The following is a 240,076-nucleotide window of genomic DNA, read 5'->3' on the forward strand; positions in this document are numbered from 1 at the left end:
CTTTTAATTTAACTTTAATTTTAAAACTTAATCTTAAACATGCAGCAAATAAATTTTTTACAGCCTTATATAAAGAGTACTGGGCTTTAATATCTATAACTAATTATTTATCTTTTTTATTAATTGGGATCTGTGTTATCCTATCTGTCTTGTAGGTGATGGCTTATTATCTTAAATTAACCCATGTTGTGTTCTTAAAGCAACACTTCTGTAAAACACTAACAGGGAATCTTTAGACCACTTATAAGGAAATTACAAAATAAAATTAACAAGAATAAAAACATTTAGTTCCTGTAATAGCTACCCTGAATTTTGGCTGAGTTATGCATTATATCCCCTGTTTGAGATCCTAGTAATCTTGACAGAAAAAAACAACTTCTGAACATAACTTCAAATGAACTAAAATCTGGCCTACTGCTTTCGTAGTCATTCTCACATGTAGTAAGATGGGACACAGTGCCTTATCTCAGGTAAGGCAGGGCTCTTTATAAATCTTAAGTGTTCTAGTTCTAAAGCTGATCTTTGCTTTGTAAATATCATTTTACAAAGTTTACATAAATTGTTTGAGGTCACATGAACATTAGCTAACACCATATGATATCACATTTAAAATATGAATTAAAGAAAGGCTGAAAGTTTTTAACCTTTACATAGATTAGGCTCTCATTAACTTAAAAATGCATTTAAATTGTTCCCCAATGTAAAAAGTAACATAAAACTTTACATGTCTTATTGATAACAGGTAAATGAATCCCAAATATATTTTTTTACCAAACAACTTTAGAAAACCAGCTTGATATAATGCTCTTTAAAGCTTCTACCTTATAGACTTGTATACCTGGAAGATATGAGCACATTAATAGCATCACAATTACATTGATTTTTTATATTAACCAAGTTTAGCTTTTAAAGAAATGACAGTACAATGCTCTAAAATAACAGTTCTTATTTAACCAGTTGTTTAATTTTTATGATTTCTTGCTCTAGAAAAAAAAACTTAATAAACAAAATGTTATGGGTAAACTTATGTTTTAAGAAATTTTTTACTTTTTAGCACATGATTGATTGTAAAAACAAACTTATACAGACCTTAGTAAATAAATCAGATATCTAACAAAAGTATTCATGAATGAGTAATCCCATATCAAATTTACTTTACTTATTTATCAAAATATTAGACAAATGTATTAAACAGTGTTAACCATTTTTTTCTTGTTGAAAGAAAAGTCCTAGAACCAAGACATATTAGACATTTTATAGACATTAATATTTTATTAGTTTTTTTGAACACCTAGAAACACTTGTAAGCTTAAATTTAAAGACATTTATTTTCATCTGTTTATCCAATTTAAATTGAACAATTTAAATCATGTGAATTAAAGATCTTTGTATCCATTGTTTATAAAATTGGTTTTTATGATTGCTCCTTATATATGTTAACTTGTATATCATATATATGATATAAGGACATATGTACATATAGACATACAGCACATAATACAAGTGTGCACACATAAAACAATAGTAAAGGCCTTGTAGCTTTTTGCAGGTGAAATCTCCATTGCAATGTTACAAAAACTGCACAGGTGGTGGAGAACTGATCAGAGAAACATTAACCTAGGTCTGTAGGATCAAAATCATGAGCTCAAAAAAATACAGACTCTAAGAAAAAGCAAAAGTCCTAGAAAAAAATGACTGGCCAGTAATTAGTAAATACCATACAATTTCCTTTTTTTTTAGGCCTCAGATCAGTCTCCTACTGAGATTGCAGGCTTCTTTCATTTGTATTTCAACATAAGTCCTGGGTGAGGTCTGGAAGGAGCAGGGAAAAACTGCTATTCTGAGCAGACACCTCAGGCCTAAGGCATTTTAACCATAAGTCATAATTTTCAGGTTTGGGTGTTGAAAATTATGATATAAGTTTAAGATTCAATTCACAAAATTTTATACCTTTACATCTTGTTTTGTCAACAGATACCATACTATGATTTACTATCCTTGTCCAAATTAATGCACTGGTACACACAGTGACATTTTCCCAGGCTACCCAATTCAAAATTGGTGAAAAAAACTGAATGATTGGGAAGTTACTTGCCAACTTGGAAGTAGAGTTCTTTAGTTTTCCATCCTAAGTATTTAAGTTATCTGGCATGAATTATCTGAAATCATAAACTAAACAATTACCTAAAGCCAACTTTTAACTGCAAGATTGTGCAAGGCTTCAAAAACCCATTCAGATACCAGATTGTTACAATAAAACATCATCTTTTAGACACACATTCAGCCAAGATCATTCCCAAGAAATAATTTATAATATCAACACATTATTGTACAAGTCTTAAAGGGCCAGAAACAAAGACACAGGACAGACAGACAGAAAGGAGCTCCAGATTATGGGTAACAGACAGAAACCTTTAAAACAGAGCACATAAGAGAAAAATCTCCTATACCAGTGGCACCATAGATGTCCCTACAAGGGGACGAGATGTTTTCACAGAGAGGAATCCTGAAATGTAAAATCAAGGGTCTCAGTGGCTACTTTACTGCATTCAGTGTCCCCTTTTTCTTTTTCTCTTTTTTTAAGAAGACAGAGGTGGCATAACCCTTACAGTGAAGGGAAGGAAGGTGGGAGTTCCCCAAAGCAAAAAAAGGCCTTCGGCAGCTGCTGGGAGTCCCTGAGTTTCTCCTTTTACTTACAGGATTAGCTCCTCTGGTTCGGTTCCACCCCAGGCACACTCCATCTCCTAACATTTTGGTAGTCAGCTCTCAAAAAGTTCCCTGGGAATCCTTTAGAGTTCCCTCTGAGGTGTCAAAATTTGTAACTGAAAGTTCCGTTCCTGACCTTGAAGCCAATAAATGCCAATTCAATAATGAGGACAGGGTTTTGAGAAAAAGAAAAAGGGAGGTTTATTGCTTTGCTAACAAAGGAGAAACACAGGGGAGTCTGCCCCAAAGGTTGTGACTCTCTTGATCTGGAGGGACAAGAGGTTTTAAAGGAGTTTCACTTGTTAATCTTGGAGATACTCAGTTCTTAGATCCCCAGCAGGCCTTGCCCTCTGCAGTGGGTGTGCTCCAGGCAGCCATCTAGGGGCTTCTCTCATCCTGCCTAACAAAGGGGGGTAAAGTTCATCACATTTCCTTAAAACACAGTCCAAAGGGGTGTCAGGCTTACTTGCTTTATTACCCATTTTCATGTCCAATATCCTTAAGCTTTTACCACAAAAGTCACACAAAAAAAGGCAGAAAAACAAACAAACAAAAAACATAGAACACAGAACAAAACACAAGAAAACAGAAACCCGACACTGAAACAGAAAAACAGAGAAGCAATGCAACGTCTTGCTAAAGTTCCGGGGTAGGAGCGCATGCGTGCCCGTCAGCACCTCTCTACCCTTCCAGAGGAATTCCCTACAGAACAGAACAGAAGAAAGAACAATTTCTCGTTACTGTCCCAGACAGGAGTATATGTGAGCCTCGCCAGGCCACCTCTCTGTCTTCAGAAGAGATCTCCATTAACTGGATACCAGATGTTATAAAGGCACTACTTACCTATGGAGGCCTCCTCCACCAGGTGCTTGCTAATAGTTTTAGTGCAGCAGTTCACTGCAGTGCTCCAGGGACTGAGGCTCACTCTGAGGCCTTGGGACATCTCAAGGTGCGCACCCCCTAGAGTGGCTCTCCAGCCCAGAGCCCTGGAGCGAATGCCGGCTTTAGAATTTCCAGCAGTCTGGTCTGGCAGGGTCATCTCACTGGGGCCCCCAAAATGTTAGACCAGGACGCAAGAAAAGACCACTGGCTCCAATTAAGATCAAATTAAAGCAAGCTTATTATTTCCACTGGCCGGTCTGCCTCTCCCACCAAAACCACGGGAACAAGACAGCAGCAGCAGCTTTCCTGCAGCCCAGCTTTATAGCCCAGAATGTTACACAAAGGGGGGTTACAGATAACAAAATTCTGAGGAGCATAACACAAAGGCTAGTTTACATTTTTGCTGGCCCTGACATCAGAATTTATGAGGGTCATTAGAGCCTCAGAGAGGGTCATTATCTGGGCAGGGAAGGCCAAGATTTGTGAGGTGTCACTAAAGTATCAGAGAGGGCTGCTATCTGGTCAGAGAGCCAGGCATAGGTGAGTTCAAGGCAAAGGCAGGCATTCCAAGCAGGTTCAGAATTTGCAGCAATTTATAGTAAAGCCAAAATTATCTTTTCATGGCTTTGTGGCAAGATGGCTCCCAATTTTAAGAAAAGATCAGGTTGGGTCTATCACCTAATCCTTTGAGGATTTATTCACTCCCTATGATGCTGGGAACTCTAGAAGCCACATGTTCTTTGCATATTTTCAAATATGCCAATGTTTCCAGTTTTATCCTGTTATAAAGAGGACACATTCTGAGTTTATACAAATTCCACATTGCCACAAAAATACTCCTGAATAGTTTTAGAATTTTGCAGAAATAAGGTATAGAGAAGAAATTATGCTTTCAGCTTTGCTTACAAAACTATATTTGCCCAAATTGCTGTAAACTATAGATGAAGACAAACATTTCCTTAAATTTGGAAAACAAAACATTCAAGAACCAAACACATATTAATTGAAAGACAAAACCCCACAGATTCTATCAGTTCAGCCAGTCTTCTGTCTCGTTCTGCGTTAGGTTTTACAAACCCATCAGTTTCTTTGTTAGAGTTCTGTTTTTTATTCAGTCCACTGGTCCTAAAGTTATCAGACACTTGTATTCAGGAATACTTGTTAGAAGAGTGTTCCCCGCCCCACCCCATGAATCTGATTGCAAATGGTTTTAGAGAACAATCAAAACTTATGAATTACAAAAGATTCAGAATAGACATGGCTACAACTTGATGACAGTTCAGCAGTTGACAAAGAAATTCAGTTATTTTTATTGTGCACACATCATTTTAAGATAACAATTATGACTGAAATTGTCATGCCAGGACCATTGGACTTTTGTAAATTTCACAAAGTCTCTAGAATTTTTGTATCAGTAACTTATCTGGATTGGATGTAACATAAAGGAGGTTTAGCATCACTTTATGGATTGAAAGTGGATCCCAGGAAATGTGTTCATCATCTCTGCAAGATGAGAACTACAGCTTTTAAGGATTTCCAGTAGTCCAACTGGAAAATCTCAAAATTGGAAAGACTTAACTAAGAATACTGATCCCAAGGAAGCATGCCAAAGACATCAAAGAATTAAAACATTTGATCAAGGCCCTAAACAACTTAGTGAACCCTGTTTCAAACTAAAAAATAAAAAGGGCTGGGAATGTGGCTCAGTGGTTACTCACCCCTGAGTTCAATCCACAGTTCCAAAAAAAAAAAAAAATCAAAATAGGACCATTGGTCTTCATGAAACAGTAGGCATTCATTAAACCAAAGTGATAGTTAAAAGATTTTAAAAGGAAGAGATATCATAAAACAGAAACCTTAACTATTCTAAGGCTCGGTTTGTTTCCATTAACAAGAAACCTAAGAAAGATATCACGAAAAAGAAAATCTGGAAAAAACATAAAGTCTGTGTTTCCTGGACCATTTACCAAAAAGTCATGAAAAACGTTCTACGGCATGAGTACTTCTACTTATGGGAAGCTCATCCAGACAATCTGGAAGGCACATCTGGAAAATGTGTCAACAAGAACACCAGTGCCCTGATCAGGGCAGTGACTGACTCTGGGAAATGTTAAAAGCACGTCAAATGATCTGGTCACATGGACCAATTCAAAGACATTGAGAAAAGCCAAGAGTAACGAATCAAAGGCTGGGGCTGCAACTCAGTGGTAGAGTGTTTGCCTAGCCTGTGTGAGGCCCTGGGTTCAATCCTCAGTGCCACACTAAATAAATAAACAAAGAGACATAAATAAAGGTATTGTATCCATCTACAACTAAAAAAAAAAAAAGAAAAGAAGAATCATTATCAAGGCTGTCAGGCCACAATAAGCAGAGTCAGCACAGGGGAGAAAAATAAGCTATGGTAACTGACTAAAATATTGGGGAGTCACTGATTAAATGGGAGATGTTAAACAAGAAAAGCTGCAGTGCAGATAGTGGTTGAAAATCAAATAAAAACTGATTTCAAAATTTTAAATCTAATCCTCTTGTAAAACATTTTTCTTTTTCTTTTTTCTTTTCTTCTTTTTTTTTTTTAATTTTGAGAGGGGGGTCTTGCTATATTGCCATGGCTGGCCTTGAACTGCTGGGCTCAGGGGATCCTCCTGCCTCAGTCTCCTGAGAAGCTGGTGTTACAGGTGCATGCTGCTGCAATGGATTACTTGCAGATTTTTACTAAGGGCCAATCAATATTCCGAGAGAACTATGTTGCTTTAAACTTAAAGAATCAGATTCTGGTTTTATCTCAGATTATTAATGGTCAAATTTTAGAAAAACACATAGGTAATTTTCTTCTAGTTATGGCCAAATTGTTCACACACAGATTTTCTTTCATAAGATTCATCCTTCACCATGCAAAATTCTTTCTCATGCAAAAAATACTTTATAGTTTTAGCTTTCCTTACCAGATGTCCTTGTGCCCGCTTTTGGCCTTTACCTCTTTCTCCACCACTTATTGGCTCCTTTCTGCCCCGTTTTGTTTTCTTCCATAAATCTACCCTTTGAAACAATCCTTAAAACAATTTCCAAATTAGAATTATTTTTTTCCTCAATAAAAAAGTCATTTTATCTCTTATAGTTTTTCTTATAAAAACACATTATAATTTTCTGACACACTTTATATAATAAAATATATGTATGACATATATACAACAAAAATATAAGTAATATATGTGATACATGTAAACCGTATTAATGTGTGTATATAGTAGTTATAATATGTATATAATATATGTATATAATATGTATTTTATATATATATAAATGTTAAATCTTGGTAACGTGAATTCCAGTAATGTTAAATTCCAGTAACGTATCCACTAACGTAAATTCCAGTGGGGAAAAACCTGGAACGTAAGCAATTTTGATCTGTTTGCTATCTTTCAACAAATTATTAACATATATATAAATTATAATATATATAATTTATTTTATATATATATATATATATATATATATATATATATATATATATATTCTGTTTTTTTGGTTGTTTGGTACTGGAGATTGAACTCTTGGGTGCTTTACCACTGAGCTACATCCCCAAACATCACCCCCATCCTCTTTCTTTTTGAGATTGGGTCTTGCTAAGATGCCAAGGCTGGCCTTAAACTTGCAACCAACCTACCTCAGCCACCTGAGTTTCTGGAATTACAGGCATGGGCCACCACAGCAGGCATATGTGTACATTTTTTAATTTTACTTTTTGCTTTTTGTAGTGCTGGGGATGGAAACCAGGATCTCACACATACTAGGTAAACTCTCTACTGCTGAGCAACACCCACAGTCTGTATCAGTACATATTTTATAATTTATATTATAACATGTGCTCTCTCATAGAGAAAAAAAAGAATGTGGATTAGAACATATTTATTAAGAGACCCAAATATATTGCCTTTCCTATAGAATTAATGAAGCCAAATATATTTGAATACATATGTATCAATTGATGTCTTAGTATTTTAACTTTGATATGATTCAGTCATTATGTAGTTTAACATAACATAAAACTTGGCATAAAAAGTTCATTCATAAACATTTATCTCCTTTACATTGACACAATTTATTTTAAAAATAATATCTGGACTATTTGTGAAAACAGATATTAGATAATTATAGTTTTCATTTTAAGTTATTTCTTTGTCAAGGAAATATGTGCTTGATATCTAGAAAACAGAGGATACTGCATTGCATGCTTAGGTCAAAATTAAACTTTTTTGATCTTAAACATCTAACAGAGATAAATATAGCCCTTCCTCACCAGCACACCCAGGCAAGCATGTAACTAACAGTTCTGAAGACATTTTCACTTTTAATATTTAAAACCAGTTTATTTATCAAGGATTTACTCAAGTCATGTGAATTAAAAAGCATTTTGGTTAGTTACTATAATCTGAACAGTGTCAAGTTATATGAGTGGTCCTTTACTCATAAGCCCATGCAAATAGAATTCCTATGATTTTACTATATGGATACAACATACAACTATTTTCTTTCATAAGCTTCATCCTTCAACATACAACTTGTACACACACATACCATGCATGATATCTACAAATGACAATCTTGCAATTTAAAATGTTAGTCACCAGCTGGGCACAGTGGTGCATGCCTATAATCTCAGTGGCTCAGGAGGCGGAGACAGGAGATTGCAAGTTCAAAGCCAGCCTCAGCAAAAGGGAGTTACTAAACTACTCAGTGAGACCCTATCTCTAAATAAAATACAAAATAGGGCTGGGGATGTGGCTCGGTGGTTGAGTGCCCCTGAGTTCAATCCCCAGTACCAATAAAAATAATTAGTCACCAAACAGAAAAATAGAATAGTATAGATTCACTGGCTTATAAAAAGATGATTGAAACCAAATTATATTTTTGACAAAAGGGACAACTTAAAGTGACCTGTTCATATGGATAAACTTTTAAGATTTTCATGTGACCTGAAAGCCATGGACCATATTTTCTTTCTTTTTTTTTTTTTTTCCTGGCCGAGGTGGTATATGAGGCAATTTTTATGCTGGGCAGAGAGATTTTTTACTATTGCTCAAGATTTCATCTAAGGCAGAGAGGAGGTGTTTGTTTTTTTTTTTAAAGCCAGAACAGTTTTATCACCCTAAGCTGTTAAAGCTAGGCAAATCTAAATTTTCATTTCCAGGAAGAATGACTTGTGTGTCTCCGTTGCCATGGAGCTGCTGTAAATTGCAAAACCACCATTAGAAGTTTTTCTCTTCTTCTCTATTGGTTGATGTGCGTGAAAAAAACCTTTTAGGTGGGCTGGGGGAGAGGGTGTTGGAGAAGAGGACCAGCACTGGCTGGCCAGGCTTTGGTGTGTGCATTTCATTTGTCTTTCTCTTAATGTAAAGCAGACTCCATATAGACCAAGGGGAAAAAATAGAGAAATAAAAAGCTAAACAGCCTTTACATGTTACCTCTATAATTGCAGTTGAAGAAGTAACCTTTCCCCCTATTCTTTCCATGAAAATGGACCACAGTGTTGTCAGATGAAGTGCCTCAAAACACAGCTTCTTTATGGGCCTTAGGATTTTGCTTCTTATCAGTGTCTGGAGGGCTAAGAAAATCCCTTAAATTCTGTCAGGGAATTTTAAATGCATGGTCAGTGTGTCTTGCTTTGACTGGGTGTACACAGGATTCCATCTGTACTTGGCGATGGCCTTTGTGCAAGGTCATGGTTCCTGCGGTCCTCTGTGAACAGTGCATGCGTGAAATCCGCTCCTTCAGAACCTTCTGCTTTGCTTCTTTAATTTGGCTAGACTTTGACAAAAGTGACCCATTTTGATTCTGACAAGTTAGACATCTTCCAACAGGCCAGGAGGAGCTGTTCTGGCCCAGGGAAGCCAAGGGGTGGTTGTAGAGATATGGATGGGGAGAGAGAGAGAGAGATGAGAGAGAGAGAGAGAGAGAGAGAGAGAGAGAGAGAGAGAGAGAGAAATAGATAGATGGATAGATATGGGTTTCACTCCTAATAGGAATAGCAGCGGTAGATGGGCTGGGCCCAGTCCTTTAAAAATTGGTATCTCCCTTAATTCTCAAACCTGCCCAGGCAGGAGGGACACTGTCAACTCCATTTGGGTGGGAGAACCAAGGCTCAGGGTAGTGGAGTAGAGGAGTCATAAAGTCTTGACTCTAGGGACCATACTTTGAATTTACCATGTACCAGTTTGTCTGGTAGAGTGTGTTCTCACACATACACGCAGGCACACAGAGTTTGGTGACAAATTGGTTTATTCAGAAAAGACTCCCAGGAGTGTGCAGCTGGGAGCTAAGCAGGGGGCCAGAGGTGGTAGGGAAGGGCAGGAGTGGGGACTCAGCTGTGCAGGTAGTCAGGGGAAGAGGCCGGGCAGAGGTGCCCCCGGGTTTGGTCTTCTTTTCTGGGTCAGGAGAGAAGGGCTCCTAGCTTGCCCCTGGGATGGACTGGGACTGTTTTCTGGATTGCAGGGAACTTGGTGGGGGCTGGGAGAGAGGGTGTTGGAGTAGAGGACCAGCACTGGCTGGCCAGGCTTTGGGGATGAGGAGCCTCAGCAACTGGGCTTCTTCCCACGGCACAGAAAATTGGGATAGAACTGGTACTTCCTATTGTAGGTTTTCAGGTTTTGAGCAAAACAGTAGGCAGCAGTTTTATCACACTGACACAGCTGACTCCTACAGTAGCCCTGGTTTGCTGAAATTACAAGAAAATAAACACCGGATGGGAGTTTAATAGTCTGTGGCTTCTCCTGGGGGGAGAGGACCTCGCCCATCCTCCAGATGCTCCTTTTCCCGACATTGCTGACAGGTGGGGAGGCAGGTCCCCGGCCCATCGCAGACACAGAGCCCTGCACACCACACCAGAGGACGCAGGCCTTCCCATTGGCCACCCTCTGGAGGGCGGTGCAGCCCCACCAATCATGGGGTGGATCGTGATTGGCGTAAGACAGGTCCTCCCTTTCTCCTTGACAATGATTGGTCTCTAAATAGCAGGTAACATTGGTCTGGCCAATGAGCGCGAGTCTGCTGGAGGCTTCTGGGAAGCATTCATTTCCTCCCTTGGAAAAGGGAGTTGCACAGTGGGAAAGCCTGCCAGGGTGAGGCCTGGGTGCCTGGAGCTGCGGCATGTGTCTTGACTACACTTAGATTGTAGGACCTGCCAACTCTGAGAGCTGATGATGGGGAAAAGCAGCCCCAGGCCTGACTGCAGTTGGGAGAATTCTTACTCTGAGAGTCAGGCAGCCCCAATATCCGAACCAGTGGTGGTTTGGGCATCTTGTGTCTGGGCCCTAAAACCTGCTAACATACATGCCCCTACGGAGAGGTCACCATTGCAAGAGACAATTTCTGATCTTATGATTCATGCTATGGGTGGGAGTTCATGCCCTCTCCCAATTACACTGGACCCACTGTCTGGGGTCACTAAGCAGTCTTTCTGGCTGCCACCCATCTCCATCCTCCCCTTCAGATTCAAGCTTTCTCCATGTATGTGCCTCCACTACCTCTCTCCACTTTGCTTCCCACCCATACCTAACCCACTCTAACCTGGTTTCGCCCTCATGCTCAAGGAGAGCACCTTCTCCTGAAGTCCTGAACAACCTTCTTGCCCCACAGTCTGGAGAAACCCTGTCCCTCTAATGTGGCCTCCTCTGTTAAACTGCTGCTGTTAATCATCTCCTCAATGGCACCTTGACATTCTCAGTCCTTTTCCCTGCTTTCTGTCTAATCCATTGGCCTCGTTCAGGGGCCTTGATTGAGCACACCCAACTTCCAATTCTCCTCTGCTAAATCTGAGTATGTCCCCAGTCCATACCACACACTGAGCTGCAAGTGTTCACACCCAGCTGGCTGCTGGCCATTGCCCAGGGAGGGTGTCTGGAGACCCTATTCTCTGAGTATTCTAATTAGAATTGTTCCTCCTACAACCCAGCAGAACAACATCCGGGATCTTTACCTCCATGAAACCATCTGCAGAAATACCCACCCCAAAGCTCATTATCCCCATATCCTCCTCAGGCATCTCCAAGCTGATTCTTCCTCAAAATCATATAGTTGCTTCTTGATTTCATTCCATGCCCCTTCCATCCTGACCACCAGGGCTTTATGCCTGGCTGTTGCTCTTTTGTCTGCAATAGCAGGCTCCCTGGGCCCCATCCATCCTGCACCCAGAGTGAGTCCTCTGAAAAGCAAATGTGCTTCTGTGCAAAGGTGCTAATTAGCTCCCTGTGGCTTTAGGACAAAACTAAGGACACCCTGGCCTGAAAGGTCTGGTTGATCTAGCCCCTGCCTTGCTCACTGGGCAGCACAGAATGACCTGCGGCCCCCTGGGTTCCTTGGCTATACTGTGTGTTCTTCTGGGAATACTCCCACCCTCATCTGACTCCTCACAGCTCAGCTGTCACTGCTTGCAGTGCCATCACTTTGTGATCTCGGCTTTCTTGCTTTCTTCTCAAGGCAGTGACCGTGTCCCTCTGTGTCCCTATCTCTTGTGTCTAGCACTGTACCTGGCATGGTGGGCAGGGAACAAATGAAAGAGGTAAAGTGGACTGGGTACAGGGCTTTCTTACCTTCACAGATGACTTTGCCTGCTTGGTATTTAAACTTGTAGCTCAGAAATTTTGTGCCACATCCATGTTTCTGCAGATGCTTGTAGCAACAGTCGTGGCGGGCACAGCATCTAGTAGAGGTTGTACCATTAGGGCTGCCTTCCTACAGCTCCAGGGGCCCTGGTGCCGCATCGTCTCCCTCCCACCCTTGATCCTAGGCAGAGACTCAATGGCTATAGAATAGTCTAGAGCAGAGGGTGCGACACACTGACGGCCTGTCCAGCTGGGATATCCCAGGACCTTTGTGTCGATGGGGCACCAGCTCTGTCCTTCCAGCTTCAGTCCTGCTGAGGCCAGAAGTGAGCACAGGGCAGGGAGGGCTGGGGTGGCCTCACCGATCCGTTGCATCCTTGGGGGTTCCTTTGCCACCCAGGCCACAGTGGCAACCATAGGCGCCATAATTGGTTGCACCATTCTTTTTCGTCACCGATGAGATCATGGAATTGAAGTTAAAAAGATCCCCCTGAACCCACATTAGGCCTGAAAGGAAATTGATAAATAGCTGCTGATGGGGTGTGAGGCCCTGTGTCCTCCTTCTGTCTCTCTCTGCTTCTCTCCCCCGCCCCCATGGCCTCTATACTCTTCCCACTAGGAGAGGACTGTTGCAAAAGGAAAGAAAACTTGGGGTTTGTATTCCTCCCCCCTCCCCCCCTGGGGCTCCCCCTGCGCTGAGATCAATGTCAGCTCTTACCAAAGACCATAATCACTGCCAGTGCCAGGAGGGTCCTCATGCTGAGAGATCTGTGAAGGACGAGTGCAGATGGATTGGCCTGGGCTCCTCTCCTAGGTGGTCCTAGCTCCTGCCCTGGCCCCTATTCTCTTGCCCAATTCACTGTCCTAGAGGGTACAGCCATGCTCTTGCATTGCAGTAAGTCCAGGGTGAACACCTCTGTCGCACCCAGTATACCCAAGCATGACTCCGCCTGTGCGCTCATAATACCACCTCCTCACCCTCCACAGCTCTGTGGAATGGCTTTGCACATGTGCAGGCCCTCGGACCATGGAGACCCCCTATGTGACCTGCATGAGACCCCCCTGTTCCTCAACAGACTGAGAATTCCTGAGACACTGAACCAGCTTCACCCACCCATTTGGGAAATCCCTAGGGTCAGAGGTTGCGCCCCCCATTAGACATTTCACCCACATCCCCATGCTCAATTCAAGCCTCAGAAATTCCATCCAAGGTATCTGATTCCCAATAATTCTCTCCAGAACTAAAGCAACACACTGCAAACTTTTTCAATCACACACACACACACACACACACACTTATTTGCACATGGATGCCTGTGGACATCTACCCAAGTAGTGCACACAGTCTCTTTATTTAGTCTGCTCACAAAAACCACACAACATGATGTCCTTTACTTACTAAACTGTGCACAGGCATGCTTATGTCCACGTAGGCTCACACACATGCACACATACAAACACACAACATGGCCATTCTCAAAGTAGCCAATGAGCAGGGATTCTAATTCTTTCCATGGACTATTAGTTTCTGGGTATTTACCTCTCAGAAGATACTGGACTGGATAGCTCCAAATGACTCTCTTATTTTTCCTAAATGCAGCAGCTCTTAAATAGCTGCACCCTCTGGGAAGTTGGGGGTTGGTGAGACACGGGGTGGAGGTGGGAGTGGCCAGTTGGTGGACTCCAAAATGCCCATGTGCCTGGGTAATAACCTTTATTTCCCCCTCATCAGCTGGCAAGATAGAGTTGAGGACCGGAAAATCTTTCATGTCATGAGCTGATGCCAGATTAAATTTCAAGTTATGTTGAAGCCTTTTCTGTGGCTTAGCTCCTGACTGGGTAAATTTCCATAAACAGCCATGGGTGTGACCACTAGTCACCTTCCTGCAGCCACTTTGCCCATGGATGGGCAAAGTTCATGTACTATGGCAGGCACAGTGAATAGGGCTGCTAAATGTGGCATTGGGGAGTAGAAAAAGGGCATTTAGTGCTCTCCATTCATTTCATCAATCAATCATTCATTCCCAGGAAGTACATGCTAAGCCTCTGCAAAGTTCCAGGACCAATGCAAATCACCTGAGACTTGAAGAGACTCTACCCTAGTCCTGCCCGTGGGGTCCTGAGGCAAGGGTTGCATGGGGAGGATTCTCCTCCCCCCTAAGGGGAGCCAGAGCCTGCACCTGCTCTGAACCCTCCTCTGTATTCTCCTCCTTCTCTCATCCCACTTGAGTTTCCAAACCTAGGAGAAGCCAGAAGCTGTCTTGAAGTTCCCACCAAACCCCTGCCTCCACCTTGTTTTGGAAATGGGTCAATTAATGCTCCCTGAGGGATCAGTCCTTTATTCTTTGGTCTTTGGGGATGCAGTGACTCTAGCGAAAGTAAATATTTACCTAAAGTAAATATAGTAAGTGCCTGGTGACCAAATGAAGGAGGCAGGAGATGAAAACAGAGGCCAGCTTTCCTTTTTTTCTGCAGTAAAATCCATCCATCCCGCACGGAAGGGCTCACTTTCTGGTTACGGGAAATGGCTCATTTTCTGGAGTGCAAAGGAGTCTGGGTTTTATAGTTTACAATGAGGTCGAATTAATCATTGGTGACTGCAGATGTGCCATTTGAACAGTCAGGGACCGAGTTGTGCAGGTTAAAATGTTAACTCAGGGAAGCAGTTGTAAAATGTTTGAAACTTGCCATTGGGAAAAGCTCACAGCTGGGGGTTCACTGCTTATCTCTGGGACCCATTGTTACCTAGAACTTTCCTTCCAGGAAAGGGAGAAAGTCCAGGGCCCGGCTTTTCAGTATTTGCCCCCTCCCTTGGCCATTGTGGTTGGGAAGGGAGAATGCTTTTGGTGGAGATTCTGGGGATGGACCAGGGAAGGGATGGAAGTTTGCTTTCCCCCCAGGGCCCATTATTACTGGGAAAGGAGGTACTGGGAGAGGTTTAATGTTTGGCTAAGTTCCCTCCCTCCTCCTGAGTCACACTGTCCCTTTGTCTTTCCCAGGGAGCTGTCTTTTAGGAATATTATTTTCCATAATCCAGCCTTGCCTGGATGATCCTGAGAGCCATTCAGAAGGCTCTTCTCTTGAAAGTGGGGTCTACCTCAAGAGCCAGAGCTGTGTGCTAGGTTAGATTTTGGTCCTTCCCACATTCTCCCACTTCCTATGTTTAGGTCATTAGAGATGCAATTAGTTCAGATGAGGTCTTTAGTATGGAACCTAATCCTAGATGACTGGTGTCTTTACAGGAGGGGACATTTGGACCCAGAGACCCATGCATGGGGAGAACACCATCTAAATGTGAAGGCGGAGATGGGGTCGTGCTTTCAGAAGCCAAGGCTCCCAAGAACCAGCAAACGACCAGAAGGTAGGAGCCTGTCCTGGAGCAGATACCCCCACCTCAGACCTTGGAGAGAACTGTGGGGAGCCACTCTTAATGATTCGCGCCTTCCATCCTGGAGCGAGAGGCTTTGACCTGTCACTACATTTTTTAGTGACCTTGACGTTGTCCCAATCCAGGAAGTTGAGGGCGTGTGTTCTTCAGGTGTAGGCGGGTCACCCCTGGGGTTGAGCTACACTCACCTGTTCCTTTGTAATCCTGCCCTTTTGCCCTGTTTGGAATAGAATGTTCCATGGAAATGCCCTTTGTGTGTCCCCTTCTCTTGCTCTGCCTTTGAGTGTGGCCTTCCTAGATGGCAGTCAACCTGCTGACAGCAGACATCAGGAAGCTAGGCTCAACCCCCAGACACCTGACCCCTTGCCTCATTTGAATGGCTTCTCCTCAATAAAAGGGTTCAGCAATGCTCTCGTGCTCTCTCTTTCTGTGGACCCCTAAGGTCGGAGGGGCTCCTCTGATCATCACAGGACCCCAAAGTAAATGATATCTGTCTCTTATGTGATTATTTTCTGCAGCCCAGTTCCCCTGGAGTGACCCTGAGTATTTTAGTTGTGAGGAATGTGGCAGAGAACCAGATGTGGGATCTTTGTCCTTTGCCTTCAGGTCTGTGAGGCCATAATCTTCTGCTATTTCAGCCACTCACTTGGGGGAGCTTTGATCCTAGGACAACGCCATAGCAAACAACATAGCCCCCAAACTCTGTGAGACCTGTGCTCCCTCCAGTGCTGTTCCGTTCAGGCAGTGGCTGGTTTTAAGCCTCCATCAGGGTCAGAGGTCCTGTGCCCTGGGGTGCATCATCACCTGGCATTCAGCATCTCAGCTTTGGAGCACTCATAACTGCAATAGGCAGAACCGTCTCCCCCTCCTTTGATGAGTCCCTGATATTGGGTCCAGGCATTGGATGTGCTCCGACACTCAAGGACTTTTTAATATCACACAGTGCCTCTCCACATCCCATCTTTTCAGCAATGTTTTTGGGAACTCAAAGTCTATGATTTGACCCTTCATTCTTTCTCCTTCATTTAGGGTCTAATCAAAGCCCTGTACATCAATGGACAACAAAACTCCCTACTCTCATGGGGCTTAAGCATTAGTGAAGAGGAAACTCTGTGAGGTGGATGAAAACCTGAATGTTCTCTGATGAACAAGTTTGCAAAACTTCTCAACAATGACTAGCAAATAAAATCCAACAGAAGATCAAAAAGGTGATACCCTATGATTAAGTATGATCACAACAGGGAGGCAAAGATGGTTTAGCATTTGCCAATCAATAAATGTAATGTCACATGAACAGAATGAAAAACCAGAAACACAGGATCATTTCAATAGATGCACAAAAAGCATTTGATAATTTCATGATAAAACCTCTCAACAAATTATATATAGAAGGTACACACCTCAAAATACTAAAGACTGAGGCTGGGATTGTGGCTCAGCGGTGGAGCACTCACCTCGCACAGGCGGGACCCGGGTTCCATCCTCAGCATCACATTAAAAAAAATAATAATAAAGGCATTGTGTTGTGTCCATCTATACCTAAAAAATAAATATTAAAAAAATACTAAAGTCTCTAAATAAAAAGCCCAAATGTGGAAAAGCTGAAAGTGTTTCCTTTAAGATCTGAAACAAGACAAGGATGTCCAGGAGACCCAGGATTGGCCAGGAGATTCGTTGATTGACAGGCGGTTCCATTGGTGCCTGATTGATGCTTCTTTCGGGTGCGCCGGCTGCTTGGTGCTTTGTTCCTAAGTCACCGCCATCAACCTGACACCAGGGATTTAACTCAGGGGCACTGGACCACTGAGCCACATCCCCAGCCCTATTTTGTATGTTATTTAGAGACAGGGTCTCACTGTTGCTGAGGCTGGCTTTATACCATCCTCCTGCCCCAGCCTCCTGAGCCACTGGGATTACAGATTACAGGCATGTGCCACTGTGCCTGGCTAGGATGTCCACTCCTGCCACTCTTATTTAATATGGTATTGTAAGTCTTAGCAAGAGCAATTAGGCAAGGGAAAGAAATAAAGAGCATCCAAATTAGAAAGGAAGAAGTCAAATTGTCCATGTTCACAGATATTATGGTTTAGGTATGTGGTGTTCCCCAAAAGCTCATGTGTGAGACCATGCAAGAGGGTTTAGAGGTGAAGTGATTGAGTTAACTGGGTGGTAACTGTAGGCAGGTAAGCTGTGGCTGGCGGAGGTGAGTCATTGGGGATGTGCCTTTGGGGTATATATTTTGTCCGTGGTGAGAGCAGTCTCTCTCTCTCTGCTTCCTATTCCCATGTTCCTAGCTGATTTCCTCTGCCACATCCTTCCACCACCATGTTCCTCCAGCCCAGAACAATGGAGTCAGCTATCTATAGACTGAGACTTCTGAAACTGTGAGCTCCCACGTAAGTTTGTTCTTGTTGGGTCTTTTAGTCACATTAACAAAAAAGCTAAGACAGAAATGGATACCTTGAAGTGGGGTTGTTGCTGCGACTCACCAGATCATGTGGTTCAGAAGCTTTTGGAGCTTTTTGGAAGTTGTGGGAGGAATTTTGGAAGGTTGAGTGATGCAAGCTGGAAATTTTTTAGAGTGTTGTAAGGAGACATTAATGAGCAATTCTGGTGGGAATTCAGAAGACCTGGATGCCAATAAGACTGTGGACAGCAAAGACTGGGCTCAAGAGGTTTCAGAGGAGAAGAAAAACTATTAGAACTTGGGCTTCAAGTTATTTGTGTTATGTTCTGGCTAAAAAAGTTGTCTACACTTTGCCCATGTCCCGAGACTGTCTGTAAGGCTGAATTTAGAGGTGATGGACCTCTTAATCTGGTGGAAGGAATTTGTAGGCAGCATAGCAGTCAGGCAGTGGCATGGATATTGTAAGGTCAGACAAGGCGACAACCAAAAGGAGGCAGATTTAAAAAGGCTGCCGAACAAGGCTCTATTGAAACTCACTCTGTGCAGAACTCAATCAGACTGACAGAGTGGACAGGAGGAGGGAAAAAGCTCATGGGGGCTCTACCCAACTGGAATTTTATGGGGCTTGTGGCAGGAAGGGAAGGGCTTGGGACAGGAAAAGGGATTTTTAGAATCCCTTGTCCCAATGGAGTTGGTGGGGGGAACTGGCTGAGATCCAGGATTGGCCAGGAGATCCCACTGATTGACAGGTAGTTCTGTTGGTGACTTCTTTGTTCCTAAGTCATTGCCATTGACCTGACAGATATTACTGTCAGCTTTTAGCCAAATTTATTGTAATAATCAAGAGCAGTGTTATGGTTTGGATGTGAGATGTTCACCCAAAACTCGTGTGTGACACAACGCAAGAAGGTTTAGAGGAGAAATGATTGAATTGTGAGAGTCTTAACTCAATCCGTGAATTAATGTCCTGATGGGGACTAACTGAGTGGTAACTGAATTGGTAGGACGTGGCTGGAGGAGGTGAGAATTGGGGGCCTGGCTTTGGGGGTATATATTTGTATCTGGCAAGTGGAGTCTCTCTCTGCTTCCTATCATCATATGAGCTGCTTCCCTCTGCCACACTCTTCCACCATACTGGTCTACCTCACCTCCAGCTCCAAAGAATGGAGCCAGCCCGCTTTGGACTAAGACCTCTGAAACTGTGAGCCCTCAAATAAACTTTTCTTCTTTGCAGTTGTTCTGGTTGGATCCTTTTAGTCACAGCAGCAAAAAAGCTGACTCAAAACAAGCAGGAAGCAAAACATAAAGATTTGAAAAACTTGCAGTTTGGCCAGAAAACTTTGAGTAAAACTGGGGCTAAGGAAGCTGTGCTTGTTAAAGAGGTTACAGCCATTAAAGAAATGCTGAGTACTTTATCAAGAAACAATAGTAAAGATGGCTTGAAGGTGTCTCAGGAATTGGCAAGACCACACCCATTTCAGGCTCAAGTGGGTAAAATTAAAATTCCCTTGAGAAAAGAGCAGCAGGGCACCCTCCTTGCACCAGAGGGCCTAGGAAGTTTTTTCATCATGCTCAGCCACCCAAGCACTCAGAGACTCCTGCAGCCAGGGTCCCTGGAGGCTCAGCTACTGCTCAAGATGGGAGCAGAGTCTGGCAGCAACCACATGGTGCTACCTACCCTCCCCCTCAGAGCAACGGGGTCAGCCATCTATGGACTGAGATCTCTGAAGCTGTGAGCCCTCAAATAAACTTTTTCTCCTTAAATTGTTCCTGTGAAGTCTTTGGGACACAGCAACAATAAAGCTGACTAAAACAACAGATAACATTTTTATAGGTAGAAAAATCTAAAATACTCATCAGAAAACAGTTGGAATTGATAGATGAATTCAATAAAGTTGAAAGATACAAAATTAACATACAAAACCAATAGTATTTGTATGACAAACTTGTTGAAAAATAAATCCAGAAAGCAAACCCATTGATAGTAGTTACAAATAATTTAGAAATAAATCTAACCAAGATAATGACAGATCTCTCAATTAAAATTACAAATCACCGATGAAAGAAAGTATAGAGGACACATAAAAATATAGGAAAGATATGCTGTGTTCATGGGCCACAAGAATTAATATCGTTAAAATGGCCATAGTCCCCAAAGCAATCTATAGATTCAATTCAGTTCAAGACTGTCTTCACAGAAATAGAAAAAGATAATCCCCAAACTGGTATGGTACCAAAAAAGACCCAAAATATCCGAAGCAATCCTGAGCAAAACAAAACCAAAAGTAAACACACCAATAAGCAAAGCCAAAGCTGGAGGCATCACAATACCTGAATTGAAAACATACCACAAAGCTATAATAGCCAAAACAGTATGGGCATTAGCATAAAAATGGGTGCATAGATCATTAGAACAGAATAAAGGACCCAGAAATTAATTTATATACATACAGCCAATTGACTTTTTTTAAATGAAGGTGCCAAAAACATATATTGGAGAAAGGTGATGGGAATACTGGATATGCATATGTAGAAGAATGGAATTAGGTCCCTTCTTCCCTCCAAACACAAAAATCAACTCAAAATGGATTTAAATTCTGAATGTAAGAACTGAAACTGAAATTGGCACAAGAAAACAAAGGTGAAACACTTAGTGTAGGGAAAGATATATATATATATATGTGTGTGTGTGTGTGTGTGTGTGTGTGTGTGTGTGTGTGAATGAACGATAGAATCCCAAAGCCAAAGGCAAGAAAAATGAAAATAGACAAAAGTGGACTTGGGTCATGGCTCAGTGTTAGAATGCTTATCTAACATGTGAGGCACTGGGTTCAATTCTTGATATAAATTCTTGATGAATTTTATTCATTGATATAAATCAATGAATAAAATAAAGGTCCATTAACAACTAAAAACTTTATTAAATTTTTTAAATTGATGAAGGGGGTCATATCAAACAGAAGCTTCTGTACAGCAAAAGAAACAATCAACGGAATTATTATATGGGAGAAAATATTTTCAAACTTTTCATCCAGCAAGGAATTAATATAGAGAGTATATAAGAATAATGTAGCCATTATGGAACACAATAGATGCCTTAATAACCTAAAAACCATGATATGACCCAACTATCCCACCATGGTATATATATCAAAAGGAGAGGAACTCATTATTGCAAAGCTATATCTGAAATATCTGAACACCTGTGTTTGTTACACCACTCTTCACAACAGTCAAGGTATGTAATCAACCAAGGTGACCACCAACTGATAAATGAATAAGGAAAACACGCTAGGTGTACATAATTGACTATTATTCAACTATGAGAAAAAATGAAATTCTTTCATTTGCAGCAACATGGATGGAAGGGGGGCATTATGTTAAATGAAATAATTAGGAAGACAAACGCCACATGTTCCCACTCATTTACAGAAACTAAAAAGTTGATCTCATGGAAGAAGAGAGTGAAATAGTGGTCAGTAGGTACCAGAAGGGCAAGGGTGAGGGAGACAGAAAGAAGATAGATAAGGGGCATTGAAGTGGAGAGGAGGAATTATCTCTGGTTTTCAATAGCACAATATGATAACTACTGGTTACAACAATCTATGTACGTATACATGTCAATCTGTATATTTCAAAATAATTAGAAGAGTACAAAAGTTCCCAACACACAAAAATGATTCATGGTTGAGGAGATGAAAGTGCTTATTACCCTGATTTGATCATTATACATGGAATACCTTTGTCAAATTATCATTCTGTGCCCCATAAAGATGTACAGATTATGTCTCAGTTAAAAATTAAAATGAAAAGCGTTTTCCCCATCCTCACTCAAATCAAAACAATAGTTGTGTCACCAGCAACCTGTACACTCAGAAAAATGAGAAATTATATCCCATCTGATTCAAATGTATGATATGTCAAGATCATTGAACTGTCTTGTGTAACTAATTAAAACAAATAAAAAAAATAGTTGTGTCACCAGATGTGAGTGGGTTCTGTGCTCCACATTGAACAATTCTCTAGAGGTCCACAGCTAGATGTCCTCAAGTTCAATTCAACTAAGACTTGTCTAATTGGAGGTGGTGTCACATCCCACAGAGTAAGGGCTCAGTCCCCCAGGACTGCCCCACTTCAGATGCTAATCACAAGGCCCAGGTTGTGGCTTGTGGTTCTGACCCACTAACTGAAAATATGAGTTCCCTTGATCCCTTCCTCAGGTCCCATTAGTTTGCTACAGTGGCTTACAGAATTCAAGGGACACTGATAGACTTTCATCAGCTTGCTAATATAGGATATTATTTAGGATACAGAAGAACAGTCTGATGAAGTTCTCTTCATGGGAGTACTAGAAGGGGCCTGAATATGGGAGCTTTTCTGTCCCCAGAGAGTTGGTCTGTGCTGCCCACGCAGCATGTGGAGGCATTCACCACCCTGGAAGCTCTTGGAACCCTATGGTTCAGGGGTTTTATGGAGGCTCATCATGAAGGCACAATCCATTCCACTTCCAATGTCTTCACCCTCTAAGTGATTGTATAGATTTGCTTGATTATTCCACAGACAGACAATAAAAGCCATAATAAGTACATGGCACCATATGTTAGGTGGTGGAAACACAGTGGGGAGAACCATCCAGGTGGATGGGGTGGAAGGAATGTGAGGGGTGGGCTGGATGGGTGGATGTGCTCAAAGGGGAGATGCTTTGAGCATAGTCAGTGCTTGGAAGAGCTTTCTTAAATTATAAATAACTAAAAGAACCAGCATGTTGATAGCATTGCTTTCGATATCAGGCCTGTGGTTGAAATTTTTCTGCTCTTCTCTACTTTCTACTTTTTCCCTTGTGAACATGTATTGCTCATTTTTCTAAGATTCTTGTCTTGAAATAAATTTTCGCTCACAGAAAATTTGCACACTTAGAGTTCCTGGGTACCCTTCACCCAGCTTCCCTCCTGTATCTTCTGCTAGGTATGGTGCCCTGTGCTTATGATCCCAGCTAATCCAAACACCTCATTTGAATTTCATCAGTTTTCCTACTAATGTCTTTTTTTCTGGTCCAGGATCTAATCCAGGATCCAACTTGTGTGTAGTTTTCATATCTCCTTGGTCTCTTCTGATCTGACAGCTCCTTTTCTCTGTCTTTTATGATATAAATACTTTTGAAGAGTATTGGTCAAGTTTGTGTAGAATGTCCTTCAAATTGAATTTATCTAATGCTTTCTTATGGTTGAGTTGAGGGTGTGCAAGAGTATCATGGGAACAATGTTATGTCCTCAGTGAATCTTTGCAATAGAACCTGATATTCATATGCCTCATTACTCTTGATGTTAGCCTTGACAACTTTGGTGTCTGCCAGGTTTTTCCGTATAATGTCAGTATTTTTATCTTTTTAAAACTAATTATTCTCCTAGAGAGAGACACTTTGAGGTGATATAAATATTCCATTTCTTATACTTTCTTCCCCTAATTAGTTTTAGCATTTTTACCACCAATTAGTGGTTCTTGTCTGCAACACTTTTTCTGATTCCCCAATTCCTTCAACACTAAGAATTTGAATTCAACTGTAGGTTAGAACCTTTCCTTGTATCTAGTCAGAGCTGTGTGGTCCATGGTTTGGATAAGTGTCCCGAAAGGCCCATGTAGTAAAGGTTTGGTTTCCAGCCTATGGTGCTACTAAGGAGCTGGGGCCTCATGGGATGTTAGGTTATTGGGGGTGAGCCCTTGGACTTTGACTGCTATTCTCTCTTTTGGCTTCCTAGCCACCAAAAGGTGAGCATCTTTCTCTACCATGTGCTCCCAATCAGAAGTAATTGGCCAACTCACCATCGTCTGAAACTGTGAGCGAAGACAGACCTTTCTTCATTATATCTTGAATAACTCAGATATTTTGTCACAGTGGTGGAAGCTGACGAACACAGTGTGCAGTCATCATTTTCACCCATAGGTTGTAATTAAATATGACCTTTATTTATTTTCACAATTAAATTGTTCCATCTTGGTCATGGACAGCTCTTTCAAGTTGATACCCAAGTCCTTTTGACATGCCTCTGCCTTTTTTTTTTTTTTTTTTTTTTTTTTTTAGCATTCCCTTACTTTCTAGAACCTAAGGAGTTCCAAATATGTGTTGTATTTTGTCATGGAATCAGTGTTTTCTCTAAGGGGCCCTGGTTCCTTTGCTGTTAGAACATGTTATTTAGAAACTAATTTCAGAGAGCCAGAAGTGCTCAGTGCTACTGGGCTGTCACTGCTTTGGGGCCTCCTTAGTAGTCAAGGCTGGAAAACACACACACACACACACACACACACACACACACATGCGTGTGCACACACACAGAGTTCATACTAATACCTCTGTTTCCAATCCAAGACCTCTTGGTTCATTCTACCTTTCTCTGTAACTCTTTCCTCAGTTAGCAGTATCATTATTCACAATCATGCATAAGCCTTTTTGTCCAATGCTAGTGTGTAGAAATAGTTTCAGAATTGTTAACCTGTACTCCCGTGACAGGCAGGTTTATTATCTGGTATACAAGATTTGTGTAGAGATTTTTTTCATCTGTAACCTTATGTCACACCATCAAAATACTGCAAATGTAAGGCAGTTATTTTCTTCTCTTCCCCCTCAAGTATTTATGACATTTTCACTTGTGATATTTGTATTTGTATATTTGTGATTCCTGGCAATCCACTTTTGGTTCCACCTACCTCCTGATAGATTTTATTTATATATTTGTTACTTTGGGGGGGTATTATAGATTGGATCTGCAACATCCCCCCAAGAGCCCATGTATCAAAGACTTGGTTCTTTGGCTTGGTGCTACCAGAAGGTGCTGGAACCTTAAAGAGGCGAGGCCTAGTAAGAAGTTTTAGGTCATGGGCAGGTGTGCCATCAAAGGGGATTATGGATCTGATTCAAATGTATGATATGTCAAGATCATTGTACTGTCATATGTAACTAATTAAAACAATTTTTTTTAAAAAGGGGGGGATTATGGGACCCTGGTCTCTTCCTCTTTGTGACCTGGCCATGTGTCCTGGGAAGGGTGAACTTGTTTGCTTTCCTGCTAGCAATGTAGGAGAATGCCTGCTCCCCCACAGCCTCACCAACAGGATGTTTTTGCTAGACTTTTAATTTTGCACTCATCTTACAACTGCTCTACCACACATACCCAGCACAATGTGCTACCTTGCCCAGGCCAGAAGCAGCAGGAGTGGAGGCATGCACATTTTTTTACCTCTTTTTTCTTACATGAAGAGTAGCATAGGCATTTTTTGTACTTTTTCCACCTAAGAGTACATCATGGAAACCACTCCATAGTAGCCATAGGGATCTGCCTTTCTTTTCACATAGTATTCTACTGCATGGGTGGTTATAATTTTTTTCAACTATGCTCCCAGGATTGCCAATCAAAATGTTTCCAGTATTTTGCAATTGCAAACAATGCTCCAGTGGGTGCCCTTGTGCATACGTACACATTCATAAGGTTGTATGTGTATCTTCTGGATAGATTCCGAAAGGCAGGATTAGTGGGTCAAAAGGTCAGAGCATATGTAGCTTTGTGAGGTATTGCCAAATTCCTTCCTTGAAAAGTTGAACCCGTTTGCTTTGCTGCTAGCAATGTAGAAGAATGCCTGCTCCCCGACAGTCTCGCCAACAGGAGGTTTTTGCTAGACTTTTAATTTTGCATGCACTCATCTTATAATTTTTTAATCACTGTTCCTGCAATAAAGGTTTAGTGAAGACCTGCTCAACAATCCAGACAGCATGTGGGGAATGCAGTGGTGAGGAAAACAAGCAGTCTCTTGTCTGATGGCATTTTCTCTGCCGCGCAACCAGCACGCTAGCTTCATACTAGAGGTTCTAAGCATAGAAGTTAACTAGTGAGATCAAAATAAACACACATAAACTCAATTTACCTTTTTCTTTGACCAGGTCAGAGACGGCCCCCCGCTCTGGCTCCTGCCTTGAGCCACCCGGTGGGGTAGCGAGGTTTACACAAGAGACTAGCAGGAGAGAGAGACAGGGCACACCAGAGAGTGGCCTTTTATTGGGGAACAAGAAATTCAGGGGAAAATTCCATCCAATGAAGGTCGAGGGGGACAGCATTCCAAGGTCAGGGTCAGTGATTGGTCTCAGGGTCAATGGTCAGTCACACCCCCACACGGACGGGGCTCTCGCACCTAAAAAGGGTGGGGATTAGTTCTGACACAGCTTGGCTGGAACGCCTCACACCCAGTCAGGGAGGTGCCCAATCACGTGTGAGAACGGCTTCCCACAATTTTCAGTCTAGGTAGATACACTGATTAGATGATCACACACATACAGTTACAGAAATACAAGGCACTGGATCATTCTATGATCCATCAGGTTAATCTAGGAACTGTCTCCCAGAATTCCCTTTTCCATAGAGTTCTGGGTTAGAATAAGTCAATAGGAGACTCTGTACAAGATTTTAGGAGGTAGAAGCCTGGCAGTGCCCATTATTCTCCACAAGCCCTTGTGGTCAGAATTCTGGATGGATAAGTGCTTAGGTTTCTAGAAGGTGCCATATGTTCCTGTTCTCTTCTGCTTTGTGTCCAGCTTTTCTTCCTGACTGCTCATCTTGATGACTGGCTACAGCCCTTGGCCAGCCCTGGATGTCTGGCTGTCCCACAGGGAGAGGGTGCTGTGGGATGACAGCCTCTCATAGACCTTCTAGAAGCCCTTGCCATTTCACTTTGGCCATTGGAGATGGTTTCTCAGATTTACCTGCCAGTTGCTAGTCGACCATCTACCCAGTGCTTCTGGAGGCCACGGAGTAATTCTTCTCTGATCCTCTGACTCCTTCTTTAGGACATTTCTTTCTCTAGCTCCTCCCAGTTTCTCACCCTTTCCTGCTCATAGCTGGTCTGCTTCCCTGACCAAAGCATACAGTAAGTGCTCTGCAAAAATATCGCATAGCAGACAGGCCTCAACTAGTCTGGGAAGTTTTCCTGGGGAGATAACATTTTATCTGAGGTGTGAAGAGAGTTTAAGGGTTAATCAGATGAGGGGTTTTGTACAATGAGCATAATGATTAGGTTTTCTAAAAGGCCGGAAATATGGGCTTGGGTTCTAGTTGATATAATCAATGTGGTGCCTAAAATTCTCGTGACCTTTTGGAGAATGATTGTTGTCCATTATCAGTTTTGTCCTCAATGTGCTGAGATAGAGGAGCAATGTTAGGATCTGTAAACAAGTCAAGATGGCACCTGGCATTTTGCCAGAGGGAGTGGTTTGTGAAGTAACGCCAGCGAGCCATTAAGTGTGGAGATTCCTTAATGACTGACTGCTGTATCTAGTTTATGTTAATTAAGTTAAGCTGTGTGTATTCATTAAGATGATGATTCCTTATTGGTTGACTGCTATATCTAGTTTATGTTAATTAAGATAAGCTGTGTGTAATTAGTTATGTATATACACCCCTACTGTCCTATAATAAACGGCTCCCACTCCTGCTGTATAGGCTTTCTACTTTGTCCTTGATATGCTGAGGGGTAGTAGAAGAGCCTTCAAGGCATGAACTACCTGTTATGTTCTGGCCATCTGAAATTTAATTTGGTTTGGCATTTAACATACTCATGCCTCCTGTCAGGAACATGAGCATGAAAATGAAAAGTCCCGATTACATAAAAAAGGGTCTCGTGGTTTCGGTTTCCCACCAACCAGTGAGGCTTTGCCCGCATTCATCCTCACTGTGACCTTGTCAAGACAGTGAAAGGGGGATTGCCTTCACCAGTTTCTCTCTAGGGACAACAACCAGGACATTTATTTGTTGACTGTTTTTTCTATTTCTATGAGGAATGCCATTGGGATTTTGACTGGAATTGCATTAAATCTGTATAGTGCTTTTGGTAGTATGGTCATTTTGATAATATTAATTCTGCCTATCCAAGGACAAAGGAGATCTTTCCATCTTCTAAGGTCTTCTTAAATATCTTTCTTTAGCATTCTGTAGTTTTCATTATAGAGGTCTTTCACCTCTTTCGTTAAGTTGATTCCATAGGGTTTTTTTGTTGTTGTTGTTTTGAGGCTATTGTAAATGGGGTAGTTTTCCTCATTTCTCTTTCAGATGATTTGTCACTGATATAGAGAAATACCTTTGATTTATGGGTGTTGATTTCATATCCTGCTACCTTGCCAAATTCATTCACTAGTTCTAGAAATTTTCTGGTGGAAGTTTTTGGGTCTTCTACGTATAGAATCATATTTTGTCAGAAAATAATGCTCATTTGAGTTCTTCTTTTCCTATCTGTGTCCATTTAATTTCTTTCATTTGTCTAATTGCTCTGGCCAGTGTTTCAAGAGTTAAATAGCAGTGGTGAGAGAGGGCATCCCTGTCTTGTTCCAGTTTTTAGAGGGAATGTTTCCAATTTTTCTCCATTTAGAATAATGCTGGCCTTGGATTCAGCATAGATAGCTTTTACAATGTTGAGTTTACAATGTTGAGTCTATGTCTTTTGATCCCTGGTTTTTCTAGTGTTCTGAACATGAAAGGGTGTTGTATTTTATCAAATGTTTTCCCTGCATCTATTAATATGATCATATGATTCTTCTTTAAGTCTATTAATGTGATGAATTGCATTTATTGATTTCCGTACGTTGAGTCAAACTTGTATCCCTGGGATGAACCCCATTTGATCATGGTGCACTATCTTTTTGGTGTGGTTTTGTATTTGATTTGCCAGAATTTTATTGAGAATTTTTGCATCTATGTTAATTAGAGATATTGGTCTGAAGTTTTCTTTTCTTGATGTGCCTTTGCCTGGTTTTGGAATTAGAATGATCTTGGCCTCATAGAATGAGTTTGGAAGTGTTCCCTCTTTTTCTATTTCATGAAATAATTTGAGGAGTATTGGTATCCGTTCTTCTTTAAAGGTCTTATAGAACTCAGCTGTGTATCCATCTGGTCCTGGACTTTTCTTGGTTGGTAGGCTTCTGATGGTGTCTTCTATTTCATTGCTTGAAATTGTTCTGTTTAGATTGTGTATATCATCCTAGTTCATCTTGGGCAAATCATGTGACTCTAGAAATCTGTTGATGCCTTTGGTATTTTCTATTTTATGGGAGTGAAAATTTTCAAAATAATTTCTAATTATCTTCTGTGTTTCTGTAGTGTCTGTTGTGATATTTCCTTTTTCATCATGGATGTTAATAATTTGAGTTTTCTCTCTCCTTCTTTTTCTTAGCATGGCTAAAGGTTTATCAATTTTATTTACTTTTTCAAAGAACCAACTTTTTGTTTTGTCAAGTTTTCCAGTTGTTTCTTTTGTTTCAATTTCATTGATTTCAGCTCTAACTTTAATTATTTCTTGTCTTCTACTGCTTTGGGTGTTGATTCATCCTTCTTTTTCTAAGGCTTTGAGATATAATGTTAGGTCATTTATTTGTTGACTTTTTCTTCTTTTAAGGAATGAACTCCATGCAATAAACTTTCCTCTTAGTACTGCCCTCATAGTGTCCCATACATTTTGAGGTGTTGTATCTGTGTTCTCATTTACAGCTAAGAATTTTTTTTTATCTCTTCTTTGATGTCTTTTACAACCCATTTTTCATTCAATAATATATTATTTAGTCTTCAGTGATTAGAGTAGCTTTTACCTTTTATGTTATCATTGATTTCTAATTTCATTCCATTTTGATCTGATAGAATGCAGGGTAGTATCTCTATTTTTTTTTTTTTGTATTTGCTAAGAGTTTTTTTGTGGCATAATATTATGATCTATTTTATATATTTTTTAAAGAGAGAGAATTTTTTAATATTTATTTTTTAGTTTTTGGTGGACACAACATCTTTATTTTATTTTTATGTGGTGCTAAGGATCGAACCCAGTGCCCCACACATGCCAGGCGAGCACGCTACTGCTTGAGCCACATCCCCAGCCCCATATATGATCTATTTTAGAAAAGAATCCATGTGCTGCTAGGAAGAAAGTATATTTGCTCATTGATGGATGAAATATTTTATGTCAGTTAAGTCTAAGTTATTGCTTGTATTATCAAGTTCTATAGTTTCTTTGTTCAGCTTTTGTTTGGAAGATCTATCCAGTGGTGAAAAAGGTGTGTTAAAGTCACCCAGAATTATTGTGTTGTGGTCTATTCGACTCTTTTTTTTTTTGACTCTTGAACTTGAGAAGAGTTTGTTTGATGTACATAGATGCTCCATTGTTTGGGGCATAAATATTTACGATTGTTATGTCTTGTTGGTGTATGGTTTCCTTAAGCAGTATGAAATGTCTTTCTTTATCCCTTTTGTTAACTTTGGCTTGAAGTCAACTTTACTTGATATAAGGCAGGAAACCTCTGCTTGTTTCTGCAGTCCATGTGAGTGGTATGTTTTTTCCCAATCTTTCACCTTCAGTCTGTGGATGTCTTTTTCAATGTGATGAGTCTCTTGGAGTCAGAATATTGTTGGGTCTTTTTTAGAGATCCAATCTGCCAGTCTATGTCTTTGATTGGTGAGTTAAGTCACTAACATTCAGGGTTATTATTGAGACATGATTTGTACTTCCAGCCATTCTAGTTTATTTTGGGGATGAAACTGACTTGGTTTCTCCTTTGATTAGTTTTTCCTTTACTGTAATTACTCCCTCTGCTGATTTTCATTGTTGTTTTTCATTTCCTCCTCATGGAATATTTTGCCAAGGATGTTCTGTAGTGCAGGTTTTCTAGTTGTAAATTCTTTTAACTTTTGTTTATCATGGAAGGTTTTTATTTCATCATCAAATCTAAAGCTTAATTTTGCTGGATATAAGATTCTTGGTTGAGGGGCTGGGGTTGTGGCTCAGCACTTGCCTCAAATGTGTGAGGCACTGGCTTCGATTTTCAGCACCACATGTAAATAAAAAATAAAAGTCCATTAACAACCAAAATGAATAAAGTAAATAATTTTTTTAAAAAATAGATTACTGGTTGACATCCATTTTCTTTCAGAGCTTGGTATATGTTGTTCCAGGATCTTTTATCTTTCAGGGTCTGGGTTGAAAAATCTGCAGATATCCTAATTGTTTCCCCCTATATGTAATCTGATTGCTTTCTCTCATGGCTTTTAAGAATCTCTCCTTATTCTGTATGCTAGGCATTTTCATTGTAATGTGCCTTTGTGTGGATCTGTTGTGATTTTGTACATTTGGCATCCTGTAAGCTCCTTGTATTTGGATTTCCAATTTATTCTTCATGTTTAGAAATTTTTCTGATATTATTTCATTGAATAGATTGCTCATTCCTTTGGTTTGGAACTCTATACCTTCCTCTATCCCTATAACTCTTAAATTTGATTTTTTTAAAATAAGCTCATATTTCTTGAATGTTCTGCTCATAGTTTCTTGCCATCTTCACTGTGTAATCTACATTCTTTTTGAGATTATATATTTTGTCTTCATTGTCTGAGGTCCTGTCTTCCAAGTGGTCTCATCTGTTGGTAATGCTTTCTATTGGGCTTTTTTATTGAAATGATCTTTTGCTGCCTTTATTTGTTCACTTATCCTTTAATTCACAGAACACTTTAATTATGTGGATCCTGAACTCCTTCTCTGTCATTTCTTCTGTTGTGCTGGCCATGGATTCTAATAATATGGCATCTTGATTTGTTTGGGGCACTTTTTTCCCTTGTATTTTCATGTTGTTCATGTGTCTTTCCTTCTAGCACTGAGGATTGGCAGTGTTACTGTTTTTTATGCTCTAGGCTTTTGGTGTCCCTGCAGGGTTCCAATACCTCTCCTGCCCAGCTGATGTTCCAAGCTGGGAGTTGCCAGAACCAAATATGGCAATGATGGTGTCCCAAGATGGAGGCAGCTGCTTCCAGCGATGGAGTGTCAGGTTGGGTGTGTGTGTGTGTGTGTGTGTGTGTGCACGCGGTGGTGGTGAGCAATGTGTTCAGACCCGGTGCTGCACCATGCAGGGCTGTCCTGGTCCTGCCTGTGCTCTGGTCTGGCTCAGCAGGGCTGAATTTCCCCATTTTTAATGGGTTACTTATGTTTTATTATTAAATGTTTTTAGTTCTCCCTATGGTCTGGATAGTAACCCTCTGATGCATGGCTGGCAAATGTTTTTCCCTCTCCTTTCTCTTTCCTCTGTTACTTTTTCTTTTTTCTTTTCTTTCTTTTTTTTTTTTCTGTGCACAAGCTTTTTAGTTTGATGTAATCCCATTTGTCCACCTTTGCTTCTGTTTTCTGTGCCTTTGGGTCCTATCCCCAAAACCATTGCTTGTACCAATAACTTGAAGTGTTTCCCTATGCTTTCCACTAGGACTTTCAGATTTCACATTAAAGCCTTTAATCCATTTTGAGTTGATTTTTATATGGAACGGGAAAAGGGGATCTGGTTTTCAATATTCTGCAAGTGGGTATTCAGTTTTTCTATCATTATTTTTTGAAGAGGTTCTCTTTTTTCCAATGTATGTTTCTGTCAACTTTGTTAAAAATCTGTTGGCTGCGGAGGCGTGGGTTTATTAATGGGTTTTCTGTTCTGTTTCATTGGTCTATGTGTCTGTTTCATTGGTCTATGTGTCTGTTTTTATGCCAATACCATGCTCTTTTGTTTCCCACGGCTCTGTAATATGTCTTTAAGTAAAGTATTGTAATACCTCCAGCTTTACTCTTTTTGCTCAAGATTTCTTTAGATCTACAAGGTCTTTTGTTGCTTCCATTCCAATTTTCAGATTGTTTTTTCCTAATTCTATAAAGAATGCCACTGGTAGTTTGATGGAAATTGTATTGAATCAGTAGATTACATCTGGTAGTATAGACATTTTAACAATTTTAATTCTCCAATGCATAAACATAGGAAGTCTTTCTATTTTTCATTGTCTTCTTCAGTTTCTTTCATCAGTACTTTATAATTTTCACTGAAGAGGTTGTTCACTCCATTAAATTTATTTCTAGGTATTTTACATCTTTTTTGGTGGCTATTGTGAATTTGAATTGCTTTCATGATTTCTTTCTCAGCAAATTTGTTTTGGGTACATGGAAATGCTACTGTTTAAAGTTTATTTTGCATGATGTTAATTTACTCTATTAATTAATCAGTTCTAATAATTTTTTGGTGGAATCTTTATCTTTTTCTATGTATAGAATCACAGCATCTGCAAACAAGGATACTTGGACTCCCTCCCTTCCTATTTATATGCTTTTTAATTATTTAATTAAAAATTAAATATTAATATAATTATTAATATAATTATTTAATTTAATTTTTAATTACTTACCTTGCTTAATTGCTCTGGCTAAAGTTTCTAGTACTACATTGAATAAAAGTGGTGAGAAGGGACATCCTTTCCATCTTCCTAACCTTGGGGAAATCCTCCCTGTTTTTCCCCACTCAGTATGACATTGACTATGACTTTGTCAATGTAAGCTTTATTATGTTGAGGTAAGAAGTTAGGAAGACAGTGCAGGATATGAATGAGAAATCCATCCAAGGAATAGATATTCTGAGAAAGAATTCTAATAGAAATCTTGGAAACAAAGAGCTTAATAAGTCAAATACAAAATTTACTTGAAAGCCTCAATAGAAGATTACTTGCTATTAATTCAATTTCTTTAACAGATATTGACCTATTGAAATTACATGCTTCATGTGAGTTTTGGCAGATTATATCTTTCAAGAAATTATTCCATTTCATCTAGGCTATCAAATTTAGGGGCATGGAGTTTCTCATAATATTCCTTTATTATCCCTTGAATGTCCACAGGGTCTGTAGTGATGGCCCCTGTATGATATGAGTGACTTGCATATTCTGTCTTTTTGTCTTAGCTGTCTGGCTTGTGATTTATTGATTTTATTGATGTCTTCAAAGAACTAGTTTGAGGTATCATTGCTTTTCTTCTGTTAATGTCTTGTTTTCAATTTCATTGGTGTTTTTTCTTAATTCTTTTTTCTATTTCTGTTCTTACTTTGGCTTTTACTTTACCTTCTTTTTCTTGTTTCCTAAGGCTGAAGCCTAGATTATTGACTTTAGAGCATTCATCTTTTATGATGTATGCTTTCAATGTTATAAATTTCCCTTTAAGCCCTATTTTCATAGCATCCCATAAATTTTGATAAGTTTTATTTTCATTTAGTTTAAGATATTTTAAAATTTTCTCTTGAGATCTCTCTTTTGACCCATATTTAGAAGTGTATTTCTGGCTCTCAAATTATTTTGAGATTTTTCTAGCTGACTAACTTTATGTTCCTGACTTCAAGTTTATGCCATTGTGGTCTGAGGGCATACCGTGTGTGGCTTGTGTTCTTTTCAATTTGTTTAGGTTGTGTTTTATGTCTCAGGGTGCGATCTATCTTGATGAACATTCTTTATGAGTTTGAGAAGAATGTGTCATCTGCTATTTGGGGTGAAGTACTCCATAAATGTCATTTATATCCTGTTGATTTATGTAGTGTTGTCTAGTTCAACCATAGCTGTACCAATTTTCTGCCTGCTGATTCTATCCATTACTGAGAAAAGGGTAAGTCTTTAACTATAATAATATATTTGTCTATTTCTCCCTTCAGTTCTATCAGTTCTTGTCTATTTTGATACTATTAGTGCATACACATTAAGGATTGTCAAGGCTTATTAAAAAATTGACCCTTGGGCCAGGGTTGTGGCTCAGTGGCAGAGCACTTGCCTAGCATGCGTGAGGCACTGGGGTTCGATCCCCGGCACCACATAAAAATAAAAACAAATAAAAGTATTTTAAAAAATTGACTCTTGATGGTTATGTAAGTGCCCTTCTTTATCTTTCATAATTTTCCTTGCTCTGAAGTCTATTTTATCTAAAATTACTGTAAGCACTCCTTTTTCTATTGATTGGTGTTAACATGGAATATCTTTCTCTATCCCTTTGCTTTGAATTCATATGTCTCTATTTTGAAAGTGGGGTTCCTGTAGGCAATATGCCTGGTCACTTTTGGAGTTAGCTTGCTGAATGAGATTCAGGTTCTATAAATAAGACACAATCATATGAGGCTTGAATTTAGAACTGATTTGATGGCAGAGAAAATCAGGATCGGATGATCTGTTTTAGGGTGCGCTGTGTATCAGAGTGCTGAATTTTGGAGCCATGGCTCCAGTAGCAGCTTGTTGGTTTGACGAGTGCATTAAACCTCTGATAGGGATTAACTGGGTGCTAACTGTAGGCAGGAAGCCTTTGGCTGGAGGAGGTGTGTCGTGTCCCCTGCGGTGTGCCTTTGGGTATATATTTTATCCTGGTGAGGAGCCCACTCTCTCTCTTTCTCTCTCTCTCTCTCTCTCTCTCTCTCTCTCTCTCTCTCTCTCTCTTCTTCCTGATGTGATGTCCTGAGCCACTTTCTTCCACCCAACTCTTCTGCCATGACATTCTGCCTCATCTCAAGCCCCAAGAACGGGACTCGCATTCTATGAACTGAGACCTCTGAAACCATGAGCCCCCAAATAAACTTTTCCTCCTCTAAAATTATTCTTGCCAGGTCTTTTGGTCAGAGCGGTGGAAAAGCTGACTAAAACAGGCCTGGTTTCCCATGAGGATTCTGTAGGATATACATCCCTTCCATAGTTGCTTTTATTCTTACATCAAACCCTGGCTGATGCCCTAGGGGAAGTTTTGCGGGGTGTCCCAGGCAGGGGGAGCTGAAAGTATTATACCACATACAAGGAGCAACAAGTGGTTGTCGGAGGAAGTGAGAGAAGGCCCGTTGGCTGGAGCACAGAAGGGCATCCTAGGTGGGGAGATGTGCTGGGATCAGATTGCCATAGGCCCTTGGCCTTCTTGGCTCAACTAGTGACACTGTGAAGCCTTGCTTTAAAAGCTGGAGGGTCGTGGATCAGCCTCTATCCTCAGGTTGAAGCTAGATGTGAAGATAACCTGCTTCTGGGGAATAATTTCAAGCCCCAGAGGCCAGAGTTGGAATGACCTCTAGGAAGATACCCACAGTGCATTTGGGGACTAAGTGGAGCAAGTCTCCGTGCGGCAGAGGCCTGGGCTGGACGGGCCTTTGTGGACCACATGCCCGGCGATCCAGGCCTCCATGCCAGGTTCAGTGCACCTCTCTGTTGCTCTGTCCTCTCTCTGGGATTTGACCTGAGAACACAAATAAATTAACCTCTTCTTCATTTCCAGAGAGCATAGTCCCTGCCCCCCTCACCCTATTTTAAAAATTAGTGACTCAAGATGGCCACCTCACACCACTCACCCAGCCTGGCTGCACCATCAGGTTATAAATCTTCCAGTACAATTGTGAATGTGAGCCTCTCCTTCATGCTAGAAATCAACAAAGCCCAGAAGAATCCTTCTTGCCACATATTTTACTCCAAAGACCACCCCCAGGGATAAGCCACCTCTAGCCCTCCCTTCAGCAATAAGTCAGCCCCCTGCTTCTTTGCCAGGTGCTCCATATCTTTGGGTGTCAGTATTTGTGTATCCAATCTGACCCTCAGACAAGGAGCTCTGCAAAGCCTGGGGACTCTCCAAGTGTAGAGGCTGTGTATGTCCCTTTAGGTGGAAGAATGAACAGGGACCAGTCTTTCCCACAGATGGGGGATTCCCTGCCTCTCATAGTCCTGTGTCTCCCCACGTAATACTCTATGAAGGCACAAGAAATTCATCCTTCAACTCAAACCCAATGGAGAGTTTCAGGGCACTCAAGGTAGACAGGGAAGTCCTCTGAGATGAAAATCTCTGGTGGCCTTACAGGGATCAAGGAGAGTCCTTCTCTCTTCCGAGATGAAATCTCAGACAGACCCTTACATGTCCTTCTTGGTCCTTGGCACACAGCACAGGCCTGTTGAGGGAAGGTTCCATCAGGGCACGTGGAGTGAATGAATGAACGAACAGCATGGGCACAGAGGCCCCAATCTAGACACCAGGCAGATGGGAGCAAGATGGATTCTAGGCCCACCGTGGAGAGGCATTGAGCTGCTGGCCTGGTCTTGACTGGCACGTCTCTGGACAGAACTGCAGTCCAAAGCTAGAGCCCAGACCTGTAGCTGAGAAGGTCCAGGGATGGCTCTGAGATGCCTCCCCACCTGGCTTTTGCAGAATGTGGACTTGTTTACTTCTTTGCAGTAAGTAGGCGCTGTGGTCAGCCCTGGCTGTCCATTCAGACAGGGGAGTCTGATTTCTGAGTCTGATTCCTTTGGTACCAGGGTGCAGCTAGACACTTCTCCAGCCAGGAGTTCCTGAGGCACTCTGAGGTCAGGGGTCGGTGTTAGAGGTGTGGAGAGAGGTGGGTTCTGTCTTTGCTCAGCACCTGGTCTGCCACCCTGGAACTTGAGTCTTCCTTGGCTTTAACACTGAAGTCAGGCAGCTGGAAGGCTGGGGCCTCCTGTGACCTCTGCTTTATGGTCCAAGGATGAACATGGGGCTGGGAGGAGAAGCAGTTGGAAACTGTATCTTAGCAAGATCCCCAAGTGATTATTAGATAAAATTTGGGAGGCTCTTCCCAGGAGCACCAAAGCAAGTCAAATTCAAAATAAGCCCTGAACAAAGAAAGAAAATAAAGTCTGCACATGCTTGTATTGTAATGGAGAAAGTGGGCAGGCTGGGGGTGAGGGGTCGCTCCATGGCAGAGTGTTTGCCTAACATGCTTGGGCTCTGGGTTTGATCCACAGCACCATAAAAATAAAAAAAATAAAGAAGTAGGTAACCATTTAAAGGCATTCATTGCGATGAATCCTTTTAGATACCAGACTGAAATTATTAGTAAATGGCTAAAGAATATTTTGTTTATTTTTATTGGTTATTTATATATAATAGTGGGGTCCATTATATCCTAACCACACATGCATGTCACATAGTTTGATCAGTCTTACTCCCCAGTACCTTCTCTTTCCCTCCCCTAACAGACTGCATATTTGAGTTTATTGAGTGCCTATCACATTCCGCTAGTTTATAATGGTTTCAGACTGACATAGGAATCGCACAGAATTCCCATATACCCCCATCCTTGACCCAGCACATACATCATTTCCCCAATTAGCACCTAACATTCCTGTGGTACATTTGTCACAATAGATGAATTAATGTTCAGACTTTATTATTAACTAAAGTTCCCAGTTGACTGTAAGGCTCAGTTTGTGTTGTACAGTTCTATGGGTTTTGACAAATATATGATGTCACGTAGCCCTCACCAAGTTGTACAGAATGGCTTTGCTGTTCAACAAGTCCCCCTTGCTCCATCTCATCATTCCTGTCTCACCAACGCCCTGGCAACCACTGATCTTTCTACTGCCTCTATGGTTTTGCTTATTCCAAGATGTCATCTACCTGGAATTATACAGTAGGTGACCTTTTCAGATTGACTTACTTTGGGCTTTTAAGTCTCCATCATGGCCTGGAGAGCAATGGTGCACACCTGTAATCCCAGAGGCTTGGGAGGCTGAGGCAGGAGGGTTGCAAGTCCAAGGCCAGCCTCAGCAACTTAGCAAGGCCCTAAGTGACTTAGTGAGACCCTGTCTCAAAATAAAGAATAAAAAGGGCTGGGGATGTGGCTCAGTGGTAAAGTGCCCCTGGGTTTAATCCCCAGTTCCTAAACGCCCCATCCCCTGCAAAAAAAAAAAAAGTTTTCTCCATGTGTTTTGGTGACTGCCAGCTCATTTATTTTAATCTCTGAAACTATCCCCTTGTTACGGAAGCACCACCGTTTGTTTATCCTTTCACTTATTGAAGAACATCTTGGTTGCTTCCAGTTTGAGGCCATTATGAATAAAGATGCTATAAACATTTATATGGAGATTTTTGTGTCCCTAAACGTTTTTGTCTCAATTGGATAAATAATCAAGAGCACAACTGCTAATATGGTAAGGCTCTGTTTAGCTTTGTAAGAAACGGCTGTCTCCCCAAGTGGTGGTACCATTCTTAGTTTCCACCAACAGTGATGAGGCTTTCCTCATTGAAGCCCCTACATCCTCGTCAGCATTCAGTGTTAGTGTTTTGGGTTTAGCCACTTTAATAGGTATGTAATGGTTGTCACTTGAATTTGTGGTTCTCTAATGACATAGCGTTGAGCATCTTCTAATATGCTTATTTGTCAGCCATATGTCTTCTTTGGTGAATTATTTATTCAGATCTTTTGGGCATTTTAAAAGAGATTGTTTGTTTTCTTGCTGAGTTTTAGAAGTTCGTTGTCTGTTTTGGACACAAGTCCTTTGTTACGTATAAGTTTTGCAAACATTTTCTCTTAGTCTGTGACTTGTGTCTTTCGCAAAACAGAACTGTTAAATTTTAATAAAGTCCAACTTAGCAATCTTTTCCCAATGCCATTTTCGGTGGTGTCAGGTTGATGGCTTGAAGTCAGCCATGTTGGGAGGGTTTACCTTACAGATCGACGCTCTGTAAGTCAGGGGCTTCCACCTCCCAACAAGAACCGGTTGGTAACTACCTGCCAGTAGCCTCTGACTCCTGCTAACCTACCGCATCTTTCCAGCTGGTTGATTTAATTCTAGTTATGACTTATTTATTTATTGATACCAGAGATTGAACCCAGAGGCACTTTACCACTGAGCCACATCCCAAGCCCTTTTCATTTTTATATTTTGAATTTGAGACAGTGTCTGATAAGCCTAGCCTAATTCCCTCTTAAGATTGGGAGCCATCTTGCCACAAAGGCATGAAAAGCTAATTCTGGCTTTACTATAAATTACTGTGATTTCTAAACTTGCTTGGAATGCCTGCCCATGCCTTGAACTCACCCATGCTGGGCTCTCCCTGACCAGATAACAACCCTCTCTGAAACTTTAGTGGCCCTCACAAATTCTGGCTTTCCCTGGCCAGATAAGGACCCTCTCTGAAACTCTAATGGTGCCTCATAAATCCCATGCTGAGATCTACTACCTGCCTTTGTGTTGTGCTTGTCAAATTTTGTTATCTGTAAATTCTCAAGACACACCACCTTGTGTAACTTTCTGGGCTATAAAGCTGTGCTCCTAGAGAGCTGTGGGGCTGTCTTCTGTTCCCACGATTTTCAGGAGAGCAGCCCTGGCTGGTAGAAATTATAAGCTTACTTTAATTTGATTTCATCTGGAGTCGGTGGTCTTTTCTTTGTGGCGTGGTCTAATATTTTGGAGTTCCCAGTGAGACCAGAGCGTGAGACCAGACTGCAAGATCAGACTGCTAAAAATTCTGAAGCCAGATCTTCACTCTGGGGCTCCAGGCTGGAGAGCCACTCTAGGGGATAGGCACCTTGAGACATTCCAAGGCCCCAGGGTGAGCCTTCAGTCCTTGGAGGGCTGGAGTGAGCTGCCACACTAAAACAATTAGCAAGGATCTGGTGGAGGAGGCCTCCATAGGTAAGTGGTGCCTTTATAACATCTGGTATTCGGTTAAGGGAGATATCTTCTGAAGACAGAGAGGTGGCCTGGTGAGGCACACATATACTCCTGTCCAGGACAGTAACGAGATATTGTTCTGCCCTCTGTACTGGTTCTGTAGGGAATTTCTCTGAAAAGGCAAAGAGGTGGCTGATGGGCACATACGCACTCCTAGAGCTTTATCAAGACATTGCATTACTCCTCAGTTTGGCGCCTGATTGTTTTCTTGTGTCTTGTTCTGTGTTCTATATGTTTTTTTTCTCTGCCTTTTGTTGTGTGTCTTCTCTAGTAAAAACTTAAGATAATTGAACATCAAAATGGGTAAAGCAAGTAAGCCTGACACCCCTTTGAGCTATATTTCAAAGAACTTTGATAAATTTTACCCCCCTTTGTTAAGCAGGATTAGGGAAGCTGCCTTGAGTACACCCACTGCAGAGAGAAATGCCTGCTGGGGATCTAAGAACTGAATATCTCCTAATAACAAGTGAATCCTAACCTGTCATCAGGCACCCTGGGAACCCCTACTGAAATTAACTCTTAAAAAACTCCTTTAAAATCCCTTCTCTTTCCAGATCAAGAGAGTCACAACCTTTGGGATGGAGTCCCCTGTGTTTCTCCTTTGTTAGCAAATAAATAAACCTCCCTTTTTCTTTTTCTCAAAACCTTGTTCTAATTGTTAATTTGGCATTAATTGGCTTCGAGGACATGAACCGAACTGTCAGTTATTATAAATTTTGACATCCCAGGGGGGGTACTCTAAAGGAGCCCCTGCTCCTCTTTCTTGGGGAAGCCTAGCACTCCACACAACTGCATGCCAAGGATGTAAGATGAGCCTTTTGAGATCTGACTACTGGAAAGTTAGCAGATATGTGAGCATGCCTGGGCTTGAACCAAACCAGAGGAGCTAATCCTGTAAGTAAAAGGAGGGACTGAGGGACTCCCAGCAGCTGCCAAAGCCCCTTTTGCTTTGGGGAACTCCTGCCTTCCTTCCCTGCGCTGTAAGGATTACGCCATCTCTGTCACTTAAAAAAAAAAAAAAAAGGGACACTGAATGCAGTAAAGTCGCCACACTGAGACCCTTGATTTTACATTTCTGGTTGCCCCTCTGTGAGAACATCTGGTCCACTAGTGGGGACATCTATGGTGCCACTGGTGTAGGAGTCATAATTAAATTTGCCCTATAGGGGTGAATGGAAATGGAGGTTTCAACTCAAACAGAGTTTGTGCTAGCTGCTTGAACACTCAATCAGTTCTCAGTGTGCATTCTCTCATTTGTTTCTTGTGGAAGTAGCCCAAAGCTGAAATAGAAAGAAACAGCTTTATCTGTGAGCACTTTAAGAGCAAGCTTCAATTTTTTTTTTTTTTTTTTTTTTTTTGCTTGGATTACTTTGATACTGTACAGGACTCATCCTTTTCCTAGCCTTAGTAGGATCCCCAAGTTTGGGCCTTCAAGGTTTGCTGGTTCACTGTCAGGAACAGTTTGAATTTTTAGGTTTCACTTTATTATGGCCTATAGATGTGAATGAAAATGGAGCTGGAAATAAAACAGGGTTTGTACTAGCTGCTTAAAACTTCACACACTCAATCTGCTCTCTGTGGGCATTCTCTGGTTTGTTCCTTGTGAAAGTACCTTAAACTGAAGCATGAAAAAATAATTTATCCAAGAGCACATTAGGAGAAAACAGGGAAATATGCATGTACTGAAATACCTCCCCCAATTATTTGGTCAGATTTCTTTGATACTGCGCAGGATTCATCTGTTAGCTTTCCCCACTAGGCTCCTTTATTTGGGGACTACCATGATCAATGGTTCTCTAAACAGGTTAGGTTAGGTTTAGTATTAGGTTAGGGCTAGGATTATAGCTAGTGTTTTGTTAGATTTAGTTTTGTTCAAATTTCTTTGATACTGGGCAGGATTCAACTTTTACCTAGCCTTACTATATTCCCTAGGTTTGGGCCTCTTGGGTCAATCAAGGGTTCACTCTCCGAAACAGTTTGTTGGGGAGATTTTTCTCTTATCTGATCTGTCTGTTTTAAAGGTTCGTATCTGTCGGCAGTAGTCTGGAGCTCTTTTCTGTCTGTCTGTCATTATGTCTTTGTTTGTATCTATGGCTGGCCCTTTAAGACATGGGCAATAATGGGTTGATATTATAGATTGTTTCTTGAGAATAATCTTGGCTGAATGGGCTACCTATAGATGTAAATGTGTCTAAAAGATGATGTTTTACTGTAACAATCTGGTATCTAAATGGGTTTTTAAAGCATTGCACAATCTTGCAGCTAAAAGTTGGATTGTCAGAGATAAGATAATTAATAAAGAGTCTTAACAGTCAAAACTGAGTTGGATGCAAAGGTGCTGCCTTTAATGCATGAACACAGCAGGACTCTCAGGAGGGACCACCCCCCTTTCTTCAGCTCCTCCTTATCCTCTCACTGGGGCCACGGTGCCACTTTCTTTCTTTCTGGAGGATGATATGAGCACCTGACGGCTACTTAAATGCAGCTAATGCATCCGCAACTCTTAAAAATTCAGATGAAAGGTTTCCCACCCTAGGCAGCTCTCAATCACCATTCAATACAGAGCAGGCCTGTTGGGCTCTGTCTGCCAAAGCTGCTTCCTACTTGTCTGTCCAGGCCTAGAGAGCCATTCACAGTGTCCCAAGTTCTGATCTGCCTTAGATTGTGGAGGTCACTTTAGCCTAAAATGTCCCCAGCATGCTTCCCTGTAAGGGACCAAAAGCCAATTTCCCCTCGACTAGAAACGCCAGCTTTTCTGTTCTCACCTCTTGCCTTAGACCTCTCAAAATTGTCTAAACAGCCTATTAACAAAAGGCTCACTCCCCCTGAGTTATGGGCAGGCTTTAGAGCAAGATTTATCCTGTTTGTCACTGAAAGAAGAAGACAGACCTAGGAATGGCCACACAAAGAAGTGAACCTGCTCAACCACAAAGGGCTTATCTTACTAAGGAACTTAACATCATAGCTTTTGTTCCCAAAGTTAATAAAAGGTATCATAATTATAGACGTCCAAGCCTGTCCAACTATGGACTAAAAATGGTTAAAACGCCTTTGGCATGAGGTTTCTGCCAAGAACAGCAGTTTTCCCAGCTCCTTCCAGACCTCAGCCAGGACTTACATTGAAATGCAAATGAAAGAAGCCTACAAGCTCAGTAGGAGACTGCTCTGAGGCAAAAAAAAAAAAAAAAAAAAAAAAAAAAGGTAAAAAGTGTCTTTTACCTGAACTCAAACCAGACTAAACAAAAGAGTACATTGTATGGTACTTTACTAATTACCAGATGGTCATTTTTTTCTAGGACGCTTGCTTTTTCTTAAATTCTGTATTTTGTTTGAGCTCATGATTTTGATCCTACAGACCTAGGTTAATGTTTTTCTGATCAGTTCTATTTTTATGGAGATTTCACTGTGAAAAGTTTCAAGGCCTTTACTATTGTGCTATGTGTGCGCACTTGTGTTAGTGTTGTATGTCTGAATGTGCATATGTCCATATATCATGTACATGATATGAAAATTGGCAGATATATAAGGAGCGCTCATAAAAAAATTTAAGAAATGGATCCAAATATCTTTAATTCACGTGATTTAAATGGTTCCATTTAAATTGGGCAAACAGATGAAAGTATAGATGTCTTAAAATTAAGCTTACAAGTTTTTCTAGGAGTTCAAAAACAATAATAAAATATTGATGTCTATGAAATGTCTGATATGCCTTGGTTCTAGGACTTTTCTTCAACAAGGAAGAAATGGCTAATACTGTTCAATGCACTTGTCTGATATTTTGATAAAATAAGTAAATTACATGGGATTACTCATTTATGAGTACTTTTGTTAAATATCTAATTGATTTACAAGGTTAAAATGCTAAATGTTAAATATACCATAAAGTACTCTTAATTCCGTGAATTCCATTGGGTAACATTATTGATGTTTTCATAAATTGGTAAATGGGGGAAAAAAGGAATTAAAGTTGCTTTGTCATCACTAAAAAAATGTTACTAAAAATTTAAAGTCCCAACAGGTTCTATATACTAAACATTGTGTTTTCATGAAATGGTAAACAGATGTAAATTCTATATACAAAGGTTTATAGAAGATCTCTATATAAAAAAGGCCGCAAAGTTTCAACTGTTGCAATTAAGAGTACTGTAAACAACAAAGTCTTTCTTTTTATTAAAATGAAATAATTTGCCTAAATTCAGAAATTTACCAGGATTGTTTCAAACTGTGAACAGAAAAAGGAAGTTAATAAATGGGAAGGAGAAATTAAAAGGTTCTAGGTATGGAAACCATATTTAATAAAAGGGAAAAAAGTGTTTCTGGATAAGAAAGTCTTTATGTGATGAAGTAAATAAGAGGATTCAAGTAAGTGATAAAGAAGTTCTGTGTAAGTTTGTTTTTACAATCAGTCATGTGTTAAAAAGACAAAGATTTCTTAAAACATTAGTTTCCCATAACATTGTGTTAATATATTAAATTTTGTTTCTTTTGTCTAGAGCAAGTAACCTTAAAAAAATTAAACAACTGGTTAAACAAGAACTGTTATTTTAGAGCATTGTACTGTTATTTCTTTAAAAGCTAAACTTGGTTAATATAAGATAATCAATGTAATTGTGGTTTTTATTTTATTTTATTACTCTTCCTTGTATATTAAATGTGTTCATATCTTCCAGGTATACAAGTCTTTAAGGTAGAAGCTTTAAAAGAGCATCATATCAAGCTGATGTTCTGCAAACTAAAGTTGTATGGTAATTTTAGGCTTAAAAGAAAAACAATGGGATTTATTTATATCATTTAATGTTCTATAACTGGACCTGTTATCAATAAGATATATAAAGCTTTATGTTATTTTTTACACTGGGGTATAATTTAAATGTATTTTTAAGTTAATGAGAGCCTAATCTATGTAAAAGTTAATATTGTAAAACACAAAGTATTTTGCTACATTTTCACAAAAGGTTAAAAGGTTTCAGCCTTTCTTTAATTCATTTTTTAAATGTGATATCATATTGTGTTAGCTAGTATATTCATGTGACCTCAAACAACAATTTTGTAAACTTTGTAAAATGATATTTAAGAAGCAACGATCAGCTTCAGAACTAGGACCCTTTACTTAAGATTTATGAAGAGTCCCTCCTTACCTGCGATAATGTTCTGTGTCCCATCTTACTACATGTCAGAATAACTCCACAGTAGGCCTGATTTCAGGTCATTTAAAGTTGTGTTCAAAAGTTGTTTTCTGTCAAGATTACTAGGATCTCAAACAGGGGATATAATGTATAACTCAGCCAAAATTCAAGGTAGCTATTACACAAACTAAATATGTTTTTACTCTTGTTAATTTTATTTTATAGTTTCCTTAAAAGGGGTATAAAGATTGCCTGTTAATGTTTTGCAGAGATATTGCTTTAAGAACACACAACCTGGGTTAATTTAAGATAATAAGCCATCACCTACAGGACAGATAGGATAATACAAACCCCAATTAATAAATAGGGTAAATGACTGTAAAGTTATAGACATTAAGGCCCAATACTTTTAATTTAAGACTGGTGAGACTTATTTGCTAGATGTTTAAGATCAAGACTTAAAAATTAAAATTAAATTAAAAAGACCAAGAAAACCAATATTTGGCTTTTGCCCTTTGAGTCAGTCTGAATCCAAGGAACAGGGGACTTCTCTAAAGAGCTTTGCAACTCTGGGCCATATAACCTTTCGATCAGGGAGATTAATGAGATCCCTGGAGAACAGAAAGCCAATCAGTACATTTGCTATAAAGAGGAGGGTAATTGGAGAAGGGGGACATCCCTGATGCTTCCAAGGGAAGCCACATGGTTAAGCAAGACCTGGACCCATCCTAGCGCAAATGGCACTAGCAAAACTAAGAAGCTGCTCTCAAGCTCTCCCAGGAGTGACTCCAGTGGAAACTCAGCTGACTGTTAACAATAGATAGAAACAAAAGTCAGTTTGACTGCTTCATCTTAAACACTTAACAAAAACAGTTAAAACCAAAACACAGCCATTCCTGGGCATTTTAAATGATGATAATGATGATGATCATTATCATCATCATAATGATAATAATAATAATAATTATTATTATTATTATTTAAGGTATACACCTTGTGTTAGCCCCCCAAAATGAGTAAGACTGGAGGCTACAAAGAGGGATTCTCAGGCAGGAATGCTTGATAACTATCAAAAGAGACTATCAAGAGGAACTTCCAGAGTCAGAAGTTTTTAGTTAATTTAAGGCCTACAGATATTCCTAACCTACACAGGTAGGCTTGGTGTTTGCTTGTATGATTATCCAGCCCTAAGTAACAGAATTGAAGGTCTCTCTATTAGAAACAGAGGTCATACTAGTAAAAGGATTTTACAAGATCAGATGGCATTAAATTATCTAAGTATATCTTATGGGGAAGGACATCGGCAACACTAAAAGTTAAATGTCATGTTTACATTTCTGATAACTGGGGATGTTAAAGCGTGGTGAGGAAACTTCTATTATACAGCGACATGTTCCAGCTGCTGCAACATTTGTTCAGTACTCATGGTTTTTGTTTCTCTCATAGAAGCACCCAGCCCCAGATGACTTTACAACCTGTTCTTCCCCAAACAGACTTCAAACTGAACCGACTTCTAAAAGGAAACTCACGTCCCTCATGTCACCCCCTCTCAGCTCAGAAAAAGCCAAAATGAGGGCTGCCCCTCTTCTTGCAACAATGGAGCCCAAATAGACAGACAGTCAATATAAATGAGTAAATTAAGTCAGGTTGGATCAGGGAGACGGGTTTTGGGTGAGTTCAAGAAGTTGGAGACTATTACCCGAGGGATTAAAATTCCCTCAGTGCTCTTCCCCTACCCTATCAAAGATTTGAAAGGGACACAGAAGACAAGGGGGGAATGATAAACCCTGCCTAATTCCCTCTTAAGATTGGGAGCCATCTCACCATAAAGGCATAAAAAGCTAATTTCAGCTTTACTATACATTACTGCAACTTCTAAACTTGCTTAGAATGCCTACCCATGCCTTGGACTCACCCTTGCCTGGCTCTCCCTGACCAGATAATAACCTTCTCTGAAACTTTAGTGGCCCTCATAAATTCTGGCTTTCCCCAGCCAGATAAGGACCCCTCTGAAACTCTAATGGTGCCTCATAAATCCCATGCTGAGATCTACTACCTGCCTTTGGGTTATGCTCCTCAGAGTTTTGTTATCTGTAAGTTCTCAAACCCCACTTTATGTAACTTTCTGGGCTATGAAGCTGTGCTCCTAGAGAGCTGTGGGGCTGTCTTCTGTTCCCACGGTTTTGGGGAGAGGCAGCCCTGGCTGGTTGGAATTACAAGCTTGCTTTAATTTGATTTCAATTGGAGTCGGTGGTCTTTTCTTTGCATCGGTGGTCTAACAGGTCTTGCTAAATTGCTGAAGCTGTTCTTGAATTTGAGATCCTCCTGTCTCAGCCTCCTGAGTCGCTAGGAGTGTGCCACAAAGCTTGATTAGTTATGACTCTTTTAGGAACCAGAGGTTTTTGTTTTGTCCACACATGTGAGATATTTATATTTATTTTTCTTTTGATTTAATTGTTCTAATTTTTCATATTTCCCCCACTAGTATAGAAGGTATGGATATCTATCATTTAGATCTTGGTAGAAATTCCTAAATAATACAAATTGCTATGTTACATTTCTCATTTTTTTACTGTGTTATTTACATAAATTGCTTTGATATTAATGATTAAACAATATTCTGATTATTGATTTGATTTTATAAAAATTATTATTTGGGAAATAAAAATTCATACCTAAAATTAATAATTCAACATAATTTAATTAAACCAACACAAAAAGGGAAACAATAATCTTTTATAACTTCAGAAAATGGACTTTTGAAAAATATCTAAAATCATTCATAAATATAAGTAATAATTAGGAGCTGGGGTTGTGGCTCAGAGAGATAGAGCTCTCCTCTAGCATGCATGAGGCACTGGGTTCAGTCCTAGGCACCACATAAATATAAAATAAAGATATTGTGTCCACCTATAACTAAAAAAATAAATAAAAAGCATTAAAAATATAAGTAATAATTATATTCTGTGAATTTTTCAGAATTTAAAGAATTAAATGAAAATTGATAATGACAATAACTTTCCATTTTGCTTACTACATGCTTAGAAAAGTGCCTGTTGTATAACAGACACTTAATAAATGTATGTTGAAATAATGAATGATTTAAGGTCAAGAATAAGACACAAATACCTCCATCACATTTGGAATTCAATATTTTATTGACATCTTAGCCAATGAAATAAGATAATAAAAATAAATAGGTAAGAGAGGGGAAAAGACAAAATTATTATTTGCAGACACTATAGTTTTCTTTGTGGAAAATCCCAGGGACAATTATCATAATAATCTAATCAGAGAATTTGATGGGGTTATAAATGTAAGAGCAGTACACCAACATCAAAGGCATCCCTGAACACCACCTGTTGCAGAGCAGGCTGAACAAATGTCAGCTGCAGGGTGGGCTGAACACTTGACCCTCACCCATCTGATTCCTTATCGCTTGTTTGCCTCAAGTCTGAACACTGGACCCCATTAAAGGGGGAACACTCAACCCACAACCATCTGGTGCAATGGAAACCCACATCTGGCCCCTGCCCCGTCCGCCTGAGGGCCGAAGATGATACCCTTAGCAACTACTGTATGATCCAATAACTGTACACCAACAAGGCAGCTTGCAGACCCAGAGACCTTGTTAGATTTAAGCAGCACAGCGAAAGGGATATAAGACCTTCTCCTGCCGGAGCTTTCTCTCTCTCTCTCTCTCTCTCTCTCTCTCTCTCTCTCTCTCTCTCTCTTTCTCTTCCTTCCCTGTCAATCACACACCACCACAATAAAGATCTCTTGGTTGCTCCGAGTGTCGTGGTCACTTTCCTTTCACCACAAATAACTCATTAGAAAATGTCATGGGGAAAAATTGTCATTCACACAAAGAACAAAAAAATGTAGAATCCCTAGAAGAAAATCTGAAAATCTTTGTGAAGAAAAATCTTTAAACTTTCCTTAAAGAAAAATTTAAGGAGAGATAGTCAGAGCATGGCGTGTTCCCAGTTGTCAGCCTACACCTCCTCAAGTGACCTATAAAGTTCACTGCAATTCCCATAAAAATAGCCCATGGAGTTTCCATGGAACTTGAGAAACTGATTCTAAAATCCACAGGGAGGAGTAAAAGTTTAACAATCATCAGAATATTTCAGAAGAAGAAGAGAAAAGGACTCTCCATAGTATACGAGAAGATTTTAAAGATTATAGCAAAATTATAGTAATTAAGCAGAATGATATTAAGGCTGATAGAGAAAAATAGATCAAAGCAATGAGAAGAAAGCTCAGATAATAGACCAATAGTAGGTGGGAGCTCTATGTGATGGAGGATTATTAAAATGAGAGACCAGGGGCTGGGGAGTGGCTCAGTGGGAGAGCATTTGCCCAATGTGGGTGAGACACTTGGTTCCATCCCCAGCACTGAAAAATTTATTAGTCAACTAATTTTTAAAATAGGAAAGTTTACATGGTCAAAAAAAAAAAAGTTACTGGCCCAATTGCCCTTCCCTATAGTGAAACAAAATTCAATTTCAGCCCCACACCACAGACAATAATAAACTTCAAATGGATTTAAGGATGAAAATCTTAAATGTCAAAACCTAAAAATTTAGAGCTAATAGAAGAAAATTCAGAAGAATATCTTCATGACCTTATTGTCATGAAGAACTTTTCAAAAGACGCTAAAAGCAGATTGGTAACTTTTATGACATAAAATTTTAAAGCTTTTGTGCTATGAAAGATGCCACGAATAAAGTTAAAGACAACAAGCACGTTTAGAGAATATATTTGCAAGATGTAGAGCGGAAGAATGTGGGCTTGCCCTCCAGTTTCCCGCCTCCTGCAGGCAGCCCATTCTGGAACCTGAGGAGCATCTTCTGCAACCTCCCCTCCCACAGAGCAGAGTAGGGAAGGACCAGGACAAGGTGGGGGCGAATGGGTTCAGAGTTCACACGGAGGTGAATGAGCAGTCTTGCTCATTAGAGATGCAGTCCAAATGTCTGGAAGCAACTGTGAAGATGCTCAGCTGCGTTAACAGCCAGGGAAGCCACTTCAAACAGCAATGTGATTTGATACTCATTGACTAGGGAAAACGGATACATGTGACACTGTTGAGGGCCGGCTGTGGGTGTGGCGGGTGGGAACGGGGTCCACCCCTGGAGGAGAGCATTCCAGAAAAGACCTGATAGGTTGAAAATGTGTCTGCGCCCTCCTGACCCATGAGGCAGCTTATTAAAAATGCTTACCCTGATAACCAGCAGGAAGAGCAGACAAGTTCAAATGCAGGACCTTCTACAAGACAACTGGCCTGGATTCAAAAGTGTCAATGTAAAATAAAATTTTAAAAAGTCGAAGAAAGACCTTTCTAGATTAAAGGAAATTAAAGAATTATAGCAACTAAATCTTCAAGGTACTATTTAAAAAAAAAAACTATAAATAAAAAGAAGAAAAATCAGTGGAGAAGAAGAAAGGGAACAGTGGGGTTGGGGGAAAGGGGAAGTACTGGGGACTGAATAGAGCAAATTATATTCCTTGCTTATATAATTGTGTCAAAATGAACCCCAATATGTACAACTACAATGAACTAATCGAAAAATAAAATTTTTTAATTTTTAAAAAATAAGTACAACTAAATGGAACGTCTGATTTTACTTGAATTCTAGCATGGGAAAAAGCAAACAGATTTTTTATAAAGGGCATTACGGGGATAATAGGGAAAAAAATGGACATTAGATATTTTAGATGTGTATTCATAACAGTATTGTATCAATGTTAAATTTCTTGCGTAATTATATTGCATTATGTAAGAATTTCTTGTCCTCAGATAATGCATACTGAATTATTTAGGAACAAAGTGCCAACAATCGACCCTCAAATGTGTATATGAGTGAGAGAAGTAAAGCAATTATAGCAAATGTTAACATTGGTGAACTGAAGTTTTTGTGAATATTAATTGCAGTATTCATCTGGCAACTTTTCAGTAATTTCAAATATTTCAAAACAAAAATTTGGAGAAAATGTGAGTACTCCACGATGTAACATTTCACTTTTCAATACATACTTTAGACTAAATCAGATCTATAGGTGAGGATGTAGGCACGGTGAATAAAGAAAGTTACAAGTAGTTAAGAGAATTATCATCCCATGTATGTAAAATAAAGAACAGGAAACACTGTTACACATTGTTTACAGAATCCCAGACTGTGACACACAGCAGCTTCACCATCTGGCTATCTTGGGACAGAGAAGGAAAGAACAGGAGGGGCAGGGCCTATGAGGAAGGTCAACTTAAGTATGTAAAACTTTAAATCTTCAAACAACCCTCCACCCCCCCCCCAAAAAAAATAAAGAAATCCCCTAAAACAAAGGAAAATAAAAAATTTTTTTCTTAATAGTTGTTATCTGGGGTGAATCACAGAGGAGTTTCAGTTTTAACTTTACCCATCTCTAGATTGTTTTTAAGTCACTTTCCTTCTGACCAGGAGAAAGAAAAAGATTTCGGTTTCAAAGCCAGTGTCAGAGCTGTCCGTGGGCTGTGTGTGGACTGCTGCACATCGTAGCCTCCTGAGGGGATAAGTCACAGGGACTGACCGCCCGATGCAGGTGAACTTCCTCCTCAAGCTCTGCTGAAGTTCCCACACTGCACCTGAGATGGGTGTGACCTGCCAAGATGCCCATCACCCTGCCCACTGTGAGACATCATGAAGCAAGACTTTGCCCTTGAACCCTTACCCCTGCCTTTGATGTACCCCCCTTAAATAAACCACCAGAGTCATTTTGTCTTTTGTCTAGTTTCAGAACCCATGTGGACTTGATCTATCAGGGGCTTTGCTTTCTGTAAATATATTTTGACTATTTGTGCTTAGTTTTTTGCTAATTATTTGAGATTGTAAATTTTAGGGTGGCTGGGATTACCCTGGGCAGGAAGAAGAACCCCTTAATGAGATGCTAGCCCTCGCCCTCCCCACCAATAAGCCAGCCTCACCAACTCAGCAAGACCCTGTCTCTAAATAAAATACAAAAAAAAGGGGGGGCTGGGGATGTGGCTCAGTGTTTAAAGGCCCTGGGTTTACTCCCTGGTACAAAAAAATAAATAAATAAAATGATCAGTATTTGTATTGTGTCAAAGACACTAGTGAACTAGAAGCCGCCAACCGAAATAGACACAGAACCCTTATAAGACGAGGGAAGCCTCTAGTCAGCCCTGTGAGCTGGGGCATCTGTAGGAACAGTTCTCCTCCCTTGGAGTCTCTACCTGTATCACAGGGGACAGATCAGATGTGGTGCCAAGCTCAGTGACCGACACACAGGAAGCAATCAGTGAGTGTTAACTGCCACTTGTGGCTGATGCTGCTGTTACTAGCAGCCAGTTCTGTCTGGGCAGGTGTCCCTCCATCTGCTCCAGGCTTGTCTCTCCTTCATTTCTGCAATGCTTTAGGTGGCAGGTCCGTGTGCAGTCTCCACAATGAAATTCTGAGCCCCCTAAAGGCAAGGACTTCAACTTATTCGTCTCTGATCCCCAGCCAGAGACTGGCACACAGCTGGTACTTGGGAAATGATCTTTGAATGCATGACCCAGCCCATATCTGGCCAGGGGTGTCTACTCTCAGAACTCACTTCTAGAAGCACCTTTGCTTCCCCTGTGGCTCCTGGAACTCCCCTCTGTTTTCCTGCAACCTGGGACATCCCGTCCCCGGGCTCTGTGTTCATGCTCCTGTCCTGGCCAAGACCAAGGAGCCCCAAGTCCTCATAGTCTAGACATTTAGCAGGCTGTCGGATCTTTAAGAAAGTTCTGAGCACAGGGCCAAGGTGGGGGTTACGTGGGACTGAAGGGATTAGCAAGGCTTGTGATGTGGATAAGGCCGTGACCTGGATAATTCAGGCCTCCCCCTGCGTCCCCCCACCGACATGCGCTGGAATGCTCTGGGTAGCTGCCCAGGCCCCGTTGGCAGGGAAGCCAGCACACCAGGCTGTTTTTGCTGGACTTCCTGCATCTCTGAGGGCAGCTGGGGCTGAGCAGGGTGACACCCTCCCCAGGTCGGTCTTTAGCACCTGCTCCCTTCACAGCTTTGGGAGTCTAGAAGCCAGGAGTCTGCCCTCCCAAGATCCCTGACCTGTGGATCCCAATGTCCTGGCTGGAGGCTGCCAGCCTGAGGGGCCTGGGGGTCCAGGTTCTGCCAGATGAGGCTGCGCATGGGGACAGGGCCCAGAAGCAGGACCTGAGACCAGGCCAAAGAGGTCAGTTATGGTGGAGGGGCTGCCCCAGCTGGGGGGCAGGGAGGGCAGCTGGGGCCCCAGCTGGGGAGGGAGAACCCTGAAAGGGGCCCCTGGAAGGGGTGGGCAGGCAGAGTCCCTGCCAGAGGATCTCTCTAGGGTCTCTGGGGTCCTTTACCATCATTTGTGAGACCCTGAGGGCTGGGGTAGTTCTTAAAGCCAGGCCACTCTTAAAGGGAAGGCAGAGGCTGCTCAGAAATCATTCCCTAAAGAGAGGCCACGCCAGGGCAGGGTCACAGACAGGGTGAGGGAGGACTGTGTTTATGTTAATCTGAGGCCTCGACTGAATCTCTCTCTAACCCAAACCACAAGAAAACATTCCCCTTTGGGAAAGGAATCGTCAGCGACTATTTAAATCCCCTTAACTGTTGGGAGCACCCACTGTGTGGCAGCCACTTCCGTGCACAAACAAAGGCACCCAGAGATGGCGCAGTGCCCTCCTGGCCTTTCTTACCCTCCGTCCAGCCCTCCTCTCCCGCGGCTCCCTGACCCCTGTCTCTGGAAGGCTCTTAGTTTTGGGCTAAGTACACGTGGCCTTGGAGTCCAAGGGATCAGGCTCAACTCAGAACTCTGCCACTGCCCTGCTGGGTGATGCGGGGAGCCAGTCCTTCTCTGAACTTCTCTGATCCAATCTGCAAGGTGCGTATCATTAAAAGAGAAAATGACCCAAATCTTGTGTTGTCGATCTTGACCGGCATCCGTCGCTGCTGCTGTTGCTGTTTTGATTCTAGGGTGGGGCAGCAGTCCAGAGAGAAAAATGGTTCAGAATGCCTCACCCTACTACGTGGGCAGGTTGCATGTACAGCCAGGGAAAAGGAAGGGTCCTCAGAGGGGAGGTATTGTTGGTTTTTCTTGATTCCGGCTCGGGTCTGGTTTATTTGGCGGAGACTCAGTGTTTATAGGAGTAGGTGACTATCCTTAGTAAGCACCGTCTGTTTGCACATCAAGTTGGATTTCATCGCAGTACATACAGAGAAATCTGTGGGCCAAACTGAAAAGTGGTTGGGCAAACAGTTCAATGTAACAATATGATAACAGTATGAATCTCAGGATCTTTTTAAGGATAGAATAAGATAAGGCATTTAAAAATGTTAGCATTGTATCTGTGCTTAGTAAGCGTTGGCTATTTCTATTAGTCATTCAACTTTTCTTTCTAGGACTCAGCCTGTGTCATACAGTGTACCAGGTCCTTCCAGGAATGTAGATGATTGGGACATCCTCAGGGCTCACGGTCTAGTGCGTTCAGGCATTGATTAGCTTAGTCATCAATAAATGTGTCTTATGCTCCATACTGGATCCTAGAGATATCAAAATAAAAGACACAATCCCTGTCCTCAAGTTGCTCCCAGTCTGTGGGGGACACTACAGCACAAACTGAATGATGTTTTGGTGTGGGAGAATGCAGGGTGCTGGGAGAGCCCAGCTTCCTCATTTCTCCAACTCACAGGCAGGCTCATACCCCAGGGTCTTTGCACTCGCTCTTCCCCTTGCCTGGGAAATTCTTCCCTAGGCGATCCCCATAGCCAGCTCTTTCAACAACCCCATGGCTTTGTTTAAGTGTCACCTCCTCTGTAAGGCCACTTTCCTGGCCACTGGTGTCTCCTCCCCGCAGCAAAAGCCTTCCCTCCATCTCTCTCTCTCTCTCTCTCTCTCTCTCTCTCTCTCTCTTTCTCTGTCTCTCTCTCTCTTTCTCTGTCTCTCTCTCTCTTTCTTCCCCTTGCCCAGCTTTATTTTTCTCCATAGCATTAGCCACACTCTTGTGTATTTCTGTCTTTTCTTGCTAATGTGCAAGGTCTGCTTTGTTCACAGCGGTGTCCCCAGCATCTGAAACACTTGGGCACATGCTCGGTGCTCACTATTACTGACGGATGCATATGTTAAGCCTAGGAAGACGAGTAGGGGTCAGAGGGGTCGGGTAAGAGGAGGGCCTTGAGGGAGGAACAGCGGATGGAGTGGGGAGAGAGGGAGGAGGAAGATAGAAAGAGAGTGAGAAAGGACAGCAACTGCGGGGACAGAGGGAGACAGACAGACAGACACAGTGGCGTGCTTGGGAATGAGAGTTCCATCAGCTTCTTCCTGGGAATGTCATGGGGAGCAGGTGGCAGAGAGAGAGGCTGGAGAGGGGCAGTGGGGACCTGGGAATAAGGTGGCCGTGAGCTCCGCCAGGGAGGGGTCAGCACAGGCATCTGGAAAGAGGCAGTCCTCCCCCCAGGCCCAGGGAAGGAGCTCTTCTAGGACCAACTGCCCAGAACTGGGGACCCTCTGAGGGCTGTGCCATCTCCCCTTCCTAACAGGAGGATGCCGGTCCACACTGATGGGGGCGGGGCCGGCGGGGTTGGCGCCTAATTCCACTCTGCCCGCGGGATTGCTCTAGGAGGTCTGCCCAGCCGGATTGGGACTGAGGCAGGCAGAGTGGGCTGGAATAAAGGTGTCCAGAGCTTGGGGTGTGATCTGGGATCCTGCTGGTCAGAGTGACAACCTATTGTGACATTCCTCCCTCCTCCAAAGAGCCTTCCAGAGGTGGAGGAAGCCAGGAGCAAGAGAGATGGGGGCTAGTTTCTTGAGAGGACAGTTGCGAGGAGCAGGCTTTTCGGAGGCAGAGTGTGGGCTGCTGATTAGGGGTTGATCTGTGTTTTCAGCCGGGGTTGGTGAAGTTGGTTTGGGGCCTGTTACCGCACAGTGGTTGTGAGCTCCGCAAACTAGATGCATGTCACACGCTGCCACCAAAGGCGGGAGAGCAAGCTGCCAGCCACACGCTTCCTCTGGCTTCAAGGCTTCATGCCTCCAAGCGTTCATTTCTTCACAAGTGGGTGCCGGCCACCTCGGCCACCTCGTGCCTATGAGGCTCTGTGCTGGTGACTGTGATGAGGGATAAGGTAAGACTCCTCTTGGCAGGTGCTCACATTCCAGAGGGAGGGGTTGGAGGACTAAGTCGTGAACCAGTAAAGAAGACAGCTCAAGCGTTATGGAGGGAAAAGCAGGATGTCCTTGGGGAAGTGGTCACAGAGAAGTTCCCGGAGGAGGTGGCATTTAAGGTGACACCAGGAGGAGAAAGAATCAGAATTAATATTGTCAAAATGGCCATACTACCAAAAGCATTATACAGATTTAATGCAATTTTTATTAGAATTCCAATGATATTCTTCATAGATCCAGAAAAAGCAATTATGAAATACATTTGGGAAAAAAAGAGAGACTCAGAATAGCCAAAGTAATCCTTATCGAGAAGAGAGAAGCCAGGGGCATCACAATACCAGACCTTAAACTGTACTACAGAGCTACAGTGACAAAAACAGCATGAAGTTGGCACCAAAATAGACATTAGACCAATGGTACAGAATAGAAGGCACAGAGACAAACCCACATACATGCTGGACAAAGGCACCGAAAACATACATTGGAGAACAGAGAGACTCTTCAACAAATGGTGCTGGGAAAACTGGAAATCCATATGCAGCAAAATGAAATTAAACCTCTATCACTCACCCTGCACAAAACTCAACTTAAAGTGGATCAAGGACTTAGGCACGAGAACAGAAGTAAAATCAAGAATCAATAAATGGGATGGATTCAAACTAAAAAGCTTCTTCTCAGCAAAGGAGACAATAACATGAAGGGAGAGCCTGGGAATGGGAAAAAATCTTTACCACACGCACCTCAGTTACAGAATTTATCTCCAGAATATATAAAGAACTCAAAAAACTTAACACCAAAATAATAATAATAATAATAAATGAGCTAAGGAACCAAACAGACACTTCACAGAAGAGGAAATACAATCGATCAACAAATATACGAAAAAATGTTCATCATTTCTAGCAATTAGATAAATGCAAATCAAAACTACTCTTAAGATTTCATCTCACTCCAGTCAGAATGGCAACTATCAAAAATACAAGCAACAGTAAGTGTCAGTGAGGATAATTCGGGGAAAAGGTGCACCCATACTTGCTGGTGGGACTGCAAATTTGGTGCAACCACTCTGGAAAACAGTATGGAGATTTCTCAGAAAACTTGGAATGGGACCACCATTTGAAGCAGCTATCCCACTCCTCGGTACTGAAAGGATTTAAAATCAGCACACTACAGTGACACAGCCACATCAATGTTAATAGCAGCTCAATTCACAATAGCTAAGCTATAGAACCAACCTAGGTTCCCTTCAACAGATAAATGGATTTTTACAGAAAATGTGGTATATAACACAATGGAATATTACTCAGCCTTAAAAAAGAATGAAATTTTGGCATTTGCAGGTAAATGAATGGAGCTGGCAGAATATCATGCTAAGCAAAATAAGCTAATCCCAAATATTTTCTCTGAGAAGTGGATGCTGATCCATAATGGGGGTGGGTGATAAGGAAGAATGGAGAACCTTTGGATTGGGCAGAGGGCAGGGAGGGGAGGGAGGGGTGTGGGGTGGGAAAGATGGTGGAATGTGTGATTACAAGTGTAATTGCACGACCAGTGGAACTCTGGACCGTGTATAGCCAGAGGAATGAGAAGTTGTGCTCCATTTGTATACAATGTGTCAAAATGCATTCTGCTGTCACTATAACTAGTTAGAACAAGTAACAATAAAAGTTAAAAAAAAATACCACATCTGGTAAGCATCTTGGTGGTGCCAGCACAGGCAGACCCAGAGTCAAAATGGAACCACCCTTTGGAATGTTCTAGAACAGGCCCATCACACCATCACCAAACATCAGACCCAGTGGGCACCTGTGGTCCATCCCATCCACCTGCCACTTGATAATGCTGCTGGCTCTTTGCAACATCTGTGAACATGTCTCTGGTGTGAATAAAATGTTGGGAAGTTGGGGTGAGCCCAGAGGGCAGGAGCTCCCTCCAGTCCTTATAATAAATGGTAATTTTTCTTTTTTAAAATTTTTTTGTAATATACTTTTTGCCATTTTTATAGACCAGCACCCAGACTCCCGGATGGATGCAGCTGGCTGCGTGCGCATTGATGTGTGGCTTGTGTTTCTGATTCCTGAATAAAGTTTCTTTCCCTGAGAACCAGAGTGGGGGTCTGCCCAGCCTGCTCAGGCCCCACCTGTCACACCAGTGCCATCAGGGTACAGGCAACCCAGCGCCCGAGCCAGCTTATTATGTTCCCAGGACACAGGAGGTTTCTTGGCTCAGGTCAAAATATTCTCCTTTGAGCGCGTGTGCTGGTCTCGGCTCCGTGATCTGGAGCCACGTGGAGGGACTCACTGTGTCATCATTGGTAAACAATTAGGACAGAGCCTGAGTTCTGTGATGGGCCACTAGAAACCCCTCCATGTAAAGAGCCACCATGATGCAGATTGGGCACAAGACACACAGGTGGTGAGGATTAAGGCGACACTAAACCCGCCTCGCCCCTGGGCAAAGCTGCTTCTGGGGGGGGGGGGGGGACCCCGGGATGACGTCAGATTGCCAGGTCTTTTAAGGAGAAGCTAGAAATCTGGATTCCTGGCTCAGGTCACTTAACCTTTATGTATTGGCAACTAATTATTTAAAAAAAAAAAACACTGTGTATTGTGCTGCTATAAACATTGAGGTGGCTGTGTCCCTGTTTTTAAGTCCTTTGGGTATAGACTGAGGGGTGGGATAGCTGGGTCAAATGGTGGTTCCATTCCCAGATTTCCAAGGATTCTCCATACTGCTTTCCAGATTGGCTGCACCAATTTGCAGTCCCACCAGCAACGTATGAGTGTGCCTTTCCCCCACATCCTCACCAACACTTACTGTCATTTGTATTCTTGATAACTGCCATTCTGAGTGGAGTAAGATGAAATCTCAGAGTAGTTTTGATTTGCATTTCTCCAATTGCTGGAGATGTTGAACAGTTTTTCACTGTGTTGATGGATCGTATATCCTCTTCTGAGAAGTGTCTGTTCAGTTCCTCGGGGTGGGAGGGGAAGGGAGGGGGCATGGGAGTAACAGAAGATGGTGGAATGAGATGGACATCACTACCCTAAGTGCATGTAAGAAGGCACGAATGGTGTGAACATACTTTGTGTACAACCAGAGATATGAAAATGTGTGCTCTATATGTGTACCATGAATCGGAATATATTCTGCTGTCATATATAACAAATTAGAATAAAAATAAATTAAAAATAAAAAGCATCACATAGGCCAAGCTGGGCCTTCCCTAGGAGTGTACAGAGTCCTGGGCAGAATCCAGATCCAGTCCCACTCATCCCAAACTTCCTGGGACCATGAGCTCATTGAACTAACTGGAACTCAGCTTTCACTTCTCCTTTCATCTGGAGGGAAACCACAGGCCCTTGGTCAGATGTCCTGTGATGGTGCCGACTTGGGTAATGGAAAGAAGGAGGACAGCGTGCCAGATGGGTGAGGCTCAGATTCTGAGTCCTTTTCCCAGCCATGTGACCTCAGGGAAGCTACCTACCGCCCGCCCTTTGGATTCCTTACTGACAGAGTGGGAGTGTGTGCCTTGCTGGACTTTGTGAGGACTCAGGAAGGTGACAGTGCTGAACTTGAACTTGCCCTTGAACTTGTGCCCTAAAGGATGCTCAATGAATCCTGAGTTCTCCTCTCCCAAGCCATCAGCCTCAGAATCCCCTCCATCGGGAAAGGCCCTAGTGGACAGAGTATGGGAGGAGATCTCCAGAGACAGGCCAGCGCCCTGTGGAAGGAGTCATGGGAAACCACCTGGAGGAGGAGGGGAGCTCTGGGGACACTTTCCCACAGTGAGCCCTGGCCATCGTCCTAGGTGCCAGGGGCTGCACACCACCGCACGGGGCCAGGGGTGTCTCCGCAGCTCAGGTCCTTGGGGCAAGAATGTCCAGCTCCTCGGGGGACTTCAGCCCCTGGATGAGCCAGTGCCAGAGAATGAGCGTGTGTGTCACATGCTACTTTCATTCCACAAATTCTTCCTGAGGAGCTATCGTGGGTCAGACCTTCTCCTGCTGGGGTCAGAGAGGATCAGAGCAGAATTCCACCCCGCTCTGTTGGGACGGAAGTGGTAGACGGCTGAAGGAAGGGGAACCAGGAGGGACTGGCCTGGGAGGGAGACAGTGACGTTAGTTCTGAGGACCCCAGGGGTCACTAAGCTGGAATATCAGGCAGCCGTATTGTGTTTCTGGAGAGATGACGTTGGGAGTGTGTGTGGAAGCAGCAGGGTGAGCAGGGAACTAGAGGCAGAGGAGCGATGTGTGCACTCAGTACACTTTTCCTGAGCACCTACTATGTGTCATGTGCTGGGGCACAGAGGGGAAACAGACACAGTGCTTAATTCTTCTGGGGTTCTCAGTCACCTGGGAGGACAGTAACACAAAGGTGCCAGGCACCCTCTGCTGACTCATCTTGCTGGATTATCACAACTATTAACCGGAGCTGGCTCTAGGAGTATTCTAGTCTACAACAAGAAAACGGAGACCAGAAGAAGCCAAACTGCTTGCTCAGGGGTCAGGGGGCCAGAGGTGAGACAGAGGCTTGAACCCAGGTCGGTGTGCCTGGAAGCGTGGGGTCCTGACCTGGTGTGGCACCTTGTCTTACAGTCCTTTTATTAAATGTCACTTGTTGACTCCAAACTAGTGCCAAACACCACTCAGCCCACACCTCCCAGCCCTCACCTCCCAGACACCTGCATGGAAATAAGAGTGAAATCCCTGCCACCGATGGGCTCGCCCGGGCGGGTGGAGGAGAGCAAGAAGCCCCAGAGGGCAGCAGGTTGGGGATGGGTGAGCCCGGGGAGGGCAGCTGGCACCATAGGATTTATAAAGACCAGAAGGAAGGCGGCAGAGAGGGAGGAGCTGGACCCGGAGGTGGAGGGGCAACGCCAAGCTTGGGGGTGCCTGCAAGACCATGTGGCCGAATCCAAGACGCAGAGGGTGGGGAGTGGAGGAGAACGGGCGGAGGCTTCCCTGGGCAGAGCTGTGGCCTTTAGAGGAAAAGGAAAGCTAGCAAGGGGTCATTCAGGGCAAGGGAATTTGGGGTTTTCTTTTTTTGTCCCAGTTTTTTCTGGTTTAGGATGACGAGATGAGATCCTTAAAGGTGGAGAAGGAGAAATGAAAATGCAGAACAGATCTCTCCCCATCGTCATCCCTGGACCTGGGATTTCTCCATTCCCTGCCTTTGCTCTCCATTTCCCCACCAGAATGCAAGGTCCCTGCCTCATTCACGGCTGGATTCCTGGCAACGCCTGGCATGTAGTAGATGACCCGTGTATGTATGTATGTAGTAGATGACACGTATATATAGTATGTACATGGCCTTGAATTGAATTCACAGGGCTCCCCAGGGAACCAAATGGTCAGGTCCTAGGGAGAGAAGTGTTCAGGGGAAGGGCTCCTTCTGATGCTGACGGGCGGGACAGGAGGCGGGCAAGGAGAGGCAATGCTCCCCCCAAGACATCTCAGAAAAGCGTGCTGTGGAGGGGGGGGGGGTGCAGGGATTAACAGAAGCCCAGAGTGGCGAATAGTAGGAGCGGTCTATGCCCTGTGCGACACTCTGGAAGGTTAGCCATCACTCATTGGCATTATTCTGTATGGGCCACTGCTCTGGGTGTTATCTTGCATCAATCTATTGAATCCTGACAATTCAATAGAGGCAGGTGAACTCCTACCAGCCCTGAGGCCAGGCAGCCAGGAGCCAGGAAGGCAAGATTCGAACTCAGGATTTGTAGTCGGTGAGCTACCGGCTGAGCCAAGCCCTTCCCTGCCCCGCCTCCTTTTCTAGGTCTTACTTTGTGTTCCTTCTCCACCAGGAACCTCTGGGGCTGGAGGGAACCACTGTTTTCAAATCTCACTTGAAGAAGCAGAGAAGTGCAGTGACTTGGCCAAGATCACTGTCATGAGCAAGCTATGACATTAACAGACATGTTGTGTCTTTCCACAGTGTTCGAACCTGCTGAATGACAAAATATTTACAGGCCACCAGTGGCAGTTACTTGTGGTAACTTGCGGGTCACCTAGTAGTCATGAGCAGGGAGATGACAGGTTCTTTTATTCCAATCTTAATTTCTTATATCTGTAACACTCAAGGTCACACATCGCACTTTACACAACTCTATATATACACATATATGTTACAGAAAACCCTGCTCTAACATAGATATAGATATGGATATGGATATAGATATAAATATAGATATGGATATGGATATAGATGATATAGATATAGATATGGATATAAGTTACAGAAAGGCTAAGAAAGGGCTGAGGGTCCCAGAGGCTGGACTGAGAGCAAAGGCAGAGAACAGAGAATTTGAGAATGATCTGATAAGATTAGGAACCAATCCAAGAACTTGTTTGGGGCGCAGAGCTGTCAAAGCACAGGGACTTACTGCAGGCCAAAGTCTGGATGGATGGCAGACTCACAGCATCAGCTTGGAGTGGACGCGTGTGGTCATCACGGGCAGGAGAAACCTCTCTACTGAAGCTCGAGATAGAGATCTGGAGGTTCATTGCGGTGGCGATTTTCCTGGGCAAGGCTCGTGATGAGTGACCAGGAGATGGGGGTCACCACAGTGCCACCATGTCATCTCAGATTCCTCCTCCTTCATGGGTCTAAAGTGAGGGGGTTTCATCACCTGGTGGGCTGGTGAGTTCGCTAAGCCACGGGCCTGGATTTTCCAGTTTGAGTCATACACCCATTTATGATCCCATGTATCCGTGTGTTTCTGATTAATTTGGTAAGTTCACACTTGGCCATTCTCGTTAGCACGATTAATTTATTTATCGTTTGGCCCTTACGGCGGTGCCGGGCAGACGGTAGTTGTTTTTTCTTGTGTGAACGAGGTGTGGATGGTCCCACCTCAGCACTTCAACGCACAATGGAGCAGCTCACGGCGAACTCTGATTCACAGAATGGAGACACTCAGGTTTAGGCCCAGCCCGGAAGCTGCTGTTCTCTTCATCACAGAGTCACTGAGAGCAGGGCCCAGCCTGCTCAGCACAGTCACACGGCTTCTCAGGGCTGAGCTGGGAAGCAGCTGGCCTCTCTACCTAGAAGCCTTGTGCTTTCCAAAGGGACAAGATGCAGGAACTCAGTAGACTCAGGTGCCCAGAGGAGGTGACATTCTGTGGCATCTCCAGAGCGGCGTATTTGCAGGCTCCAAAGAACGCTGGGGGTTGGCAGGTTGGGAATAACAGGAGTAGGACAGGGTTTGGGGCTTGTGCATGTGGCTTCCAGGGTTGTCCCCAGATTGAGACAGAGTGAGACGGGAGCAGGAGCCACCGGCTGGGCAAACGAGACAAAGGCTGACTGTGGTGGGAGGAAGCGAGATGCATGTGGGAGGGGACCCCAGAGCTCCAGTCCTGGGACCACGAGTGGCCCAAGCCAAATCCTCCTCAATGGGTCTCTTAAATCCAACAGGCTGGTGACGTGCTTCAGGAAATAACTGCTTCTGAATACAGAGAGGGAAAAAAATCCCCAGGGGTCTTGAGAAGAGAAATAGGGCTTCTTATGTGAGTTACCGGGAATCTTGGAGCTGGCCCAGGCAGGAGTGTGGAGGCGGGCAGACGGCCCTTAAAAGCAGGCGGCGGGCTGTCGCCTCTTCTCCAGGCCTGACAGCGAGGGGCTCACTGGTGAGAATCTCCATCTTGGGGCTGCCTTTTCCTGATGGGGGTGTGGGGAGCAGGACTCAGAGGGGGGCTGTGTGAGGAGAGCCTGGCCCCCGGTGAGGGAGCAGGGCCCAAGGAGCGGCCGGCCGCTCTGCCTTCCCTACGGCTTGGGGCTCATCTGTACAAGGGGCCTGCGGCTTGTCCTCTCAGCTGGGAGATGTGAACAGGGGCTCCTGGGACACGGGGCTTCTGCATCTGGGCTTGGAGGGCCTGTCCCTCCAACAACCTGACCACTTCCCAGCCTCCAGTGCCTCCCCTCAGGCCTCCATCCACCTCTCATTACTGCAGCTGCGGCTCCACTCTGAAATTATCTGGTGGCTGTGCCCCGCTCTCTGTGGTCTTTGGATAAAAATAGGCAAAGCCACATCCTCCCCAAGGGCCTGCCTTGGGCTCCAGCAATGGTCCTGGATCCAGGGCAGCTGTTTGGAGGCTGCTCTGAGCCTCTGCAAATGAACCTAGTCTGGCTCACAGTTGCAGGGGCGCCTGCTGCCCCTCACCCCTGGAGCCTGCAGCCCGCAGAGCTCTAACCCTGCGTGGGTGTCGGTTTCATTCAGGTGTGGAAAGCAATGCCATGCAAGAGTGTGTTCTGTACAGTGTCCAGGAGGAGAGGTCCTGCAGGGTCACGCAGGGCCACGTGGAGCAGTGCCAGCATGGGCCCAGATGCACAATTTCACCACGGTTCAGGCTTGTCTTGTTTGAATCATTTCCGCGGCTTCCCCAGCTGTCCAAAACCTGGCCTGGGGGGACATGGGGACATGTGAGCCTTAGGTAAGATAGGTGCTGGGTCCAGGCTTTGGGTTGGTGGGTTTGCATGTGAAAGGCGTCCCCGCAGGGGTGGAGGTTGAGGCCTCTAGGAATTAGCTACCCCAGGAGGGACAGTCCCACCTGGTCAGCAGGGCTCCCAAGATGTCAAAGCATCCTAAAAGAAAATACAATGCATGTTTAACACACAGGGCTTGCTCAGAGGCAGGGGAGTGGCCAGTCAAAGGAGGAGATGCTCCGTTTGGGCGATTCATTTCACCTGCCTGAGCGTCAATTTCCAGAATCTATAAAACCAACCACTGTTATTCACTCATTAAACTATAACTGTTTAAGGGGACAGATGGCCAGTTTAACAATGTCTACCTGCCAAGGCCACTGGTGGGTTTGAGGAGACAGTGGACGGTACCTGCATGTCAGAGGCATCCAGAGGGTCAGTTACCACTGGACCCCTTCCTCGGTTCCAAGAGCAGCAGAGAAGATTGACGTGAAAGGGAGGGTCTAGGGCCGTTTTCCTCGGCTGTTTGGAGCCTCGGAGTGGAGGCTGAGGATGGACAGAATGTTGAGGAATGTTCTTGGAGCTCAGAGGAGCTGCTGGACAAATGCCAGCCTGGTAGCCAGGAGCCACCGGGACCTGGAGCTGAGTGTTTGGAGGCTGGGCCCGGGGAGGTGGCAGGGGCTCAGCCAGAACCCTGGCTCAAGGGACCCTTCAACTCAGGGACTTGGAGACAACATGGCAAGTAGGGGGAGTCCTGACCACAGGCCAGGCAAGCAGCTGTGGGTGAACAGGGACTTTGGATCCTGGGAGGGGCGAGAAGCAGGCAGCCGAGGTAGGAGATCTCTGTGAGAGACCCAAGCAGAGGCAGGCAGTGGCCGGAGAGGGGGAATTTCCTCCGCCTTTTGGCTGTGACTGCTTTTGAACTCCGGCCAATGGCGGGTGTTTTTGCCAAAGACGGTTCTAAGGAAATCTTAGGAAGCGCTGGGATGTTGGCGCGTTTGCCCCCTGGAAGGGAGCCCTGCAGCTCAGGGAAGGGCACTGGGCCTGGGCTCGCTTCTCGCCCCTGCTCCGCGCTGGCTGCATGATCTCTGGCCAGTTCCTAGAGCTTTCTGAGCCTCGGTTTCCCACTGGCACATAGGGACAATGAAACCTTCAGCGCTGTCACAAGCACCAAGTCCTCTTATTCAGAAGGTAGACAGAGTGCCTGGGCCCAGGGGAAAGTTTTATGTTTAAATTCCTTTAAAATCAGGAGAATAATTAAGAAAATAATAATGAACCCAACCTAGTTTATGTTTGTCCATGAGAGCAGCTGGCAGATACAGTCCCGTGTGGTTGGTTTGTTTATCTGGAGGAAGGGGCTTGCCTCCACAAAACCACCAGGGGGCCCGGAAAGCCCCTGCGCCTCCTGGGTGCTGGGCTCCGTTCCTGAGCACGCATCCTGGGCTGGGGCACTCTTTCCAGGGCTGAGCTAGAAGGATCAGTTGTCACCTTCTGCCCTCAGAGAACCAGCAGGAAAGAGCCCTGATAACTGGGGACAGAAGCCTGGGGAGATGCCAGGGAACAAGATGTGGACACCAGCCCCCTGTGCCCTTGGCGCCCACCACTCTGTGTCCAGGGTTCTGTCCTCCTTCTCCATGGCTCTCCAGGTTAAGCTAGTCCCTGCCCTTCAACTCATGCCACCCAACCTCCACTTGAGTCCTACCCATTTCCCTGGGTGCTGTTGGACATCTCTGCCATGTGGGCAAGTGCGTCCAGTGACTCGTGATGGGAGAGTTCTCGGCCACCTCTGATGGGGACAATGTCCCCACCAATCCTTCCATTAATGGCTCCTGTCTCCAGGACCAACTCCTGGAGTCTTGTCTCGTCCTTTCTGGCTGGAGTGGTCTGCTTATCTGTTGATTGCCCACCCCAAGGTGGGAGCAGGGGAATGGGTACACCTGGTGGGAGCCGAGAGGGGTCTGCTGGGCCCCAGGGCATGGCCTGCTGCACATGTCGTGGGCTGTGTTTCTTTTCCAGAACCTCAGAGATGAAGGGGCTCCTCACACTGGCTTGGTTCCTGGCTTATGGTAAGTGCTGGCCCCATGTCCTCTGAGTGACCCCCTTGGAGTGCAAGGCCAGTCTTGAGCTCCTAGACCCTGGCATTTGCATCCAGCTCTGCTTTTACTGCGCTGATGTGGATGCAGCGAGCGCCTCCACCTCCCTGGGCCTCCACTTCCTTGTCTAATGGAGGACGATGGTGCGGACAGCCGGGCTGCGACAGAATTCAGAGGTTGAACGTGTGAGGTTGTGAGCATGAAGATGGGCAGCTTGCAAATATGGGAGGAGAAGTTGTTTTTTCCTGGGATGCAAAATAAAATGAGGCCAAAACAAAGAGACCAAAGTGGAACCCAAGACCCTTATTGAAATAGTCCAGCCCATGATTCCCGGGCCATTCTCTGCTCGACCTGTCCAGGTCCTCTGCAGACCCTGCTCTTGGCACCCCCTCAACTTGGAGGTGATCACATACCTGGCTTTAAGCTTGGCCACAACCCTGTGACCCTGCACACAGCCCTGACAGGCAGTCCTGCTCTTCGATGTCTTTCCCGATCTCTGGGGACCCCAGGAGGAACCACACTTGGCGCAGGGAGGGGAGAGAGCCTCCTGGACCAGCCAGGATGCTTTTCCTTCTGGCCTCAGGGGAAACCCCAGGTTCCCAATTGGTGAGATGAAGGAGCTGGCTTCAGTGATTTCCAAGGGTCCCACCCTCTCTTGTGTTTTAAAAGGTGTTAGAGAAAGGGGATGAGGAAGAAGGGACATCAAAAGAGGGACAGGAAGCTCATGTCTGCTTGCTTTGTACAGATACCGTGTGAATTATACCCAATATGTCTCAGTCCCTTATGATGCGTCTGCCACTGTGCTCAGAATTTATACTGTATCTTGCCAACTCCAAGAGGTAGGTGCTAATTTTAGGCCCCCATTTTCCAGATGAGGAAACTAAAACATGAAGAGATGAAGAGGCCTTTTCAATCCTATATTCAAATTAGTGTCTGGGCCAGAATTTGAACCCAAGTCTGCTTATTTTCTAAGCCCGACTCTTCTCCACTTCTCCATGCTGCCTGCCCTTCCCCACCTCGCACCCTCCAGCTAATTAGGAGAATAAAAGGGGGTGGGAGAAAGAGCAAGAGATGCTGGGAACAGGCCACAGCAGTGTCACCTGGGGACATGGGCTGTCTTTCAGGTGTGCCTGCCGTGCCAGGGGGCTTGCTGGACCTGAAGTCCATGATCGAGAAGGTGACTGGCAAGAATGCCCTGAAGAACTACGGCTTCTACGGCTGTTACTGTGGCTGGGGCGGCCGAGGAACTCCCAAGGATGGCACTGACTGGTGAGCTGATTGTCACTAGTGCCACTGAGGCTCTGGGCTCTGCACCCACATCAGCGAATTCAATTCCATGTCTGGCAAGGGCCAGGGCCTCAGTTCCTCCCACTGAGGCCTCTCCCAGCATGCTTGGGCTTCCTCACAGCATGGTGGCTCTTGAGTTCTAAGAAAGAATGATCCCAAACTGCAAAGCAAAAACACAAAAAGGATGGCATATTTACCAACAACCTCAGAAATTACACAATGTCACTTACGCTGTCCCTTTGGATGAGGCTGCCACAAAGCTTTTAAGAAGTACAAGTTACAATTAGGCATGAAGAATAAATTCTGATATTCCAAGTGACACAGCAGGTTGACCATGGTTAGTAACATAGTAGACATTTCAAAATAGCTGGAAGGGGGGTGGGGTTTCTCATGGCCTTACCACACAGGAATGCTGGCTGTCTGAGGAGAGGGATATGTTACTTACCCTGATTTGATCATTGCATATTATATACATGTATCAAATTACCACATTGTGGGTGCAGTTGTTATGTGCCAATCAAAGAGAAAGAAGAAAGCTGGCCACAGTGGTGGATGCCTATAATCCCAGTGACTCGGGAGGCTGAGCAGGAGGATTGCAAGTAGGAGACCAGCCTTAGCAGCTTAGCAAGACCCTGTCTCAAAACAAAAAATAAAAACGGCTGGAAAGAGGGGAACTAGGGTCCACCTCTTAATTGGGAAGTGTCGATCCTAGAAGAATGTGTGAGAAGGAGAAACTCAACTTATGGAGTTAACAATCCTGATACCCATGAATGGCGGGTGGTGGCTGGAGTCGAGCCCCTCGCTATTGGAGTGGAGTTTATAGACAAGACAGAGAGGTGCTAGTATGGGCCATGTGGTAATGGATTTGAGCTGGAGACATCAGTGTGGGCTCCGTTTACCTTCACATAGATGTGGATGGCTCCATACAGGAATATGGGATGATGTGTGTATCTAGACACGTTCGTCTGAACATATATTTTTGCCCCGCAACAAGCACACCTCGAGCCTCGATCTGGCTTCTCGTGCCATTCTTCATTAAGAGGAATCAAAGCTTTTGGAAGAAGTAGCTAGTCCTATCGGGCAGGAAATGTACAAGATGAGGCTGTAGCTGCTTGTAGTGCCAAGAAGAATGAATCAAACAAAACAAAGCCCCACGTCAACAGGAACATGTCAGAGGAGTACAGAAGTCATACTACTAGTAACAATATGTTAGTAACTGGGGAAACTGGGTGTTTTGCCTGTATGGTCACAATTTTTCTGCAAATCAAAAAAAAATTAAATGCAACCTAGCTGCGTTTAACAAACTAGAGATTATTTTTTTTTGCTCAGACAACAGTTCCGTGCAAATCACGTGCTGATTGAGGGGCCCAGACCCCTCCCATCTATGGCATGGCCATCTTCTGTGGCTGCAGGGTCTTCAGCTGGTTCATCTCCATTGAGTCAAAGGTGGAGAAAGAGAAGAAAGTGGAAGGCAGGTGGGAGGTTCTCCTGGGGTGTGGAAGCCACCTGCAGCACTTCCACCCACATTCTCCAGGCCACACCTACCTGCAAGAGGGCCTGAGAAGTGTCCTCTTACTGTGAGCTCAGTAGGCAAACACAGGTCAGGAAAATGGCCAGTGGCATCCGTAGTGGAGGAGAGGGAAGTACTCAGCCATGGTACCAGGTCCTGTTACTATATCCACTTAGGCGACCTCTGCAAAAGGGACATGATCACGCTTGTGCACCAGTTAGGGATGTCAACCGAAATAACATTCAGAGTCACCAAAGAATAGCAGTATTGATTTGGGAACAGCCGAGAATTGCAGAGGGAGTTCCTGTGCCCTGGTAAACTACAGGCAGATCTAGAAGGTTGCCGCACGGGAAGCTTTTATTAGCAGAAAAGGGGGAAATTGACATGAGCTGCTTGGATACAAAGCTCACAGGTGTTGGGGGCCCTGGGCAGGAGCTGGCTTCAGCTCGCTGCTGGAGGTGCCTTGCTGAGCACACACTCTGTCCAGAGTGTCTTCTCTGAACTGTCCCAGGCTTAAAGAATGCCGAACATAAACTTTGTTCCAGTGATCCGTGTGCGTGCAAGCAAGCTGCACCAGGCATGGGGCACACGAAGGACAGGGGGGACTTCTCTTGGGGTTTTAGAAAGTCCTTAGAACAGACAGACAGGCCGACAGGGGTCCTCCCCCCAGCTCTAATTTTGTCCACGCTTGACAAGACCCATTTCTATTTGGTATCTTTCCCAGGGACGAGGGGTCAGAAGGTTCCCCCTCACTCAGGGTCCGAGTCTCTCGCCTTGGCAGGTGCTGTTGGATGCATGACCGCTGCTATGGGCGGCTGGAGGACGAGGGCTGTGGCATCCGGACACAGTCATACCAGTACCGATTCACGCGGGGCCTGGTCATCTGTGGTAAGGTTGCGGCTCCCATTCAAGCCTGGGACTCTCCTGCCTCTGAGTTCAGCTCCCCTTGGAGCAAGTCAGTATTTATTGGTAGAGTGGATCCTTCGGTCCTCATTGTGATTTAGTGTGGTCTTTTGCAGAACACGGGCCCTTCTGTCAAGTGGGTCTCTGTGCCTGTGACCGGAAGCTTGTCTACTGCCTGAAGAGAAACCTCTGGAGCTACAACCCTCATTACCAGTACTTCCCCAACATCTTCTGCTCCTAGCTGCCCTCGGTGGGCTCCTCCCCAGTGGGGACATTTCTGTCCTCTCCTGCAGCGGAGTGCCCTCTCTGCTGGGTCCTGACAGCTGCTCCCAGGTCTCATTCTTTCTCCATGCTCCACTGGGCCTGGAAGAGCCCCGGGTTTCCTGTCCCCCAGAGAGTCCCAAGAGAATGTTCTAGAACTCTCGGCAAGGCCCCAAGGTCCCTGGGCCTCCATTTGTAAGGCCAGGCCCTCTGAGGCTGGGACCTCTGTCCCAGCTCCAGGACAAGGGTGCACTTACTTTTCTGTTTCTCTAATCAGATTTTCAGAACCATCCTTCAGGGAATTTTTGCTCAAGCCAAAGAAAATTTGGTTCCATAAACCTGCTCTCTGGGTGTTAAATAAAATTTATTCTTGAGGATGATAAAAACCACGCAGGGAATTCCCTCTGCCTCTTTCTCTATCTTTGGACACTGAGCCCAAAGTTACCTGCATTCTCTCAGAGACAGAGGGAAGGGGTGGGACTGGATGAACTGTGGGACTTCTTTCGGACTCTTTTTTTAAACCTTGGGGGTTCCCCCAGCCAAGCACTGGATCTCACTCTTCCCCAAGGGAGTGGAGGGAAGATAATGGGCAGTTACACCAGCTTAGGCTTCCAGGCTAGAGAAAGCAGCATTCAAATCCCAGCTCTAGTTTCTCCAGCTGTGTGGTTTTCAGCCCATTACTGAACCTCTCTGATTTTCAATCTCTGAAAAAGAAACATTCCTTTAGTTGTAAAATGAGGCTTCTAATGCCCTTCTTGATTCAAATATAGGGGATACTGGGGTTCTGGGGCTCAGAGAACAGTTCCTTTTGTTGTTGTTGTTGTGTTTAACTAGGGTTCAGCTATGTGGTTTATTTTTGCCAAGTAACGACACTTACAAACCCAACTCTTCTACCAATTTATAGAAGAAAGGGCATTAACACCAATCCTTATAGGAAGAAAGGATGTATTCCAAATTAAAGGAGAGTCCTTTCCAAGACAGGAACTTTTGGCTTCTTTACACTGACATACCCCAAAATAGCCACATGATAAATGGGATCTATATTTAAAAACCTTCAGTGTCAAACATTTTCTAAATAAAATTTAATTTTATGGGTCACTCTCAATGTACTAGTGTTTTGTTATAGACTGAGGAGTGTCTATACTTAACAACGCAACACAGAGTAGGGATTCAGTGCCCACTTTGCTCACTACATTTTAAAAGTCAAAGCCTGTCCTCAGGTCCAATGTTGAATGTATATGGGGAGGTAATAGGAAGCTTCCCTCCAGGGCCAGGCGAGGGATGCGGTGAGGTTATAAAAGAAACACCACAGGCTGACCTGGGTTTGAGCTGAAGGGACTGTGGGGGACCTTCATAGATCTACTAGAAAATCTGGGCTCAGAGAAGTTAGGTGACTTTCCCAAAGTCACAGAGCATATCGACAGTGGAAGTAGGATCAGACCTCAAGTCCTGGCTCTACCAACCCTGGGCTCTGCCCACTCTCCTGCTCTGTCTTCAACTCCTGCTCATAAAGGAAGAAAATGGAACTCAGAGTAATTGAGGGATTCACCTATACTGGGGTTCCTAGGAGGCCCCCCTGGATCCCAGCCGAGGCCTGGCTACATTTCTTCTCTGCTCTAACTGCCTCTTTGGTTTCAGAGGCTGCCCTGGGCGGTCAGTCTGTGGGGGCTCTAGGCTTCATCCTCCAAGGAAGAGACCCCAGGGGACCCGCCTTTCCTGCTGTGGACAGCTCTGGGGAAGCAATGAGGGCTAAGTGAGCCCCAAACTGTGACTTGCTTATTCTTTGGCTGGCAGGGGTGTCACCAGAGGTCACTCGGTGACACTCAGTGGACATGTGGCCTTGTCACAGTAGGTCCTCTGCTGGTGTGTGAAATCGGGCTTTGGATTAAAAGACAAGCCCCCTCGTTGATAACATGATCTGTACGCACATGTGTGCACACGGGGGTGCTCAGACCGTCCCCCACTGAAAAGCAGTCGAAGGGAGTCCACTGGTGGAGATAGAGTGGGGAGGGCTAAGGCCTGCTGACGCAGTAGCCGGTACATGGAGTCCCGCCAGTCCTGCCTGGGCGACAGCAGCACCCATGAGGCCGGTGTCCCCACCCGTGGTAGGGGTGGGACAGGAAGCTCAGGGAGGCCAAGTGCTCTGCCTGACGACACACAGGTAGCGAGGAACACGGGTGCGGGGGGGGGGGGGGGGGGGGCGGGGAGCAGAGGCTGCCAGATGCCAAAGCTGAGTCCTTTCTTATCCTGTAAAGCAGACGGCAGCCCCTGGGGAGCCTGGCACCGGGCCAGGTCTTTCAACAGACGCTGCAAAAAACCCATGTTGATTTGTACCAGGCAGGTGTGGTGAGTGGGGATGGTGTAACTAAGCCTAAACTCCTTTTCCCAGAATTCCTGTCCCTGCGGAATCCTGGGTCAGCAGAGCCCTGGGAGGTGTGTGAGATGTGGAGGGTGGAAGTGAAGCCAGGTTTCTTTTCCTACTTGGAAGTTGGGAGCCGAGCGCAGGATCTGTTTGCAGCACAGATGCGCTGCCCACGCCTGGCCTCGCTGCTGGCTGTCTCCTGGGCCTCCTCTGACTCCAGCTTCTCGCACCCTGAGGCTGAAGGTGTTGAGACCCACATGGATCTTGTTCACCCGGGGGGTCCCACTCCTCTTCATGGATTCCATCTGTCCTTGCTCCCTGCCCCTTTCTTTCAGACAGTCCGCTGTGCTAACTCCAGGCTGTGCCACCCACAGAGTGCCACGCCAGCTCTCTACCTGCGCGAGGTTAAAATCCCTCCATCAATCTGTCATTAGAGAGAGGGCTCCCGCCTCTGCTGAACTCTGATGACATGGAAATTGTTCCCAAGGAACAGGGCCTCAAAGACAGGCTCTCTGACGTGCTTTCAGAGTGTGTTCTTATCTGATTAGAGATAAAGGTCTTCGTGGCTGGTGTTTAGTGGTAAAGGGGGACACTGATTGTCCGTGGCCTCCAGGAATAAAATGATCCACGGTGCACATGCTTTTACACAAGTGTTTTGTCTTCACAAGCTCTGGGTGACCGAGTAGTTGATGCCGTACAGCATTTTAGTGAAAATAAAACATATTGTGGAGTTGGAGAACTCGGAAATAGAAAATGATGAACTCAAGGCCTTCGGTTCTCTTCTGACTTTTAAGGTCATTTCCTGGTGGCTCCCCCATCATTCCAGTTTGATTAACAAAATTATTACGGACCCCCAAAGCCCTCCACTCTCTCTACCTGCGAATTGCGTTTTTCTTTCCAGTAAAATAAATAATAAAAGTGACCCTTTGCTCAAGATAAGGGACAGCAATGCTTCTTTGCCTGCCTCTGTAGAAGACAGAGACCTGTTCAAAAAAGGCTGGGGGGGGGGGGTGTCCTGAATCAAGGCTGGAGGGGTGCCCTGCCTTGCCACAACCCTCCCTTTCAACTTTCAGGGCCAACAATAGCAGGTCACTTTCCTGCTGCCTGGCTGTATCAATTCTCTAGCCATGTGGTGATCTGGTCCAGGGGGACCTTCATCATCTCTCCAACTCCAGGACATCACACTGGTCCACCCCCTTGGTGACATCATGCTGGATGGACCAAGTGATTAGGAAGAGACATTACTTAACACATATTTGTGCCTTAGGGGGAAAATATATCCCGCAACAATATAGAAGCATGCTCTCTCAGTGGCACTCTCTCTCGGGGTCCCCTTGCCCTTTGACATGCATCTGGCCAGCTCTCGATTCATTGAGAAGGAAGCACAGTGCCCCATGGGCCATTTGGACTGGGGAGACATGCAGTTCATTTGGTTGTCACCTCAACCCATTCACCAGATGTCCTGAGCAGCTGCCAGATGAGTGGACCCCAGACAAGAGCAGGCTCTGCAACAGGCCATAGGTGGGCAGGCCACTCTGCTACTTTGGGCGTGTGACCCAGCAGGTCCAATGGGGCTTGGAATGCGTGAGCCTGAGGCGCAGGAGGAAGCCTCCACAGGCCTCAGAGTCTAGGAGCAGAGTCATGCCACCAGCCGTAGGGAGCCCTTCCCCTTTTCAGAGAGGGCACGGGGCCCTGCTGATCGGCCTCAGCCCTGAATGCCTGACCTCAGATGACCAGACATCGCGAGAATGGGCTGCACTCCGACCCACGGAGACATAAAGGTGGGCTCGCACAGCAGCAATTCTGACATCAAAGGGCAGTGAGTGGCACACACGGAATGGGCCCTGAAAGTCCGGACAGCAAAGGCTGCTTCAGCCTCCCAAGCGGCTGGCGCTATGGCATGCGCTACCCCACCAGCACCTCCTCCATAACGGGTAACTTCAGGAGCGAGTTCCCCAGGACTAGCTGAACAAGGAGGAAGATCTCAGCTTACCTTACAGACATACGCTGGCCCTCGCTTGTCGGGGGTTTTAGCCCCCTGTTCCCTCCTGACCTGCGGGAGAGATTGGGGGAGCACGCCCCGACCAGGACGAACCAAGAAAGGTAAAGGTCGACTGGCCGCCCGCACCCAGCCCTCCTTCGCGGGAGGACAATCAGATGCGCCAGGGAGGACAGTCAAAGCAGGATCTCGTTCAATGAGAAAACACACACAGCTAATATAATGTACAGGAGCCAATCGGGGTAAAGGTCAGCAGGGTGGGGAGAGTTCACATCTACACCCATCCTACAGGCAGTAGTGGGAGACAGAGCAGTCTGTGAGGGCAGAAGGGTTCTGAGCCTATCCTAGAGGTGGTCCCATTCTTCATCACAACCCACGGCAGTGCCTTCTGGCTAATCGCTAGGTGCTCTCTTAGCCATCTATGGCCCCAGGACTGGGAAGTGGGTAGCAGCCAGCAAGTTAAGTTTCCTCTTTTCTGATGCAACATGGCCCACGTTACATCACGCCCTACACTGGCTGCCAGTCGCCACTTGGAACGTTGCAGCCCCTTCCTGTGTTGTTTGCATAAGACGTTCCTGTAATTAACTCTGTATCTCTGTCCTTAGAGGCTATCAAAAGGAGACTGAGATTCAGCTAGAATCACACTAGAGTATAGAAATGAATTTCACCTGAACTGGATGAAAGAAGTCCCCATCCTCTTTAGGGCCGTTCTGTATGTTCTAGATTATAGAAGCGATGACCACCATCTATTGGGCAGGAAGATGGTTTTGCTATTGTCTTTATTTGGAAAAGATGGTGGAAAGATGTGGACAGGGAGGAGAAGGCAACAAGAGAGGCCACTGTGGATTTGCATCGTGTTTCTTAGCTAAGCTGAAACTTATTGCCCAGAATTCCCATCCCTGCCGAGGTCCAGGTGGGCAATGTACAGAGAGGTTTGAGTGACAGCCGGAAGCTGATAAGAAGCCCCGGTCACGTGATGTTCTCAATCAGAAAGCTGGGGCTGAGCATGGACTATGGTTGAAGTTAAAGCACGGCACCTTGCTGTTGGCAGACAGTTCAGCAACCGTGGGATTTGGACATCTCTAGGGACAAGGGCTGGGCTCACCCTTTGGCCTCCCTGTCACAGGTGACTGCCAGGTCTATCTCTGCTGGGTGAAGTGTGAGCATTAGTTAGATGCCATGTTAGATGGTGTCCTCAGAGACTTGAGAGAGTTAACCTGGTCCCCTGAGTGTCTTTCGGGAGGAGTGGTCTCCCCATATGGTTGGCCCCAGAAAACAAGGTTCCAACCATTGTAGTGTCCAGATGCTGCTGCAGATACCAGGCCACTTTCTGGTCACATTTGCCCATCGGCTCCTGGCACTTGCTTCTGGGACCTGTACCAGTCAGGGAAGGAAACTGAAGCTCTTGCTTCTGGTCAGCCAATCAGACAGACCCGTCCACCTCCACCCTGGCCAGACCCTCCCTGGATGGTGCCAGGGACTCTTTTCCTGCCGGGTTTAGAAAGCCCACAATTATACAGTACCTCTTCCCTGAGAGAGGCTCACTGTCATCAGCCAAGATCCTTTAGCCATCTTCTCTGGCAGGAACACCCTCTAAAGCCTTCAGTAGCTCCCCACTGCCAAGTTCCTCAGCCTGACTTTTAAGGTCATTTCCTGGTGGCCATACCACCTTTCCAGTTTTATCAACAAAATCATTACTTACCCCCAAAGCCCTCCTGTGAATTACATTTTTCTTTCCAGTAGCAACATTACCACTAATAAAAGTGACCATTTGCAGGGCCTGGGATTTCCATACAGATTATCACATTTAATCCTCCCAACAACAGCAACAAACAGGTGAGTATAATTATCCCACTGAACAGGTAAATTGGGATGTGCCCAACACTGAGCCATCCTAGAAAGAGAGCAGGGATTTGAACCTGGGTGTGTGCAAATCCAGAAGCTGAGCTCCTTGGGCCAGGCCTGCCCTTTCCTACTCTTGGCCCTTCCTGTCCTGCCTAGTATGGGGCCCACAAGGCAGCGCCCCATAAATGTCCACTGAGTTCAATCCTGTGCACACCCCTGCCTCCTGGGCCTCCCTCCGTGGGGTCCAGAGCTGTCTTCTGGAAAACCTCAGCTTGGAGTCACAACTAGGAACTCGTCCCAGAAAACCTGGTTTGGGGAGACCTCAGCCACAGGTCAGCTCAGTGAAGACCAAAGGCCACGGTGGTGACCAGGGCACGTCAAGAGCCTTCTGAATCCCTCCCAAGAAGCACAGAATGAGCCCCTGCCTGGCCGGAGGGTTCAGAACTGAGTCCCTAGCCCAAACCACCCGGGGCCCCTCACTCAGAGGGCCTAACATCCTACGCATCAGCTCTGGGTACCTAGACGTCAGGGAACTAGAAGCCGGGTGCTAGTTGTGACCTTGTACGTGAGTGACCTTGGGAGGGCCCCTGACCCTTCCTGGGCCTCAGCATTTCCACTTTAATGAGAGCAGGTTTGATAGATAATTTGAAGTCCGTGAGTGTGCGGCCGTGACCTCTGTGCGGAGGGTGCCCCCATGCGTGTGTACATGTGCAAACGTGTGTTGCTAGGTCACAGGAGGGAAGTCAGCCTCCGAACACTCTTTCCCTGTGGCTGTGTGTGGGAGTTGGCTGGGTCCACACGAACATTTTATGACTTTATGTAGGTTGCCATCAAAAGGTTTGAGAAACCCTCTTTCCCACGACCTCTCAGGACCCTTCTGGCTCTGAGGCAGCAGGTGTCTGAGTGGCTTCCATGTTTTAGCCTTAATTTTACACAACCCTTAATTTTCCCCTGGGGCTGGAGGTCCCTGGACTCCTTACCCATCTCTTCAAACATTAGATCAGAACAGGGCTGTGGCCTGGGTCCAAGTCCCTGCTGGCATCAGTGCCAAGTGGTTCAATAAGCACCCAGGAAGGGGACAGGGAGGGCAGGTGCTCGAGTCCCTGGTGGCACAGAGAGCCAAGCCAATGGGTTCCGGTCATGCTGAGCCTGGGCTACTCAGGCTTTAGGAGCCGAGTGGAGTGCATGTCATGTGACCTCAGACCTGTGGTCCCAACCCCCTCAGCCTGTGTCCTAGCAGTCAAACAAGCTAATAACATCTTCTTCGCTGGGTCTTTGACACTATTTGCAGAGAAGGTACACATAAAGCATCCATGACAGTGAAGGGCACACAGCAGGCACTCAATGAATGGCACCTGTCATAAGAGAGGACCCCCAATCCAAGTCCCAGAGGTCCGACTTCAAGGATAGTCCTAAACAAGTCCTGGGACCCAAGGTATCCAGTGTCAGGTGGAAGAGGGGAAGGCTGGATGTGGCCTTCAGTGACACTGAGATTGTATGGGTCCCATCTGGGGGAGCACTGGTGAGCTCTCAGGAAGGAGGGGCAGCAGTCCTGGGTGAGGCAGCATCTGTGGGGGACCCTCACTGGCCCAGGGTGAGCAGGCAGGCTTGTAGCTGGTCATGAGGCTGTGTGGGTCTTCAGCCTCAGCCCTCCCTGAGCCTTGGCACAGACCTGGGGGCACCTGCCCCACGCCCATCAGCAGAAGCCCTCCTGGCTTCAATGTGCCTCCAGGGCCAGCCTCCCCAGCAGGGGGCCTCCTTCCTCTTCTGGGCTCCCTGTGGTCCTGTTCCTTTATCCACCCAACACCCAGGGTTAGTCCTGAAACACACACTTATTGAGCATCTATTTGTGCCAGGCCTGGGCATGGAACTGGGGGCACAGAGGTTCACAAGAAGAGGCTCAGACTGGGGAAGGGACTGGCTCTCAATAGAGGGGATAAGGAGGGAGGTTGGGGAAGGGCTTTCGGATGAGCCCAGAGGCTATTGTCTGGGCAGGGAGATGGTGGCCTGCCAAGGCCTCCTGGACCCCATCTCCAGCAAAACAAGCAGAGTGGCCGTCTCGACACAGAGGACCCAGTGCATGTCACCCAGTGCCATCCTCCGACTTCCCAGTGACACAGCACATCCATGGGGCAGCATGACCCCTGGGGGCCTGACAGAAGGGAGAAGCTGTGCCAGGTGCAGCCTGCTGGATTCTGAGGCTGCCCCAGGGACAGGAGGTCATCAGGATGACCGGATCCCCAAGCTGGTCAGAGCTTGGAAACACGTATCTTCAAACCAGCTCCCCAGCGATGCTCACAGTGGTCAGGTGTGGGGACACTGGGGAGACGCAGGTCCGGGGAGGCCATGTGGGTCACATGCTATTTTGTGACTCTGGGGTAAGAGGGGAGCAACACCAGCTTAATAGGCTCACACACACCCACAGGTGTGTCCTGATGACATCCCAGAGTCAGGGACAACCTTCCGTCCTGGTACTAATTTGCCAGATTTCTAAGTTTGAGTCAGTGTCCCAGGGGTCAAGGGGTAGGAGGCATGTCCTCCCCAACACACGTTGAACTAGCCTGCCATTGCCACCCACCAATGCAGGGATTCATCACTTCTTTAAAAATCAAAAGAATTTTTCATATTTTATTATAGAAAATGTTCTTAAAATGTAATGTATTTACTTATCTTCCTTCTGAACCAACTACACCCCTGTAACTTTCTTGCCCTTTCTTGGATGGTCCCAGATCATTGGGTTAATTCCCCTGTGCTGGTCAACAGCTGCCCCACCCCTGGCCCAGCAAGAAGCTGGCAAGAGAGTGAGATTCATCTTACAGAAATAAAAGTCACTTCTCAAAGTCAACTTCTCCGTCGGTTCCAAAATGGCAGAAACTGGGAATCAATAAGCAACTCAATTGTCTGGTCTGAGTGGCCCCGATTCAGAAAATCTGAAAACTGTCGGGTCCCTATATGGAAAATGCTTTGAGTCATCAGTTTTAAATTGCTGATCTAATACATTCAGAATGATGCATAATTGGTTTCCTATAAATCAAAGTGAGCCAGCTGCCAGACGCCCCGATATTACTCAGGTTCCAAATTTGTTGCGTGTAAACCTTGAACCTGTCATTATCTTCTCTGGGCATCTCTTTATCGAGACAGTTGTACTGTCCTGTGGGACATCGAGTCACAGTTCTGAAGGGTGACAGCTCTCTGGAGCCCCCTGTAGAACTGTGCCAACCTTTGAACATGTTCCACTTTTTGAAGTGTTTCAAACCCCTGATCCAACAACAGAGCCTCATCACATCCCATTTTAGAGAGCGTGAAACGGAGAGACACAGAAAAGTATCCTGCTAAAGGTTATATCCAAGCAAGGACTTGAAATAGGACCCTGAGGTTGGGGTCAATCCCAGCTACCGGAGCTGGTGACCTGTAGCAGTGTTACAGAGCTCCCCAGGGGACCAGGACTGTGCCCCTGTGCCTTGCCAGGTACCTGACACACCCCAGCAGATCCCAGTGCGGGCTGTGTCCCAGGTCCACCCCACACTGACCACTCCAGTGGACCCTGTGATGGAGCTACTGTGAACACCCGTCTGGGGCACAGAGATGTTAAGGAGCCTGCCCTGGAGCTGGTGACAGGCACTGAGGCCTTGAGCCCCAGAGCCCACCCTCTGAGCCAACCAACCTGAGTGAGTCAGAGTGGCCACCCCTGTTCAACACGGGGCCCGGGCAAGGCTTCTGTTTGGACCTGCAGCCTGGCTGATGGCCAGGAGGGCAGCATGACTCATCCGTGTGTGGTCCCCCAAGCCATGGTGACAGGCATACTGCAGTAGCTGAAGAAGGGCCACATCCCAGGGCCTTCTGGATCATTCATGAGCTCTAGCCAACTGTCCCAGGGAGAACGGCCCTGCCCTGCAGGGAAGGAAGGAAAGAAATTGTTAAGCTCGAATTCGGGACCCCCAAAAGACCACCAGAGACCAAGATGGATGTAAAGAGCATAAGAGGTGTTTATTGCGAGCTAGCTCGGTCCTCAGCGCGCACACACACAGCAACTGGTGACGCTGAGAGGCCCCGAGCCCAGCGTTTGCAACAGTTTTATACATTCTTTGGAGAAGGCAGGGACCCCCACATACATCATAGCATCTCTTAGCAAATCATCACACATCGCAGGAAAATCAAACAACTCTAAAACATGATTAGCACATTCACTGGTGGGAACAAGTTGGGGAGGGGTGATTGGTGAGTACAAGAGGGGGATTCGTTTGAACTGATTGGTTTAAGCCAAAAGGGGTGTTTGTGCTGAACTACATGGTTTCCCAACATGTTATCAACCACCATAAACTACTGGGAGGGTCATCTGGCATCCCAGGTATTTTCCTGTCTCATGCTGACTGGTGGCTGCTAGGGGGTTGCTATGGATCTAGCCTGACTGAGTCAGGGACACCTGGCGCAGCAGATCTCTCCTGTTATTTGTAGATAAACAACTTAGCAGGGTGGGAATGTGCCTAGGAGTGCTCTGTGGGTCTTTCCAAGGACAAAGGTGATGTCCCTTCCTTGGACAGGCTTTGCTCTGAGGTAGAGGCTGGTTTTTCAAAATAAAGTTGTATAGATGCAGCTGTTGCCACCTCTGATGCAGATGATGACATTCAGGACAACCACACAGCAGGGTCACACTATGGCCCAAGCTCCAAGGGAGTCCTGGCAGGACAGATCTGGTCTGTCATTCAAGCTTTACAAACCCATGTGGGGACAGTCCTGGGACTCCCTTTTCGTGGGCAAAGAGACTGAAGTTTCAATGACAGGGACCTGGAATTTCACAGCTAGGAGCCAGGAGGCTGTGGACTGGGCCACACTCTACCTGCAAGGTTAGTGTTTCTCCCGCCAACCTTCCGTGTGGCTTATTTTCCCCCATGGAATTAAGATGGGCGATGGGCAAGCTGCGGTTCATGTTTTACTTATTTTTCTGTTTAACTGGTTTTTTTCACTTTAGTCATTTAGGTGTCAATGGGGAATTGCAGGCCAAAGTTGGAGAGGAAACCCTTTTTCCTCTTTTAGGTCCATCCCTGGGGGCCTGCAAATTAAAAAAAAAAGACTAACAGCAAAGGGGGTGCAGGATTTTATTAACATGTGTGCGCCTGGTAGTTCACAGAAAGATGAAACCAAGAAGCTGTTTGACTCCAGGGCCTATGTATCCTCTTAAAGGAAAGAGTTTGGCCCTCTAGGGTAATGAACGGTGGTGAAATGGCTAGGAAATAATATAGGGGAGACAAGGGAAGAGGAAAGGCTTTTCTACTGAGGTCTGTTTGTGCAAACTCATCTCGGCCTGAACCCAGGCTCCAGAGAGAGGAGCTCTTCTCCTCCTGCGACTCCTTCCTCCACAGGAGACCTGTGCCCGGCTTCTAGTGGGCTAAGGGCGGGGCGGAGAACTCTCTTCCGGCCTCTGCTCATTCTCAGTTGCCTTCAGCTCAAAACAATCCTTCTGTCAAAGTGGCACGTTCTGGGGTGACGCCTTCTGCTGCCCTTCCCCAGGGAGGAGGATTATGTACTGGGGGGCACGGAGCCAAAAGGGACAGGAGCAGCCTAGCGCTGGAGTCTCTGGAATCTGGGGCTCCTCGTAGCTCCCCAAGAGCAGAATGGATGTTCCTGGGGGGCCTCCTTCACCTTGGCCTCTAGCCCTGCCTGGGCGTGGCTTCCCAGGGCAGAGCCAAAGAGCGCTGGCTGGCACAGTGGCCCGTGCTGGGCCCAGACCAAGCCTCTCCAAATCCTTTAACCACGTGGAGATGAAGGTCACTTGGTACTCGGTGTCCTTGACACCTCTGAAATGCCTGCCAGCTCGCCCAGCAACTTCAGATTGTACACCACCACTACCTGATGAGAGATTTTAATTCAATTTAATTTAAATTTGCAGCCCTGGAGACGGAACTGAGGTTCTGTCTAGGCAAGAGCTCAGCCACTGAGCCGTGCCCCTTGCCTCTGATTCTATTTTGTTCTTCTTTTCTTTTCTGTTTTTGGTCCTGGGGATTGAACTCAGGGGCACTTAGCCGCTGAGCCACATCCCCAGCCCTCTTACGAATTTTATTAGAGACAAGGTCTCACTGAATTGCATACGGCCTCACTAAATAACTGAGGCTGGCTTTGAACTCACCATCCTCCTGCCTCAGCCTCCCAAGCTGCTAGGATTACAGGCGTGGGCCACCGTGCCCAGCTCTATTTGTTCTTAATGGACACCTTTTGTTGGTGCCATTGTTCTTGGTTATCCCTGGACCAGAGATATAAATTTCCTTCTTAAATAAATTATTTCAGTTAAGTGAAAGAAAAAGACAGAGAGAGAGACAGGGAGGGAGAAAGGGAGGAAGTACTCAACGTGGCCTGGGGAAGTTCCCCATGATCCACCAGGGTTTGAGCAGGCCTTCTCAGCCCCTCGAGGGTGGCAGATGAAGCAGTAGCAGCCCATGGCGTAGGGCTGGGCTGGAGGTCGGTGTGCCCAGGTGGGGTGAAGGAGCCCAGGTACCAGCAGGCTGGGCCTCGGGACTGGCAGAGGGGCAGGTCTCTGCTGCTCTGGGCGTGGGGGCAGGAGAGTGGTGGAGCAGGACTGGGGAGCACCGCAGGCAGAGAGGGTTCTACACCTGCTCAGCGTGGCGCTTGGCTGGGTGCAACTTGTGACAGACGCAGGCTCCTGCCCCATCCCACCCAGGCCCACGGACTCTTCAGGTTGTGAAAATAAAAGGTAAAGTGGTGACGGGCACGGCCCTGGGAGAGTGTTCCAGGTGGAGCCGGAGGCCACGAGGACACAGGACCTCTGCGAGGACACAGGACCTCTGCGTGGTTCACGCTGCGGCCTGGGTGTGGGCTCTGGTCCCTTCTGGTGCCAGCGACGGGGACGCCTTGCTCCACCATGCCCGGAGACTCAGACACGAGTCTTGCGTGGACGTTTTTACTTCTTTTCTCCATCTTTTGTGGATCACAAAGACCCTGCACCTGTTCTCGACTCCCACAGATGTTTCCCCACAAAAGAATTGTTGCTGCCCCGAAATACCCCGCTGTCTGCTCCCTTGGCCCCCCTCTTCCTCCAAACACCGACTCGGAGCTCTCTGGATCTGCCTCCCGAACTGCCGTTCCTAAGACCCCAAATAAAGTCCCATTCAGGGTCCCAGTTTGTCTTGGTCCACAAGGTGTGGGGCCCAAGGGCCTGCATTATAACAGGACCCCACCCCTGGGGGGACGACTCTTGTCCCTCATTGAGTTGATGACCTTTGCCTTTGGGGGTCACCCTCTGGGAGGGCAGGATGGCCCCAGGACCCAGGGTTTAACATGGCTTTTGCTCACCCTTGCCGGGCCCCTGCCACTTCTGCTGATGGAGTGAGCTCAGGCGAGATGTGTCCCCATCTGTGAGCTGGGAGCACTGACCCCACCCTGCAGGGCCACGCTGAGTCCTGGATCCTGGAAACCTGTCTTCCCATCCCCCACTCAGGAAGTGGAGCCACCGAGGTGGGACTGTCACCTCTCCTGCTCGGCACTTCCAGCCCTGGGGTGCCTGGGGCCAGGGAAGGGCACTTATGGGGTCCTTCAGCAGAGCCAGGGACACCTGCAGCCTCCTCTCCGCTGACCCTTGATAGGAGGGGACAGCCCCAGCTTCCCCTTATCAGCCACCCACTGGGGTTGAAAGAGGCAGCCCCCCTAAAGATTGCACCTCATTCCAGTGACTCCCCAGGGAGTGTGGGGGGGTTGTTCTTGGCAGGGGGTGGATTTCTGATCCCTGAAAGGAGGAGGCTGGGAGGTGATATACTTTCCATCTGCCATCCTGCCCTCCACTCTGTCCCAACTCTCACCAGTGGCAGGTGCACATGAGGAGACAGATGAGGGTTGGATGGAAAATTTCCTTCCCTGGGGAGGCATTAGCACCTCCGTGTTAGTGATCACAAAATCAGGATCAGAGAAGTAGCCCCAGTAGCCCAAGGTCACACAGCTGGGAAGGAGTCCAGTTGAGAGAAATAGGGTGGGCTTTCCTATCAGTCCCTATTCATTCATTCATTCATTCATTCATTCTCTTATTAGAATTTCCTCTCCTCAGCCTTGTTCTGGATGCTGGAAAGGTTCCTCTCCATCCTTGTCTTCCAGGTGCTCACATTCTGGTTGAGAGTTGGGGTAAGGGAAACAAATGGCTCAATAAGTACTTGATTAAGAACCACCCGACGGGGGGAAGCAGGGACATAGAGAGGGCAGGAGAGGAGAGTGGAGCGGGTAGGGGTGCTGTGGGTTGGGGGCACAAGCTGGGCTCTGGGTGGGGAGGGGCCCGGAAGCATCTCCCACTCAGGTCCCCAAATTGCAGGCCACGGCCAGGAACCTGAAGGTGAAAGAAGCCCGGAGGGGCCCTTGGTGGCCTGCTGTGAGCCTCCCTAACTGCCTTCAAGTCTTTTTACATTTTAATTTAAAAACCACTGGAGGCCTCTGTCTGGAGAGCAGGCGGGTCCCCAGCAGAAGAGAAGAGGAAAACACAGAGCCGGTCCCTGACTTCCCTGGGGTCAGGACAGGTCTCACGCTGACCTCAGGCATGAGCGTGCGTCAGGGACCCCCCCACACACACAGGCAAATGCCCCAGGGCGGGAAGGCAGGAGCCGGGCCAGAGGGCAGGACCTGGGGAGGAAACAGACAGGGACCTGGGGAGCCATGGCCACCACGCTGGCCCCCGCTGGGCGGCCAGAGGTAGAACCCTGGGTCATCCAGTGGGCGGAAGGGCCTGGCGTGGGCTAAGGCGCTCCAGGAGGGAGGGCTCCATGCCAGGGCCACCATGGTCCTCAGTGATTCTAACCCTTTTCCTGCTTTGTCACACCCCACCCCCACCTCATTGTCCCCAGGAGTGGCTAATCCCCCCCTGGGGCACCCGGGCTGAGTCAGGAGCTGTCCCAGTACAGAGTGTGGGAGTTAGGGTGGAACTAAGAGAGACCTGGGTTCGAATTCCAGCCCTGCCACTTATCAGCTGTGACTCAGGGCGGCAGTTTCAGTTTCTGCAGCTGCAAAACCCGGGTGACTACACCGGAGCCTGCAGCGGTGGGGGAGGGGGAGGGGCGCCACGGTGTTCCACGCCAGGTGTTCCCTGTGGGCCCCTCTCCTCCCCCACTGGGTGACCTGAAGGGAACAGGAAGTACCATGGCTGTGCCCTCCCGCCCGCTGGTTCACACAGGTGCACGTGGGGGACGTGGGTGGGGAACGGATGTCCCCGGGAGCTGTCCTTCCTTTCAGCTTCTGGTCCAATTTCAATAAATGGGATCTGAGAAGAGCTCAAGGGTTAGGGCCACTGCTTACCTTGGGACCCACCGTCCCGGCTGCCTGAGGTCCCCCTTCCTGCCTCCTGACCCTAAGTCCCACGTCTCAGCCTATCTGAGAGTCACTCATTCACACAACAAATACCGACTGATCTCCCACTAGGTGCCAGGCCTGCGCTGGGTGAGGGGAGGTCGCAGGGAGACCCCTGCACCCAGCCCTACCCCTCAACCATGAGGGTATTTCAGCCTTCGGCCTGGGCAATGCAACGTCCTGATTCCATCAGCTACCTGCCCCTTGGGGACATTGACTCTGTCCCCTCTCAGGGACAAATAAATCCGGAAGTCTCTAAACCAACCATTGCCTTGGGCCACTACCGGTTTGGGGGGGGGCCTATCCTATGGAGAAGTCCAGTGGCTGTGATGGGCTAGACACAGAAGAGACAGCGTCTTCTGGGCTGGACCCTGGCTTGAGGTCTGGAAACACAGCAGCCATGAGTGGCCCCCTAAGGGCAAAGCCAGCACTGTAAGGGTGGCCCACCCAGGAGCAGGAGAGAAACCAGGCTTTGATGACATCATCAAGTTGCCAAAGAGCCAAACTTGGAACCTCCCTCCCTGTCAACTTCGTGTCCCATGACATCATCGACGCCCTCAGCGTGGAAATCCACGGAGCCAGTTATCAGCTGGAAGCTTCTGCTTTTGTCAGGGTGGGGCCTTCTGGGGATGGAGCCCAGGGCCTCACGTTCTCTAGCAAGCCCTCTACCACTAAGTTACCCAGCCTAGCTGGAACCTTCTGGATGGTACAAACAGGACACAGAGCAGCCCCTGTGCCTCTGCCTTTTGCAGAGGCAAAAGAAGCCCCAAAATTTAGTATAAATGAGGAGCCAATGAACAGACACTCAGCCAGCCGACACTGATGCCCTCACTTTGAGCTTGGTGAGGACCTGGCTGACATCCCAGCTCTGCTCATCATTTGCTGATCCTCTGCATCTTCCTCACCTCCCTCAAACTCTACAGCCACATCTTGACCCTGGTGAGAGCCGAGACTTCTCCCTATGACCCTCTCCTCAGCCAGCTGTCAGCTCCACCCCAGGAGAAGCCTGCCTTGGTTCCTGACCTGATCACCATAGTCTTAGGGAGTGTGCATCTGCTGGACTTAGAGCCCAAGGCTTGAGACTTTAGATCTGACACTTGAACTTAGCACGTAGAGGGAATGTCTGTCATGAGCCTGTCATGATTAAGTGTGTTTGCAGGGCTTAGAATTCATCTAGAATTGTTTGCTGTGAATTGATTCTGTCTTTTGCAGTGCCTAGCATTAAGGATGGTCATTTCTTGATTAAGAACCTATAGAGTGAAACTGTATTGTGTGACTTGAGAATTGTAAAGGGCAGAAGCGCATGGACATTCTTTATTTCTCCTCCTCGACTGCATAAGTCGCACCTTTTGCCCATCGCGACAAGTACTCACATACAAGTAACTCTTCTTATTTTTCATGTCTACTTCACACACAAGGAAACCGAGATCCCTCAAGTAGGGCACATGGATAGTCAGAGACAGCACTGGAATGTTTTAAAATAGATTTTGGGGGGGATTCACAGAAAATTTGGGTGGAAAAGAATGGAGATTTAGCAACCTCCTGTCCCCTCTACCATCACTGTCCCTCACAGGAGTGGGCGTAGAATGATAATTTGGACCCACAGCCTATAGTTTTTAATTCCTCTCACACTGCCTCGCTCGACCTACTGAGTTTCGGGAAACCCGTACCATAGGTCATTGCCCGGGTGTGTGACACAGGCCACAGTGTGGGGAGCCCCAGGTGCCTCAGCTGGCCCCGTGGCTGGACACACAGCTCATCATATACGAAGGACGGATTGTGGATCCTTATAAGAAAAAGCCATCTGCCTAAATGTGTGTTTCCCCAGAAGCAGAGCCCAGATGAGGATCCTGTGTAAGTTTCTCACCGAGGGCTGTCTCTGGAGAAAGCTGCAGAGAACCAGGAGAACAGGCCGGGCCAGCGGAAGAGGCAGGGAGGAGAGGTGGTTCCAGAAGTCTCTGGGGCTTCCTACCACCCTACCTACCACCCGGAGGAACTCTGGGCACTGACCCAGAGGGTCCTGCATGGAGGCAGGGGGGCCAGGCAGCTGTGCCCTCCAGGGTGTTGAACTTTGGTCAGTCACAGTGGCCTCCTTGAGTGTGTGTGGGGTGAGGGGGTGCAGGGCCAGGAAACTCCCAGAAAAGAAGAGAAGGAGGGCAGATGTGGGGGCTTTACAGCCAATACCTGGCTTGGTTGGGAGTGGAGTCCTGAGTCCGGGAGGGATCTGGATGGGACACCAATATCGTCTCCAGCCCCTCCCCAGCGTGTTCATGATTAGCTCATCTGATCCCCAACAGTAACTGAGCACCGAGCCCATGGGAAGCCGAGGAAACACAGATGAGGCGGACGTGGTCTGTGTCCTCGAGGTGCGCCTGTCTGGCTGGGGACGGGGAGGAGTCCCATTCACCCCTCATGGGAAGCCCCAGCCAGGGCCAGGGGAGCCAGGAGGTGCCCGTGAGCCCTGGAGGGAGGAGAGATGAGCCAGGAAGACTCTCCTAGGAAGCAGCCCTTTCTCCCTGAGAGGCCCGGGGAGGCCATCCAGGAGGAGGGGGCCACAGGGCCATTTCTGCAGGAGGACCCTGAGCAAGTGCCAGAGGCAGGAAGCAGCAGGCCAGGAGGGAGCCTGGGGCTACAAGAGCCGCGGCCTCCTCCCATCATGGCCTCCTCCCACCCTGTCCCCAGAGTTTGTGGAGGCCTGCTCTGTTCTGAGGCTGCTCTGGGGTGCAGCTTGGGGAGAGGGGCTGGACTCTCTGGGGCCCAGTTGGGAAGAGGGACATGGGGCCAGACGGCCGGGCTCTGAGGGGCTCTATGCTGGGGCCGTGGAGGACCTGGGGGTTTCAAGAGTCACTCGGACAGAATGATCAACATTGCGCTTTACAGCAGCCACTCAGGCTGTGGCTTGGGGTTGGTGAGAGGGACCAGCAGGGGTGGCAGTGGCAGGGAGCCAGGCCCACACAGCTGCCTCGACCCCCCAGCACCCCTCCCCTGACTGCTTTGGCCCAACCTCATGGTCCTGGGTGCTCCCTGGCCTCCGCCCACCCTCAGGGGAGCCGGCACTGCCTTGGGTGGGAGAGTCCAGAGGTCGGGCCCAGCAAGGGCGAGGGGCCCTTCCCCCTGGACTGTTTTAAAATCCAGCTGGTTAGATGCCAGGGCGGGACCACGGCAATGCCCCGAGATGGGGAAGGATGGCAGGGGAAGCGAGTTGGGCTTCTAGCATGAAGGAGTGGGGTCCTGGCAGCGGGACCGCCAGTAGAAACGCAGGAGCTTGTTGTAGGAGTCGAGGTTGCTCTTCAGGCAGAAGGCCACCTCCTTGTCACAGGCACACAGCTGCTGCTCGCACCAGCTCCCCGTGTGGGCTGTGGGTGGAGGAGGGGGCCGTTGAGCCGCTGCCGGGGAAGCTCAGACAAGACCTGGTCCAGGGGCCCTGGAAGGCCGCCCAGTCCCTGCTCAGCTTGGAGGTGCCCCCAAAGCCATGGGACTCCCTGTGTGTCTTGGTCCTTGCCTACTGTCACCCACCCACTACACAAATATGGAGCACCCCACACCCACAGGGCTGGTCCTGGAGGGAGAGCACTGAACAGAACGGGTGGCTGGGGTTGGGGGACAGGGATGAGACCGCCGCAGAATGAGTGCACACGCAGGGCTGGAGAGGACAAGTGGAACGGTGGTGAGGGGCCACGGGAGCCACAAGCTGGCTGCAGCGTCTCCTCCTTCCAGGGAGAGCTGGGGAGGGCAGGGAGGGAGGGGCCAGGATGGAGGTGAACGTGCAGACTCCAGGCCCGAGGGACCACCTGCCTCCATTTCTGTATCTGGAAAGTGGGGTTAATGACGGGGGCTGCTCAGAAGGCCATGGTGGGAATTAAAGAGTACAAAGTACTTAGCCTAGAGTGGGTGTGGTTATTATTCAGCCCTTAGTTAGCCGGGCATGGCGGTGCACACCTATAGACCTAGTGAATCAGGAGGCTGAGGCAGGAGGGTTCACATGTTGGAGGCCAGTCTCAGCAACTCAAAGAGACTCTGTCTCAAAACACACAAATAAATAAATAAAAGGGCTCAGTGGCAGAGCACCCCTGGGTTCAATCCTCAGTACAAAAACAAAACAAAAATAAACAAAGTCTTCAGTTACCAACATCTGCTATCAAAAAAGACCTTCAGATTCTCAGCCCGAGGGCCAGCTGACCTAGGGGCTAGGTGACCTGTCCTTTGGAACTCTGTGACCCAGGGAAACGCTTCCCCGCTCTAGTTTGAGCGTCCTTGTCTGTGCAACGGAGATGGGGGTCTTGCTGCCCCCTTGTGGGCTGTTATGAGGGTCAGTAATGGTGAAAGTAACAGTAATGCCAAGGGCAGCCCCGTGGGTTTCTGAGCGTGCTCAGTGGCAGCCGTCCTGTGAGGCTCATTCTGTTGGTTTCATTTGAGTTCTTGCAATAACTATATGGAGTAGATTACAGATAAGGATACTGAGGTTCAGAGAGGTTAAACAATGTGCTTGTGGTCACAGAACTGATCAGTGCTAGGCCTGGCTTCCTGATGCCAAAAGGATCAAACCTCCCCTTGGACCTCTCCTTACCCCACACCCATGCCTGCTTCTCCTCCACAGCCCAGCTGCTGCCACCAGACACGTAAGAAGAACAGAGATGTCAAGTAGCTTATGCATGGCCACTCAGCCTTCAAAGGCAGTGAGGGCCAGAACTCCCCCCCTGAGCCTCCAGCTCTGACCCCAATACCCAGGTACTCACGGCACTGGACGTCCCCCTGGGAAAAGGTGTAATTATAATGGTCCCTCTTGGGTCTGCATTGGTAGGTCCTCAAGTGTTTGTAGCAACAATCATGCTTCTGGCAGCACCTGGTGGGACAGGCAGGGCGCCCAGCTGCATGGGTCACTAGCTCACACAGGTCTCTGGCTCTTCCCACCCATGTGCCCACCTGGGAAGAGTCAAGGATCATAATAGCTAACATTAATGCCTCTGGTGCCCCAGGCACCTGCCGCGACTGAACATTCTCTCTTAATCCTCGAGGCCACCCAAGGCTCGAGGAAGTCAGCCTGTAAGTGGTGGCTCAGGGACATGCCCCCAGCCCCGGCGGGCCTCACCCTTCCTCGGGCCAATTCCCAGGGTGGTTGAGAGGATCAAATGAGACTCAGCAAAAAGAGGCGGGGGCTTTGAAACACCTCGTACAGTGGCAATAGGAAGTGTGTGTGGTGGGGGAGGTGTCATTACTAGATTAGGGGACAGGAGTGCAAGAGGGTCAGACCTGCAGAGACCTGGGCTACCACCTAGAAGGATGGGGATTCAGGAGAGGCTGTAACATAGTAGGTGCTCAGCAAAATGAATTCATTAAATGAATCCATGAATGGAGAAGAAAGGAGCGTCTCAGGCTAGGACTACGGGCCTGGGAAGGGGGTTACCAGTCTGTGGCATCTTTGGGCTGGCCTCTGCCACCAAGTCCGCAGTAACAACCATAGGGCCAGTAGTTGAAGAGGGGTATCTTCTTGGTCACTTGCCGGACCATCTTGTTCAGATTCAGGAGGCCTCCCTGGGCTGGAGTCAGACCTGGCAAAGAGTCCAGCAATGAAGAGACAGGACAGACGTCCCGGGGACGCTGTGGGCCCCAGGGTGGTACCTCTGCTGGATGAGGGGATGGGGAACTTCAAAGGATAATGAGGATAAAATAACAACTACGACCATGACCAAAAATACAGTGCTGTCTGGGAGCGCTGAGCGCTTACCATGCCCTGGGTTCAATGCCCGGAACCAAAAAATAAGATAAATAAAATAAAAATATCATGACAGTTATATTTTTATATATTAAGTGCAGGCCTTTTTCTGTATTGATTTATCTCCATCCCATGAGATACATGCTGATTTTTTAAATAAATAATCTTTTTATTTTGGAATAATTCTAGACGTACAGGAAAGTGGTAGAAATAACACAGAGGGCCCCCCCACCCCCGTCCCCCCATCCAGTTTCCTCTGATGTATCACTTTACACAGTCATGAGCATTTGTGAAAACAAACATGGGAACAACAGACACCTTTTTTTTTTTTTTAGGTGTGGCTGAAGGTACCATTTTTGATCCCTGGTTTCAGGTGAGCGGACTGAGGCTCAGTGACTTGCTCAAGGTCATGGGGGCGGTGGCAAATGGAATCAGAATTGGAACCAAGGCAGCCTGGAACCTTCTCTGTAGTCCAATGCTACCCCCTCCACCCCCCAGGGCAGTTCCAGTGTGAAAGAGCCCGTGTGGCTCTCCCGGAAGCAGTGTGACCTAGGAATCGGCACTTTTCACTTCAGTCCCAATAGCTGCGGGCTAGAATCGATCACGAGGGGAAATCCATTTCATTGGGGGAGAGGAACACGTCAGGCCGAATTGGGAGAAATAAAATACATTAAGTCAGGGAACTTGGGGTGGGGGGGACGATGGGAGGAACAGGCAACACAGAATTGGACTATGGCCCTGAGCAATTGTTCAAGATCATGGGGCCTGTGTGTCCAGGTGGAGCCCAGGGTCTCACGGGGAGACAGGGCCGGGCAGCCCCTCCAGGTGACCTTAGCCATGGTACCCCACCCTCAGGGAACAAGGCTGCAGTGAAACTCCTTAGGACACAGGGGTTCGAGTGAGGGGTTGGGAGGGACTCGAGCAGGGGACAAAGGCTGAGATCACAAGCAGGTGGCCTTGGGCTGCATCTAGAAGTGAGTGGACTGTTGTGTCCCCTTGACATGTGGGAGCCCACACTGCCACTCCTGTTTGACCCCGTGGCTCTAGCTGAATGGGATGCTAAGCTTTGACTGTTGATGAAGGGTCCCAGGCCCTCTGGAATCATCTGGGATTCCCATCAGGAATTCAGCAATTCCCAGATTCTGTGATAAGGAACCCCAGGGCAACCACCTTGTAGATCAGCCGAAGACCTGAATCAGATCCTTGCCCGTCTTAGTGGCCTCTGCCTTCTTTTCCTTTCCTTCCCCCTCCTCTCTTCTTCTCTCCCCTCCTCCCCCTCTCTCTCTTTATCATAATTTTTGGGGGGTACCAGGGATTGAACTCAGGGGCACTCGACCACCGGGGATGAGCCACATCCCCAGCCCTTTTATGTATATTATCTAGAGACAGGGTCTCACTGAGTGGCTTAGCACCTCATTTTTGCTGAGGCTGGCTTTGAACTTGAGATCCTCCTGCCTCAGCCTCCAGAGCCGCTGGGATTACAGGTGTGTGCCACTGTGCCCAATTGTTTACCAAAAATCTCAGTGAGGACAAGTCGAGCCTGAGAAATTGAGCACATGCCATGCATACAGGGGCTTTGGTGACCTGGCTTAGCCTGCTAGCAACTTCTGTCCTGATAGCCTTTCCTGACCTCAACTGCCCTCAAGAAGGTGGCGGGGCAAAAGGAGATGCTGCATCTCTGTGCACGAGCCGTGTGTTATTACTTACCACTGATCACACCTGCTCCAGACGTGGCATCAATGTTCTTATTAGTTCCTTCCAACATCCCTATATAGGGGATGCTTTGTACCCATTTAACATATGAGGATGTGGCGAGGTTGGGGAACTTGGCCAAGGAGATGGTGAGGTCCTGCTTGAATGCAGGTTCGTCTCTACACTATGTTGCCTCTTTACATCTGAGAGTCGAATTTTTGTAGCTTGTTTGCAAATTTTATAACGATTTTCACTGTAATCTCAGAGGAGTGTTGCTCTTCAGTTGCAAAAAGTCCCAAGACCACATAAAATTTATTTTTTAAAAAAACACAAGACCACGCTGGGCGTGATGGGGCACGCCTGTAATCGTAGCGATGCAGGAAGCCAAAGCAGGAGGCCCTCAAGGTTGAGGCCAGCCTCAGCAATTTAGCAGGACTCTTTCTCAAAATAATAAAGAATAAATAAAAGGGCTGGGAACGTATCTCAGTGGCAGAGTGCCACGGGGTTCCGTCCTCAGGGCCAACAAGAGAAAATGACAACAACAGAAACCAAGACCTTTCTAAAGTCACTTATTTTGAGATAGAGCATGAAAACCAAAGCAGGAAGTACTTTGCTCTTGATCACATTTTCACATTTGGTCTGTTGAAGACTTGGCCGAAGCTGCCCCAGCCCCCCTTCCCACCAATGGTCAATGGAACCCCTTCCCTTGCCCAGTGGTAATGGACATGAAAGGGCTCTCTCTGTAAGCAGAGCGCTGTGCGTGTACCAAAGATGGCTAAGGTTCCATCAAAGGATGGGGGTGAGCAAGTGGGAGGGTCCCCTTCCTGTAACTTGTGTCCAAACCGTCACAGGGGTCAGCCCAGCAGGCCCTCGGGCTCGGCACACCACCCAGTGTGGCCACCTGTGGCTCTCTGACTGAAGTCACCATCCTAGGGGACTGGCAGCCACTGGTGGCTCCTTGTAGGGGGTGGAAGGATTAGAGGACCGGGTGCAGGCAGGGGTCAGAGCAGCTGCCGCCCAGTCCACGGAGGAGCGTGGAGGGCCCATCCGCATCCAGCCTTCCCCCCCAGCACGTGTCCCCTCCCCACTCACCAGCCGCCACCAGCAGCCCACACAGCAGGGCAAGTCTCATGACGCCAGCTCAGAGCAGCGCAGGCAACTTCCAGAAGCACCCGCATGCAGGCCGGGCAGGGGCACGGGCACTTATACCAGATGCACCCGCCCAGCCTCGCCCCCACCAGTTCCAGCCCCATCTCCAGGGGAAATGACCTCTGCTCCTTCGGCTTCCTCTTTTCTGGGGTTGAGAAATTGTGATTTTTGTTTTTCTCTTTTGTCTGTGCAGCGCTGGGAATCAAACCCAGGACCTCACGCACTGTAGGCAAGTGCTTTCCCACGGAGCCTCATCCCAGCCCCACTTTCCCTGTTTAATAAACGAAACATAAATCCAATTTGGAAGATTTAGAATAAATAAACAGCAAGAAATTTGGAATCACCTGCAAATCCATGAAATGTTGATATTTTGGTGTACGGGCTGCTGGCCCGATTATTGTCTGTCAATCATCTACCTACCCACCCATTATCTATCTTTATAACTCCATACTTTTCCCCAACCAAACTAGGAAAGAGTTACATGTAGTACTTTGTAGCCGGTCCTTTTCACTTACTGATGTGATTTGAGTGTGTCATTTGAGCTACGTTGTTGAATATTCTTTTGCAGTAACATTCTGAGAGCTGGCCTCCAATTCCACTATACAGCTCTACCATTTATTTGATGACTCCCTTATTGATGGACACGTGGACTGTTCCCAATTTTTTACTGTTCTAGTGAAGTGAAAGAACTACCATGCATCTCGGTTCATGCCCAAAATCCTTTCCTGATGTGGACTTGCTGAGTCAAAGCCTGGCACAATTTCAAGATGACTGGGTATTGTCAACAAAGCCCCAGCTTATGTGTGAGAATCTAATGAGACAAATGGTGTGTGGCCCCAGCCCAGCAAGGGCAGGCACGGCTGGCAGGATGCGCTGGGCATTGCACAGGGCCATCAGCCTTGAGAGTTCCAAGGAACTGTAGAAAGTGGTTTTTTGGTGGCCGGGGACGGTTACTCTGTTTTGGACATCATGCCCAGGCCTACCTCCTCGCTGCTGGCTAATCAGTTCACACCAAAAATTGTGCTGGCAACAGTCTCTGCTGGAAGATTCACTGTTTCTCAGGTCCCCTCTCTCTCCTCTCTCCTCTCTCTCTTCTAAATCCTATTTTGTCTTTCCTCCTTAACTCAGTAACCAACTGGCCACCTCATAAATGAGAAAACAACCTACATGCAAAATAATTAAATAGCATGCAAACCAGATGTCTCTGACATATTCTTTTTCAAAAATACACTTCAGGGGGGTATGATTGGCATGCAATTAACAACAAGCATTCAACGTACACAGCTCGATGAGTTTGGGGATGAATGTGCACCTGTGGAGGCATCACCACCAAGAAGACCACGGACATGACCTCACCTCCAAGGCTTCCTCCCATCTGGCATAGTCTTTGATATGCCTCCCCTGGGCATGCTCAATACTCATTCCTTTCCACTGTCCACGGGGTGCTTTACACTAAAAATAAATAAGTAAAGCTCACCAGGGCAAGAGGCTATGTCTCCCTCCCTGGTACTCTTGGGGCAAAAGCAGAAGTAGCAGAATCCCAGCTCTGCGCTGGTTCCAGTGAACCTTTCCCCACCGAGCGAGAAAGCAAATACCAATGCTGCAAAGAGCCTTAAACACTCCACTTCCCGGCACCTCCAGGGCTCCACAGCGCTTCCATCAGGATGAGTTCGCAGCCAGAGAGACCTGGTTCAAATGGTGGGCCCTTCTCTTGCCAGCTGTGGGACCCTGGGCAAATCACTTCACCTCCATGGGCCTTGGTTTCCTGATTTGCACAACGGGGCCAGGGGCTCCTCCCTTTTCTGATTGCTGTGAGGTCTCAAGGTACTGGGCACAAGGCACACTGCACCCACCTTGCTCCTTGAAAGGTGCCATTAGGCCAACACGACTCTGGGGCTGTCATTATGTGGAGGTCAGGAGGACCAGGGAGAAGGCCTGGCCTCCCCAACACCCCAGCCGCTTAACATGAAGCAAGTTGTTTAGCTCCATGTTTTCTATCCCTCCCACCCCGTGTAAAATAGGTGGGGACGGTACCCACTCCATAGGACTGCTGTGAGGGTTTATGGAGATGGTATATGCCATGGTTTGGAAATGGTTGGAGGGAGCTGGGTCCCCACTATGACAATGTTAACAGGTAGTGAGACCTTGAAGAGATGGGGCTTAGCAGGAGGTCATTACTGACTCTCCCCATCTCTCTGACTTCCTGTCTAGACATGTGATCTCTCCCCCTTACATGTGCTCCTGCCATGATGCCATTCATTGCACTGTGACACAGTCAAAGAGGACCTCACCAGAGACAGAAGCCATGTGGTTGCCCAATCTAGGTAAGCCTCTAAAATTGTGAGCTTAATAAACCTTTTTTCTTTCTAAGGTATAAGACCTCAGGTATTTTGTTATAGTAACTGAAACTGGGCTCATACAACACGTGAAAAGGGCTTGGTCCATAGCTGGAGACCAATAAATGTGGTCTGTGGTTACTCCCATCAGCAGCATCAGTATCATCAACCCTTCTTTATCCTCATCATTACTGTTTATCTAAATAGAATAAATAGCTATCCTTTTCTTTTGTGTTGTCTAACCTGCTATTCATCCTATGCCTCATCTCAGCGTGTTTTTTCCCTCTATAAATTTGAGCTGGGTCTTATTTTTATCTTCAATGCTTCTCAATGTATTCACGCTTTCCTTTATCTTCTTAAACATATAGATGTTGTTGTAACTTTCAACCTTCCTAATTCTATCTCTGGGGTCATTTCTGGGTCTTTTCCTATGGTTTGTTGGCTTCTTTAGATTTCCAGAAGTGAATTTGCTGTGGCCCAAGGTGGTGAGATGTTAGACTTCTCCATTCTCTGAAAGTTCACATGGACTTAGAACCCCCTGCTTCTGCGGCAGCTGCAGTATCTCGGAGCCTTTCAGACCTGAGTATCTCAAGACTTGCCAGAAAGTCTGTGCTTTGGGGTCACTGGTCACAGCTGGAAAAACCCTGCTGACCCTGCTGGACCAGAGTCAGCAACTCTCCAGGTGGGGGTGGAAGGGAGCAGGAGGGAGCTTGGATGCTGGAGAGAAGTCTCTAATATTAACAGTCACCACTGTGCGGGTCTCGCCAGGTGCCAGGCCCTGGGCTGTTACTTTGTTTTGTATCCACAGCCACGTTAGGAAGGAGAGGCAGCTATTCCCCTTCTATAGGTGGGGAAACTGGGGCTCAGGGAGGTTAGAAACTTAGGGTCACAGAGCAGGTACATGGCAGAGCTGGGGTTAGCACAGGTGCCTGCCAGAGGCCACCCTTACTAGGCCACACTTCACATCTGTGGGATGTAATCAGGCACTACCCTCGTCCCTATTTCACAGAAGAGTCTGTATACAGGTGTTCCCCCAGGGTGCTTCCTCACACTCCCAGCCCAGACAGGTGTGGAAGGGAGAGCATCCGGCAGAACCTGCAGCCCCAACCGCACTGCAGGAAGGAGAGGAGCCTCCTCCTCCAGAGATCTCCCATGAGTGACAGCATGATCTTCCAATCAGTGTCCAGAGCCCTCCCCTCCCTGCAAAGCCCCTGTTACCAGAACAGATGCCTGCCTGGATCCCACCCATGAGGGTGCAGCTCAGAAGCACAGCAACTGTGCAGGAGCAGGGACCTGGACTTCTGGTCCTGCCAGGGGGGCGGATGCTAGGGGAGACACTTGAACTTGGCCTTGGTAGGAGGGTGACCACTCTTTCCCTTCTGTACCAGGCAGAAGACCACAGAGACCTCTCAGATGTCTGTCAACCACAGAATGGATGAACCACGGTGATCTGGATGAATCTCATACACATGGCAGGATAGAGGGCGGGCTGTCAGGGATTCCATCTTAATGACGTCCCAAAGTCAGGACAGCGGTTGCCCACAGATATGCATGGTGACTGCAAGGGGTCCTGAGAGGTCTTTGAGGTGCTGCTGATGTTCTGTCTCTGGGTGTTGGTTGCATGGACACGTTCAACTGTGAAAATTCATCTAGTAGCCGGGTCACGGGCTGTGCATTTTCCTGTCTATGTTATCCTTCAGTACATTTCCACCATAACAATGAGGATGATGATAATTAAAAATCACCTGGGCTCAAACCTCAGCAAGGAAGTCCTTCAGTGGGGCCTTCCAGATGGGGGGGTGTCCTAGACTGTGAACAGCTGAGGTCACATAGTGAAAGGAAAGCCACCGAAGTGATATCACACAGCTCTGGCTTCAAATTCTCGCTTAGTAAAAGGGTTGCTTGGATCATGTCACTTGATCTCTTGAAGTCCCATTTCCCGTCTGAAAAATGGGGCCCATGGGACCCTGCAGCCTTGTCATGATTATAGGTAGGATGATTGGCACACAATAGAGGGTCAATAAAGGCATGACCCCTGGTGACCCCTCCCTCCAGGAGGAAAGAGGCTGACAGATGGAAGGGACCGGAATGTGGACTTCCCTCTGCGGGCAGGCTGGGAGAGCCTTGTTTCCAAACCTGGGGGATTTCCACGGCAACCTCTCAGTTTACTCAGGGTGATTGAGGAAAGCACCTTCAAACTCCCTTAAAACCCCTCACCAGCAGCTTTGAGATGGCCACTGCCGGAAGGTTCTTGCTTGTTTTCAAGCCAGCCCAGCCCCCGCTGCCTTTCCCAGGGCAACAGAGCCTGGCATTCAGAAGGAGGCTTGGGGTCACACAGACCTGCCTTGGATCCTGACCCCCCTCTGTTTCGTCATCGGCTAAATGGGTGGGAGGAATGGGACAATGTCAGCGGCTCGGGCTGCCACAGAGACTCCAAGACAGGACCCAGGGCAAGCGGGGCACTTGGCCGTGTGCCTTGTTTACAGTCAGTGGCCACTAATTGTTGTTGGTGGTGTTATTAGTATTGGTTTAGGGGAGTCGGAGCACACTGCTGGGACATCTCACAGGAGGATATGCAAACACTGCACCATCCTAATAAGGAACCTGAGCACCTTGGATCTTGGTAACTGAGAAGGGGACCTGGAACGACCCTCCACACATCCTGAAGGATGGCTGTATTTAAAACGAACAAGTTGATTTTTTGACATAGGTATACCTCTTTGAAATGGCCATCACAAGAGAGTGAGCATGTCCAGCACCTCCCAAAGTTGCCTTGTTCCTCCACTTGGGTCCCAGGCAACCACTGATTTGCTTTCTGCCACTGTAGATCAATTTGCATTTTCTAGAATTTTCTAGGAAGGGAACCATACAGTAGTATTTCCATATTTTGCCTGGTTTCACTCTGCATGATTATTTTGAGACTCATCTTTGTGATTGCATCAATCAATAGGTCGTTTCTTTTTTTTCTTTTTTTTTTTTTTTTTTTTTTTGCTGAATAACATCTTATCATACAGATAGGCACATCCAGTTGATGGATATCAGGTTGTTTCCAGTGTTTGTCTATTATAAATAAAGCTACTATGAACATTTGAGAACAGTCTTTGTGTGGACATATGTTTTCATTTCTCTTGGGAAAATAGGAATGGAATGGCTGGGTCATCTCACAGGTGTATCTTATCTTTTCAAGAAAACACCTGGGGCCGGGGGTGGCTCTGCACACCTGTAGTCCCAGCTACTTAGGAGGCTGCAACAGGAGACTGCAAGTTTGAGGCCAGCCTCTGCAACTTAGTGGGACTCTGTCTATATAAACAGGCCTGGGGACGTAGCTCAGTGATAGAGTTCCCCTGAGTTCAACCCCCAACACTGGAAAAAAAACTACCTGGGCTGGGGATGTAACTCATTTGCCTACTGTGCCCCACGTTCAATCCCCAACACCAAACGCACACGAAAACAGGGTCCAACTGTGCTGAACACATTTTCTATGTGCTTATTTGTCAATCTGCTGTCAATATAGCATCTTTGGTGAAGTGTCTGTTCAGATCTTTTGCTCATTTTTAAAAGTGCGTTGTTCTTTTCTCTCTTTTTATTGTTTTATTTGCAGTGCTGGGGATGGAATCCAGGGCCTTGAGCATGACAGACAAATGTCCTACCACTGAGCCACGCTCCCAGCCCTTCCATTAGCTCACTGAAGGAGCAGAAGTAAAGTTTCAGAAAATCCAACTTATTGACATTTTTCTCTGTCTTGTGATTTTTCTGTTATATTAAGAAATCTGACTAATCCAAGATCGCAAAGATTTTCTTCTATGTTTTCTTCTAGAAATTGCTTAGATTTTACGATGGGATTTATAATCCGTTTTTAAAAATATTTTTCTTTAAATTATGCAAAAGCATATAACAAAATTTACCAGCGTCACCACTGGTAAGTGCACAATTCAGTGACACGGAGGACACTCTCATGGTACAATTGTCTCCACCCTCCGTCCACAGGACCCTTCATCTCGCAAAACTGAATTTCTGTCCCCATCAAGGGCCAAGTTCCCATTCCCTGGCTTCTGGAAACCACCGTTTCTCCTTTGAGTTTCTATGAATTTGACTACTATGGACACCTCATATGAATGGAAACATGCAATATTTGTCTTTTTATGATTTATTTCACTTATCACATTGAAAGCATAATCTTCTTAAGATTCATCCATATTGTAAGATGTGCCCAAATTTCCTTCCTTCTCAAGGTCACATAACATGATCCATGTTAAAAGTCAGATTTATTGAAATGATAGGTTTATCATACCATTCATCCAAGTGTATGATTCAATTTTTTTTGATTCAGTTGTGCAACCATTACCACACTTTTATTGAGAATGTACTACATACCCCGAAAAAGAAACCCTTCTAATTAGCAGTCATTCCTCCCTCCCCTCGGTCCAAGTTAGTTCCTCCTCTATCTCTGTCTCTACAGACGTGCCTGTTCCAGAGGTTTCATACAAATGAAGTCATGCCCTATATGGCTTTTGGTGACGGGTTCTTCCATTTGGCATGTTTCATCCATTGTAGCATGAATCAAAATCCCACGGTGCAGACAGCCCACATTTTACAAAGCCATTCATCAATTTGGACTCTCTTTTATTCCCTCTTATGGTTATAAAGAATACTGCTGCTGTGAACATTCACACACACAAATTTCACACGTGGAGGCCGCTTTCCTATCTCTGGGGTGTATACAGGGGCGTGGAATTGCTGGTTGACATGGAAACTCCATGCTGGACCATTCACGTTCCCGTGAGCAGGGAGAGGTTTCCAATCTCACCAACACCCCTTATCACTTGCTTTTTATCGGAGTCATCCTGATGGGTGTGATGTGGTTTCTTGCTGTGGTTTGATTTGCATTTCCCTTATGACTAAGGAGATTGAGCATCGTTTCAAGGGATTATCTGTCATGAATCTGCCTTCTCTGGAGCAGAGGTGATTCAAATCTTGTGTCAATTTTATTTTTAAAATTTCATATATTTGGGGTTGGGGTGTGGCTCAGTGACAGAGCGCTCACCTACCATGTGCAAGGCCCTGGGTTCGATCCTCAGCACCACACATAAATAAAGGTATTGTGTGCAACTACAACTAAAAAATAAATAAATATTTTTTAAAAAATATTGTTTATTTTCATGTTGCCTGGGATCAAACCCACAGTTCCACGCATGCTAGTCATGCCACTGAGCCCCAACCCCAGCCCCTTTTATTTGAGACAGGGTCTCCCTGAGTGGCCTAGGCTGGCCTTGAACTTCAATCCTCCTGCCACAGCCTCCCAAGTAGCTGGGTTTACAGGTGTGCTCCACTGCACCTGGCTATTCCTGTTTTCTTCTGAGTTTTATAGTTTACATTTAGGTCTCTGGTCCATTCTGAGGTCACTTTTCTGTGTGGTGTAAGAAAGGGGTTTGACTTCACCCTTTTGCATATTGACATCTGGCTACCTCACAACATTTGTTGAAAGGACCTTTTTTTTTCCTTATTTGTCTTAATACCTTGTTGAACTGTGATCCAGTCTATTTAACTCTTGTGTATGGTGGCAGAAATGGATTGAAATTATTGTGGTTTCGCTTTCTTTCACCCCTCCCGCCATCTATCCTTCTTCCACAATGAGAAACAACCTGCCCAAAAACCATTCTTCATGTATGGGCTTGCTGGTGCCGTCTTTATCAAGAATGAAATTTCCATACTATGTAGGTCTAATTCTGGATCATCTCTTCTGTCCCACTGACCTAATTAACTATCTTCATGCCGACTCCACACTGCCTCCATTAGCAGAAACTCTGTAATTCTTAAAATCAGATAGTATAAGCCCTGCACCTTTCTTTTTCTTGTTTACTTGGCTATTCTAGATCTTTTAAATTTCTATATGAATTTTGGGATCAGCTTGTCACTTTCTAAGCAAGGTCCATTATGATTTTGACTGAGAGTTCATGGACTCCACAGAGTCAATGGGAGACTTGATATCTTAAGGATATCTTGATCCATGAGCATGGTATGGGCTTGATTATTTTGGTCTTTCTTGATTTTTTGCTGAGCACCGTTTTATTGTTTTCGGTATTCAAGTATTCTGTATTTTTGGGATCAACTTTATTCCTAAATATTTCACAGTGTTCAATATTGCTATAAATGAATTTGAAAGATTCATTTATATAAAATGAACAAATATATAAAATAAATAGTAATTGCACATATTAATAATTAATATGTGCAATTACTATTTATTTTATATTTTTCATTTCATTTCCTGGGACCTTGCTAAAATCAGTTAATAATCTCAGTAGCATTTTTGTAAATCCTGCAGGACTTTTTTTTTTTCTTAAACAATGATTTTATTGCTTGAGTACAAGAACACAATTATGCAACCAGGGCAGAGGTTGTAGATGACTCATATTCCCAACTGAGTGGGAGGACTTACTTGGCCTTGGAGTTAATTGGTGGATTCAACTCTCTATCAGAACCAGGCAGATGTTAGTATCTTTATCCTTTTTATTTCTCTCAAGATGCTTCTAACTAGCAACTGCTCTCTTAGTTGGGTGGTGGAGGTCCTCAGGAGCATGCCCTCTGGACTTGGGGAATCTCAAGCTCTTATGGCCCATCCCAAGACACATTCATGCAATGCCCCGTGAGTCCTTCAAGATCACACTGCTTTGGGATGGACTCAGCCCTTCTTGCCCTGTTCATAAATCTGTACCTTCATAACATCAGATGTCAGCTTTAGCCAGGAGGGGACACTGCCCTGAGAGATCAGAGACAATCAGGACAGGGCCCTTTCCAGGAGCATGTGCGTGACTCAGGATGACAGCAGAGACCCTGACCATCAAAGGCATCAAAGAGCTGATGGGATTTTTTCCATGGGCTATTACATCGATGCCCATAGAGAAGATCCTGCTTCTTCCTTTCCAACCTGAACGCCTTTTATCTATCTATTTATTTTTTGTGTGCTTCATTTCTTCTCCTGCTTGTTTCCTAACTATAACTACCAGTGTCATGTTGAATGGAAGGATGGGGTGGACGATCTTAGCAATTCCTGGTCTTGTGGGGGTAGGGATGGGATTTCATCATCATCAAGCAGGATGTTAGCTGTAGGTTTATTGTAGATGCCCCCTTCAAGCTGAAGAAGCTCCCTTCTCTCTCAGTTTGCTGACAACTTTTTATCAGGAGTGAATGCTGAATTTCGTCAAATGGCGTTTGTTGTTGATTGGCTTTGCTGTGTTTTGTGTGTGTATTAGATATCATATTTTTTCTTCTTTAGTTTATTGATATGGTGTATTACAATCTCTGACTCCTTTTCTGCAGTCCTGGGAATTGAAGCCAGGGGCATCTGAGCTATATCTTCAAATCTTTTCATTTTATTTTGAGACAGGGTTCTTAGTAAGTTGCCAAGGTTAGCCTCAAATTTGTGATCCTCCTGCCCCAGTATCTGGGATTACAGGTGTGCACCAATACATGCAGATTGACTGAATTTTAACATAAAAATCAACTTTTCATTTCTGGGATAAGTCCAATTTGATCATGATATAATAGCATCTTTGTATTTGTCAACAATTTGTTAAGAACTTTTGTATCTATGTTCGTGGGAGATAGTAGTCTGTAGTTTTCTTGTGCTGTCCATCTGACTTTGATTATTACAGTGACAGCGACTAGGAATTTGTGTATAATTGATTTTATGGGCTAAATTGTATCCCATCAAAATTCCTGTGTTGAGACCCTTATGCCCAGTACCATAGAATGTGGCTGCATCTGGAGACAGGATCTTTGAAGAGGCAAAACGGAGGAAAGACCATGTGGGGACCCACTGAGAAGGCAGCCATCTGTAAGCTGAGGACAGAGGTCTCAGAATGAGATCAGTCCTTCCTACACCTTGATCTTGGACTCCAGAACAGCCTGCAGTTCCTGGCTATGGCAGCCCAGCAAACCAATTCAATTGGTTTTATTTCTTCCTTACTATTTGGTCAAATTCACCAGTGAAGTCACCTGGATCTGGAGTTTGTTGATGGGAATTAAAATACAAGTTCAGTTTCTGTTCTAGCTCTGTGCTATTTCCAGTTGAATGAGTTCGTGTCTTTCAAGGACTTAGACCATTTTCGTTAGTTGTTGAATATTTCTTTCTACTCACACTAAAACAACAACCCAAAATAAAAGCCCAAAGTCAATCTGCTGTCTAGAGATGACGGTTACTAATGTTTGTCATTTATCTCTCCAGATGAATTTTACATATGTGCAACCAATCCCTTCTCTTTTCTTGTTCTTTGGTGGGGGTGGGGGTGGGGATTGAACTCAAGGGCACTCAGCCACAGAGCCACATCCCCACCCCCTAGTTTTATACATTATCTAGAGACAGGGTCTCACTGAGTTGCTTAGCACCTCACTTTTGCTGAGGCTGGCTTTGAACTCACAATCCTCCTGCCTCAGCCTCCAGGGCTGTTGGGATTACAAGCATGTACCACCATGCCCAGTAATCCTTCTCTTTTCTAAAGAGAAAAATTGACATTGCCCTGTGTATAAAGGTATGTTTTTTTTTTATCATTCAATATTTTTTTAAAAAACATGATTATGGATGAATCGTTAATAATTTGCTTACCTAATCCCCTCTCTTAGCTTGTTTCTGATTTTTGGAGGGGGTGCTCCTGAAAGCACCTCAGTCAGCGTCCTTTTTCATCTGTCTCTGGGAACAATTCGGGTTTGTATCTTGGTTTGCAGTCCCAGAAGTGGAATTTCTGGGTGGACCAGTTTATTATTTCATTATTGAGCACAACGTGCTTGGTGGGGGGAGGGTGGGGAGCCCATCCTTCCCCTGGAGGATCGGGCCTCTCTGAGGACCAGCCCGTCCAGCACCTCCGGTGGGAATCCCACACGATGAAGGGGTGGCGGTGCTGTGCACAGGCTCTCAGGGGTCCCTGGCTTTGAGGTTGGCCTCCTTAACACAGATCTCGATGGCTCCCAGTGACATGCAGGTTGGAGGCTGGACCTTAGTGTGGGGACTGTACCCGGGCTTCCTTCCTGATTCTTCCTTCTTCAGAGCAAGACCATCTCATTAAGAGGTGTGCGCAAACACAGAAGCTCAGCTTTAGGCAGACAGAGGAGCAATGGCAGAGACCAGCCCTGCCACTCCCCGCCCTGTGGCCAGGGGAACCTCTGGGCGTTTGGAGGAAATTGGGGCCCCTGTGTTCTCCAGGATCCTGGTCTAAGGGAAGTGTGCAGATCCACAAACCCAAACATACACGTGTATCTGCAAAGGAACGCACCCGCAGGTGCAAATTAACAGCTTCCCGTGTGATGCTGATTGGATGGGGGATGGGGAGGGTTTGTCCAGGAGAACTTCCTGGGGAAGGAGAGGGTCCTCCATCACAGAGGCATTCGGGTGGAGGAAAGGCAGGAGCTGGGTGAGGGGGAGTGAGTGACACCTGAGGTGGGTTAATTGGATCAGGACAGTTGGCAAAGCTGGAGGTAGGAAAGGTCCCCTGTCAGCAGTCTGGGGGACACTGGGAGACAAGGAGCCTTGTGCAGGTGAGGTGATTATTTGGAATGTCGACTTCCGAGAGTACCCTTCTCTCCCCTGAAAACATTCCGATTCACCTTGAGCCAGAGATCAGGCAGACTCTACTTTGGAACAAGCAGGTCTTTAAAACTGAGAACCTGCCCAGCGCCCCACAGCACAGGACACCTGGCGTGCCCCACAGCACAGGACACCCGGCGTGCCAGGGCCATCCTTACTCACGATGGCTTGTCACGCAGTGGGGGATTCCTGCCAAGGTCTCAGACAGGAAGTGGGGTGCTGGGGTTGGAGCCCCATCAGTGTGACTATGCAGTCTGAATGGGGGCCTCCTGGAGCCCCGGGCTCTCCCTTCTTCTCTCCTGCCCCTCCCTCCCATGCACACCACACTCCAAACAAGGAGCAATTGGTGATGACTCCTGGGCCTACCAAACCCTCAACCAGAGGCCCTGGTGCCCCCCAGGGCACATTTAGCAATGTTCAGAGACATTTTTAGTTGTGACAACTCGGAGATCAGGGCAACTTCTGGAGGCCAGAGGTGCTGCTCGACCTCCCGGGATGCACTGGATTGCCCCTCGGCAAGGCGGTCTCCACCCCCAGGTCAGCTGTGCCCAAGTTGAGGGGCCCTGGTGCAGCCAAGCAAGCTCACCCCTCCAGATGTGAGCTGGGGGGACTTCCTGCCAGATGCATGTGCCTGGGCCCCTCCAGTCTTAGCCTGGGTGGACACAGGCACCAACCCACTTCCAGAGCAGTGGAGCTCCCTTCTCGATGTGAACGGGGAGTCCTCTGCAGATTCTGGATTAAGGGCACTCCAGATGGACAGGGTACAGACATGATGTGTGCATGTGGAGGCCTCCCTGACAAAAGTCTCTCCTGGTCACACTCCACTCAGGTCCCCTCTTCCCAGGCACCCTATCTTAGAGAGTCCTGCCCTGTCTGTTGGGCTGGAATCTCCCTACTCCGTACCTGATCACCCTCCACACCTGGTCAGTTCCTCAGCCTCCACCATCACCTGATGATGTCTAGTCACCCAGCAAGAAGCCCATCAGGTCATTTTCCAGAACCTTCTGGCCCCAGTATTTTATTTTGGTAATTTTCCACCCACCCATTCATTGGCTAGAAACCCTCACTTTTCCTTTGAAGCTCTCTGCAAAACCCTGGGGCAGTGGTCCCTCCACCTGTCACGATGGCTGCCCTTGAACAAAGTGCACCTTTGGTAAATGTCATGGAAGACTTTCGCATCTTCCCATGGGGATAGGGAGGCCTCTGGACTCATTTCCTTTCGGATCCCTGGGGAGGGGCCAACTCTTGGTCAGGTGCAGGAACCCCTCAGAGGGGCAGGCCAGACAGAGAACGCTGGAGGTGGGACTTCACCAGGCAGCGCAGGGCAGGGCTGAGGCAGGAGGAGGAGGAGGTGGAGCCTCCATTTTCTAGGGCATCTGCCACTTGCCCGGGGCATCGCCCTGGCTCTACCCTGCCAGTGTGCGAGGAGCGTGAAGCTGGGGCCTGTTCCCTGGAATTTGAGGAATGCATCAGGGACCTCTCAATACTTATGCTGCTGGTCCCCCGGAACCCAGAGCATGGCAGATGGGGCGCAGGCCAACCCCAGAGGGTTCAGGAAGAAGATGCTGGTTAGATGCTGCTCTGCGTGGAGGGGTCCAAGCTGCAGGGCCTCTGCCCCTTCCAGAACCTTCAGGTAGGTGCTTCCTGCCCTGGGATGGAACTCTCCACGGAGGGGTGCTGGGATGGGTGAGGGATGGCTCCTAGAATCCACTTTTCCCCAAATGGAAGCTCTGAGCTTTTGAGTGCAGAGCTGAGCTCTGTCCCTGTAGTTTCAGCACTAGAAGGGCCTTTGGGACCACTTGGCCACCCCTCACAGGGCACTTGAGGCCCAGAGAAGCCAAGGGATCAGCCTGTGGTCAGGGCTGGAACCATCCAGGGACCATCATGTCTGCTGGCTGTGGGTTTAAGCTGCCCAGCCGCCAGGTTGGGTCACTGACTCTGGGTCCCAGGCCTCTCTGGAGTGTGGAAGGCGGGGGTGGCTCTGGTCTGAGACTGTGGCTTCCTGCTTTGGAAGCGGAGGCGTGGCAGAGCCAGGATGCACCGGAAGCAGTAACTGGGGCATAAGGACAGCATGGGTGGCTCCTGGGCTGAGGTGGGGAGATGAACTGAGGCTCAGGGTGTCCTCTCTCTCAGGTCCAGCCTGGGCGTGAAGCTCCTCGTCATCGCTGTCCTGGCCGGTCGTGGTGAGCACAGGCCCTGGGAGACCCCTCTTTGATGGCTCCCAGTCTTTCTCCTGTGTCCCTGGGCACCTATTGTTCCACTGGCCTGAGTTGCCTTCCTCTCTCTGGCTTCCTGTCAGGCTTCCCCCTCTCCCCTGGGGCTGTTTACTCCTTGGGCCATCCTACACACGCCAGGCCCTTCAGCATTTATGAGCCAGAGGGAGGCAGGCACAGGGCTGAGCCAGGTCGTAAAATACAGTGTTCACTGGGCGATCTGTACCTCAGCATGCGTAGGAGTGAGTGTGCCGCCAGACACACGTCTGTCTGTGTGTGGGGGGCGGGGGAGTTCTGAGCACAGGGGCGTGTCTCTGTGTGCCACACATGACAGAGTGTGTCAGGGCTGGCACCTGAGCCTCTTGTGTCTCGAGGGTGGGTTCCCTGTGGTGTGTCCCCAGAGTCTGCGCCTGGCGGGTGGGGGTTCTGCAGGGAGCTTCTCTCACAGGCTGGGACTCCAGGCACCACGGACTGGGGGCAGCCACCCTGCAGGATTGTCACAGGCAAATCAGACCCCGTCACACATACAGGGATCCCCGTGGCAGGTGCCCCGGATGCATGGGAGGTCAGCAGAACCTCTTGCTGGCTTTTCACACCCCTGGACACAGCCTGGTTTGAGGAAAAGAAAGACATTCCAGAAACAAAGATGAGGTTCAAGGTGGCCAGACATGAGGAAGGACTGGCGGCTCATGGGAAAACGGCCTGTCATTAGAAAACTCCCACTCGCGCTCAGCCACACCACGGGGATTGGCTGGTCGTGGCTTCGTGTGTGTGAGCACAGTCGTGATGCGTTAGAGTGTGGCTGTGTGCAGGTGTGTGCGGGTGAGGTGCCGGTAGCAGGCATGTGTGTGTGCACAAGTGTCGGTGTAAGAGGTGTAAGCTGAGTGGGTGAGGCGCCTGGGTGTGTATTTGTGAGTGTGTAAGCAGAGTGTGTGAGCGTAGAGGCTGTGTGAGGGAGTCCACCCTGTGTGTGACCGGTAAGTGCCTCACTCCTCTCTCGCCCTGTGTGGCGGATGGTCAGGGCCTGGAGCCTGGTGCTGACCCCCAGGGAACATCTGGGCAGCAGGTGGGGACGGGGGCAGCCAGGAACCCAAGGCAGCCAGGTCCTTTCTTGAGGCACTTCCTGGGCCAGGTGCTCTGTACACATATTCAAGGTGGCACCTGAACCTCCAAGGGACCCATGAAGGAGGTGTCATGGTCCCCAGTTCTCAGATTTGGGAAGGGAGGTTCAAGAAGGTTGTGAGTTGTCTGGGGGGGGGGGCCCAGGACTGATGGAGAAACCTAAGCCGGCCTGGTGGCTCCCGGCCACTTTGCACACACTTATCCTGCAAGGCTCAGCAGAGAGGGGGAGGGGACAGGGAGGGGCCAGCACCAGCCTCCGTCATGCTGTCCTCAACAGCACTTTCAGGCCAGCGCCCGCCCGTCTGCAGCTCAGGACGGGCTCAGCTCACTGGACATAGGGCCTCTTCTGCCCCACCCCCCAGGTCCTGGCTAGACAGTCCCCTGGTGCCACACAGTTCTCTTCAAGCCATCTTTCATTTCTTCCTGGTCTTCCCTCTTTTCTTTGCTCCTTGTTCTCTATAATGATGGTGACCAAAGAGCTGAGACCCAGGAAGACTCAGGAGGAACAGGATTCCCAGCCTGAGAATTGAGCAGGCCTGACTGGGGGCCACCAAGCCCCAAGAGGGGGCACGGAGAGTAGCCAGGGTGTACCAGCACTAGCTGGGCACTGACCTGCAGATCTCTCGTGGTCAGGATTGTTATTCCCAATTCACAGATGGGAACATGGAGCTCCAGGGAGCTTTAGTTATTGGCTGAGGTCTGTCTGACTCCAGAGTCTGAGCTTTTCCCGCTAAGGTGCATCTTTAGTGAGTTCTCCTCATTAGAGATGCAGAACAACCTTGTCTCAAGAAGCAAGCAAGAGTGGGCTGGGGACTCATCGAGCCTCCAGTGTCTGAAATCCCTGGCTTTCTTGATCTCCCAGAACACCTTATTCATGCAGCAGGGCAGGGTGGGTGGGAATGTCTGGGGAGAGCAGGGGATGGGGCACTCAGCCGAGCAGCTGACCCTGGTGCAGCTGAAGGAGCCCGGGGCTAGGGGTGCAGATAGGATCTACACTGTGTGCTGGTTGGCCTCCCAGCTGCGGTTCTGTCTCTTCCAGCCTGCAACACCTGGGCAAGCCTTAATTTTCTGATCCATAAAATGGGGACAGAGTGGCTCTCCTGATGCTGTGTGGGGAGGCTTCACCCAGGTAAGAACTGTAGGTGGAGCCCAGGAGGGCATGTGGAAGCCGCCCATGTGGCTCAGAGCCCAACACCAGCGAGGACCACAAGAGAGAAGGGAAGCAGTGGTCAGCAAGGAGAACGCATCTGGGCAGGTGCAAGAAGTGCCCCTGCACTAGCGCTTTCTCCATGCCTGCATAATCCTCAGATGCTCCAACCCCAGGACCGTGGTGGGGGCCTGACAAGGAATACCAGGAAGAGGCCAGGGAGCAGAAATGAACCCCTGGGGTTTATGACAGCAGGTGGCATTTGCAAAGCCCCTTCCAGGGAACCAGGCGCTGGGCAGCCCTTTTGAGGACCGTGTTCAGATGCTCCCCGACCATCGATGGCTTGACTTCATTTTTCGGCCCTACAATGGCGCGAAAACAACATGAACTCAGGAGAAACCATACTTCAGATTTTGAATTTGGATCTCTTACTAGATTAGTGACACGCACTGCAATCTTCTGTCACATGCTGGACAGCACTGTGGCTCCTAGTCAGCCCCCGACCACGAGGGGAAGCCCCCGCTCTGTAGTAGACTCTGTTGCTAAGCTGGGGTGTTTGGTAGAATAGGCGACTGAAAGGCATTTTTGACTTATGATACTTCCAACCTGCGAAGGACTTATCAGGATTTATGACGCATCTGCACAGCCAGGTGGCAGGGGTGTGGGTGAGGAACCCTCATCCCCTGGAACAGACCTGTCTCCACCGCCTTCTCACACAAGCCTGGGCAAGTGACTGAGTGCTCCAGCCTCAGTCTCCTTATCCATAATGGGATAACAACACAGAGGATTGCAGGGAGTGGAGCGGTTTAGGATTTTGTACATCTGGTTTCTCAGGCTATAGAGCTTTGGTAAGGCCAGGACTTTGTAGGTTTCTCTCTCCTCCAGTTCCCTGCTCACCTCTCCTCTTCTTCTGCTTCTTCCTGCTTTCTTTTTCCTCTCCCTGGCCCTGGGGTGGGGGGCAGTCATGGGGCAGGGACTCACGCAGCCCCTGGTTCTCTTATAGTTCTGTCCATAGCCCAGGGCAGCCTGCTCAACTTGAAGTCCATGGTGGAGACCGCCACAGGCAGAAGCGCGATCCTGTCCTTCGTGGGCTACGGCTGCTACTGCGGGCTGGGGGGCCGCGGCCTGCCCATGGACGAGGTAGACTGGTAGGTGCCGGAGACCCGGGCTTCCGACGGGACCAGGTGGGGCAGCTGAGGTCACTCCATCTCTGTGAGGAGGAAGAGGGGCCTCTCCCCCAGGGATCAGGCTTGTTGGATAGGTTAGTGGCCAGGAGCCTGATACGGGGCACTTTCTAAGGTCTTGGTCTTGGTCTTGACAGGACTTCAACCCCTCCCCTGTCCAAACTTTTGCTATGACCCCAAACATCCATGGGAGGCAAGGGGTGTGTCACTCAGCCCCATCAGACTGGGTGCTGCCCTGAGGGCAGGACTATGCTTCTGCCATCAGACTTGGGGCTCCCAAAAGCCATGGCTTCTGCTCCTATCTCCCCAACAGCAGCCCGCACCAAGTCTAGTATCATGGGGAGCTTAATAAATGCATACTGGCAATGACTTCAGTCCTATAAGAGGTGGGGACAGCCAGTCTGCGTTTGCTTCCTGTCCTCGATATTCCAATGCCCATTGACTTTCCAGACCACGCCCCTCCCTGGCCATCAGGCGCAGCCAGGCCTAGCCTCGGAGTAGAGTCAGAGCTCCTCCGCACCCACTAGAGCCCAGGCCTCTCCTCCACCCTGACCACGCTGCTGGACCACCCGATCCACCCCACCCCCGCCACACACGCCCTGCAGTACTTCCTGGGCTTTAGTTCAGGAAGCCCTGGGGATAGGACAAAGAGGCAGAATCAAGGACAAGAGCCCTGGCACCAGCCCCAGCTCTGGCCGGCTGTGTAAGCTTGGGCAAATAATATCCCTCTCTGGGCAGCAGTCTGAAAAGGTCTGACTCAGGAAGGGCCGACGGATGAGTTTGGGGCCAGGAGCCTACAGATGACCCAAGGTCTCTGCTGGGGGGAGACAGACGGGCTGGCAGCCCCTGCCTGCTCACCTCTGCCGCCTCCAGGTGCTGCCATGCTCATGACTGCTGCTACCAGAAACTCTTTGACCAGGGCTGCCGCCCCTACGTGGACCACTATGACTTCTCGATGGAGAATGACACCGTGATTGCGTGCAGTGAGTCCCTTCCTTGACACACACACACACACACACACACACACAGACACACACACACGCCCGGGATGCATGGACATCAAAAAGTAAATGTTCATAGAAGATTAATATTAGCATAGAATTAAAAATTAGCATAAGCACTCACTCGGTGTGAGTACTAAGGAGCTCTACTATGAACCAGAGGAAGTGTTACTTTGTACCCTACAGTCCTTGCTAACCACTCCCTCCAGGGTGGGGGTCCTTGCCCGTGGGACTGGAGGGAGGAGGTCTGAGCATGGAGATAACCTGCAGGGTGAGCCTTTGCTTCTTCGGGTGACTTAGGTAAACCCAACTCCATTTCTGGGCCTCGGTTTCCCCAACTATTCGATGCTGGACTTCAACTATACGAACTGAACTTCAGTGGTTCCCCAATGTTAGCCTGCACCAGAGTGACCCGAAGGGCTTGTGACAACATGGACGGCTGGGCCCCGGTCCAGAGCAGCTGACCTGAAGGCTGGGGCATGGCCCGAGGGTGGTGCTGGTGCTACTGTCCCCAGAACACATTCCAAGGGCCACTGGGCTCTCAGAGTTGTGCTCCAGATGCCCGTGTCCCGGGCCTCCACCCACAGCCTTCACCCCACCCCCACAGGCGAGCTCAACAAGACAGACTGTGACAAGCAGACGTGCGAATGTGACAAGAGCGTGGCTCTGTGTCTCAGGAACCAGACGTACCGGGAGCAGTACCGCAGCTACCTCAACATTTACTGCCAGGGCCCCACGCCCAACTGCAGCATCTATGACCCGCCCCCAGAGTTCATCTGCGGACACCACTTCCCAGTGACCCCTGCCCCTCCCTAGCACTCCTGAGGTTTGAGCGAAGTGGGTAGAGGATCTGTCTTGGGGACCAGACAGATGGAGCAGACAGGGGTGGGACCAGGGCAGGAGCCCAGGGGCCCTGCAGCAAGTCTGGCCTCAGAGGACGGGGAGACCCGGCCCTGCCTGTGGCCACCGGCTCTTCCAGCCCAGCTCTGGACATGACTTTGTCCTGGTGCTGGTTCTGGACTTGGTGGGAAGCGTGTGGCTTGTTGGGGTCTCCCCTGAGTGTGGAAGGCAAGAGCTGGGAGGTGAGAGTGAGTCCTCTCTGTCAGCCCAGCTTGATTCTCTGAGCCTCCAAGACCTGGCCTCCGGCACATGCTGGGCTGTGTCCCGGGACCCAGCTCCCAGGCATGGACAGGGCTGTGAGGCGTGGCTTCTGGGGTCCCTGGCCAGCCCTGCAGGATGATTAGGACGATTCTCCTCTGCTCTGGGGGCTTGTGGCTCTCTAGAGCCCATTAACAGCAGGTGGCCCACCCCACATCCATGGAGGTGACACAGGGGTGCAGGTCCAGAGGACAGGTCCCAGCCCCCAAATCCCTGTTGCTCAAAGTGCCTCTGAGCAGACGCCTGAGCCCACATGCAGCCAGGCGTCAGGTGCAGGGTGGCACTCCCTTGAGCACACAGAGACAGGATGGGGACACCCAAATATACCCGCAACACTTACAGCCCCTCTCCTTGCCTCTCTGACCCATGCACATATAATCCCCAACCCCCACCGCAGGACACCACTCACCTGAGGAGGACCCCTGAGCATCCTGACGGGAGCACGCAGGGCCCGGCCTCCAAACTCTCGCTTACAGCAGCCAGAGGCAGGAGGTCAAGGACCCCATCACCCTGTGCAAGGGGAGCCAAGTGTCCGGAGTCCTGTCCATGGGGAAGGAGCTCACCTGACCCACCTCAGTGAAGAGGGACACAAAGGTGGAAGGGAAGGACACTGGGAAGAAAATTCCAGAAGGCAATGGGGTGGGGGGAGTGGGCAGGGGGATGGGAGCCAGGAGAGAAGGCAAGGGCCAGCTCTTTAGAAGGGGTGGTGTCCAGAGAAGGGACAGGAATGAGAGAGGCACTGGGGTGGGGACACCCGTGGACCTGGGGACTTGCAGGCTGAGGTGAGGCTTCTCCGCTGCGCCTAGCACTGCTGTCCCCCCAGGTGCACCTTCCCATGGTCACTTATTCCCTCAGCTCCACCTCAAGGTCAGCAGCCTTCATCCACCTTCATACCATGTCCACCAGAGGCTGCGCCTGCCTGGACACTGGGAACAACCCTCAGAAAGTTCAGCCTGCCCTGGCAGTGCCCACAAGGCAGTGCCCACTGTCACCAAGGAGGGAAAGCCAAGCCAGGGGGAGGAGGCCGGGAGAGACGTCCAGGAAGAGACGGCAGGAGGGGCCAGAAGCCTCCCCAGGCAGCAGCTTCTAGAATAGCAGCCTTGGGACTAAGGGGGAGGCTGCAATGGGGTCACTCGGCATGGGGGCCTCTTCCTAGGCTCACCTCAGGACACGATGGTCACCTGCATGTGCCGCCAGACCTGCCCAGTCACGTGTATCTCCCTTGTCTACTCTCCAGGAGCCCAGCCAACAAGCTGCCCTGCTCCACCCCTCTTCGGCTGGCCCCCAAGACCCTGGGTCAAGGCTCCCACCAGGCCAGGGGCAGAGCAGGGACAGGGTACCTGGAGTCTCCTTCGGGGTCTTGACCCCTGACCTGTGGGCCCCTCCTCACAAGCACACACCCTCCCCTCTGGATGCTGGGCCAATGTGCAGGAGGAGAGTCTGCTGCTACGAGTCCACCCATCCCTACCTCACCCCAAACTCCAGGAGGCCACAGCCCCCAGAGCACCCCCAGGACTCCGCATCCCCTCTGCAAATTAATAAAGACCCCACTCTGGATCCTGAGTATCTGACTTCCCTTCCTACTGTGGGGTCCTCCTTGGCCAGGCAGTGAGAGGGGGACACAGGGACCCCTCCCAGGTCTTCATCCCTTGGAAGACAGATTCCCCCAAACCCAGTAGCTGACATGGCCTGTCCCCCGCCCATGGCTGAAGTGGCCCTGCTCCAGCACAGAGAGGCAGAGGGTGGGAACATTGGAAAGCAGTGTCAAGGCCGCGGGCAGCGGGGCCTGGGTCCTGCCCTGGGGCAGTGATAGCAAGACAGGGCCAAGGCTTTCCAGTTTCAGCCATCCTCACTCCCTCCTCTGAGCCACCAAGGCCCACAGAGGGAAAGCAACCTGCCAAAGTCACACGGGCCATAAACCAGGCTGGGAATCCTGAGCGTCGGGCTGGCACCTCCTTAATGACGGGCAGCCTGGCAGGGAGGAGGAGTGAGGAGGTCCTGGGTACTGGCCAATCTTGTTCTCTTTCCAGCTCTGCTGTCTCGGTTATGCCATCTGTGAAATGGGACCACACCTCTGGCCTGAAGGGTCACAAGCTTGTTGTGCCAGCCACTGAGACAGCTGGAGGCGGGGCTTTGTGCGCCCAGTGGGGGAGGGGTCAGGGAGGGCCTGAGATGGTGTCCTTTGTCAGCTCCAAGGTCAAACACTTCTTAGAAGGGAAGTGGGTCAGTGACAGGGAAGCCACACGAGAATGCGGCAGGACAGCAGGTCCTGAGTCCCAGCCGGGTCCCCTTCCCTACTCAGGTTCTTGTCATCTGGGTGTGAGTATCCTCGGGTATGGTGGCCAGAGGGGCTGCTTCCGATGTTCTCCAGGTCCATGGTTTTTCCTGGGGACATGTTGGGGTGATCCCTGGGGAGACACAGGCTGAACAAATGGGCTCCCCACACCACCACGACCTTCAGCAGAGCAGCCTGGGTATCCTGCAGTGTAGACAGAGCTCTCCTGAGACACTGCAAGAAGGAGGGACTCCTGGGCTGAATTCCTTAAAGGTGGAAAGCCCTGGCCCGGGCCACCCATTGGTTTGTCCACTCAGGGGCCACTCAGTACCAATGGCCCACTTAGCCATTCAAGACTGAGCCTTGAGCCTGGGCTCCGGGGAGCCCAGGGCCAGAAGGGGAGCAGAAGTGGGAGTTCGTGACCTTTGTATCTGGTGCCAGGTGGTGTGGGGAGCAGAAGATGACCTCCTAACTGTGGCAGTCCTGAAGGTGCCCCAAAGGCCCTTAGGGTGGAACCCGGCTGGTAACCGGCTGCCCCTGGGGGTGAAGGTGCCAGGGAGGGGCACAGGTCCTACTGTTGGAGGGGCGCTCCCTGCTTTACACCCTGGGCCTCTCCCACCCTGGGGACATCCTGCCACACTTTCCAGGTTGGTGAGTCTTCCTCGCTGAGGCTTGAGGAGAGGGCTGGTTGCTGACCTGGGGGCTGCCATCTCTACCCAGAGCCAGGTCTGTCTTCTCCCTTCTGCGGAGACTCCTCCCTTCCCTTCCCCTTTCCCCTATTGGTAGCTTGAAGACCTTCCTTTAGAACCAACTGTTTCCTAGGACTTGGGCGACACCTCGTGGACATTATTGGTCACCACCAGTGCTGTCCACACTTCCTGCCCCTCTGCCCTGGACCTGCAGTGAAGGGGGACCCATGGGGAGACAATGCCCAGCAGAGCCCAAGAAGATCTTCACCATCGCCTCCGCCATCTTGTCATCATCAAGGCCACCTGTCACAAAGAGCATCAATTGGGTGGCACTCAGCTCTGACTCTCCCAGGCCATGTGACCTTGGGTGGGTTTTGTCACCCCACCAGAGCTTCAATATTCTCTCTTTGGTACAGTGTGGTTAATAATGAAGCCACATCAGAGGGTTGGGGACAGAATACTGTCAGGAAAGGGAGCGCCCAGCATGGGGCCTGGCATGTAGGACATGTCAGAGCTGGTGAGTGGTGGCCTTCAGTCATGTGTTGGACAGACGGTCCTCAGGTCAGGTTGGGAAACAGGAACAAGTGGGGAAGGGGTTGCAGGAGGTGGATTGCCTGTCATCTCCTGGATGACAAATCGGAAACCTGGCAGAACCAAAGCTGTGGCTTAGCAAGAAAACCTGGCTCCCTCTATGTGGGGCGGAGGGGAGAGGGGGGAGGGGATGGGGAAGGGGGGAGGGGAAGGGGGAGGGGGAGGGGAGGGGGAGAGGAGGGAGGCAGAGAGGAAGGTTCCAAGGACACCACTGCCATCAACCACAGCAGGCCCCTGGAGCCTCACCTGACTCTGGTCACAGCTGGGCCTCGAGCTACCGCCCCCTGGGCCTGGCCTTGACCATGAATTCCTCCCGGAGGCTGGCACAGCAACACTGGCTGTCAGCTTCCCCAGTTGTGGCTTTCTAACAAGCAGCTGATGCCACCAACTGTGACAACAAGCAAAGTCTGGAGAGAAATACCAAGGCTTCCAGCCTCTGGAGGCAGAGCATACAGCAGAACAAAACCAAAATATGTCACCCTGCCAAGGACAGCCCTGCTGGACCGGCCTGGCCGGCAGGGGGTCCAGGGCTCAGGAGGAAGACAGACCAGCCAGCGCTTACTGCCCTCCAGCACTGCCCTGAGCTTCGGGCTGTCTCTCACTCATCCTCGGGCGGCTTCTGGGACGGGGCTACTCAAGGCTATTCCCAGCTTCACTTATAAATCAGGCCCAGAGAAGCCAAGTAAATGACTCCAGGTCTTGGAGGGTTTGCATCTGACCCTGAGCCTTCACCTCAGCGAGCTCCGGGTCCAACATTTGCCTTTTAAGAAAGGGAAGCAAGAGACGGGGAATCAGAAGCCATGGTGTGCCGTCCAGCTGACCCCGTTCCAGCTGGCCACCTGTGACCAGTTTCCTCCTTGAAATGGGAAAAGTACTTCCTGGGGTCCCCCTGGTGGTCAGTAAGACAGGGGATGAGAAAGCGCCCCAGGAAGGGGCTGATGTTCACTGCTGTGAGGAGACTGAGGCCCAGAGAGTGGGGGCTCGCGTGAGGCCCTCCCGACCCCAATGCCTTTATGCAAGACCAGGCCGCTCCAGCCTCCTCACCCCTGCTCACCCCGACTTCACAGAGAAATTCCTGCCTTCCCCAGCACCGGCCAGAACAAGAACCAGGCCCCCAGCAGGGCAGCACTGACCCCGGGGGCAGCCTCCTAGCTTAGCCCTTCCCCACGGATCTCCATTTCTGGGTTTCTTCTGGAACAAGACTACAGAAGACAGCTGGGAGCTCAAGGTGTGGCAGCTGGGTTGCACCTGGGTGGCCCTGAGCCAGTCCCCTCTTGCCTTGGTGAGTTGGGGATTTTCGCCACCCGGGCCTGCAGGTTGCTCAGGAACCCCAAGTGCCTGGCTCCATGTGGGCTCTCAGTCCCTGGAGGCTGTCTGTCCCAGCAACTGAGGCTTGGGGACATGTCCTGATTCCCCTACTCCCTCACTTAGGCTCTTGGGCCCCTTAGGTGACTCAGTAGTGCCTGGCCAGCAGCCTGAGCCCCCAGCCTGTGCACTCAGTGACCCAGAGGCCCAGCCACCCACTCCTCGCAGGCTGACTGTCACCCATGTTGCAGGCCACAGTCGCAGGCCCTTCCAGACTTTGTGGTGTCCCAGAGCGGGATGCGGTAAGAGCAATTCTGCCTCCTTTGGCTTCCACACATACAGTTACCCCAAAGAGTGACCGCCACTCCTGGGTGAGGTGTGGAGCCCCAACCCCCACCCTCCACCCAGACATCGAGAAAGGTGGCTGGTTAAAATCTAAAGGGAGTCCTTGTAAAACCCCTCTGTGTTCAAAGTCTGGCCGTGGGAGCTCACAGCAGTGCCCCACGGCAGCTGACATCGCTAGGTCCCCACGACCACCCCATTCCTCCACTTGGCAGCTGAGCCTTGGTCATAGCTGCCCATCTTGCTTAGACCCTGGGTGGCAGGAGGCTGGCTGCTCAAGGTCACACAGGTGGAGGACAGTGGGAAGTGCTGTGGGGAGGCTGGCCATATGGCGGAGCATGGTAAAGACGTGGGGGGTAGGAGCAGGGGTGGCATGGGACCTGGCATCCTGCTGGCCGGATGCTGTGTGGAGAAGATGGAGGGGGCAGGGTGGCTGTGGAGAGAAGCGTGAAGAGCGGCTACAGTGACCCAGGCCCAGGTGAGCAGGCTCCGGCAGGAGGGTGGGATGCAGAGACTGTGGTAAGTGCTCAGATGCTAGATTTTTTCCTCCTCATGTTTTATTTCTCATGCAAACATTCGACCTAGTATTTTATGGATATGGAGTCGGGATGAAAGGGGAAGGTGGTCCAACAGCTTGGTTGTAGGAGTTGAGAAGGAGACTCGGACACCCAGGGTTTGGGCCTAGAGGGGCCGAGATGGGGAAGGAGCTTCTGCTGTGTTAGAGAAAGGCAGGTAGGCAGAGGAGGGGACCGCTGTGGGCGCCTCTGGCCGGGAGGCTCTGCCCGCCCCCACTGGGCCTTCCCAAGGCCTGGAGCCTGTCCTCACACAGATGAGTGACTCAAGGACAGCCAGATTTCCCCGCGAATGGAGCCGGCCCTCTACAGCCCCACCTCTGTCCTCTTAGAACCAGGCTCTACACCAAACAGGCTGTCACCCAACCAGGCCCGTCCTTTCTCCTACCAGACAGGCACTGGGGCCCCTGGGAGCAGCCTGGATCTCAGGCTGAGCCCAGCTTTTCCGCCCAGCCTCTTCCTTCACCCTGTCTGGGGCTGGTCTCCGCTGTGGTCGGGACTTTCCAGGGCAGGTGCTGCTGGCTCTGCCTGGCCACCCTGCCTTTCTCACAGACCCCTCAGACCCTTCCTGATGCTCCCTGGCTGCAGTTTCCCTTCTGCGGTGACCCCTTCTGTACTGGTGCAGGCGGGGAACGAGGAAGTAGGCCAGGCTACTGCAAGACCGTGGTGCTGAGCCAGGCCAGCCCAGGGGCCCTGGTTCCTGACTGGCTGTCTCCTGCATGAACTCAGCCACCATGGCTCAGCATTTCCCCCAGGACTTTTACACCCAATTTTGTTCATGCACGTGTGTGTGCGCGCGCGCATGTGTATATGTGTGTATGTGTGTTCTTTACACCTCTGTTGCCCAGCACCATGCTGGCACATAGCAGATGCCCAATAAATGTGTGTTGGGTGACCTACTGAAATGAGCACCGCTCCTCCTGTGTGCTTCATGACACGTCTGACCCCCTCCTCCCACACTTACCAGGGAAGGGGCAGGGACCATGTCACAATGTTTCAGTGGGCTCTGTGTCTGCCACAGTGCTGAGGCCCAGGAATCTCAACTTAGTAAAGACATGACGAGCCACGCCTCAGCGTCCTGCCTTGAAAGAGCAGCCTCTCAGCAGCTCGCAGCTCTGCATGCTGTGACCAGCTGGGGAGTTGCTTTTGTCCCTATGATGCTGTCTCATGAGTGTGTGGCCAGAGGTGAGTCAGCTTGGCTGACCTGGGGCGAGCGCGCACACGTGTACCTGATCCAGGTGGGCGCTGTCTCTCCGCAGGTGAGCCCAGGCCTAGGGAGTAAAAGTGCCCTGGACCTCCAAGACCTAGGGCCTGTCACTTCCATGACTTCTGCGTTCTGAGTAAATCACACGCGGTTCAGATGCAAGGGCAGGAAGGGAGACTGGCCTCTTGCTAGGAACACATGCTCTTGAGCTGAGCTCTGCAGGTGAGAGATGAGGATATCCCGAGGCAAGGACAATCACGGTGGTTTTGCCACCTACGGTTCCACCTGGGGCCTTAAACATCAGAATCCGCCCCGATGAGATCATTTGGACGTTTATTAGAATTTAAGTCTGGAGTGACCAGAGCCTTCTAAACGTGGATGGAAATCTGGGATTCCTCTGATGCCCTCTTTCCCGTTTCTTGGCATCTTCCTGGCTATGAATCCACGTGGCAGCAGGGGGTGCTGACATGTCCTGGTGACCCAAGACACGAAACCAGCATCAAGCTGCTCCTACCTGTGGGTGTCCAGGGGGCAGCCCTGGAGCAAATGAGAGCCAGACACCAGGTGTGGCTCCCAGAATCCCATTTCCCAATATTTCTGCTTTGTCCCCAGGGTTCCCAGGTAGATCTGTTGTAGGCAGGTTCCCAGGTCTGCCTGGCATCTCGATTTGGGGTTGGGCAGGGGGAGAGTGTAGGGCTCCCTGCTTCTGGATCCCTGTGGGAGGGGGCTGGGAGCTCCTGTCTGCTCCACCCCTTGCTTTATCCTTCCAGCACTGACTACTGTCTGGATAGGTCACTTATTCAGGAGACCTTGGTGGTCCCTCTCTACCCTCAGGTCAGGGAATTCGCCTCACTTCTAACCTCCAGTCCTCAGGGGCTGGAGGAGAAGGTGCACCGAGGTGGCAGTGCCAAAGGGTGGCTTGTCGGGGATAATCAGAGATGGCTTCCTAAAGGACGGCAGGAGAGCAGATGCCGAGTGACAAGGGGCTGGTGGCCTTCCTAGCCCTGGAGCCGGTGCCTGCCGTGCTGGGGCCAGCTGGAGAAGGGCTTGAAGTTTTCTCGTAGGTGGGCGGGCTCTTTCTGAAGCAGTAGCAGGTTGCTGGTCACCACTCTCAGGCCTTCAGCCCGCAGAGGCAACTGTCACCAGGACCCAGGGAACATCCACCTGCAGAGACACACAGGGTCATGGTTTTAAGGCTGGGGAGAGCAGGGAGCTGCAGGGGCCAAGGGCTGAGGCCAGGAAGGGAAGGAGCCAGGCGTCCTTCCCCTTCATCTGCAAGCATTCCCCACCACATCCGGGCACCCACAGTGCTGGAGTGAGCGGCCTAGACGGAAACGAGGGGTGGGGAGGGGGCTGCATGGAACAGCCCTGAGGTACGTGGGCAGCCACGGGCCACGGGGGGAGGGCAGGGACTCATGTTCCCAGAGCCCATCTCACATTTCTGACTGCCTGCTTGACATGCCACTTGGGTGGCTTGGCACCTCCAACTGGGACGTTCAAAATGGCACCCTGGGCAGACCAGTGCCCCTTCCACCTGCCAAGCCTGTCCTCCCTCCACACTCAATACATGGCACCAACTCTGACTGGAACTAGAAAACTAGGAGTCAACCTGGTCCTCTGTCCATGTCCACACCCAGCCCCGAGTCCTGTTTAAAGTATTTCCACGTTTAAAGTATTTCACGCTCTGCCTGCTTCTTTCCACCATCCTGGCCCAAGTGATGACCAAGTCCCAGTCATCGCCAGCTCTTCCTCCTTAATGGAAGGAAATAAGCAGGAGCAGTCTTGAAATGTCCCCTGAATTATGTTCACTCTTCTTCAAGCCCCACTATGCTTTCCTCTTATTCAGGGAAGACACCCCAGCCCTGGTGGCCCGTGGAGCTCACTTGCCCTGACTGCACCCTCCCAGCCTCCCCTTCCTCATTGAACCTTCACCCCCCCCAGCCTCATTCTGCTCCAGGGACTCCAGCCTCTTTTAACTCACACATCTTACCCTGTCGTCCCAGGACCTTTGCACATGCTACCCTCTTGGTCTGAAACCCTTCTCTCCAAGACCTTCAAAGGGTAAGATCCATCCTACACTTTGGGTCTTGATCAAATTCCACCTCCTCAGAAAGGCTGTCCCTGGCCATCCCAGCCACTCTCCCATGTCCCCCAGTTTATGTCATTTGCTCCTTTTCCCAATCTGCACTGGCTGATTGGTTGACTTGCTTGGGGCCTCTCCTCTGTGGAGCGTGAGTTCTGGGATGCTGGGCCCCCGTCTGGCTCAGCGTCTCCAACATCTAGAACAGATGTTGGCACCTCAGCCGGAGGCACAAACAGCTGTTGAATAAGTGAATGAGCCTGTGGGCCTCGGGGACCCAGCGTCTGCCCTTGGGTCGAGCAGCCACTAGATGGGGCCTTTTCTTAGGTGTCCAGGGTCCTAGTTGTGTGTGTGTGTGTCTGTCTGTCTGTCTGTCTGTCTGTCTAAGACACAGCTTCCCCCCATTCTAACTCCCCCTGAGTTCCACTGTCTGTGGGGTTGGAGTGACCAAGAAGGTCACCAAACGCCTTGGCGTGTAACCGGGGAAGTCAGCCTCGGTGTCTGTCTATAAAGTGGTGACAAACAGAAGTGCCTCCTTCCCGGTGGTGGCTGGTGGCGAGGCTGCTGCGGCTGCGCTCCTGGGCAGGGCACTCTGCCAGGCCCACTGCTGCCGTGACAGGAAGAAGCGGTGGCTGCTCAGGGGACCGGCGTGGCTGCAGGCTGTCCGCCGCCCTCCTCTGCAGCGTCCACCTGGCGGCAGGAGCTGTCCTCCCGCACCCGTCTGCAGGCGCCGTTTCTCAAGGCAGATGTCACCGCCCCACGCCCAGCTGCCCCTCACACTCGCCCTCTGGAAGGTGCCAGGGATGTTCACGCCACTCCCACTCCTCCTGAGGCCCAGGCCACCTCTGCCCTCCCACTCCCCCTTCCCCATCTGCCACAAGCTGTCAAGGTCCCTCAGGCCCCTCCCCAGGCCCGGCCTCCCCTCTGCTGTCCCTCCCAGAGCAGCAGTGGCAGCCACCCCCCTTCTCTCTTCCTGCTTGTCTCCGTCTCTGTCCCCTCCTCTCCTCCCTCTCTCTTCTCCTGCATCTCAACTCCCAGGCCTCCTCCCTCCCTTCCCCCACTGCCCTCTCCCTCCCCCTCATCCTCCTGTCCTTCCTAAATCCTTCCTTCCGTCTCCACCTCCCATAGCTCACCCAGCCCCTGGCTCTTCTGTGGATCTCTGCAACGGTCCTTCACTGGGGACTGCCACCCCTCAGCCATGGTAGGACCGGGCCTGTCACCACGGGGAAGAAGAGGCAGCCCTGGGCCAAAAACGCCATCTCTGGGAGCCTCCTCCTAAAAGCAAACCTAGATCAGATCCTGCATCTTGGAGTGTGCTATAGGAGAAACTGAGGCATGAAGAAAAGGACTGGTGGCTTCAGAATGTTCTTTCCCTTTCCATGAAGTACATCTCCATGAATGAGAGAAGGCCACAGGTCTATGTTCCTGCCTGTGGCTAACCCAGACCCTCACCAGGCCTATCTGTGCCCCCAGCCTGGACTCAAATTTTCCCCCAATTCTCTGTTCAAGTGGCACTCTTGGTAGCCTGGTCCCTATCAGAATGTCTCAGCACCTCACATATTCTGGATTCCCACCTCCAGCCCAGACCTCTGCCTTAGCGCCAGACTTCAATGCAAGTGTCTCATTGCCGACCCCTTGGATGTCTGACACGTTCCTTTATTAGTCCGTTTTCCATAGCTATAACAAAACACCTGACACTGTGTAATTTACAAAGAAAGAGGGTTATTTAGCACATAGGTTTGGAGGCTGAAAGTCTAGACAGCAAGGTGGTGGCTCTGTGGGTCTTGTCTGGCTGCCTCCAGGTGGATGGCATCCTGGCAGGAGCATGGCCAGAGGGGGAGATCACACAGCAAGGGCGGAAGTCAGACAGACCCAGGAGGGGCCCATCTTGCTTTTATAAACAACCCTCTGTGGGAACTAAGCATCATCTCGTGAGAACTGCATTAGTCTCTTCCAGAACCCCCAGACACCTAGTGACCTCCTACGGGCCCCACCTCTTAAAGTCCCCCATTTCTCAACATGGCCACTCTGGGGACCAAGCTGCCAACACAAGAACCCCTGGGGGACACACTTACCCATATCCAAACCACAGCACGTCTCAGACTCCAGGGTTCATACCAAACCCCCTGTGTCTCCATGGTCCGCTCCTCCCCCATTTCGCCAGGTCAGTAGATGGTGCCACTACCCCATGGCCTCAGGCCTCCAGCCTCCATTAGCCTCCCTCTCCTTCAGACCAACTCCAACCTGTGGGCAGGTCCTGGCAACTGCACCTCCGAAGCACAGCCGCCATCTGCCACCACCCCAGTTCAAACTCCGGTCACCCCTCCACAGGGCTCCGGAAGCTGTCTCCTCCTGGCTCCTCATCCCTCCCCTCTTCTGCACATCAGCCACAGGAATCTTTCCAGAACAAAACTCCCACCTGGGGCAGCGCCAACCTCCTCTCCCTTCCTTCCCACTCCTGCCACTGGCAACGAGCCTCAGACCTCCCTCGCAGGCCTCCCTTGGCCACTTGAAGTAGGCCCCCTGCCCCTGGCCTGCACCTTGCCCTAGCTTGGCACCTTGTTTGAGCTGCTCACAGCCTGGTCCCTATCAGAATGTGTCTCCATGGTGACCAGGTCGTGGGCTCTTGCCCCTAGAAGGGAAGCTCCCTCCCGACAGGGGTGGTATCTTTCTCTTTTGCTCTCCGCCCTGATGGCTGGTCTGCCCCCGCAGCGTTTGCTGATGGCCTTCCAGGCTGCCCTTACGTGGCCTGGGCACCAGCCAAAGGAGCCTGTGCCGGGGCCCAGGAGCCAGGATCTGGTTCCAGATCTGTGGCTCACGCAGATGACAAAGGTCTTTGCAAACTCAACTCCCAGAAGCTGCCACTTCCGCCTTCCCACTCTGGTGGAGGGGGCATCGGAGGCCCAGAGACGGAGGTGACAGCAGTACAGGTGGCTAGAACCAACCGTCTGTCTCCAAGGCTGGGCTCCTCCCCACACGACACATGCATGCATGCGTGGGTGGAGGGGGGTGTCACTGCCGGTGATCTTAAAGTCCCTTGCAAATGCCAAGTACTTATGTAAGCCCACTCAGAGGAGGGAGAACCACCCCCCCAGGCTGCTGGAGGGCAGCTGTCCCCTCTCAGCAAACCAGCCCCTGGGCTCTGTCAGAGGCCTGTCTCTGCATTGATCTCCTGGTGGCATTCAGGTGGACAGACCAAGTTGTTTTGCGCCTTCCCTTCCGGGCTCACCTACCACATCCCTCCCCAGCAGCCACTGGTTGCTAGGCAACATGGGACCAGGCTTGGGTGCAGGATTTCAGAACTCAAGGGAGGCTGGGGAGGGGTTAACCCTTGCAGGGCAGCTCTTTGAACAGAGGGGTAGGGGTAGGGAGGGGGGCCTACCCCAGGAGAGTGGCCGGAACAGCCTTGGCCGCCCAGTGCTTTCCACCAAGTAGAGGGGAAGAGGAAACCTGGACAGACCGGGAAATCGCCGTGTCCCAAAGGAAGGGCACTAACTGGGTAGCCACTGCAGGCCATCTGCTGTAGCAGGTCACTCTCCTCAGTGCTCCCAGCCACTTTGTGAGACACCGGTGATGAGCTCCGCTGTATAGACAGGGAGACGAAGGCCCAGCTGGGAGGGGGGAGGCTGGGAGGGGGCGCGTGGGGGTGGGACCCAGCTCTGCCTGGCTCCTTCGCCTTTTAGCAGAAGTGGGAAGATCTGAGCCATTACAGAGGCCCTCGTTGCCCTCCCTGGGCCAGGGCTGAACCTTCTGACTAGCTTGCTGCAGATCACGAGGCCTACATTTGTGTGACAGTCCTTCCAACAAGCATGAGCCTGTCACCGTCTACAGGGCAGGGTGGTGGGAGGCAGGCCCACCTGGCTCTGAACCCCAACTCTTCTTTCCCTGACTGACCGTGGTGGTGACTCAACCTCTCTGAGCTCAGCCTCCTCTTTGATAGTGGAGAGAATAGTACCCACCTGAGAGGCCCATTTCTGGGGTTCAAGGTGCTGCATGTAGAGCATCTATCTTGCCACCTGGAGTTTCCATAAGAATGTGACTCGCAGGACAGGAGGAGCCTGGCCTGCCCTTGCTCTGTGCCTGGCCCTGGCACAGTGCTGGCACTGGACAGGCACCCAGGGGTGCTCAGTGCATACTGGGCAGGTGAATAATTGTTGCCTGGGTCCCAACACACAGCAGCCACAGATCCAGCAAGAGCCCAGGTGGCCTGGCTCTCGGCTCACTGCTGGGGGTTGCTGATGCCCGGTGCTGACACACAGCCCCTCCTGTGCTAGGCCCCTGGGCAGGGAGGGCTCCAGACTGCGGGAGCCCGGGGCAAGGCTCAGGGCAGCACGTGAGGAAAGCACAGCCCAGGCCACCAGCTGGCCAGTCAGCTCTCGTCACCACCCGGCACAGGCCAATCAAGGGATATGTGCCACCTGGTGGGGCTCCAGCCTCCTCCCACCCCCAGTTACTTTCCTGCATCCTCCCATCTCCTGAGGTACAGAGTGTCCCCACCGGCCCTCTGCCCTGTGAGCAGCCAGGGCGGAGGCTTGGTCTGGGCCTCTGACCAGGGGAGGAAGCCTCTCTCCACCCCCTGATTCCACTGCCCTCCCTTGACACCACCTGTTCCCTTCTTCCCCATCCTTGCACTTTGTGAGCGCATCAGAGGAGGGCGCCCTTGAGCATTCTTCTCCAAAAGTGGGGCCTTTTTGACCACGGTAAGGGGGCACTTGACACCTTAACCAAGATGAAGAGAGGGAGCCCTGTAAAACGCGACCAGGAACCAGGTTGGGGATGGTGGGGGGGGGGGGGACCTTGCCAGGCATCCCTCCCTCTCTGACAGTCACCGCCCCTCCTCATGGGGCAGACAGCCCCTGGCCTCAAGAAGGTGTCATTCTTGTGTTGAAACAAACAACGCCCTGGGGCACCACCCCCACCTTCCCCTCTCCCAGTGTGGCCTTAGGGGCGTCATGGAAGAGGTGCTTGGCTTTAGGCCTGAGGATGACCCTGGGCAGAGAGCTCCAGCTTGAAGCCTGCTTGGGCTCCCCTGGGGAAAGGGGTGCTTCCGGTCAGGGGAGAGCTCATGGGGGGGCAGGGGCCACGCAGGGGGCAGCGGGAGGAGCTGAAGCTGATCTTCTCCAGCCAGTGTCGGAGCCTCCAGTCTACCCCACGTCCGTCCTCACAGCTGGTGCCCAGAAGACCTCACAGTCCCAACCCTGGGTCTGGGTACGAGCCGAGTTAGAATCCCGGGTCAGCACACTGAGCACTCTGGATTGGGGGGGGTGCGTGTCCTTGGGATGGTTTTCCCTGACCTCACGGAGACAGATGAGCTCCAGAAACCCTCACTGATGGAAAATCACACCAGGGAGGAAAGGTGTTCACGCACCTCCACCCTAGGAAGGGAGCCCCACTCTGTATGGGGGACCCAGACCACCGGCTGGAATGAGTGTGACTCACAGAAGGCTACTGCCCAAAGCCACTTACTCTTTAGACAACACTTGCCCTACCCATACCTACACCCCACCAGCCGCTCCACGCCTCGGGACCCCAGGTCGTTCCCCGTGGGTGGACTCTCAGTGTACCTGCCCACTCTGGCTTTTTCCACCTCTTTCAGTGGCCTCAATATCCTGTGAACTCCCTTCTCATATTCCTCCTAGTTACTTTTGTGTCCCCCATTGCACCGACCTGCATGCCTGGCATGCAGTTGCCCTTAACGAGTATTTGCTCAACTGAAAGTCGGTTGAGCTGCTTTGTTGACACATGCCAGAAATAGGGAAGAATGTTTGCAACAGCAACAGTTGCCAAGGGAAGCTGCAAAGACAATGTAATCTCAAGTCAACAACTTTTTATTGAGCATGTACTATTTGCCAGGTGCTGGAAATACAGCTTTGGGCAGAGAGACCAATGAGAGATAAAACAAGCCCTTTCCAAGGAGCTCTGGTCCTTGGTCTTGCCCCTTTCCATCTCAAAGCATCTGGAAAAAAAAAAATCTCATTTCCTAAAAGACCACTGGGTCAGCAAGGAAGTGGTGGTTAAGGAAAGACCAGATTCTAAGGCATTTCCCTACAGAGAAGGCTACTCACAGACCACCGTCTTGTTGATGATGTGGGACTGGTAGCTGTTCAACACAGGCTGGCAGCCAGACTCCTTCAGCCTCTCGTAGCAGCAGTCATGTGTCACACAGCATCTGGGGCCAGATGAGAGGGAGATGACGGATGGCATCTGTGCAAGGGTTCCTGGGGAATTGGCTGGAGGACCTCAGGTGGAACAGCAAGGGACTCACCTGTCTCCCCTCCGGGAGCCAGAGTGGCGAATACTACTAAAACAGTTGTCCCTCGGTTCCAAGGAGGAAGGGTTCTGCATCCCTGAGGATACTGAAGTCCTCAAGCTCAAGTCCCTTATGTAAAATGACATAATATTTGCCTATAACCTACACATGTCCTCTATAATACCTAATGCAATGAAAATAATCATTATACTGTGTTGTTCAGGGAATAACAAGAAAAAAGCCTATATGTGTTCAGAACAGACACGTTGTTTTTCAAATAGTTTCCATGTGAGGTTGGTGGAATTGAGGATGCAGAGCCCGTGGTTACCGCTGGGCGACTGTAATATTAAAAATAAATAAAAACAGCCAGTAACGTCCACTGAGCCCCCCTAGTACCTACTGCTGTTTCCTTGGTGACTCGGTCCCCTGAGCAGTACAGTCGTTGTCCCCATCTTGTAGGTGAGGAAAAGCGATTCAGAAAGGCAAATTTCTCAAAATTATGTGGCTGGCCTGTGGGGTGTGTGCGTGCGTGCGAGTGTGTGTGTGTGTGTGTGTGTGTGTGTCTAAGGAGAGAGGGAGAGAGAAAGAGAATTGCTATATATCATATTAATAGATCTGATACTTAATAGTTGTTGGTTAAGTGTTTAGTTCAACAAAAGAATGTTGAAGCAATGATGGGAGAACAAAAAGTATATTCATGATATTTGCAAGACCCAACAATTTGTTGATTACAAATCTTTGTGAAGTTAGCTGCTGTCCTGGAAATACAAAACAAATTAAGAACAGGGCGGTAGCAGGAGTTTACATTCTAATCATCTAATGGTTACCCTTAAGTAGCCGAGACCTAGCACATATCCTACCCTGCAGGAAGCAATAAACCTTATCATTTGAATATACACATGATCATGTGGATACAATAAGTTTAATCACAGCCCTAAGACAAAGGATACATAATAGAGACCTCGTGAAAGGGGGGGAGGGCTGAAAATACCTGTGTCTTCAAGAGTAATAGTGACATTTCAAATTAGGGAAAAATACTAAGGGGAGGTAAGATAAAAACAAATAATTAAAATGATAAAAAAATCATGTGGCTGGGAATGATAGACCCAGAACTCAAATGGGTCCCTGAGACTCTTCCATTCGTCCAGCCATTTTTCCTGAGCACCTTCTATGTGCCAAGAACTGGGATAGTCGTGAAGGAGAGTACTGTCAACAAGAACAGTCACAGTCCTGCTCTCAGTGCTCAGAGCTGGCTGGGGGCTGGGGGACGGGAGGCAGGAGGGAACAGCAGGGGATTGGCCTCTGCCCGCTTCTTCCACCAGGAGGGTCAGGGATGTGGAGCCCCCGGGGACAGCCAGTAAGTAAGCTCACATCCTAAGACAGAATGCCAAGGACGGCGTTTCCATTCCCTTTCCCTTTCCCATCTGCAGGCGGGCTCTTGGCCTTCATCTTTGGCTCACAGTTCTGAATCTGCCTTTGAACTTGGACCGGGAGGCACACATCATCAAGGAAAGGGGACAGGCTATGACAGAGGCAAACCCTATTCCAGTCCTGGTTTTGCCACTTAGGACCACAAGGCTTAGCGGCTCTTGGTCTGGGACCCTCCCCTGTCCTCACCTGTAACATGGGGGTGGTGACACCACCTCCTACAATCACTAGGAGGGTTAAATTAGTCCTCGTGCAAACCACCTGTCCTGGCCTGTCCGCTGTTCCACCACCAAGCGCGGGAGACTCAAGCTCAGGTGTGATATTTCAGGCCCTGTGGTAGGGACATACCTGTCCAGCTAGGTTGAACGTGGCAAGGAACACTTTGTCTTCTTATTTCTTCAAATGAAGCAACACGCACACTACCCAGTTTCCTCCCTACACCCTCCCCAGATGACACCAGCTGTCACCTCTTCTAGGAAGCCGCACTCGCCCACCCCATCCTTAGGAGCAGGCCTTGGAATCCAGGTCGGGGCCATGTGATCGCACCCAGATGGTCAACTTTTCCAAACTGGGCCACTTGGATTCTCTCCTAGAACATGTAATAGGGCCGGGAGGCAGCAGGGTAGTCTAGCCACGCCCATAATCCTAAAATCCAAGGGCTGGGGGAAGAGCACACAGTTCCTTTAAAATAGCTTCTAGTGCTCTGGACAGGACCAGCTATGTGCCATGCAGGGCCTGGTGTGGAAGGGAACGCAGACCTCTTGTCAAAAACGGCAAGGTGGTGGCAGCAGCACATATACACGTTGGGCCCTTAGGAGGACTGGCCTGGCCAACTTCATGGTCACGTGTTCAAGAAGCTGGCCCCGGGCACAGGCTCTTCAAGTCCCACCCTGTGACCCTTCCAGTCTTTTCTTACGTTGGCCTGAGTTGGTTTCTCTACTTGCCATGAAAGGCTCCAGGTTCTCCCCTGCCTGTCTCTGGCTTCAAGCTACAGCTTCAGTGCAAATCGAATGGCAGGTGGCCTTGGAGCCCTGCACACACCTGTCTGGGTCGTCCACAGGGATCCCTTTTTCTCTGAGCCCACAGTAGCAGTCCTATCCATAGTAGGAGAGGAAGGCTCTCCTTCCCGTGATGTGGCTGACCATCCTCTGGAACTGCCAGAAGCTGCTGAGGGTGGGGACTGTTACTGGCAATGAGGAAACAAGGAACAGGAAAAGTGGCAAAGAGTATGGTGCAGCCTTGGCGTCCCCCACCAGGGTGCTTTGAATGGGGGCTGTCACCAGGTCCCTAAAGCAAAGTGATGGCCTGGCTGGGATCATTGGCCTCTCTCCTGGGGAAGAAATAAGACCAGGTTTACCCCGCCACACAGGGTTTCTTGCTAACCCACGATGAGCACCCAGTTTCCATGACATTTAGGACAATGCTCCTTGCCTTCCCCTCAGATGTAGAAAATCACCACTGGAGGCAGAAGCCCCCTCAGGTCTGATGCAACATTAACAGAAAAAGTTCAAAGCTAGAAATGCCAGTCCCTCCGGATATCATCAGGCATTTACAACCTCAAAGGAGAAATCAAATATGTTCGAGGCAGGAGAGACACCCTCGATCCATATTTTAAAGTAGCAAATGCACGTGGACTCAGTGATTTTTACTTCTACAAAATGCTTCCAGAAGCAGGCACAAAAATATATACAAGGATGTTTATGCGGTATTGTTTGTGATATCAGAACAATGGAAACCACCCACGTGCCCACCAATGGAGGGTGGGTAATAAAATTAAGTGTTTTGAAGATATATTATCTTTAATAGCAATATCTCTAGGCAATGGGATTTAGGAGGTGGATAGAGAAACCAACTGGAAACAGTTGTTTTGTATACAGCTATGCAATTTGTTTTTATTTTTTACAATGAGCAGGTATTATTTTTCTATTACAGTGTTTCCAGGTGTGTGTGGGGGGGGTAAGGACCTAGATGATTGAACACCCAAGTTTTAGGAGTGGTTACACCTTCGTGTAGGAAAGGAATAGGTTCCAGGAAAGGTAAAGAGGGGCTGCTGCAGGTACTCAGTATTAACTTTGCAATAAAAATACAGACAAAACATGAACTTGAAGAAGAAAATCAAAGGCAGAGTTTGGGGGCATTTTTCCGGGCACCTTCCTGCCTCGTTGCCCTGTTGGAAGCCTCACTATTGTGGCAGAAGCCCCCTCCTGCTGCAGGCAGGAGTCGGTGCTTCTACTCTCGGAGGAGGAAAAGTTTCTGGTCCACCTATATTTGCCTTTTTAAAAAATGGATTGAGACTGTCTTTCCTAACTCATACATATTTTGTTTTTTCTGTGAAATTGTAATGCATGATGATATCCAGAGGGGCTGGCATTCTTAGCTTTGAACTTTTCTTATTTTACATCAACCTGAGCCAGGGGGGGGGTCATTTTCAGTTCCTGGAGAGAGGTGGGACCCCTCTCGGGCTGCAGCTCTTCAGGACATGCTGTGGGGCAACAGAAGGGACCCCTCCTGCATACAATTTCCTGTTATACCATGACCTTGAAAGCTGTCAATTCCACCACTAGGGGTAGTTTAGACATTTTTAAGATTAGGGACCCGAAAGTTACTGTTATACAGCTGAAATAGACATTTTTTTAAAAATGAATTTGGACAAATATCTACTCAACTAATCCAGAATAAATCTACGAATTTTCCAAAACTCAGAACATTTTCCTAGGGGGACTTTCTTCATTTTGCAGAGGAATGCAATCTGCTCCCCTGATCACAATGACTAAGAGTGACCAGTTATTCCTTAAGTCATCGTTAGAATATCTTTCTGATAATAATGCACCACACCTAAACTAGCTAGATATGTGCCTGCCATTTTGCGCAGAAGCCACAAGACTTTAAATAAAGGCAACTAACATCCAAAGGAAGACCCTCCCAGGGTCAGAAGTGGTCGAACCACAGCTGGCGCCTCTTCTGAGTACAAAGCCAGCAACATCCTAGAAGTTCTGAGATCTCAGCATTGGGGTCAGCACACTCCAGAACAGAAACAGAAGCAGAACTTTGGTGGCAGCCTGTTTCGGTGACTTGTGGCCTTCCCTCACCCAGTGCCACCTCAGAAGGGGCCACCCCAATGGAAGAGCGAGGACAGCATCCTGGTACCACCTATCTGGCTTACTACTTATGGCAGGAGATAAGGACAACAAGAAGGGCAATGACCTTCATCCCCAAGAACAGCAGGGGTCCAGGGAGCCAGGGTCCCACCTTCTTTGTCTGCCAGTGGAACTCCTGTTTGGGAAGAAGTGACTGGAATGAGACGAGGCCATATGAGTGCAAACCAGTCACTGTGCAGGCCTCGGAAAGCCTTCAGCAGAGGGCGCAGAGAGCTTTTTTCAATTCTCTCCGAATATGATATCCTTCCTGGTATTTAGACCCAGATATTAAAAAATAAGAAGGACTTCATTAAAAAATCCAAGTATCATTTTTTTTAAACTTCTTTGAACAACACCATCTCTTCAACATTTTCTTTTTCCTTTGGAGGAGTCAGGAGTCCCTCTGTTCTCAAGTACAAATGACACATACACTGTTCACGATGGCACTCCAGCTCAGGGAAACCTGGTTGCACTTGCATCTCTGTCCAGGGGTTTTCCCCGTTTGAAACCCTGGTGTCTTGGTGGTAAACTCCGTCCCTCCGAAACTTGGCTTCCTCCTGTAAAGTGAGACTAATAATCCCTATGAGCAATGTGAAGCCTTTATTAAGAATGCTAAGGGCCTGGCGGGTATTGTATGACTCAATCCTCGCATCTTAGGAGTTCCTATGATCACCATAGAGAGGGGGTAACGGAGGCCCAGAGAAGCTGAACCAATTCCTTATAATCCTACAGCTGTCTACTCCACGGACTTGTGGGAACCAGTTGAAACAATGAAAATAAGACTGTTACCTGTTATAAACCACAGAAACAGGTAAACCTCGTGTTTTCATTACCATCAGTGGTAATGACACCCAGATTAGGCACACTGCCCATGGGACAATGGAGGAGAATGGGGTCTTGTGTCCCAGTGAGCCACATGGGCCCCATCATAAATCAGGTTACGCCTGATAATGTCAGGACTTGGAGCGTGAACAATAGCTCAGCTGAGCCTAGAGACTTTGGCAGGTGCCCGAGCTGTGGCTAGATTTTCACCCCGTGGCAAAGTTTCCCAGGGAAACTCAAAACACCCAGCCTGCCGCAGAGCCCGGGGAGAGGTGACCAAGTGCGTTTACTATTTTGCCCTCTTTGGCAAAATTCTGGTGGATGCTGTGAGGCTAGGCCCTGACCAGGTCGTGTGCTGGCCACCCTTCCTTTCCTTGCTATGCAGGAGGTTTTTAAAATTAGGTTCTATCTCCACAGGCTTTTGCTTCCCTTTTCTCTTCTGAGTTTGAAAAAAATAATTGTGCGCAGCTTTGGTGCACAAAGGAGAGACATCTTTTGAATGGGCAGGCGATGGTATTTTAAAGAGACAAAGAGAGGGGTCAAAGTTGGCTACTGGTAATGAAATCTGACAGACTCTTATTAAGCACCAACTGCGTGCTTGGCTAATGAGAAGATTCTGGCCCAAGCAAGGCTGCCAAGCTGGCCGCAGATACCAAATACGTATAGGCCAAATATAGCCCTAAGCGCCGTGTGGGCAGAAGGTCTGGGTTCACTTCTCCATTGGTTCTTCCATGTTTAGCTGGATCTTCAGGGAGGACATGCCAGCTGCTCCCCACCCTCACTCTCTGGGAACTGCCCCCTGCTACAAGGTTCCCTGTGTCTCGAGGTTATGACCCCTTAGGGGAGAAGGGAAAGGGTGGTCTCTAGTTCATGCCTGGCTGGGGTGATGTTTTTAAGGCTTGGCCCCTGCCTCTTTCAGGACAACTCCGAGAGGCCTTGCCAGCCCCAGAACTCCCTGGAGGACTGGCCAAGACCTCAGCAACTGCCTGCATCAGCTTCTCCCTCTATGCATCAGCTTCTCCTGCTATATGCCAGTGTCCCCCACAGCGTCAGATTCTCCCCCCTATGACATCTTTCCCCATGCATGTCAGCTTCTCCCTTTGTAAGTTGGATTCTCCTTCTGGGTCAATTTCTCCCACTGTATTAGCCTTTTCTCCCCCCACCCCCCCCCCTGAGGCAACTTTGTCTTCTGCCCAGTCTTGCCTGGTTCAGTTCCCGATAGCTGGGCCTCCTGGGAGGCTCCCAACAATGCGCTTCTCTGTCTGAGTCTGTATCCAGGGAGCCCAGTGGAAGCTCACGCGGAGCTGGGAGCACTGCTCTAGAGCTTGTAGAAATAAATGTCTTTTGTGCTCCGAGGCAGGAGCGCGAACCCTCTGGGGAGGGTCACAGAGAGCTTCCCTCAGGAGGGGGCACTGAGGAGGCCTTGAATGAACTTCAGCCTGTATTCTGCTCCCATTTCCTTCTCCCTACAACCCTTCAAGGTAGGCGCCATCACTGTTGCATTTGACAGACGAGGAAACCGGGGCTCAGAGGAGAGAAATGATCTGAAAATAATCCACACAGCTACCAAGTGGCAGGGCCAGGATTTAACTTCTGTCCCTAACTCCAAACCCAGGGCTTCTTCCTGCTCACTAGGTCCCCACCTAGACCCCCTCGTCCCCGTGGCATTCTGAAGGTCTCAGCATTTTCGGAGATCACAGCTACGACTTGGGCGAGACAGATGCGGTTCCCTCCTTTTGACTTTTGGTTTGGGACTGAGACAAAACCAAGAGCTCGGGGCCAGAGAGCCAGAGAGGGAGGGGCAGCCACATTCAACCGACTCCTGCAGCAAGTGGGGGGCCCTGGGAGCCCCTCCAGGTTATGTGCACAACTCATTGATCCATCTTTCAACACACAGCACTGAAACCCTGGTGGACTCTGCGAAGGAGAAAGTAAGATGGACATAAACTGCAAAGCCCCACGAGAACCAAGGTCACAGCCATTTTATCCACTTCCTAATCCCTAGCACCCACCTAGCACCATGCCTGACACAATGAGTACCGACGACGATGAAGAGGACAACTTATATATTGCACTCTTTAACACCCTGCTAGGTTACTGACCACGCCACGTTTGCTATTATTGCTATTATGATATCTTCTTCATCGTACACAAAAGTAAACTAGGCAAGGAGAGATGGGGGGCACATACACACCTGAGGAATGAATGGATGAGTGAATGGTCACTGTCTTGTCATATTTTGAGTCACATAGACAAAAGCAATACCTACAACCAACCTAGTACCAACTTGGGGCCTGCAGGTTGTCTCCGTGAGTCCTCTTAGGATATTCCCAATGAGGCTTATGTTATCGATCCCAGTTTATCACTGAGGGTAACTGAACCTGGCAGAGGTTAGGTCATTTGCCCTTCGAATTGACAGGTGCCAGACTTACCCCCAGGTGCACCTGACCCCCAAAGTGGGCACTCCTCCTCACCTGGTAGTTACATGAACCATTGGCCCAACGGCTGCACCTACCCAAAACACAGCTGGGAAGACAAGACCCAGCCACCCAAACAGCTCCGCAGATACCACAGCGCTCTTATTTTACTCACAATTCTAACAAGCCCCTAAACACCCCCTTTTTCAGAGCCAGCTGTTGCACAGGAATGAAATCCAGAGTGGCTTTCTTGGTAGGAAGGCCAGGGAGGAAAGATAAACCAGTAACTATGGAGGCCTGTGAGCCTGGGGCCACTGAGTGTGGGGGCAGATGGCTGGTGGCATTCGCTGTATTGCACCGGAGCAGCCAGGACAAGGTGCTCTGTGCCGAGCTCCTAGACAGACAGCAAGCAACACAGATCCTACCACAGGAGAGAGGCCTGGAGCTGGCCCTATTTCCTGTCAGAGGATTTAAGCTCGGCTTCCTCCTCTGAGATGGAGACAGTGGTCCTGCCCAGCCCCCAAGGAGCACCAACAGATTCAACCAACTCCCAAAGGTAAATGCACTTGGCCGACAGTTGCCAAGGTAACGACAGTGCTTGTCGGAGTCTGCTCAACGAGACCCGAAAGTAGGCAACTCATTTTTGGATATTTTCCAACAATATGGGGAAAACAATAAAGCCCTAAATACTTCAAGGGGTAAGCTTCATTATCTAGAAACTTCCCTCCGGCAGATGCCCTCAGGAAGCTGATTCACCAGGAGACATGACTAAGGTACCAGCCGCTCAGCCTCGTTAACTAGATTATCCACCCAGTTCACATTCCTCCTGAAGGTTATCTGGGACCTCAATGCAAACGTCTAATGGGATCAAGAAGCCCCAGAGCAAGACACCGGGTACAGGTAGAGTGTGGTGGCTCATGCCTACAATCCCAAAAGCTTGGGAGGCTGAGGCAGGAGGATCGCAAGTTCAAAACAAGCCTCAGCAACTTAGTAAGGCCCTAAGCAATTTAGTGAGACCCTGTCTCAAAAATTTTAAAAATAATAATAAAATTAAAAAGGCCATGGATGTGGCTCAGTGATTAAGCACCCCTGGATTCAGACCCCAGTACCCTCCCACTGAAAAAGACCCTGGGTATAGACACTGAAGTCTAGAAATCGCTAGTTGGAAATGGGGCCAAACGCTCTTTCAGAACAAGTCTCTAAAAAACTGGACCTTCTGCCTTCAGCTGGGCCTGAGGGACCTCAAGCCGGTTAGCTTTGGGGACATCAGCTGGCAGCTCCTAGGATTCTCAGGGGAAAAGCCAGCATGGAATGAACATCACCACCATTACTAATTCAATTCTCATTAGCTGAGCACCCACCACACAGCAGGCAGCACCTAGGCAAAGGGGAGGAGCTCATAACCCTGAAGGAAAGCCTCATGGTCAGAAAGCAACATAACCCTCATTAAGCACTTCCGAGTGCCAGGCACTGTGCTAGGACCTGTCCAGGCGTTATCTCACTTTGCCCTCCCAGCAATCCTATTCTACAGATGTGGAAACTGAGGTCCAGAGAAGGGAAAGTCCTTGGCTGACAAGTGGTGGAGCCAGGACTGAAATGCAAGCTTTGACTCCAGGGACCTTGCCTGCAACACCTACCACCAGCTCAACAGCAGCTCCACATACAGTGCTTTTGGAAACGTGGGGAAGGGGCAGAGTAGGGTTCTGGGATACAGAGTGGGCACTGGAACCAGGTGGATATGAGTTCCAACAAAGCTCTGCCCTAATGAGCTGGGGGTCCTGAGCACAGTGTTTTCTAAAGCAAAGGAGGTCAATGGTGTCTCCTGAAGGAGCTGAATGCTGCCATCTTGGGCATGTTCCACTGGACCAGAGGGGACCAGCAGGAGCACATGACATTGGCTCAGGAATAGTCAGGAAAGGCCTTCATGGAAGAAGGGCCTTGAAGGATCAGGCAGTTTGGGTTCACTTCAAGGAAGGGAGCAAGGTGAGACAGGCAGGAGCAAAGACGTTGGAGACGAGAAAGCTGAAGGTCCATTTGGGGAACACCTGGCTGGAGTGCAGGAGAGAACTGGGGGAGTGGAGTGAGACAGAGATGGAAAGGAAGGGGGTCCACACGTAAGCTGGCAGGGCAATACCCCCGACCATGTTTACCAAGAACTCAGTGTGTGTGCCGGAGACTAGACATTAGAGGTGCATCCTTTGAAGTCACTCTTGCAGGGCTGGGGACCGAACCCAGGGCCTCACACATGCTAGGCAAGTGCTCTACTGCTGAGCTACACCACCAGCCCTGAAGATATCTTCTTTAAAGGCAGAGTCACAGCCATGGACAGCCCGGCTTCCTCTCCTTCCCTCCAGCCTCCCCCTGGGGCTGCACATGACACGACCCTGGAGAGCAAAAGGCTTGTACCACTGAGCATGAACAGACCACGGGCACAATGACCACTTTACTGTGCACTGCCAAGGGCGCACACCCATGGGGGGTGAGAAGCCCACTTGCTTCTCCAAAGGATTACATAATTCCTAGGTGATGTTAAAATAGCTGATGAAGAATCTACTTTAATCTTTTCTGAGTGGGTGCTGAAGGGCTGAAGGCATCGCTTAGATATTTCTGACAGAATCATTAACAAGAAATAAGCCATAAGCACCGACCTGCAAAACTATGGGCTCCTAAAACTGCCAACTCCTGTACCTTTCTGGGACCACAAGACTCCTGCTGGGCAAGTGACAGCTGGCATCCCAACAGGCTTGCCCAGCCCAGGCCTGCACCAGCAGCTCCATAAATCAAGAGCTTTCTCTCTGAGATGGGCAGAAACACGACCATGATCCCCTCCCCACCCACCACTGCCTCAAAAATCTTGCTGCCTATGCCCATCCACACATAATCATGTCCAGCCCGTGCCTGCTCCTCTACCCCTGGCTCAAATTGTATTGAAAACAATCTGATTTGTAACTCTATCAGCATACAATATGTCTTCTCAACAAAACTGAATGTTCTGAAGATTTAGTTCTGTTCATAGCAAAATCGCACACCTGCACAGCCAGGACAGGCAGGGTCTGATCCAAGGTCACATTAGGGGGTTGAGGAGCAATAGTAGATATTTAGCCCCAGAGCTAGATAACAAATCTATGGTTCTTGCATATCTAGCACCTTTGCCTTCTAATAATACATCCACTAAATTACTCATCTGCATATTCCAAAAGTCTAGAATAGAACCTGGCAGATAGTGGTCCAGTTGGGGCTTCTTTTAAAGTCAATTTTGGAAGAAAAGCCTCATCTGTTAGGTCAGGACATGAAGAATGAATGGGAATTAGGCAAAGGAAGGGGAAGAATCTTCCAGGTTAAGGGGCTAGCAGGAGAAAAGTCCTGGAGTACAGTGAGAGTGTGTATGTGTGACCACGTGGTGTGACAGGCCCCGTGGAGGCGCAGTTAACCTCAGACAGAATCCAAGGACAGCCCCTTTCCATTCCAACTGGCAGGATGGAGAAAGCAAAGGCAGGCAACTTGTAGGTCTGACGGCAGACGGCTATAAAAGTTTCCATATGATGCCTTCTATTTTTTCTCTGCAGAGGGCAGTAAGATTATCTTCCAAGATGCAGGAGGAAGGGGGAGAGGTAGGAGGTTTCAGGAGGGAAGACAGGTTTGAAATAGCCACTGAGGGGAAGGAGAGAGAAGGGAGGAGAAAATGGCAGACCTGCTGAGCAGCACCCACGTTCCAGTTGAGGTTGGAGACCACACTTCCCATCACATCAATGTGTGTGACCTGCCAAGGTTTCTTTAGGATCCAGATGTGGGTAGAGGGATGGGGCTGGGGTTCCACTGCACCTTAGGGATAGAAAGAGAGCAGGACAAGGTGTGGAAGGTTCTTGCCAAGACAATGGCTGAGGCGATGAGCCAGACTCCAGGGTCTGGGAAATGCAGAGCAAGAGCCGGAGACGCCCTAGAAGTGACTGCCCGTGTTTGAAGTGAAGGAGGTCCTGGCCAGGCCCTCAGAGGAGGTGTGGTGGCCCTGGCTCAGAGGTTCAGGATGTGCGCCCAGAGTGGGCGGCTGGAACCGGTGCCCAAAGGGCGGTACCCAGGAGGAGAAGCGGATCAGTGGTCCTGCTCCCCAAAAAGCAGCCACTGGGATTCTAGGGTTGGCCGGAATCAATCAGTCCCTAAGCCTCCTTTTAAACCAGGGAGTCAGGGTCGCTGGGAGGGTCAGGGTCTGATCCAAGGTCACATCAGGGGGTTGAGGAGCAACGGGCAGCGAGGTGGGGAGGGCAGGAGGCGCGGGCTGGGGTCCGGTCGCCTCCAGCTGCAGGGCTGAGGGTCCGGCGACCTGGGGCTCTGGCCCGCCCCTCCCGGCCCGGCTCCGGACCGCACCCCTCCGGGGCCGGTTCCGGTCGGACCGGAAGCACGTGGCCCCCTATCCCGCGCGGTTGCCGGGGAGACGGGGCTGTTTACCAGCGGGCCGTGCCAGGCGCAGGAGGTGGATGGAGCCGAGTGGCGAGGTGAGCAGGGCAGGCTGTTCGCCCGCGGCCCGCCGCGCCTGGAAGGGACCGGGGCAGGCGGGTCCCCGAGCCCCGGTGCGTCGCCCGCCCGGAGGACTGGAGCCCCCAGGAGGGAAGTCGCTCCTTCCGGGGGACAGAGCACGCCCCGGCCAGAGCTTAAGGCGGTGGAAGTAGGACCAGCCCCGGGGCCGGGCACAGCCAGCCTCTGGACACTGACTCAGACAGAGCAAAGGACGTCCCAGTTCCACGGAGGGGCTGGAACCAGAGGGAACCTCCCCCAGACCTGTGCTCTTTCACCCAAGTCATCTCTCACTGTCCAGCCCCGCTGTCTTGCCCTTCCCCCAGGTCCCTTCTTCTGAGCTTTAAGTTTCTTTGCTTCCAGGGCTGCCAAAACTTGGAAATCAATGAGTGATCCCCACCCCTTTGCTGCTGGAATCACCCCCGATTTCCTTTCCAATCTTCTGATCACTTGGCTTGTGATTCAGTGTGGCACTGGGCACAGGACAGTGCGTTCTGGTCTTAGGGTAAAATTGGGAATGGTACCAAAGTTTTCTCTGGGGCTGACTACCATCTCCTGTTAGTCCTTCTAGATGTTGATGGGGGGTGGGTGACAGGAGTTGGGATTAGCTGATAAACAGTTTTAAAAGACCAATTCCAATGTAGGCATCTTGGTATACACCAGCAGATGGTATGTAGGTGGGTATATTTTATTGCTTTTACTGGAGGTTTAGATTTGGGTTGAAAAATGGGGTGCACTGACCCCGTGAAACATGGTGGGTAGCCTTAGAAGGCAGAAATCATGGCTTTCCTTTCTCCCATCAAATTTTCTTCCTTTCCATTTGATTTGGTGGTGAATCTTAATGGGCACCTGCCCCCTGGCAACTTCCTGGAAACCGTCCTCAGGGTTTGTTTCCTCCTAGTAGGCCTCTGCAGTGCCGCTATTGTGTTTAAGTAAACAGGCCACTTGCCTACTCAGCTGGCAGCTTGACGGAGTCCTACGCCTAGATCTTGTCAAATCTCTTTGTGGTTGAGCGTCTGCCAGGCCTAGAAGTAGTGAAATTTGCTGAGCATGATAATGATGGTGCTGTGGAAGCCTGCTTGGACTGGGGCAGAGTTTGGGACCCAAGGTGTGAATATAAAGGAACACTTGGCCAGATCCCCAAACACCTGTTCCCTCTACCTCCCCTGCCCTTGTGCTGGGTGCCCCAGGGGGAGCTGGTGTTCCCTCCATGTGACAGATGGTCCCTGCACTTGGGAGGAGGCAGTGGGTTATGGAAGCAGGTTGGATATAACGGTTTTACCTGAAGGAGGTGTTAGTCTCTAAATAACCATGAGTGGGCTTTGGGGAATTAGTCATAATGGAGGCTTTTCTCTGAGATAGCTTGCAGTCATGTTATCTTATGACCAGGGTGTCTCGAATATGACACCCCCTGAACATGGCTAATTATATAGTACCAAAAGGTATAACAAGTGCATGCACATAGTCAAGTTTTACTGTTAAAAATAGTCCAGCAGAGACTGTGAGAACACATGACTTCACTCGTCAAAGTTGTTAAGGAAGAGGTTTCTAAGTTACCAAACTTACTGACAGTTAAACCTTCCTGAGGCATGTGTGGGTGTTGGAAGCCAAGCCTGTGATAATTCTGTAGAAGCTGTGGCAAATTAATAGCCCTTCCCCGGCAGGGAGGGTGGGGAGAGAGGGGAGCAAGCTTATCCTTGGCCCAGGAGTTGGACAGTTATGGTCTTGTCACGCTGTTCCCAGTTACACGCAGAGCTGCCTCATTACAAGCGAAAGACTCTAGAACTGAATTTGGGGAGAACGTGTCTTAGAAGCTGATCAGAAAATAGATCAAACTAACAATGAGACAGGCTTTTTTGGGGGGAGGGGGTACCAGGGATTGGACTTAGGGGCACTCGACCACTGAAGCCCATCCCCAGCCCTATTTGGTATTTTATTTAGAGACAGGGTCTCACTGAGTTGCTTTGCACCTTGACATTGCTGAGGCTGGCTTTGAACTCGTGGTCTTTCTCTCAGCCTCCCGAGCTGCTGGGATTACAGGAGTGGGCCACCGCGCCCGGCCAGGCATTTCTGATCCCCAGACTTTGCTAAAGAGAAGTTTCTGAATGACCAGTGGCCAGACTGGGTGTGAAGGATGAGTGCAAATGGGAAGGAGAGGAAGACCCGGGCTGTGAGTGGAATGGAGCAAACATAGGCCTTTAAAACAAGAAGCTGAGAGTCACTTATCCCATGATTTTCAGCAGAGAAAGACATCAGGAATTTATAGGGTTAGTGTGTTTGGGTGAAGGTTTTGTTGGCAAGGGAGAGAATACTCCCTATAACCAGGTGACACTGGTAACGTGCACAGAGTGGCAAGGTTAGGACACAGGCCGAGAGGCTTGGGGAACATTGTTGAGGACTGGGTGGGGAAGCTAGCCTAGAGGGGGTGAATTTGAGGTCAGTGGAGTGTGAAATTAAAAGGAAAGTGGTCAACTCAGGATTTTTTTTTCTTTGCATTTTTGAGGCAACTGCATAGCTGGTAGCTCACTGAAGCCACCCTAGCATCCCCGTGCAGTGTAAGCCCCAGGACCTCCCTCTGGTTAGCACTGACTGGGAGGAGGAATGCCAAGGACCCCCTGGGGAAAAGCTCTAGAGCAACAGATGAGGCTTTGGACCTAGAATAGCCAAAAGCGCTAGATAGGCAGACAGCCAACACCCAAAGCAAGCGCCCTGAACATTTAACTAAGCCCCTACTATGTACCAGGCCTGGTTCTTCCCACTTATACTTTACTTGCTGTTCCTGTTTTCATGTGACAGAGAATAACACTGAGGTTCAGAGGTATTTAAGTAGCATCTTCAAAGTCATATATCTAATTTGGTAAATGAGGAAAGTTATATGCCAGAATAAACAGTCATGTAGCTATCTGGAGGTCTTGTGACTCTGGTCCTCTGCTCTTGTGCCCGAATACTGTTTCTTGGGGACCATGAGGCACTAGGAAGTCACCAGAAGGTCTTCAGAAGGCTGGGAGAGACCTGGTCAGTCTGAGTAGAGAAAGCAGGAGTCGCCATGATGGTCAGAATGCAGAGGGAAGCAGGGAGCCCACAGCATTCTGGGAAACCTGCAATTGGGGACTGGGAGGAGATGGCGGTAATGGTGTTAGTGAAGGGGCCACCAAGATGGCAATGACAGAAGCAGTGACATGACTTAGTGATTCTGGGTCTACACGGAGAAATGCTCCTCCTGCCGCCTCAGAGTGTAGCCTCTGTGGTATTTCCCTGACTCTCCTGAACAGCCTCCGGGAGACCCAGTACAGAGGCCCTTGGGGTTGCGAGGTGGTTGGGAAGCAAGAAATGCAAGTGGCAGAGACAGAATGCGATGTGCTGGGAGACAGCCAAGGCTGCTCCTTCAAGTAGCAGCTCATTTGGGTACAAAGGACCCAGGACTGAATGTCACAAGACCTGGGCTCTGTTTCAGATTCTGCCACCAGCTCACCGTGTGACCATCGGGCAGCACTACCTCCTGGCTCACGCAGCCGTAGGATTAGCATGTGCCCAGATTCCCCTTAGAGTTGGTTTAAGATAGGGTCTGACCAATTACCAGGCCCAAACTGGTCAGCCACCTGCTACTGTGTGGCTTGTGAGATGAGAAGAGCCTGTTTAAATCATTGGGAAAAAAATCAAAAGAGGAATATTTTGTGACCACATGAAAATTATATGAAATTCACATTTCAGAGTCCCTAGATGCAGTTTTATTGGACATGGCCACCTGTGTTCGTCTCCCTGCCATCTCTGGAGCTGCTGCAAAGATGTGGAGTTGAGTGACTGTAACAGACCGGACCACTGCAGAGCCCCAAATAGCCCCCTTCTGGCTCTTTACAGAAGAGCTTTGTGCACCCCTCGTCTAGAATTTGAGCCTCTCCAGCGAGATGGCCGGAGGGGCAGTGGGGCCTTCCTGTTCCTCTCCCCCAAGCCCTGGTGACAAAGTTAAGGAAGGATTTTAAGTGGTTCATGCAGAGCCACCCGCAAGGCTGGAGGAAATAACAGAGGAAGGAAAAGCAAGGGCAAGCTAGGAGTAGACTGGGAAGGAGGAAGGAGGAAGGGCCAAGGCGAGAGGGGAGCTGGCATGCCAAAAGTTGGTGCCTCCACAGTGGACAATGTGCCCGGCAGACCGCGGGTCCCGTGGGGAAGGACACTCTACGATGGCGGGTTGGGGGCGCAGGGAGAAGCTATTAGCTCTTGAGTGGAGCTGAGCCTGGTTTCCCTGCTTAGCACCTTAATAGGGTCACTTTCCTCTTGGAGCCAAAGCAGCTGCCGTCCACCCTCCTGACGTTGCATCTGTCCATGGATGGCACAGGCCACCCCGGGGAGGGCTCCCGGGCCTGGGAACCCCCAAATTCCCTGGAATCTACCAAGCTCCCCCTGCTACACGACCTCACCAGTGCCCTTCCCTCCCCAGGGGCCCAATCTGCCCCCCCCCCCATTTTTGTAACTAAAGTTAGTTCTATTGGAAGGGCCACAGTTGCTGGGTGACGGATGGCGGGGCAGTTTGTGCCGCAGTGGCAGAGTTGAGTAGCCATAACAGACCCTGTGGCTCCCAAAGCAGAAAATATTTATGGGAAAAGTTAAGTGACCCTGCTCTGGATTGTCAACAGGGCATCTTCCTCGTCATCATTGTGCTCTCCCAGCTCACAGCCCCTCCTCCTAAGAATCAGAATTAGTCCTCCACTCCGCCAATCCTGTATTTTCTTCGTAGCGGTTGTTTCTCTTTGAAAATATCTTTTTACGTGTGCGCTTAGCCCCTGTCCTTCCTCACTATAATAATTCTAAGTGGTGAGGACTTTGGTTTGCTGATCTATCCCAATGGCCTAAAATGAATGAATACATGAATCGCGGCTGGCGCCCTCTCCAGATGCCAGAAATCCAGAGAGAAGGCTCCGGGACTGTGGCCTGCTGGTGCTTACTCTGGGCACTTGGGTAGCAATGGCACGGATCCAGGTGTTCAGGGATGGTTAACCCACTGCCTCCTCTGTTTTTTCCTGCTTCCTCAGGGGTCCTGAGAAGCAATGGCCACAGAAGTCCCTGTGAACACAGCACCACCGGAGCCCAGCGCTGTCGTCGGCATTGCAACTGGCAGCTTTCTTTGGCAGTCAAACTCCCTCAAAATGCATGTCATCAGGCCCAAGTCTGCCAAGGGCCGGACGCGGCCCACTCTGCACAAACCCCAGGGGAAGGAGGACAGCCCCCAGCGCACTGCTTCCCCCCGGCCACCAGCCATTCCCTGCGAGTCTCCTGGCAGCCAGAAGCCAGGAGCCTGTGCGCCCATTTCTCCAGCCCAGAGGGCCTTCGAGGAGATCCCTGAACTGCTGCAGCAGGGGCCCCTCGCGGCTTCCTCTTCCCTCAATAAGTACCCCGTCCTGCCTTCCATCAGCAGGAGGCGCCTCCAGGAGGGGGCTGTGGACACAGTAGCCAAAAAGGCCAGCTCACTGCAACTGAGCAGCATCCGGGCCCTTTACCAAGAGGAGGCCTGCACTGTGAAGCCAAGCAAAGAAGATTCCAGAGCTTGCGCTGGTGCCCTGGAGAGGAAGTTTGCCACTGGAACCAAGAAGCAGGGCCCCTCCCAGGATCGAAACCTGGAGGAACCCTCAGACCAAGAACCCAGGCTGCTGCTCGCTGTCCGATCGCCCTCAGGCCAAAGGTTCATCCGCCATTTCCGGCCAACTGATGACTTACAGACGGTGGTGGCCGTGGCTGAGCAGAGGAACAAAGCGACCTACCGAGGCTGCAGCATTGAGACCATGGAGGTGCCCCGGAGACGGTTTTCTGACCTCACCAGATCGCTGCAGGAGTGCGGGATCCCCCACAAGTCCGTGCTGGGCATCTCCCAGGAGGAGAGGGAGGGGTGGCCCTGATCCGCACCACTTAGCTGGGGTCCTGGGTCTCTGAGCAAGGAGCGTGCTTGGGTGCCCGGGCCTCCCAGGCAGCCTGGCTCCAAGTGCCATGTGAGCCCGGTGCAGCTGTGGTCCCTGGGTCCCATCTCCACAGCATATCATCTGCTGATGTGCTGAGCGCACAGCAAAGACTCCTTGGACCACCCTCCGTGCTCTCCACCTCTGGAGCAGCTGGAAATGTCCAAGGCTGTTCCTTAAACAGCTACAGCCAGTGTGCCGGGTCCTCCTAAAACAGAGATTCTTTCTAGAGCATTTCCTTTCTGAACACAAACCCTGACTCTCTTGAAGCCGATGGTTTGCCTTTCTGTATTTGATGCAGGATTAAACACTAGAGAGGATTCTAATCTGGTAAATAACCAGGGTCTAGGAAATATCTAACTAGCATTTGTATTTCTTGCAAGTGAATCTTTAAGAAACAGGCTGCTGACCTTGTCTCTGGAAGCAGCCCCTCTGCTGGGCTTGGGGGTGGTCAGTTGCTTAGGGATTTCTATTTGTGTGATGAGGCATCAAAGGGAAGACAAGGTCTTCTGCTATTGCAAATCCCCCCAAATAGCACCATTTCTAGCCGTCCCGGAGCCAGAGGTAGGTGCTCCCACAGCCCTGGATTAGGCAGTGCTGCTATTCAATGGGAACCAACTTGGGTTTCCACTCCTGTAGCTTCTCCATGCACACTTCCTCCAAAACTGAGAAAAGCCAATGCAATCTGATTTCCTTTGCTTTTGTCACGGATGGAATCTTCTGTTTTTGAAATAGACAAACCTACAAGTCTGTTCAAGTTTGTACTAAGGGCCCCTTATAAATAGTTTCATTCCCCAGTTTTGGTGTCACACCCACTTCAAGCATGGAAGGTCCTTTGAGGCAATGACAGCACACCCTGTGCAGGAGGAGGAGCGCACCTGCCTGGGGTTGCTTTGCTGTGCCCGTGCCAAGACCACGGCCATGAGGCAGGCTGGCTGGCACCAAGTGCCTTAGCCCCAGATGCCCTGAAGACTGTGGCGTCCTGATTTTCCAAGGCTGAAGTTGAGATGTGGACAAGTTGCCAACGTTTTCTTGTATATCCCTTTACTCTGAATCACCATTCAGAGTAAGGAACACTCAGACCTTCTGGGCACCGGCACCCTCAGAGCTTGGCCCTCACAAAGCTGTGGGTACTGGTACTTTCCCCCCACCTCCTAGGTACACAGGGAAGGCAAGAGTCAGGGGTTCTAACAGCATACAAATGTTGCTGCCTCACCTCCAAGGACAGCTTGTGCACAGATATAGCTGGTGGTTGGAAATGTGACTTCTGGTGCATTCTGTGAAGAAGGCTGGCCTGTCCCAGCTGTACCCCATGCCTGTCCCAGCTGTACCCAGGTCACTCAAGGCCAGGTTGGTTCTGAAAGTTTGCAAAATTTCTTAACACCATCCTGATTTAGTTGGTAGCTCCTTTAATTGGAAAGACAAAGTGGGCTGGCCTTGCTTTGGGTAGAGCCACAAAACTAGCCACCTCTTCCAATTTTTGACCATGACAGAAGGGCTGGGGGCTCGAGCCTGGAACCTGTGGCACAGGAACTTCACCTCCCCCCAGGTGAAGCACAAGCACATAACTCTGCCTCTGATCTACAACCTGGGGGAAGAGGCTCCCGTAAAATCCCACCTACTCTATGGTAAGAATAAAATCCCACCCACTGCGACTTGGTAATTTCTCTAGACAGGAAAGCCTTAGCCAGCTCGAGTGACATGTGGCCTGCCTGAAGGACCAGAACCCTCTGCCCTTAGGGGTGGGCTCCGCTCTGCAGGCTGGAACTCGGGGATAGTGAATAAAATGGGAACCAAGGCCCTGGGTTCAATCCCCAGCACCACCAAAAAAATAAAACTAAAAAAAAAAAGGAAGCAGAGAAATATTTTTGGTAGTTGAGGATATGTGAATAAAGCTAGATTTGAACCATCATAATAAACATTTTGGACAAAAGATGATAATGCTAACAATAAAAGCTGATTTGTGTGAAATGGTCTGTGGAGAAACACATCTTGTCTTTTAGCCCATCGGCCACCATACACTGTGGATAGAGGGGTGCGTAGACCTCATCTGGGGTTTTCTCCCTGGGAAATCCCATGTTCTACCCTCACAACCAAGTCTTCCTCCCACACTTTAGGTGCCACTAAGTTCCGGCTCCTGCCACGGCTCTTAGCTGGTCTGTACAGGAAGACTGTCTGGAATTTCTCCTAAAAATCATCACAACGGCTCTTTTGTGTTGGCGAGAATAGATAATTTCAGAATTCAGAGTTCTTGATGGCTCTGCATGTGGCCTTACCAATTTTAGCACCTTGGCCTAATGGGTTCAACTGGGCCCAGGGTACTCTCTTGGTAGCCCTGGAGAGGCTAGCCTTGCTCACCCATTTTGTGGTCACAGAACTAGTCATAAGTTAAATAAGGGTCTGGGGACATACACTGTGCCACTCTTGACAGGCATGGGTGCCCTAGCAAGAGAATGTATGCAAAGGAATATGAAGCCATCACTGAACTCTCAAGCCTACTGATGTCTGTGGCTGTGGCTATACCCATGAAGGACACCAGATGAAGGATCACACTATATCATCCCGTGTCATTATTATTATTATTATTATTAGGGATTGAATCAAAGGACACTTCATCACTGAACTACATCCACAGTCCTTTTTAATTTTTATTTTGAGACAGGGTCTAAGTTGCTAAAGCTGGCCTCAGACTTGTGATCCTCCTGCCTCAGCCTCCCAAGTAACTGGATTACAGGCACATGCCACTATGCTGGGCTTGATTCCATATCTTCTCCTGCCTCCTACAAAGGAAACTGCCCCACCTTTTCTAGTCATGGTGCTGGAAGACTGCTCTTAGGATCATGAACTTTGCATAAGACAACGCTCATTATTATTAATAAGCATATTCCCTGATTAAGTCCAGTAGGTAAATTAGTCTTGGCAGCAGAAAGAACAGCAGGAGAAATAAGTGACTCATCATCTAGAATCCAAAAAATTTGTACCAACAGATGGCAGGTGGTTTTAGCATAATGTTCCTCTCTCTGAAATTACCCAGGGACCCGGTCAAGAGCCATCAGGCCAGGGCAGTCCTGCTGAAGAGATGGCCTGTGAACATGACCAGGGGCCAGCAGTTACCCCAAGTTCATGTGTCAAATAATTCACAAAGATGCTAAGATGTATTCCACTCCAGGAATGACCTTAAAAACCTGTGATGGATCGCCAGCGTTGGAGAAGGTGGCACCAGAGGCGCTGGACTTAGCTCTCATTTATGCTCTTATGGGCCATTTTAAATGGGTTTCCAACATTAATGCCACCCAGACCCAGGGGACAAAGAAGTTTCTCTTTACATAATTCTTTCAGGTCTGTGAAAATAAGTCAAGAGAAAAGAATACTTGGTTTCCTGTAGTTTGGGGCATCTTCTGTGGTAAGAGGATCTCTTTTTCTACCTTCTAAACAAAATCACAATGGAAAGGTTCTTCTGCTTCCGTGTTAGTGTGGAAGTCATTCTGAGGATTAATCAGGAAATCTCTTAATCAAAGGCAACACATTGCACTGACAATGAAAGTTCCAGAGCCTATCTGCCCTCCCCCCAAACTGGAACCAAGCAAACCCACCCTAAAAGCAGGAAGGCCAAATCCAGGACGGAGCAGCTGGCAGCCAAAGTAGAGCAGACTCTTGGTGACTCAGTTACCAACAGGCAAGACAGTAACTCACACTATAAAAATAAAATTGGGCGTTTTATTTTTTGTCCACACCAGTGATGCGCTGGTCTCCTCTCCCGATTAGGGACATTCCTACCATCTCCTCTGTTCCTCTTGGTTCCTCCACATTCAAACCGCTCAGGCTCTCCTGAACAGCCGAGGAGGAAGCACGAATCCCTGCAGCTATTTCTGGACACATTTAAATCCTGTCCCATCCCAAGAGGCTGAATAACTGATGTGACAAATGCCAGCGGGTAAAATTAAGCAAGCCTCATCCAGCCTGTCCTGCTTGAGGGGCCTCTGCCTGCTGCATTGAGCAGACTGCGGGGCCAGGGTGAGAGAGAGGAGATGGACTCTGGGATGTCGCAGCTACTAGGCAAGAGATGATGATGACTCCCAGGCCAAGGTGGCATCCACAGAAGTCACGAGAGGTGGTCCACTTCTGGACACACACAAGCCCTTTTCTTTAGGAAAAAAGGAAGCATAGTTTGACAAGTCGGAATTTGCCCAAGTGGACTTGGCTTGACCAGTGTCACCAGTGTGGACGGACTGGGCAAAACAAACATGGCAGCAGCAGAGCACAGGAGATGGGGCGCGGGGGGACAGTAGCAGCAGCGTGCTCATAGAAAGGAAATGAAGAAAATGTTGTGGTCAAAGTGGCAGAGAAAAACAAAGCTATTGTCTGCTGTAACTGAGAAGAGGCGGTAAAGGCCACTGCTTCACTTAGCGTTTAGTTAAAATGAATCGCCATCTAACTCCAGGGCTGCGCCCACTGACCAAGGTTGTTTATAACATTACCTCTGCTCCAGGGACGGCACACGGTTCCTCTGTCTCCTGGCCTCTGTCCCTCCATTTTCTGCCACCCTTCATTCCATTTGTTCAAATCCAACAGCTGATTTGGGGTGCATTTCTTCTTGGAAGGGCAAATAAAACCACCGTCCAGTGACCTGAGTAGGAAAGCCCTGGTTTCACCATTTCTGTGCCTGCCTGTTCTTTACACTCAGAGCACCTGTGGGCCTCTTGGGACCAGTCAAGGACTGACCGCTGTCACGCCTGTGCCTTCTGATGGAAATGTGGGTATCACAGGTCCACTGGCTGGGTCTGCTCAATGCTAGCTCATTGTTAGCAAGGAATGTCTCTTCTCTTAGTCAAAAGGCGACACACTGCAATGACAATGAAAGTTCCAGAGCCTATTTGCCCTCCCCCCAAACTGGAACCAATCAAATCCACGCTGAAATCAGGAAAGCCATATCCAGGATGGCCTGCAGACGATCTGACTTCGAGTAAGTCTAGAAACTTCTGCCCCATCCCCTGCCCCTGCATCCAACCCCGGGAGGCTGTAGAGGATGACCCAGACCAGACTTGAGTGTTCCATGTCCTGAAGACCCTTGCACCTCTGTGGTGGCCCCCAGCCCAGGACTCGGCCCCAGCTGGCTCTTTCCCTCTTAACAGAGCTCCCAGCAGGCCTCCATCGCATTCAAGCCACCTGGAAGACTTTAATTCGACAACTATATGCCAGTTCCTACATGCAAGGCACATATTGACTCATCAGCGAACAGAAAAGCCTCCCATCTCTGTCCTTAAGGAAGTCACACATGTTTTTTGGAGGGGAGATAGAAAGTAAACAATATGCATGGTACCTCGTGTAGAATGGTAGTGCAATAAGAGGGGTTGGAGACCCTAGGGTGGGCAAGGGTGACGTGGGGACAAGGAGCATCTGAGTAGAGAGTGGAAGGGGGGAAGTCAGTACGTGGACACGTGGAGACAGAGGGCTGCCAGTAGAGGGCATGCAAAGGTCCCAAGGTGGGTCACATGGAGCCTGTGAGAGGAAAGGCAGAGCCCAGTGCAGCTGGAGGGAAGGGGGGCAGAGCTACCATGGACAGGGCAGGAGGCAGACACTGTCACAGTGGGTCACGTGGGGAGCCACAGCAGGGTGCCAGCAGAGGTGTTCCAGTCAGCTCTCTGGCTGCTGGGAGGAGGACAGGCCCAGGACAGGAGACGGAAGAGCAAGTAGAAGCTACTAGAATCAGCTAAGCCAGAGGTGAGGCCCAGGGTGGTAGCCATAGAGGTCATGAGAAGTGGCCAGGTTCTGAGAATCTAATCTGTTTACTTAAAAAAAAAAAAAAGCAATATTAATTTTATTCTAAAAATAGTATTAAAGTCAATGTTCTGTAGCATCATTTACATTATTTTTCCAGTTAGAAAAGACTCATTCATACAGGATCCATTACACTCTGCCCCCGAAATGAAACACTTGTTTTTTTTTTAAGGCAAAACTTGGAAAATAGAGAGGAGATTGAAAAGGGAAGGAAAACCATCCATAATCCTTTCAGTCAGAAATAACCGTGGGTAATATTTTGGCAAGTATTATTTTATCCTTAGAGATTAAATTTATGTTGCACATTACTTTCTTGCCAATAGGCACACATGCGTATTTTTAACATTTGTAATCCTAGCAAACACAGTTTTATATTCTCTTTCTAAATTTCAGCAGTCTTTGTAATCATTTTAAGATTGAGTAATATTTCAGCATGTTGATGTCCTGTAATTATTCAACTATTTCCCTTTTCTGGAACATCTATGTGTTTCCATTTTTTTTAACCACAGAAATCAATGCTAAAATTCTTATTTGTGTAGCTTTTCACATCTTCTGAATTATTTCTTCAGCACCAATGCCCAGGAATAGGATCAGTAGGCCTAATTATATGGAAAATGTTAAGGATTTTGCTTTGCTTTTCAAAGGGCTATAGAGAGAAGCACATGAATTTTGCCACAGCATCTTCCATTTGAGGTAACTGCTATTTTATAATTTTCCTTAAAATTTTGCTCATCAAAAATGGCAGGGCTGGGGTTGTGGCTCAGTGGTAGAATGCTTGCCTAGTATGTGTGAGGCATTGGATTCAATTCTCAGCACCACATAAAAAATTAATTAAAGATATTGTGTCCATTTACAGGTAAAAAATGTTTTTTTTAATGGAAACTAAACTTTTAAAAAATGTGCATGGCATTGATTACTATTAAATATCACCATGTCTTTCAATACATTTTTAAGACTAAAATGAAAAACTAAAGGTACCACTTCTTTATGGTCATGACCAAGGCCAAAGAAGGAAGGGACTATGGGAGTCTGAGAGAGAAATTCCTTTGTTCTTACTATCCATCTTTATGGTGAAGCAGTACACTTTCCAAAATATATATGGTATTGAACTACTGGCATACTGGATTTGAATGAATCACATCTTATTTACATACCTATCTGTTCTTTGCACCACAAGCTAAACGTGTGCATTTGTCAGGCGTGGAACATGATGGTGAATACAACTGGTCTCTGCTCTCAAGGGACTTTCAATCTAGTGAATAAAAAATTGGCACAGAAGGTAAGTAAGTAGTCTTGACAATGTTCCAAAACTAAGCACAAAGTGACAGAAAACATTCTTACTTATCTACAATGAAGTCTTGGGCAGATGTCTGAATGCTCACAAGAGCTTGGTCCAAGCCACTGGCATTCAGTCTGAGGACAAGGACCAGGGCCACTAAGCCACTGTCCTCTACTGCTTTCAAATTTGAATGTTAAAAAAGAGTCTAGAGGAGGTGTGGGAGGCAGATGAGGGCAAAGGCCAATCAGGGAGCAGAAACCAACCTGTCCATTCCACAGAGCCTTTGCTCCCCAGGACACTCCTACTGGAAAGGGGCCATTGAGGAGTCATTCCCGCCACTTGCTGAAAATGCTCTTGGACTTGGTCCCAGCTGATTAAATAGTTTGCACTGCTCCACTCACTCCCCACCAGGGTGGCCAGCCAAGGTAGCTGGTACCGACCTGTATGAATTCCTCAGCCCCATCCTCCAAGAAGCCCAAGATCTGAGTCATAGACACCAGGCCAACAGGGAGCAAGTCAACATTCATGTTCTTGGTCAACCCAAGATGCTGCCCCTTCATTCTCAGGCAGGGGCTGGACGGCCAGTGCGTAAGGTGGGCTGAGCCTGGGGGAGTGCAGACCAGTGCCGGCAAATCTCTGCTCGGGTGGTTTCTGCAGGTGGGGATGGGGAAGCTTTGACTCGGCATAGCCAAAAACACCTCCCAAAGGCTTCTAAATTCAAGACTGTGTCTAATAGGCAAAAGTCAACTAGAGAATTTTTAAAGGGGGCCTCTGCATCCAAAAAGCTCTGGAACTTTTTAAAAAGATCTTTCCCAGATCTGAATTAAAGTCTTGGAAGTAGACCCTGGGAATCACTCTCAGAAACTCCCCAGAGAATCCTAAGGATCAAGCCAGATTAAGAACCTCTGAGCTGGACGAGGTCATGTCCAGGTTCTCTGGATCTCACCAGGTCAGAGCAGGGATGGCCACCAGAGCTGCCTGGGCCTCATGGTCTTGGAACTTGGCTGGCACCTCCCCTTCCACTACTCCCGATTGCCAGGACCCCTTCTTAGGTTCAGCTTCAGCCCCGGGCTTCCCGGGCACACCCACCCTCCCCTGGATTACCCCAGCTCTTTATCACCCCCAGGTTTTTATAAAAGACACCCTCCTCAGTGGAGTAGCAAACACACAGGATCCAGAACCTAAAGTCCTGGGTGGGCCATAATATCTCCAAACCTCCATCTTCCTTTCCAGAAAGAACACAATTGCTTCCCACAGGGCTGTTGTGAAGCATTAGCTGAACCGTGTTTGGTGGATGTTTTGACACCTGTAAAAATATGTACAAATGCTAATTTTAATTTTAGTAACTACCTATCTTACATTGTTGTCATCTCTCTCCTCACTTGTCCCACAGACTTTGCCAAGCACCTGCTTCATTCCAGGCATTGAGGGGACAGAAATGAAGACATGCTCACTGCCCTCTAGCTCCCCACCCAGCTTGGGGAGGCGCAAAGGCCCATGGGAAACTGTAATCTTTACCATGAGATTAGCACAACTGTCCATCTTCCTTGCTGATCCATCTCCAGTGCCTCAAACCACACCTGACACCTAATAGGGGCTCAGTAAGGGTGAGGGGGGAGGAGAGGATAAATGGGAAGGGTACAACAGAAGCACAGATCAAAGATGGGGGACACAAAGTAACATGGGAGCTCAAAAGACAGGAGAGAACCAGTCAGAAGAAAGAGCCATGACTGAGGACCTGGGCACAGCTGGCCTCTTTGTTCACTGTGAGGCCCTTCAGTGCCAGCCTATGACGAAATTTGCTGTGGCCTTCTGGTGCCTAGGAATGGGCTCTGCATACAGTAGTGCCAACCTCCCCCAAATGGAACTGTTGAAGATCCTACTTTATAAAAACCAAACCAAACCAAACAACCCCAGCTCAGCTCAGCATCATGAACATGAAACTAAGGTCATTGGGGGCAGCCAAGCCCTTCAGCCAGTTTACAGTGATGTGGTTCTCAATGATGCCATCCCCAAAGAACCAGGCATGAGTTCAAAGCTCTTGGCCATGCTCTGGGTTGATCTGGCAAGCATAGATGGGTTCAGCCATCTGCCGCAGTCTTTATCCACGTGTTTCAAAGCTGGTCTCTTACTACCCTAATAAAGAGAATCTATTCTTTGCAGTAAGGAGCTGCACAGACAGGTAGGTAGGTTCCTGTCCTCCAAGTCATTTTCACAAGAACAGAAGCCCGGTGTGCCCGTGAGACAGGACCACTTCAGTAAGCAGTGAGTCATGGGGCCCTGGCTCCAGTCCCTTTCAGGGACCACATTTCTGATCTGAGCTCAGGGACTAGGCCTGGGGCTGAACTGCAACCCTGTGGATGCTGGGGAAGTCCATTTTGGAGGTCCCGCTATGAGCTCTGCTCTTGGATCTATTTAAGAAGAGCAATGAAGCCTTGTGACCTGGTGTTCTCCGTGTGGTTATTACAGTCTTCACAAGGCTGGGCAGTCTCTCAGGACCCTTTCAATGTCATAATTCCACTCCCCACCAGAGGCTGAGTCTCCATGGCCTGTAACTGGAGATTTTGCTAAATGCAAGCACTACTGCAAAAAACGGGGAACATGAACAGGTTTTTTGTTTTGTTTTTTTCTCAAAATGCACAAATCTGAGGTTTAGCGATTGCCTTCAAGCCTCTGACACAGCCAGCTGCCCTGCCTGCATGGGACTAGGTTCTTGTACCTTTTCCACCTGGGGCCAAGTGGGCAAGCAGGGCTCACAGACGGCCCAGTTCTAGCATCTGTGACATTTGGGAAACAGACCTTCCTTTATTTAATGCTTTGCCTGTGCCCAAATTGATGCTACTTCAGAACAGGGTGGTTGAACAAGTGGGCGTCAGGTTGCTGTACGAGTCAAATGACATTTTCTCTGCTTGCAGGAGATCACAGAATTAGGAAATGCTTATTCAAAATTCTGCTTGTTATACCAGCTTGTCTACCACTCTCCTGCTTCTCTCCTTCTCTGACTGCTCCTTCTCTACCCATTAACCTGCCTTTACTTTGCTTATTTTTAATCATTACCTGAATTTTTAAATTTATAGATGTATTTGTTTATCAGCTGTTCCCCAGTTTCAACATGAGGTCCACGAGAGCAGGAATCTTGCTGTCTGTATCGCTGGAACCCAGTGCCTGGCTGTAAACTTGTCTTGATTAAATAAAGGAATGTCCCATGGACTCAGGAGATACCCAAGTGAAATGGGATTTAACCTCTTGAAAATGGCAGCCTGAAGGTATGTTATCTAAGAGGAAGTGGAATCCCCAAGTTTCCTGGAAGTACCTTCTCTAAGCCAGGGCTATGGACTTGACCTCAACAGCCTGAGCCACACAGTTATCCAAGCTACCAGTATGAAATGCTCTTTAGGTTGCGTGGGGGTTAAGTGGCTAAGTGCATGTGCCCAGGGGCCAGACCAGCAGAGCTTCATGCCAGTTTTCCCACCTACTGCCCAGGCTACCCAGGGCATGGTCTTTCACCTGCTTGTGTCTTAGCTCCCCATGTTTAAAATGAGGGTCATGTATTTACCCCGCAGTGCTGTGAGAATCAAACAGGTGAATGTGCAGGAAGCACTCAGGATTCCAGGGGCCCCTGGTCACTCCATGGTGCCAAGAGCTCAGCCACCACTCACCAGCCCATCGACCTCACCCTCAGGATTGCATGGATAGAAACTCCTCTGCAGACAGGAGCTGGCCCACAGACAGAAAGGAAGGTCTACGACGTGTCCTTGGGGACTGCTTTAGGAAGCAGTGGGAAGCAGAGGAAGCGGGGCTCGGCTTTGCCCAAGGCCTCACTCCTCTCTGCTGCCGGTGTCTCTGTGCCACAGAGGCCCTGCACTGTCATGAGGTGAAGGTCCCCACAAGACTTCTTAATGGCCACCTGTGGCACCTTGCTTCTGGGGAAACTGGGGTTTATTTCTAGCTGAAAGGGATAGGAGACGGGAACTAGCAGGTTCAGGGCAGCTGCTAGGAACTCCACAGCTGGAGGCTCATTTGATCTTCAGGTTTTTCTTCAGGGCAAACATCTCCCCTCCATTTTACAGATGAGGAAATGGAGAGTCAGAGAGGAAAAGTGACTTTGCCAAGGTCACACAGCTGCCAGCAGAGGTCTGGGATGCACACCCAGAGCCTCCAGGGCTAAGCCCCACTCAGTGACTGCAACACAGGACAGGTGGCAAAGCACCAGGGGGGACTTTGTAGAAGGGGGAGGGGGGCAGCTGCCACTCAGTAAGACAAACTTGTGGGTCATTTGGAAACACTTGGCTGCCACCTCTAGGTGAGAGACCCACTAAAGCTCCGAGGCCATTCCAGTTCTGGGCCTGGTGTTCTCCATGTGGTTATTACAGATAATGAGACAATGTAGTGGTGTCAGCATCTCTTAATCACCATTTTCATGCCTAGGCAGCTTTCTGGTGTAGATATTCACACTAAAAGCAGCTGAAACAGCACATGGCAAGCCAGGAAGACTGTATCCAAGGTCAGGTCCAGCATCACCCAGGCCCTGCAGCAGCCACGGCAGGAGGCGAGGGCCCTGGGCAGCTCTTCACCAGGAGGCAAGCCGGCCTCCCCCAGGCTAGAGGCACCTGCTCACAAAGGAGCATATGAAGCTGGAGAAATGACAACAACCTACTGGCCCTAGGGTCCTGCTCAGAACTGGGGCACAAAAGAGCCCTAAGAGATAACATAGGATGGGGACAGAAACTCCCCAAGTCCTCCCTCCTGCCCACTGGACCAGTTTTTATTTCTTAGGTCACATAAACACATAAATTATTTTGCCTGATTCGAGCCCGAACATTGCTGGAAATCCTAGCCTTCCATACATACATACATTACAAACATTAAATGTCACTTATGCGTCGGGTTCCACCCTGGGCCACAGGGATGGATTCACACCTGCCTGAGGAGCTCCCTGTTTGTACAGGAGACAAAGTGCTTTGGCTAGTACATGAAAGAGCCTAGCAGGTTTTAGCAGGAAGCCATGCAGAGGGGATCACTCTGAAGCCAAGTCCTAAATGATGAAACAGGAGTTTGCCAAGCAAAGAGGGCAGAGAGGGCCTTCCAGGCAGCGGGCAGAGTGTGTGCTGAACTGGAACTCAGGAGAGGCCTGCCCTGCTGCTGAGTGTGAGTTCAGAGTGGTGGGACTTGTCCTTCCTGGAGAGTGTTAGACGTGATTACCATGGGACCTGAAGGCACGCTAAGCGGTGTGTGTGTGTGTGTGTGTGTGTGTGTGTGTGTGTGGACTTGACCCTGGAGACAAAGGAGAGCCAGCAGAGGTTTTTAAATGGGGGTGTGTCATGGTCCAAATCAGGAGCTGGCCTTAAGAAGGCCTTTCTAGAGGTCATGTGAGGGTAAGTGAGGGGACACCACCTGGACAGGGAGACAGGGATGGAGGGTCAAATCTGAAGCTGTGATAGAATGTACAGCATGGCCTTGCTCCGAGGCACTAGGCAATGAACGAGGTTCTTTATAAAGCACAGCCAGAGCTTCTGCTGCCTTAGCACAACCCAGCCAGCAGGGACACATGGGGGCTGCGGCTGCAACCCTAAGAGTACAAGTTCTTGTCCCCTGACCATCCATGTGCAGCCTTGGGCTTCCTCCAACCTGTCGCAGAGTCAGGATGGCCTGTGCAGGACAAGCTCCAGAACAGAAGGAACCTTCTGCAGTGGCCAGAGGGCAATGGCTCTCCCTGACCTCTGCCACTATTTTCCCACTACAAAAAGGGACACACCTCTGACCCCAATAATGTTATGTAACACAGGACGCAAATACCCAAACCCTTGCTGTGCACCAGGCACATGGGTTTGTGATTTCTGTGGGTTCCCTTGTGTTTATTCTTCTAGAACCCTATGGTGGGTTCTAGAAGAATAAACACAAGCCCTCAGGATAGAAGGGTCCTTGCAGGGAAGGCAGAAATAGCATATAACTCCTGAACCCTGAAATCACCCACAGCTGTTCCTTGGCAGAAGGCCATGTACACAGATCCCCTCCTTCCTCACTCTCCTCCACAGCCCCACAGAAATCAAGGTGGTTTTTTTTTTGTTTTGTTTTGTTTTTAAGGTCTTTGGTAAATGCTCTTTGACTATCCAAAATGTCTTTTGAATATTTACCATGCTTAAAGAAAAAGTTCTTCATTAATTGATGAGGTGGCCTTTCTTTGAGGATTTTCATTTCTACCCAACCGGGGAAATGACTCTAACATTTAATGAGGTGGTCTGTGGCTTTTACAGGGTGCTCATTAGTCACACTTCTCAATTCCTAGTCTAAAAAAGACATTAGACTCCTACAGGCACACAATGAATTCCTTCACCCCTAGCATTTACCCCTCCATAATGAGTCCTGGAGAAGGCCCTGGAAGCTGCTTCATGCCAAGCATTTACCAAATGGAACAATATGGGCGGGTCGGGGGACAGTGTGAGCTTCGGCTAGTTCCACTGGTCAGAAATGAATCGAAGCAGGATTCTCCAGTATTCACTTAGGAAGACCACTCAGCTGGCAGAGGGAGGCAAGACCAGAAGGCTCCTAGACAACGGCCTTTGCAAATTTCTCATGGACCATTTTAAGAAACGTCCGAGGGCTCACTGTGAGCAGGTGTTTCTCATGGATGGAGGTTTGTGTTGCTAAGTTGAGGAGGACAGTTCTTTGTTCTTTTATGAAAAAAATCAGCAGAAAGTCTCACCATCAGTAGGGCCATATGCCAGAGCATTTCCCCATGGGCAGGGCCTGAGACAGGAAGGATCTGGGGGTTCAGCCAACACTCCCATATAATCCAGAGGCCAAAATGTGTCAGCAAGGGAAAGAGCCTTTGGGCAGAGATGTACTGGGGTGCGGACCAGAGCACCGAGTGTCTGAAGAACTTCCAAATGGTAACCCGCATCCTGGGGAGCCCTGGATATTTAGGAGACACAGTTTCCTCCTGTAGAAGCAGAGTCAGGAACCACATAGCAAAATGCCTGTCAGGGTTCTGTGGCTCTGGTCTCTTAAGGAAAGTAGCCTCTACCAAGTTTCACAGTCACAGAAGCTCCACATTTTCTTAGAACAAGGTTGGCAACTAGACCCCAGAAATACATTTTCATTAGTACAACTGCCCTGTCAGACCAGGGCTTTGTCAGAAAACAATCCAGACATGCTGTGGCGTGGGGAGAGACCCAAGCCTCAGGGCCTTTGCTCCAGCCTTGGCTATCCTGGGCACACTCAGCAAATGCAAGCCCCAAGCCTCTGTTTCCTTATTCACAAAGCACAGACATTAACTAACCTGCCCTGCCTACTTCCTAAAACCTTTCTGAGGAGCAAAGGAAGAGTAAATGTGGGAGCCTGCAGGAGCCTGCCCCATGCCAAGTGAGGAGACTGATGGTCACAGTGGCTCTCACCAAACTGAGCCTCCACATATGAGCACCTACCGGCTTTGGGGCTCAGTTTCCCAACCAACCACCTCTGACCCCCAGATCTTCTCCTTCTCCTTGGTCAAATTCCTGACAGAATAGTGTGTAACGCCTAGATGTTGATCAATTTCCAATACCCCAGAAACCTGTCTACAACTGGTAAAATCTTTACAAGTACCATAGCATCGTTGCTGAAAAGGGTGCTCTCAGAAAAAAATAAGCAAACAAAAAAGAATCTACCAGACCTGTGCCAAAAAATATTGTGTCCTCAAAACATAGAGTACAATGTGGGTACACTACCTAGAACCTAGGCCCAGCCTCTGAGGCAGATGATAAAGCTAGTCCCTTTATCATCAACCAGAAGGTCAAAGGTAGAAGGGCCTGAACTTTTTTTTTTTTTTTTTTTTTTTGAGGGTAAATGGAAGCCAAGACCAGCTGTCTCAGAAAGCAAGGGGGGTTGCAGGGCAACCAGGTGGTCATCTGCCCAAATATAGAAAGAAAACCTTTACCTAGATTCTCTTTCCAGAAGGGATTCACATTTTGCACTTGCAAAACTACTTCCTGGCTGAGAGCTGACCTACATCGCTGTCCCTGCCCACACTGGTAATTGTCCACCACGGGGTGCCTGTTCTTTGGCCACCATCCTTTTGCGGTTTTCCGGCCTGTTAATTGGTTTCCAGTGGTTCTGTTGCACCAGCTGAACTGAATCCCTCCCTGTGATCTGTGCACTGCTTCCTTGAGCATGCTCAAGGGAACAGATGCCCCCAAAGGCAGCTCAGTGACCCTAAAGAAGCATTCCACCCATAAAAACCACTTGGAAGAAAGGGTCAATTAACTGTTCTTGAAAAATGTTAGTGACCACACGGAAATGGAGAGGGAAGGCACACAGGTAATAAGGAAGACAGGTGAGTCAGGCTGACAGACAGAGCTCTGCCTTCTTTCTTTCTTAAGACCAAGGAATAATCAAAGCTGAAAAGAATCCTGAGGGTGGAGAGGGGAACTGGCTGGAATGTTCCACATAAGGAGGAGCAGGGAGCTCTACCCTCTTGGATGAAAAGCCCAGGACTGCGCTCTAAATGGATAGTCGCAGCTCTGTGTGCTCACAGGTGACCAAGTCCAATCTTTTCACTGAAGGGACGAGCAGATTGGATCAGAGAGGGAGCCGAGACTTTGCTGTTTGGTAGAAGCATCTAGGTGAGCTCTTAGACTTCCTGACTCCCCAGCCAAAGTTATTTCCACTCATTACATGAATGCCATGGAGGCTGACTCTGGAGCTGCACACGAGAAGGAATTTTTATCGATTTTAGCCACACCTATATCCTGAGCACCTTGGAAAGTGACTGGCCACAGAAAGAACTCGATAAATACCTTCTGGAAGACTAAAAGCCACATTTAGCTTCCCTTTCCCCTCGAGGGGTCGTGGGCCTGAGGTATATTCCCATGGTTTTAGGGCTTTGCCTGTAGGTGTTGACCAGGGGCCCTCTCTACATGCTGACCGCAGCCTGGGTGTCACAGGTGGGAGGGAGGCTGACAAGATGATCTGGGAGGCTGCTTGTCACCGTGAAGATTGTCAACATAAAGGTGGGGGAGAGAAGGACATGGGAATCTGGGACTTGTTCAAAGGTCTTGAAACAAGAAGAATTTGGTGGCGAAAGAAGAAAAGCCAGATCCTGTGGAGCAAATACAGGGTTAACAACGTCAAGATCAAGGCCAGGCCAGCAAAGGAGGTAGGTGCTCTGGCAGGTGCGACTGGACAGAGACAGCACAGTTCAGGACACAGAAGAACAAGCTGAGGGCCCTGCCGGAAAGGAGAGAAAAAGGCTTGTCACAGACTTCTGATGAATGATCACAGAGATTTCAGGGCACGCTGGCTTTGATGACACACTGCTGGATCTCACTGATGCATTTGGTGCCTGGTCTCTGGTTAGATGTGCACCCCAATAATAACCGCGTTCCTGTTGGGATATGTGGTCTGCAGAATGAAGATGTTCCTCACAACTCCTTTTCCAGGATGTGTTGGGCTGGAAAGCAGGCCTGTCTGCGCATCCGCATCTCAACAGACTCCCAGACGCTGCATCCAAGCCTGGTTCCAAACAAGCATGCTGGAGGAGAATGAATTTTGGGGCGCAGGCCAGCGACCATGGAGAGGTGAAAGGAGCAGGTGAAAGGGAAGTTGGCTGGGGCGGGCTTTCTGGCCGGGGGCTGCCTGGCAGCAGGCTTTGTTGTTTGGAGAACAGAGAGAACATTCTGCTTGGGGCAAACCAGGCCGAGGAGATGCTACACTGTGACTCAGCCCTGGGCATTAAAGGTTTTGTCCAGTGTTGGCCAGTTTGGGACATTGCAGTCCACAAAAGTCCCTGAGTCAGATTCTCTAGGTTAGAAAAACAAAGGGCATAAAACTTCTCTGAACTCTAATTAGCTTTTTGAAAAATGAAATCAAAGGAGTGAGTTGAAAGGTCACAGCCCGCCCTTGCACTCACACCCACGGCTTTAGGCTCTGCAAGCCATCCCGTGTTGAAAGAAGGATGGGCTGTCTGTCCTTCCTGCTGGGACACAGGCCAGGAGTCAAGGGAAGGGCCAGCCTCTGAAGGCAGAGGATGCTGTCGTAGGATCGCCACGGGAAACCAGGCTAAGATTCGCCCCAAGAACAGCCATATGTTTCACGTCAACATTTTGGATTTTATTTTGAAGGAATGAGCTAGGCAATGGCTTTAACCTTTCCCTCCACCCCTCCAGCTGACACTGAATAATGCAGTGTGATTTCCCCCTTCGCAATCCTGGGTAATAGTCTACTCGGAGCTCGTGTCTTTTAGCCATAGATTGGCTGAAAGGCTTGAGAGCCACGCAGATCCTCATGGAAGTCTAGTTAAATCAAGGCCACAGAGTATCTAGAGAGTGGAAAACAGGGTGCTGGCCCCCCACCCCTTGTTTGGGATCTGGGAAGATATGCACTTGCAGAACAGGAGCTCAGAGTTGCAGGGGTTTCGAAGAGAGAGAGGAGGTAGGGCCGAGACGAGAGGCTCAAATTTTGCTGAGCTGGGGAGAGGGGCCAGGAGAGGCTGGCTGGCATCCCACAAGCTCTTTCCCTCCTCCACCCTCACGCACCCTCTGTGGCACCTCCTGCTCCCCACCCCAGCATCCTTCCTGCGGGCTTATCTTCTGCTGAGTCTCAGGACTGGAAGGAGGGGGCCCTATGCCCATGACCATGGCCTTCTGTAGGCCAGTAGAGACTGACAACTCTTCTTCAGGCTCCAGTGCCAGAATATGTTCTCCTCCACTTCTGCTGAGGTCCGAAATGCCATGCAACTGAAATCAGAAACTTTTTCACCTTCTGCTTTCCTTACCTACCTCAAATGCTGAACCAAGGTTCAGTTCATGGGACTCTGTAGCATCAGAACTGCCACTGGCTGGCTGTGTGACATTCAGGAAATCCATTTTCTTTTCTGGGTTTGCTTGGGTGTTGAATGAGGACAGTTGATGCAGTCCATTTCAATGGTTCTCCACTAATTTAAAAAAAAAAAAGAGCAACGATGGGCTTTCTCTTCTTCCCACTAGATGGCGCTGTGTCCCCAACTGCAGCAGGCAGTGCCTGGAGCAGTGGCAGGGTTGCTTCCATGGCTGCAGTGTAAGCAGGAAGGCTTCTGCTCACCCAGGGCCAGGCTGGGACGGTGCAACTGGGCTCTGGAGATCAAATCATGGCAGAACAGGAAATGGTCAGGAGCTCAATTTTATTTTAAAAGAGCAAGATTGGGCAGGCAGACCCTTGATCCTAAACAACAGTATCACCTGTGTTTCCACATGGCTACTCTGTCACCAGGACAAGAGCCCAGAGGGTTCTGGCCCTGAGTGGGCTGGGTCTCCACGTCCAGTTCTACATTCCACAAGGTCAGCCTCACAGAATCAAAGGCTCTGAAGCAACACCAGAGCCCTCGGCTGCAGGATCTCTGCCACACATCTCCGACGGGTAGCAAGGCAGGCCTGTCTGTGACGGTCACCTTTCCTCATCTCAATGTCAAAGTTGTTTAATTCAACAAGACGGATATAGCTTCTACAGTCTCAAAGGTTGTTTTTGTTGTTGTTGTTGTTTTAAAGAAAAGGCCAAGTAGTTCAACAAATGTTCCAGAAAAAAACAGGTTCTAAAATGTAGTCAGTAAGCCCTTTTTCAAGTATTTGAGATAATATAGTATTCACTTAAAATGCTTATAGTCTTTTGTGGGGGAAAAGATACAGAATAAAAGCTGTTAAATGTTGTATACAGGTGGATAAATATTAGAGGGTGAATAACAAGGAGAAATTGTTTGGTTTGTGGCATTTGTGTAACTATGGATGATTTTTTCCTTCTTAGAGTGTTTTCAGTTTTTCTCGGATGTTTGCAAAATATCAATAGCAAGTCTATAATGGCCAGGACATACTAACTTCTCAAAGCCTTCCTGTATTTTCCTAAAAATGTGTTTCTGTTTTAAAAGCCTCTCCTAAATGCTGAAAGTTCCATGAGTTCTTGAGTTATTTTAAAGTTTCCCTTTCTGAACCTCACCACTGATGTTCTTCCAATTGATTTTTAAGTACAATGTTTTAGCTATATCAGAATATTTTTTCTTCTCTCTTTAAGTTGGAGGCAAAACAATATTTAAAAACGTTTCATAAAGAATTAATCTATAGCCAGGCATGGTGGCCCACACCTGTAATCCCAGGAGGCTGAGGCAGGAGGATCATGAGTTCAAAGCCAGCCTCAGCAACTTAGTGAGGCACTTAGCAAAACTCAGAGAGACCCTATTTCTAATAAAATTTATATTAAAAAGGGGAAGGATAGGATGTGGCTCAGTGGTTAAGCACCCCTAGGTTCAATCTTCAGTACCAAGAAAAAAAGAATTAATCTATAACCTCACCACTATAAAATAGTCACATTCGCCCTGCATGTGCCTATCTGGATGCTGGCTCTGTAGGTATTTTTATAGAGTTGTAATCATAGAGTGCATGTTATCTTATAGAAGACTTCTTTTTGTTAAAGACCCTCCAACATTTTATCCAATATCTAGTTGACATACTTCAAATGCCAAAAGTGTCAATACCTCATCCAAAGAACCTGCAGAATGACATTTAATTAAAAGTTAAAATGGTCCTGGGGAATTACATTACTTAACATGAGCTACTTAGTTTTCAGGAACCAAGTAAGTACCTGTGGATTTTGACTGGTACTAATGAACTCTGAGGCACCCACACGTATGATTCAGCAATCCTCAGCTTCTCTGGACTCCTCTGTGCTCCTCTGGGCAGCTCTGTCTAGCCCTTTTGAAGTTCTGCCTCACAGAGCTTCTCATTTACCTGTGTGTGGTGGGGCTGGGCAGCATCTCCTTAACTTTCTACCCTGGCCCATTGCTGAGCACAGCACCCTGCTCACCACACTGGGTGTGTTAATGAATGAGAGATTCCCAGGAGGGCATCTTCTATCAGAGATGGCAGGAACTGGGTTCCTTGGGTTGGGGTTGTGGCTCAGTGCTACAGGCTTGCCTACTACATACAAGGCCCTGGATTTGATTCCCAGCACCACACAAAAAGAAAGAGAAAAAATGTTTAAAAAGAAAGAAAAAAAAAAAAAAGAAGAAACCATACTTATTGAAAGAAGGTAAGAAATAAAAAGGCACCATCCCCCAATTCCCAGTGTTAAGGAAGAAGGCAGTTTGACCAGAACCAAGATTTGGCCCTCCATCTCCTAGTGGGCAAGAAGAAATGGCACTTACCACCAAAATCACACAGGTTTGTGCACACCATTAATTGCCCTGTCCTTCCACCAACTCAATGATATCCTTCACTGGTCCACGCACATTTAGAGAATCCCCAACAGCTCCTCTTCCCAGGGTGGTGCTGCGTGTTCGCTCACCCACGCGACAGGCAGCCTCCAGCTGTCAAGCCTTGAGCAGGAGTGATATCAATTAACTCATGGCAGGAGAGAGACAGGGGAGTCACTTTCAGACCAAATGTATTTGGGGCTAGACAAAGAGGTTCAGAAATCACTTTACAGCACAGTAGTTTTGCTTTAACTACCTACTGAACAAGTCAAGATCAGGGCTGATGTTTAATTAAAACAAATACAAAATAAACTACTGTTGCATCCTTGTATTCTGCTCAGAAAAGCCTTGCAGATACCAGTAATGAGACATGGCAGGCCAGTAATTAAAATGTAGGCTTTCCTTTCATGCCAGCACAGGGTAAGAATGGGCAAGACTTGCTAAAATACTTCTGTGTGATGGTAATTACTCGATATTTCTCTACAAGGTTATATTAAAGCATTCCATGCAACTCTAGATTCCAGGACAAAAGAAATACCTTTTAATAAAGCTTGGTGACATCAACATCTATTTATACCCCGCCTTGACTCAGAAAGGATTAGAGGTAGACAACGACGACAAGAAGAATGGAAATAGCTTCCATTTGTGTATGACTATTACATGCCCAGACACTGCACAGCAGGTGTTTTATTTACATTGTCTATAATTTTACAGAAGTCCCTCCGAGAGAGATTATTAGGGAGGCAACAGGTACAGAGGCTGAAAACTTAGGCCCTAGAGCCAGACTGTCTGGCTTCACTCCTGGCTTTGTTACTGACTAGCCATAAGATGTGGGCAAAAACCCGGCCTCTCTGTGGCTCAGTTTACCATCTGTATAATGGACATATTTGTAATGACTTCAAAGAGTTGGGGAATAAATGGGACCATCCATGTAAAATGTTGAGAATGGTGCCTAGCACATAGGAATGGCTCGGATAAGGTCATAGGGTGGCAGAGACACTTGGGGGTCACCTAGTGGCCCATGTACGTTCCTAAACTTCCAATCCCCTTGAAGCTAGGCAGAGCCATATGACTGGTTGGAGTCAATGAAATATTAGTAGAGGTGACATGTCATTTCTGGACACAAAATTTAAGAGCCAGTGTATGACCCTTTTAACACTCCCTTCCTTGCCTCATTATAACCCTAGATGCCACATGTTGAGAGAGTGGCAACAGTAGAGAGAAGACACCTGCACTCCAAAGTCCCCAGATGCAGGAAGGCCCAAATGATGCACATCAGATTTTTTTAAGGGGAAAAAAAACAATTTGTGCTGTACTAAGCTCATAATATTTTTAGCTTTACTTGTTACTGCAGCACAGCATACCCTCCCCTGACTAGTGCAGCTGCTATTATATCATTCTTATTACCTTATTTTTACAGTTGGAGGAGCAAGCAGCTAAAGGGAGACCTTCCATTCAACCTGCCCAGTTATCTGTTTACTCTAAACAGAGCATCACCACATTAATCATTGCTTGTCCCTTTTTTTTAAAATCCCTGCACACTTTTTCAGTGCTATGAAAAAGAAAGAAAAAGTTCAGCCTTCATTAATCACTGATAAAAATATCAGAGATACTGACTGTTGGGGACTCTGTATATTTACATAGAAATGAGACTGTTGCCATCTGGTAGAAGTACATGAGAAAACTTGGAGGGAGAGAAGATTAGAATTCTTCTATCTTCTTAAGGGGTGTAGACCCTGAAAATTGAGTTATCACAGGTAGGCTGGGATGCGAAAGACACCAAGGCACATAGAAAAACCAGGAAATGGGGTTGAGGATTCACACAAGAGGGGCTACAATGTGACTGTCACAGGGAGTGAGAAGGTCCATGGATCAGTTAGGGAATTCAGCAAGCAGGGAGTCCCTTGGCTGTGAACAGCCTTTCACCTACCCTGTTTCCTCCAGTCCAATGTGTGATAGTTCAGGGTCTCCTTCCCCTTCTCTAATATCCTCTGAAGGAATAATGTTCTATGTTAAACCAAAAATCTCTAGAACATCCTCCACCCTAACAAGGCAAGGAGTGTGCGTTTCAACAGCAGGCCAGCTCCCTGTTCACCTGAGTTTCCTCTTGGAGAGGCAGTGGACTCCACACCATTTCCAAGGTTCCTGATGGCTGTCAGTGAATGAGGAATGGGAGCACCATGTCCTTACCTGGACCCCGATGTCACAGCCTAAACACATCACAGAGACAAAATGCAGTGCTCATTCTCTGCCCCCTCCTTTTTAATCCATAAAATCGTTACAATGCCTGCTGCCTATCACACAGGGACAGTATGCAAATGAGCTCAGGTGCTATAAAATGCTCCAGAAACCTCCCACAACATGTTATATAAGAGCTAAACATTAATATCCAACAGCCGCCACTCAAGGCCAATTTCTAATTTGAAGGTTCTATCACTATCAACATCCCGGAACCTACAAGATTTTGTCTGTGCGTTTGTTAAATAACTTTTACCTAAATTTAAGTAATTTATGTGTTCTGTGAAAAATTAGAAAACATGGGGAAATATAAAGCATAAAATAAAAATCACAGTCCCACGCCCAAGCGACAACTTGGGTACAATAATCAGCTTAGTAATTTTCCTTTCATCTTTTCCTCTGTATATCTTTTTTGCTCTGAGTCAAGAACAAGCTCAACACATGGTTTGATGCCCTACTTTAACATCACATTAAGAACATTTTCCCACATCTTCTACTCCAAAATACAGTTTTTAGTGGCTCTATAAAACACCTATCTTATGGGGTACTCTGATCTGAACCACATCCTCATTGCTGGACACTGTAAGCATTTCCCAAGTTTTCTTCTTATGGGGAAGGCTGAGCTTAATTTCCTCAGCTTTTTGGTGTTCCTGATTATTTCCTTAGAGTATACTCTCATGTGCAATGACATGAGAATTTTGTTTTGTACCCAAACAAAAACTTAAATTCTGCAAATTCTCAGTTCTGCACAAAAGATAAAAAGAATCAGTCATGGTAGTTGGTATTGCCAATGGCCTAACTCAAGAAGCACAGCGCCTGCAGGGAAGGCCTGGAAATAGAAAAGTAACAGCTTCCAGTATAAAGATATAAAGAAAGAGAAACTCTAAGGTTGCTCTTAAACCAGGGTTAAAACACTGTTATGTGCCACCACTTAACCAGAAGGCCATTTAATCAAGACCAGACATTAGTTTAAAAAGTGTAATATTGCTATTCAAGAAAAGAAATCTGGCCACCCACACCCTCCTGTAATTCAAAAGGCTCTCTAAAAAGCACACATTGCCTACAGACACAGGCTGACAGACACAAAGAGCTTTGAAGTTTAACCTTTCTGTGTCCTCCCTCTGAAAGCAGAGCTCTGGGGACACTCAGCTCTCCCCCAAACAGTTGCCAAGGATACCCTGAGTAGCTACGGAATCAAGACTAGATTTGTCCAAGAGTCACCATTAGTTAAGCATTTTTTTTCTTTTTATTTTGACAAGTTAATACATATTTTTCAAACACAAAATACATAAAGCAATCGAGGCTTCATTCTTTGGATGTGTTCATCTACAAGTAAATACTTCCCCCCAAGAATCTATCTTTCAAAGAGACCTTCCCATCAATAAGCATCACAATAGCAATACTGACAAAATCATAATTAGAGCAACACACCATTTATTTGCACCAGACACCCGGTGCTGTGAAGATGGTGGAGAGATGGACCAATCCTAACACTCTGGATGTGCTACCAGGCTTAGAATCAGCAAAACGGTAACGGTCTCACCTAAAAGCCATTGGTTTATTAACAACAGATGTTTATTAGGAAACTGCCTAGGCTGAGCGTTCTGCAGGGGGGCTTAACAGACACTTTCACTAGTCCTCACAACTGCCCTAAGAAAGAAGCATCATGGTAGCCCCATTTCACACAGGAGGAAACTGAGGCTCGCAGAGGTTAGGAGACAGACCGAGAGTGGGGCTTGAATGCAGGCTCAAGTGCCTAGCTTGCCTTTCCCATTGCCTTTTCCACCTCCTCAACAAAGTTGGTAGGAGATGACAGTTCTTGGTCCAAAGCCGGGGGCCAAGATAGCAGAAGAAAAACTCCAAGAGGAAACCGAGGCTGATGCTGGGAGATGGTAAGTGGAAGGCAGAAGTGAGCGGAGAGACGCGAGGCCCTTCAGCCCGTTCCTTTTATATCAAGGGTCACTGCACTGCCATCAAGAATGCGAAAGAGGAGTGTGTGGGCCTGTACTCGGGAGGACGGCTCTTCAGAAACCCTCTCCAACCACTCCTCAGAAAAAGAACCGCTGTTCTGTTGCCAGGGAAGAGGCCAGTTTTACTCCCCCAAGGAATTTCCTAACCCTTCTCTGCACAGAGAAAGCCCCAGAAGCCTCTATGCTGGAACTGCACTTGGGCCAGAGCCTGTAAGAGGTGAAAAACAAGCACTTCTACTAGGAAATGTGAGCAATGGCCTTTCAAAGGTGAGAATCAGAAGTTAAGGAGCCAGCACCGTGACAGGTGGTGAGGACAAGGAGGAGAGAGAGTCACACTTCTACTTATAAAAGCAACTCCAAAGAAAGTAGCTTTGCGCAGTGGGTCTGGTGGGTGATGCTGAGATGGCACCATTTAAGCCAGCGAGAGCCACCTACAGCTTACAGGGAGGGAGGTTTCTCGCACATTTGCATATTTACTCAGGGCTGAGAATGCTTCTTTTGGGCTCCTGAGCACTGAAGACCCATCTGAGAAAACTGGACCGGAAGTCCAGATTCTAGAACCAGTTCTGCCAGCAAGGAGCAGGAGGGCACCCTCACCCCCGGGCACAGGAAGGAAGGACAAGAGGCCACTGGAGGTCTTTTCCAGTTTAACTCGATGTGATTTAATTCAACTTAGCCACCATTGTGGACACATACACAGTGCCAGGCGCTATCCTGGCTGAGATTTAAAAGTCTGGATCCTGCCCTCAGAAACTCAAAGTTCAGCAGGGGGAAGGGTGTGTAAACAGATGGTCCCAGTAGTTAGTGTGACCAGTGCATGTTTAAGGGGACACGCAGCCCCCGGGAGGCGTGATCAGTGTAGAACTGTGGGCATAGAACGGTTCATGAAATAAACGTCCAAGCTGGAGATGGAAGGATCCTGAAGCACTAACTGGTGGGGGCTGGGGCACAGGTGTCTTAAGTGGCTCCCAGATGCTTTCCAACCTCCAACACCAAGGCGCTTTGGTTGGTTTGTGGGGCAACACGTGAAGCAGCCTTAGAGCAGAGCCTGTGACCATCGTGCTGGGAGGAGCCCAGACCCAGCAGGCCAAGTGGGCTTCCTCTAGGGCAGGGCTGTTCCTGTGTCCTTCCCAGAGTGGGGCGGAGGCAGAGCGGAAGGCCAAGCAAGAGGGCTCCATCTCAGCCTCCACCCTTCCAGGTGTCACCTGCAGAAGGCTTTATTTTCAGAGGGGTTGTCGCTACACGTTTTTGAAAGCCACATGGTCGGTGCTAAGTGCTTATCCACTCACAGCCATCTCTTAGCTCACAAAACTTTGACTATAAGAAGCATCTATGTGTCTGCTCTTGTCTCTGGCAGCAGCTTCTTGGTCTCCTAGTCTACTCCTGATTCATCATCTTCTAAAAGACCATTAAATGCTGGATGCTTCGGGGGTCTGCTTGGGTTTGAGCTGCTGCTCAGTCTCCCCTCTGTCTAAGGGGAGTTCCTGGAGCCTAGGTTTACAGCCCACCTGTTTGGCCAGGAACCCCACCTCTGCAGCTCTGTGGGGCTCTATAACCAGCCATCCCACAGTCCTCTGTGACATCACTAATTGATTCCTCAAGTTCAATATGGCCAAAACTTCAACTCCTCATTGCCCATCCCAGCTCAATTCTCCTCTCTCCACCTCTGCTACACACAGGAAATGGTCCCACCATAAACTTGGTTGCTCAAGTCACACCTTTAGAAGCTACTCCTGACTCCTCCTCCTTCCTGGCTCCAACACTCCATCGGCCACCAGTTCCCTCTCTCCTGGCTTGTTTTTATCTTCTACAGCTCTCTTGAGCCACCCACCTCTCCATTCCCACCATTGGCAGTGAGACCCTCTAGGATGATCCCCACCTCCCACCCAGACTCCTAAAAACCTTCTCTCCACACAGCTGCTGGGATATTTCAAGAATACAAATCTGATCATAAAAAATCCTCTGCTTAAATCTTTTAATGGCTTCCCATTCCCTTAGGATCCAAAATCCTTCAAGTGGCTTGAAAGCTGTGAGTGACTGGGCACCTCTCCAGCCTCAATCATGAAACCCTTCCCTCCTTGCTGCTCCAACACCACGCAGGACTTTTCTTAGTTTCTAGAACAATACATGCTGTCTTCCTCCTGCTCACGTCCCATGCACCAGGCCTGCTGTGCCTCCCTTGCCCAGGCACCTCTTCTTTGACCTTTATTCTCAGTGTGGACTTACTCCTCAGGAAATCTGCAGTGTCCATGTGGGACATGCCTGCAGGGCCCAGAACTGATCCTCCGTAGCCCTGGCACACTGGATTATTTACAATTCTTTGTTCAGTGTCTGTCTTCCAAAGAGTCAAGCTTTCTCCCCTGCCCTACCACCCATGCTCAGCACAGAGCCCAGCACACACAGAGGTGTGCAGAATGCATTTTTTAAGTGTTGAAGCTGCCTCTATACACTTGCGCCACTTCCTGGCACCTGCACGCCTCCCCTGCCCTCAGGTCCCAGCTACCTTGTCTGCCTGTTCTCCCTTTCCCTTGTCTCAGTTTTCTTCCCATCACCAGGCCCTACTCTTCTATCTGCAGGTGGGCAAGGTGACCAAAGCCTAGAGCGCAACCTCATGTCCTGCTGAGCGATGTCTACTATGTCAGAATACACTACTATTGTAATTTCTGCAAAAATAATAATCAAAACCTAGAGTTCTACGTCTAGAGACCAGCATTCAGGTTAGAAAAAAAAGCTGGGGAGGGGATATTATTTCAAATATCTGTTTGGTTTCAATGGTCACTGCTACATTTTCAGATAGATAAATATATACACACTATGGGAGATGTGCTGGTCAAATAATTCAGCTTAGTCGGGATTTATAGCTATTATCTCAGAAGCTCAGAGCTCAGGAAGGGGGATCACTGGGCAGCAGAATCCCCTTACAAGGGTAAGCTGCATATGCATCAGGCACAAAGAAAGACAAACCTTGCTTTCCAAAGTACGAAGGCGTCCCTCTTGCTGCAGTTCAGCCTCTTGCTGGCACAGGCAATGTGACCAACGTGAACGACAGAGTTTGATTTGTTCAGCAAAGCCTATTTCAAAGCAATTAAAAAGAGCGTGTCATCTCCTGTCCAAGGCACAAATAAAAGGCCCCGGATGCTTTCTCCTTTTAAAATTGATCCAGGCTGTCAGCTACTTCATTAGCAAGCTGATTAGATTCTAATTAGCACCCTAATTAAGTGCTTCTAAATCAGAACCCGAGAAGGGTGTGAACTGGGAAGGACGGGTAGGGGCAAGATGGCCAGGTCCACTTGCAAGATATTTCCATGGGTTTCTTCACTGCAGGCAGGATCCAGACTTTATTCCTGCAGGTGGGTTTCCATAGGAAAGAAATCCTATGAACATTTTATTTCTGAAGCAAATGGTTCAGCCCCTTATTTAGAAAGTCTGAGCAGAAAAGTACAAAGAATTGCTTGCTTAAGAACAACACTGGAGAATATTTGACAGGTAGGAATAAAGGGAGAAAGCAAAATTGATGCTTTGGGCTGTATCTGTCCTCAGATGTACTCTAGAATGACTTTCTTTGACCTTATGAAACCCTGGGACTCCAGGGAACCAAGAAGAATCTTGGAAAAGTTCCTCAAATCTGAGGTTCATGGAAACCCAGCATCATCCCTTGCAAACCACGATGAGACCAACATAGGTCCTACCCCACACTCCACTTTAAAAGTGCCTCATTTTTGATATGTTTATTGAGGTGGTGGTGGTTGTTTATCAGCGACATGTTACTTTCAACTGCCAATATGAACAGTTGCAACCACACAGCTGAGATGACTGGGATTACAGCCAGTCAGAGACCCACAAAAGTCCAACACAAAGCCTTGGGAATTTTATTCTTTAAAGCCCAAAAGACCACAATTCAGCTGTTCAGATTTTTTTTTAATCAAGCATAGAGCAAAGGAAACATCTTCATTTCTTTCCTAAATTCTCTTCTTCAAAACAATTTCTCCTTTTCCTATCTTTGTAGCCATTATAAGAAGGCATCAAATAAGAAGTCGTGCAGTGTAGGCTCTTATGAAAGCAAGAACTGTCCATGCCCAGAGATGAAAGGATCGCCCTGGCTGGCAACGCAGGCCTTATCTTAGCACCCAAATCTTATACCTCGCCCCGCCTCCAGAGTTTTCTAAGCTCACAAGGTTGATTGTAAGTAGGTTCACTTCATGTAGCCACAAAGGATTGAACCATAGATGGTATGGAAAGGAATAGCTAGAACTGAAGCGCTGCAAAAGTTTTCTGAATTAAAAGGATGGGGTTTATCATAAAACTTTCACTGCTTTGACATGAACAGATCAAGATCATTACTTTGGTATATCTTACTCACAACCGCGTAGCATTGACCATACACACCACGAGGGTAAGAACAGAAATTGAAGTTGATTATAGAGCTACGAAAAGTTACTCCTCGACAGGCTAGCTCTTCCAACAGGGTGGGATTCGCACCAAGGGCCTTGGGCGGCAGCAACCTGAACAGTCTTAGGAAGGGTCTACCGTTCCATCTGCAAAATGGGGACAGCACTCTATCCTTACAGAGCCTTGGTGACCATTAAAGAGAAACATGTGTCAGGTCCTGAGCACTTGGCAATAACTAATGTTTGCTCCCTCCTCTTCCTTCTCTCTTCACGGTTTTCTGTTTAATCTTTTCCTCTCACAGTCCCATTCCCTCTTCTTCTCCTAAAGCACATTTTTAGAACTGTGGAGCCAGAAACTATTTTCCTTGATTTGGATGCCAAACAACTGAATCCAAAACAGACATTAGTAGAATTTCTTCCTCCCTCCCTCCTTCCCCCTCCTTTTCTTCCTTCCCTTTCTTTTCCCTCCCTCTCTCCCTCCCTCCCTTCCGTTCTTCCTTCCTCCTTTTCCGGTACTAGGGATTGAACCCAGGATTGCTCTACCACTGAGCTATGTCCCTCGTTCATTTTAACAATTTTGTTTTGAGTCAGGACCTTGATAAATTGCCCAGGTTGGCCTTGAACTTGCAATTCTGCCTAAGCCTCCCACGTAGCTAGAATGCTTTTTTAATAAAAAAAAAAAAATACATAATAATTGTACTTATTTATGCGGTACAGTGTGATATTTGGATACATGTCTACAATGTATGATGACCAAATTAGGGTAATAAGCATATCCACCACTGAAAACACTTATTTCTTTGGAACAAAATCCTCTTCTAGCTATTTTGAAATACATGGTAAATGATTAACTGTCACCACCCTGCTGAGCTTTGGAACGATAGAATTTACTCCTATTTAACTGTAATTTTGTACCTGCTGGAACTTCTTGGATCTTGATTGTCCCCCAAAGGCACATGTAGTAAAGGGTTGGTTCTCCTCCTGTGGTGCTGTTGGGAGGTGGCACCTTTAGGAGGTGGGGCCTAGTGGGAGGAAGTGAGGACACTGGGGTGTGCCCTAGATGGAGCTATTGGGACTGGTCCCGCCTCTCCTTTCCTTCCTGGCCTGCTTGAGGTGTTCAGGCTTCTTCTCCCAAGTGTTCCAATGTGGTACAGACAAACAGGACCAAGTGACCATGAACTGAAACCTCTGACACAGGGAGCTAAAGTGAGCCTTTTCCCTTGCTGATCACCTCAGTATTTTGTTACAGTAATGTAAGCTGACTAACACAGTCGCACATAATGTCCATGGATTTTAAGGTTTCCTAGAAATCTTATGATGCTTGTATAAACAACTGAGATTTAGGGACCTTATCGAAACAGTCTAAAAAACTGAAGAGAACAATCATGTGTCCTCATTATTCTGGAACTTGACGCGGCCTCTTGTCTTAGAACCTCATACAGTAGATTCCCATCTCCCCCACCCCCTGCATCATCAGCCTTGACAATAGCACAATTACCAGACAGGCGGGTGCCCTTCCTCAAGGGCATAAGTTACAAACAAAATGACTAACATGATTCAAAAGCTCTGACAGGCTGACTTTTGGAGCAGCCCAAATGGGAATCGCTGAGGGTATTCATGCAAATGACAAGTCTGCTGGTCCCCCTCACAGACTGCACTGCGTCACTTAACAAGTACACGCATCCACCAAGGGCAGCTCACTGAAGGGGGAGAGCGTGGAGGAAGAAAAGGCGGTGGGAGAGGAGAGGGACAGAAGGGGAAGTGTGTTTACAGTTACAGGAAGGAGAGGGGAAGGAGTCAGCCAAGCTGAGGAAGGATGTTGAGAAAAGTAGGTGAGCCAGGACTGTGGGATTCCAAGGAAACCCAAAAAACTGGGAATGGAGAAGCGGGTGTTCAGCAGTCCGGGCTCCTACTGATGCCCGATGCTGCTGCCTGTCACTGTGTACCAGGCTCTAGCCTAAGGGCACGACCTGAGTTATCTCCATAGGCCACAGTTTATGATAATATTATTGTGCTCATGTTACAGATAAGGTAGCTGAGCTCCACAGGTTAATCTGCAAGTCCACGGAGCTACAAGCAATGGAGTGTGGGACTCTAATCTAGGCCACGTGGCTTCTGGACCATTCTCTCCCAGCTCCTAGTAGCAGGAGGCAGGCTTGTGCACCAAACTCAGGGACACCAGGATATGTGTGGAGATGGCACCAAGGCCGGACTCTCTGCAACACGGATCCTGAGACAGATTTGCCAGAGTTTACCTGTGTGCGCCAGCCCACGCCTGTGGCAGAGGGAGGGGAAGGAGAAAATGAGCTGAGATGGAGTCATGATGGGAGCCTGGGCTGAGGCTGGAGCCTGGAGCTGCTTAGCCCTGTGGTCACGTCCCACTGAGTCAAGAGGGTTAGCGAAGGAGACTCGGCTGAACGCGGTCAGCTACCAGCACTCCCGAGGGAAGAATGTGGGCTTCAGTTCTCTTTCCCCATCTTGCCCAGATACTTACTGGCCTCCACTCATATCTTCAAGGAAATATCATTTTGGGGGGAGGGGGCTGCAAGGAGATGGAAGATATAAGGCAGCATGTATGTACCTGACTGAAGACGGGGAGGGGAAGAAAAAACCAGCAATGTTGCCAGGGACTCAGGTCTTCACTCACTGCTCAGGTCTTCAGTCAATCCTGAAAGTGATGGCTGGCACCTTCCCACTTGTCACATTACAAAACCAGGGTGTGCAGAGGGAAGTATCGCCCTTTGTTTGCCATGCTAAGGAACCTCATGGAGTAATTAGGATTTGAATTTGGGCTCTTTTTCTAGAACTCCAGTGTCTGAGACATTCTGTGTCTCCCTGGGGGCAATGTTCTCCAGCAATGACTTCAGCATGCTTGGGACAGCCTCAGGTCCATCCTCTTAGACCCGCACTCTCCATGGCAAGCCAGCCAGTAGCACTTCAAGCAGGGAGGCAACTGCACCCACTGCCAGAGCCCAGCTGCCAGAGCTGCAGGGAGCACTTGACAGCCACCTGTTAGGAGTCCCTCCTGCCCCTTCTAGGCACTTAGGTTACCATCCCCTCCCCGAGGATGTCTGGTTTTTTTGTGCGGGGTGTACCAGGGATTTAACTCAGGGTCAGTCAGCCATTGAGCCCCATCCCAACCCTATTCTGTATTTTATTTAGAGACAGGGTCTCACTGAGTCGCTTAGGGCCTTGTCGTTGCTGAGGCTGGCTTTGAACTCACAATCCTCCTGTCTCAGCCTCCTGAGCTGCTGGGATTACAGGCATGTGTCATTGCACCCAGCAGGATGTCATTTTTTCAGGCTCCGAGCTTCTCAGTCACTCAGTGAGGTCAATGGCCAATGGACTTGTAACAGAGCACTCAAGCCAACACACCTGTGCTCCTAGATAGCCCCCCCATCATCAGACCTTTTGAGGTTTGACACATTTCTCATGTTTCCTTCAAAAAGATCTCAATTCTAACTCTATCTTTTCCACTTATTTGACTGTGACCTTGGGTGAGTTACATCTCTCTCCGAGCCCACCTATGAAATGGGCTAACAATTCCAGGCCAGCTGTTGCATGGTGGCATTTCCCTCAGCAGGAAATAAAGATCTGTGGAGTCAGGTGGCAGACAGACAGGGCGCTCAGTGCAGCAAGTAAGGATGTTGTTCCTTTCCCAGTTTCTCCAGCTATTCCAGTAAGGCAAGAGGAAGCATCTGTTGGTTTTAATGCCCAGGGCCCGACACCTGGCCAATGTCCCTCATTAACTGCTCACGCCACTCGGGTCAGCATACCACCAGCTGAAACACGGCAACGTGGCTTTACTTGCATCCATTTTCCTGGGCATTTTCTTCATGTGGTCAATGATATTGGCTCAGAACACCAATGTCTAAATTTGGATGAAGCACCATTCAGAAGATTCGAGAACTCATGCCAAGTGCCTTGCACATACCAACTGTATAGTAGTACTCAAGAGACATGATTTTTTTTATTATTATTAGCCTCAGAGTTTAATTGCACAGCTCCTCGCCGCAGTACCCAAGGGCTCCAATTTCTGTCTCGTGGGGCTCTGGCACTAACAGAGTCTTTACTGCTAAAGGAGGAGAGAATGAAAAGGAAATAGATTTCAAAAGATTTGAATTGTCAGCCCCATTCCACCACTTACTAGTTGTGTAACCTTGGATAAATCAAGCAGTCTGGCCAAGTTCAAAGTCACTGTGGTAGTAGTTACCTTTATTAGGCATTTATTATATGCCAAGGAGCCATGTAAAAGGTCTGCTTACATCTCACAACCCTGTGGAGGGGGTATTATTATCCTCATTATACAGTTGGGAAATAAAACTCAGGTCACTTAAGGTATCTCAGGTCACAGAGTGGGGAATGGCAGCATTAACATTCAAATCCAGATCTTTCTGACTCCATGCCTACTTCCCAGAGTTGATATGAGAATTGAAAATAGAGAGGCAGAGCCTTCCTTCCTCATGACAGGTATGTGATAAATGGCTGTTCCTCGGTAAGTTTAGTACACTCCTGGCAGAGGCATCAAGGGGATATTATTTTTTTAAACTGGACTCAAGAGCTACACAGGAGAGAAAAAGGAACCCCTCCTGCTTTGGGGGAGTGAAGACAAGGAACACCCAGCTCCCAGCACTTACAGGACCAGAACTTGTACTTGCCTGGTGAACTGCCTGCAATCGAAGACAGCTAATGGATGAGCACAGGCGGGTGAACAAGGGCACATCAACTGCTGCCAACCACGTTTGCACTTTAAATGCTCAAGGCTGACAAGAGAGCGCTGTGGGGAAGATTACCCACCTCCAATCCAGAACAGGGGCCCCCTTGCAAAGCACAGCTGCATAGTAGTGTTGAGGAGCAGAAAAGGCTGCCTCAGAGCCCCACGTCCCAAGAGCACGACAAACACAACTGTGAAGGAGAGCTGAGAGTGGGGCAGCTCACTCTGCTGAGGAGGGGGTATTATTATCCTCACCATAAGAGCCCCCCAGAAGCACAGCAGTTCCCTGACCCAAATGAAAAAGAAGGTTCGGACTGATGATCCCCCGTTTCAGGCACTTGTATTGTGCAATCAATTACAGCATCATTATAGGGTTAAATACTTGAGATTTTTTTTAATCATTAAAAAAATGCCTTAAAAACCTCATATGCTAGTAATGATTTTCCAATTTTCTGAGAAACTAAACTCAGAGAGGAAGGAAGAACTTGTTTGGCTTGGGGAAGCACCTGGCTGTCATGGACAGGGAGCAAAGTGCTTCCCTCTGCTTTGCTAGGAAGGTAGGAGTGACAGGAGGGAGAATGACAGGACCCAAGGCTCTGTATTGGAGAAAAAGGGAAAAGGCAATCCCACATAAGCATTCATGAAATGGCTCCCTTAATTTTCAAGGACATGAGCTGATAAATGTTGATTGTACTGGCTTGTGTGTGTATTATGCAAATGAACCCAAAGGGGACAGATAATGCTTCAGGGTCACCACCTGTTATATTCTAGTACCTTGCATTTTGAAAGGGGTTAAGCATGGCTGACTTAGTCCTTAAAATACCTGAGTGGGAGTCAATAGTGTTCAACACCATTATTTCAGATCTGACTCACTGTAGGCCACATTAATTTCCTATTTACAGAAGCCACTCTCCAGCACATGATAGATCCCATTCATTCAATTTACCACCTACAGATCTGTCAGATGTTACTGATGTCCAGAGCTCTGCAAATACTAGCCTTCCCACAGACTCGAAAAAGCTGCTTTCTTTCAATTATGACCTTAAGATGGTAGCATTTGATGTTTGTCTCAATCACATGAAATTAATAGACAGGTCATGATTTGTCTATAACACTTAAAAGTGCTGGAGGTATAAAAGAAAGAAGTAGGGGGAGAAGGGAGAGAGAGAAAAAGAAACTATCAAAGTAGGTCAGTTCATCAGATGACAATCTTACCCCATGACGTGCCTCACCGGCCAATCTCCCCTCTCAGCCAAGGCCAAAACAAAACAATTCATCACCTTCACTCAAAAACACGCATTTAGGGGCTGGGAGTGTGGTACAGTAGAATGGTGCTCCTATCAGGCATAAGGCCCTGGGTTCCATCTCTGGCATTATAAAAAGCAAACACTATGTGTTAATGCCTTGTGGGTGCTCAGGGATTTTCAGAAGCTCAATGACCCAGCCAGCCCTCAAGAAATGACACTAGAAGATAGAAAATGGTCTAGAGCCTGCATTTCCTTCAGATATAAGACCACGCCATAGAAGAAATGACTATAGGCAAAAGGGAAATAAAACATTATATACATTCCTTTCTTTTATTCCCATATCCACACCCTGCTTCCCTGTAATGTAAGAGTGGAGACTCCATGGTTTTCTTGTCCAGCCAGCACTTATTTAAAAATTCAACAAAGCTATATTGTAGCACTTTTGTATTAATGTACCTCTTGGTACTGTTACAGAATGAAGTTTTCTTTTTATTTGACAAGATCACATTTAGAGGATACAAGATAAATTGAAGACAATATTTATACATCTGCCAGGGGCCGTCTGTCACTTTAATAAGACAGCTACAGTATCCTATGATTTCCCCTCCCCCTTTTTCTCTTCCTTTATTGTTCTTGTGAGAGCATTTGTGCAATAAATAAAACCCAGAAAGGTAAAAAAAGAATCTGGTCTTTTTTAAACCCATTTTTATCACATAAATACAAAAAGGGGCAGATTAGCAAGCCTGAGAAGTCAGCACCTTTGCCCTGACAGGCACACTGCGACAGCAGATAGGAAGACAAAGCCATAAGGGCCTTTTTCCTCAATGGCAAACAGGACTGATTTAGAGACAACAGGATGGGAGCCTAGCCTCCTAGACACCTCTGATCATCTTAATTCCATCTTCTCCTTCTGATTTATCTCCACACAATGATTCAGCAGATCCATGGGGCCCTCTGGCAAGCAGAGCACTGTAAGAGGGGATTTGATGGTTGCAAAGAACCCAGAGGCATAGTCCAATCCTCCCAGGTCACTGAAGGATGCAGACAAGGCCCTGCAGTAGTGCGCTGAGTTCAGATGACTCTATGCATTGCCAGGTCATCTTCCTTTCTGTCATGGACACTTGTTGCTTCGGGGCTCAGCCTCTGATTCCAGTAACAATCCTGTCTTAGTTTGGAAATTCACTCCTCCCCTGCTCTTATTCAATGTTGTTTGGTTGGAGCTGAACCAACCCTGAGCTAGGGAAGAAGGGATTGTGAATTTAAGTAGACCTAAAGCCACTGGGCACGCTGCATTTCTTCTGGTAACCAATACTGTTCCTGAGATGTGCACTTTAGCCAAGCCAGGCTGTTCCAGCCACCCAGACTCAATTCCAAGACTATTACTGCAGTTGCTGGGAAAGCTGATGACTTCTTTTTCCCTAGATCTATTATGAAATATGTGATCCAGGAGCTGCTACAACTATTCTGACATCAAGGGGAAAGTCTACCCAAAGTCTATCCAAAGTCTTCTGCAAAACAGAAAGATAGAGGAAGAAGCTAGTCACATCATATGAGATGTTAGATCAAGTCATGCCTGAAGTTGGATCTATCCCTGGACTTCCCAGTTAGGCCTACTTAGAATGGGTTTCTTTCTTGCTGGCAACTGAGTCTAATAGATATTTCTCATGCCACTGATTTGCAAATGTCACCACTCATCCTCAAAAACTATCAATGGTTTTCTACTATCAAAATTCAGAGTCAAAATTCTAAAGTCAAAATTCCTTAGCTTTGCACCCATTTCATCCACAAAATGACATCAATTTACATCCCCACCTTTATTTTGAATTGCTATCTCAAATGAAACTCTTCTATCAAACTCACACACTTTTTCTCTAAGATGTAACTCAAATCTCACCGACCCCTGCCCCAGGGACTTCACCCTTCACTGAATTTTTATAGCTCTCACTGCATTCAGCTTTTCCTTGAGAGCTGCCATAAAGCATTCTTACTGCATTCATCCTGTAACCATGTTTTCATGGGAGAGGCCTCAAGGTGTTTACCCACTAATGGATGAAACAATGACCAGATATTTATGCAGAGTACTGTATAGTTATAAATAAGGTAAGTGGTGCAAAAAATTTAAAGGTCAGGGTTTCATAAAAAGGCAGAAGGGACCCTAATTAAAGGATGAGGGGCAGGGAAGACCTCCCTGAAAAAGTGACTATACAGACACAAAGAAAAAGGCAGTGTGACAGGAAGAGGCAATTAGGTACGGAATGGTGGGTTAGAGGTCAGCAGAGGCAATTGGCATACACTGTCAGAGGACTGGGAGAAGGCCCTAAACCTTAATTCTACCAGCAAGGGCACAGGAGGATTTTCAGAAGGGAAGTGACCTGTTCAGCTTTGTACTTTAAAAGAGTGCTCATTTCCATATGGAAAATGGATGAGCAGAGTGGTTTGGGAGATAGCTGTTACAGTGATACAGATGACAGAATATGGTGGCTTCAACTTTGATGTTAACAGTGGAGATGGAGAATTAGGTGGTTTCAGTTATATTGTGAAGGCAGGAGCTGTTTAACTTAGTGATTCACTGGACGTGGATGGGGAAATTAGAGAGGGTTGTCTACAAGGATGATTTCTGGGACCTGGTTCCAGCCACTCCATGATAGGCAGAGCGAGTTTAGAAAAGGAGGCTTGCTTCAAATAGGTTAAATTTTAAGAGGTTGCAAAGTAAGTGCATTTATTCCAGAAAGTCATATGGGTTTGAAGTTGAGAGGAAAAGTCTAGCCTCCAGATAAAAACTTGGGAGTCTCTTTATAGAGGGTATTTAAAGTCATGAATTGGTTGATTTAATCAAGGACAATATAAAGCAAATGGACAACCTGGAACCTGCTCCCAAGAACTCCAATTCTAAGAGGTTTACTTGTTGGGATAGAGGCAACACAGATAAAAGAAATCCCTAGCTTCCCAGATAGACTTGAACTTCTGGAGAAGAGGAAACCTGCCTAGTTCATTTCTTCAAAAAAAGAAAAAAGAAAAAAAACAGCACTTTGACCTTACCAGGTATTAAATAAATATTTGTGAATGACACCCAAAAGTGGGCAGAGCATTGGGCTGAGAATCAGAAGATGTGAATTTTAAAATTTTATGATTCTTGGTAAAGAGGAAAACTTTAAATCTATATTAGTGATTTAACAGAATATGACAAGTCTTCATTCCTTCAACTAGTATTAAATAGAACTTAAAGGCACACATGCTGGATAAGACTGGGAAGGGAAAACATAAAAGAGGCAGAGGGACAAAGAAAAAGGTGCTTCCCAACTTCTTTAGCTTATTGAATTCTCACTACATGCCTGTGAGTAACAACCTACAAAAAGACAGGTTTTATATTTGATAGCTTAAGAAACAGACCTCCGAAGTTTCAACTTCACAGTCAATAAGCTGTGGGACCAAATCTGTTTACCTCTCAGATCTGAGTTTTTACAACTACTGCACCGATCCTTCAACCCTCACTCAACAACTCACAACCTGGTAATGAAAATTAACCAACCATGCCGAATGGCCCATGATTGAAGACCAAGATAAGAGCTGCTGACTGTGGATGTTAAAGAAAGACACAATCAGTATAACACAGGTGGTCAGGAAGCTCTGGAGGCCCAGTTGGACCTTAAAATAAGGATAAGAGAGTTTAAGAGTTGAGAATGCATGTTCATAGGGGCAGGGCAGCAAATTCCAAAGCCATGACACCATCAAGGGAAGCAAAATTAAGCCTTAGAAATTCTCCTTCTGCATGCCTCATGCAGGTCCTTTGAGAATGTTCCCAGAGTCAGGTGGCTTTTCTATGATGACGGACATTGAAGCAAGCACAGGTAAAGCATTTGAGTTCTTTCTTATGATAACTAAGGATCTGGGAAAGCATGTAACTTGGGATCTAAATTTGGTGTTCACGGAAAGACATGATGCCAATCATGAGTAAAATAAAACCATCCATGGTTTTAATAAAATAAAGGAGGTTATCTGTAGAAACCTTTGCGCTAATTTAACTTTACTGCTATCAGGTCCCCTCTTATACTCTCCCCTTATACTCTGAGATCTTTGAGGAAAGGGTACTTACATAGTCATTTTCTCATGATTCAAAAGCTTGGCATAGTGCCCTGTCCATATTAGTTATTGCATAAACGTATTTTAAACTATTAGGAAATAGATATCATATATATTAACAAATAGAACAATGATCCTTGTGAATGAGGCTGCCAAGGTGATTTTCCCCTCTTTCCTATTACTAGGTTTTTTATCAATCAAAGGGGGAAGAAGGGAAGCAGGTGCCAAATGTTCCATTTTCAACAGCAACAATTTCCAATATCCCAAATTAATTAGTAAATGGAAATACTTTCCAACCTGCCAGAGAACTACACCTAGAGCAGCTACAAATTACCAGCTTACTTCAGTTCTTTTGAAGGGGGTCCTAACGATATACTGCATAGTAAGGGTATTCTCATAGTCCTCTATTTGCACTGAGCCAATTCTATTCTCAACTCTCCCAGTGACTAATTGGATCCTTTTGCAAGAAATCTGGCCAGGGAGAGCGAGATGGGATGTCCTGAGGCCAGGAAACTGCAAAGCTTGACCTCCTTCTTGATAAAAACCAACCACAATTACATAAGGCTTAGACTTTCATAAAAACTTGCATTTATAACATGCTTAAAAGCATGCCAAGGGCTTTTTCTTTCATCATCTCATTTGATTTCCCCACAAATAATCTTGTGAATAAGAAGCACTTAGCACAGAGCCTGTTAAGGGTGCAGTTAATATTCAATGAATGAACAAAGGCCGAGCAGGACTTGTGTGCAGCTCATTTCACAGATGAGAAACTCAGGCTCGGAGAAGTAAATCTCAGCGGGCTCCAGGGCTCCCAGAGCGCCGGGCTCGGCTGGCCCATCTGAAGGCGCGCGCGGCTGCTGAGGCCCCTTCGCGGTTCGCCTCTTCCAGGCTGGCTCTCGATGCACCCTTCTCACCACCCAAGTCCTCCGTGCGCCGTGGACCCCCCGTGCGCCGTGGGTCCCCGCGGCGGCCACCTCCCCGGTCATCTCCACGGTCACATCCGGGGTGGGGAAAGGCCTCTGATCACAGCGCCCCCGAGTTAGTCTCGGCTGGCGCAGACCCGGGTCCGGCACTTATTCGACCACCACGCCTGCGCAGGAGTCTCTTCCATTTCTGCCCGGGCGGAAACCCACGCGTTAGATCTCGGTTCCGGGGCCAAACTCTAGGGCCTCTCTGAAGGAACCTGCGCCTTTGTATCTGGGTCTCTGTCCGCGATGCTGAGCAGGACCGGCCTTTCTGGCTAACCTCGCGAGGATGAGCAACTTCCATAAAGACAGACCTTAGGTTATCATCCCAAACTGCTAGTTAGGAAAAAGAAGTTAACCCTCCAGCAAAATGGTAGCACTTGGAAAGGTAGGTTAAGAACCAAATTACATGGATTCAAATCTGCCACTTACTACCTAGATGTATTTGAGCCTTAGTTTCTCATCTGATAATGGGAACTTTAAATGTGTTCATAGATGTACATTACCTATACTAGAACAGTGTCTGGCACATAATGTAAATATTATGTAATTGCAAAGTTCTGTTGGCCCAAATATATTATGGAACAAACATGATAACAATGCTAACCTTGAAATATGATTTTTTTATACTGTTAACATATGATTACAAGATTTGCCTCCCCTGTTCTCCTAACTACCAAGAAGTCTTCTCTCCTTTGCCTGAGTATTTCACCAGCTCTCTGTAATGGTTAAGCGTATGTATGTGTGCAGTTGCTGAATTTGGCAAGTCAGATCTGCTAAACAATAAAGACACTCTTTATATAAGATGGCATTTGTTTTAGTAATAATATGGAAGCAAGAGAGAAAGGGAAGAAAATACATCACCAGATCAGCAAAACCTGAAGTCATGTAGCTGAGGAGTCCTGGGGCAGCTTTTCAGGGTCTGGGACTGGGAAGTCCCGGGCAGACCATCCTCTCCACAGGTGAGACTCCAAAGTCTTATGCTCAGTGGGGCTCCTGAAATACAAGTTATAACAAAGAAAGCTCCAGTCTAACAATGTGTGTGACCTAGTGATCCCCTCAAGGACACCTCACCCTCCCAAGGGACTGGCCAGATCCCTGATGGTCTTGAAATAGTGAATGCCTCTGAGTTCTCATGTGTGAGCCAAACCCACTGAGAATTCAGCATTCTTTAGATGCTCCATCAAGGGTAAGCAGGTCACAGCAGGCACATGAACATAAAAATATTTAACATATTTTCCTTAGCCCTTTACTTTCCTAATTTGCTGACCAAAAAGCATTTTTCCAAAGCAGACTTGTGTCCCAGGTTGTACCTACATGTAAAAGAAAGCCTATAATTTTGATGTGTTGAGAAACAAGGTGCAGTTGTCACTTATTGGCAAATAAGGGCTCTTACTTTACTTTATATACATTTTTTCAATTAACTAAAAACTTTCATTTCTGAGTCTGTGGTCTTACTCTCCACAATGCCTATAGTAGATTGCAAAAATAAAATAAAACCACCAAAAAAATTCATTCCTGTATGTATTCCTCTTTGCAATATGTGTTTTTGTTACATTTCCTTTTCATAGATGGAGTTTATTTATTTACCCACTTGAATCTGGGTTGGCCTGGTGACATGCTTTGACAAATAGGATACAACAAAGCTCCATTATGGAAGTCCTAAGCCTAGAACTCAAAGGCCTTGTAACTTCCACTGTCCTTCTTTCCTGCACCTAGGGCAGCCACTATCCTGATTTGCTCAGGCCTGAGGAGTTTCCCAGGATTTGGAACTTCCACTTCTAAAATTAGGATAGTTCTAGACAAAGCAGCATGGCTGCCCTGAGACTGGCAGCATCCTCCAGGATGAGAGGTTCCTGGAAGGGAGTGGCCTGGTCAACATCCAGCACCAGCAGCATTTGACTCATCCAGCCCCAGTCCAACCATCAGGTGATGACAGCCACATGAATTGATTCAAGGGAGACCAGCAGAGCCATCCAGCTGAGCTTAGCCCAAATTCCTGTCCTATAGAATTGGGAGAAAATGATTTTTTAAAGCCATCTAGTTCAGTACTGGTTCATTACATCACAATAGATAACTGATACAGTGTGGAACCCCACAACTACAGGGGATTATGCTAAAAAGAAACTAAGGAGTAAGCTCCAACTTTACGAGGACAAGTCCTAGCCCTCCTTCACCACTCATCTAATCCTTTATCCACGTGAAGAATATTTATTGAGCACTTATTGTATACCAGGAACTGTATCGTGTGCTTATCCACACGATAGTGAATAGGTAAATTAAGGACTCTGTTCTCAATAATCTTGTTCAGTTTGGGATACAGATATAAAAGAAATAATTATAATCATAGGATGCTTTGAAAACGAATGGGGTCAAACTGAAGTGGAAGAGTGTAAAAATAGCAAGGGTTAAAAAAGAAGAAATGGCATTTAAATTTGGTGCTGAAGGAGGAGTTATCCAGGTGACAATTGGGCTGACGTGTTTTCCAGGCAGAGGGACCAGCACCTGAGAAGGTCCTGGATCGGGGAGGAGCTCCATGAGGAAGGACAGAGAAGCCAGGGTTCAGAAGCCAGAGGGGAAAGAGGCAGGGGATGAGATTACAGATGCAGGCGGAAGCCAATCCTGCAGAACCCTGTGAACACAGTGGGGCTAAAACGCACCTACCTGGCATCCAGGTAGATCATCCAGCCCACCTGCCTCCTGGGAAAAGCATCATATGGTGCGCCATGCTGTATGTAAAGATGGATGACCTAGGAGATAGAATGCCCAGATCCATCTCAGTACATAAGTTTATTAACCCAGATTCTTCTAAAAGGAAATAATTCATATTCAACTCCATATATAGCAGGGATGATTGAGCACGAAGTGGTTTCATACAGGGAGGAGCTTTATACAATGATGTTACGAGGCTGTGATACTGAGGTACTAGGATGCCTGTGCCCCATGTTTTTGGTCACGTATTATAACCCCACCCATCCGGCTAAGAATCATCAATGATTTCACTCCTCTTATTTAGCCCATGGATTCTCCCCAATTCACCTAAGAAATCTCACTTTCTTACTGAACCAACAGATCATTAATATACTAGCTTTTGTGTTGGACTTTTTTGAGTTCTTCAGTGTTGACCGTTTCATCCTTTCGTGATGCCCTCATTCAACAAACATTTCCTGCGCATCTACATCTGTGTCAGGTGCAGTCCTAGGCGCTGAGGGTGCCCTCACGAACAAGACAAAGTCCCCGCTCTCTAGCAGGAGAGAGAGATCCTAGAAAGTAGTTGTGTAAATATAAACGCAAAGGGTGATAAATGCAAAAAATTTCAACACGAAAATAGATGGGGTGAAAGAAGGGCCTTCCAGTTTCAAACAACAGTGTTAGGAGCTAATTACCAAGAAGGGAAATTTGGGAGAAGCGGAGGTGCTTTCTTTTAGCACTGCTCTCATGAACTCCCTTCCTTCATCAGCTAGAAACACTGGGTGTTTACTGTGCTGTAGGCTCTGCAGGGTGAGAGGAGATAAGACAAATAAATCATTGACCTTGTCCCAGGGGATTACTATATAGCTGGGAACATCAAAACTGCACTGTGCTATAGCACATTCGTTCATTCTGCTTGGGGCCATGTGGGAGTAGAGAAACTCTTGCCAGCTCGCCTTCACCGTGCCCCATCCATCACCCTGAGATCTCCTTACGGCCACCTCCAGAGGCTCTTTGATTTCTTTCAGCTTCTCAAGTAGTCATGTCCTCCCTGCCTCCGGCCTTTGCTCATTCTGTTCCCTCAGCCTGGAATGCTGCCCACCTCCTCCTTCTCCAGCCTGACTTAGGATGCCATTTCCTTAGGGAATCCTGCCATAGGATGTTCAGGCTATGAACTTGGCAGCCATATGCAATAAGTCTGCACAACAGGTGGCCTCCCAAATCTCAGCAGCCAACACCATAAGCATTTGCTGGCCCAGAGGTGACTGACCATTCTATGTTAGTTTTCTTCCTCGCTTCTCAGCATGTTTCCTTTTTTGCCCTGACCACTAGGAAGCGCTCAGAAAATTACAGAAATGGTCAAAAGATGTATAATCTTCCTCAGAGAGTTTTCTGTCCAAAAGGGGACAGACATCAAATCAATAACTTCCCAACTAAGTAGAGAACTAGAATGTTGGTGGGCTCCGTGAATAAGGAATACAGACATTAAAAAATAATATAACTTAGAAAACTTCAGCTGCATGGGGGGAAGATGGTAGGCACAATGATAGCCCCCAAGGATGTCCGTGTACTAATCCTGGAACCCGTGGCCATGCTGTCTCACATGGCAAAAGAGACGTTGCAGATGGGACCAGGTTAAGGACTGTGAGATGGGAGATGGTCCTGGATCACCTGGGTGGGCCTGATAGGGTCCACGTGAGCAAAAGGAGAACCGTCTCAGTGACGGAGTGTGAGAAGGAACTTGACTGGCCATGGTGACTTGGAGGTTGGAAGATGTCAGCCATGAAGGTGGACCCTGGGTGGCCTCTAAAACAGGTGAAGTCAAAGAAATGGCTCCTCCCCCTGCCTGCAGCAGGAATAGGACCCTGCTGACACCTCAGCCTTAGTCTTAGGGGTCCTATTTGGGGCTCTGCCCTCCAGAACTGTAAGATAATAAATTGGTGTTGATTTAAGCCACCAAGTCTGTGGTACTTTGTAACAGGAAATGAATACAGGCTGTCAGCTCGGTACATTTGTGGAAGAAAGGGAAGGTGGGCGAGGAAGGGGGCCAGGTAAGGGAAGCATGTGAACCGCGGGAGGCCGAGCAGGATGGAGGCTGAGCCCAGTGTAGGCCGTGGTCTCTGGAGCTGGCTGCAAGATGACAGCCTCTGCTGCTGCTTGTGGGGAAAAAGCCTCTTGTCAGTCAAAATCTAGCGAAGGTCATCTGCTGACTCCACTTTATTATGAGTCACCTTTAGCCTTCATTTTAAAACACTCAAAATCAAACCCTGCAGACCCCAGCGCTCTTGCAAACATATGGAACTGCGACCCCCACAGACGCAGTGGGAACATTTTAAATGTAGATTAATACTTTCCTATGAACCCGGCTCTGGCACCGTAATCCTCCCTGCCACGCAGCAGACCCGGGGGACCTGCCACTGGTGTGGTGGGAGCGCCCAGTCATCTCTGCACACGGAGGCCACGTCCCTGTCCTGAGCAGCCCCCATGGTTGAAAGGCTGGGCCCGGCTTTGCACCTCAGTCTCTGTCCTTGGTTCTTCTGGTCACCTACCTGGGGAGCAAGGCCGGGAAGGAAGAGAGAAAGGCAAAGTTCAAGTGCAGAGTCGGCTGCTGGATCAAAGCCCTGGAATCTTATTTCTAAAATTTCTCTCCAGGGAAAACAAACACCCCCCTCCCTCGGCCTCTCTCGCTGCGGCATTGGGAAGAGCTGATCTCCAAATAAAAATGGAAACGCCTCTTTGCTTCTTGTTTGCCCCCACTGCCAGGAATGTGCCCCACAAACGGATGTTCAAAAGGCCTCACTCCGTCTCATCTGGGTACCAGCTTTCAAATCCCCAACCTGCGACACAAAGTGGACATCCCAGTTGCTCTTGTCACTGTGTTAGTCAGCTTTTTCATCTCTGTGACCAAAATACCTGAAAAGAAAAACATAAAAGAGAAAAGCGTATTTGGTGCTCATGGTTTCAGAGGTCTCCGTCCATAGACGGCTGACTCCATTGCTTTGGGCCCAAAGTGAGGCAGAACAACATGGCGGAAGGTTGTAGAGGAGGAAAGTGGCTCAGGACATGGCAGTCAGGAAGCAGAGGCAGCTCTCCTCACTAGCAACAAAATCCCCCAAAGACATGCCCCCTTGGGACCTACCTCCGCCAGCTACTCCCTACCTGCCTACAGTTATCACCCAGTTAATCCACATTGGTGGATTAATCCACTGATTAGGTTAAGGCTCTTATAACCCAATCATTTCACCTCTGAACCTTCTTGCACTGTCTCTCACAGGAGATTTTGGGGGACATCTCATGTTTAAACCATAACGGCCACTATTGGAATGGCTCTGTTTATTGACTTGTTTGTTTGCGGTCCATCCCTCTCCGGTCCCAGCTCCCCACTTCACTAGGACAGAGTAAGCCCCTGGGAAGACAGACCTGTCCCCTTGAATGCAGCTGTGCCCTCAGGACTTTCCACATGTCTCATTCCTGCCCAATAACCACATTCCCATTTTTCAGCCACCATCGTGTGAGTTGAACTGGGACCCTCCATCCCCACTCACATAAAGTCCTAACCTCCAGTACTTCAGAATGTAACTATTCAGAGATAAGGTCTTTAAAGAGGGGATTAAATTAAAATTATGTCATTAGGGTGGGCCCTAGTCCAATATGACAGGTGTCTTCACAAGAAGAGGAAATTTGGACACAGACAAATAGAGACAGGAAGACAATATGAAGAGGTAAGGAGAAGCTGGTCATCCACAAGCCAAGGAGAGAGGTCAGGACCAGTTCCTTCCCTACAGCCTTAGAAGGAACTGTCAGCAATTATTTCCCCAAATCTTGGGGTCCCCATCTCTAGGAACAGGACAAGTCATGACACAGGAGAGCAACCAGAGTGACAAGCCTTTATTCAATGGTCAGTGAGTGGAGCAACTGGAGTCTCTTCTCTCAAAGTATGTCCTCCCTTCCCAGTAAGCCAAGGGAATATAGAGGTTTATGGGATGGGGAGCAGCTGAAAGATGAATGGGCTGATTTGTGATTTTTCCAGGAAAGCACCAGCATTGTCTCCAAAAACTCTATTTGCATAACTGACCCTATTTGGCTAGTTCAGGGAGTTCCCATGGAAATCATAAACTGTCATGGCGGTAGCAGGTGGGAGTTCACTATGGAGGACAAACAAGATGGCGCCCACACAAGCTTAGATTACTTGAGTTCTGCTGAGCTCAGCGTGCAAGCCCTTGGTTGACTATTGCTTTTCCCTGGAGTCCAGATGTCTCACATCTCTGACTAGAGCCGGCATCCTCAGGGCATGCGCAGACCCAGCAGGCGGGCTGGATGCAGGAAGAAGGGAGACAGGAGCATCTGGGAAGGGGCTGGTAACAGAACCAACCCTGCCAACAGCCCGATCTTGGACTTCCAGCTTCCACACCTGTGAGAGAATAAAGTTCTGCTGTTTAACCCTCCCGGCCTGTGGTACTTTAGTAGAGCAGTAAAATGATACAGACAGCCACAAGAAGAACCAGGAACTTAAGAAAGTCCTAGATGGAATTTCTATGACCTAAACTTCATCAGTTAGACACGAGCAAGGATGGGGCAGGAAAAAAAAGGGGATGTTCCCTTTTCTGCGCATCTTAAAGAGTCATGTCTGGCACCCCCATAACAAAGGACAGCAAGAAAGAAGCATGACAGGTTTATTTGCTTGTAGATTTAAACAACACAGGAGCCTTAGAGGGCAGACCCAAAGATGAGATTCTCCACGCTGATCCTCAGGTTCAGTGACGTGTGGGCAGCCGGGTGGAAATGTGATTGGACAAAAAGGGTGTGAGCTAAAGGGGGCAGACCAAGGGGGCCCAGCAAGCCAGCCTGTCCCGATCACTCCTGGCCTGTCTGTGCAGCACCCCTTCCTTCCAGGTGTGGGCAGGACTCTCCTAGAAGGGGGCCTTACCACCTACCACCAAGCGTGGTGGGCCTGAGGATTCCTCCGTGGCCAGCTCTTAGACAGAGGGCATGGGAGTTCGAGTATTATCTTTAGGTTTTATGGTTTGCTTAGGGGGAAAAGGGGTTCAGATTCCTGTGACCCTTCCACCTTGGGGAAGAGGAATTCTGGTCTCTGTGGCTTTCCTCGGGGAGGAGAGGGGAGGAGACAGAAGGGCAGGAGGGCAGAGAGGAACTTTGCTTCTAGGGCCTTCTCTTGGGATATCACTTTCTGAGCCCCAACACAAATAGCCGGCACCCTTACTTTGGATAATCTCAAGCCAGTCTCATAAAAAGACTGTCTGTAAAGACACGGGCAGGGTGTGGGTATGGGGCAACAGGAAGGAGTGTAGTACCCCAGGACTGGCCACTGTGGGGACCTGTTATACCCTGGGCTGCTAGGAAGAGGGAAGGGAGCAGCCAGCAGAAAGAGAGAGAGAGAGAGAGAGAGAGAGGGAGGGAGGGGCCTGAACAGAAGCTGTGGGCTTCTGAGATCAGCTGTCCTGCCATGAAGCTGCAGAGAGGGAGCAGGGACATAAATACCCCTCCCCACTCCCATCCCTCACAAATGGCAGAACCCATGATGCGCCCCACCATCCAGCCCTCTGCAGTAGAAGCAGAGTGTGGAGCTGTGGAGGGCTGTACATAAGATTCCAGCACAACACCCCTTCCCCTTTGTCAAGCATCCTCTTCTGCTAAACCTGCTTTCATCTTTGCCCCCCACCTGCCATTTCTAAAGCGTGTTCTCAACACTGAATGCCGCTCCGACCCCCGAATGAGTCTATATATTGAGCTTTTCCTACGCTTTGTTAATAGCATGTTGCAGGAGGGGAGCACAACCCAGTGCCTGCATCACCTGGAGCTGAGAGGTGGTCCTCCCCGAGGGAGTCTCAGGCAAAATCCTTGTGAGATACTTCAAAAAAGCTATTTATCCATGCCCAGGACAATTTAGGAATACAAACAAATACAAAAGCCCACGTTTACTGATCACCTACTAAGTTTCTGATGGTTAAGTGGCTTCATCCTTCCAAGCAATGGTGGAAGTCATATTATTATCCCTACTTTGCAAGTAAGGAAAAAGGCTCAGCGGAGTTCCTTGTCCAAGGTCACAGAGCCAGCAAGTAGCAGGCAGGAATGGGAACTCTGGGCATCTCTCTCCAGTGTCTTTTCCTGCCCACTGTCCCGGATGCTTTCCAAAGATATGAATTGACTCCAGAAAAAGAGCTAATAGGCAAGATAAGGAGCTGAGTGTGATAACAAGGCGACACTCACCACTTTCCGTCTGCCCAGACACTCCAGCTCCCAGGAGTGGTCCCAGGAGGTACTCAACACTACCCTGAAGAGGCTTGTGGGGTCGTTCTCTCCATTTTAAAGACAAGGACCATGATGCTTGGAGGAGTTAAACAGTGTGTCCCAGGTAAGTCACAGGCTCGCAATTCAGTCCCCTAACAGCCTAGCTGTGGCGCTCAATGTCCTCAAGAGAACTGCAGCTACAAAAGCAGCATTTAGGAAACAGGCAGAGAAGGGAGACCGCCCACGTGTAGACAACACAAGCAGAGGTACACTCTCTGCTTTGCACTGTATCAAGGGGGTGGTGAGGGTGTAGCAAGAACTGCTCATGGAACTTTCCAGAAAGAATCTGCTTCTCCAGCGTTCAGGAAGACTGGAGGAGATTAGCTCTGACTTGGGATTCTCGACCCAAGCACTACTGACGTGGGGTTGGATCAGTCTGTTGTCATGGGGTGTCTGTCCTGGGCACTGCTGCAGCCCTGATGTCTACCCACTGGACTCCAGAGTGACCCACCGGCCCCACTGTACAACCCCAAACCTCGCCAATTAGCTCATTTTTGGCCAAGGGCCTCTGTTGAAGCTCAGATTGAGGGTGAAGAGCAAGAAGGAGACTCAAGGCAGACATTCTTCATCTTCTCGGAAGAAGGCAGAAACCAGGACAGGGACAGCCAGCAGGAAGCCCTTGTGGTTTGATGGCAAGGACCACTGGCACTGGATAGGCAGGACTTGAACCTGGGATGTCACTTACTGCTGTACAGTGGTGATCAGACCTCATCATCTCGCAGAGTTCTGGTTTCCCAGGCTTCAAGAGGACATAAAATAATACACCTTTCTACAGGCTGTTCGTATCCACGGGTACCTCCACTGACCCCTCGTGTGGCCAGGGTCAGTCACCTCTTTGCCCCCATTCCTAAGACCAGCAAGGCCAAGATCTGCAGCCAGCCTAGTGACTGCTATCCACTCTCCCGCCCACACTGCACTTCGATGAAGTCCTTTCTCGCCCTCTAAACAGCTGGCCAAGATGAGTCACCACCACAGGAGAGCTATATCCTGGAGAATGAGGAGCACTACAGGCAGAAGGGGGGGGGGGTGGAAAGCTGGTGGAAAGGAGCAGAGATACAGTGGAGTACAGAATATGTGGGATGCCAAGTTGTCTGGGGACTTGACAGCGAGCAGAGTGCAGCTATCCAAGAGCAGAAGTTGAGAGATACACTGAAACCAGATTTTGAAAGACCAGATCACAGCGTCTATCCAGCGAACTCTTGCTCATCCTTCAAGACCCACCCCAAAGAAGGGGGAAAAAAAAGAAAAAGAAACAACATCAAACACCCAGAGTGGGGTGATTCCAAGGCCTGTGGCCAACAGCAGTTTGGGGCACCAGCTTCTGAAACACCAGGCCCCTGCTGTTTACGTGGAAATTCCTTGCTATGGTCATTAATCCCAAATGCCATCCTCTCTGTGACATCTATTCTGCTTCCCTCAGGTGATCCACTCACTCTGTCCAGCAGTCAGTGTGCCCAGGACAGGAGAGAGGCCACATATTGTTCATCTTTATATGCTGCAGGCCCAACGCAGAGCCTCTAGGACAGATGTCGCCAGTGGCCTGCTGGTCCTTCCATCTTCCCTTCTAATAGAATCCCAACTGAGTACCGGGCTTAATTAACATACTCACATCCCCAGACTCCCTGGGAGCTCGGATGCCATGTGACCCAGTTTGAACCATTTAGAGGCACATTGAATTCTACAGGGTGGGATTGTAATGAGGCCATAGTTTTTCTAAGACAAGGTCTGGACCTGGGGGCTCTTCGCCTTTGGCCCTTCTTGCCCCCCACCCTCACCTCATCTTCCCTCCTAGAACCTTGGACTACACTCACGGAGTCGGAGTGGTCCTCTGGTGACCTAAGGAGGAAGGACTCACACTGGGGTGGGGGGGAGCTGAGCAGACACCTGGATGGATCCTGAGTCACAAGAACCTCCTTGCACAGCGGTGACAACCTCAAGCTTCCCTCCCTAGGCTGTTTTTAAATGTGGAAAACAATCCTCAATTTGATTTATCTACCACTCAGGCTCCTGCTCTCTGTAAGTAAATGTAACTCTAAATGCTACGCCTGGCACATGCCAATGTTCAGGGAGTTCTGATGACCCAGTGGAATGGCCAGGCCCCTGCTGGCTCAGCTCAGGCCACTTGGCCTCCAGTGAGCCAATAAAGACACATAAAATGTGCAGAACTAGGAAAACTTATGCTTTTTATTCTTAGGCTAAAAATTCTTGGGTATTTCCTTTATTCTATTTTGGGGGGGATTGAACCCAGGGGCACTTAAGCACTGAGCCACATCCCCAGCCCTTTTTGTGTTTTATTTAGAGACAGGGTCTCACTGATTTACTTAGGGCCTCACTAGGTTGCTGAGACTGGCCTTGAATTTGTGATCCTCCTGCCTCAGCCTCCTGAGTCTCTGGGATTACAAGGTATGCGCCACACTCGGGCCCCACTATTCTTAAGAGCAGAAGTATTCCAGGTCTTTCTCTTTCAGGGATATCTACCCTGTTTTTATTAGAAGAGGCTAATTTTTTGGAGACCATTCCTAACTAATTCATATATATTTGGAGGAAATCTGTCAAGCTGGGGGTATAGGCCTTGATTTGGGGATTGGTAGGCCCAATTGTCTGTCTTTCAAGAAATGCTTGCTGAGCAGCTGGTCTGCCATGCTGTGGGCACTATGCTGAGACCCGGGGACACAGGGATGAAAACAGTCCCTTTGGAGGGGGTTGCTGTCTGTGGGAGAGACTGTGCCTCACCCAACACAAGCACCACGGGGTGCCTGGATATAGGGGAGACAAGTAACAGGTGCAGAATGAGGGGTACTGGCCTGCACTGGTGTGCAGGGAGGCTTCCAAAAGGAGCTGTCATTCAGGCCAACGTGAGCGGAAGACTTGGCTTCAGATCTCCAACCTGTCACTTTCAAGTGGCTGTCCCCTGGGTCCCCAATGAGCACCCCTCCACCCCGGCCTCCATTTCCACAATGGAGACATAGGATTCCTAACATATCTCTTTTGTAATTGTGAAGCTTCAGTGAAATAACGTCCACAGGAAGCCGGGGTGGCTCTGCTGGCTCTGCTCCAGACCAAGCCCCTGGCTGCTCTGCACCCGCGCCCAGAGGAGGTCAGAGGACGTTGATCTCCACCAGTTCAAACCTGCGAGGATCCAGGATCAGGAAATCCTGCACTGGGGAGGCGAAGCCGGGGAGGGTGGGAGATAACTAAGTCCCCAGTGCTGAGCCCCAGCAAGGCCTCCAGCTCCTGGCCTTGGTCCCCTCTAAAGGTCCCGACTTATCTTAAGGCTTCACTGGAGCTAACCTGGGCCAAGGGATGGGGGGGGACCATGGAGACCCTCCCCTGTGGCATCCTGGAGAGATCTGAGACACTGAGCTGGGAGGGGCCACACAGAGCAAGGGGCCAGCTCCTCAAGCTCAGGGTCCCCTCCCTAGGGCTCCGGCCACCAGGGCTGTAGGGCATACCCACACACAACAGAGGACCTGTCCATCCACTTCCCATCCTGGACCCTCTGTCCTTTCCTCTGTCAAATAATAATTAGGCTAAATTAATGATCTGGGCCTTTGCCGCATCTTAGAATGTCCAGCTGCTGTGCCCCAAACCAGCTAAATCAGAACCTGGGGGTGGGTCCTGGGCACCAGCATGTTGGAACTCCCCAGGAACCCCAACCTGCAGCCACTGTGGGGACCCCGAGCGCTAACCAACCTGAGTTCTGACCATCCGTCCAGCCGTGAGGCCAAAGCCACTTCCTAGCTGTGTGGCCTCAGAGAAGTGACTCCCTAAACCCCAATAAAAACCTCATTGTTAAAAAAAAAAAAAAAAGAGTGACAGCCATGTTTCCCTCCTCAAGGTGTCACCAGGACAGAAAGGATTGATTCCCAGGAACCGCGCAGGCTCCGCCCTGGGAGCTGGTGGTGGCCTGGCTGGCTCCTACTGGGATCCTGAAGGAGGCAGAGGTGGAGGAGGAAGAAGGGACTCCATGCCATGTCCTGGGTCTGGCCCTGCTCCCCACCTTGGCCCTGCCTTCCTGTCCATCAGCCGCAGAAGCAGAACAAATGCAAGTCTCATGACCTGAAGAGCCCAGGAGGCAAGAGAGCATTGATTGGCATTTGAGAATCCATTGGTAGGAAAGACAGTGGATGAACCCAGAGAGTCAATGAGCAGGAGTCTTAACGTTGCTGTGACCAGCACTGTCCAACATGTTTAGGGAACTGCTAAAACAAATATTAGATGTTACCTGGTTCTAACTTCTCATTTAAGCCATGAATACTTCAAGGCACAGAGAGGTTAAACAATTCACCCAAGGTCACACAGGCTTGCATCAAGCCATGTCTCTAATCCAGGTGTTTTTTTTTTTTTTAACTTCAGTCTAGAAGTCATTAAAAAGAAAATAATAACACTGTGTAGCCTTCTCTCAGAGGACAAAAATCCATCAGCATTAATCAGTCATTTTTACTTTGGCAAGGATGCCTTATCTCTTCCTTCTAAGCAGACACAGTGCCTGCAGCCGAAAGAGCAATCGTGATAATTAATAATAATATTTTGCACTTGGAATTTTCTCCTGGCAGCAGCTGCTCTGAGAGCATCTACTCATTCAGCCACAAATATCAGCCAATCAATCAGTCCTCAGGACCCCGGAGAGATCCAGCTGTCAGCTCCTCACCCTATGCTGGGTCCTGGGCTTGACCCACAGCATAGGAAACGGTGCCAGCGCTCAGAGAGCTTGGGGAGGCAAAAATAAACCCCAGAGAGAAGCTGTCACTAAAAAAAGCACCGGGGCTCGGCAACATCAGTGTCCACAGTGTGGCAATGACAGTCAGGTGCCACGACATGGGCGCTCGCATTGGGTTAACCAGCCTGTCTCCCTCCCTCGGTGGGCATCACTGAGGGTGACCAGAATTCACTCAAGAACAATGCCAGGTGGCACTGACTGTGCCTCGAACAGCACTTGAGCAAGGCCACGCGGGGGACACCTGCTGTGCTGCTGTGCTTCTCAGCTCTGCGCCTCGTGCCCCTGTGAGCCAGGGTCCCGTGTGGACACAGATGGAGCGCTCAGAAGGTTCCGGGGAGGGAGTGACAGAGCCTGTGAGGTGTGACCAGGATTAGGGAAGAAGGGTTGGAGACAGCAGAAGGCTGTTCCCGCAAAGGGACAAGACCTTAAGGGACTGGGGGAGCAGGCAGCTGGAGCCAGGGAAGAGGCAGCTGCTGGGGGACCTGTAGCCGGGCAGGAGGCCCGAGCAGAAGGCCCGGGCAGGGCCTCCTGCCCTTCCATCTCCTCTTGATTCTTCCAACCCAAAGGCAGAGGCCAAGGACAGCTGAGGGATGGAGTTTGCAGTGGTCAGCCTCCAGGGACTCAAGCAAGTCAGAGAGTGGCAGATAATGAACCCAGCAAGGAGCAGTAGAGGTGGGGAGGGGACAAACAGATTTATCAAAGTTAAACACAACCAACAATTCAATATGGCGGCACTTCCATGCTATCAGCCCCAGGGTGTTGTGGCATGTGTCATTTAGTCTCCCAACCCCCAATGAGGTAAGGCCATCCCACACCCACACCCTCACCTCTTTCTCCGGATGGACCTTCTGCACAACTCAGTCCTTTCTTGGGTGTTTTGATTTTTCAGGGGAGCATAGAATTCCTTCTTCTAGAATTCTGTCAATGACCTTGAGTCAAAACTTTAAAGTTTTGAAGATGTTGATCCTTGGACATGAGAAGTAGGTATGAAATTAGGAGAAAATTTACATCCACACCTGAGCAGCCAAAGAGGGGATCCTGAAAACCACTCGCCCACCACATCCCTTTACCCAGAACCCCTGAGAGCTTCCACTTCTCTTCTTCTGGGAAATGGGGCCTCCATGGTGGGCTTACTTCCCACCTGCTCAGCAACAGGAAGTCTCTCTCCCTTGGGCTCTGGATTTGGGTGACCTGAAAAGGATCTTGACCACTGCTCTCACCTCATCGGGGGTTGGGAGACTAAATGACACAATGCCACACAGCACCCAGCATGTCGGGCCACGCTCAGTACACACTGGCTCTTGTTGCCACCCACTGACTTAACACCTTGGATCAGAGGTCATGACCTGGACTTCAGAGTGGAGCTTGGCACTTGCCTTGTGATCATCATGATGCAAGACAGGTGAGCTGTTCCTCTCCCCCAGTGCATGAGGGAAGCGAAGCTTGCAGAAGTTATTGGAGTTGTTCTCGGCCACAGAGTTATAGACCCAGAGCCAGGATTCAACCCAGGGGATTGGCCTCGGAGCCGGGTTTTCTGCCTCGGTGGTTTTCACATTTTAAGCAGCAGGGCTCCTGGAAGCCCATACAGCGGATTTGGGGTGGGAGTCAAGAATTGGTATTTCTACCGAGTTTCCAGGTGATGCAGATGCTACTGTCTTGGGGACCAGTCCGAGAAACCCTGCTCTGCACTCTGGGTCTGCCTCCTCTGTGAGCCCTTCTCTGACTTCCTCCGTCTCCTACCTCGGTCTGCATGGTCCTGCTGAAGCAGCCACAGCCACACCCTCACCTCCTTCTCCAGATGGGTCCCTACAGGTCCCCAGAGCTTCTGTAGGTCAGCTCCCCCGGGCATCACCCCACCCCTTGGACACTACTTCCTCCTCCCTCCCTCCTCCACCAAGACCCCTTGGGACAGCCTTGGAATAGTTTCTTCCAAGCCTGTCTGTGCTCATGCAAACAAATACAGGTAGCTTTTTTTGTTCAGTATTTTTTTTTTCAGCAAAAATGAATTCATACTATGGAATTGTCCTGTTCCTGATCCTTCCTTTCTTTCCATTCTGCCCTTATGGAAGGAATGTCTTCTCCACTCCTGATGAGGCCCCGAGCCATGCGACTGTGACTGCTGCATCCTCTCATGCCCTCCCCACGGCGTGTTGGAGCTCCCTGGAGTCCAGGATGAGGACCTGGGTGGGAGCAGCCCAGCCCCTTCCCCCCGCCCCCCTTGGAGTGAGCTGGCTGCTGGGAGCCAAGTTCTGCTGGGCTCTTCAGTCCTGCTGCGTCCAACGCTGCCTACACCCGGGGGCGAGCTGGCCTATTCTGAGAGCAGCATAAGGCAAGCCACTTCCCTGGGAGAAAGCCACCCTGTCCAATGGCAGCTTTATCTTTAGTACAGGTGATGTTTGGGGACTCCATCTGCTGTCCTCTTGTTCTGATTTCTCAATCGGTTCAGAACGTGGGCGGGAAAATAAGGTTACTCTTTATTGGTCCTCTTGACTTGCAGCCCTTGCAATATTTCTCACACCTAAAGACCCGGCTCATCTTAAGCCACTGATTCTGTTAGGATGCTCTTGGCTGCAAATAACAGTTGGTCCAACTAAAAGTAGCTTCAACTATAGGGGGCTGTTTTCTCACACAGTAGGATTTCTGGAGGCAGATCTGTTCACCAACCTCCTGATCTCATTGGGCTTCTTCTTGTCCTCAAATTGTGGCCTGGCTCTGGGTCACCTTTCCATCATTACACACACTATAATGGTAGAAGGGCCCAGAGAAGTTAGACCATAGGGTTCCAATGTCTGCTGTGCTATTTCTTACCTCTAAGTCAGAACTCTCTGACCTTCAGTTTCTTCCTCTGTGAAGTGAGGAGAACAAGATCTTCCTTGTAAGAGTGCAGCGGGTATGGAATTAATCCTAGAGCCTAGCACAGTCCTTGACATGTAGCAGAACTCAGTACACTGTAGTTCATACCCCATTTTCCCTCCTACAACCTTCTCAGTTAAAGAGAGAAACTTAAATCATCAACTCTGATGCTTAGAATTATCTCAGGGGCTGAAGTTGCAGCTCAGTGGTAGAGCACTCGCCTAGCATGCACCAGGCCTGGGTTTCATCTCTAGCACCACAAAAAAATAAAAGAAATACCTCCGTTTATGCGTTGATTTTGTGTGCCAGTTATTCTGCACAGGAAGGAAGCCACGTTCTTTTCTACGGACTTGAACCTGCTCCCAGTCCCGGGGGCGCTGCTCCTCTGGAACCGGTTAGCCATTCCCCCACCTATTTACCTTTGTGCCCAGGGATCTGCGTGGGGCTAAAATTGCTAAAGTATTTTGTCCCTAGGCCTAGAATGATGCTTCTTCCTCGGGGCCATCTGCCAACACAGACGTCACAGGCTCCCACAGATACCCTGCATTAATTTGCCATAACAAAGCACGTCAGAGGGAGCGACTTAAACAACAGAAATTTATTATCTCATCACCCAGGAGGGAAAAGCCCAAGATCCAGGCCACATGTCCTCTGAAGGTCCAAGCGGGAGGCATCGGGGCCAGGCTTCTCCAGCCTCTGGAAGCTCCGGGCTATGGCTGTGTGACTTCAGTCTTCACATGGCCTTTTCCCTCTGCAGGTGTCTTTGTGTCCAAATCCCCCCTTTTTCTAAAGACACCAGTCACCCTGGATCAGGGACCCAGCCTAACCCAGTATGAGCTCATCTCAACTAATCACATCTACAATGGCCCCGTTTCTAAACCGGGTCACACCGTCAGGTGCTAGGGGTTAGGACTTGGACATGAATTCAACATTCCAACCCATGATGTACCCTGTGCTTAGCAATGGTGTCCCCCAAATACAGCCCGCCCACTTTTTTTACTTTGTTCTGTTTAGATATGCATGGCAGCAGAGTGTATTTTGACATGTTACACATACATGGAGGACACCTTATTCTAATTAGGACCCCATCCTTGTGGCTGTACATGATGTGGAGCTGCCCTGGTCATGTATTCATAGATAAATAAAGGAAAGTTATGTCTGATTTATTCTGCTGTCTTTCCTATACCATCCCCCTCCCTTCTCTTCATCCCCCTTTGTCTAATCCAATGTGTGGGGAGCCACTCTGAATGATCACACCTTCCGGTCCTGAAGCACGAGGCTCTGACCAATCACATCTCATGGTGACTTAGGCGGTGTCCCAGCTCGGAGAGCAAGGTGGGTCTTCAGGTGTAGGAGTCACCAGCAGGTGTGGAGCTACACTCGCCTATTCCTTTGTAATCCTACCCCTTGCCTCATTTGAATGGCTTCTTGCCAATAAAAGGGTTCAGCACATGCCATCACAAGACCCAAAGAAAAAGGTATTCTCTGTGATTATTTCATGCCAGTCCAGGTCACCTGGAGTGACTTCAAGTATTTAGTCATGGGATGACACCAATGAACTTCTATTCTTCCCTCCCCATTCCTTATTGTGTTAGCATCCACATACAGAGAGATTTTGATCTTGGGGGATTGGCTTATCTCACTTAGCATGATAGTCTGTGTATATATATATATATATATATATACACATTCGTCTGTTGAAGAGCACCTACGGTTGGTTCCATAGCTTGGCTATTGTAAATTGAGCTACTATAAACATGGATGTGGCTGCATTACTGTAGTGTGCTGACTGTAAGTCCTTTGGGTATATATACCGAGGAGTGAAATAGCTGGGTCAAATGGTGGTTCCAATCCAAGTTTTCTGAGGAATCTCCATATTGCTTTCCATAGTGGTTGCACCTATTTGCAGTCCCATCAGCAATGTAAGAGTGAACCTTTCTCCCCACATCCTTGCCAACATTTATTGTTACTTGTATTCTTGATCACTGCCATTCTGATTGGAGTGAGACGTATCTCAGTGTAGTTTTAATTTGCATTTCTCTAATTGCTAGAGATGTTGAATAATGTTTTATATATTTGCTGACCATTTGTATTTCTTCTGTGAAGTGCCTGTTCAGTTCCTTTGCCCATTATTTATTGGGTTATTTGGGGGTTTTTGTGTTAAGTTTTTTTTAGTTCTTTGTATATCCTGGAGAGTAATGCTCTATCTGAGGTGCAGGTGGTAAAAATTTTCTCCCCTTCTATAGACTCTCCTTTCACATTCTTGATTGTTTCCTTTGCTGGGAAGAAGCTTTTAGGCTTGATACCATCCCATTTATTGATTCTTGATTTTACTTCTTAGGCTTTGGGAGTCTTGTTGAGGAAGTTGATTCCTAAGCCAACATGATGGAGAGTTGGGCCTACATTTTCTTCTAGTAGACCAGAATCTTGGTCTAATGCCTAAGTCCTTGATCCACTTTGAGTGGAGTTTTGTGCAGATTGGAGACAGGGGTTCCATTTCATTCTACTACATATGGATTTCCAGTTTTCCCAGTACTGTTTGTTGAAGAGGTTATCTTTTCTCCAATGTATGTCTATGATGCTTTTGTCTAGTATGAGATAACTGTATTTATATGGGTTTGTCTCTATGTCTTCCATTCTGTACCATTGGTCTTCATGTCTGTTTTGGTGCCAACACCATGCTGTTTTTGTTACTCAGTAGTATAATTTAAGGTCTGGTATTGTGATATCTCCTGATTCACTTTTCTCGCTAAGGATTGGTTTGGCTATTCTGGGTCTGTTGTTTTTTTCCACATTAATTTCATGATGGCTTTTTCTATTTCTATGAAGAATGTCATTGGAATTTTAATGGGAATTGCATTAAATCTGCATAGTGCTCTTAATAGTATGGCCATTTTGACAATATTAATTCTGCCTATCCATGAACATGGGAGATCTTGCAATTTTCTAAGGTCTTCTTCATTTTCATTCTTTAGTATTCTGTAGTTTTCACTGTAGAGGTCTTTCACTCCTTTTGTTAGATTGACTCCCAAGTATTTCTTTTTTTGAGGCTATTGTAAATGGGGTAGTTTTCCTAACCCCTCTTTCAGCTGATTCATCATTGGTGTATAGGAACACAATTGATTTATGGGTGTTAATTTTATATCCTGCTACTTTCCTGAATTTGTTAATGAGCTTTGTAAGTTTTCTGGTTGAGTTTTTGGGTCTTCTAAATATAGAATCTTGTTGTTGGCAAATAGGGATAGTTTGAGCTTTTATTATCCTGTTCATATTCCTTTAATTTCTTTCTTTTGCCTAATTGCTCTGGCTAGAGTTTCAAGGACTATGTTGAATAGAAGTGGTGAAAGAGAGCATCCTTGTCTTGTTCCAGTTTGTAGAGGGAATTCTTTCCATTTTTTTTTTTCCATTTAGAATGATGTTGGCCTTGGGTTTGACATACATAGCTTTTACAATGTTGAGGTATGTTCCTACTATCCCTAGTTTTTCCGGTGTTTTGAACATGAATGAATGTTGTATTTTTTTTTTTTTTTAGTTTTTAGTTTTTGGTGGACACAACATCTTTATTTTATTTTTATGTGGTGCTGAGGATCGAACCCAGCACCCCATGCATGCCAGGCAACCGCTCTACCGCTTGAGCCACATCCCCAGCCCCTGAATGTTGTATTTTATCCAATGCTTTTTGTGCATCTTATTGAGAGAATCAAGTGATTCTTGTCTTTAAGTCTATCGATGTTATGAATTATATTTATTGATTTCCATATGTTGAACCAAACTTGCCTCCCTGCAGCCTACTCATTTTTATCTCTAGCTCTTGCCCACAGCCTCTCTTGACCAGATGCCCTTTCCCTTACTTCTGTGTCAAACTTCTATCCATCTGTTAAGGCCCTGCTCACACCACCTACTCGACATTGTCTTCTTTTGACCCTCCACTCAATCACCCCACCTTGTCCTCCTCTTAGACTCCCCTGTGCTCTCTGACATAGTTGGCCTCACACTCGACTCCGCAGTCCATGACAGATCCAGAGCAGCACCAGCTGCAGGATCCAGGGTCTCCCTGCTCACGTGTGGTCCACGGACCAGCAGCAGCCACATTTGCTCTGATAGAAATTCAGAACCTCAGCCCCCAGCCCAGACCTGCTGACACTGAGTAATTCAGTTGAACAAGGTGTTTTGTATGTACACTTAAGCACGAGAAGCATTGATCAACACAGGGAACTTATTTGAGCCTCAGTTCCCTAACCTGTAAAGTTGAGGTAGTAACAGTACCAGCCTCAGAGAGGTGTTAGAGAAATAATTGAGAAAAAAAAAATATATGTTTGGTGCTTAATCCAGTACTTGGAGCAAAATAAATACTAAATAATGGCAGGTGTAATCATTGCCAATATTAACATACTCTCTTAAAGAGCAAAGATTAAATTAAATAAGGTAACGCACAAAACCTCTTAGAATAACCCTGCTAAGCACTCCAAAGGAAGTAGCTGTCGTTGTTGCTAATCTTAACTTCCTGTCCCCACTTTTCCAGCCCACCCCACCTTGGGCCAGCACCCTGCTAAAGCCCTCACCAATGTCTGTTGAGTGGGAGGCAATGGCCAAGTTAACAGGCCCACATGGAGAGGGACCCCCAGGCCTCATCAGTCTAAAGGCACTCAGGGGCGAGTGCCAAGGCCTCCTTCCAGGTCTCTGGCCCAGCACACACATACTCAGTGACTTCCTGTCTTATTCATCTCCTGCCGCACCTGTCACAGAGGGAGAGGGGGGAGCAGGGTGGGGAGAGCAGTCTAGTGCTGGAACCGTCATCCAGGCTGGAGTGTGGCTGTGCAACATAATTCTGGACTATGAGGCCCTGAGCTCCTAAGGGACAGGAAGCGACAAACGTGTCAGGACTATGTCCTATGTGCTGGGAATCCTCTTGGACCCTCTTACAGCCTCGTCTCATTTACTTCCCACAACAACCCACAAGAAGCCATTGCTTTTAGCTTCATTTTCTAGAAGGGGAAACTGAGGCAGGTGAGGATTGAAGAGCCAGTGTGGGATCACGGGGCTGGCTAGTGACAGGGCTGGGATTTCAGCATGGGCCTTTCTGTATTTCTGAGACTGGCAGGAAAAAGAAGGACATGGACGACCCCTAAAACTTATCTCACCACCCAGCTTTGTTCAGAGCGGAGCAAAGACTAGCACCGAGAAGGTCCACACCAGCAAGGACCCCAAAAGCCTTCCAGAGCAGCGTGGAAAGAGGCCAAGACTGAGCCCGGAGGGGCCTTGGAGAGGACCCACAGGGGCTCCGGCAACTCTTCTGCTCCTTCCCATTAACAGTCAGTCAGAGGCCCTGGGGGTTAGCAAGGCCTTGCAAAAGGGGCATGAGGAAAGTGTATTAATAGACACCTCGCTGGGTCTGTGGGCGTCTCACCCTCCCTCGGCCACATGAGCTTCCCTGGGCATTACAGCCCCTTCCAACGGCCACTCCAAACCTTCTTGGAAATCAGGTGGGGAACACATTTCTCTTATCACCTCCATTCTATAGAGATGACAATTGAGGAGTGAAGGGACTTCTCAGAAGCCTCAGAGCCAAGTAATGGAAGAGCCAGGATAGAAACCCAGCCTGCCTGATTCCAAAACGGCTGTTCCTGCTATCACCCCACTGGAGAAAGTCTCAGAGGCAAATGGAACACAGATGGAGGCCACCCTCTCTGTCCCCTGTGACTACAGTCCAGCTTGTTTTTGTGGGGTGAAAGACAAAGTTCTACTTCCTGAGGACAATAGGCACAGCCCTTATGGGATCGGGAGGTGGACAAAGTCCAATCTGAAAGGCCCTAGGCCCTGGGGGAGCTGCCGACACCTACTCACCATCACCTGAGGCAAAATATTCCAGAGATCTCCAACTCAGACCCCAGCGAGGTCCAGACCCAGCGGGCCCTCACTGCCCTTCCTCCCTGCCCAGCTCACCCGCCATGTCCCTCTTCCACAGACCCTCCTCCCTGAGCGCCTGCGCAAGATGCATTGGCTTGGTGATCTCCCTACTGGTTGCCAGGTTTCCTATTGCTTAATTAAATTTTAATCTCCAGTGACTCACTAATAAAATTTGGCCTCATCCTAAAGAATGATGTCCACAAAATTATATCCGCCGTGTGCTTTTTATTCATATTGATATACACAGAAATAAACACACACCTGTTAAAAAGATATTTATTCAAGTACCAGTTAAAAGCATCTAACATTCCACCAGGGATATGTGTACCAAATTCCAGAAAAATTGGACCTAATATACTTAAGGACCCCAGAACCACTTTTGCATGTGAGGTTGTCATGAGTCCACTTGACAAGGAGGCATGTGAGCCTCGGAGATCACCTCCCCCAAGGGCAGACTGCAGTGAGAGTTCCAAGCCAGTGCTCTGCAGGGACTCCCATCAGAGGGGCCAGCATGCTTCACTCTGCCGGAAGCCCTGTTCCCTTGCACATTTGCATTGTCATACACAGGCCAGCAATGGCCTCTGGGGCACCTGGGAGTGGACAATTCGTCTTATGCTCGTATAATCAAGACACTTCAGGAGAGAAAGCCAGGCCAGGCCTCCAAGTTGTCTTAAAGAAGCACATTCTAACTCCTTCTGAGGCAAAGCTTCTTCATGCCCCCGTGGCCAACAGTGCTGGGTCGGATTTCTGCAGCCAAGACCGCCATCAAGGGTCCTCGATGACACAGAGCAGGAGTCCAGCCAGATTCACTTAAAGGAAAAAGTCACTGGAAAGATGTAGAAAGCTTCCAGACCAGAGGAAAAGCTGAAACAAACAAATCAGATCTCAGAAGGAGCCAGAAACCAAGATTCCACACAGCTGGAACTCATGGGCCATCTCAGCCAGGACCCTGCAGGTGAGCCATGCTCCCTCGGTCACTGTCTTTGTGTGACTCCCTTGAGATCTGAGCTCCAGGCACAGGCTCTGGTCTGTGTCCTTCTCCTGGCTGGTGATGGGCAGAACACTGTGATTGACAACCTCACCAATCCTGCCCGTGGCGCAAGAGGGTGTCCACAAAGGAGCATCAGGCTGCGTTATCATCACAAGGAGGGATGAGGCTGGGAGACCAAATCCAGGCACCCGAGGCCACCAGCCTCAGCACCCTCAGTGCACACTGAGGGGTCCATCATCTTCTCAGTCTGGCAACTCTAGGTTCCTATCAGAGCCGCAAGGTGATAGAGGTCCTATCACGGATATTCTCCAATAACTGGCTAGCCTCAAGGGGGTGGGGAAGCCCCCTAGTGTGTCTTGGCCCACCCGTGGTTCTGCCTTCTGACAGTTATCCAGCACCTTGGTGCTGACAGAGGACCGAGGAGAATTCTGAAGGTCCTGCTCACTCTCCTTGAAGCCTCTGCAATGCTCATTTCAGAGATGGGCACGGAGTCCCCCAACCCCGCAGGCCCTCCGGCAAATGCCACTTTGGGCCTCCATCCACCAGGTGATGCAATCTTTCTCCCTGCCCCCTTGAGCCTGGGCTGGCCCTAAGCTGTGCTTTGACTAATAAAATGCAGTGGAAAGAACATCGTGTGACTTCTCTGCTACAACCCAAAGACCTACAGCTTTCATTTGCTCGCTCAGTGCCTGACACTTGAGAAATGCTACATGTTACAGACTGCATTGTGTCCCCGTAAAACTTATGTTGAAACCCTAACCTAATGTGGCAGTATTTGGTGACAGAGCCTCTAAGGAGGAAGGAACTAAGATTAAATGAGATCATCATGGTGGGATCCTATTCCACTGGGACCGTCACCTTCATGAGAAGAAGAAGAGACACCAGGAGAGTGAGCGCACAGAGAAGCAGACATGTGGGGACAGAGAGAAGGAGGCCACTTGGCCATCACCTTGATCTTGGACTTCCAGTCCCCAGAACTGCAAGAAAATTACCTTCTGTTGTTTAAGCCATCCGGACTGTGCTGTACTGTTGTTTCAGCTCAGGCAGACTGACACATTAATCAATCTTAAATTGATGGACTATCTCTTGATTGATGGATTAATCCCTTTGATTGGCAGCCTTTTCCTCCTCACTTTGCACCCTTTTCTTGATGGAATCATCCCAGCACTTAAATGTCACCTATTTGTTAACAACTACAAAATTTATCTTGAATCTATCTCCTTCTCTCCAGCAACACCGCTGTCACCTTAATTCAAGCCAACCTCATCTCTTGCTTAGTGTATGAGTCAGCAATTGCCACGATCATGCTGCAAGACAAACACCCCCCCAATCCCAGTGACTTGCCACAACAAGCATTTGTTTTTCTTGCAAAGAGGTTTGTAGGTCATCTGGGACATTTATTTGGGTTACGGGGCAAGTTCTTTTCTCTAGTTTTCATTGTTCTCTGGGAACCTAGCTCTGGTCCCAGAGGCTAGTTTTGTCATGACAGGTGGCAAATGCATGAGTGTAATCAGACAAATTATGCAAGTGCTTCTCCGGCCTCTGCTTGGGTCACATCCATTGACATGGTATTAGTTAAACCAAGTCCTATAGCTAAGCCTAAAAAACATGGGGTGGAAAAATAATTTCCTCCCATGGAGAGGAGCTGTGGCAAGGATCATGAAGAAGGAAGGAAATGAAGGTGAATAGTACAACCTTCCACACTCAGGCTACTGTGAGGGCCTATTCAATGGGCATCTGGCCCAAAGCCACTGCAAGAACCATCTTTATTTTTTCAAGGCTGGGGATGGAACCCAGGGCCTTGCTGGAGCTCAACAAAACCTCTACCACTGATCTGCTTCCCCCACCCACAGCCATCATTTAAAAGAAAAATTCAATCTAGTCACTTTTCTGCTTAAAACCTCTTGGTGGCCTCCCACTGCCCAGAGGAAAATGTCCAGATTCTTACCGTTGCTGGAGAGGTCCTAGTGTGACCCGGCACCCACATGCCTCCTGTGCCGTCCACCCCTTACTCTCCTCCAGCCGTGCTGCCCCCCTTTTAGATCCCTGAATGCATCAGGAGGCCCCCCCTGCTCTGGGCCTTCACCCTTCTCCTTCCTCCCTCCGGAAGTCCTTCTCCCCCCGCTGCTTCCTTTCTGGACCTGCAGCTGTCTGCTGAGATGTCTTCTCCAGGAAGACCAAACTTGCCTGCCTCTCTGCCACCTGCTACATTGGATCCTCCTCTTACACATTCTCCTCACTTCCTGATGGGAGTTGAGCTGTGTCCCCCACCAAGTCACATAGTGATGTCCTAATGCCCAGGAGCTCAGAATGGGACTGTATTTGGAAACAGGGTCTTATGGAAGTAATTAAGTTAAAATGAGGTCACTAGGGTGAGCCCTAATCCAATATGCCTGGTGTCATTAAAACAAGATTAGGTCACACACACACACACACACACACACACACACTATGCAAAGTCACAGGGAGAAGGTGGCCATCTGCAAGCCATGGAGAGAGGACTCAGAAGAAACCAGTCAGTCAGGTGTGGTGGTACTCACCTGTCATCCAGCTACTCGGGAGGCTGAGACAGCAGGATCACAAATTCAAGGCCAGCCTTAGTAACTTAGTGAGACCCTGTCTCAAAATAAAAGATAAAAATGGCTGGGGATGTGGCTCAGTGGTAAAGCACCCTAGGTTCAGTCCTCAGTACCAAAAACAACAACAACAAAAAAAATAAAAACAAACAAACACAGAAGAAACTAGCCCTACTGAGCCCTTGACGTGGGGTCTCTGGCCTTCAGAATTGTGAGAATAAATTTCTCCTTTTTAAGCCACCCAGCATGTGGCAAACTGGTCCACTTCATTTCCCTCTTGGCCTGGGTCTCGATGCTAAGCCCATGTCCACTGTGTGATCTCATGTGTGTCCCTATGCTTCCCACGAGACTGGGCACTCTGCAGGGTCCACATCTATTTGCCCTCCCATGGTGCCTTGCACATAGTAGGTATTCAAAAATCATTGGAAAAAAATGAGCGAGTGAACAAATGAGGCTCTTCCAAGGGATAAAGAAGGGGGAGGTGGGAGAGCGCAGGCCCACAGCTCCCCAAACAACCCTCCCTGAGCAGAGCTGCTCAACTGTGAGACTCGCAATTTGATTTACTCCCCGGTGACATCATAGCCATCACCATGGCAACACCCAGCGATGCCTGTCTGCCAGACAAAGTCTCCTCCATCAGTAAAGGGCAAATGGATGCCCAGGATGGAAAGGAGCCATTTGTGAGGCTCGAGTGGCAGCCTGCCCCCGCCCTTGCAGCCGGGGCCTGGGGTGCTGCTGCTGGCACCCACATGTGCCCCTCTGGGTGCAGCCAGGACTGTCCTCCTGCCATGGAGATTTCTTCACCTTTGAGTCGGGCCAGTCAGCCAAGAGCATGAGATTAGCCTCCAGGCCTGTGTGACTGGTTTGCCTGCAGAATCTGCCCCTCACCCCTAAAACACCTGAGCACTAAACAGAGCTGTTGTCTGTCTGTCTATCCTGTCTCCCTTCCTGCTGTCTCACCTTCCCTCTTATTCTTTCTCTTATTCTCCTTCCAGCTCCTCTCTCTCTCTCTCTCTCTCTCTCTCTCTCTCTCTCTCTCTCTCCCTCCCTCCCTCCCTCCCTCCCTCCCTCCCTCTCGGGTTCTGTCTTAGGTGTGGAATATTAATTGGGGTCCAGAAGGGATCTGTCACCATGGGAAAAGGAGCTAAGTCTCCATCTTTGCCTTTTGGGAGGAGCTCTTCGGTGTGACTCTGGAGCAGGGGCTGCTAGTATCATGAACAACACCTCAGATGCATTTCTGGAAGTGAAAAAGTTCCAAGTGACAGCTGGATACAGTTGAGATGCCACTAGTGCCCCTCCAAGTATGTTGGAGTCAGATGTACTGAGGGTCAAACTAAAAATCCATTCCCTACGTAAATGGATCCCAGACTCCAAACTTCTAGACACCATCTTCACATAAGCTTCTGTTGCCTCCCCTGGGACCTCTTGGATCCCCACAAGAAAAGGAAGCAGAAATTTACAAGATGTCACAATTTTACATGATGCTGATCTTCACACAGGGCTGCCCAACCGTAAAACAGCACAGCACGTGACAGTCCATACAGCCCTGCAATCACACCAGCCCCGGACTCCCACCCTCCCACTGTCACTTCCGGTGTCATCTCCCTTTTGAGCCTCAGTTTTTTCATCTGTAAAAGGGGAATATTATCACCTACATTCCAGGGCCGGGGTGGGGAGTGGATCCATTGCATATCAGGAAACTGGTCCGCAGGAGGCACAGAATAAACGCCAGCTGTTCCAGTAGTTTCTGTAGGAAGGCAGAGCTTGCCTTTCAGCCACCCCACTGACAGATATGTCAACAGGAAGAGCGAGATGCTGAGAGATGCCTCCTGAGAGATGCTGGCAGAAGAGCTGTGACAATCTGCCTCTAGAAAAATCTCAGCAAGCTGCCTGGCCCAGGGGAGCTCCAACCATGACGATGTGCCCAGAGCCTGCAAGATGTTTCCTAATTGTTGCTGCTCATGAGGGACAAGCAACAGCTGAGCTAATTCTTTTTCCCATCAATTTGCAACATCTGCCCCAGCCCTTACTGGCAGTGGAAAAATAAGGACTTTCTGGGCATGCCTTCAGCCTGTCAACCTTTGACAAGTTACCGGGCCCTTCCAGAAATCAGACTTTTCGACTGATATCTACACAGGCATCAACAGCTTTGGGGAACAGAAAGCAGCACTGGCCTGTGGACTTTTTGTTCTCTTGCCCCAGCACATCGTGAGAATTGGCACACAGTGGGTCCTAATTAATGTTATTGGATGGATATATAGATGGATGGTGGATGGGTAGAAGGATGGGTAGATGGGTGATTGGTTGGATGGATGGATGGATGAATAGCTGGCTGGATGGATGGATAGATTAGTGGTTGGCTGGCTGGCTGGATGGATGGATGGATGGATGGGGAGTGGGTATATGAATTAATGGATGATGGATGAATGGATGGATGGATAGATATAATGAACTGAAGTGAAAGTTGCCTCCTTCCTGACAGGGAATCCAGAAACATGTGAAGACTCTGGGCTGGGAGGGCAGTGGGGTCCAAACTCTGGGAGAATCTGTGAGGATCACAAAGTGATTGGTCCCTTAATGACCTTGAGATTTCAGTTAAGTTATTGTGTGCATGTGTATAGGGTGTATTTCACAGAAGTAAGTAAGGACTGATGGATTGGGGCCAGCCTGGCCCAGCCTTGCTCCTTATAGAAAGTTTGGACTTTGGTTTCCTCTCCACAGCAAGGGCAGAGCTAAGGCACCCACCTTATAGGGTCTTGTAACATTTTTGAGAAATTACCACCTAAGAAGTTTGCGTAGAGGGGCTGGGGATGTGGCTCAAGCGGTAGCGCGCTCGCCTGGCATGCGTGCGGCCCGGGTTCGATCCTCAGCACCACATACAAACAAAGATGTTGTGTCCGCCGAAAACTAAAAAATAAATATTAAAAAATTCTCTCTCTCTCTCTCTCTCTAAAAAAAAAAAAAAAGTTTGCATAGAGACTGACAGGCTCCCATGTTCCATAAAAAGGGTCATGAGATTTATAACATATAAGCACTCAGTATTAATGTCATTGTCGCGGCGGAGAGACCTCTAAAAGGAGCAGATGCCAAGGAAGCAGAAAATTTGTCTTTATTTTGTTCCACTTTTCCTTCCTTTCCCAGGTGCAAGGAACCCCTGGAGGGCAAAAGACACCCCCATCCTAGCCTCAATGAAGGAGAGGCAGAGGCCATATAGGGAGCATGGTAGAGACCCCAACTCTGCCCCCAAACTGCTGCATGACCTTGAGCAAGTCACGTTCCTTCTCCGAGCCTCAGTTTCCCCAGCTGTAAAATGTAAATGACAACATTTTCTTTCCTTGCCAGCCGTTACTAGGATAACATGGTTTTCTGAGTTTTCAAGAACCTGGCCTGGGTAGATGCTCCCTCCTATTCTCTCCCTGGCCTAAGGGGCAGCAAGGAAATAAACAGAACACACAGATGTAGTCAGTGGGGGCGGGGCAGCCAGGGAGGCCTCTCCTAGCCTGTTCTTGCAGCTAAGCAGAGCACTGCAGGCAGAGGGCAGCCCCTGGGAATCAAAGCCACACTGTGTTCCGGGAGCTGGAGGGAGACGGAAATGGAAGGGATGTGACTACAACCAGAGTCCCACACTCCGTGCAGAGGAAAGGAAGCTAGAACGGTTTGTAACCCCCGAGGATTGATGAGAGTGGAGTTTTGAATGGGAATTCTGCCAGCCACCTGGGGACAGAGGACAGGTGGGAAATGGCAGAGGCCAGGAGGCCAGTTAGGGGCCGGTTAGAGCCATGTGAGAGAGGCCAGGGGGACTGAGTGGGCAGCAGCCCTGGGCAAGGCAGGTGGGCGATGGATGGAAAACATGTTTTAAAATTCTTACCCAGCACGTCTCCCACCACCTCAGTCTCCCCATAGCCACTCCATCCAAGTCTTCCCCAGCTGCCACATGGTCATTTCAAAACAGACCTAGTTGAACATCTTTCAACATTTTCCCTAGTTGAAAGCTTTCTGGTGGCTTCCAATGGCCCTTGAGATAAAAGCCAGATTCCTCACATGGACGGCAGGCTCCACAGGGTCTGAGTCCCAACCTGCCCCATGCTGTTCCTTGCTCCTGCTGCTCTGGCTACACCAACAGTCCATGCATCCCCACCACAGAGTCTCTGCACATGTCCCCTCTACCAGGAAGCAGCCCCTTGTCCTCCTTCTCTGTTACTATCCACTCATTCAGATGTCACCTTGAGGAGACTGGCTGGTCTCCTGGGTTAGGTCAAACTCTCTCTTGTGACAGGTGAGCACCATGTAGCTCTCTGAATGTTCATCAAAGCTGTGATTTTTTGGGTGTGTGTGGGGGGGGGGGGCGGGTACCGGGGATTGAACTCAGCCACACCCCCAGCCCTATTTTGTATTTTATTTAGAGACAGGGTCTCATTGAGTTGCTTAGCGCCTCACTTTTTGCTTTGGCTGGCTTTGAATCCACAATCCTCCCATCTCAGCCTCCTGGGCTGCTGGGATTACAGCCGTGTGCCACTGCACCTGGCACAGCTGTGATTTTGACGTTAATCCGTGGCTCCCTCCTCTGCTGAAGTGGAAGCTCCGGGAGGGGCAGCCCTGCATGTCTGGCTCTTTTTCCCAGGGCTGGGAGCATGGTGTGCTCGGGAAGCACCACGTGAATGAACCAGTGAAGCCCTGAGCGTGCGCCCAAGCAGGACCTGGTATGAGGCACGGGGGAGACACTCAGACAGGGACTCTCAGGAGCAGAGGGACAGCCCTCAGGAGAAAGATGTCCTTCTGAACCCTTATACCCCATCCCTGTGGATGCCTCTCTGGTGTCCACAGCATCAGAGCCTCCTGGGGACCAGATCCCCTCAGCAACATTGCCACCAGCCAGGCATGACCCGATGATCCTCTGGACCAGGCGGCAGATGCCATGGCAACAGCCCAGCTCCTCACAGGCCCTGGGCGGCTCTCAGGGTGCCAAACTAAACTTCTCCATTCTCTGGGGACTGGACCCAGGGTTCAAGTTCAGAGCAACAAAAGCCACTGAGGGAGAAAATCCACCTTCGAATTACTGGGAATACAATCAATTACCTCTGAGAGTCCAGGGGGCCACAGATCAATTAGCTTGACATGAAAGCCTGTCCACATGTCCACAGAGACTGTCCCAACAGGGCCTGAAGCTCCTCACTGGGGAACAGGGAGTCACACATTAGCGCAGGCCATGGAAGGCTCCCAGGCAGGCGGGAGAGAAGGAGCAGGGTGCTGTGAAGATAGGCAGGTGTCCTGGGGTCGAGCTGGACTTTGACATCTATGTCTCTCCACTTCTCTGCATCCAGGGCCCTCACTTACAAAATGGGGGTCAAAATCAAGACTTACTTGCAGGGCCATCACTAGGGACATCTCCTACCCAGCTGACCACCCATGAGAGCAGCACTGAAAAGATGTGCTGCGGGACCTTCCACATGGACACTTCAGTGGGATCAGCAGCCTTTGGAGAGTGATCTGTCAGCATCTTGGTGCTTTTAGAAGACCAGCAACCAAAAGTTGCTACTTGGGGTGTTGGAAAATGTGACTCTCCTGGCCTCGGAGAGGAAGGCTATCTGAAAAGAACTAAACCTCTTAGGCTTGGCACGTGGGGACGGAGGAGGAGGATTTCCATGTTGACTCTGTGGGTGGGGGAGGGGCAGCCTGTCCCTCAGGTGCTGTGCTGAGCCCTTGACCTGTCTGCTCTGGCTATTGCATGATCCCCCGTGAGGCAGGCATCACCAGCCCCAATTTACAGAGGAAAAGGTGAGGTCCAGAGAGTTCAGGCAACTTGCCCAAGGTGCATCAGGTCACAAGTTCAAACCTTCTCACCAACGCATCTGATAAGGCTCATTCACAGCCACCAACCTGCGTGCCATAGGAGGGACCACAGCAAGCCAATAAGTCCTAGTCTTTCCCTTAACCTCTTCCCAACTCAGAAATGCTTCTCGATGAGGAGAAGCATGGCATGGGAAACGGTGCTGCCCAGGCCCTCAGCTCCTCACCGACATGGGGGGCTCCCTCCAATGCCACAACAGGGGTTAGAACAGAGTAAACAGGCACTCCAGGGAACATCTGTGGCATCCAGGAGGAAGGAGGTGAAGGGACATGCCTTGGCTCCAAACTCTATCTCCTCCTTTTTGACTGTGAAAAAGTACACTTAGCCTAGGCCAGAAACTCCCCCAGCAGCCAGTTTAAGGGCATGATTCTGTCGTCCAAGGGCCATTGTGACAGCCCACTCTGTTCACACCTGTCCCCCACACCTGAGCCCCAGTGCTTTGTGAAGGCCTCCGTCAGATTCCTAGACTGAGCCTGACTCCCTGTTCGAGGGTGCAAGATGGGCAGGAAGGCAGAAACAATTTGATTTACCACTGAGAGCAGAGGCCATGATGAAAGTGAGCAGCCATTAGCAAGTGTCACTAGCACAATGCTCAAGACTGACAGGCCTCGGCTCCCTACAACCAGGTCAGACCTCAGATGCCCACCGAGCACTTCCTTGAAGTATTTCTGATGTCTGGGCTGTGGGAGGGATTGTTCTACATGCACGTTCAAATAGACCCATGCTAGTGGGCAGCACAGGGCCTGTGGTTTGCCTGCACAGGGTGGGGTGCATCTTCTGTGGGTGCTCAAACTACCACCGAGGCCAGGGCACTCTCATCTAGTGTTGCCCAAAATGAAACCTCAAGATGCCAAAATTACTTCTTTCCCTCTTCTGTTCTCCATGCTGGGGGTCATGCAGAGTGGGGAGAATCTGTTCACGCAGTGACTATTTATTGAGCATCTATTATGTGCCAGGCAGGGAGGACCTCTCTGAACAGGTGACATTTATGCTGAGGCCTGAGAGCCATCCTTGCAAAAAGCGAGGGGCAGAGCTTGCCAACTGGAGGTCACAGCATCAGGGAGGCCCTGCGGGTCAGACTTGGAGAACTGAGGAGCAGGGTGTGGCTGGAGCCAGCTGAGGGAGAGGTGGGGGTTGAAGCTGGAGAGGAAGGCCGGGCTGTCCTTCAAGAGCACGGTGAGGAGCAGAGAGATTTATTTGGACTGTTGTGTAATCCCTAAAGTGTTTTAAGCAGAGCAGGAGGTGATTTAATTTATGTTGTTAAAATGTCACTTGGGTGGCTGAGCGATGAGCACATGGAGCGTGGAGCATGAAGGGAAGCAGAGAGAGAGGGGCCCTTGAAAGAGGGGGCTGGGGCTGGGGGTCCAGTCCATGAGGGGGCGGGGAGGATGTTGAGACTGGTGGATTGAGAGAGAATTCAGGGGGAGAACCAACCATGCTTGCTTTTAGACCAACCACGGATAACTTGACCTTTTATTATTATAAAAATAATCCACCCTTGTCATTTCAATGCCTTTCCCAAGAGCCCAGAGCTGGCCCATGTGTCTATGCTCAGGATGGACACTCCCCCTCGGGTGCAGGGCACTCTTCCCCGGCAGAGGCTGGAACACCCCGTGGCTCAGCCAGGAGCAGAGTCCCGCCTGATAAACGGGTACATTCACACATGCCCCACGCAACGGGAAACAGGCCTTGCAGACCATTTCTAGGCCCATAGAGGCCAAGAGACTTACTCCAGGTCTCACAGCTACCATGAGTTTTAAAACCACAAATACAGTTTTATTGCCGTTAGATCGAATGTAGTAATTCCAAGCAGCATTACCTAAGAGCTATCCTCAGAGCATTTCTTTTAATAAATAGCTAAGAATTTATGTATTCAATAAACACATCAAGTTTCTATTATCCGTTGATGGGCATCAGTTGTCTGGTATCCCCCCCACACCCGTTACAACGCAAAGCGCCCAGCCAGTCTCTGCAGTTAGGGAGACGAAATGAGAGAAGGTCCCCAATCCTCACAAAGCTTGAAGATGGGCAGATAGGTGTGGAGGGGGCCAGGGAGAGGAAGGGGTCAGAATATCTCCAAACCAAAGGACTGCGATGGAGTCAGAGATGCCACATGCTACAGGAAAGCAAAGCAAATTGTGTGTGAACTCATGGAACGTGTATCTGACCCAGAGCATATCACAGATACTTCTCAAGGATTTGAAAATAGTTCTCAGACTCCTTAGGTTTTTTCCTCATCAGCACACTTTGCCTATTCATTTAGACCACTCACCAATGGAAGTTTCTGTGAGGCTAAGGTAAATGTCAACCCTGGCTCATACAAATAAATGGTCCCTGAGTCCAAAATGGTCACATGACTCTGTTCTGTGTATTCGTTTCTGGGTGGCCTTGCATCCTATAAGCTCTGTGAGGAAGGGGATCACGCCCTTGGTCTTTGCCTCTTCTCCCTTGGTCTGTAATGATGACTTAGCAAATGCCACCAAGGGCCAGTTTGCGAGGTGCTGGGCAGTGAACAAGACAGGCCTGGTGCCTGCCCCTGTGGAGCCTGCAGCTGGTGTTCAGCCAGCTCTCAGCTCACAGGGGATCCTGATGGAGAATACTAATTACCACACACAGCTCTGTGCCTCCTGAATGGTATCTCCAGCTGGGTGTCCTCTGTGTTGTAACTCATGAGCCAACTACAAACTCTACCTCAATGTGTGCTTAACCATACACTTGTTAGGTCCCAAACAGATTTCTAGATTCCCACCAATGCCACCACCCAACCTGGCCATCCCCCTGCCTTACCCATCTCCACAATGGCACCTTCACCCTCCAACTGCACAATCCTATACCCTAGGACGCACCCTTGATTCTTCCCCTACCCTGCCACCCAACCACCCACTGCTCTCACCACCGCCACCATCACCATTCCGCCATCTTTTATTTCTGTCAGCACGGTGGTTTCCCCACAGACCTCTCAGCCGATGTCCACTCTGGTGTGCTCTCGACACAGTGGCCAGGACGAGCTCATGAAACACAAACAAAGGCACATGTTTCTCCTTCTTATATGCTTTCAGTGACTGTCCATTGCTCCCCAAGTAAAACTCCAACTCTCCTGGTGACCCACACCCCTCCCCTGCACCTCTCACCTGCCCCTCTCCTCTGTGGACCACTCACTTTGGCCAATCTCGCCGCCTTTGTCTTCGGGGGTCTGCAGGGCCCTTTCCCATCCTTGGGCTTATCGCTCCCTCTGCCTCCTTGGCCCTGTTCTTTGAAGAGCTGGGAGCTGGTTCTCCCACCATCCTTTATCTTTCACCTCCATGTCACCTCCTCTGACTCTCCAACCCAGCGTACCCCCCAGTGGCTCTGTAGCTTATCACCCAGATGACTCCCTGTAGAGCATTTATCAGACCTCTCACAGTCTCCCCGCTGTAGACTGTCGGGGTCATGATGGTGGAACACTGTCTAACCTGTTGACCACTGTGGCCCAGTGTCCAGAACGGAGGAAACACTCTGATATTTGTTGAATGAAAACAAAGTATAACCTTCCGGGGCTATTTTGAGGGTGGCAGGAGTCAGAGTGTCCTGTGCTGGGTACACGGTGGGTCCTAGGGCACTCGAGCTGTGCCCTGAGCTGGCTGAAGTCTTCGAGAACTGAAAATGCACATCCCTTCCTCTGGGGAAGAAAACGGGAGGGGTAAGAGGGCAAGAAGCAGAGGGAAGGGCTCCAACCACACTCGAAAGGATTGATTTTCCTTCTTTCCCTTTTGCAATGTGTCTATTTTTATGGAGCAGGAAGAGCATAGGACAAGATGGATCAGCCTCCAAGATCTGCCCTTCCCTGCCCCCTGAGAGGCCCTCCCCTGCCCACTCCCATTGCTCTCCAGAAGCCACTTGTTCCAAGGCACCTTCCTCTGTCCCGGCCCCGCCTCTTCTTGCCAGGAGAGCTGCATGGGGGACCCTGGCCAGGCTGCGTTCCTGTCCCCAGGAGAGTTTTGAAGTCTGGAGCTGTCACTGCCTATTTGTGTTAAAGCACCATGAAGAGCAGCAGATCACAAATAAGAAACGGGGACCCCGTGGCAGAACAGCCATTTCCCCACAGCACTGACCCCTGAAGCAGCCATCTGCGGCCCCGGGCAGCCTGCCTCCTGGAGAGAAAGCAAGGTGCAGCCAACAGGGCGCTGAGTTGGAGGCAGAGCCCGCTCAGCCCTTGGGTGTACCAGGAGGCAGGCCTGGCCCTGCCACGAAGCCAGGAAACCTGAAAGCCAGCACAGGCTTCTTTCCTAAGGCCATTGCAGCTGAAGGTGACAACAGCCCCCTCGGCACATGTCAGGTCCTCAGCCACAACCCTGAGGTGCTACAGTGGCCAACAAGACACCCAGCGGGAGGGCCACCGGAGCCAGAGGTGAAGCACATGAATTTGGGCAGCACACAGACTGAGCTGCCCTGGACGTGAGAATTTCTCAGTGACATTGTTTTAACTTACCAGTGTGTGGTGACAACAAAATACACACCGGCTTTTAGTCAGCTTGACTGTTTGTGCCTTCTCCACGGACAATGTGTCTCTTGCTGCCTGGACCCAGAGCACGCAGAGCCCCTCACCCACATGGCCCAATCTGGCTTCCTACTTTTCCAGCTGTGCCAGGTGCCAATATCCCATCTCCCACTGCAACCTTCTCCAGGGGACAGTAGCTTGCCATGACTTTCTGGGGACACTGAGGTGATAGGGTCACGTGCTCATTTGTTCAGCAGATATTCATGAAGCCCCGTATGAATCCGAATCAGCACACCTGTGAAAACAGATGTGTGTGTTAGATGTGATGCTGCCCTTGAGTGAGGCCTAGTCATTCATTCTCTCATTCACTTATTCAGCCAATGCTCTTTTAGCTGAGCACCTACTGCATGCCAGGCCTTGTGCTGAGCAGAGGATACTGTGGCCCCCTATCTAACTGGGGGTGGCCAGGCTTCCTGGAGGAGATGATACTGCAGCTGTCCTTCGCAGGACAAGTAGAAAATAACTAGATGGAGGAGGGAAGGGAGTCTTCAGGACCGAGGGGTCAGTGTGGATAAACTGCAGAGGTCTGAGACAACTTTTGATGTGGAGTGAAGAGTCCACTGGGGGATGGGCAGGAGCAGTGCCAAAGAAGGGACAGGGACAGATGGCCGCAGGCCTTGGATGCTATATTAATGAACATCCATGGGAGAGCCACTGAAGGATTTGGGGTGGGTTAAAAAGGGGGTCAGCAAATGGGGACAACTGTCACCAGTTACTACAGAGATCTGGGCACAGCTCCGGGGATGGATTAGAATTCATGAGACCAGAGACACCGAGGCCAGGCAGGAAACTGTTAGGAGGCTAAACAGAGGCCAGGGGATGAAGAGGAAGATGGACAAAAGTTATCGAGAAGGTGAGATCTACAAGAGGTGGCATCAGTTAGCTGTCACCAGAAAATGCTGAACTCCAAACCGCTCCAAACCCAGTAACTTAAAACAACAGTCGCTTATTCTGGATCTCTGGGTCCGCTGGGCACTGGCTGATCTTGGCTGGCTCCCCTGGGCTGGCTGGGCTGAAGCTGCCTATGCATCTGCGGTTGGCTGGTCTCAGCCAGGTCTGCTCTGAATACCTTACCCTCCTCCTGGGACCAGCGGCCAATCAGGCACAACCTTATGGCAACAGGGCCAGAGGCACAGGAGAACAAGCCCAATCGGGCAAGTGCTTTATCAACCCTGAGTTACACCATGCTCACCAATACACCATGAGTTAAGTCACATGGCTGGACCCAAGAAGTGCCAAGTCACCCAGCCAGGGGCATGGATGGGGTGTGTGTGTGTGTGTGTGTGTGTGTGTGTGAGATGAATCGGGGACTTTGATACAATTCCCTGCTCTAGATGAGGGATTGAAACAGGAAAGTAAAAAAAGAAAAAAAATTCATGAGGATTTGGGGGCCAAGAATGTGACATTTACCAGTTCACCTGTCCCCAAAGCCTGACTCTGGCCCATAGACCCTGCAGCCACACTCGGTGGGACTCCTCTCCGGAACCGAGACTGGGACAGGGGTCCTCAGCTCTGATTCCTGTGCAGCCCTGCTCGGGATGTTCTGGGGAAGAGCTTCCCCCAGTCCCCGTGTCCCCTCTAGACCTTCCCTGATCTTGCCACCGGCCCTGGCTGGTTGGGTCCCTGGAGACAGGCCTTTGCTTCTCCCCCAGCCTGAGAAGCAGAAATAGTCCCTCAACCACTTCCGATCCTGCAAACAGAGGGTGAGTGGGAAAGAGGTGTGTGTCTCGGGGAGGGAGGAGGCATCACCTCTGTCCCCCAGGATCCCTGCTTACCCTCTGTGCCCACCTCCTCCACTCTTGCTGCCCCTCCAGACCACCTACCTTGATTCCTCCAACTGCAGAATAAATGGGAAGGAGACTTCATTTCCCCAGAGGGCAACTCTGGGAGGAAAGAAAGAGAAATAGCCTTGCACGCCCAACTGGGTGACCTGGGGGAACTCACTCGGCTTTGTGGATCTGTTTCCACACCTATGAAACAGTAATTCTGGTCCATTTCGTACTTTTTTTTTAGCAAACACTCAGGGTACTCACTAAGTGTCCTGCTATCTTATGTGCTTTACAAACATTAACTCATTTAATGATCATAGTACTCTTTCAAGGCATCGACATTTTAAAGAGGGGAGTCTGGGATCCAGAGAGGGCAAGCCATTTCCCCAAAGACACACAGAGTCATGGTTGGAATCCCAGAAATCCAGCACCAGAGTCTACATTTAACCACCAGATTATGGGGCTGCTTGTTTCCTGTCCCCTGCAGATGTCTACAAATCCAGCTATCTTATCTTCTTGGATTCATGCCTGTCCCATGTCATTTGTCTCCTTTGAATGGGTGTTATGGGTTGAATTTTGTCCCCCTAAAATGAGATCTTCAGGTCTTAACCCCTGGTACCTGTGAATGTGGACTTACTTGGAAGTAGGGCCTTTACAGTTCTCTGTTAGACAAGGTCATGCTATGAGGATGGGTCCTGATTGACATCTTCATGACAGAAACGTAGCACAGATTTGGAGACAAACACCCAGGGACACAGGAAAGGAGATACACCTGAAAACAGAGGTGGAAATCGGCGCGGTGCATCTCCAAGCCAAGGAATGGCAAGGGTCGCTGGTGAACACCAGCAGACAGGAGGGACCAGGAGGGACTCTTTGGCAGAATCTTAGAAGGAGCTCTGCCCCCTGATGCCTGTGAGAGAGTAAATGCTCCCTGTCTGAGCACCCCGCTTGTGGTCCTCTGTTATGGCAGCCCCAGGAAATGAGCGTGCTGGGGTAAGAAAATGTCAGAGACTCCAAGAAGAGGCAGCTCTGGAAAACAGCTCCAAGCCAGCATCCTACCGTCGCCACCCAGTACCCCTCCCCAGTCCTCTCCACGGTCCTATAGCCACTCAAGCAGGCTGACATACTGTCCCACACAGTCCTGGTCCTAAAATGCGAACTCTGGGATGGTGGAGGAGAGAGGCCCATCAGTGGATGTGGAGCCTGGACGGAGGGCTGGTTGAGGATCAGAGATCTTGAACTTCTCAGGGTCTGAGGGTTGGGCTTTGGGAGCTTTGGGGTGGGGGAGGGCTTCTTTAAGAGGCTAGGTCTAAAATTCCTGGTCCCTTGCCTCCTGGGGCCTCTGAGCCCACAAGCTGCCCAGGCCTCCCTAGGGTGCATGAGGCCCTGCGACAGGCTTGCAAGGGCGCTGGACTTGGAGTCCAACCCACAGGCGATCAGAGTCGAAACCCAGCACTGTCCCTTCTTGGCTGTGATTTCATGTCAGACGCTGCACCTCTCAGTCTCGGTCCCTGTCCTCTGGACCTACCCCTCACACTGGGCGACAGTATGGTTGAATCAGAACTCAGGTCACGCTCGCGGCAAGACCTCCAGAGTCCAGAGTCATGAGTCGCCGGGTGGAAGGAGGGCTGCCTCCCCCCTGTTCTCCCTGTTGCCACCCCACCCCCACCCCCACCCCCGGGACTCAGCTCACTTTCCCAAGCTCTAACCTGAGCCTGGTTGGTGGCGGGTCACAGGAAGACCTGCCCGGAAGCAAGCTTTGCCCAGTGCCTTGCTCAGTCCCCTGAGAACAAGGGCAGCCTCCGTTCTCCGGACCCTGCGTTTCCACTCCTTCTCTGACAGCGAGTTTGCTTCTCTCCGGAAGCTGCTCCCACACCCCCCAGGCCCTCCCTCCACGCCGCTCTCCAGAGTTCTGCCCCGACTTCCCTCCCAGCTGGCCGGCCCCTACAGAGACCTCAGGGCCTCAGCCCCCCACCCCGTGTTTAATGGAGGTCTGAGGTGCAGGTGGGGTGCGGGTACTTGAAACTGGAGGTGGGAATCCTCAGGTTGGCTCCCTAATGGTGGAATCATTTGTCTGTGGGCTTCTAGCTACAATCAGATCACATGTCATCTGTCAGCCCATGGGGGAGTTCTTGAACCCATGTACCACCTCGGCTCCTTTCCTGCTAGCATCCACACACTATCCCTAGTGTACCCTCAGTGTCCACCCTCTAGGAAGAGAAGCCAGAAAAGGGGTGGCTCATCCATCCTGGATATAGCCTGGAATATGGTGAAGGAGGCAGGATAGAGAGGTAGAGTCAGACGGACCAAGGTTGTTGAATCTTGGTTCTTCCACTTGCTGTGTGCCCTTGGACAAGTCACTTCACCCCTCTGAGTTCATTTGTAAAATAAGCAGATCACCTACTTCCTGGTGTTTGGTATAGAACAGTGGGAATGGAATATCTGGCACACAAGGGCCTCAATAAAAGGCGAAAGGGATAGAATGGACCCTATCTAAGGTTGGAATCAGGTACCTGTGAGTTCAAATCCCTGCCGTGCTGTCGAGCAAGCCACTCCCCCTCTCTGAACTTCAGTTCTCTGTAAACGTGGGATGACACCCTCTTCTTTTATTGTTTTTGTTTTTAATAACGGTTGAGTGAGATGTGTAAGCAGCGGTCATTAGCCCCCTCCTGTACTCTGAGGCATCTGTCTTCTCAATCTTGAACACTCTTAGACTTCAGATTCAGGTTTGCGGCCCCACCTGTCTGGCCCTGTGCCTCCAAATGTACTTGTCCTTGATCATGGAAAGGCCTTGGGCAGGCTTCCAGGAGCTACCCCTAAACACCTAGACATTTCCCTTTCAACTTTGGCATGACTCGGGCAGCGAGCTGGGGTTGGGACTTGAAGTTTTGGCAGGCGTGGCCCAAGGAGGACCACCTGCTTGGCCGCATCATGACCTCTGGGGGGCGGGGAATGGATTGACAGCTTGGCTTAACAATGGACTTGCAGGGGAACAGGAGGAGCTGGTGGGGGAAGGAGGGAAGGACCCTGAGAGCCCTGCAGGGTGGGGATCACCTGGAGGCAGACCCATATCACAGGCGTGGCCCTGGCCATCCTTCCTATTCACTAGGCAGGAGTTAGCAGGGGCTGCTAGGTGACCTCGGCTTCCTCCTGTGCTCTAAGAGGGGGGAGGGGAGGGGGACAGCACCAGTAGTGTGTGCGCAGGGGGTGATTGTCATGGTTACGCTCTGACAAAACAAATGTCTCTGCTTCCTGCAGGCCACCTCAGCAGCCATCGCAATGTGGGCATTGGTCAGGCCAGCCGGCAGGGCAGCGGCCTGGGCTTGGGCACTGGAGCCTGGCCCCTGGTGGCCCCTCCAGCAGCCCTGGGTGCAGGGAGGCAGCGCGGCTATGCAGAGAGGGGGCACTGGCCCACACACATGTTGCTTCTGGGGCAAGGTAAGGGGAGGAGGGCTGGGCCCTGGGCTGTCCTGAGCTCCTGAGGATGTGTGTGAGCGTGCACGGTGCGGAGTTAGTGTGCTTCTGTATCCAAGTGTGTACACGGTGCGCTCACACCACGGGAGGGGCCGGGGATGCTCCAGCTACAAGTGGGAGAAGGCGACCACATGTTGCGCTCCCTCTCTCTTCCTCTCTCTCTCTCTCTCTCTCTCTCTCTCTCTCTCTCTCTCTCTCTCTCTCTGTTCCCCCTCCTCCCTGTCCCTCTTCCTCTGTTTGCTCTGTGAGTCTGTCTGCATCTTCTTCTCCGGGTGTCTCTCTGTCTCTCTCTCCTGTCTCTGCCTCCCTACTCCTCCCTCTCAGCCTCCCCTCCTGCCACCTGTTTCCATCATCTCCCTGTCCCCATCACCTCCGCTCGGTCCTCTGGGGCCCTGGGGGCGCTCAGGAGCTCTGTGGGCTGCCCACCCCAGCTGCCAGGCTCCTGCCGGCTGCCCTCCGGTGCCGGAGTGACCGTCTCCGAGCCTCTGGCTGAGCGCGCACTTCTCTCTGAGCCCCGCATCCCAGGCGCCCGCACTCACGGTAAGGAGGCTGGGCACCCACCGGGGTCCGCGGGCGGAGGGAAGTGGCGGGGGAAGGGGGACTTGGCGCGGGGCGCAGTGTGGTGTCTGCTAACCTCGAGCCCCTGCTGGAAGTCCCGTCATAATGTCCCTGCGGCAGCCCCAACAGTTCCATCCCGGTGCTCCTGCCGGCCCGACGCAGGACCAGGCGCGGGAGGGGGCGGCGGCCAGAACCTTCCCTGCCCTCCTCCTCCACTCTGAGGAGCAATGGCCACCTTCCTGCTTGTGCTGCTCCCCCCCCCGCCCCCCACCACACGCCTGTCCCCGCGCCACACACACAACCGCCCTCCCTGCCGACTTAGCAGACAGAGCCCCTCCTCACTTTTTCTGCCAGGACAGGAGCCTGTTCCCTGGGTTCACCTGCCTGAACCCAGCCAGGTCATGGGAACAGGGCAGAGGCCAAAGGGCACGGGTGAGCTGCAGGCTTATCCTGGCCCAGAGCTCAAGGGCACAAGGCTCCTGCGTTTGGCAGGGTTGGGAGTGAGAGCTGAACACACGTGTGTGCGCGTGTAGATGTGTTCTTGAGAAGTATATGGGGGCACCTGGGAGTGTCCCTAGAGGATAGTGTGACATATATGGAGCGGGTGGTAGGGGGCTGAGGTGCATGTATAGACACTTTTGCATGTTTGGGGATGCGTGGGATGCCCGTGACCTACCGACGGGCTTGCAGAGTGTGGGTGTACGCATGTGTGTGCCTGCATGTGTTATGTGTGCATACATGGACACCTGTGCAGAAGATTGTGGGTTGAAACTGACCCCAAGGCTGCCGGGTGAGGCCTGACATGTGACTGCAGTGTCACCCAGCCTTGGCTTGCCTCCACGTCCAGGGAGAGTGCTTTGGCCATTTCTAATCCTGCTCACGTGATGGTCCAGGGCCCAAGGTGGGGGACATTGTGCCAAGTTCCTGGACTGGGGATGGCTTGGGCTCTGAGCCTCCTCCCCAGCCCTAGCTTCAGGAGCTGAGAAGCTCAGGGGGCTGTGGCCTCCAGAATGTGTGACAACAGCCCAAACCTGGACCATGTAAAGCCGGCAGAAGGTTCTCCTCCAGCCATCAGCCGCCAGGTGGTTGGTAAAGTTGTCAGGGTTGGGGGGTGAGGGGTGAAAGACTGGGAGGCCTACCAGGACGATGACACAGGCGCCCTGCCCAGAGAGACTGGGGTGTCCACTTAGTGCTCCCCAACTAGCCTGACCACCCCTTGGGCCCAGGAACGAACCTCTGGCCCTCCCTGGCCCCTCCCTGCTGCTTCTCCCTGAGCACCTTCCCCGCCGGCTGGCTTCTTGCTACCATGAACACTGGCTGAGGTTCTGTGCAGACTGGATGCTCGGGGAGAGGGGACACGCTGGGGAAGAGGATCGCTAGAAGAGGCTCCCAGGGGCTCAGGGCAGGACCCTGGCCTTGGGCTCTTGCTCAACCCCTCCCTCTGACTCCCTCTACCTCAGCCTCCAGTTACCCCAGGCCTCGCTGGGCTGATTTGGTTTCTCCTGGTCTCATCCCTGCTCCAGGCAGACTGGGAAAGGGATGTGGGCATTGTCAACAGACATCCCAGGTGGCCGAGAGCAGCCCAGTGGGGTCAGTGGGCTGAGCATGACTCTGGGTCACCGGGGGTGTCCAGAGCCTCTCATCCCATTGTCTCCCTGTAAGTGAAAGTGACTGTTGTGTCCCTACCCAGAGCTCTCGCCCAGCAGCAGGGCCAACACACAAAACCCTCTGGGTTCTTGGATTTCTTAGGGAGAGGAGATTGAGATCAGGGTGTTCAGTGGCGAGCTGAGAAGGCTTCCCGGAGGAGGTGGTGTCAACCTGGAGACTTGGAGGAAACAGTGGATGCACGTGGCCATGGGGATGGACAGAAAGGAGCTGGGCCAGGCTGGGTGTGAGCACAGGCAGAGCGGGGAGGGACAAGAGGTCTTGGTCAGCAGGTGTCCAGCAAGTCAGTTGGACTGAAGAGATAGGCTGGGATGAACACCATGTGGTCACTGGGTGCCACTTGATGCCAGGCGCTGGGCAGGGTGTGTGGTCTGCCCTTGAGGAGCTTGCAGTCTCACGTGGGGCAGGACAGATGGGTTTCCAAGCTCATGCCAGCCAGTGCCCATTCGAAGGGCTATTAGATTTGAGATCCAAGAGGTGAGTGCCCAGGCTCTGAGATGGTCTGGGGCACAGAGGCGAGGGCCCCGCCAGAGGTTCACATTCACCAACCACCTGCCGGTGCACTGGGGCAGGGCGAGGGTAAACCACCTTGGGAGAGAGCAGAGAGTTGGCAGAGGAGGAAGTCTCAAGACGGACCCTGGAGTCCTGTCTCTTGTCTCTGAGGAAGTGATCAAAAACGCACAACTGGACAGGAACAAGAGCCTGGTGTGTCCCCTGCCTTGTGCCTCCCCTTCCCATGGTGTTTACTTTAATCCCCACTCTACAGAAGACTAAGGGGCTCCTGGAGGTTGCCAAGAGCTAGGTTTAAGGGCACAGAGAGAACGGCAGAGCCCTTTCACCAGGGACAGGGTAGACATGCAGGAAGGCTCTCCCAGCGTCCCCCAGCTACAGGAGAGGAGTGAAAACAAGAAGGACCTTTGTGGCTCCCCTAGAGGAGACAGTAGGCATTGCAGCTGGGCAAGGCTGAGTGACGCTCTGTCCCAGGGGCTCAGAGGACCCATCAGGAAAGACTCCAGGGAGTAGGCAAGACTTGAAAGGACACAGCAGAATAGGTAGGCCTGGGCACAGGGCGAGGGTGCAGGACGGCCTCGGCCAGGACAAGAAACGGGAGATCCCCGGGGGAGGGTGGGGTTGGGCTGCGAGAGTGGGCTGGGGTGGAGTCTGGCTCTAGTGAAGGCTCCCGGGGGTCCTGGAGCAGGGGGGCCGTCAGCACCCCAGGAAGACAAATCAGCGAGCCTGGGCAAGTTCAGCTCTTGCAACTTCCCTGGGGCCTGGGGAGTCTAGAGGGACCCCAATTCCATCTCCCATCTGAAAACCCTCTGCTAGAGCCTGGGCTATGAATGACAATACCAAGCTCTTCCCCACTTCCTAATGCCACCCTGGTACCACCAGCCAAGAGGCTCCTTACCTGGGACCACTATGGAGACAGTGACAGGCACAGGACCAAATCAGGCCCCTAGAGCACATGGTCCCAGAAAAGCCTAGAATGGGGCCATGGCTAGGAGCAGCTGCAGAGCAGGGTAGGTCCACCTGTTCACCCATGTACGCATCCTTGCTCGGCCCCTGGGCAGGGGTCTGCCTAGTCCATAGCAGGGCGGCACAGATGGGAGGCGGGAGGCTTTTCAAGTAGCCCCCAGGACAGAAGAACGTTAGTGAACTGGCCACTTATACAAGTGGTTCCCGCATAAATATCTGTTTGCTCAAGGCCAGCGCCAGTCCCGGCCAGTCACTCACCAGGGGTGTCCATTGCCCTCTCTGTGAATCCAAGTCAAAGAACTGCACGGTGGGACTGAAATCTTGTGAAAGTGGTGGGACTTAATGAGGCCACGCAAAGGGGACATTGGAGGGTTCCTTGGATCCCACTCCATGGCTTAGCTGAATGAGCACCTGGCCGCCAATCAATGAAACAAGAGGAAACTGACTACAGTGAGTTCACGCTGGGCACTTCCGGCTCTAGGCTGTGATGGGGAAGAATGAAATTAAAAGTCCATCTTGCCAACATATAATTTTGTCCAAAAAAACCATCCCCCCCACCCTTCACCCAGTCCATACTCCACTTGTTCTTCGTTCATTGAAAGTCTTTGCCCATGATTATTATTACAGTCTTATTCTGGTCCCATATAAGATTCTATCTTCATGGTTCTAGTTTCATGTTTTAAAATAAATTCCCAATTGAAAGCTTTTCTTCCCCATTTCCTGTGAAACTGGTTCCTGTCCTGATCCTGGGGCTCTCCCTAGAGTGTCCTTTGTCCACTCTAATTATTGGAGGGAGATAGGCTGGGATGAACACTTCCAAGCACTGAGGGTTGAGTATTTGCAGTTCATAAAGGAGTGAGTGAGGAGTGGTCCTGGAGACCTTCAGGTCCCTTGCCTCTGCGGTGCCTCCCTCACCTCAGGTCATTCGTTCATTTATTCAACATTTAATGAGCACCTGTCAATTCTCAGGTGCTCTCCTGAGCTCTGGGATGAAATTGTTGGCAAACTATCCACACGTCTCTGCCTCTGGGCAGCTTGTATTCTTGCGGACCACTGGCCAACCTCCCTTCGGCCACCTCTTGCTCTCCTCCTAGGATTGTGGCTCCTGCGGCCATCACCTTAGCTCAGAGAACCGAGCCTTCACGACTCTGCTAGCCAAGTTTGATTCTGCTGCAGTGACAATACAGCATCATTCCTGCCTGTGCTGCATGTCCCAGCAGGTCACCCACGTCATCATGTAACCCCATCACTCTAGATCCAGGCCAACAGAGGCTCCTGGTGATGGTGGGCCTCGTCACTGGGACGTTTCCTGTCACAGTGGTGGCAGGAAACAGAACAAGGCCAAGAACCCCTGCTTTTAAAGCTTCCACCCATTTCAGTGGCTGAAGTAAGATACCTGTGAGGCCTTCAAGGGGACAGTGGCACGCAGCCCACTGTGTGCTCAGAGGAGAATCTGGGAGATCTAGCCAACAGCGTGGTGATGACACGCAGGCCTAATCAAGAGAGGGGCATCGAAGCCCTTATCAGAATATTAACAGGAAATAAGAGAGAGAAAAAAGGTCATCTTGGGTTCTGTCCCTGCCGTGATCTCAGCCTCCAGCTCGGGCCGCCAGGACTTGGTTCCAAGCAGCAAATCAGAATCCCTTGTGGCCGGCAGACTCGCTCTGCCTCTCCCAAGCCCCAGCTTAGCAAAGCAGCAGATTCGTTTTAACAGAGAAAGTTCTGGGAGCTCCGATCCCTTGGCTTCACTTCCCTCTGGGCCTCAACCTCCTGGTCCTTAAAATGGGGATGGCATTCTTTATCTGGCCCCTGCTCCTGAGCTCTGATTCATTCATGGGTGAAAGTGCCTCGGTCGTAAGTAGCTCTGTGCGAGGCCTGGGTGCTCCTTGTTCTTGCTTTGTGACGCATCGTGGACTTGAAAGCATTAATGGTCAGGGGCTCAGCCCCTCCCATGGCTTTTAACCCAGTTATTTTCCGTTCTTTGACTGTGCAAAGATATGGTGTTTCTAAGACAGTCCTCACAAGCCTTCTGGGAGGCCTGGCCTGACCAGCTCGGTCCCCAGCCCACATCCTCCCCTCAGGACAGAGACGCCCACGCCCCTGTAAGTCAGCCAGGCCCGCCCCATTCATTGTGTGGTGCTGTGTGGCAGGAGCCACAGCTGTGCCCGTGTCATTCAGTGGCGCAAAGTGGAGCTTGGCCTTAAGCCTGACTCTGCTGGGGCTCCAGGGCCTGAGCAGGTGGCCTCTGCAGCAGCCTTCCCTCTCAGCCTACTTGTCCCTGCTTGCTTTAGTCTCTGTTGCTGACCCATTTATACCTGGGCCTCTCTGAGAGGCCTTTTCTCCTGCTCATGTGAATAAGAGGCAGTGCTGCTAGAGCACCATGGTGCATGCAGAGGCACGGGAATGACACTGCCAGCCTTCAATTCCCAGGACATCTTTCTTAAATAAAATGAAAATAAAAGTTTTGCTTATATGGTCCCGAGGAGTCAGTGTAGTACCCACAGGAACTGCTCAGCACCTGACTCCATGACAAAATCTGTCCAAAATATCGGGAGCCTCTCACTCCTAACGTGTTACCTCCTTGACCCCGATGGCGGAGGGCATTCGCGTCCTGAAGGCAGCTGCTCTGGGGTCTCCCCTTTCTGATAAACCTTTGGCTGGCTCTGCACCAGCAAGGGGACACTGCAACCCTTGTCTGAGGTTTTCCTACAGATAAGGTTTTCCGTGCGCCATGACACCCTCTTTGAGGGCCTTTGTGTGCCCACCATGTTTCAGTCACCTCTTTGTTGAGACCATTTCCCAGTGGGGGTTACCCCTCATGGGCTCATTCTGAGGGAGAGCACCCGTGTGATGGCCACCTCTGCTGGACGCTCCTACCACCGCACCCCTCTTGTAAGATACAATGGAAGGACAGGAAGCAGGAGATGCAGAACCCTGGGGGTCACTCCAGCCAGTGTCAAGGGAAACGCCTCTAGCTCATAGGTGTACTGACTGAGTCTTGGCACCTGCACTGGCTGGAGGGAGCAGGCAGCAGATGACCATGTCACAGCCCTGGTTCTGGGGCCGGACTGTTTGTATCCAAATCCTGCCTTTACCAGCAGCTGGCTCTGTGGACGTGAGATTTTCCTAAGCTCTCTGAGTCTTGGTTTTCTCCCCTATAAAGTGGGGATAATTGGTCCTAAATGGTCAGAGCAGTAATTAAATGAGATAATGTTCCTAGCTCTTCAGAACAGCGCCCCTCTGAGGGTAGACGAGGTAGTCAACATGCAGCCCCGTTACCATGGATGAGATGGGGAGCAGCCCCGGGCTGCGTTCTCAGGGTGTCTCTCTTGCATTCCCTTGGACCCTGGGCTGTTGGCTTGGGAGGGTGCAGTGGGTTCATCCTCCAGGCTCACCACCTCTGGTCATTAGGAAAAGATGCCAAGGCCCCATGCACAGCTGGGGAGTCACCCTCTCCCAGTCACTCATTGTGCATGTGGGTGGCAAAGGGTTCTGGACAGGAATTAAGGTCCCCAGGCCCGCCAGCTCTGTCACCCATTCTATGTGGACCCCAGATTGATGCTAGAGCAGCACTAACCCTTATTCACATATAAACCTTGAGGGAACAACGGAGCCTGGAGTCTAACAGCTCCATATCTGAGTCCACTTGTGAGGTATCACACTAAGCCTCAGTTTCCCCATCTGCAAAATGGGGGTATTAGTCATATATACTTCATAGGGCCGTCCTGAGGGCTGCCTGAACTAATTCATGAAGATTTAGGACAACAACTGGCATATAATAATTGCTTAATATATGTTAGCTGGTTTGAGGGTGGGGTTGTTTTGTAGCTGCCCTTAGGGCTTACACTCTCAGGGGCATTGGACAAAGACAAACACTAACCCAGCAACTCACCCATCTCTAAGCCCCACTCGCTGTGCTGTGTGCCAGGCCTGAGAGGCAGGGGCACTGCAATATGTGTGACAGCAGGGTCCCAATCTGGAGTCCACATAGATTGGGTGGCAGACCTTAATTCCCTGTCCAGAGCCCTTTGCCACCCACATGGCCTCTCTGTGCCCTATGAAGGGACAGCATGTGAAGGGGAACAGTCTCACAGCTTGGCACAAACAGATCCGAGGCCTAGAGGGAAGCTAAGGCAATGACCATATTCTTCTGCCGGCACCTGGGCTGGGGCCCTGGGGTGCCTGGGTGAAGATGTGAGGGCCTTGGGCAGCACCGGCACTCTGGGGAAATGCCAAAACCCCAGTGTCCAGATACTGCCTAAGTGAGGGGGAGAGGAAGACAGGAGGGCATCCCAAAGAGATGGGACAACAACGCAGCAGTCAGTGGCCACTGAGGACCAGACACGGGGCCCAGCGTCCCATGAGCAGCTCCACAGTCACCTGTCAAAGAAGCCAACTTTGTACCTGCCCATTACCCAGAGGGTGAAACTGAGCTTCAGGGGCGTTCCGAGCACTGGAAAGGGAAGAGAAATGCAGGTTCCAGGAGCAGAAATCAGCTCTCCAATCTGCCATTGCCCAACATGGGGGCCTTAGGGGAGGACACAGGGCAAGGGTCACTCTTCAGTTCCCTAGGCACCCCAGCGTGCAAGGTCAGCTCTAGCCGCTATTCCAGAATGGCCTCCGCCCCATCACTCCGTGAGCTCCCACACAGGCAGGCAGGGACGGGCCAGAGACAGGGACCAGGCTGGAAGCCACAAGGGGACTCCATCAGAGCCTTTCAAGAGGCTGCAGGGGTGCTGGCAGCTCAGCAGGTGAGGTCCCCTTTAACGGCCCCTGGAAAGGGGAGTAAACGGAAGTCACAGTGAATGGGTCCCGTTTCCCATCAACCTGTGGGATCATTGCTGAGAGCCCTTCGTGAGCAGAGGCTCTGGAGTGTAGTGTCAGGGCGCCCACAGGGGACAGCCATCCTTCCCGCTGCCTGCCTGCACCCTTCATCTGCCCTCCCCAATCTGTAAACCAGAAGCCCTTCCCCAGGCCCTCGTATGTGGGCCTATTCCTTCCTCCTTAGCAGGTCCCCATGAAGCTCTTAACTAGAAACCTCCAAAACCAGGGGCAGCCGGGGCCTCGACCTCCTTGGGGCGGACTGGACGTCTGCACTGGCCAGACTCCAGGTCTCCCAAGCAGCGTGGGGACACTGAACACTGAGCAGCCTAACCATTCCTCCAGCCCCACCCCCACTGCAGCCACCTCGGGGAAGGAATCCTACAGGTCGGGGCTGAAATGGTGGGATCTCCCCACTTTTAGAGTCTTTAAATGAACCTAGAGCTAAAGCCTGTCCCCACCCTCTAACACGTTCCATGCCATTCATTTGTTTGCTCATTTATTAACTCAACAAATAGGGCACATGCCATCCATTCGTTGTGGAGTGTAATGAGTCTGGGGAGGTGGAGCTGTAGAGGTGGGCAGGTGGGAAGCAGGACACAGGCCTGAGGGCAGGGGCCGTGTCCATCTTCCTCCCTGCTTAGCCCAGGCCCATCCAGACACATCTGCTCACTGCTTGCTCTCTGACACCTGGGTAATGAGGAATGTGACTCGGCTAGTGGGGGGACCATCTATGCAATGCAAGACCCTGAGAAGGTTTCACAGTGCTGGTGGCCTTTGAGCTGGGCCTTGAAGGATGATGGGATTTCCCCCAGGGGAGAGCGGAGTTGGTGGGGGGAGCCCTCCCTCCCTACAAAGCCAGCAGCCTCAGAGGAGGTGGTTTAGAGGAAGAGCAGGAGGTCTTGATGGGCTGAAACGTGGGGTGGGATAAGCGGGTGGGGTGAGGGTCCAATCATGCATTTGTTACCCACATTGGCCGGATGCGGGCCTGGGGTGGGGAGGTTTAGGAGACCAGAATGTGAGGACCCCAGGATTCTAGAAGTTTAGAACAATCAAACCAGATTCAGAGAAACCTCAACTCTGCTCTACTTCATTGGGAGTGTTGGTGTGAGTGTCTGGGTGGGGCCGGGACTCCCAGTGGGGCTGTGAAATCATGGACTTCCTAGAGAGGTTGGAGATGGGGAGGAGGACAGGACCCCAGCCTGAGGTAAGTGGGTGCTCCACCTGCCCACACCACAGAATTGCATGGTGGGCTCACAGTCTCTGTCTCACCCTCGCCTGGCTGAGCCCCCTCGGCCAGGGGACCCCAAATCTTTGGAGCATGATCTGAAGAGATCTGGCCAGGATGAGGGGGAGAGCCTTCCAAAATGACTTCCAGGTGGAGGGAGCAGAGTCTCCATGTTGCACCTGGGACACAGTAGAGTGGAGGTGCAGGGGGTGGCAGATTTCAGCTCTAAGATCAGAGCCAGAGTCCAAGGGTCACTGAGGTCCACTCTTGGGCTCTGCAGATCTGGAGAAGCTGAATTTACTCAAGGCCACTCAATGTGTAAAGAGCACAGTGCAGCAGAAAAATGGGTCAATTATT

The 240,076-nt window shown here is 48.8% G+C and overlaps 6 protein-coding genes, 1 long non-coding RNA gene and 1 pseudogene across 16 annotated transcripts; 3 read left to right on the forward strand and 5 right to left on the reverse strand.

Moving 5' to 3' along the window:
• Nucleotides 1–9,874: 9,874 nt before the first annotated feature.
• LOC139707438 (phospholipase A2, membrane associated-like) lies at nucleotides 9,875–12,979 on the reverse strand. The gene is made up of 4 exons (XM_071618693.1): nucleotides 12,904–12,979; nucleotides 12,548–12,692; nucleotides 12,174–12,283; nucleotides 9,875–10,300 (listed from the first exon to the last, which is right to left on the reverse strand). Exons 1-4 carry the CDS (start codon nucleotides 12,941–12,943, stop codon nucleotides 10,158–10,160), a joined length of 438 nt encoding a protein of 145 aa, XP_071474794.1. The 5' UTR covers nucleotides 12,944–12,979; the 3' UTR covers nucleotides 9,875–10,157.
• Nucleotides 12,980–67,017: 54,038 nt separating this feature from the next.
• On the forward strand, nucleotides 67,018–71,025 carry Pla2g5 (phospholipase A2 group V). Its single transcript, XM_027936961.2, has 4 exons — nucleotides 67,018–67,057; nucleotides 68,209–68,353; nucleotides 70,663–70,769; nucleotides 70,901–71,025. Exons 1-4 carry the CDS (start codon nucleotides 67,018–67,020, stop codon nucleotides 71,023–71,025), a joined length of 417 nt encoding a protein of 138 aa, XP_027792762.2.
• A 10,188-nt stretch (nucleotides 71,026–81,213) lies between these two features.
• Pla2g2d (phospholipase A2 group IID) lies at nucleotides 81,214–95,215 on the reverse strand. Of its 7 annotated transcripts, XM_027937430.2 has the most exons (5): nucleotides 95,082–95,215; nucleotides 91,989–92,133; nucleotides 91,321–91,427; nucleotides 85,775–85,864; nucleotides 85,292–85,359 (listed from the first exon to the last, which is right to left on the reverse strand). In XM_027937430.2, exons 1-4 carry the CDS (start codon nucleotides 95,119–95,121, stop codon nucleotides 85,776–85,778), a joined length of 381 nt encoding a protein of 126 aa, XP_027793231.2. In that variant the 5' UTR covers nucleotides 95,122–95,215; the 3' UTR covers nucleotides 85,292–85,359; nucleotide 85,775. The 7 variants fall into 7 exon arrangements, with proteins under 7 accessions (XP_027793227.1, XP_027793232.1, XP_027793231.2 ...); XM_027937426.2 differs by lacking the exons at nucleotides 85,292–85,359; nucleotides 85,775–85,864 and adding an exon at nucleotides 81,214–83,098; XM_027937431.2 differs by lacking the exon at nucleotides 85,775–85,864 and having other exon boundaries at nucleotides 83,009–85,359.
• Nucleotides 95,216–103,852: 8,637 nt separating this feature from the next.
• Nucleotides 103,853–104,373, reverse strand: LOC114094148 (small ribosomal subunit protein uS15-like; annotated as a pseudogene).
• A 4,198-nt stretch (nucleotides 104,374–108,571) lies between these two features.
• Pla2g2f (phospholipase A2 group IIF) lies at nucleotides 108,572–114,537 on the forward strand. The gene is made up of 5 exons (XM_027937114.2): nucleotides 108,572–108,687; nucleotides 109,188–109,237; nucleotides 112,540–112,684; nucleotides 113,594–113,703; nucleotides 114,329–114,537. The coding sequence occupies exons 1-5, from the start codon at nucleotides 108,572–108,574 to the stop codon at nucleotides 114,535–114,537; spliced, it is 630 nt and encodes a 209-aa protein (XP_027792915.1).
• Nucleotides 114,538–121,835: 7,298 nt separating this feature from the next.
• Nucleotides 121,836–189,329, reverse strand: LOC114094146 (group IIC secretory phospholipase A2). Of its 4 annotated transcripts, none has more exons than XR_011708772.1 (4): nucleotides 178,206–178,282; nucleotides 175,867–175,973; nucleotides 130,003–130,106; nucleotides 121,836–123,021 (listed from the first exon to the last, which is right to left on the reverse strand). XR_011708772.1 is itself a non-coding variant. In XM_071617419.1 (4 exons), exons 1-4 carry the CDS (start codon nucleotides 189,182–189,184, stop codon nucleotides 122,969–122,971), a joined length of 288 nt encoding a protein of 95 aa, XP_071473520.1. In that variant the 5' UTR covers nucleotides 189,185–189,329; the 3' UTR covers nucleotides 121,836–122,968. The 4 variants fall into 4 exon arrangements, 1 of the variants encoding a protein (XP_071473520.1); XM_071617419.1 differs by lacking the exon at nucleotides 178,206–178,282 and adding an exon at nucleotides 189,161–189,329; XR_011708771.1 differs by lacking the exons at nucleotides 175,867–175,973; nucleotides 178,206–178,282 and adding an exon at nucleotides 189,175–189,329.
• Nucleotides 147,543–148,388, forward strand: Ubxn10 (UBX domain protein 10). The gene has a single exon (XM_027937024.2). The coding sequence runs from the start codon at nucleotides 147,543–147,545 to the stop codon at nucleotides 148,386–148,388; it is 846 nt and encodes a 281-aa protein (XP_027792825.2).
• Nucleotides 189,330–211,148: 21,819 nt separating the features above from the next.
• LOC139707439 (uncharacterized) lies at nucleotides 211,149–216,100 on the reverse strand. Its single transcript, XR_011709005.1, has 3 exons — nucleotides 215,999–216,100; nucleotides 214,308–214,383; nucleotides 211,149–211,640 (listed from the first exon to the last, which is right to left on the reverse strand). It is a non-coding gene; the product is annotated as an uncharacterized lncRNA (long non-coding RNA).
• Between the last annotated feature and the right edge of the window lie 23,976 nt (nucleotides 216,101–240,076).

Source organism: Marmota flaviventris, chromosome 10 (genome assembly GCF_047511675.1).
Source record: "Marmota flaviventris isolate mMarFla1 chromosome 10, mMarFla1.hap1, whole genome shotgun sequence".
NCBI classification, from domain to species: domain Eukaryota; kingdom Metazoa; phylum Chordata; class Mammalia; order Rodentia; family Sciuridae; genus Marmota; species Marmota flaviventris.

What these genes read in the sequence shown, in the direction of transcription:
- LOC139707438 (XM_071618693.1), bottom strand. Translation starts at nt 12,943, where the DNA reads ATGAGGACCCTCCTGGCACTGGCAGTGATTATGGTCTTTG. An exon ending in CCCAAGGATGCAACGGATCG is followed by an intron (nt 12,284 to 12,547) that starts GTGAGGCCACCC and finishes AACCTCTACTAG; the next exon opens with ATGCTGTGCCCGCCACGACT. An exon ending in AGGCAAAGTCATCTGTGAAG is followed by an intron (nt 10,301 to 12,173) that starts GTAAGAAAGCCC and finishes TTGTAATTTCAG; the next exon opens with CAAACCAGGGCTACTGTAGG.
- Pla2g5 (XM_027936961.2), top strand. Translation starts at nt 67,018, where the DNA reads ATGAAGGGGCTCCTCACACTGGCTTGGTTCCTGGCTTATG. An exon ending in GGCTTGGTTCCTGGCTTATG is followed by an intron (nt 67,058 to 68,208) that starts GTAAGTGCTGGC and finishes GCTGTCTTTCAG; the next exon opens with GTGTGCCTGCCGTGCCAGGG. An exon ending in GCGGGGCCTGGTCATCTGTG is followed by an intron (nt 70,770 to 70,900) that starts GTAAGGTTGCGG and finishes GGTCTTTTGCAG; the next exon opens with AACACGGGCCCTTCTGTCAA.
- Pla2g2d (XM_027937426.2), bottom strand. Translation starts at nt 95,121, where the DNA reads ATGAGACTTGCCCTGCTGTGTGGGCTGCTGGTGGCGGCTG. An exon ending in TGGGCTGCTGGTGGCGGCTG is followed by an intron (nt 92,134 to 95,081) that starts GTGAGTGGGGAG and finishes ACTCTTTGCCAG; the next exon opens with GTCTGACTCCAGCCCAGGGA. An exon ending in CCCAAAGATGCCACAGACTG is followed by an intron (nt 91,428 to 91,988) that starts GTAACCCCCTTC and finishes CTGTCCCACCAG; the next exon opens with GTGCTGCCAGAAGCATGATT.
- Pla2g2f (XM_027937114.2), top strand. Translation starts at nt 108,572, where the DNA reads ATGGCAGATGGGGCGCAGGCCAACCCCAGAGGGTTCAGGAAGAAGATG. An exon ending in GCCCCTTCCAGAACCTTCAG is followed by an intron (nt 108,688 to 109,187) that starts GTAGGTGCTTCC and finishes CCTCTCTCTCAG; the next exon opens with GTCCAGCCTGGGCGTGAAGC. An exon ending in TGACACCGTGATTGCGTGCA is followed by an intron (nt 113,704 to 114,328) that starts GTGAGTCCCTTC and finishes CCACCCCCACAG; the next exon opens with GCGAGCTCAACAAGACAGAC.
- Ubxn10 (XM_027937024.2), top strand. Translation starts at nt 147,543, where the DNA reads ATGGCCACAGAAGTCCCTGTGAACACAGCACCACCGGAGCCCAGCGCT.
- LOC114094146 (XM_071617419.1), bottom strand. Translation starts at nt 189,184, where the DNA reads ATGACTTCAGGTTTTGCTGATCTG. An exon ending in CTTCAGGTTTTGCTGATCTG is followed by an intron (nt 175,974 to 189,160) that starts GTGATGTATTTT and finishes GCTTTGAAATAG; the next exon opens with GCTTTGCTGAACAAATCAAA. An exon ending in CATCAACAAGACGGTGGTCT is followed by an intron (nt 123,022 to 130,002) that starts GTGAGTAGCCTT and finishes GTGTCTCTGCAG; the next exon opens with GTGGATGTTCCCTGGGTCCT.